We start from the raw sequence: 223,226 nt of genomic DNA, 5'->3' as shown, positions 1-223,226 counted from the left end.
AAAAAATATGTATTGCTATTCTTATTAATTTTACATCTATAAAATATATAAAAATATATATATATAATAAATATTTTTAATATTATTATTATATATATATAAATATTTTTAATATTATATATATATAAAATTAAAACCATAATTATATATAAAGATTTTTAGTTTGAAATTGTATAAAAATTAAGTACTAAGATCGGTATGTTAATCTTAAGCAACAGAAAATTAACTATTAGTTACATTTATAAGTTACATTTTATAAGTTATTACATTTTAGATAATATAAATAGGTTATCTATTAATATAGAAATATATAGCGTGGCTCACATAATTCTTCACTTTACTTTAAAATTTTTAAATGGGAACTCTCATACAAAAATACATTTTTGGATTCAATAAAAGAAAACAAGTTTTATTGAAAATATTTTTTGTCAGATGTTTCTTTGAAAAAATATGACAGTGTAAAGTTTCGACTTATAGCTACTTGAAGCGCTCAAGAGTTACTAAAGCGCAAGCGCAAGTGTTGCATATTCTCTCGAAATGCTATCAAATGTTAGAAATAATTCGAATAAATAAATGTTTACAAGTGTTACAAGTTTACAATGATGGACATTTTAAACATTTAGTAAATTGAATAAGTCAGAATAAAATGTTGGAATTTTTATTTCGTATGATTATTCCTGAACGCTTTAAATAGCTAAAGTCGAAACTTCAAGCCGTCGTGTTTTTTCATAGAAACATCTGATAAAAATGTTTCGAATAAGATTCAGTTGTTTTCTTTCAGAATTTAAAAATATAATTTTGTATAGGGATTTCCATTTCAAATTTTAAATTCAAATTTGAAGGCCCTTTAAAGCTACACAGTTCAAGACCTCAACTTTTAAAATCGATCGCATAATTTCTGAGATATTAAGCTGTAAACAGTTATGTGGGCCATTCTGTTTAATTTAAAACATTCTCATAATATTATTTATAACCAAAGAAAATAAAAAATACATTCAAAATTAGAATAATGAATATTAATGCATTTAATATGATAACAATGATAAAAAAAATCAAAATAATTTTATCTCGCTGCGTTAAAATTTTGTCTTTTTGTTTTACCGTTGCAATTGATCTCAAAGTTCATTTTTTTCGATCGCAATAATGTTTGTCGCCTTTAAGTCGGCGTTATGGATCCGCTTCTTTGGTGTCAAGTGTAACGCCTATCGAGCGCAAAAGGCGTCGAAGGATCAATTAAATATGAGCTCGCTATAGATTCTTATAGCACTTGCTGCAAGCAACTTCTATGCATTATTACTAGTGTCTATCGTAGACGTAGTTATCATAATCGAGGTCTCATTAAAATAAATCGGTATATGCAAGAAACTCGCATTTCTCACAAAGTGGCAATCAAAGTTTTGAACATGTTTTCTCAAAACGTTATGACAACCGTCAAAAAACCACCCTTGACGCAACAATAGAGAAAAAATTCCAACAATTAGAAAAAATTAAAATTTAACTCTTTAATTCGTTATACTCATAACTTTGTTATCTATTCAAAAAAATTTCAGCATATGTAAAGAAAGAAAAAAAAATCAATTATACACAAAGAAAATTTTATATCAAAAATTATTATATACGGCAGTAGCCGCAAACCATAAAAAATTATAAAAATTTTTGTTTTTCACATAATAACCATAGTATTTAAGCTTATAATTTATTTTTATCTAATAATTTCAATATTTAATTAATATTTTTTGTAAAATAACAAAATTTATTAATATGTTAATTTATTAAAATTAAAAAAAATTTAAATCGCTTGTTGCACACAATTAATTCAGATTTTCTAATATATTTAATTTTTATATTTTAGTAATTAATTTTTTTGAAAATTATGGCTTGTATATAAAAACAAATAATACAATTAAGATAAAACTCAATAACTCAATTTTATTTTCACACTTTATTCCATTTTCCTTAGAGAGAGTTCCGTGATTTCATCAATTTGTTAATATCACAATATTAAATATGCATAATTAAATCATAAAGCAAAAATTGTAATTAAAAACACTATATCTTATTAAGTTCACAAGAAGTTCTTGACACTATTTTTTGACATCACATAACATACATAGACTGCAAATTACACTCAATATCATGTAAGTATTAAACTTCACTGTAAAATTCAAATTCTGCATAATTGCGCACAACTAATCATAGAATTTTTGCGCGAAAAAAAATTTACAGAATATTTTTTCACAGAAACAGAGCATTCGCACTTCATACTGCGAAAGAAAAAAATCACGCACCTACGTCGCTAAGCGTACTGATACTGAGAGCTATGGTGCCAGAGAGATAGCAGTTTGCCCATAAATAATACTGTAACGGGGTTACTGTTTTCAGATCACATCAATCTGACCGGATGACGTAAACCATTTCTTGGATGACAGACGGCGAGAACGTCCATGTGTTTTTGCATTTTATTTACGGAACGGACGTAGAAGTGAACAGTGATCAATAATGATAATAACCCGAAGTATTGCGTCCGTTCGCACGATCGCTGATGTATCGAGATCGAGTATAGATAACCCTCTTTGCTAACACTGTTCGATTGTCTTTTGTCATGCTTATTTGTTGAACAGTGTATTTGACAAAGCAGCTATTCATCATGTGAGAATAAAAATAATTTCACTTTTTATGACTTGAGTTGCATTGAACAAATATAGAAACAAAAATACAATATTTAAAACTACAAAATAAAACAGTAAAATAAAATATCTTAAATATTGAAAATAAAAAATATATAATATACAAGGTGTGATAAAAAAATATTTAGATTGGGTTTATTAAAAAATATTATAAAACTTACAGATTTGAAATTTAATCTCTTTCAAAGTAATTCCCTTCCGAAGTCATACACTTAGCTCAGCGCTATTTTCATCGTTCAGAACATTTTTTGAAGTCATTTTCTGAAAAAGCAAGAAGCTGTTTTGTCATGTCAGAAAAAATTGAGCAATAAATTTGCATTTTTAAAAACTATCATAACTGATGTGAGTTTATGGATCCCAAAATTGACAGCCCAAATTAAGATCGAAAATAAAATTCAACTTCAAAGGAAAAGATTTCAAGACATTAAGAAAATAACATAAAATGCAATGAAGCAGTTTTCTCAAAAGATGACTTCAAAAAATTACAAACAGTAGAAATAGCACTGGATTAAGTGTGTGGCTTCGAAAGAAAATTATTTTCAAGGGGATTAAGCCACAAATCTGTGTTTTGCAGTTCTTTTAAATAAACTCAGTTTAGATACTTTTTTATTGCTGCTCATATAATACAAGAAAACTTTTAAAAATAACATAATGTATTATATTAAAAAAGTAAAAACAATGAATGATTACTATAATTAATTGATTACATTGCAAGAGTCATAACTAATCAAATTTAAATTTAATTAAATTATTAATTAACTTTTGACGATTTATAAATCCTAACAAAAATAGTAATGTGTTTCTCCATGTGAACGTAAGTTCTAAAAAGGAGATTATTTATTTGTTTAATTTTTTTACCATAAATTTTAGATAAACATAATAATTATTGAAAATCCTGAAAATATGTGTTTTATTGACATTTCATCGAGCTTCATTTGATTTAAAGAAAATTGATGCATTTTTATTAACATTAATGATTAATTTGCACAAAACTAATCAATCGCAATCGATCGGAAATAATCGGGAATTCATATATTTCTTCGAAATTGATACAATTTGTAGATGAAAGCAGGAGTTCTTTACGCTTCCTGACACGAACAGTGGTAGTGCGCGACGCCTCGGCTAACAATAAGCATTCGCTCGTCAACAATGCATGAGAGAATCGCTACATGGAAAAGGCGACCTTTCCATGTCTTCTTCATTGATACACTTTTCCGCCTATATGAGGTAGATGCGATATTTCCACCGCTCGATGCGCAAGTACCGAGGAGGAGGTCCGAGGACACGCGATAGAGTTTCATTGGCCGAGTGTCTTCCCCTACAATGTATTACAGTTGCCAGCTGTCGCGATGCGCAAAATTTTTCGTACTTACAATTTTTACATGTTTTCAGCGAACATTTTATTTTTCATTACAATATTTCATCTATTTTAATTCCCAGCTCTTATCTCTGAAACAATATATGCATATAAATGACATCATTAAAACGTCACAAGCTAACACTAACTCTTTCACTATTTTGATACACTTAGTAAAATATATATCTATTATTTTAAACAATAAAATTTTTTCCTCAAAAAGTATAAACTTTGATTGCAATATTGAATATAAAATGATGCAACTTGACAAGTTATTACTATTATGATTACTTATTCTGGCTTCAATAAAGTCATTAAGATATAAATTATTATCATTAATATGTTAAAGTTAATATGTTAATATGTTAAAGTTAAACATTAAATATTATTTGTTATAAAATATGAAATATGAATTATTAAGACAAAAATATTCACATCAATCTAAAAAATTATTAATATATAATATATAATATGTAATATGCTTAAAGGACAAGGACGTTTCAATACTAAAAGACAGTTTAAAGATTTAAACAATTCTTTGCTAAAGAATATAAATGCATAGCTTGTTATCACCTTGTAAGTACCTTATGTGTCGTGGCTTGTTATTGCATTAATAATAATAACGATACTTACTAATTGAACAAGTTCATGTTATATCGATTACATTACATCGACGGATAACAGTTGTTAGTGCTGTCAAGTTTCGATAAAAAAAAAAGATTTAACACTTTACGCACACCCGCTAATTAAAAAAACCATTCAAAATTTATATCAATAAGTAACAAAAAAATATAAAAGAATTCCTAAATGTAAATAAATACAAAAAATATGACAGAGAAAGTAAATACGTCTTATCTAATAATATTGTTTATTAAAAAAACAGACGCGTACAAAATTTCGTCAGTTAATATGTACACTTCAGTCAGGCAAGATTAATTATAATAATATAATTAATAATAATTCTACAGAAAAATATACACCGCATTTATATTATTATAAACATTATTCATACGTTAAGCAACGAATATAAGTGAGAATACGATCGCAGTTATACAACAAACCGAGTACAAGCCGATCACCAGCCGTGCGGTTTGTAATGAGCGTGAATAGCAACCGGTACCGGATACGGTTTTGGCACGTGCACCGGCACGGCTACATGCACCGGATACGGTCTGTCCACATGCACGATCTTCTCGAGAGTGACGGCATATGGCTTGGGCACCGGCACGGGCACGTGGATCGGCCGATCCACCGGGATGTGGATTGGTTTCTCGACCGGCACCGGGACCGGCCGGTCCACCGGAACGATCTTCTCGATGGTGACGGGATACGGCTTGGGCACCGGCACCGCCACCGGTACAGCGCGATCAATGTGGATCGGCACGGGCACAGGAAACGCTATGTGCTTGGTGACCGGCACCGCCACCGGCACCGCGACTGGTTGCGGCACCGGATGCGGAACATGGAAGGGCACTGCTGGAAGATAACACGATGTTATCGAATCTATATATATAAACAAATTATAATTGCGATAATTACTGAACAATGATCTAGTAATAAGCAGAGTTCAAATAAAGAAGCCCATAGTTTCACTTTCCGTCGATAAAATTGTAAAGAGAAGACAATTTGTAGCTATCGATCTTAAAAAAGCACATCACTAATCTATATTTTATTTCAAACACTTTTAAACTTTTTAATTAAATTATTTAAGTATTTAATTTTTTCAAGTTACATTATTGTTATTTCTAATTTCTTTATTATTACGTAATTAATTATTATATTAAAATAGTCTAATTAAATTTAAGATTAATAATATGTATTAAATTTACGAACCGCCTGGATGTCCAACGGCGAAAGGAGGCGACGGTTCCGGTATGTGTCCCGGTACCGGATGTGCAGCGTCTGGCGCTGGGATCTCGTAAACTGGAGGTGGTGGTATCGGCGGGCCGTACGCGTGTTCCTGATGTTCTTGCAAATCATATGTCAAGCCGTCTAGACCTCTTTTATCATGTTTCTTTATGAAAGCGCTGTTTCGTTGCTCAAAATTATTCTCAACGGTAATCGCTATACTGCTAGCTAACACCAGCAACATTACCTGTGAAGATATAACGAAGAGATATCAGATAATCTATGTTTTTGCAAAATTCTCAGACAACTTATTTTAATTAAATTTATCACGCGAAAGACATTAAACGTGAATCGCGCGCGTATCAAAGTCGTATCGTACGAAGAGTTGTTATATTTATTTTTAAAATGGTCAATAAAATCAATGAAGATTAATATGATGTTATGCGATAAAAGTAGCTGCTTATATTTCTGTAACGAAAATTTAATAGAATCAGTAATATTCAAAAGAATTCCGATTATTTTAGTTTGTTTTAGTATTTTACAAACGCGTGATGTTATAAGTGCACTATCGTCCATGGCAATACACAAATGATACACAAGTCACTGAATAAACGTGTCACCATTTCTCGTTACAGTGTCGCTATCAGATACGATCGATAATGAGTAAATGCAAAGATTCGCACTGATACCAGAAGGAGTTTCATGACTTGGCTGAGTTGCTGATCGCGATGCCGACGAAAAACTGAGTTCGCTTCGGAACGAGTGACCCTCATAAGTATTTATAGGGCATCACTCAACGCATCACCCAACCGACCGAAGAAGAAGAGGAGCGATTCTATGGGCCGATACACTTTCACTGCTGCCCGAACCTGGGTGGCAGCCAAATAGCGATCGGCGCCGCTTTTCTTTCCCACAAAGTCAGATGACAGCGACGAGGAAGACGAATCGCAAAACGAATCCTACAGAGCGTACATTAACGATGCAGGAATCATGCTAAAGATTTGCGATCGCCGTTCGGCCTTCTAGATCGATAGATAGCCGCGATCGCTTCCGATACGTGAGTGTTCAATTTAATATCGCGCGGAACGCTACCGGAATCGATGGTGTTCATTGACAATGCTAATATTATGAAGTTACGAGATGACTCTCTCTCTCTCTCTCTCTCTTTCTGTTATTAAATAGTATTGAATAAATCTTGATACATTTCTTAACACGCTAGTTTATAAGTATAAATAGTCTAACGAGTATTTGTAAAGCGGAAGTAGATAAATTACACGATTATTGTATGTTCGAAGGATGCGATTGAGTGTCAAAAAAATATGCCGGGAGAGAAATTTGATATCAAAATAATGGCAAATAATTAACAATACATATGGAATCATGTGTGCGACGACGAATGCAAATACGGCGGAGATCATGCAGCTCCCTTCAGTACTCTCCCTTTATTTGGTCAACGAGACCGAGACGGGTACGTTTTCCGCCATGCTTCCGCGTTACCCGAGGACTTTCATAACTTTCATTTTCTAACACTTCTCGTCGTTCCTAATGCCGACCGCGCGCTATCCGCCATTCATTATTCATCGGCGAGTCCAAGCCAGCGAACGCGTAACAGCAAGCATACACACCTAGTTGGCCAAGGTTTGCCAGCCACGTATCGCGAATTAGCGAAATGCACACGTACGCCGGGTGCAGTGTAACAAAGAAACGGCCGGTGAACATATAATTTGTCGAGGAAGTAAAGCTGTTTACCCAAGAAACGGAAAACGTTCATTAAAATGACCTTTGATCCTTTTTATACATTTACACTACAGTTCTTCTGCTTTTTAGCTTTGCAAATCGATGCCTTAAATCCAAAGCCTTGTACCTCGAATTTTTGACCAATTTCACCTTTTCTGTTATTATGATAGTATTTTTATCTTTTTATGTAGCAATTTTTTTTTAAATAATCCCAAAAACTTACTTATTAACAACTTCAAATCATTTTAAATTCAAAGTTTAATAAATTAATCAGAATATGTTATAACAAACAATTTTTAATGTCTCCTGTAAATTTAGATTTAAGATATATATATTAGCACTTTTATGTCTGTTACATTTAAATGCCCAAAGCACAGATCTTTCTAGTTTCTCGGAGACACTTAAACTAGTTTTATTCCCTATTAATTGTTCTTCTTAATCTTTATTCTAAATAGAGCTATATAAAAAAAGAACAGCACATTTAGACTTACGCAGTCAATGTCGAATGTCAATGCAAACGAAAATTATTTAAATATTTACAAATTATATCACGCTCAATTCTTCACGCAAGTGTAGCATTGAACAGCGCACGGAATTCTTGGGCGTTCTTTTCTTTTCACCGTACGTGTGCGGAAGTGCAGTTCAGGCATAATTAAATAGGTATAGGGATGTAGGTAAGTGGTACAAACGCTACGAATGTAATTACAACATCAGAGCTCGCAATCTAATGCGAAACCAGTGTCATTCTTGGCGAAAGACACACACGCATATATTAACGTTAATTAATTTAATATCAGCTTGATACTCCATATTCGTATTAAAGGCACGAATTTAATATCACACATCAATTGTTTAATTATTCTGCGTGTATTCAATATTGATTTAATATTAATTATAATATTTATTGCACCATAATGTAGTACGTATGTTGCTCTTTTTTAGTTTACGAGCTATTAGGCTTAATGCGTTATCGTGAAATGTCGCCGCGAACTGGATTGTTCGCAGGCAACTTTCATCGCCAGAAACACGGCGTACCGATGGACAAAGGTGAGTTCCTTGATCATAAACGGGAAGCCGACCTGTTCCTCGATCTAGATCCGTCCAGCCGTCAATGGTCCGATCTGCAAATATAAAAGGCTGTCGTTGTGACGACCTTATGAACAGTTTATCCGCAACGAGAGAGCAATGTCGAAGATTCTCGTAAGTTGTAACGCGGATACACAAGCTGATTCGTTCGCTGTCTCGACACTGTTCGAAATAAAGTGGATTCCTTCATTATATCTGTAATTATTTCAGCTGTTCCTGCCAATACTGTGCACCTGCGCGTTCGCGTCGGTGCCAAAAATTGAGAAGCCGCAGAAACGAGGCATTGCAAACGATGGATGGATCGGCATACCGGGACCAGGATACGGACATGGACATCCGTGGTCGATCGACAGTATCGCCTTGAAAGGATTCAAACTACCTGCAGTCAATCTGCATGCGGGGTAAAAATATGTAATTAATGTAAAAATGATAAGTTTGTAATTTTGAATAGAATTAAAGTAAATTTATCATTGTATTCTGTGCCTTCAGCACTAAGTTTTAACGTTTTTGAGATAATTTTAATTGAATATTATTATCAGCTAAATAAATATCACTTGTATATTCTAGTCGATATCTATTTTCTTCTTTTACTAATCTTTATTGCGTATTCTGATTCTTCATTGTTTAATATTTCTTTAAAAGTGTGATGACGAGAGTGATTGATTGTTAAGCTTTATATTTGCTAACGTTTTCTGCAGATTGCATTTGGCAGATGCGCTTCCAGCTTACGGCAGAGGTGGCATCGCCCTGACACCCGGAATTCTGAAAAGCTCTCTACCAGTATACATAACGAAACACGTGGTTCTGGAGAAGACGGTGCCAGTTCCAGAGCCGGTGATCATCGAGAAACCGTATCACGTGCCGGTGCCAATTGAAAAAATCATTCACAAACCGATCCCCGTTCCGGTACCGGTGCCTCAGGTAATATATTGTCTATTATTTGACTTTCATTTGTACGCAAAATCGTTTTAATAACAATCATTTTATATTGGGAGAAGTTTTACAAAGATTCATTACATTTGTTACCATTTTTTTTTGTATTTAACATCAACGATACTAATAATTAAATTTCAAATTATTACAATAACAAGTAAAACCACTTTAAATCTCTTGAAAGAATATCATCTTACGATTTAATTAAAGCATCTCAAAAACTATAAATCTATTTGTTTTAAATTTAATTCTATTTTACAGAAAATTTTAAAGCTCAAGTATATTATATTTTTAATTAATTTAACTATCTCCTTGCAAAAATGAAAAAGGATTGTCATAAACTTCGCGATTCTTGCGCGAAATCTCGCTGAATTAATGTTAAATTAATATTTAAATTAAATAATTTATAATATATATTAAGAAATTCTTAAAAGATACTAACTAGAAGTGATTCAATTTTAATTAAATCAGATTTTTCGTTAAAATTACAATTGAAAGCTGTTTCTGCACGCCACCACTCACAAATTTTACATTAATCGATCGCATTTTTTACCCGCAGGCGGTGCCGTATCCCGTGGAACGTCCAGTGCCGATTCCCGTTAAGCAGCCGATTCCTGTACCAGTGCATCAACCGTATCCGGTCGCGGTGAAGCACCCGGTACCGGTGCCCGTGCCGGTCCCGGTGCCAGTTCCGGTGCATTCGCCACCCGTGCCGGTCCCGGTGCCAGTTCCGGTGCATTCGCCATCCTTGCCGCTCCCGCTTTCAATTCCGTTGCACTCGCCACATCCATCGATTCCGCTGATCTCCGGCGGTCTAGCTGGTGCCATCTATCCTCAGAGTTATGCACCCGACCATCTTCACCATCTGCACCCATCCGTCGCCGTGCCTTTGGGCCACGGCGTTCCTCCACTCGCCCATAGCTTGGGCCACGGGCTCGGTCATTTATTGGCGCACGGTTACAGTCACGATTACGACTATGCTCATGACGCCCATATCGACCATCTCGCCCACGAACATGATCACAAAAAGAGGAAGACTGACAAGAATTAACGGGAGAGTTCACGGAGGATGCACATAGAAATCCTCTTGATGCCTGTTTAAGAGAAATTTTAGCGAAGTAAGATTTCTAACTCACTTATTTCAAGAATTTAAAAATTCTTTATGATTTTTGTTTAAGAATTCTATGCTGTATATAATAATGTAGAATGTTGCTTCCGAATATCCCAGACAACGCAAATCTTTTGATGACGTTGTATACATAGTAGTTATAAAAAAAAGATATCTTTGTATATTGAAAGAAATGTGTAACTTTTATACACCAAAATCACGAAAATGTATCTTGTAGTCTACAAATTATGTGTATAGTCCACTAATCATAAATATAATTCATAAATATGGTGCAACTAATGAATAGTAAAAAGAACACACAATACACGGAGTAAAAAAAATGTATACTATTTTTCTTTCCTTCCGCTTCGTATTTAAGATGTTTTATCTAAAACATAAACAAAAAGTTTATTCAAACAAGATGTATAATTAAGAGGAAGAAAACGATTAATAAGCTCTTCTTATATCAATTTGCGATGTAATTATTTTGATTATTGTCAGTAATTATTAATCGAATTTTCTTTTATCTTAAAACTAATAAAAAAACAATAGATACGTAATGAGTGACGGCGCGACTCAACTGCAATGAGCGAAAACTATCGGTCTTTCTCCATTTATCTCAAGGAACAGTTAATCCAGCTTTATCGAGGGGAAGAAGGTCAATGTTAGAGATCTCGCACGGTAAACGAGCGACGAACGCTAAAACGCGCGTTCTTGCGGTTTTATCGCACTCCAGACCAATAAATAAGAAGCGATGCGTTGAGAAAAATCTGGATTCCCGAAAAAATCAATGCAACGGCTTTGAAATGTGACAGCGCAGATTGACAGAAGCCTCGTTTCAATTAGCAGCGTAAATTATAGACACGTGAGTACAGAAGGAATTTTGTAGGCTTGACAAAACGCAAGAAATGTTTCCTTTTTCACATCGTTGCCCGACTGTTTGCAGGATATGCCGAAATGTCAGGTTATGTCACGACTGTAAACACATAATTAAACTACGCTAGAAAAATACGATATCGATGAGGCGGCGCGATATGAAGACTGATGAGATATTAAAGTTGGATGACAAGCTCGAACGCGAAAATGCGACGCCGAAGAAAGAAGACAAGAGGACGAAGAGCAGGAAGCGGAAAGGCCACAAGAAGAATGAGCACACCGCCGCCAGTGAACGAAAGCTGCGCAACAACGTGAAGCCCAAAATTAAAACTGAAATTGAATCTCACGAAGAGAATACGGATTCGATAGAGCTGTTGTATCTCTCGAAGGACCCCATAGCCTCTAACGTTTCCTGCGAGATAGAAGTGGGACCGTCTGTGTCAAATGAGGATGACAATTATATCCTGATGCCCCGGCTAGAATCTCTCAAGGACACAGAAGTCAGTATGGATGAATTACTAGAGCGGAGTATGCAAGAGATTGCCAATAATCAAATGAATGGTAGGTGGAAGCAGTTACAGCACGATTACAAGATGATAATCCTGCGAAAGTACGCGGCTAACGCTAATCAGTCACCAGGGGATGAGACCAGCCAGAGCACGTCGAACGAGGAGAGCGAGCATATACCGAAAATCGAGACCATCACGTGTGAAGATTCGGAAGCGATCAAAAGGGACGACAAGTGGATGAGAAAGATGCATCCGGTGTCCCTGCTCTGTACAAACAAAAAACTAAATCCGCTGTCTCTGCATTATACGAACAGGAAAAAGCCCTACTTGAAGTGTCCCGCGTGCGGTGCAACCTTCTTCAATCCGAATCCGTATCAGACACACCTAATCTCCCACGTGCATCAGACCGAGGAGAGTTACATGTGTAATTTTTGTAATTATTCGAACGAGGAGCTGGGAATGTTATTCGCCCACTTAACTAAGCATCAGAACCAGTGCGAAACCTGCAATGGCAGCCTGTTGCGCAAGTATAATTATGAGATGCATTACCGCTCGTCGCTCCATTTGTTCTGGGACGAGCGTACGTTGAAGCGTGACCACCACGGGATGTTCATCTGTTCAATTTGCGAGTTATCGTTCGACCTGCCCGCGCAGCTGGAGAAACACTCGTTCAAGCATACCTGCAGGAAACAAAAGTCCTACCAGTGCAACGAGTGTAACGGCATATATGAAAAGCTGGAGACTCTGAAAAACCACATATGCCTCAAGTGTCCTATCTGTGGGGAGGTCTACGAGACTCTGCATCGGCTTAAGGTGCACGCGAAATGGACGAAGCACAATTTGAAGTGCCCGATTTGTTCTTACGAGTTCATCCTCTCCTTGGACCACGAGAAGCACATGGCGCTACACAGGAAGGTCTATGAACCAATGAAGGGGCATACACACTGCTTGCGGGCGGCCGACGGTAAGACTTATCAGTGCAATCTTTGTGACAAGATATTCTATGCCTTATCCACTCTCTTGAGGCACCTCACGGAAGAGCATGACGTAGGAAGAGTAAAAGTGGAAGAGACAATTATAGAGGACAATTACGAACTGAAGGGAGACGCGATCAATATCGTTGTAGTTCCCGAGTTTAAAGACTCCGGCAGCTATTTCGGCAACGAGACCGTGCCACAGGAAACCGATCTCTACGACTCACTAGACCCACTATCCCACTATCATAAGAACGATCTATCGTAAAAAGAGAACGAAATTTTCCACTTGAACTCAAACCGCAGAAAAAAAATAGAAGATCTCTTCTGGTGTGAACAGCTGTTAGTTTTTATTATCAACCATCCTTCTCGAACGTTCTTGATACTCAATACTGATACCGATACTCAAAGACTAACAAACTAAAAACTGATACAACTATAAGTGCCGTTTACAAATTGTAGATATAATTTATGCTCTATTTTTTAAAACTCCGTCTGTTCGCTTCGAAATTTTAATTTACAGAATAATTGCGTTGCTTGTTTACATTGAACATTAGTGTCCTGAAGAATAAAGATTTCTTTAAAGTTCTTTGTTGTCCATTTTATGTTAAGTTTTCTTGCGACAATAACGTTTCTTCGCTACAGGCTCCGAATACAGAGAACAAATGAAATTTTTTAATACATTCCGCTATCGCACGCGGCGCTCACTTTATATGGATAACTCTCGTTCGAAAAATTTGCATCACAGATGTACTGAATTTTCTCACAGTCTGTAAAGGTATATATATTGATCACATTAGCTTTAAATCTCATCGTATATGTTACTTATGTGTCACATGATGTATATTTTACACAACAGTTTTCTAATTATTCCTATGTTGGAATACATTTGAAAAGGAAAGTGATATTCCGAGCTATCAGTCCTGCTGTAGCCTGATCATAGCGACTCGCTACGATTAGCTTCGTTGATTTTAATTGATTTTATTTCATCAAGTCTGATATTCTTCCTAGTGATTTAATTAATCGCGCGCGAAACACGCATACCACTCTCGCGATGATTTACGTAGCAACATGAGAAACACGGGGTTAAACACAATGGCATTCATAACGCGTGACAAATACTCAGAAACACCTCGCAGGGTTGTATTTACGCGGGTCGTTCAAATTCACTCGTGCGTCAGGAAATATTTTGCAGCGTATAGTCTAACGTCATAGGCCTATGATATTATAATTCACATCAAGAAGTTCAGCTCTGTTACATATACAGGATGTTCCAGATCGATCGTAACACCCGTTAATGACAGATTCCTGAGATCATTTCGAAAATCTTAATACTAAATTGTCGAAATTGCAACTTTTTAAATGGGAAGTGAAACCAGATTGGTCAGCTTTAAACTTTCTATTTAAAAATTACTGCAGCCTATTAAAATTTTTGTTTCCAAAAGATCTCAGGAATCTATTAAGGGTAGCTGTGGAACACCCTGTATATATTACACACACACACACACATATATATATATATATATACATATATATATATATATATCCATTCTGAAAAATAAGTGTTCATTAACATTAATATTCTTCTCTGTATAGGTATCACTTTTGTTACGTTATATATATCAAAAGCAGCGAGTAAAAGCAGCAGTCAATTCTCGTGGTAGATCAGAATCCGCTTGATCGACGTTTGATTCGTATATAATTTAAAAAAAGCAGCGATTGCGAAAAAGCTAAAAGTCTCCATCTCACGAAAACAGAAATTACGATATTTACTGAGCACGCAATTATTGTACAATTACATCATATATCACTTACGTAGACATATAATCGTTGAACGTTCGTATGATTTTTCTCAGTATTTTACAAATGTTTCCTATAATTAGTACGCGTACACAACGCCGAGCGTTAAAAGTATACCGATAGACAATAGATGTACGCTTTTTATTATGTATAATTCGTCCGCTTTTATATTTTACTTTTTATACTCGAAATCGCCGTTCTCAGAAATATTGTAAAAATAAAATTGATTTCTCTCGAGATGCTCTTAGAGCGTTAAAATTGTGTTCGATCTCCACCGCCGAGACACGAGCGATTATCTCAAGCTTTTATCCACTGCTCCACGTATTCAAGAGCGCCCAGAAGAATCCTCTTTTCCGTCACCCTCAGTTGCACGGTCATTTTCTTCACCTGCGGTAACGTGGTCTCCAGTAATTCCAAATCCTCCTGCGGAAGAAGAAGGAGATGTTACTAATAACAGCGCGCAATCGAAAGCGGAGTAACGATGCAAAATCGGGCCTCGCTTTCACCTTCAGTGTCGTCGGATAATTCGCGATTAGAAGCTGCAGCCTGGCCAGCAAAAATTTCCTCACGTTCTCCTCGACGACCGTCTCCAGCGCGCAGTCCATATGCTTCAGGTCGAAGACCTTGTCCGAGCGTAGCCAGTGCGCCAGCTCGGTTTTTCGCATACTGAACACTCGCAGGAAGGCTAATAGCGTATCGGAGATGGGCTCCGTGCCTGGTTTCAGCAAGAATTCCCCGACCGACGGCAAATCCAATTTGCCCAAGAGCTCTATCCGCTCCTTCTGCAGGGAGTCCGCCTTGCTGATGCCGAGCCGAAGTTTAAAGCCGTCCTGCGAATCAAATCTTTGTCAGCAGTGTCGCATCGCGTCCGTCCGTTCGCTCTTAATTAACCTCGACTTGATTTCCCGACAAAAAATTAACGTCGATCTCAGTTGTAATTAGACGCCACAATTATTCTCTTACAGCCTCCACTTTGACTAAGTCTAATCTTCTCTTCGAAAATTCAAAAGCATACTTGGTCGTTATCCATTTGGACGAAGCCCGAGTGCACGAAGAAGTCGGAATTTGTCCTCGGACCGTAGCTTATAAATATTTGCTCCCCTTTCTTGAAGTCCCTCAACGCGTAGCACTCGCAGTGATCCGACGTCGAGTTGAAATCCGTCGTGATCTACAGCAATGGCAGAGAACGCATCAATATCATCCACTCGAGGCACCATTACGCGGATAAACGGCCTCATTATCCGTATATATAACTTACCCTGCCGTTCTCGTGATTGCACATATCCCACATCGGGATTAAAGCGTGGATCATGCGCGAGCCGTCCGGGCTCGGAACCAAGTTCTGCCTCGTCATCACCGTGGAAACTGCCCAACTGAAAAAATTCATCGAAATGTCATTCATCGACGCGTAGCGCTTTTCCAGTTTGAAGAACTTAAATGACAACAAAACAAATTTTTCAATATTAACACATTTTCAATCTCCAGTGTTCAAATTTTTGCTGGTAAAATTTATTAATAAAATTGATGGAGTCGGACGATTAAATCGTGCGAAATGTATCGTCGCATTAAGAATTATAAAAAAAAAACACGAATAAAGAATAGCGAGAGTCGGAACACTTGTTTTTCAAACAGCTTCGAAAAATCGTCAAAGTTATCAGATAAATATAACAAAAAGAGAAGTAAAACTGAAAGAATTGCTGACGCAAATATTGAAATTCAAGGAATTTTAATTATTAGAATATATTAGAGTACATTAGAAAATGTTAGAGAAACACGATTGAAGAAAATAAATTAAGTTTAGAAAGGACATAAATTTGAAAATAAAAAGTCAACAACAGAATCGATTAAATCGCGAAAAATTTGAGAAGTTGTTGATTGAATACCGCCGGATTCGGACGCAAAGTGAAATCCGTCGGCCGCAGAGATGCCGTTACGACAAACGCGTGTGCATCCGCGTCAACCCGCGGAGCGTGAAACGTCAGACTTTCGCCTTCGGGGCGATTGAGGAAGAACATTGTTAACTCCGCCGCGGGCGAGCGGCTGCTTTTCGGAGGCGGGCAAGAACTTGACCCAGAATTCCGGAAATGAACGTAAAAGAAGATTCATTGCCGCAGTTATTACCGCGCGGGCGTCCGCGGACTTTCTCTCTCTCTTCGCGTCCGGAGAAACGCGCGCTTCTCACTGCCGAACGCGTCTCGTCGTCCACGTGAGAGATCGCGTGTTACTCTCGTTCGCCGAGATTTCATCGTCCGTGTAGGAAACCCGCGTGCACGCCGTCGACCATTGTGCCGAGTTGCGTGATCGAGCTCTTCCTCTTAAAACAAATTAATTCCAGTAAAACCGTGCCAGGCTAATGACGCCTGATCGCTCATTGTTCGCGAGACATAGGCTCTTATATTTTTTTTCTTTTTTTTTTTTTTGCCGTTTAACTTATTTTAGGCGATCTAGTTCTCGAGAACAAAATTGGAGAACTTGTTTTCGAATCGTGACGAATTTACATTTAAGAAAAAAAAAATGAAACAAAAGGAAAGGAGATCAATTCTGCGTCGAATTGTAATATTGTGTGAACATAAAATAAATATAAAAACTGAGATGAAGATTATATTAGCTATAGAAAGTTTTGCAACGCACAACAACATCTACTACTTTTTCTCACATGAATTTAATTGAAGAGTAAACTTTTTCATTCGAAAGAGAATTAATTTTACGATTATACGCGTTTGATTTTCGTCTCGATTTCTCTCACGAGTTGTATATCATCTAAGATTAGGCGATAAAGATCAACGCGAAATTGATTCGTGAAAAAGTCAATGACTCCTTGCGTGAAATATTTAGATTCAATAGCAACAGACTCGCCGATTCCCGTGCGTAGTTTCTCAGTGCGATACCGCAAGCCATAATACGTTCGGTGAACCGTTATGATCTGTTACATCGCACAAAAAGTGCGAAGGGATAATCAATAGATAGATTAATCGTGCCGTAACAACAGATAGAAGTGAAATTTCAGTGAGAAGCATTCTTCGCGATAAACGTGGAAAATCGTGCATTCTTGCCGCTTTAATCATCGCCTCTCACGCTAAAAAGCATTTCACAGCCAGCTGATAACCGCGTTCATAATATAATACCTAATATTTCAGATATTACAGTTCATTTTAAAGTGAAATATATTTTACATAACTGCAGGAAATTATTCGCGCTTGCAAATAATAAAACACGGTGTAAAAAATAATTGGAATTAATAACAAAATAGTACAGAAAAAAAATGAATGAAGTCTCGCTGTTGAAACACTTCGCACTTCAGTATTGCAACAACTTTAAGGCAGAATTGCATTTTATATTATTTTTTTCTTTACAAAAAAATAGAATTAATAAGCAAATAATATTATACAGAAAAAGAATTTGATGAAACCATAAAATTTCGCTGTCGAAACATTTCGCAATTCAGTGTTGCAACAACTTTAATGCAGAGTTGCATTTTATATTATTTTTCTTTTTTCACACGGAATTATGCGGAAACGATCGAACGGCCAATAATCTTCGCGCAACTCTATTTCGCGTTGAACGCTTCCGCCTCTGACAATGAGATTCGTACGAGATTTCGTATGAGACTTCGACATTATTATTAACGTAATTCGCGGTGTGTGAAAACACTTGATACTCAATATTCGCAATCAATACACGAAATATAATGACGCGCCGACCGCGGATTCGTTACAATCGCATGAAAGTCCGAGTCCGTGTGAAAGTGCACACGCTGTATCTCATTTGCAAAGCAACGCCGGCTCTCTTGCGAGCTCCATGGTTTGCGAGCAGAGATACAGTAGCAAGGGATATCGTCGAGAGCAGCGGAGCGCGTTCCCTGGCATTTTCGCTCGTGAAAAGAGCCGCCGTTTCCTCGACAAAATATCTGCTTCGGTATCTGCATACGCGCCGCATGCTGCGAAAGCGATCACGCGTGTCTTTCGCAGCGCACGGCACCTGCGTTCAGCAGTGAAACGCCGCGGCTATATCGTTGACAGGAAAATATAAAATTAGCGAGATTTAACATGTAAATTTTCAAACTTCTTGGATTCAATTAAAAACTTTTAAATTTCCAAAAATGTATAAAACGCATATTGTTGAATCAACGTTAAACAATCATTCAAGAAAGATATTAAATAAACGAAACACAAGGATTTTGTTAAGAAAAATATCGTCTTGCATAATAATCTTAATTTATAAAGACTTAACTTATATAAGATCACTCGAGTTCTCTCTCGCAGTGGGAAATCTTTAACAAGTACAATACACATTTAATAATTCATATATGTATTAATTCTCATAATAGAACAAACGTCTGCAATGGAGTGCAATATAGTTAACCGGGACAGGAACACGCGCGGATTCCCGCATTAGAAATCTCGCGCTGCCAATGCAGCGTTTTGCAATTATCATTAATCATCGTGCGACTTCAGTACGTACGTACAGCGTCTGGATGTGTCATTTATATACCTAGATAAGGAGACAAAGATAAGAATATAAATTACTTGATTCAATAATGGTTTTCTCGGACGTCCATCGTTAACTTAAGAATACAAATATCTTCTCCTTGTAAATAAATTTCTTATTTGTAGAAATTAGATATTTCACTGAAAAGCACAATTTCTATCTATTTAAAAATTGATAAACGAGACGAACAATCGACAATAAATATTCATAAATATTCATTTTTAAGAAGATAATATAAAGATATCCCACAACAATGAGAGCTTCGCAATGTAAAGATGAATTTAAGCCCGAAATAAGGAATGTCTTAATAAGAGAAAGATTCTTCCAGTGCATTATATTTCCTCATAACGTCGGATTGGAAAGTATCGCAGATTTTACCCCGTCGCTCGCACTAATATCATCCTTGTGGGTTAAGAGAACACGAGGTTCCATTAGATGCGCGGTAACTAAGGCGATCGCTATTATTTTCAGCATGAAACGCGTTCGAGGCCGGTCGGTCCCTTCGCTACGGCACGCTCGTTTATCGCGTAGAAAGTGCGCACCGAGAAGATCTCACGATCTCCGATTCATCGCGCGACCTTCTCACATGCGCTCGAAGAGTGTGCGTCTATCTCTAGTAGTAAAACCTGTTTCAAATAACTTATAATTACAGATCTGATTTCCGCTTCATTTGCCGCGTTCTATATTTCGAACGAATGCAGATCACGTGTCGCGAGGCTTCTCTTGTTTAAAATTTTATTTTCTTAATTTATCATTAATTACGACGCCGCGCTTTAAAAAATACGTCAGATTATCCATCTTTATGCATTTGATTCTGCTGCTATAAATATTTGTAAAGAAATATATTTTTTCTTAATCGCGCGATTTATATTTTTTTATATAAAAAGAATGGTGTCTTCCGTCGCGTATTACAGATCGTCTAAAACAGACTCAAGACAATGCCGTCGCTCGTCGATGCCTATCTGCACTCCGGCGAATCGCGAGAGAACCGCATCGTCATTACCGTTCTCGTTATTGTCATTTTACTCGCTGTCCTTTTTCCGTCCGTTCATTAGCGGCGAACTCGTGACAATCGTCGGTCTCATCCTCGTTAATTTTATTAGGCTGCGTTATGTGTTACCGCGTCTTATAACTATCTATTGTGGAAATCGATACATACTTTTCGCGGGAAATAACGCATTCGCATGCGTCCTCTTTGCGGGAACAAAAGCATCTCGTTACTAATCAATGCGATATTTCTTACGTTTACATAATCCTCTTGACATTTTCTCACGTAATAATAACGTGAGATATAAAAGAAAAGTTCCTTGCTACTTTGATGTAAAAATATAAAAATAAATATGGCGAATTAAGTGCAAAACGTTAGACAGAAAAGGAGAGAATGTGATCATTATCATTGATGTGAAGACCGAATCTTTGTTGACATTAAACATATTGTTTACAGGATACGATAATGTCATAATTTTCAGGAAATTATCGCAAATTACGCTGAGCTTCTTCGTGGATAAACGTTTCACTTGAAAAAAGGAGAGAAAGGAGGAGAAATCACGACTATCATAAGCGTTATCGACGTAAATTACGCGTAAAAAGATAGTTTGCATAGTCTCGTCACGAGCTATTGTTGTTTACGCGTAAACGATTGACACAGTTTTCTATTTTATGCCCGTAATTCGCGACATATATGCTATAAAGATACATACTGCACGATGTGTGGCAAACAATGCGATTTCTTCCGCTTTTTATTTTCAGCAAAATATTCATCCTTATAATTAATATTCACGCGAAATGCGTATGTTTGGTAATATAATTTACGTAGCAATTTTTTTAACAATGTAAATAATTTGGCAACGATTGGAAAAATAATCATTAACTTACATCGTGTGCGATCCTCCACACAGTTTACAGCCATGTTTCCAAGCGTAAAAGAACATCCGCGAAGCAAACGCGGGTTTCATCGCAATTAAGGGTTCGCCGTGACAGATATATGCACGCAGTATTTGCGTTAACAGGGTTTTCGCTCCGAGTGCCTAACGACTTCCTCCTCCTTCTTTCTCATATAGTCACGACGCTACCGCGGATGTTGAACAACCAAACGTGATAAATGCGCGAATAATCGATCCTAGCAAATAAATTAGCGACATATTAATTTCTAACGACTGCATCGCGTGCACGCACAATTGCGTTTCTTCGCATACCAATAACGATTAATCGTCATATGAGAAAAAAATCCCTACGTCGTGATTTTAATGAACAAGATGTACACTGAACATTTCGCATAAAGTTTCACGACTGTGTGTCTCCGATAAAACCAGGTAATAAATTTTAAAATCAAGGATTCGCCGTGCTTTACGAAAAAAAGAATAATTTTCAATTGTTTAATATTTTATTTTGACAAAATTTCTTATCTCATTCTTTTCTCTAGTATTTATTTTACTTAATAATTTGTAGAACTGCTACTTTCTCTAGCATCACATTTTTCTTTCTTCAAAATGCTAATGACGCGCGTGTTTTTCAAGTGATGTTCAAATTTGGACAGCGATAGCCAAATACATGGCGCGTTTATCCGCCCGTCGAATCCGTCCGCGGGATTCGTCTCCGAGGAACACTCGTCCCGTCGAGAGCGGACGGCCGCGAGATAGTTAATAGTAGTAGTAGACGGACTCGGTGGAGGAGTCTCCTCTCGAGTTTCACCGACTTACTTAGGAGCGCGCGCGGAGAAAAGCGGCGTCAGTTCGCAGGGGCGATTTGCCGCGAGAGCGCAGAGAGCGCGAAAGTTTCCTACCGCGTCACAAACGAGCGAGATCGCGACTCCGGCACTCTTTCGCCAGATCGGAAAATGGAGAACGCATCCGCCGATCGCGAGGTACCCGCGTGGTAATCGGCAAGCCCGCTTCTTTGATTCGGAAATAAAAAAAAAATAGAGCGAGAGGGTTAGCAAAGGATGCGAGACAGCGGAGAGTGAAGATAAGGCAGCACTTGGCAGAGTTCAGAGTTTGTTTTGTCAAGATTGAATTAAAGTGATAAATAAATAATGGATTAAAAAATTGACAATCTAGCTGACTGGATTGATGATCAAATATTTTGGTGTGCCACAAACGCGGTGCAAAACGAGTAGAAAATCACGGTATCGTTCTGTCAATGTGTGATTCCGCAAATTTCGGTAAGCCACACTCGTCTGCATGGTTTTGGGGGAGATCTTGAGTTTGTGCAACCGGAAGAACGCGATTTTCGTTATTCTGTGCGCCGCGGTCATTTACGTGCATCTCATCGCGGGGAACGAGGAGGTGAAGTGCCGCGGAAGAGGGTCGCGGTGCCGCGAGGACGAGGAGGCGTCGAGATTGCTGATCGCGCTGCAACTATGCGGAAGGCGATCGCCGTGCTTGCGCTGATCGCGTTCGCGTGTGACATCTCGCGCGACGTTCTGGTCCACGGCAAACCCGCCAGGAAGCCGGAAGCTGCGGGACGAAATGACGGCTACGAGTATCAGGTAACCACAATGCTTTTCGCCCCGATGAGCACCGCGCTTCGAACAAGCCTGCGTCGGCACGCCTGAATATTTCAATTAAGCAAAACGCTGCTTAGGTACACAGAAATTTTATATCCGACATCCGCGCGAAATCAAAGATTAAAGAAAAATATATTATCAAAAAATAAATCAAAAACGCGTTTTTTAATTAAAAAATGTGTTACTTAATTTTTTATAGCCTGAAACCTTTTAATATTATTTAAAACTTCTAAAAAAATATTTATTGAATTTATAGTTCATATTTTTTTATTGTATTATTTTCATTTTATTTATAATCAACAATTGTTGATGTAATTAAATATATAACCAACTATTAATTTCAAATAAAAAGACTTTAAAGTTTTCTCAATAGTTTATAGAATTAATACTTATTGCAATATGCAACCTTTTTGCATATTGCAATTTTTTAGGTACAATTAAAATGCATAATTTATTAAAAAATGGTGTCAAATCATCAATTAAATTCATAGATACAATTCTTGGTTTGGCCGTGAGATAATTAACGATCGATTATCGAGCCGAAAGTTGTTCCTTTGACTGTTTTGATAACCGGTCGTTATTTTTCGCGAAAACTGGTACGTTGCGAAATTCTGACATTTCTACTACGATAACATACGTCACGCGATGTCGAAGGACTCTAAATCGTATCGGGATACGTACGCACGCATATCCTATCCGACTTCTCCATTACGAAATAATCGTGACGTTCGCGGGTGACAGGTCCAAGTTCCGCCGTAATTGCGCTCATTAAGTGTCATTAAACTCAAGTGATTCAAGTTACGGATGGAGTCAAGTACGGGCTGTTAAGATTTTTTCTTGTCTTCGGTGCAGCGATGATCAAATTTGGCAGGACGCTTTTTCACAATGCGTTACGCTTTTTACAAAAAAAAATAATCATTAATTGATATGCTTCGCGGTATTTTATAAGCTGCATTAAACATCATTCCTTATCACAATTTTACTCTCTATAAACTTTCTGTAAGCTGTTCAAATATTTTTCGCCTAATTTTTATTAACAATTAACGGATTAAAGCCAGTTTAACTTTAATAAAAATTTAATTGCACGCCGTTTTCCATCGTATCTGTTTAAAATTCCTAATAGAAATGCTTGCGAAATAAGATCCTTTTCTAAAACTTGGATTGTCGAAATTAATTTTCGAGATTCCCTACAACGCGAAATTCACTTCGAAACTACTTCAACGTGGAAACGTTCCCCGTTTCACTACCATTCTTTTCTGCTTGCGCGGTTTACAGTCCAGGGAAAGTGCGCGATTTCTGGGTAACCTTGTATATCCATTCGTGTTCTCGCAACTGCCATTATATCCTACGATATATCGAAATCAGCTGCGAGACCGCTCTGCCGGAACGCTTTTCCTCCTGCGGAATTTTTCGCCGATGCGCCTGGCCGCGAGATCTAACGCGCCCGCACGACGAGAAAACTCGCGCGCGTGCACTGCGAGAGAAAGAGAAAGCTGGCGCCGCGCGCAGAAAGTTCGAGACTTTACCAGCGTTTTGTCGCGGATTTCGTCGTCAAACCATAAGGGCTCAGTATGCGAAGAGCGAAATTCGCGGCATCCGGCGAGCGTGGCGTTCGCTAAAGAGAAAGAGAGAGAGAAAGAGAGAGAGAAAGAGAGGGGGGGGGGTTGTAGCTGAAAGCAGGAGTCACCGTTCCGAGACGAGTTTTTTTAACAAGACCAGGCACAAAAATAAATTGAATAAATGGAGCTTAAAATATATTCTAAACTCGACAAACTTGTACGGACAAGAAATGATCGGATAAATGCGCGCGAGAAATTACGCTGGAATGCTGGTGTGAAAAACAATGTATGCAAAAGAAATGCTATTACCTCAATTGTCAGATCGCGAGTGAGGTACGGCGAATCGCGTAAGGTGATTTCCGTTATTCGCGAGGGAATAATCGCAAATGATTTCCCACGTGGTTCGCGAATACGCGAGTTTGGACCGTGGAAAAATGGGAACGCACGCACGCACGCGCGCGCGGTCTTTTTCGCTGCGAGAAAGCAAAGTGAAAATCATCCGCGAAAGCATGGAACTTTGCATCAATAACATTACGAAATGCTTTAATAAGGATAATGAAGCAATTGAGATAACGCCCTCTTCGCTAGATACCACGATAATTCGCTGTTCGATCTATCGCGCGTCATTTGCGTCTAATGAGCCAATATTTTAGCGGCGTTTCGATATTAGTCACGAAACGAAATATTTTTTTTTTTTTACGTTTACGAGTAAACGAAAGCAATCTTTTCGATTATTCCAAGTGAAAATGAATCAATATGTGCAGGAATTAATTTTTTCAAATTTAATTTTATAATTTTATTTGTTATAAGTAAATGAATTTTAATTTATGTAACACAATTCCAGCGGCAAGCTAATCTAGATCAAAGAAGATTGCTCGTTTTCGCAGAAAAGAGAGCGGAAAAACGTCTTCGAGCGAAGAATCGCGCGCGCGGTTCCCTTATTTCGCACGTTCTCACGCACGCGCGTCCGGCTTGCGAAAGTAAAAGCGAGAAATCGCCGAATCTTCTTTCAACGTGCCGCTTGAAGAAGATCCTCACGAATAATCGAAAGATACGCGCGCAAGATGCAGTGCTCGCGGCGCGTGCTTCCGCAGTACATTCGTGTCATAAAACGCGTATTTTCAACAAACAAACAAAAAAAGCGGCAAATAGAAAAGCGTTCCACGAAGCATCGCTTCGATTTCTCTTCGATCTAAAAATTTTCGCTAATTGATTATCAAAGGTGCGAATAAATGGATTTATTCTTCTTTTTTTTTTTTTTTTTTTTTGTAAAACTCCAGAATTATAGCGTAGACCGAGAATGGCGTGATTTTATTGGCAAATTTGCGAACAGTGCTTCGCAATTTATATAAACATTCCGTAACGGTATCTATAAAGCGTTACGAACATTTCAATACTTGCTATCATTACAATACTTTCTATCATTATGGTCATTGGCCTTTACTGTTATTCACGACCGCACGCCTCGTTTAACAACGATTTTCCGCGTGACCCGTGACGAATCGTAATTTACCGAAGTTTAACTTCATCCCGGCGAACGATTTCAATAAATGCCGAACGCGTCGTGCTTCATTCAATTTCAGAATTCACGAAGTAACGGATTAGCTTCTCAAATGAGTCCGAAACCCTTTCCAATACAAAAAGTAACATTCCCACGATGAAACGTTATTTCAACATGATAATTAATAAAACGAAACTGATAATTTCGATAATCAGTCCTGCGAATAACATTTTTCTGCATCACATAAATATAAATTTCAATATTCAAATATTTTTCCGCCTATTTGATCGAAAAGAAATTTTATTTTTCGTTAATATTTAGAAGCTTATCACATTTGATGAAAGAATCAACGATTTTGATAAAAGAATTCTAGATTTTTTTCTTCTGCTGCGATATTGTTATCATTTTTCTGCTTCTTCATCAACACACGCGTAAACTTTCACTTGAAAAGGCGTGCGTCGACTTTTTTCATAAATAGTTAAATGAAAGGAAGTCAAATTTGTTTTGGATCAGATAAATTCGCAAGAGAACAATCTAATCGAAAGAGTCCTTTATCGTTTGATTATCGAAGAGCTCCTAGAATCATCATGAATGAATTCCTTTCAGACGGAGCTGCACGGACAGTTCGACGACGTGGAAATGTCGCGAAGGATCGCGGAGGACCGCGAGCGGTCAGGTGAGCCCGTAGGCAAGTGGAGGAGTAACGGCGAGGCACTCGAGCCGAAGTGGCGCGACGGTGATTCCGTGCCGCTGCTGCCGTTCTCTCACTACCGGTCCTACTCGAGGGACGCGGTCGACGATGTCGAGGACTTCCCCGCGACGAGTCGGCGACCGCTCAAGCATCGCTACTCGCCTAATCGGCCGAATCGCCCGCGAGAGAATCCGGGCGGACAAGCAGCTGCCGCGGACGACTACGATTACGAGGCGGCGGCGTACCTGCGGAGCCGCGACTACGGCAATCCGGACGAAAATTATGCGCGCAGGAGACGTCGTCCGTCGAAGACGCCCCGCGAGGAGACGATCGAGAGCGCGGCGAGCAGCGACGGAATGCGCGATCGCGACCGCGCGAGCGACACGCTGAACGACGAGGTGACGTCGCGGTATCGCGAGGCCTTCCAGGCGCGTCCCGACGAATACGAGCACGAGTTCAACGACGAGGAGTACCTGCGGCCGCGCCCGCGCAAGAGAAGGCCACCGCAGAACTACGAGTTCGCTCTGGCGAACGAAGCCTCCGACGAAGAGAACGAGGAACCGAGAGACCCCGCGAAACTTGCGTCGCAAAGGCAGAGCGAGGACCCGCCGACGACGACGCAGTCGTCCGACGACGGCGAGCGGAAGAACGCGCTCGAGCTGAAGTCGCTGCTGAAGATGCAGCAGCAGGAGGGCCTGAGCCTGTTGGAGATCCTGCAGCGCAAGAATCTCACCCTGAGCGACCTGCTGAAGGGCAAAGCCGACGTGATCAACGCGCTCAAGTCGCGGATGGCCGACGAGTCCGACGAATACGTCGAGGAGATGTCGAGGGTGATGTCGAACTCGCTGATGAAGCTCGCCGCGACGGCGACGCTGCCCTGGAGACCCGCGCAACAAACGTCCACGGCGCCCGGAAGCACCACGGCAAGAACAGTGGCGACTTCGAGCGGTCCGGACAACTCGATCTTTAAAACGACGGCTGTCCTGCGGAACACGTCCGAGAGTTACGACGAGATTTCCGCGAACGACGCGGCTAACGTGAAAGATGAGCCGAAGAATGTCGAAAGGAGGACGCAATCGGCGCGCGATTTCCCGCGGCTGCGCGCGACCACTCCTGCGATCGTCACGACGGTGACGATTACGACACCGGCGTCGCCGCCGGACGCGATGAGCTCCGTGGAGTATCTGTCGAACGACGACGGCAACGCCGAGTCGACGGGCGACCGCGCGACGAAGCTCGGCGCTCTCGACGAGGACGAGATCATGGAGTTCTCGGACTTCACGGACTTCACGAAGAAGGGCAAGAGCCCGACGGCGTCGAGCTGGTCGGAGGAGCCGCCGGGCGAAACGGTCGGCCCGCGCGACACCGAGTCCACTCTCAGCATCGAGCGGATCCTCAATCCCACGGTGCGGGTCGAGCTGACGAAAGACCGTGAGAACGCTGAAGGAGCGAACGGAAAGGTCATTCGGAATGGCGATCGATCGGTTCCCACCGGCGAGCCCTCCGCGGAGGATTACAACGGCTTCGTCGAGGCCGAGTATCAGAACGACGCTCCTCCGGTCGACCATCCCGCGGACGACGCTGGACGCGACGCGATGGCGGCCGACTCGAGAGCGAGCGAGAGCCACGCGAGCTCGGCTGACGATAGAAAGGAGATGCCGCGCGAGAAAAATCACTCGAGCGAGTATCATCGGGTGGAGCAATCGGCGAGGGAGAAGCCGCGAAGCCGCGAGGAGCACGCGAGCAGCAGCAGCAGCAGACGCTACGAGGACGTCGTCTCCGAGATCGAGCCGGAGGCGCGCGCGGAGATCTTCGAGCTGTTCGCGTCCGGCTCGGCCGGCAGGCGGCTGGAGCGGCTGCTGAAATCGCGGAACATGAGCGTGGAGGAGCTGATCGCGCTGCGCCAGCGCGGCTCCAGCAGGGTGCATTTGACGGAGGTGTCGCGGCTCAAGGCGTCCAGAAATCCGCCGATCTTGGAAGCCTCAAATACGAACAAGGGTGAAGTACCGTTCCCGAAGGACTCTCACGAGCATTTCGGCGCGCGTATAAAAGCCCTGGAGAAGGATAGCGCGAAGCAGGAAGTGGAAAGGCCGACGAACCAGTTCAGGGACATCATGAGCTACCTGCACAATCCGTTCCTCGACAAGGACGAGGCAAATATATCGCGACTCCTCGACCTCGCTGAGCGCGACAGGGACGCGTCGATCGGCACGGCGTCCTCTGAAAATAAGTACAGGCCGGAAAATTCCGATCGAACGATCGTCAATTTGCTGACGCCGTTCGGCGCGTTCGCGAAGGACCTGCAACAGCAGTTCGAGACCGAGGAGGAGATGAAAAGCGAGGAGTCAAAGGCGAGCCTTCCGACTGGCGACGACAACACGAGCACGATGCTGATCGGGGAGAGGAAGACCGTTCCGCCGGAAGACCGCTCCAGCGAGCTTCGCGCCGGCTACGTGGAGGAGATTGCGAGAGAGGCGCCGACCACGATCGAGATAAGAACGATTGGCGACGAGACGGCGAGCCGCGCGGACGCCGAGGACGAGCGGAAGGCGCTGTCGAGGATGAGGCCGAGCATAATAGCGAGCGGCGCGATACTGGGCGTGACGGTCGTCGTGTTCCTCGCGATCTTCATCGTCTGCCGGATCCGGCAGAAGCAGCGTTACACGTACAGGAACACATTCTCGCGCGCGGTCTTCCAGGGCCCGGTGATGGCGGCGAGGAAGCTGTCCAACTCGAGCAGCCTGAGCACCGTGATGGTGAACGTCGTCGCGACGTCGACGGCGAAGAGACCCGAGCGCATGGAGACGCAGGAGGTCGCGGAGGAGTTTGACGGCAAGTGCGACATGGACAATGACTCGCTGGACGCGAACGACAGCTGGGAGACGATACCCGATTACGCGAAATAACTACGCGCAATCGTACGATTAGCCTATCAGTCGCGGTCAAGTTGATGCAAAAGATTCGTTTCGAGATCGTATTTTAATCGCGCTAATTTTGTTCGGCAATTTTCACTTCCAACGAAATATCCCCTTTCCGTCAATCGCTCTTTAGTCGTCTTGAAATATATTCGACATTTAAAATCAAGAGACACGGTAGTGTCTCGCGCCAAGTTCACGCGCAGCGCAAGACCGACCGTGTATCTTTACGCGAAACAGAAGGTTCAGATGAGCCGAGATTATCGGATCTCAATAACGGCTGAGCCGATTGAGTTGCTAATAGGCTCAATCGAAAGCGCATACCCAAATTACATAAGAAAAATATGCTTGTTTTTGCTCTGTGTGCTTTATAAATCAAGATATATGCATCCAAAGTCGAGAAATCTAAATGAGATTTAACTTGAGAAGTCTAATGAAAAACTGACAAATCTTTTGCATCGATTTAATGGGAAACTATCAGTATTTTCACGCACGATTATCAAAACTATATCCCGAAGGCTGATTGAGTGTTCCTTGCAAAGCACTTTAGAGCACCACATCGAACGTTTTAGTTACTTGGTCGCGTTATTTGACCGAAAAAGAGAGAATAAACTAAGAAAATAAGTTCCATACGTGTACATACATATTCTTCTAAATTATAATCGGCCGATATACGGAAAAAAAAATATGAGAAAAAAGTTGTAATATGTAATTAACTTGACAATTCTCTGAACGAGATTTATCATTTCGATATTCTATCGCTGACGATCAACTAATTTCATCATTAGATTATACCCATAAGCTATTCTGCTTTCGTGTAGAGTAAGATGTATTTATTTATAGATTTATATGTATCTTGTAAGCTGTATTTTATATATAAAATTGTAAATTTTATCCCCCTCAGTCTTTAGTTGGCCACTTGTTTTCATTATAATTTGACAATGCCATTCTAATTACTCACCAATATCGTTCGTAGGTGAAAATGTCCTTAAGCATTGCAGATACCGGTTCATTATTGTTCTGAAATATTTTGCTGAAGTAAGCATACTGCCTGGCGATATTCCGACACTGCTTCAATGCAGGCTCTGCACATACATGAAATAAATCTAAGAATACGAAAGCACTCTCGCATATTATTGAAATCATATTTTTCAGGTTATTTACTAAGCATGAATGGTGCATCAACAGACAGAAACTTTCTAAAAAAAAATTGTGTAAAACAGGTTTTGTAAAAGTAAAGTGAAAATGTATGAAAACTACGAATACGCGAAATAGGTTTGTAGAAATGAGGTAAAAAAAAAGGTGCAAAAGGTTCGTGTAAAAGAAATCTCTGTGTGTACCTAACGTAGGACTGCCTTTCAGCTCGATCATGTCATTGGCTTTCATATATAAAACCGTGTTGTAACTATTCGGAAGCATATCCAGATAAGGCTTCCACGTAGAATTCTTCTTGTATCTCTCCACGAGTAGCGCTATCGCCAGTGCCACTTGCGGCATGTGCTGGACCAACGGATCATTTTGCAGAGCGGTTAATTCCGGCGCCGCCGTATACGTGCTGAAAATCAGGGCCCTCGGTATCTCCAGGATCAATTGATTCTCGGCGAAGTCGGCCTCTGCCTTCAGTCCCAGATCGTATCCCGGATACTCGGCGATGCTCACGCCGTCCATACGCGCCCCATTCTCCGTCAGCCAATTCGTGAATTGTCCAATCACCTGGGATCGCTGGGACGATTCCGTCTTCATCTCTTCCAAACGTTTAACCTTCAGCAGAACTTCCGATATATCCAAGTAGTTGTTCCATAATTGCGTCATATACGCCGGATTGCTAGTCACTGCAAACGCACCAGAATAGCATGTGAAAGCAAACAAATCTCTTAAAACAATAACAAGGCCAAGTTTCAGCAGTAATATGTGCGAAGACAAAGTAGAGAATGATTATGATTTCATAACGGAAGATAAAATGTAAGAATCTTTGATACCTCTGACATTTCTACACAGCAATAATCAATGCTATTTCTTAATCAAAGATGCGTTGCATAATAAATTTTTAAAAATTTACAATCTTTTATAAGACTTAAAAACTTTTCCAGAAGAATCAAGTCTGAATTCTAATTGTTTTCAACTATAAAAATTAATTCTTCCATGAAGAAATTTCGATCTTGTTATGCAGCATTATTCATGTTTTAATAATATCTTGTTTCAACGAAACAGTGACATTATTATTTCTTATCGCATTAAGTCATAAAAATGTATATCAAGATTTCTTGTACTTTAGTTTGTTAGTTGTTACATATTTATCATTCTATACTTTGTGATGCACATATTATTACAGTGCATATATATAGACACATATTTATTCCATCTTTCTTAATTTTAACAAAAGGATTTCAAGGATTCTCTGTAACTTAAAAATTCATATATTACTGACGTCAATAAAGCTTCCTCGCACGTTGCGATGCGAGCGTCAAAAACAAAGAGAACGCTTCGACTCGCTCGGAGAAGGAAATCGCACAAGCGCGGAAAGATACTCACGATGAAAAAGTTTCTCGCACAGGACATCGAGTTCGTTCCTCGCTCCTCGTGAGAGGATACGTGCCGCAGAGGATGCCTGCTTCTGCTGCGCCGATGGGCCGTGTTGTTTACCTTTGCACGACGCCTGAGCTTTCTTCCTGCCCATTTTTGTCTACTATCTCACGGCGCTCTCGTGACTCCCCGTCGCATTCAAATACATCATAATGCGTAACGCGCGGCGGCTACGACTGGCAAGAATAAACACACTGTACGCCGCAACGAAAATAGCAGCGTATCGGCCGCGCGTTCACGTCGTTGCGGTTCTGTCGAAACACGGGCAACATAACCTCGAAAGCGCCGCGCGCAAGAGCCGAGGCCGCCTGTCTGTATGTATATGCATCTCGCGACTCCCGTCTGCTCACCCCGCGCCACGTTCTATTGATTTTCAATTTCAGCCAGGGGTCACCTACTTTTGCAACTACTTCCTTCAACCCTACCGCTGGATCGCACTCGATCATCCCGAATCTTTCGAATCACAATCGGCGAACGATCCTGAAACAATACCATCACTGCAAATGAGCACCTGTATTATGTAAATGATTATCAATTGGGCAACGATAAGATTAATCGATACAAGGTAAATGTCACAGTAGTCGGACGTTCAAGGTAATTATTATTCAAAATATATAATTTTTTCTATTAAAATAATATTTTTCTCATCATTTTTTTGTGTCCATAATAAATATTAAAGTATACTTAATAGAAATAAATTCAAAATAACAATTATTAATTAATAGTCGATTAAATATTTGTAAAAAATGTCGCATATACATAAATATCAATATCAGGGCATAATATAAAATACATGCAAAAAATAATTTTTCAACCAGAAATTCCAAAATTTGTTTCCAACATTCTGATAAAAAATTCTGTAATAAAAATTGGCTATTAGACGAATGCTAGGGATGTGCTCATATTTATATATTATTTCAGTGAAACTTGATCGTTCAAGTTATCAAGTTAATTTAAAATTGCATCTATTGACAAATTTGTCCGAAATGGATTCACATTAGTTTGATAAATTTATTAAGACGATATAATATAAAAATATGCGAGAGATAACTAAATGAAAAATGTTAAAAACTAGGGTAACTAATCAATTAAACTAATGTAAGGATTCAAAATCTTAATATCATACACATTAAAGAAGATCAAGTTTGCGACCGAAACGTATGTCAACTGAAATAAATATACAAATATGTATGCGAAAACCAGCATTAGCACTTCCACTGTAGAATTTAATCAAAAATGCTTCTTTTCTATAAAATATCATTTGCTCTTAGTAAAATTATTAATAATAGATCTATGTGTCTCGCATTATATAATCTCATATCGACTCGTTGTATAAATTACGTAATTAAATATTACGCAACGGTTCTTAATTCCTCTTGTACGCAAATTTAATTTACTAGTTTTTTTTTTTTTAATATTTCTCGTAATTTCTGAACATTTTCACGTTTTGCGACTTTGTTTATTTTCAGCGGGATAACAGCGGCAATGCAAATTTTCAGATTTCTTCGTCGCAAATTAGCGCCCGCATTGCGCAAAGAATTTTCATTCCGCAACGATAAGATTTAATCAATATATGTATATATGAATAATAATTCAACCGATCTCTCGTGTGCTCGGAACATTTCCCACGCTCTGCGGCTTTTATATATTTATTTAACATGAATATATTAAACCAGTTAATATTGGTTCGATTATAAATAAAAACGCGAGGGCATGCATCGTGCGTTGAATCAATTCTCTTTACAAGTGTATTGCGATACTGCATATTGTGTGTGAATTGTATGTACTATATGTACATATACATAAATTTAATTACAAATAAACGGAGTACCCGTTGTCGTACGCGTCTAAATGTATTATATTATATTAAATAATAATTATAATTATATATAATATATATAATAAATATATATAATTATATACAATATATAAATTATATTATATATTATATATAAATATAATTGTCCTTTCTCAACTTAACGTTACATCGAAAGTAATACAATAATGCAAACCGCGAATGTCACTAAAGTAACACATATATGTATAACCGATATGGAAAATAAATGACATTGGATTGTACAAAGATTGTATTTCGAAACGTGAATCCGTCAACTTTTTATACTGCGGAAATTATTCAACATCTAATCTGATGAGAAAAAATTGAATGTGTATATCCTTAAATCTCCGCATATACATACATTCATTCACAAATTATTATCAATGTAAGAACCATCTTTTGTTGCGTAATTGTTAACCGAAAACATAAAATCCGTGGCTCAACGTTGACGCTGATAAATTATCAAAGTTGCAATGTAACAAAACGTAGAGTAAAACAAAGTGAATACGAGAAATTTTCGCGCTGCAAAGCAAGAGCAAACGATAAATTCAACAAATAAGTCTTTTTACATTTAATAATACAAATGATGAAATCAGTGTATATAGTAAAATGTATTTATTATAGAATCCAGGAAAAATTGCTGAGATGTAAAAACATACGAGTGCGTGTGTCTGTGTGGGTTTCTACCGCAAAATGAATTACGATAACATTGCTTAAAACATAATAATTTTAATGTGCCTCGTATTTTGCTTAAAATGTAAGTTTCTAGCATATCTCTAACGTTCTTTTTTTCTCTTACTATAGTAAAAATATAAATTTCTATTCCCCTAATATATATATATATATATTTCTTACAAAAGAAGATAATAACGGGGTCGTAGAAAGAAACATATGCCTCTTTGAAAGGAATATAGACACAGTCATTATTGAAAACTTACAGTTATTATATGCGCATTTTGTACTCGGTACATGTAAATCAATGAATATCTTCGTAACATTGTATTTGATTATGTTATATGTTTCAACAAAATAGTAAGTATATTACACATTCTACACGATGTTAATCCTTCAAAATTTTGCCGTAGCTTCTTTGCAGCGGAAAACTCGTATTCTAAACATTAAAGATAGATTACAATCACAATATTATATAAATACATATACATACATATAAATACATATGTATATGTACATATATATATATATATTGTAGTATTATTTTATACAGTCTAACTTCTAGAGCCGTATAGAGCCGCATAGATTATGTGATCTTATACTTTCTGCTACTCCAATAAAAACTCGTTCCTTCTCTTTCTTTCAATATTATATATTTTAATAATAAATCTATTTTTTGATACTAAACATCATTCCACACCGTTAAAAAAATCCAATGCATAAATGAGCATTGAAAAAAAATTTATTCTGCTCTCAAACATCCTGTTTTTTTAAGCGGACGAATTTATACAATTCTGTAAGCGCATCAGTTTCTTATGATAAAAACCCAAAACGTGCATGGTATCTTAAAACTCAAGGTTGAAAAGGAAAAGGTGGGGGAGTTGAATAATTTTCTTTAATGCCTAATAAAGCATTAAATTTCTTGAACTTTGCGAAATAATATTCATTATTAAAAATTGGATTTATTTCTTTATTATTTTATAATATATAGCATTTATTTTATATATTATATAAGATTTATTTTATAATATGTAATATCAAAAGAAAATTTTTATTAAAACAGCAAAAGGTAAGAGATTAACCAGTTAAATTAATATTTATGATATAAAGAAACAAAATTTAAATTGATCAGAAACTGATGTTTTAAAAAATTGCATAAATTCATTCTTCAACGCAGGTACACATTGCAGCAACTTTGACAAAGTACAAATCTGTACCACTTTTCCACAGTTAGTGTGCGAAACAGCATCGATATACAAAATTTTGATATATAAAATTCAGTGTTTTATTTGATTAAATTAATCCACACACACACACACAGACAGTGTTGCCGGCCCGCGTCATTTTACGTCGCGGATGACGCTTAATATGTATGGTCCCGCGTATTTATCACAAGAGCATTAAATATACCGCAGTGGATGCCATTGCTGTACAGTGTGTACCCATACGTTATAAAGGGTATTGATGATTGAAGATTATAAGACTCATGATACATAAATATATGTATACATACATACACATATATATGTATATATAAAAGTTACTTTCTTCATTCAAACTCGCAAATATTGGAGCACAGACACAGTATAGAGTTTAACTTTACAAAAAGAGTTTAACTTTCCAACTCTTGCACATATGTCACATAAGTTTCTAATTGCCCCATCTATTAATTTCATATCAGCTCATATCACCTCGTTCGCTTTTATTGCGCCGCGGTATCGGAAATGCTTTGCCGCCATGTGGCATGGAAGGGTATCTTCAAGATCTTAACTCGTGTCTTGGGTAATGCAGTCAAAAGAAGCTTCTGTAATTGAGGCAACGGTAAAATGTCGACTTGCGGACTCGTTTGGTGTGGCTGCTGCTTGTCATCGCCTGCGGAATTGTTGAATGATGCATTAATTAGGTATGTATGAAACATTTCCTTTATTAATAATAATTATTGTCGACGGAAGTAAGCAAGAATAACTAACTCCAAGACTCAAAACGTACTTTTTTGGTAGTCATTTTCATCCTCGACGTCCGCGATCAATCTTAAGCAGGGGACTGGCTTTAAGACTGGTATAGAATCTCCGGTAACCTGCTTGCTCATGAGATTGCATTGATCGACGAACAATTCTGTGACCCTGAGTAACTCGAGCGTGACGCCCCATACGAAATGCGTCAAATTGTTCGACAGCTCTGTGACACCACCGAGCACCATGTTGTTGGACGTCGCCGACTGGGATATGTAAGTTGGTATGATCAGTAACCTTTTAATATTCTTGCAATTGGCGAGACACTTGTCGAAACCATTCTTCACGTCAAAATTGACCAGCTCCATCTGATTAAGATTCTCTAATTTCGATACGCCTTCGAGAATGTCGAATGTACAGCAAGATCCTTGACCCTTTTCGAGTCTCAAACGTTCCAATTTGCTTAATTTAATCAGAACGGTGGTTCCGAATTTGTCAGGGAAATCGGAGCATTCGCCCAACTCCAATGTTTCCAGATTTGTCAATGTCTGTATAACGTCAATTTTCTTCTTCCCAAGTTCTTTAACCGACGTCAAACTCTGTAAGCAACGAGAGAAATTGTGCAGTCGCGCGATACGGTAGAACAAAAGCTTGCGATATCAAATAATAAGATCAGAAAGCGAATCAACGATCATTCACAAGATCATATTGATAAAAGTTTAAAACAGATGGCCTTACCAGATGCATTAGATGCGTCAGATCTTGTAAAGGTGTAAGATCTTGCTGCAACGACATCCCGCTGATTGCCTTAAGTCTCAGTTCCTGGCACCGTTTCAGATTCCCAACCGATTCCAAGGTGAGAGAATCACACTTAATCGCCATCGCGCTCAGCACCTCCAATTGTGGACAGCTCTTGAGGACCTCTTCGACCACTATGACCGGGCATCTGCACAGCTCGAGCTTAACGAGACTGGTAACGCGCGGTATGACGGTTAAGAACTTCCGCCAAATGTTGTCGGATTCGCCGGATACCAACATCTTTCTAAGATCAAGATGCTGCGTACCGCGTCTCTGCAACGTGTCTGCCAGACCGTCCCAATCAGTCACCTGGCTGTTCTTCATGCGCACGGTCTTCCACAGAGACGGGTGTGCCGCGAGATCACGCCACATTTTGCATACTCGCGCGGCGCGCAGCAGCTCTTGAACTTTAAGATATTGAAATATACGCAATAGAGCGTGATAACCGGCGCAAACTGAGCCCATGAAATTTTGCTGCTGCTCCGTCTCCTGCTGAGACATTTGCTTCCTTCTGAAAATATCAAAAGAAACGTACACTTTAGTACAAATGTTCTATTTTTGCGCACATTTATAGCTTGTATCGAACGCAAAAAAAAGCAATTTATCTATTACAATGTAGAAAGAGTTTATTTTTAAAAGAGGCCTTGAAAGATCGCGCCGATTACAAAAGATACATATAATTTTCTGTTACATATTATAATTCTCGACGCATTTGTCCTAAAAAGCCTCTGAAAAAATAATCTCTCCGATCAATGATATATATATATATATATATATATATTCCTATCAAGAAGGTGACAAAGGTTCAAAGCAACGAAACAAATATAGAATTGGATGTGGAATTGGATGATGTACAGGATTGTGAGAATTTATGGGAAAACGCACTAAGATTTTTTTTTTGTGTTTCAGCTCTCTCATGTCTTTATATCTGCAAATATAAAAAGTAAAAATGAATTAGATTTTTTCCCTGAAGCACTTATCAGTAGCTTTATTTTGTAATTGCAGCATGAATGTAAACATTTATGTATAAATGTGTATTTTGATATCGAGTAAAATCGAATTATCGTAAATTTACCTTGATACTACAATTACAAAGGAACAACGTTGAGAACCGACGGGTGCGCCTCTTATTTATCTTTCATATCTGTCGAAAATTTGGCCGCATTTCTAAGAAGCTAAGGCAGTGTGCTTCGATCACAAGATAAAATCAAATTCATTTTTAACATACGATTTTTATATTTCCAAATATAATAAACATCAGTATATATTGCATTTACAACTTTACAAGTTTGCGTATTCGCAAGTATCTTGTATTGCATACAATGTAAAATCTACTCTTTTAATACATCCAACTGTGTATTTAACAAAAAAAGCAAAAGAATATGATTTTATTATTTATTGAACCTCGTCATTTTTCATATAAATTGTATTCTCTGTACAATCTTTACCGATTGAAGTGTGGATTATCGTAGAAAGATATATATTCGTGAACTTTGTAAATACAATACGTACAAAGCAACTGCCAAAACCTCAAAAGAGAGTTGCCGCAACTTAAATCATTTGGAAGAAACGTTCTAAATAAGGGACAAAATAAGAAGCCTTGTCTGTTTCAAGGATGTATACACTTACTTGCTATGCTTAACCTTTTTTACTGTACCCTCTTTACTTGATAATAACTGTTGGTCGTCTGTTTGAATTATTTCAACATTTGCTTCGTCAATAGTGTTTGCAGTACTCGCTATAGATGTCGGTGTGCATGCAGACTTATTGTCAGGCGATTTGCAATTTAAATCTGCATTTTCCTTTTCAGGCACACAATCTACAATGCTGGCAGTGGAAGATTCATTTTCAACCGATATATCTTCAATCGATTGATCTTCTTTGGGAGAATTATCTTTATCATCCTTGTTATCTTTGCTATCGAACGTTTCAGTCTCAGTGATAGCAGAAGATGCAAAGTCTGTCGAAAGCGTCGAATCATCTTTTGTTATCTCTTCGTCCGGCGTAATATTTGCTTTTTCGGGTGGATCGTCATTCAACGATTTCGGCGGAACCGTGCGTGACTTCACCGCGGAATTGTCCACCGTGTTCGAAATATCAGTAAGTGAACCGTCTGGAAGAATTGGCGGCTTGTCGCCGATCTTGTCCGGTTTCACTCTAGCAGGTTGAACAGCCATTGCGTTATTTTTCGGCACTACTATGTACCTTTTGCCGCCCATCACAGCAATATTCTGAGCTGGTTTCGGCACGTCACCGTCGTGACTTTGCAAGAACTCGTTCTCCGTTTGCGGGAACCAAGCGGCTTCTGTTCTATCCACGTTCGAAGACGCGTTCGACATCGTTTTGGAACCTACGTTTGATGGTGTTTTGGAAATTCTGGAAGAGTTTCTCGTTTGCGTGTCCGCACCGTCGGACTTTGGGATTCTTTGCAATTTCGGCGGCGCCGAATTAGTTTGATGTTTCGATTTCGTATTTTGGGCACCTAACATGCTAATTGGGATCAACGGAGGTGGTGTCAAAGATGGATTGTTTGACGTATGAGATTCTTTAGTATCCGGCTGACAATTCTACAACAGATTTAATTTCGTGTCAGTACGAGGGAAATTATCATTCGAGTCTGTGTAGCCGCAATCTAATGTAAATTGAACTCTTCGATATTCTATGGAAATATTCGCTATAAACATATTAATGACTTAACATATACATCTAACTCCAACACCATGTTTAGAATGTTACACTCTAAATACTTTATGTACACTACCGCTCATTAATTTCAATACACCCCAGATTTGTTGATTTCTCTGTAAAGGATGAACGTGATACGTATATTTTGCACAGAAATGAGTCCACCTGCTGTTAAAAACACTTTCAGCACTCACATGCATCGTATTTAAATATTATTTATATAAAAATTTTGGAAAACTGTAGTTTTCGAAGAAACAAAATTAACAGCCGGATAGTGTCAGATCCCTGGAAATAAACAAAATACGTGCGCAAGGTTACGAGGTTCTCGTAGTGATCAGATACACGCCCAATGCTGTTTTGAAACCCATTTATCAACACATACACAGTGAAAGGGCTCCGGTGTTCGCTTTGTACTGTGATACTGTGAAAACTTGTGAAAACGTGTAAAGTGGTCTCGTAAATGGCTCCCAAAAAGGAGTTATTAATCGAAAAGCGATCTACCATAGTCGTTTTGAAAAATGCAGGACATAGTTTGCGTGAAATTGCTCGCCTGGAGAAGGTTTCTCTTGGTGGTGTATTGAAATTAATGAGCGGTAGTGTAGTTCACATGGTCCTCTATCGGAGACTTTTGAACTGTTGTCTAAATACAGTAAACCAAACCTACCTTGCAGACATATTCATCACTGCCTGCAAACTCCATGCCATCAACACACTCAGGATGATATAAACAGAGACAGACTCGACATTGTAAACTTGGTATTAATCCCATACTTGTAGAACATCTTATGCTGCACGGCTCTTGAACTTTGGGCCTGTAAGATGTGCGTTGATAGGGGGACAGGGATTCAGGGAAAAAACACAAGATTCCCATTAAGGATATGTGAAAAAGGATCAAAGGGAAAAATATTTATGAAAATTATAGACAGAATAAGCTTCTCTCTCGCCCGATGGCAGTAACTTTTACATTGCATGCATTTCATAATAATTCCGTAATTGTCCGTGTATTTAAGTTTATGGACGATTGCATATGCAATAAAATTCAAAAACATATGCATGAGCTGCACGCTTCGTGTAAAATAAAATTCATCCATGTATTATTATTATATTATTTTCTTGCAAAATGCAGAAATTTAATATAGCATAAATTAAACTAGACTGTGACTGCAACGGTTTTCAAATACCTTCGTTTTTTCGATAAAATATACACTAAAATACTACGTTTCAATCAAAATGTCTTTAATTAGTAATTAATGATCATAAGCTATATAATCTTAAGCATTGTGCTTAATTATGTCTTTCTCTAAAAAAAGCTTTTCAATTTCATGATGTATTATTTTTAATTTTTACTAATGGTTTCTTACGTATTATTATGTAATTATCAAAATTTGATTCTTCTGCATTTTAAATTAATGTCTTACGTAACAATTTTTAAATTCTCTTTGTATACACTATGTGTATGCTTTTGATTAAATTTACCTTTAAAATAGCATCAAACATAATGCATTACATGCTTATAACAGAAGTAATGAATTTGGAGAATTAAAATACTCACGTTAGTAATCTTTTGGTTTTAACTGAGGTAACCTTCTCTACTGCTTGCTGATTCCTCCTTGTATTTGGTGTACTCCGCTGAGGAGGAAGCATCTCAGGCTCTTCAGCAGCTGATTTCATCTCTGCTATGCAGGTTTCAGAACAAGCTCGTGAAAATAACTTTGGTGTAATGATACGTGAACGAGAGAGAAAATATTTTTCTTGAACAACCATGTTATAGCATAAATTTGTAGTATAAAAGAAAAAAATACTAAACTCTAATTATATAATATAGAAATTCATACAACACCAAGCAATTATATATATTAAAGTATAAAAAAAATTATATATAATAAATATGATATATACATCATATTTATTATATATATATATATATATATATATATAAAGCAAATTTTTTGCCATATTTTGTTTTAAAAATTCCTAAGTATATGTTTCAACATTTAAAAAGTTTATATTAAATACGAAAAAATATTTTCAAAATCTTCGTTTCTTCTTACACTTTAATAAAAAAAAAAAAAAAAATTAAATTTGAATAGTATTATATGAATAAATATAACGTCTTGTAAGAACGTACTTATCTGAGGGGTTTTCTTTGCAGCTGCTTTTGTTTTATACGCCGGAGATGTCGAAGCTTTCGCCTTCGTGGCAGCTCTTGTAGGCACTGATACAGGTGGAGTTAGTTTTGAAGCTTCTGTCACAGGGGTAGGTGCAGGTGTAGGTGCAGGAGCAGGTGCCGGAACAGAAGCAAGAGGCTCCTGTACTGACTTTCTTGCTGCAGATTCCTGTGCCGATCTCCTCGTTACAGGTTCCTGTACCGGTTTTTTAACGACAGGTTCCGGCACCGGTTTCTTCGCTGCTATTGATTTTCTACCAAAAGATTTTCTTCCTGTGGTGTATCCTCCTGAACCCTGCAACGTTCAAATATAAGTATAAAGTTTTCTTTGAAAGTGGGGATCCAAGTCACCCCCCATCAAGTTTCAATATTTCATATAAAACTTATATAAACGCTAAAAACGTACTCGTATTCTTTTGGCATCTCGAATAATCTCCTTCTCAGGATCATCAAGACCAATGGGTTCTTTGAAAAATGTAAAGTTGTCGATGGTTAATTCCTTCGAATTAACTGTGAAACAAAAATCAATTTTAACATTCTGATATACACAATTTGAATATGTGCTTTTCACACTGCATACTTACGAGATTCTGCAACTTCTCTAAAACTTCTGACCTTCTTGCCCTTTGGTGTATAATAATATATATCAGCCATCCTCTTGAAGGCAGAGTCATTAGTGGCTCTAAATACTAATTCTCGTTTCCATCCATATTTAAATGGCTCCTTATATAACGGATTCGACATATCAATGGGACTTCTGTGCTTTCCTCCTGGACTGAGACCGCGCGAAAAGCGACTGCTTTTCGACCTTTGCGACGCTGCAGATGGACTGCTAGCAGCTGATGACGAGTTCGCTGATCTCATAGAAATATCTTCGATTTTACTCGGCTCTGCTTCTGAATCTATACTATTCGATATATCCATAGAATCTGTTTCCGATTTGTCAGATTCCTTTTTAACTTTGCCTACATCCTCTAAGCTATCTGTCTCATAAATATAGGCTCTCATGTCATCGATATCTTGATCGTCCTCCTTCTTCTCTCTACCGTCAAAGCTCCTGTTTGAATATCTTATACGTTTCACATATTGGGCTTCCGCTATTTCTGCCTCAGCTGTAATAAACCACATGAAATTTAGAATACGTCAATTTTTTATAAAAAATAATTTTGGTACATAAAATAGCACAAATTTCACAATAATGCAAATTATAAACTTTTCTAAACAAAATTGTTCAATCTATTATATTCTTATCATATATCAATGTAAAAGCTATATTTACTATATTCCTCTTTTAGTTATTAATATTTTATTAAATATAATTTAATAATTATTATTTGCAAAGCATTATAAACAATTATGTAGTGTAAATTATAAATCAATTTTCATAATTATAACATGTAAAACTTATTATATTCATATGAATACAATATGAATATTATATAAATGCAATATAGAAATTAGATTATTATTAGTGAGCTAAGAATTGCTGTTATCATTTTATGACAGTAAATCAAAAAGCAAAGAGACATTTTGAATTAATTTGAGAATCAAAAAACTCTTATTTTTTTCTTAAATAAAAAAAAATAACAATATTTATATACCTATATAGTTATGTACACATTTTAATAATTATATAAATAATTATGATGTCTACACCTTATTTATTTAGTTTTTAGCTAGTTTTAACTTCACACTCGCTTTTCCAGAATCAAAGATTTTAATTATAGCAAAATTATATCTTCTTTGAAATATTAAAATATTAAGTTAATTAAAATTAAATAAATTAAATAAGTTAATAACTGAAATATCAAACAAAAAATTCTGAGATAAATATTAATAAAGATCTCAAATATTTTCTTAGTACTATTTTAATTACATAAAATTTAAATAAATAACTTTACATATAATAGCCTACTTTATAAAAGGAATAAGCAAAGCCATATTAAGTAACCGAGAACAATAACAAATGTTACCAATGAGTTTCTTCAGAACTAGACTTCCAGGCTGCAATTCGAGCACTTGGGAATCAAAGCCGTTGAACTCCGAGTCTTCGGAGCTGGCGTCATCAAACTCCGAATGTTTACGCTTGCGTGTGCTCACACCGAGAGTCTCCGCTCCGTCGCTCTCGACGGTGCTCGTGGAATTGGCCTTGGACTTCCTCATCTTCCTGCGCAAGGACACCGCGCCGGGTTTCCTAGATGAACCTTTCACGTCGCCGTTGACTTCTTGCGCTTCCGCGTTGCCGTCGGCCGAGGACTGCGTCTTACTACTTAGAGAATCCCGCGTCTCCGCCGTCAGTACAGTCGCGTCACTGTTTTCGAGGTTAGAATCCTCGCGCGGGGCTTCGGCGTTCCCGCCATTCACGTTCGCGCCGTCCATCACGGGGTGGCCCCAAGTTCACCGAACCGTTGCGGCCACCTATGCGTCGCCTTTTTGCGTTGATCAACACAGCCAATGCCGCGCGTTCCCTTTGTTGTCACCAACGTTTGTCGCTTCGCACCCTCGCTGAAGTACCGTCAAATAGATCACCGCGGTTATCTGCGAGCACTCACAGTCGATCTCTTTCTTTTTTTTTCCTTTTCTCTCTTCTTCTTTCTTCCTCGTTCGCGCGCGCTTGCGCACTATAATCCCCTCGTGGCCCTCGCGACCGCCTGCCGTGATCCCGCGTTCATCTGGATGCCGCGGATGCGCGCCGGGCGTGCGCAAACGACCACTACGCGCTATTTACACACCGCGCTACGGGGGCTCGTCGCGCGACACGTCCGCGATGTATTCACACACATTACGCTGCGACCACTGAGATCCGCCCGCACTTTTAATGTGACGATAAATGTCATGCGTTGTCCCAATATCGCATTACACTCACACTTGACACGTAAATTCCAAGCGAAAACTCAGTTCCGCAACACTTACAACACTCGCGGAGCGTCCGTCTGCGCGACGGAATACCGGAAATGGCCGTGCAAATATGCTCACCGCGCGTTCTGAAAGTCATCGTTACGTGACTTTAGGCTGTATACATATGAACATCTGGCGATTCTTTTTCACATAATTAGAAAATATAAAATAAAATATAATTATAAAATATTGAATTTGAATTTTTTCCAATATTTCCAATATTCGTTATCATAATTCGTAGAAACTACATTTCGAATATTGAGATTATGCATGATTCACATTGCGTCATCAAGATGCGACCTGACATCCAATAAAAAACTTTGATTTTTGGAGACCAATATGGTATTAAATAAGTCTCTAGAAACCACGTTTCCTATTGGACATTTCAGACGTAGTATGAATTTATCATAATTCGTTGGTATGATTGCTTATACACGTTAATACGTAATAAAATGATATAAAAAGCAAAAAGGTAACTCTAAATGCATCTTTAATTATATCATTTTGATTTTTTTGCTAGAGAACGACGATGCGTTGACAACATTTCAAAATTTATTTTGTTTTAGAAGAAATTCTCATGAAACGACTGACGCGCTGCTCGATATTCATAGCGAATCGCAAGTCGCACGCACGATACATTGGATAAAAGTATTGTTCGTATACTTTCGTGCGAGCGAGCATACGCTACGGTGGAAAATACATTTGGTAATTGACGATCAGCGAACACCTGACGCTCGGCGACTTGGCGATTTTTCTTTCGTTTCATTGTCGGTTGACAAAGTGAACCGAGTTTTGACAATGAGACACTATTGAGGCGAGGCTTCATGGACATCACTTGTAAGAGGTGAGTAGCAGGATGTTACGTACTACTGTCGCGCACTGACGAGAGTTAAATGCCGACGCAATCGCGATTTGTTTTGACCCCCTCCTCAACGATTGACGTACCGCAGATATTCCTATAGACTCCTTTTCGGTCGTAAAGCACCATATGTGCTTTCCTGTCGCTAACGACTCAACTATCGACGCGTTTATTGTCGCGGAAAATGAAGCACGAATTAATCCTTTTCTCGGCAAAGTCGTAGAGACGCTACTTCCAATATGAAAATGTGACTATTCGAGCTTGAAAGCGCTCAAATTTCTTAGTTGGAAAATATGCATATTGTGTAATGAGCTTAGAATGACGTGTAATTGCGAGCCTAATAATTAATTGATGAGCAATGGAATACTGAAATAATTGTAAAATGCACGAGCGACGATATAAATTTATCATGTATTGATCTAAACATGATATTACCTGAACAATCAATAAGGTTTGCTTGCGACAATTTTGCAGCAAAAAACGCGTCCTTCAAATGGAGCGTGTTTTGAAAGCAGTTTTGAGACCGGTGGATTTAAGAGTAAAAATGGAGGCTCTTGTGCACGATCTGACTTTGGCACTGGAGGAAAGCAGCAATAGCGCAAATCTCAGACGCAGATGGGGCATCAGGAGGAGGGCTCGCTCTACAGGGAATATTCGTAAGTGTAAGGGAGTGCAACCAAGTAGGGAAAAATTTATTTTGTTTTGCATAAATAAAGCAGATTTTGATGGTAACGTAATGTATCTCATGCATTAAAATCACACTTAACTGCAACGTTAATTCTAGTTTGCTTCTACGAGGCATAGTGTAGATTATCGTCTAGTGAATTATTATCTTTGTAGAAACACAATGTTTATAGCACAAAGAAGTCAAATCTTAATCACATGTAAATCTTGAGAATTAAAGCAATGTCCAACACTATGATCAAATATAATGTATAACTAATGCATAATATTTTACAGCAGCATTAAGTATGAGCAAACATTCGGACGATAGCTCATCTTCCATTTGCGACATTCGTATTCCAAAAACTGCGAATGTTTCAAAGTACCAGTCTGACAGCGACGACACGAGTCAGACGAAACGTTTTGCACGGTTCTCCAATTTGAACAACACCAGTAATATTGAGAGCGACTCGGTGAACGAAAATTTTGTACCGAGAGCAAACACGAGACGCAAGAGGAAATTTAAAAGAATGGCCATTGACTCCGATTCTACTGCGTCCACTTCTCAAGCAGTGGCGATTATGTCGACTTCGTTTGCCGGCAAGAGACGCATTTTTCGAAGCGATTGCAAAAATAAATATAGCGCCATATGGTAAAGAATACTGTACTTAACTATATCTTTTATTGCAATACGAAACAGTGAATATATTTGTGTGAATTTTTATGTTTTAGGTGCGGAAAGCGCAAGAGATCGTGTAGAGAGCGTTCCATAGATTGTGAGATGAGAGTGTCTAAGCCAACCAAAAATGCAAAGCCGAAAAATCGAGACAAAATGCAAGGCGATGAGACTGTAGATTGTTCGCGAATATCTAGCTCGAGTATTTCATCCAGCGATTCGGAGGCGGGTCTCATTACTAATGACGAAGATAGAGAAGGTACGTTAAAGACAGAGACGCATGAAATATTACAACATATTACAAAAATATGAATGACCTGATTCAGGAGACGACGAACAATCTGATTGGATTGGAGAATCGAGTTGGCGGGATGACGGTGAAAGCAACAGTGATGATAAAATTACGGATTCGACCCTGCAGATGATACTACATGGCGAGCATTCGGTAGCTGAGGCCAAGAGGAGCTACAGGCAAAGAATACAACGCATCCGTGAAGGTCTCAGCGGTAGAGAAATCCGTGCCGGGCGACGTCACGTCGACAACAAGCCTGGTTATTCTATCATCACATCGGCTAACGAGGAAGTCTTGCGCTTCATGCAAGATCTCTCTCAGAGCGAGCTGAAACTGCATCCTATGCGACAACCCGAGCGCGAGAAGCTACGTCGCCTCGCCAACTTGTATAATCTGAGCTTAAAGAGCGACCTAGGTTGTCCGATATTGTACAAAACGCGACATACCACACAGGCCGTGTGCGTGGATCAAGTATCGTTAAACAGATTCTCGGACTACAAAAGATTACGAAAAACACCTCCGAATTCACCCAACTCGGACTCCGCGATGCAAACCGAGGAGCCTCAGGCCTCCAGCGCGAACTTCGGCTCGCAAATCATGAATCAAGCTCAAAATATGAATTCTACACAAGCAGCTATACAATCATTTTCACCATTTGAATGGGAAAACGAAAGTATGGACATCGAAATTCATCAAGGAAAGCCGAAGTTCTCTGATTTTGGACACTCCAAATCCAGTTAGACATATAAGAATATTTATTGTTATTGTTTTTTCTTAATAAAATATTTATATATACATATGTGCTATGTATATAAAATATATATATACAGCACTTCCGTTCTCTATATAGATTTTTATGTCATTGTAAAAACTAATGATGTTAATATTCACAATAATCATGTATGAGAAAGAAGAAATCACAAATATTGTAATATAAATAATATTTTACATCAAACTAGATAAGTTATTCAGAATTATTCAAATCACATATTATTATTACAGATTGATATTAAAAATTGTAAAATTTATATATACAAATGTTAGAATGTGGAAAAATTATAATATAGGAATAATCAAAAGTCAACTTCATCTTCATATTCATATTAGAATGATTAATAGATATTCAAGTTCACATTTATTTAATAGATATAAGTTAACACTTATTAATATTTTTATACCATTTCTCTCGACCCATTTTTATAATTTACACAAAATCAATTTTTTTAATTATAATATATAATTATCATACAGTTAATAATATGTTCTTTCTATCAACAAAATAATAAAAGACACATCAAACAAGTATCAAGCATTTGATAGATTGGTTTATTATATAGAATATTAAACTGAATTACTTTATTGTAAGAATATTGCAAGAAACTTACAAATAGTATCTGCTGTAATCTTATTACAATATTGTGACAAAAAGATCCTAAAATTTATTTACAATTATCTAGTGCTAATTAATCACTTGACCTTGTTTTTTAGCAGCTGCTATAGCATTTTCATTAGCAGTCATTTGAAATTCTTGAAAACGTTGAGATACTCTTTGATTCATTTTCAGGTACTTTTCCATACAGTTAAGGGCACATTTCTCCTCCTTGGCTTTAACTTCTCGCGTTGTGAAGTCTGTTATGCAGTCAATAAAACAAATTTCTGAGAGTTTGTTGTACGAAGTCAAGAAATCTCGAAACTGTAAGATATAAACAATATTTAGATTACATTATATTTTCCTAAATAATTTATATCATCTCTCTCTCTCTCTCTCTTTCTCTCTCTCTCTCTCTTAAAGATGTATAAAAATACAATTTATATTTCTAAAATGCACAATATATCTTAGATTATTTCTAATGCAGCAAAAATATTAAACAGATGTTAGAAATACATACAGATTTAATTTGATCAGCATCCACATCAGTCGGAACTTGCATCGCCATTGCCGAAAATCAAATTCAATCAAGTTAATTTCTGCAAAATATCTTTATTATATTTATTACAATCTTGCAAGTGTGTCGCATCAGAACTTAACGGTCGTTTTTGAGGTTAGAAACAAACACGTGTGTAAGATATACGTATACATTTCGTAAAATGATTAAGAACGCTATTACATCGCTTGAATATTTTTAGCAAAACTAAATACAATTTTGCAATTTTCATAACATCTAAACTTTGCGTATTATTTGTATATTTTTTCATAATGTTTTATTGTAAAAATCAAAGGTATTCAATCTTGTTCGTATTTGGCGCCTAAAGCGTTCCTAAATCTATTAACATCTAGCGAATTTCTTTAGTTTGTAACCGTTTTCTCGTATGCATCAAATTTCAAACTGCCACCGGAAACTGTGATTCGTCAATATATTCGCAAAAACAATTTCAATTAAGTTAGAAGTTTGAAAGTTCGGAGTACACCATTTTGCTATTTGGAAGTTGGAATTCGGTGAGTGAGTTTCTTCTCCAGGTGCTAAACTGCAGCTGTCTGCAAAAAGTGAGTTTTGCGGCAAAAGAAATTTTTGAGCGGTTGTCGAACGCGGTGAAAGCTGAAATGAAACGGAATCGGTTAATGTCGTCCGATCATTGCTTTTGGAGGAAAAACACGTCGCAGTTCCGTGGCAGGAAATAAGCGGCAGATGTTTCGTACCGGTGGATCGCAACGCAAGCCGTTGTTCATCGTACGCGAGACATCATGCCTTTGTTTCAGGAACGATGGGTAACATATCATTATCGTAAATATTTCAGTACTTTCACGTATAAATAATGCATATATCGACAATACTGAATAGCATCGCCATATTGAGTACATTTTAGGCAAAAATGGCTTATGAACGAATTTTCAGAAATAATTTATTTTTGTAAGATTATTATACGAGGGAGAGTCAAAAAGTAACCTTAATACGGCAATAAAAAGGGACTATAAATATTAAGATTATTTTTTTACTTTCTTGATCTTGTATTTATTTAGAAAAAAACAGTTTGCTATATAATCATTCTCGATACATATGTCCATATAATAAAAGAAGGAAAATCAAAAAGTAAATGGATTTTTTTTATTTCGAAATCAAAATAAAAATATATGAAATTTTTTAATACATTATTAATTGTATTGAACGTAACTCAATAGTACTGATCTTTCAAAATACACAATGTATTTCTACATAATTAATCAGAATTAATAAAATTTTTGGAATTATGCATTTTTTCGATTCAACCATCAGTCATTTTGTTATAGGTTACTTCGCAATGTCAATAATATTTATTTACAATTGACACTCCTTCACATATAAGTGGTCAACGAACTAAAAGAGTGTTTTACCATTCGATTCAGTCAAGTTCCCGTAACATTCGTTCCGCACGAACATCTTCTCAATGTTTTGTCTTTGTTACAGTTACAAATGGAAGACAGCTGACAGCCGAGGGTTCTGACGAACGAACGTGAAACGTGCTATAGCCACATACGTTAGTCAAACTTTGGAAGGTGCATACGTTAAATCGGCAGCTTGTTCACCGCGCTTAAGTCCTGCGTAAGTCAAATCTTTCGCAATAATTAATAAGCAGAATACTTTATTTTTTGAATGCCGGGAGTGAATTATTGTACAATTGTTTGTCGTGCTTATTCGTGCCATGATACCATCGGAAATTCATAACCCCGCTGTTGCGTGTTATCGACAGTATTGACACGGTTGTAAGTTGTAAAAATTTGTGCCGATTTACATTTGTATTTGATTCCTTTGCTGTCGACAAAAAATATCCTATTAAATGAAGAGATATATTAATAGAAAAATAAATATCACAATATTAAATTATTTATTATATTTACAGGGTGTTCAACTTAACCAGTTGAGTGTCCCCTCCGCCTCCAGCCCCTTTCAAAGGTTCAAAAATAAAACTGTTTTTGTTAATTATTTCAGAAAGTATTCATTGTACGGAAAAGTTGCCAAACAAAAAATGAAGCTCATAAAAAGCTCTACAAATAAGATCTTATACATATTTTACCTAACTTTAATATTTTAGTCGTTTTAACAATTAACAGTCGCCATATTGAATCTGCTATTTTGAATTTTGCAATTTTAACAGATTCGAATTCAGCAGCCCAAAAAACCTTAGGATATTAAGTTTTATGCAAATCTGTTGAAAATTAGTGGAGTTATTTAGAAATGTACATATATGATATATTACCACTCAACTGGTTAAAATTAGTTTATGCAATTTTTAGAATTGCAAGCCGATTTTAAGTCGAATACTCTACATAAGAATACTTTATATAACCTAATAATTTTATTAATATGAAAATACATAAAAAGATATTTTATATTATTTACGAAAAAAAAACAGTTTAGTCGATAATTACTAATATTTTAACAGATTTGCACAGTTTTGTCGATTAAATAATCAAGAAATTTGTTCTGTTTATTATTATTGGTAATTTATTACAATTATATGCTCTTTTTAATGAGAAAATTTACAGTTATGCATATTATTTAAAAACATTAAGTAAACGGTATTAATAATCTATGTAAAATTTTACTTTGATATAAGATCTGCTCAATAAGTGCCTTAAATTTGAACGAACCAATTTAATTATGTTAATTACAATCTATTTATTATTATATTAATTAAGCTGATGATATAATTATACATTATACACTAATTTATCATTATTTCTGTATTTCGTGTTACTAACACACATTGTTTAATATTTCAGAGAGCTAAATGTCGTGATCGTGAAACAACCGTCGTTCTCAACATGTCCTTGAGAAACGTTTCCTCTGAGCGACGCTCGAAGCCCGTAATCGACAGAAAAAGGTCTGCGTCCGCAGGAACGTCGTCGCAAAAGACGCGATCTTCGAAGGACGAAAATCCTGCAAAAAGTAGCACGATGAAATCGCAAGGTCTCCACGAACGACAGCTTCTTTTGCGGAAGGAAAATAAGAAGGACACTAAGGTGCGTGACAACTCGGGACACAAGGGCCGCTTGCCCGAAGAAACGAGCGTCGCCAGCACGAACCACAATAATCCGATTTACATTTTACGGAAGGAAATACACGATTGGCGAATGTTCGGGCAAGACGGATTTGAACAACACATTATCGAAGATGAAATGGAGAAGAGTTTTGTTCAAGGTAAAAAGTAAATAATTGCTTTAATTACAATTGTACTTTTAATTTAACAAATATTTTTGAATTGTTTGTTTCAAAGGCGGTACATATAAAATTGTAAAATACAAATAATGTTAAATATTGTTAAAATAATATTAAATTTAATAGATATTTCAATCATTATTAATAGAAACTTAATAAGAGATTTTATTGTCAGTTTTACATATTAGAGATCAAAATTTTTCAACTTTAATATTTTATTTTAATTAAAAAAAAACATTGTTTAACAATTAATTTTAATAATTTTTAGAAAACTACAATCAAGCAATTGTGAAGAATTCATCGGATCCAGATATTTTTCCGGAATTGCCGAGCTCCGTCATCGTCGACCAGTTAACGCAGCGCACGTGAGTACATTGAAATTTCTTAGCGCGATTGCGATATTTTATTAAAATTATATATACGCTTGTGTGAAAACTCGCTTAAGTTTCGCAGAAACGAATTATTATTCTAAATTATGTGCCGAGAAGATTAAGCTCGGTTTATTAAAGATTCAGACAATTATACTTTATAATACATTACAAGAGACGAGAAGATAATTATAAAACCTGCTTGGTTGAGTAATGAAATTTTTTGTTGTGACGAATATCCGCGCAGAATATCCGTTTATTTTTCAATATATACTCCACCCGACTATTTTGTTCCATATTCGTTTTTCTCGCAGCAATATAATTGCGCGAACGCCTTTTTTTTTTATGAACATTGAAACCATGTCTGCTCGCTTGCGTAGCGAGAATTATCCGTGACTATTTTCTCGTCGTAATTTATAGTAAGCCCCGGTTTTTGTCCGGCGCGGTTCTCCGGTGCGAATAATAACGCGCGAGTGGCTTCTTGTCGGTGTCCCAGGCAGAGTGGTGCTTAAGAAACGATTCGACGAAGATAAGTGAACATTTCCTCTTGCACGCATAATGCACTCAACGCTCTCCGTTTTCGCGACTACATGGTTTCTATAATAACACACATTTTTTATACGCTTAAAATCCCAACATGATCAAATTGATTATTGATTATTTCGAGTAGTCGAAAAGAGACGGACACGGAGCAGCTCGTGCTGCCTGATTACATAAGTAACTGTAAATAAAGAAACGTGAGAAGCGCGGCCATGTGTCTTCACCCGCTGTGCGCACACACCCGCCCGGGATCCAAGACTACGTCATTCTGGAATTTTCGAAAGTTTCGTCGAACCGGTTTTCGATTGCCGCCACCGCCGCTGCACAGGCCCGTTCGTGACTCGTCGCCGATAATACTCGCGCGCAGAGATGCACACCGCGTACCGTTTACTGGGAGCCGATCGTTCACCGGTCTCGTACTGCGTTCTCCAGCGAACTGCGGAAAGCCGCGATTTTATCCGCGTAATCGCAATCGGAATTCTATGCTATGGACGAGCAAAAAATAATCTCTACTCGTATCTGCAACAATCAATACACAGTTTTAACATGTCAGGAGAATTAAAAATTGAATTCTCTTTGGGAATTTTTTTCTTTTTTTTTTTTATTATAGCAAAATAAGTGTTATTATAACAATGTCGAAGTGCTTAACTTCAATACAAAGTTTTAGTATTTCTGGAGAATTAAAAATTGAAGATTTTTTATCTTTTTCGATTTTTGATTACAACAAAATAGTTGTTATTGTAATATAAATATCGACACGTGGGAATCTTTATAATAATTAGTGCAAAGTTTTATATAAAAATTGATTACTCGCAATTATAACAAAGTAAATTCCAACGATATGTAAATACATTTCATATAAAATTACGAAGACAGCAAAAATTTACGCCATTATTTATATTCGCGAGTTTGACGAACACGTACAACAAGGAACGTTGTGACGCGGTGACACGTGCGAGAAACGACACGAATCGGCACGAGTGCAACATGACAGCGAATTGAAATTCCACGTCGAGACGAACGGGCGCGAAGTGACTTTGCCTCCCATGGTCGAGGACGAATTCGGCGATTCGCACGCTCGTCATTCGAGGCACGGCCTCGGCGCCGAAAATATTTTTACTACACGGGAGCACGCGGGCAGCATGCGTGCCGACTCATTAAGAGCGAACTGGCCATTGTTCTCACTAACCTACAGCACTGTGCGTCTCATTATCATTTTTCGCTCGTGACGCCATTGTTAAAGGTCCGACCGTCAAACCTTCTACGCCTTTACGAAAACTAAACAGACGCGCCGCATTTCATGAGATTGTTTCCATCCAGCGAACAAGATCCTTGAACTTATATTGGATTGTTTTTCGGAGACTCTGATTTTGAACAATTCAACAAGTAAACTTAATTATCAAAGCTTCTTACGATTAATTCAGTCAATTAAGATTTATTTCTGTTTTATGCTTATTTTGTTTTTATTTATTGATTTAGAGATATCAAAAATAACACAAAAATATTAGACAGATAATTTAATTAAATTATTTAATTCGAGATATATGTTATTTTCTCAGAACTTCCGATTTAATAATTCAAAATTAATCAATATGAAGCTGATGAAATAAACCAGATAATTGTAATTACTTTGCTTGATGTATACTAAACTTTATCTTTGTTTACTTACTTTGAAACATCGAAAACAAAAGTATTGGAACGATGTTTCAAAGGAATGGTCTAATTAAATTGATGTGGGTCAGTAAAGCCGAAGGTTTAGATAAAGATTAAAGGAACTCGATAGAGATTTACTCCGTGAAATTGAGTTCTTAATCTTATATATCTCGAAATCCAACCGTTGATTTGAAAAAGATCCAGACTCAATAGGTGGTTTCGTAAGATGGATTCACGATTCTATTTAATTAAAATAGTTTTCACGCGATAATATAAATATTCAACGTTTGCAAAATAAATTTTTTTAACGTTTAGAAAAAAAGAAACGATACTGCTTTAATAGTTGAGTTTTTTTGTGTAATAAATATTCACGATTTAAAACCGAAACGGTCTAACAAAGTAATCCAATTTGCAAACAATGGCCGTTTGAAAAGGCGAATCGGGCGATTTCGGAGCTGCAATTTTTTTCCTCGAATATTCCAATGTGATTTCGCGTCAGCACTAAAGAGACCGGAGACAGTTTCGTGTAACTCGCACACGGCGTGTCGGCGCGCGGATTTTCAAGCACAGTCAGCTCATCCGGATAATGATGTAGGTTAGGCTAGGTTCCCAAGCGGTATGTATCGCAAAAATCAACATTCTTCGCGAAGCCGTGGCTCGCAAAAAGCGTAAACCGGTTTGCCTCGTAAATGGCACACGAGCGTGCGAACGGGAGACATGAACGCGCCGGATAAAGGAGCACGCCGAGAAAGAAGATGCACTCGAGGAGAGAAAGACGCTTCTCGATCCTCTTGGTGTTCCTTTGTGCGAACGGCTCTTCTTGGATTTCTGCGGTTTCGTACCGCGAACATAAATCACAACAATTGCGAATTATTGTGACGAAAGACGTACTCATTTATGATGAAGGAAACATCGTCCCCCGCCGGTTATCTAATCCTCACTTAATATCATTAGTTTGAAAGAGGACTTTAAATGTCTTTCATAACACACAGCATACATCGAATTATTAAAATGGCAACAATATGCTAGAATTTTATTAATAATTTTTATCAATGTAGGAAAGTTCAAAAGCTTGAAACAAATAACAAGCAAGTTGAAAAAAGTTCAGAAGTTCAAAATCTTTAATTTTAGTATAAAAGCAATATTTACGAATTTTAAGCCGATTAATTCGTTAGAAATTATTTTAATAATTTGTAAAAAAGCAATAATTCTGCGTTTCATTATATTTAGCGGCTTCAAAACCGGTTTGTCACTTGCCCTAGTTTACTGTAGTACAATTAATTTACTGCCACGGCATTTCAATATATTTGCATTAATTCTTTCGATTATATTTTATCAGCCTTCTCACTTGCAAAGTGCGCTTGAAAAAATGATATTAAAATAAACGTTAATAATTACAATAATTATTTTTAAAATAGTATTATAAAGTAGAGTTGATTGCTGATAGAAGAGGTATGCTCCTGCATTTCTAAGAAAATAGAAACATTTATAACAAAAAGCTGGAACATAATCCGATAATGTGCGACATAATTCCCCTCGCGTCCAAGCACGTCCTGTTAGCCCGGTTTTACAACCCGATAAGAAGATAGATAACGCGGTTAGCGTTAAGACGGGCGCGTTGGCATAGTTGTTGGACAAACAAAACAAAAAAAAAATTAAAAAACTCTAGAATTCTTCTAGTCGACTCGAGGTAGACGAATTTCCGGTTTCATCATGCATTAACCCTGCCGCGTTCATGAGACCGTTCTATGTAGGTTATATTTGTCTATGCTTTCTCCACGAGAATATTCACAGCCGCCAACAGAACCGACCGGCAGGTAAGTCGGAGAGTACTGATGACTGACGTCACGGAGTCGCGCGCGTAACATTACACACAAAAAAAGAGAAAAAAGTCAAAAAAAGCGTGTTGCAATAATCCATTTCCTCGGTTGCGTTATCTATGCAGAGATTGCCGTTCGCACGGCGCACTTAGCGCTCTAAATATGGCTATCCGCAATTCTCATCGCATATTTATATTATACAATTTTTTTTTTTCGTACTGCGCAGTTAAAGGAAGCAATCGGACGTACGTAGCGCTAAATGCGACGCTAAACAAAGGAGGAAAAAAAAGCGTGAAACGCGCGCTTATATCTTGTATTACCGCTAAACGTGGCCATTTCGATCATTATGATAACATTGTACGTGATCTTCATACTAGATGAGTTAACCTTGAACATCTGACGGTACGTTTAATGCTAAACGCGGAACGAATAACAAGATAATGTTTCCATCTCAAATTATCCCGGCTTCTCTTCACGCGATAGAAAAATCGACAGAAAATTGTTCAGACTAGCAAGTAGGTGAGCGAAAAATTATTGATCTCCGTTAGAGAAGACTGGCGTGATCGTCGCGAAGGAGCGCGTTTAGGTCGACGTGGCATGCAGGGTGCCGCTTATGCGAATGCACGCCTCGCTACGACGCTACGCAACGCTACGCAACACAACGCAACGCGGCGACACGCTCCACCGAGTAGAGTTCGCCAGCCAGCCAGCCAGGCAGCCAGCCGCACGTTTTTTACGTAACGCTACGCGTAACGCTGACGCGCGTGACGTCAGTTCGTTCGACGTCGTGCCAGCCGACCGCCGACGACGGCAGCAGCGACGGCGGCGGAGGAAAAGGGGGGAACGAGCGGCACGGCTGTGGAATTCTTGCGAAGAAAGCACGCATCGGGCACAGCCGAGCGCGACCGACGTAGCCGTCAACCGACCGATCTCACCACTTCCTCCGCGCGCCTCACTTCGCGTCGCGCCGCTCACGGCATACTTGCACGAGGCGGCAACGTCGCGAGCGTCTGTTAGGTTCAAGGGTACGGTGCGGAGGTTGGCTTCGTCTCGCCGCACGTCGCGGCGGCGGTGGCGGCGGCGGCGGTGGCGGCGGCTGCCGTCGTGATCAGCGCATCGGGCCGCGCTGCTACGCGCGCGCGAATCCGCTTTCATGCAACGGGAGATTTCTCGAAAGACGCGCGAAAGGGCCGCGGACATTATATCTCAGCGTTTTGCGAACCACGCGTGACGACTGTCGGACATCACGAGCGTTTTCTTTGTAGTCGAATCGTTAAACGGTAAACGAAAACCAGCGAAATAGGTGAATGAAAGAGATGTATGTATTTTGGGACGCGATTGATTTCTCATTTTATGCTTTATAAATCGATTGATACGTTTGATTGCTCTTTAAAGTCCACTTTGGACAATGTACGATTTGTGGCAGCATTTGAGATAATATTCTATTCATTTCATTCTGGATTTTATTCTATTCACGTTCTGCGTGATACAAGAAGCATTAAAAAAATGTATACGTACGTGAAATATATATCGATGATGTATATTTTGATTCTTCAAATGTTTTTATTATACAAAATTAAAAATAGACTATTTCTTCGCATTCTGTTTTGCATTCATATGTGAACTACAGACTATAAGACGGGCTTTTCAGCATTTTGTGCTATAAATATTGAACTATTATATCTTTTAAATGTTATTTTTCTATTGAACAGGACTGAATATAATTTTTTTTTAGAATAATTGCATTTATTTCATCGAAATCACGCGGTATCTCTCTTAATTTTCATCTCTCAATTAGTTTTCGTCTTTAAATACATCCGCTGTTGCATTTCATGCAATTTAATATGCAACAACATAAATGAAAAGGTGACCCAATGGTAACTCTTAGCCCGTGCATTCTCAACGCAGACATGTACTGTATGTCATACACATGTAGACGAAACAATATACGGCTTGCTGCGGTTAAAGGAGCATCCGCTCTTTTAATTGGATTCTCCGAATTTTCAAGCGATGAGAATATCGCGGTCGCACACGTCAGGGAAATGCATGAAAGACCTATTGAAGACAAAGCGTTCAGTATTCTGTATATGAATAATTACATATGAATGATAACAAAATGATAACCTCACGCGAAAGATTTATTTATTGAAATAAAAATAAACCTTTATGACGCGTTTATCGTAGATTATTTGTCACTGCTTCATGCAATTTGAATTATAGCCAAGAAAAAATAAATTTTTTGTTATATTTGAAGAATTATAACGATTCTGTCGTATATTTTGAATAACAGAAAATTGATTAAGTGTTTGTTAAATATTTGTGTTCTTATAGAAATTAAAACGGTCTCTTCGTAATCAATATATTTTCTTTCACATTTAAAAGCATTTTGGAGTACTAACACTTGAGTGTTCTAAACATTTTATAAATATTCTACGGAAAATAAAGTCTATAATTATACTGAAGTAAAATTATCTATAAATTACACAAAATAAACTTGAATGAACTCGATTAAAGTAAAATTTTCTATTTTTTAATATTGTACGTAGTTGATATTCCATGATGCACGAACCAAGCTCGCAGCATCGAAATGTTATTATTGCGAACAAGTCAATCATAACCGAGACGCGGAGTTATACGATACGTGATAAATATTGACAATAAATATTCATTTCGCATTTCTCTTCTGACAACAATGTTTTACATTTTTAATTCAAAATTTACATTAAAATTGCATGTATTAAAATTTACCTTAAAAATGTATAATGTTGATGACGCAAATGCTTCATAATAAGGCCCTTAATCAACTTTTGTGAACGAATTGCTACCTAATCAATACGATCACGATTTAAAAACTGTGTGAGGTGTCTGTTAACTGTTAAAGAAAGAGATATTACACGAATTCGATATTTATCAGCGCATTTGAAAGCGAAGAATAGACAAGATATCCTACTATTAAGACGAAAGTGGTAACGTACGAGGCGAAGATGCAAAATTTCTCAGGCACCCTAGAAAAATTGAGCCCTTTGTCCGTGATTCATATTATATATTGCGCATTCATTGGATAACATCTGCGTAATAGTACAATGGTCTTACGAGTACGTTCCGTTGGGTCCCTTTTATCGCGTCTCAAAGAGCCCACGGCCGGTCGCCGCGCCGAAAAGGGTCGCCCCTTCGAAATCTTTAAGACGGCTCGACATCTGTCCTCTTCGGCTGCTGGCGTGAAATAGGGAAACAGAGTCCGCACGTGTCCTTCCCCCGACGGGTAGCCGAAAGCGTCGTGGCTCATTGTATGTACGGCGCGCAAAACGGGAAGTGACAACTGACATCTGCCTTGCGTCACGTAGGATTTGTGGGTCGAATTATTTTTGGTGGTTGAGTCCTCTAAGGAGGATCATCGTCGCAGCCGCTCGATCGCCCTTTGAAAGGTGCGACGTCTGTCTAAATACGCGGCGAAACGGGAAGTGAGACTAGAAATACTCGACGAACATTGCGGTTATTCTTAATTACTGTACAATTATTTTCACTTAATATCAATAGAGGGTGATTAATACACGTAACACAGATGTAAATTACTAATTTTGAATTAAATTCGTAAAAAATCAGAATACGATAAACGTCTGCGCCGTATCAGTCGCCGGTTAAGGATGAAAAACGTGAGCCTCTTTAGCTCAGTGGCAGAGCACTGGTCTCGTAAACCAGGGGTCGTGAGTTCAAACCTCACAGGAGGCAAATTTTTTTGTCGTCACAGTCGATTCCGGTTAATTGGACTACCGGTTAATTGAGACAGCTATTTATTTGGAACAAATCTTAAAAAAACAAGTAGATAAAATGGGAATCAGGATTTGCTTCGCTTATTTGGGACAGCGTGCCGTATAATTAGGACACTCGTCAAACCTGGGAAACGCCTCATGCAGGGTTTGACGAACTTATCGCCATTAGAAAAATGATAATTCTTAACGGTGGATAACACTAATCGCATGTTTACGTGCTAAGCTATATCAGTTCACTGTTATTTCGAAAAGAGGTAGTAACTAATCGTTCTCTCTTTTGTGATATAGTAATAGAATGAAACAAATATATAGCAAAGTAGAAGAGCAATTTAACATAAAAAATAAATTATATTATAAATTTATCCTTTACATTTTTTGTTACTTAATTTGTTTGAATAAATAAGACGCAGCTTTGTGAAATGCTAAATTAACTTTTTTTTTACTTCTTTTTTATTTTTAAATCAAATTTCGGATTGAGGCAGCCGCTTAATTGGACCAAATGTACGGTCCCGATTATGTGTCCCAATTAATCGGAGTCAACTTATTTATTTTAACAGTATTTTATCCAGTGATTAGCTATTTCAAAATTTTTTATTTTGCGTTAATCAGCTTTTAATCAAGTATACGTATTATATATCTTTTTTGCAAATATTTATAAAAATGTCAATATTAAATGTTACTTTCCAATATTTTATGTTTATTTAATTCACTGCAAATCGAATAGACGAATGAAAAACAATTTGCCTTCATATTTACAGCTTAATGAAAAAGCTATCAGCACAGCTAACAGCTATTCAGTGCTAGCAAAGCCAGCATGTATCTTCGTTTAGAGGTAAAGAGTGAGAATAGCTAAGTACCGAACGGACGACGGAGTCCGCGATAAAGAAGCGATTTACGGGAGGTTTAGGCGCGAAGAATGAGGCAGACGACCGGCAATTAAAACGAATCGCCCCCCCCCCCCCCCCCTCCACCGGAGCGGCGAATCGGCATTCAGTCCGCATTCGCGCTCGAGTCCGCGAATGCGACCCACGTAGTCGGTCGGGGAGGCTCCGACTTTCCGACACCCAGCCCCCATTCTCGATAGTCGGAGAGTGTCGGCCCCGAGCGGAGCGAGCCGCGGCGTTTTCCGTAAAACGTCCACGGCGCGAGAAAGCCGTGTGAGGCGACGCACAGGTAGCTAGGCAGGTTCGGGGGTTTACGAGCGGGGGATCGTGACGGGGGTAGAAGCGTTCCTGGGAACGCATTTCGCCATCCTGTCCTCCTCTTTCGTTCTCTCTTTCTCTCTCTCTTTCTCTATTCACCTTTCCCGTTTTCACAGCACGCGCTGCTCGACGTCGAGAGCGGAATACTAATTTTTTACGCCGGAGACGAAGAAACGCGCGCGCGCGCGCGCGATCGATCCGCTCCGCACCCGCCGGGGGTTGTTGCATAGCGTATAGCGGGCACCGGGGGTGCATGACCGAGTGCTACACCGGTTAAGTCGGGGGTTAAAAGCGCACGGCGCAGCACCTTGTTCTCTCTCTCTCTCTCTCTCGCTCTCTCTCTTTCTCGCTCTCACTCACGCCGGTGGAATGTCGTTAACCCTTTGCACTCCACTCCACGTATCTTATGACACTGATGACTAGCAGCGCGGCGCATTTGTTAGCGTATCGGCGTCCGATCGACGAGAAAGCGAGCGGCTTTGTTGAATAAAAAAGTTCTCTGTAACACACGCGACGAGGAAGTTCTCTGTGAATTCGAGATAATGCGCGTAAAATGGATGGTGATATGCAAAAACGAGTTATATATTCCTTGGCAGAGTTGCATCAATTATTTCTTCGAGTTCTCTAGTTGATTTCATTGTAATTAAATTTTCTACCGTATTGTGTTTTTCTGAGAAAGTTGCATTAATGTCGCAGATACGATAATTATTTTGTATATAATATATCAATTTGTTAATTTATTAATTACAATATTTTTACTTAATATAAATTGATACGCCATATATATGATAAATAATGCATGAAATTAATTATTTTTAAAAACTGATATATGTTTAAAAATCGTCACTTTTTAGTAATGTTGCCATCTTATTTGATAATTATAATCCAGAGCCTTACGTTTTATCTTTGTTTAAATGACATGATAAGGGAAAGATAACGCAATACGACCGAGTTCAATGATACGAAGGTAAACTCTATAGTGTCAAAGCAGCTTAGTTTCCCTCTGCACAGAGAAATATCTGTGCATGACAGACCAATAATTTCAAGAAACTGTACACGAAAAAATTACAATTTGCGAATAATTCTGCGTCTCGTTCGCAAAAGGACATGCAAAAAAAAGTCGATCAAAGTGTTTCGCGAATTCGGGTGGTTTAATTCTCCGAGAAATATCGTGGGCTTCTTTCGTATCGGGACTCGTAAAACGGAGAACGAGCTTCTCCTGCGATCGTGAAATCCGGCTGGCATAGTCGGTAGTTACAGCACTGGTTGCGATCGAAAACCGGTTTTACTCGATCGGAGGACTTTAGGCGATTGTTCGCGACGTGGGCGAGGTAATGGTTCGTCGAAGCAGCGGCGAGGCGAAAACTCGAAGTAGCATCGAGCACGAGAGCGAGGCGTTTTCGGGGCTCTTAATCGGCGAGACAGGCGAAATTCAGGCTGCTCGGAAATTTATGCCGCGCCACGTCAGCCGCAAGATCAAGGACCACTTCTTCCAGATAAAACGTTCGCTATCGTTTGGAACAACCGTTCGAATCGCCCGACTCGATTACAGACGCTCGTGATTTGCATATACACGTCTGACGTAATGTTTTTTTCTTTTCGATTTCTTCGGTTACGTGACGCTTTTTGCTAGGTGCCCGCGCGCGTTAATATGCATACGGAATAACAGTGCCTTTAGCACTTATCGTTAAATGAGAGATTTACGTTACTTTGAAGTCGACCTATCTCGTAGAGAAAATGTAAATTCACGTTTCTCGATGCGGTATGCATATCTCATGTCCCTCGCTTGTACAGGGAGTTTAAAACGCCAATTTTGCGGCATTGGAATCTTGCGATATTGCATTTTTATTTTTCAAATTTTATTTACGACAATACTGCACGCTGTTTATTTATTGAATTACATAGGAAACTAGTGTGTAACTGTGAGAAAATAATTTTTATAATCTAATTTTTCGAGAATTTTTTTTATTATCGCGTTTATTCCATTCATCAAATTTTTGGGGCAATATTTAACGTACGTTTAAATAGAGAATGTGTTTAATGAAAAGTTTTTAACGTGTAATTTTTCTTCAGCAAAAAGAAATCAAGAAATATTAATAATTATCACATCTTTTCAGTTTTCAATGAATCTTTATATAATTTTTTAAGCTAAGCTTTGAATTAAAATCTTGTCAGAAAATAAAGTCCATTTGAAAGTAATTGAAGAATATGGCTCTATTAATTATTTACTTTTTTAAGGTTCTTTTTAATTATTTATAATTCGAATACTATTAATCTTCGTTATTTTTGTTGACAAAACATCGACTCTGATTGATCAGAGAATCTGTCATTAAAAAAACATACGAGATTTAGCACACTCTGTACGTAGGATTAAACATAAAATTTTGCTTGACGTGTTATTTTTTACATCAATATATATTGGGCAAAAGCGCCTTTTTCCTCAGAGACTATCGAAAATTGTGGGCCCTCTGTACGCGCGCGCTCGCGTGGTTATTCACTCGCGTTGTGAGTATGCACCGTGCATTCTCTCGCCGCTATAGTATTCTAGTATTCCGTCGTGCTCAGGGCATCCTCGGAACTACGGGGGTCTACGTGATCGGCATCGGGCACCGGCATCGCGATGGCACTCTCCAAAGAAAACGCCTTCCAATCCACGAATGACAAAATATTTCGCAATTACGGAACATCGACTGCACGATATACGCAGCGATCCCTATTTACGGAGAGAAGAACCGGAGAACATGTATAATTTTCTTCGTCTCTTTCTCTCTTTCTCTATCTCTTGTTCGACGTCGGTGGCCATTCGAGCGCGAAGGCAGATGTATTTGAAAATGATTTGCTGCGACGTTAACTACTTCTATGAAATTACATATTCTTGCAAAGTAGATCAAAAGAATTTTATGTGATTTTTTCAAAAGTTTATATATTATTGCAAAATTTTGTCTAAAATTTTGTTTAATTAAATTTATTTTAAAGAATCAGAAATAGTATTCAGGTCACAAAATTTGTATAGTCACATTTAACACCTTTTAATAATTTAAAGTTTTTCTAACAAAATTCCACGTGGCATTCTCGTATATTTTACGAATTTCATGAATTATTAAGGAGAAATTTAAATTTCTCAAGGATATTGCAATCGCGAAATAGTACGCCTCTGAGACGGTTTGTGTAATATACAATTCGTAATACGTAAATCGCACCTCGTCGCGCATCACTCTGACAAGCATAAGCAACGAGCGAGATCTTCCGTTGGCAAGGATTAATAAAGGGCTTATCAGCGAGCAGGAGGCGCTAGCGTTTGTCAACGTCTTCCGATCGATGACAGCCCGCTCTAAAGCCGAAAGCACCGCAGATTATACGTCATCATGCCGTTCAGGGTTGTCCGCGAATCCCCGTCTTTATTCGTGGTGCCGATCCTTTACGCGCGAGAGACTCCGGTATCTCGGCACCGGCGCGGCGATAAGCGCCTTATCGCGCACCGGCTACGACGGAGCGTCGCTCCGCGAGGCGACGCCGAGGGCGAGGGTGTTATCGGTATCGACACGCGAGGACAACGTGACTCCCCGTGCCTCGCCGGGCCGGCCGTGCTCACCGATCGATAGAAAAGTTTTGCGCGCGTACGCGCTTCGCACTCTCTCACAGTGAACGGGCTGTGCTGTCCGTCGCAGTCGCGAATGCGCTCTACGTGTGTGCAAAATTCGCATGATGTAGTGGAACAAAAATGTTCTACCTGCTTGCCAGCATTTTTTTCCTTCCTCTCCAAAATGATTTCGTTTACATACATGGATCTGAAATTTAAATTTGAAACGCGTTTTTTTCGGGAAAACGTCTGTACATGTATTTGTATGTAAAAAAGTTTGAATATAAAAAGCGAAAAAAAATAAGGTGTTTTTCGATATGAAAAGAAATGTAATTTTACTGCTCCGGAACAATGACGAAATGTTAGTTGCTTCGTTATTTAAAATTTATGAAATATATTGACTTTTCAACAGAAATGTTCAGATGAAAATTCTGTTCAAAAATGGTTTGCTGATATCTCTAAATATTTTTACTTCTTGAAGTAGGTAACATAAAAATAGTCCTATTACTTAATCAACAGAGTTTACAGAGATTAAATTTATTTATTTCCTGACTGACGAGCTTATAAATTACAGTTTAAAAGATAAATATCCACAAAGGCGCAAGGAACAGAAAGATCAATATTAAGCAAATATATATACACATAAATAAGCTTGAGAAGTTTAATATTTTACGTAGATCTTGTAAAATATATAAGACACGCAGGATATACGATTTGAAAAACAAATTACAAATTGACAAGATTATGTAGTTCTATAAAAGATAAGAACGGAACACCACCAATGCTCCCACGAGCGTTCCGCGATCGTATAAATATTTATCGTGTGGCGTAGAAGCTTTCGAGCACGAAATATTCATCGTCACTGGTAGTATCGCGCTTCTCGGCGATAAAGCACCGGCGCGCGATGATGTGTCACCGTATTACACATTGTAGCACGCTAAGCGCGATACTATGTCACTGCATTGGCAAATAACTTTTCCGCTTACAACCGCGCGAGTGTCCTTTATTCACAACACTGGTTGAAATTCATCTGCCGCGCTTATTCATGACTATTCGCGCTGTCGTAATTCATCGTTCCCTGAACGTAGTTTCGGATCGAACGATTAATCGACAATTTATTCGATGAAGAGACGCTTACGCGCGCGAGCGTAAATTCTTCACGGGATTCGCTCGTATTTTCTCGCGATTCGCTCACTCGTATTTTCCCGCGATTCGCTCACTTCTGACATCACGATTCAACACTCACTGCGAAGCGGGCGTGCGAACGTACCTTGGACTGACAGAAGGATCGACCGTATCGTTCCCACAAACCGTTAAATATTAAAAAAAAAAAAAGGATACAACCTTGGAAACTTTCCGCGTGGCAACTTTTTCGAGAGAGAGTCTCTTTGAAAATTCTTCGTACAAAGGTGGACGTATAGCCCGCGTGGACAGGAAATAGTTAAAATATTTAAATTCTCGGCCGACACAATGCGCTTCCCTGCGCATTTCAAAAGAGGGGCGCGCTGTAATAATATGCGTAATAAGATAGGGCCCGGCGTGCCGCGGAAAGACGGCATAATGCGACGCGCCGCGCGCTGGAGCGCGCGAGTTGCAGCGGTGCAGAGAAGAACAAGCTGACCTTGAATTCTTCCCTTTTCGTCGCGGCGTTCAGGACGAAACGGCGAGAATCGGCGCGGAGAAGCTTACACACAATGAGCTCCCTGCGCGTATTAAAACGAGAGTTCGCTTGCAGAAACGCGCGATGTAAAATATACGGTGTACCGATGTTGAGAATTGCCACGGCGTTGCAATTAAGTTTATATTATTGGAATAGTTTGCAAAGCGTAATATACGTGTCAAGGTAGCAACGCCGTAAATATGCCGCTACTTCTTTAAGCAGAAGCACATAATATTGTTAAAAAATTCCAATTATTTCTCTCAAGACAAATACTTTTTGCTTTACCACATGAATATATAAAATACTTTTTTTTTTCTTAACCATAAATACATCGTTAAAAATAGATTATTATCTTATTATTATCTTTCCATGATCGCTGATATAGCCGTAACTTTTATAGCGCAGTTGCGATGTAAAGAATGAATCATCATGGAATAAAATTGCAACAAACTAGCGCAAAAGTAGTTACAACATGTAACGATCTTCTATAACGATAATTATACGTGTGTTCTTATGTGAAAATATATACTGCACAGTAGAATTGCGATAATTTGACGATAAATATAAATTTTTTGAATATATATTTCTATAATATATAATATTTATCTCGAAAATAATTTCTAAGTAGAGATAAATATTTCTAATATAATCACATAACACATTGATTAATATTGTATATTTCTGCCGCATACGCGAAAATCGCAAGGTAACTTGATCGTTCGTCCGATCTTTCGGGAACAGCTGGATCGTCGCAAGATGCGACGAGGCACGCGAAAGAAGCGGCTAACTCGGGCGAAACGAGAGTCGGCTATGATTTGAAGCGATAACATCTCGCTTGAAAACATATTTTACTTTCGTCTAATCAGACGTAAACGAAGTGCTGGCAGCTGTTTCTTTGAGTTCAAGCGTTCCGCTCGTGCCACGAAGACATTCGTTCTCGAAGGCACCAATTTGTTGCGAATTATGTGCGCTATTTAATTCTCAACAATGAGAAAAAATACTTTCGCGATTTTAATTAACTAACTTTATTTCTTCCTTATTTATGCGCAAAATCAAGAACAAATCTCAGCTTTCTGCAAATTTCTTTTTTTAAAATTCATATTAAGTGTTTAACTATCATATCTATCAAGTTTTATTTGAAAATCACCAATAATATCGTAATCAAGTGTAGTATGAAATACGAGTATTTAATTATTAATCAACTGTAATTTATCTTTCAGCGTCGAAATGTAGTAATAAATAATAATGTTAATGTTACATAAAAAAAAGAAAAAGCGCAAATTGCGGTTATCGATAGTTTCATAAATTGCAATAGAAAAGCGCCGACAGCGGTCGTTAATTTTCAGATAAGAAACGGAGGAGCGATATATCAAATATTAAAATTAGATTGTGATTGAATTAAATCAGATTATTTTAGATGTGAAAGGACAAATCCATTCGCGAACCAATTTTCTTTCGTTATATTGGAGTGTGCAGACAGTTTAATTAATCAAATTAGTAAATCTCACGATCAAAGACTACGATTAAATAATCACTTCATTATTTCCGAAATGTGAACATGTTTCTTTTTCCACGCTACCGAAAAATGTCTGGGAACAGATGGACGCTAATAATTCTCGCTACCGATTAATGCTCGGAACGCAGTTTCTCGATTCCTCGGCGAACAGGTATTCGCGATTATGCCGCGTTCTTTAAATAGGAAACATTTAATAAAATTACCATATCCGTGCGCGCTAGACCGCTACCTCCGGACTGCGACGCGCGACGGTCGCCGGTTCGTGCAGCAAGCCAGAAACGACGACGTAGCGCGAATGCATAATCGCGTCACGTTTTCGCTATCCCATTCTTACACGTGACTGCACATACGGCCGGCACGCTCGTACATACGTATGATACGCGCATATATACGAGCCCCGCTCGTACCGGCGGCGCATACACGCGCATAATCGCGTCACATATCCGCGAAACAAAAGGCGAGAAAAGAGAAAAAAAGACGCGCTCGTTACACTCCTTCCTTCCTTCCGACGCGCGGAAACGAATCGGGCGAAGGGACATTTGATCTTGCTTCTCGTCATGGGATTTCTGTCTCCCAGACTGCTGACCCGAGGAAATCAGAATAAGGAAATAAAAATGAACTTATTTTACGTGATTACATTTTCTTGCGATTACGTCTCTGTACAGTTTGTGAATTAAATCACCGCGAGTGACCACATGTATTTAGTGAGTTTTATATCACTTTGTCTTCTGGGAAAGATTGAAATTAGATTTTAATCGATGCATTACTCTTTTACCTTATTAAAACCTTTTTCGTGCCGGAGTTTTTTTAAAAAGAAAACTATTTTAATTCCGTGGAATATCTATATTTAAAAATGCAAAGCAGTGAATTCTCCGGAAAATCTGAAATAAAATAAATTATACAGAAAAGATATTCTTCTCTCTATAAATTAATACGCATCGATCTGGAATTTCAAGCCGTAGAATGGTATTTAAAAATTCATCGCAGCTTTTCCACAGACGGGCGTTATTAAGTGAAAAAATTATCAGAGTAATCCGCGAATTAACACACGGCGTGCGCGTATTCGCGAGCGCAAGCTTCTATCGTCGGGCGTTAGTCGTAGCTAGTAACCCACATTTATGATAGACCGCTTTTATAACGCTTTCTCGAGTAAAGGCGCCCATCTGTTGGAGCACCTGACTCGATTCACCTGCCACAGGTATGTACTTACGTACGACGCGGGCTGCCTGCCTGGCTGCCTAGCAGGCTGCCCGCCTGCCTGCCTGCCAGCCAGCCCGATCAGACGACCGCCTGGCGACGTCAGGTGTTTCACCAGCGTGCCGCTTAACGGCACAACGCGACTGGAAACAAAGAACAGAGTAGGTAGGCAGCGGCCGGTGCAACGTCGCGACGTTTTCCCGGACTCGGAAAATATCTGATGCGAACAGTGATGAAATCTCACGTACCACTGCGTTCCACGCGTAACTGCGGTCGGCTTCCTTTGAACGGCTGGTCGCAAAGTATTATTTACAATCAGTACACACAGTCAGATCGATGAAAGAGAAAGTTACGCAACGAGACAAAAAAACTTATCGCGATGGGAAATTAGATTGTTTTCAAATAATTCAAAGCTTACCACAGATATAATATTAACGATCGAGGATTTTCACTTTAATGATGAATAGAATAAAATTACTTTCTTCTTATTCCGTCGATAAGATGTATATATTTTTTTTTAATTTTTACGTAGATGAGATAGGGATAAGCGTCGCTGTCGTTTCGCTTAACGCGTGAGATAGATGATCGTAAAATCAAACGAGAGGAAATCTTCGAAGCTGGCACGCAGCTACTCTTGATGGGCTTTTCGACCGCGCGGCCGCTATTGACTTCACTCGACGTGCGAAGAATGACCGTGTCATTATGCAGCACTTTCCCACGCAACAAGAGAACACGTCGACGTACGCTATCAAAGTTCTCAGCCGACGGGAGATACGCGAGACTGCGCAAGGTAGCGCGCGACTGCAAACTTATGGCCGTTTTATCCCAAGAAGTTTTACCCTTTAACTTTGGAGCACGCATCGTGACGCGGCTAAATTTACATTGGCGTTCTAGGAAAAGTAAAAAGATGAAATATACGATAGCGCAATCGTATCTTATAGCGTTTTGGGCGGGCGATATTACATCATACCTCGTAGATCATAGCATTAAAATAGTGCGCAGTTCCGGAATTTTCAGAATATTGCGCGATGAAATAATCTATCACAAGGTGTGTTCCGAAATTACTGCTATTACTTTAATGACAGCCTATTTGGGTTATTCGGAATCGATTTGGACGAAAAGTTCACGGCGAGTCTATCATTTCTAATCTGGCAGCATCTCTATTCCTGCACGCTGGAGACCTTAATCTCATTTCGAATTTTCAATCTTTACGGGGATTATTCACGCGCCGACGTCGAAGTAACATCAAAAATAGAAAACGTTCAATATCAAAAATAGATTTAAAGAGAAAAATTCAAATTTGCGAGACAAAACGGATGCTAAAGAAAAATGCAATAAAATAAAAATTTCATTAGAGCGGTAAATAAATAGTGTTTCGACATTAAAATCTAATTTTCAATTACAATCTCGATTGTTTTGTATTTTTAGCTTTTTGCAAAGTACGTTGGAGAAGGAAATTAAAAGTGCAAGTGAGAGAAACTCTCGGTGGAGGGGCCCATTCGTGCGGCGAGACATTTAGACGGCCGGGCCCAAGAGATCGCGTGTAATATCCGCGACACACGCGACCGCGAAACACGGGACACACGCGACATTGCGTTTTTCGCCGGGTTTCGTTTCGTTTCATTTCGTTTCATTTCGTTCCATTCGCCACCCCGCACATACGACGGCCGTCACGCCATCCCGCCATTAAAGAGACCGGTGCAATATGCACTTTTGGACGCCGAGGCTGGCCAGCCGATCGCCCCGACGAAAGTCAAACGGCGAAAATAAGAGAAAACGGAGCCGGTGCAACGTCCACCTTTTTAGCGCGCACTCGCTTTCGCCGCTTTTTGAGAATCGCATGGTGCGTGAAGCTCATACATTCGTCGAAGAATACGATTAGATTAGATCGAGCCCCCTTTCTGTGTTTAAAGCACCGGGTATTTCTTACAACTTTAGAAACGCTATGTAAGATTAGCTTCAGATTGCATTTGTAATAATTTCTATTTTCTGAACCTTGGCATTTCAGTGGAATTTCGATCATTTTGTTTGAATTAATTTATAGTAAAATATAAAAATTACAGTCTTACGTAAAGTGGTAACTAAAATCGTTATTTCTCTCTTATGGGTTTTTTAATTTAATTTTTTTTTAAAGTCAGTATGGAGAATTTTATTTTTAACATTTTATGGTATTTAACAGAGATAAAGAATATGCTTCAAAAATATATTCTTATTCGTTAAATATACAAATTGAAGTTAACAAATATAATTTAAAAAAATATTTTTTTTTTTGAAATTATTAAAACATTTTAAAATTATAAAACATCATCGTACGTGATGTCGGTCGTGTCGATTTTCTTTCAAGTAGACGATATGATCTCTCATCATCAGAGCACAGTATTCACATTGCAAACACTGGATGATGGCGGGTTAACGACATCGTTGTTACGATAACTTACGTCACACGCCGTAGATTCAGTGAGGATTTATAGTTGATAACGCTCTTTGTGTATACGGAGAGATCACATTTAATCGTTAACAACGGAGAGAAATCAACCCGCGCTCCGGTACTCGCGGACGTCTCGCGTCGCGCAGGATTTACGAGAAGCGATATGCATCAGTATTTTATGAAGCCACAATTTGTACATGGCCTGATATGTAACTTTATATTATCTTTTAATGCGCGTGATCACACGTTTTTACAGCTTATGCGTAAATGTTTCCAGAAAATTTACGTCGCTCGCGATAGTTAGCGAATAAATTATTTATTCTTTCACGCGTGTAAACTTTTGATTACTTACAGATCATTAAGCCCTTTAAAACGATTAAGCGAATCGACCTAATTAGGTGGATATACTAAGCATTAATTGCATTATTAACAAAAAAAGCGTTTGTGAACCAAGATATATTAATCAATTATTAATCGCACGTTGGCATAACAATAGTTTACCACTGACTTTCTTTTTGAATTTATAATGACATTTTTTTCAATATTATTAGTAGGAAAATATAATTTGTACCATTATTTTTTAAATACTCTATACATTACTATGTGACAGTTAAGAGTGAATTTGTTTTATAACAAAATAACATGAATATTTCTTGAGCAACAGTTCGATGGACAACCACCTCCGTTGGCCAACTTTTCAATCTTGTTAAGTATCTCGATAAATAAATAAAAATCACATCAAAATCAATTTAAAATTTCTTGAAATAAATCAAAATTGAAAAATTTCTATCTTCTGTCAAAACTTTGCTTCGCGGAAAGAGAATTGATCTATTAGAACTGCATCGTGGGAGAGAGACTCGCCCGATTTCTCGCTTTTAACATAATAATCCGAGCATACAGCTACGGCGGTGCGATCGGGAGCCTCGAGACGGTTCGGCCTAAATTTTATCTCGGAGAAATCCAGTCGTGGTAGTGAATCGCGAGAGCGCTGCATCAATGCCAACCGGCGAACGCGAGAAAGGAGTCGTGAAGAAAAGGAGCGAGGGAGTTCGGCTGGTGCGGTAGATGACAGACCGATAGTGTCGGCAGAGAAAGGCTGTAATGGCGGAAAAGAAGGAGGGAAAAAAAAAAAAAATACGAGAACAAAGTCTGCACCCGGCGTGCAGGTTGTGAAATGCGATTGGTCGTAAAAGAGTTCACATGATTTCGTCGCCGGAGATGTTTCGCGAGTTCAAAGTTTCGAAAGTTGGGCACGGATCGCTCGGTGGACGACTATCGGTGGTCGTTACGATAGATGACACGTGCGATACGTGAACATCGATGATTCATTGCCAGAACTGCTTCTGAGTCACTTTATTGCACGCAGTAAACGGGAAATGAGCTTTTTTTATGACTAAGATGGCAAATTTATATATGCAAAAATTTTTAACACATGACACTTGTATGACATTAAAAAGTCCATTAAATTTATTATTAGACTGTATATTTCTTTTTATCATAAAAAAAATTTTTATTATTATAGCTCAGTACAATAGTACTGAAAAATCTATTTTTAGAAGGAAAAATGCGTTTTCGACATTTTTGCATTATTACTGTACATTTGATGTTGTTAAAAACGATTGTCTGCGCTAAGCTGTTCATTCATTTATCTAAAACGATGACCACATTCAATATTGTATCACCGATTAAGGCTCATTTAGTCGCACTTAACGCTAAATGCGTGCTATGAATGCGTCTACGTGTACATTGTAGAACAAGCAGATGCATTATTTAATCCGTGAACCTTGAAGAAACTGTCGGATCGACATAGACGTAGACTGCTCGGACAATATTTTTATCATAATAGAGGGTTATATAATTTCGATAGAAAACAAAATATAAAATGCTCTTTCTTCTCTATTAAAATCTTAAAAAAGTGCCTTGTTTTATAGAAAACGCTATATATTAATCATAAGGCGGCAAACATTTTCATTTTTCTTTTTTTAGGAACATTTTTTCCTGCTAAAGCTTTCTCTAAACTTCTTCTAGAAAGACTTGGATTTTTTTCTTTAGCCGTTTTTAACAAGCAACAGCTTTATGGTCCGTGTGCAACTTTTATATTTAAGAATTCTTTTCTAACGTCAAACCGAGTTTGATTATGTTGAAAAATAAATTTTAATTTACATATTTTCTTTTTAAATATTAGAAACGATGATTAATATATACTCGAACTAAATAATTTAGAATGAGAGAAAAATGCACAGAAATTAGCCAAGCGGCAACGACCATGCACGGACGATGTCATCGCGTGCACAGATGACAGTAGACACATCATCAATGACACGACCATCATGCGAGCTTATTTTTCTGTATACCAGGTGTTTCATAATCACCGGATACCATTTTAATCACAATTTGACGATGAATTTCAAGTCGGTTTCGTAGCAAAATTTTAATGCAAGACTCTTATTTAATTTTCAACAAAATCTGACAAATCTTTTGGATATAAAATTTGACATTAAATCAAAACTAAGATTCTGTTTTGCACGAGTTTAGATTAATTTTTAATTTGTGATTATGATCTTTTGACTAATTAAAATTAAGTTTTTTATTTCTTCAAATTTTGTGAAAGATAGATAAAAATTCGTCGATTTGTCGTCGACAGCTGATGCAGCTGATACTTCGGACACCCTGTATAGCGCGCGACGCATCTCCCTTTCGCCCGCCCATCCCCTTTTCCTCCCTTACTATCGCTCCTCTCTCGCTCCTCTTTCGCTCCCGGTATTCATGTAGCCTCTCTCTCGTCTGAGCCAGCTTGCAGCGCGTGACGTCACGACCGTGTACGAGAAAACGAGAGAGCGACGCAAGCGAAGCTCGACAAAGTCGGGTTGCACGAGGGAGAAACGCGCGCGATATGTCTGCGCAGTCGGTTGCAGTGCTGGAGTCATCCGTTCAATTGTGTGTGAACATTTTTTTTTCACACTTTTTCACCGCAGCAAAGTATGTCAGACAAAAATAGTCGCATTTTCCTTAGAAAAACGATCCGTCTTCTTTACCATTTGGCCACCTAACCTAACCTATTTTAGGAAAGAGATGCTTTCTTTATTCTCCAGTTAGCAGCTACCAGTTTTTCCTTTTTTTTCAATCGAACCACATAAAATGTTTTATATATTAAAATTTATTTTTGCACACTACTTAGGCTTTATAGACACACAAATATTATCGAGGCCGCTGCTTTCTGGTACAAAATAATAATGTAATTAAAAATTAAAACGAAAGATACTAATTAGGCTCATCATTAATAATCGTATCGGTTTTATCAATTTCTATAATTATTGACTGCTCTATTAACACGCCTCCAGACAGGTGCACAGCTCGCTTTTATCGTAGGATAAAACCCCATCTGAGCCCAGCCCTGTCGAGGTGCCTGACACTTCTTTTTGTTCCTCACTGTGTCTCCGTCTCTCTTTCTCTCCCGGATATTCTCTATCTCTATCCCCCACTGCGCGTCTCTCTCTCTTCCTCTCGGCCTGTTTACAAACACGCGTAAACTCGGCCGAATACATGACATCACCGCGCAAGTTCGTGCGGCGCGACGGCCGGAAGGAGAGCGACGACGACGACAACGCGACGACGAAAGCAGCACCGCTCTCGCAGCCGCTATCGATCCGCGGCGAGAGAGCGACCCCGGTCCCCCATACTTTCGTTTTCTCACATCCCGCGCACCTCCGCAGCCGGCAATGAACACGCGGACGCGCGCGCAGCATCCAGTCCAGGGGGAACAAAAGTATTCCACCTGGTCGTACAGAAATATTCCGCATTTCCCTTTTCACTTAACTCGTATAACTCGAAAGCCGGGCTGTGCTCGATATTTTATACCAGCAGTTCGAGCTTCAAGCACGGTTTATTACAAAATGTAAAATTTTATTAAATCTATATTGATGTATTTTTTAATTAAATTTTATGTCTTTTTTTTATTATAAAAATTTTATTTTATTATCGAGTTGGAGTAAAATGTTGAATTTATCAGAAGATGCAAAAAGTTAACGTCATTTAATCATTAATCTTGATTTCTAATTTAGGGAGAAAATATGTGTATTTGTGAATATGTATAATTAAGATTGATTGGAAAATGATTGTCAGATGAAAGTTCGGAAAGGATGCTTCTTACAATTGCATCTGAGAAAATATCAAATTAGTAAGTCCGAAGCGACAATTCCTCAAGCATCGCAATTCCGCCGCCAGAAATATAATCTTTCGAGACAGAATCGATCGCTGACGACGATGTTAGGGGGGTATTTATATTTCGGATTTCATGGTGTTGGAGTGTCAATCGCTCGCCCGAAAGCGTGTCACGAGAACGAAGCGGGTTCGCATAACGTAACGTAGTATACGCAATGCGGTGTTATTATCGTCACGCTCGTCAACGCGCTGCCTCGTCACGTACCGCGGATCCGTGACTAGTAACGAATAGAGCACTCCGTCATGACGTCACCGTTATCAGCGGGTCGTCGAATTAGGTCGAACACGCCCGGGTTCCCGGTCGGTCTGTCATTTCCGGCTCGCCGTTCGACGGGTCGATTTAAATTTTAAAGGATGCAGCACGCCCGACAACCAGAACGCCGATCGACACGAGCAACACGCGGGCATTACCATCACAATGGCCGGGCCGCCGGCTGTTTTCGTTCGGCAAATTCGAAAATTGCCGGCGAACTCGCGCGCGCGGCCTTTGTGCCGCGACGTGTCTATTAACGAGGTGACGGCTAAAGGGCGAATCGCCCGACACCGACGATCTCCGGCTTGATTAATCCTGGTTAGCGACCCACTGCTCTTCTCTTTATAGCCGCGATGTGGGCGGCGGGAGACAGTGCGCTTCTCAGATACGTACTCCTGTCGGAAAGATCAAGCTTAAACACTCCTCTTTCTCTTTCGAAGAAAGGTGAAATTAAACATTTCAACGGCGGAATTATGACACTTGATGAAATTGCTGTTTCGAATTGATAATTCGGCTGCCTCAAGCGTAATTGTAAAGGATATTCTTCCAAGTCGCCTTTAAATTAATATCAACATTTTAATGCAAGGAGCAAAAGAGTCAATGCTGGTTGTTTGTGCAAACATGTGTCAAAAAGAAATAAACGTTTCCATACAAAATGTGGCTTTTAAAGATCCGTACGGTTCTTAATCTGTTATTGACACAGAAGAAGGCCTGGTTACAGGCAGAAACGTTTGTTTACTTCTTTTTAAAACACGTTTGCACGAACAACTATAATTGACTCTTTTGCTCCTTACATTTAAATTTTGATATTTATCATCGGAGTCTTAATAATTTTAATATTTTAAATTAATACTTTTCTAAATATAATCTCGTAATAATAGAAAGTTTAACACAAATTATGTCAGTTTTTGTATAGCGAGTAAAGCGACCACAATTTTTGTATCATAAAAAGTTTAATCCGTAACTGACACATGTACATACCTCTCCGCTCTATTCATTCCATCTTCTTCATCATCTTACGCTTTCACCGTCTAAGTCGACATAGTCGTTTGACGGTTTCATACACCTTAACTGACTAAATCGGCTTTAGCTAACGTGCGTATAAAAACTTCCGATTATGCGTTTCTCAATGCTTTCATAGAAAACGTAGCTGGTGACCGTATAAATAACAACTTTCAATTTACAGTAGATACTAAAAAAGAAAGACGACATAATTAGTAGCGATAGGATTAATACGAATAAATAATTACTATTATTTTAATAATTATTCTTTATTTCGATTCAGTTTTTTTGCAAATAATCATCATAATCTACGGCATATCAGTTAGAGAAAACATAAAATATGTGAGAAAAACAGAAAATCATACATAAATTTTTCTTTTTCAGGTAATCAAATTCTCAGGTTTAAATACCTATAGGTATTTAAACTGTTGGACGTTGAACACCGTTTTCTAAACCTATTCTTAGACGCAGTCTAAAAAGTTCATTGACCCCAGCACATTGTCCTCTAATATGGGATTTTAAATGTGAATAGATAACTGTAACATCTGTTACAACTTTTACTACTTTACGCTAGTGTGGAATTCGTAATGGTCACATCACATCTAGACGCGTAGTACCTGTGCTTAAAAATGCTTAAAAATCAACCCTTTCTCAATAGTATTGTAAACCATTTTTAAATGGTTACGTCTGGACAGTCAGTTACCCGAAGAAAAGCATAATATAAATTTATGTGATGTTTATAACAGCGTTATGACACAATATATTTGCGATAACAATCTAGCCTTACTACAAATGTTACAGTAACGTTATGCAATAGGTGTATGGATTTTTTTCAGGTAAAAGTAGTCATTTATATAACGGATGCTCCAGCGTTACATTTCGCAATTACCGCGTTGTGATTTTTATGTTTTTGAAATTACTGCAATATGTCACTGCAATTTTATTAGAATCTTACAGTTTCTATAATCTCTCTGCGACATTACACTGTAATTTGCAAAATTGCAGCATTGCTGCGATGAGAATTTTAGCGCTCTATAGGTGTCAAGGAAACTAAAAAATTAATGATGCAAAAATGATAGGAAATAAAATAGAAACGCTACACTGAACATATCATCCGAGAAAGGCTTGAAAGATTTAGAAAGGAGTAAAATAGAAATGCATTCGGTGTGCAAGGGCCTTAATATGTGATAGCTGCGGCAAGGGGGGCCGCGGTAGTCAGCGGGGAGCCGGCGGGCGGGTACAGCGCGAGAAAGGGACGAAAGGGAGAAAGACGCTCCCGTGGCGGTGCGATGGCTTCTATTTTGGAGCGGCCGTTACTCCGCGGATTTCGCAAATGCGCGCTCGCGCGTTCGCGACTGGCGGCGCGAGCGGACGAGTCGAACAGAACGAGCGTACGCGCGAGCAACAATGTGTGATATCCTTCGCATCCGATCGTTACGCCAACTGATACGGGGCCAAGGACACGGTCGAAGGCCAATACTCGAAATGACACGTCGTGTCGGTGCAGATTCGCGCGGCGCGCACCTTTAGCGGAGGAAGGAGGAGAAGGATAGAAGGATAGCGAGGGAGGGAAAATTCGGGAGCGAGAGAAAAAGCAAAAATTGAAGGTGGAAAGGGGGAGAGATGAGATAATTGGGGAAGGAAAACGCGAATTTGTCCGCGGAAAGCCGGAGCGTTCCACCTGAAAAGGTACATGAACCCCCCCGGATCAGAAATAACCTAACGCAACCTCGGGTCAATATCGCAAGCGGACCCTTGAGACGCGTGACGTTTTCCGCGCGGTTAGTAGCGTGCTCGCGCGCGCGGCCGTTTTTCCGCGGGAAGGTTAGTAGCGGCCGCGCGCGGAGCGGATTGATTTTCTCTGGCCGAACAGCCGCGCGCACTGTATGACGTGACAAAACGATATTATCCGTTCCCCAGCTCTGCCCGCCACCGCTTTTCCACAATCGGCGGAAGAGGCTGCTGGCATCGTCCTACGGTTACGTTACGAGCGTAAAAGCCCGATTCAGACGCGGAGAGAGCGCGAGATCTTTTTACGAGCTTCCGTATTCCCTTACTCGCTCGCTGGGCAAGAGTCGATTCACAGAACGTCACGGTTGTATTTACAATCGTGTAGTTTTCGTTTTATCGAGGCTCTGTCATGACTGTAAGCATCGTCCTTCACGCGATTGCAAATCCGTTAAAACTAATTTAATTGAGATAAGATTTTATAATTAATCTTCAACTTCTCCTTTTGATAAATCACAATACAGACTCACGAGCGATACAAGTAGTTCTCTAATCCTACAAATAATAGTTTCTTGCGTTCATGTTTCGATTTGGAATCGTTTAGCGCAAAATGTCGCTGTAATGACGCAAATATGGATTAAAAGGGAAAAAAATTTGGATAAAAATACTGTTAGAATAAACTGATATTCGTTCCTACGGGCCTCGGATACGGGTCAAGGTAAGGCTGTCGGGTGTGTGTGTGTATCTTTGCGAAACTATTCATCTCCCAGCGTCTCGAACGTGTTCGAGATAATTGTGTGAAAGTGAGCATTTTTTGTAGCAAGTAAAAATACACGCGGGGAAAAGAACCGCGCTTGATTGCGGTCTGGTTCGCGCTGAATCCTTACATCGCGAGGTGTCGAGTGCGGATAATCTCTCGCGGAGCTCTCGAAGTATAATTACGCTCGTCATCGTGCATGCGTGCGTGCCTGCATGCGTGCGTGCCTGCATGCGTGCACGGTGAAAGGAATGCCAGCGGAAATCACAACGACGGGTCCAGAAGAGACCAGACGTCCCGAATTTCCGGCGAAAGAGCTCCGCCGTAAACGGGCGCGCGCGCGCCTGCTCGCCCGCTCCGCTCGCTCGTCGAGTCGGCAACATCGGACTCGACGATGTTGCCAGATCGCGAAGAGATGACGTCACGAGACATACGACTCTGGGGCGAGCACGTAAAGCGGCGAGCTCGCCGAAGCCTGACTTACGCTCGCGAAAGTACAACGATCCCTTTGTTGCGGAACGGGATAAAGAAACTGGCGTAATCTTGTACGGGCAAATTTAACACGAACGAAATATCGCGGAAAGACATCATTCGAGAAAGAGCTCATTCAGGAGCTAATCACTTTTAACGTATTCGTCACCGTATCGAGCGCTATAAATATTTAACTGCAGCCTCGAAGAGACACGGCGTTATTTCAATAAGAATCCTGCCGTATATTTTCAATTATATGAATTGTTCTGGATTTTATCTCTAGATATCAAATTAATATGTTATTTTTCATTTGTACGTTTTATTTTTCAATAGCGTTGTTTTTCGACAAATCAAGTCAATTTCCGATCAGATATGTGTTTTTATATGTAGAGTGTAAATTTGCGAAAAATTTGGTACGGCTGATAATACGTATGTTATCTTCGATGCCGGAGGAGAGAGAAGGGAATATAAAAATAGTTGTTTTGCTGTCTCTTTCATGCAGTTAAATGATAATATAATTTTCATTGCACATGTACACAAACAAAAGTGCGTTTAACATCTTTGGAACGATAAGAAAAACATCTACTATCTGATTTTTTCACCAAAATACCGTGCGGTTTTCTGAAATATCTTATCGGTCATGCGACGCACGTCCGCATCGCGCTTCATCGCGGTTTTCATCAATTTAAAGAGCTTAAGTTGCAAATAACTGAGATATTTCTTACGTCACGTGCCGCCGATAACTAGCGGTGTTTTCTTAGCGCGATTACGTCCGCTATCTCACTTTCCGTTGGTTTGCGGAATCAAAAGGAAAAGGATTGTCATCCTAAAACCCAACATCGTGCTGTTTGTCAGAGCTTTACATTTTCCTGATCGCTGATGCGAAAAAATTCCGTTGCCGAATTACGAGCTTGAAAACATGCGAAAGAAATAAAACGTTGAAATCAGTTGATAATTTTTTATATCGCAACGAAACAATACGTCCTTCTGTAAATATTTTTAGCATCATTAACTGAGAAAATAATTGATATCAAGAAACATCGTGTCGCAGTATCTAGACACGCTGATATTTACGATTGAAGGAAAAAATCTGACGGGCAAAGGGTGAAATTTAGATCAGTCCGGGTGGAAGAACGTCGGACGATTATTGCGTAATAATCACGTGGGTTTAGATCGCGCGACACGAGCCGGCCGGATGCGCCGCCTCGCGAATTCAAGGTGTCGAATCGATTTGCCGCGTCGGCGGAAATTCTCGCCGCGTCTGGATTCTCCGCGTAAGCGAATCGATCTGAACAAGGGCGACACGCGATCCGTCCGTCCGCGCAGCGGTTTCACGGATTCGCTTTTTGTTCCGCACGTGCCCCGCCGCGGCGCTTATCGGCGAAAAATCTTCCGACCGCCGGGTAGATCGTTATCGGGGCCGGAGATAAGAGCAACTAGACAGCGAGAGAGACAGCGACGGAGAAGCATAACGGAGCTTCTACGTCGGGCGGAAGAGAACGGATCGAGATAAAGTAATCAGCCGTATATTACGTCCAGCCGTATCGCACGCGGTAGCGCGAGAAAAACAATATCGCGCTTATCATACACTCTCTCTCTGACGCATCCTTTTTTTTATAAATATGTCACGGATTTTGATAAGGCCGAGAGCAGGAGGAGGCGTGCGATCGCACACGTTCAACCCAACACTTCCGAATACCGCGGCGAAGCAGTGGTATTTAACTCTAAACTTGGCAATGCGTATTCTGCAAGAGAGATCTTATCTCCGCAGACACGTAATGTCTTATTCGCACCTCAGATACGTTATTTAAGAGTTATGAAAATAACGCGTCGTTTTCTCTCACGTAATTGCTCGAAGTTGTGAAATTTACGTGCGTTCCTAGCGAGCCGTTTTGCTACGGCGGGCGCGAATACATCGGCTGGAGCGCGCGGAGTTACGGTCGAATGGCGGATTCGATGCGGTGAAATTTTAATACCGTCCCGAAAGAGTGAAATCCGGCACGTTCGATTCATGTCCGTTCTCGTCGCGCAATAAAATTAGGAGCCAGACGGCTTCTTCGATTTACAACTGCGCTTGTCGAACGTCGGCGTCACGCAGCAGGCACGCAGTGACTCTCATTCCTGTCTGATGTCCGTCTCGACCGGCCGGAAGTTAATTTGCAAATGCGGCGGCATAATTGCCCTATCGAACGACCTGAAAGTAAATTTCTGATCGACAACAAATGATATGGAAAAAATTCATTGTCGCGACGCAAATGAAGCTTCCGAAGGTTTTTGCGCAAAAATCAACTTTCATTATGTAAAGCGAAGAGAATTCATTTTTTTTTACTTTAGATAAATGAGAGTAATGAGATACAATGTGAAATTAAAATAACGCTCAAGTCATCTAACGTAAGACCGTGTATAGATCTTCAACCACTTCTACAGAGATACTTTTATTGTTTTGTAGTTAAGTTTGATCTTTGGGCGTTTTAAAAAATGTTTGGTTGCTCCTATTTAAATTAGATAACAGTTTCTATCTAAGTTGAAACGAAAGATATGACGACATTTTTATTGTAATCTTTGTGGATGATGTTAAGGAGAAATATTACAGATATCTGTAGTCGTTCGCGAGGAATTTTTTCAAATCCGGGTGCAGGGGCACTTGTCCGGTTTATATACATTCGAAGCGTTGATAACGCTCGTATAGAATCACGACGGTTTTATTACGTCGTATGCTGATCCGCGAACGAGCGGTCAATCGGTGAACTGTCTCCATTATCTTCGGTCACCGTGGTGTTTATTCTCGGTTCCGACTTGATAAATAATGTTCGGCGCATTCGCCCTGCGCTGTAACAATAATACAGCAGCACGTGGCCGAGTTATCCAGAGGTCAGGCCAAATTTACCAATTGCCCCGGTATCCGTTCGATTACTCGCCGGCGGCGCGTGTTTTGCGGCTTGTGCTCGAGAGCCCTGAATTCGGTAAAGCCTTCACAGCGTGTTATCGAGTCTTCGATAGATAAAAGCCGATTACGAGTCGCGATAACGAGGACCGCCCGCATATTCACAAGGAATATGCGACAGCGCGTCGATAAGTATCGTGACGGATCTCATTTATTTGTTACACGCTGTTAATGGAGATTACTCACTTTTTTTTTAGCAGGAGTTTATTATACCTTATCTATTGCATCACACCTACCTGTTATTCCACCAGTCATAGACATCATTTTCTACGATTGCTGGCGTGATTAAAGTTACTTTTCAAGACCGCGTGATACATATATATGCATATTATTGTAAAATATATATATATAATTTTTATTTAAAAAATTAAGTAAGATGTATATTCTCACTTGATGCAATATAGATGCTCGACGGTAATTCTCCATTATACTTTCTGTTTTTAAATGAAAAAAGAAACGAGGCAAGGAAAATATTTGTTTTCCCGGATTCGAACGGAATGACAAATGAGTTGCGTTTGATAAACCGGCATGTCTAATTATACCTTCTTCTCGTCTTTGTCATGGTCGAGGCGAAGCACGTCCCTCGCTCTCTTTCTCTTCCAGAAGAGTTCACGTTACGATCTCGTGCTGTACACTATGATGTCAGACTGATGTCATTCTGGCGAGAGCGGCGCAGCATCGCGCGTGCGAGAGATTGCACACATTGCAGCCGCGCGATAACGATGTTCACCAAATTGCAAGTGACGTCACGGTCTGTCACGCTCGTTTTCTCCCATTTTTCGACCGCGTACACGCGAGACACCGATACACCGGCGTTGCCAATCAACGTAATCAAGGATTGCCACAATCCTCTCGTTAACGAACAGATTCCCGGCTTGTCATTAATGAACGTGCATGTAACAATTCGAGATATGATGTAACGCGTCCACGGGCGTGTTATCGGTATGTTATGTAAATATGGAGATATAAACAAATCTCGCATCGTCCGACCTGCTCTGAAAGAGTTTATTTCCACGCCCGTTAGATTATTCGCGTTTTTAATATAGCAACGATTATGAAATCCGCATTCTCGCCGCAGGTTATATAAATTGTTATCAGACCGCGTAAAGCCAGATGAGATATCCTGCGTGTTGACGACGGAGACGTGTAGAAGGAAAAAGCAACAATTTAAGGAATATCTCATTTCAATGCAAATCGATTCACGTATGTAAAGTCTTCGATTAAGTTTTATATTAGATAAAATTACATTGGTCATTTAACTTTAATGTCGTGATGTATACGGATTAATTAATTATTAATTCCGTAATTATTCTCAATTATGAAATACGGTACAGTTTAAAATAGCGTCGTTCAATTTTCTATATACCTAAAATATCCGCGTGTATACAATTTTCGAAATCGAATTATTCGAACTAAAGGAATGACCTAACGCACTTGTATGTCGTTTCGTCTTAATAGCATTGGCGATAATGCATTCGCGCTCGTACACCTACATCTCTATCAACCGTTATCGCCTGTCGTGTTATCGCTAAGAAAAACCGATAAAGTAACGCGCCATTCGTGCGCCGCCAACTCAGCGGCTGCTACGATAATAATGATCATTGTTTATACTACAAAGATTAGAGGGAAGAAGAGACAGAAAGTCGTTTGTGAGAAGTGCGAGGTTTTCGTTGAATTTTGGTGTAATAAAACGCCAAGCTCGCAAATAGAAGAAAATTATCTTTTACGCCTTAAAAATTCGAAAAATTAAATATATCATTGTATAGTTGGAAGAAATAAAAAAAAATAGAACGAATAGATTACAGTTAATGAAATAATACATAAATTTCTATACAAAGATATTTCGATATAGAAGCGATAATACTTTGATTAGATCTGATCGAATTAAGCAATGTCGCTCAATGAAAGTATGCAAATATTTAAAGCATAAAAATGCACGCTCTATTTTGAAATTCATTTATTTGTAATTCGACATCCGTTTATTGATCGCGCAGCAGCAGCAGTATTCTGCATGGCGTTAGCGATATTTGCCGATTGCTTGTATATTATTAAAAAACTCTGCTCGCCGTACAACTACAATGCGATTCGATATTGTATTCCATAGTACAACCAGAAGACACGCAACGTCATGTCAAGTTGTTGTTATTGTTCTTCCGTGCGACGTTTTTTCAATAATCAAGATATTGACAAATATCTTTCGCCGCGCAGAACGCCGCTCGCACACAGTTCTCGGCTGATCCGGCTGGCGTTTTCACGAGTGTAAAACCAGCCGCCATCCCGAAGAGTGGGCGCCGGGCTTGATGTGAGTGCGAGCGCGCGCGGGCGAGCCACACAGAGATGCAGGCTCCGTTCCTCCGCTCCTCACTCCGCGTCGATCGCGTTTCGCACTCCGGATCCCGGTCGCTGCCTACGTGTCCCCCTAGGGCATTCCGCAGCACGCAGGCGCGGCGTCGCGATTATGACGTCATGCACCATGACGCCACAACGCCCGATTGGCGGAACGCGTCGTCGTCGCCGTCGTCGTCGCGTCGTAGCTGTTCTCGAGGGGGGGGGCGCGAGGGGCTACGGGGGGAGAAAAATAGCTTGGCAAGGGCTCAGTGCGGACGGAGAGGAGACGAGCGCCCGCGCGAGGAGAAGAGAGACCGCGAGCGAGCAGGGATTCGACTGCGGAGTAGGGATCGAGCAAGCGCAGCCGAACGTAGCCGAACAAACGGGAAACACCGTGCGAGCGAGAGAGAGGGCGAACGCGAGTCCGACAGAAACGGCGCTTGATCGCGCGGGGAGGGAAACGTACGACGGTCGTGTAGCTCGGCTTTACCGCCGCATTCTCGAGCGTTCGTCTCTTCGTGCGGCAGCCAGACGGACGAGCGCACACGTCCTGTCGCGGGATTGTTACGGCGCGCATATCAGTGTGTAAATTTCGGTCTTGTGTTTGGTCTGTCGAAGAGAGAGAGAGAGAGAATACGTAGCCGGAGCGACGACGATTGTCGTGCTCGGGTGTGCGGTTCGCCTTCGCGCTTGTGCGGTGCTTGTTTGCCGCTCGCTTCCTTTCCGGGTGCGTGCGAGACAGTGCGAGATACAGGTACAGATATAGGCCATCATCTTTCCGATTGTTCCGAAACCCAACGTGTCACGGAGAAACGACGCCGATTCCCGCCATTTGTGTAGCCTTCCCTCCGATCGGCCGGGAGCGAATCGAAGCGTCGACGTCGTCGGGGCGTCGTCGGGGCGTCGCTTCTCGCGCTTACGTTCTTTCTCGCGGCTCATGTGCCCGCGAGCCGCCGAGGTGACGGTGTGTTCGCGAGACGGGAGGCAGTTGACGTTATCGCCGTTGTTATTTCGAGCAGCCGTCATTTCTCGGACGAGCAGTGCGGCAGAGGCTCGTGCGTGCGGTCGGCATCGATCTTCGCCTCGCGAAGCGGAGTGATCCGAGGAGAAGAAGAGAGAAAAAAAAAAACAGTGTGCGTATTGTGCGCGGCGAAAATATACAGCGCGGGAAATCGTGCGTAGCGTGAGAGAAGGAGAGAAAGAAAGAGAGAGAGAGAAAGAGGAAGAGAGAGGGAGAGAAAAATAGAGCAAGGTGCACGGACGACCGCAGTGCGTCTGAGACGAAAGATATCAGACACAGCTCTGTTGCGGCTAACGAGCGATAAGAGATATCGCAACGTGCGCGAAACAAACAGTGGATGGTGAAGTGATAAGCGGCCGAGCTACGAGCAGTGGACGACGATCCCCGATTAGGGCGTCGCATCGGAAGATACAGCTTCTTCCACGTTTCGTCACCAGCACGACGCTTCTACACGGCGGCAAAATGATGGTCAACAAGCGGACGCAGTGCTATCTGTGCGACCTGCCCAGGATGCCGTGGGCGATGATTATGGACTTTTCGGAGCCGGTGTGTCGCGGCTGCGTGAACTACGAGGGCGCCGACCGCATCGACATCGTGCTCGAGTCAGCCAAGCAGATGAAGAAGGCACATGGCTTCCAAGACGCGCGGCCCTCCGCCACCAAGACGTATCGTACCGCTGGCGGTGGTGGCGGCCACACCGAGCACAACGGCGGCGCGAATCTCGATGTGCTGCCAATTCAGAACACCGGCCAGAGCCACTCGTCGCGCCATCACAACATCGCCGGCTACTCGCAGCTGCACCACCGTAACTCCATCACGGAATTCAATTCCGGCACGGCGGCCGCAGCCGCCGCAGCCGCCAGGCAGCAGATCGGCCGGCAGCACGGCGGCGGCGGCGGCGAGGACGGCCACGAGATGGCGAACGGTATGAGGGGCAACAACGTGCGTCTGCCCAACGCCCACCTGGCCGCGGTGGCGGCGCATCACGTGAACCTCAGTCACAATCGCGGCATCACGCAGCTTAAGCGCGGTATCTCGGCCATCGACGAGGACGAGCACGCCGAAAAGAGGCTCTCCTTGGAAGAACAGCATCCAGTCAGGCCGCCGTTGACACGCGGTGATTCACTTCCGGCAGTCAGTCTTGCCGTCAGCTACGTGCAGGACAGGAACAAGGAGAAGCATCCGGTGAGAGCGCCCAGCTTCGAGACAGCGACCACCTTCAAGGCCAACGGTAAGTTTCTTCTTCTTCTTCTGTCGCGCGCGACAATTGACGATGAGGAATCGTGTCGGACACGAGTCGCGATTGCCACGAGGATTTTTCCTTATTTCGTGACACACTGGGAATTTGACGAGGCGGAAATCAAGTTTATCGAGTCAGCTCGATGTTGATTATGATGATGTGATTATGACAAACGTCGAGTGGAACGGAACGTGATTTCTTTGCGGTATTACGGTTCATCATATTTGTTTATAGAATGTTGGCGAAAACGAATTCCACGAAATTTATTACGAACGCGTAAATTCCACACATTTTATTCTTTAAGCAAAAATTCGCGACAATTTCCAAACTGTTGGTAATCGAAAAGCAGTTTTACATTTTTTAAGGTTATAAACAATTATAATTTGTGAATTAATTGCACGAGTAAACTTTAATAGAATTTCAATTTAAATATTGAAAATTAGAAAATTGCAACGAATAAAATTTCCCTCGATATTTTTATCGAGGAAAGGTCGATTCAAAATTAATCAGAGAATTTGTTATTAAAATTAAAATTGGGAGTATAATAGATGCATCACTTGTGATTTGATGCAGATGTTTATGAAAGAAGATAATCTATCTACTATTTTTACTTATATCTATGTTTTTAAAGACATAGTTTATTTAAATCTTCGCAAAAATCGATTCTTGATACCATAATTAGAGCCAGCGAATACGGTAGAAGACTCATTCGCAGTCTTCATTCATAAGACATGTAGAGTCATTAATCACTCTCCACGTTCAACAGTTAAGGGTCACGTTCCAACATTTAAAGGTCTTTTCAAAATCGAATCTTCGACTAATCCATGTCCCCCAACGAGAAAAACTAACCCAAATATTTCCAGAACTCTAGAATCAATTAGCGTCGTTGTGTTTGCAGTCAAGAAAATGTAGTCGCTTGTTGCATAGATTACTTTGACTGAACGAGCTGAGTTTAATGCAATTAGCAAAGAATGCTCGACAGAAATCAAATCAAACGAGTCCTGTTGAGTGTTCTATTATTACGTCATCAAAATATGACTGTAGCTTATAGTTATGTAGTCCCCGGCAAGGCCGTAAATCGTGTCACGCTTTCCTCTAAAGACACAGCGTTGACGTCAAAACAAAAACATGCAATATTCCATCATCTTTTATATTGACGCTTGAATGCTTTCGTCTTACTTTTATAGAAGTAGATCCGTAATGTTGGCTGTGAAATAACGTCAGCTCGCACGTACACGACGAAACCTAGTCCCGGCGTAATTTTTTAGCGGCCGGCGTTCTGCTAGCGTTTTTATCTGGCCGCTACTATAAATAGTCGAAGAGAGGGCCGTGCGCGCCGCGCGTACGGCCATCATTCGTGGCCATCTGGCGCGGGAAGGCAATGCACGCACACGCATATACATCGGTATACGTATAACGTGCTAAAAGGAAGCGAACGTCCTCCCTCATGTCCTCGCTCTGCCCTCTCCTGTCCCGCCCGCTCCTCTCCCGATTCTCTCTTCTGTCTATCTCTCGCCTTCGATCGGCGTCCGAACGCGTACAAAAGAGACGTACGTCGAGCACGTGATGGGACGACCAAAAGATACATACACATGCACACACACACACACGCACACAACAACAACAACAGTCAGTTGCCATGTCGTGACGTGTCCAATCAGGTGACGTCACATGCCGCCACCGCCGCTGCCGTATTTATACCCGATGAATGAGAGACCCGTTGTACGCCGTGTACGCTCAATAACGAGAACGAATCCCCGCCCTCTCCCCTTCCTCTCTCCACCCCGTTGTGTTCGCTTGGCGAGGAGCTCGCGTTTGTTCCGCGCGAGCGTAAATCGCAAACGTGGAGGAAAAAATCGCGGAATGGAACGCATTACACGCGCGGATAACAACGTTGCTACGCGAGATAAGAGGATCACGAGGCGCGTAGTTCTCGTAACTCGGCGAGTCACAATAAGTCGACGATCGACCGCGTTCGGTGACTTTGCGGGCGGTTCTGCACGTCATGGCGCGATATAAAATCGCATTAGTACGCTTCCACCTCGTTTACTTTTTAAATGAATTATGGAACCGCGCGTACGTTGAACCGACAATGAGAAATCAAGCGGAGCCATCACGCGCGAATGACATCGGACATTATCTCCGCCTTGACGCCCTGTTGTTCTCGTGAAAATAAAATGCGAATGCTTATCAGATTGATAAGAGTTTTTCTCTCACACAGACAAAGAGATGAATGAACGCTTCGATTACTTTGATATTATTACTCAAAATTCAGGGTTCGATATGATAAACTTCAATGTTTCAATATCAATATGTTTTAGTGATATTATCAATCTACTTCGAAAATAATATAATAAATGTATAGCGTATAAATGATAAATTAAGAATATATGCGGCGTATCTTAAAAATTTATAGGCGGTCTTCTGAATTTGGAGTCGATTTTTTTCTAAGCGAAAATAACAAAGTATGAATAGTTTGAGATATAAGCAATTGAAAGCTCAAGAATAAGTTATATATATATATATATATATATATATATATAAGAAGAAGAAGCGAACAACGAAGTCATATATTTAGTTAATTTCAGGAATTTTAATTAAAAATTTATGCTATAAAAAATATAAAGTTAAATCCGAAAAACCATTGATCAGATTTATGAAAGTCTGCAAAAATCATTAAAGGAACATAATTCTTGTACACTCTGCGCTCTTTGCGAATTGACACGAACGTTCAATAATCTCATTAAAATTAGTCTTCTTTTCGAGAAAGAATTTTATTCCCAAAGAATCAAACCATGCCGACTGTTTTATTGTCACAGCATCTGAATGATTTCCGAGACGGAAATCCAAGCGATGTCTATATTTCGCAACACGCGAGCAGTTCTTTTTATGCGCGCATCATTCGATTGTATTCAGCTGTATAATCGAGTGAGTGCATTCGCACCGCATCTCTCCTCCCTCCCCCCCTTTTTGACGCAACCTCCCCTCAGACCGTTCTTTTCTCGTGCGACGCATCGTTCCGTGACGCGTGATTCTCGCGTTGCGTTGTGTCGCGTCGCGTCGCGTCGCGTTTTTCGATCGCGCCTCCTGTCTGCGCCCCCCCCCCCTTTCCCTTCTCTCTTCTCTCTCTCTCTCGTCATTCTTCTCTTCGCCGTTGCATCGCATTGCATCGCGTTGCATCGCGCGACGAAACCGGTCCGCGGAGTCTGTCTCTCCTCCGCCGCCGCCGCTGTTGCGCCGTTGTGACATTTCGCTGAGATAACTGTAGCTCGCCCCCCTTTTCTTGCTCGCTTGTGGCCTGCGCGTTGTCGTTGCTTTTCGCGCTGGTAGATACGCCGGCCCATTGACGACGTGCGGCGACGATGACGACGACGTCGAGTCGCGTAACCTAGCCTAACCCCGCGTCGCGAGCGGCACGGTGACCTTGCTCATCGACCGTTATTTCGACACTGCGCGGAACCGCTCTCTCTCTCTTTCTCTCTCTAATTCGACCTTAAACGCGACGCGTGTTTACGATATGCATGTTCCACGGAATTAATTCGTAAAGCTTTATCGGGCGTAAACAAAAAAAGAAAACAGGAAAACGCTGACGTCCTTTCCTATTTACAATTAATTTGAGTTCGGTAGGTGGGCTTTCAAACTTCAGAGGCGGATGTGCGTGTTTGCTTTTCTCACGAGCCTATACAAATTCCCATCTAAAGATGCTACATTAACGCTTTTGAAAATTTTGCCGGCCATATAACTCGCATCCGGTTCATAAAGATATTCCATTATCTTACAGTTGAAAAAAAGATTGACATAATTTTCTTTTTTATAAAGATGCTGCGTTAACGCTACAACTACCATCCACATAGCTTACATCCGGCTTATAAAAATGATTCCATTACGTTTCATATTTCACAATTGCAAAAAAAAAAACAATTTTAGAATAAATTGATATAATGAGCGAAAAGAAAGATGTTCGCCAGCGTAAAAATATGCCGGCAACGAGCCTGTTAACAATATCTTGATCGTAAACTTTGATCTATAAATTTTCTCAGACATATTTCAATGTAAATATCTTATATTCCGAAATAAAAGATTGCGCCATTAAAACGAGGTCTTTGTTCGGAACGATGTTTCTCGACTGCCCGTGAATAATAAATCTTCGAGTGCAATAACCTGAATGGAGTTTTGAAATCCGTTGTTTTCGAGACACCCGGTGCAGTGACGTAGAAGGCCAAACAGCTGAGTATATAGTGCATTATCGCGCCGTGCGGTATCGGCCGCGTTATCATACTTGATAACGACCGAATGATCAACAATCGAGAACCTTCGCGTTATCGTTGTTATTCAATGCATACGACGACGTGCACGCTTTAATAAAATATTTTGAATTGCTTAACCCACAGATTATAATCGCGCTGATTACAATGGCGTAATCGCAAAAATATTTCTCAAAAATTAATTTCTTCGAAATAACGATATTTTATTACGAGGAAGAGTATTGTTTGAGAGAGTATTTTTATGAAAATATTTATATAAAAATATTTAGAAATATTTCGTGAAAAACATATTTTTCGAGCTGATTCTGCGATTATTGTGATAAATGTGATAATAATTTCCATGTTTTTATGGTAATATAATTTTTTTAAAAATGACGTCTATTAAAGCTTTAATTTTATATATTTTTATAATTTTTCGCAAGAGCTTTATTATCTTTTCTTCTGTAAATATTAGCAGTTATGTGACGAGACGTGGTTACATCGGCGTGTTGTCGATGCGAAAATATTGTAACATAGTAACGGAAGAAAAAGTCCATCACGCAAGTACGATTTGCTTATTTTTTCTGTCGAGTTTTTTTTATTCTTGAGGTTACTGTTTCCGTTCAAACGACTGTATTCACGTTTACGTACGCGAGCCCCGAATAAAAATAGATTACCGCTGGCAAAGATTGGGGTCTGGAAATAAACGCGAATCGTACGAGAGTCTTTGAAGATCCGGAGAAATTCCGCCTGCTGTTTAATTCGACCGTCGATTATTGACTTTTCTCTGGATTAAATGCTAGATTTTTGCGATGACGTATCACCGAACTTTTGCCGGCATAATTTCAGTGAAATTTATATGCGTTGTCTTCAACGGAGACTAAAATTCATACAAATTTCTGCAAGTTTAATTTTTCCAAAGTTTGCAAAGTGCGCCTTTACGTGTAATGCTATAATTTTTTTTGTAGAATATTTTATAATTTAAACTTTTGTACTGTTTGATACTTTTGCCAAATCAATCATTACAAAACACAATGTTAATCGACCGATTTTCTCAAGGATCAGAATCAATTATTTCTGACATTTGCATCTACATATGTCCTTCTGAACCATCACTAGTCATTACAGTTTGCCATTTACGAATGCTCACTCGGGCTGGCAATATTATTTTCCGTAATGAAGATTGAATCTCTCACAAAAGGATGCAACTGCGACACAATCCTTCTTTGGCCGTTTAATCCTTCGTTGTTGTACGTTCCATTATATTTATTCTAGAAATTCACACTTCAGTCACTGTCAAAATTATTTCTCCATTCTGTTTTGCGGAAAAGAGCAATAATATCAAATCGATAGCGTAAATTAAATATTATTTCATTCTTCAATCTTTTGTATTTTTCGCATGCTTCGTGAAATTTAAAGCCTCTACATAGGTGATTTATTATGCATGCAATATTGCATCACCCTCTCGGTGTTTTTTACATAACATTTCATAGTAACATATCCTATCGATTTTATGTTAGATAAAATAAAAACCTTCCCAATGCATTCTCGAAGTGAAGTAATGCTTTTCACGCGGATTAGTATGTTAATAACGGATCAACGTAATAAACGGTGAAAGGGAAAGATCAGTTTTCGACTTGGCGTTCTCGCACTTGGAATGCTCGGAATTATGCCGAACGTGATCGGCCGCTTGTTTGCGGGAGCATCTCGCATTTCGCGAACGTTAAGCACGTACGTTACGTCAGTCAGTAGTTTCCGAGCGGCAAACGTCAGCCGTGATCAATCATGCGGCAAGAGCAGCAGATACGGTCCGTCGACTGGCCGTTTGACTGGGCAGGCGCCCGCGCGCGCACTCACGTACATCGTACGTGCGACAAGGAGCGATCTCGAAACGAGGGCGAGGGGAGGGGAAGGGAAAACCAGTGACTTCGCGCGCCTCGTATTTATGTGCCAAGCGCGAAACGCCAAACGCCTTCTATTATATTAGACAGATTAAAGTCGGAGGCAATTGCACCTAGAAATTCGCACACAAGATGTGTCAAGCGAGATGAATAAATTAATAAACATGTCGGGTGTAATCAAAATTCGATGGAAATTACTATCTTCGAATAATAATCAAATAATGTAATTACGAATTGATATGATAATGTCGATATCTAATAATTTTCCAATTTGTTTAATTTTTCAAAGCTGGTTTTGTGGGGAAAATATGCCACGTGTATGTGAATGTTATGTTATATTTCGGAATAACTATACGGATCGTAGTGGAGAGCACGTACTAGAGAGATACATAGTCGGTGGACGAGTCGCGCGGCGTTTCGCAACGATCGTCGGCCACGTATAGCGAGCGCGCTTGGCACTACGCTCGATCGATCGCGTACAGATAGGCACTTCGCTCTCCCTGTCCCTACGTCATCGGGACGAGTTTCACGTACGTATGTACGTACGCCTCGTACGTATTAGCAGCCGAGAACGCGTTTACACACGACAAGCATAAATGCGCATATCGGCGGCGACGTGCCTGGAAGGATCGTACTTTCGAAACAAGGCCACCGTGGCCGACCGAGCGATACGCAAAGTCCAGGGACGTGCAAATATCTACTCGCGCGAATTTACGCGAGCGAGCGTGTAACGCACGCCGTACGCATGATGCTTTCAAAAGACTCGCGCCGATAAATATAAACGCCGGAATAAAAGAGCTGACCGCGGCGCTTTATCAGTTAAAATGAGCAAAAATTGTCGCATGCGAGTCGTCTTGCGGCCAAAGAAAGGAAATAGTTCCCATTTTATTTTCCAAGAAAATTAAATTTTTTTTAACTGCCCAGACGTACTGATAAGTGGTAACTCAATGTGTCGTGTAATATTTACGTATGCGAAAGATAAAGGGTCAAGAGGGGTAAAACTTGGCAAGCGATAAGATTACTTGACTTCGACTTCTAATGAATATTTCAAGCTTTGACGCGAAGTTATCGCTGACAGTTAAGGAAGCAATTTATGGAACGTCTATTTGAATCACTACTTAGACTCGTGCGTTTCGACTGAGTCATCGAAACCGATAAAATTTTATTTCAGCGAAGTATAAACGATAATGTTAAAAATAAATACACTTTTTTCCCGTTGTTGTTGGCACGATCACGTAACAGCTAGCAAAACTATCGATCTATTTAAAAGTTTATTCGAACAACAACACGACTGTTTTATCCATTTGTATAGATATTTTTTTTTTTATTTTACAAAAACGATAATTCTACAAGCATATGTTTTATGTTAAGGTTGAGTTTGCTTTGATTGACTTTCTCTACTTACAATTAGACGTTTTTTTTTTATATTTTACCGAATATACATTTGGCCCTAATTTTAGAAAACACACAGCTTTGCAAATGTGTTCTACGTGTTAAATTCCTGCATTCGCGACGATCAAAATAATGCACGTAAAGGTTGAGCTTTGATTAGATTACAGGCTGAAGATTGAACTTATTATCAGATAAGGACGAACAATATCAGGGAAGAGTTCGAGTAATCAATTGAGGAAAAAAAGTCTGTCTGAATGTTTAGATTACGTGTGATTTTACGTCGACAGTAATACGTAATTTTTAGAAGACGATCGCGATAAAAATGTAGGCTAGTCATAAAAAAAGTTCGAGAAGCAAAAGTCGAGTATTGTTATATTTGAATTTCGCATCTATTTTTTAATTATTTTGAATAATGCATAGTGCAAAATATGCATAATTTAGGAAGATAATTAGAAAGTACGTATATTCGACGAAAGTATGACTAATACTTTTCTCTCTCTCTCTCTCTATCGATACTGCGAAATCTCGGTAATCTGCTTCGTGCTGCTCTAGAATAACACATTTTCTCATGCTCCGATTTGCGCGAAAAACGCTCAGAGCCGTTCAGAATTTCTCGGTATTTATCGTTCTCGCGTCAACTTTTCAACGGCGAGCTTTCACACGCAGTTAAATCGGCTATTCGTTCGAGCGGCAACAAAAACAGTTTCGGTTATCGTTTCCGCTGAAGAAAAGCAACTCGGAAGAGAGAAAAAGAGAGAGCGGAGAGGATGCGGCGTCAAAGCATCGTCCGAATAAAACGCGAGAAGCACGCGCGCGCGCGCGCGCGCGCTTGGCACAGTCCTGATCGAGTGTGACTAAGCCGGGGGCCGCCTACGTGCGTGATGCGATGTGTCGGTTACGGAGAGTCGAGCACGCGTTTCTTCCTCCTCTCTCGTCTCGCCGTCTTCGCGCTGTCCCGCTCGCGCGGCCGCGCGTAACTCGCTCGCCGTCGCGATCTCGCGGGATGGAGAAAACGGCGGCCGCAAACGTCGTCGCGCCGTCGTCGGTCTATCGGAGCCGTCACGGAAAAGTACCGGTCACACGTCTACCCGGTGGCACATCTCTCTCTCTCTCTCGCGCTCTCCCTCTCCTCCCTCTCCCTTCTATCTGCTCCGTGCGCCATAGGCGAGGCCTCGGTGACTCTCGGTGTACGTACACACTACGATTTGCGAGAGGAGCGGCGAGGAAGGGAGCGAAGGAGACGCGGCGCGCGTATCTGCACGCGGGATTGCGTGTCACCGCGAACAGCCGTGACCGAATGATGATTCCCTCTCCTCTTATCCAGATAAGTCGACCGTCTTGTGTGCAAGAGTCGATTCTTGCCGGCGCGTTCGTCACCTCTGACCCTTCGAGGAGAGGAGAGACGCGCCGGGGAGCGTCTTGTGTGACGCTTCGCGTGCGACGATGATAGGCCGTGCGTATTTTAGCCCGGCGATTAAAAATAGCACTGACGGACGCGGATGACGTTTTTGCATCTGCGGGAAGAATAGGCGCAAGGGGGGAGGAGGGGGGGGGATTGTTATCGCAATGCAGATTCTTTCCGTTGTAGATTATGATCGGCGGCACGCTTGAATATTCATGATGCACAGCTGCTGAGCGGATTTTAAAATCCGCGAATCGTGTTTATTCAGCGTGTGATTTATTCTATCTACGCGCGGGATTATATTTCGTCTGTAAAACAGCGCTCCGTATGCGATTATCGCAAAATATGATGCACATCGGATATTAATGATTGATTATCGGTGCCTCGTTCCGTCCGTTACCGCATGGATCGCGTTAATTTTGCGGAAATGTGGATACCGCGTGGAATTACAATATTCGTTATTTTATTTTACGCAGCATTTCGGAATTAACGCGCGAGCGCCACGTATCTTTCGAAAATGACAAAAGGAAACTCTGAAGATCTTGCTTTGAAATTAATCAACTTTCCGCGTTTCTCTCTCTCTCTCTCTCTCTCTCTCTCTCTCGTCACTTCGCTTATATTTATCCAAGAATGAACAAGTTATTTTTATTCGCGATAGCGAAGTGCACTATCTTAAATTTCACACGAAAAGAAAACGCACGATATCGAGTGTAGGCTGGCTATTAAATATAGAATTCGAATACGGAACATCTCATATCAAATTCCAAAGTTCAACTTATCTCACTTTTACGTTATCACATTTTACGCGTATCTCGTCAGAGATTCATGGCTATAAGTCGGCGATAAGTGTATCGAAGTTTCGTAAGTTCCGAATCGTCGGAAATGTACTTGGAATGCGTTTCGTAAGTTTCGAATCGTCGGAAAATATTTTGGAATGCGTTTCGCGAACGTAATTACCGCGGAAACCGTCAAAGTCGAAGACAGAGTCAGTCAACGCGCGTATAAAGGCGCCGTGCCAAATGCCGTAATTTAAACAAGTATTCCGCTCGCGACGAATCGTGACGGCGATCAGAGGGACGCGGCAAGTGCAGCAGGGAGATGTGTGCACAATAAATCGCTGCGACGATCGGAAATGATTGGCGCAAGCAAGAGCGATGCTTGTCGCGCTCATTATATATTCATTATATCACGCGATTTTCTCAGAATTCTCACCGCTTCGCTTGATTCCTCGAATCGATAAATTTTCTATAAAAAGAAAATTGATATTTTTTTTCCCGTTCAATAAAAGAACCGACAGAAAACAGGAACAACAAATTTTGCTCGTCTATTATTATTATTAAAACGATCGAATTGCGACGTTCTTGATTCGCAAGCAGCGATAATGGAAATGGAAATTAATCTAGATTTATCGAATTATACGGTATTCTTATTTCAATGTTCAAATCTCAAATGGTGAGAGAAATAATGCTGAGAGAGAAATTTTGCACCAGATCCTCGGTGTTCTTATCAATGTTCAAATCGCGAGCAGCGAGTGAAATATCGCCGATAGAAAGTTTGTACGAGATTCGCTTCTGAAAGGACAAATCGATCCGCGACTGTGTGGAGCAAGAGCATCGGATAAACGTTCGGCGCGTGTCGAAGGCCAATGACGATACAACGCAATACGGTAACGTGGCCGTGTCGTGATGATATGCCCGTCGGTCGTCGTCGTAGTCATCGCGCGTACGCGTACACGCGACTGGCGTGTTAACCGGCTTCTGTGCTGCTTCTTAAGCAGCACGCCGAGTAAACATTATCAAAATGCACCTCGTGACAAACTCGCGGTCTTACAACCGTAGCGCGATTAAGGCCGACTTTTCGGCACGCATAAATGACAAGCGTGTAGCAGCTACGCAAATAATGTCGATGCGATCTCGATATAACTGTGAAAAGTTTACATTATTTATGCGGGAAAGATCGATAAAGACGACTTCTTGCTATAATTTTGCGTCAAAAATTTTCGAGCAAAATAACGATACCTCTTCTTATTCTAGCTAAAATTGAAGTCAAGTCTATGATTTTGTGACATTTATTTTAAATACGATGTAGATTCACTTTAAAATGTGGATACAATAATATCGCATTAGGTTTTTATTCAGTTTTAATTGATCTTGGAATATTTTGATGCAAGTATTTATGTTACAAATGTCTTTAACTCTGCGATGATTAATAATGTCAGTTTATCGAATCTCGGATTTGTTGAGGCGCAGATTCCGCAGATCCATAGAAATCTCGATTCAAGGTCCGTCGAGCGTGCCCGAGAAACGATCCCGCTGTTCACTGACGTAATCTGACGCGCGCGAATAAGCGACTCACTTGTGTTCGTCGTAATCGCTTCGCTACCATCCTCGGTATCGATGTGACATTTATATCTGTTCGCCAATGAAGTCATTGTGCTGTAAAGGCGATTATTACAAGAGGGGCGAAGGGGAGGGAGCAGTCCACGCGGATTGCACGCGGGAAAAAAGTGGAGTAGGCAAGGACAATCTGAACTCTCGATAAATGGCGATCCCTCGCCGTCGTATCGATCACTCGCGCCTTGGGAAAGCCTATGTATGTAACGTGTTTATTCTCGTGTCATTCATTTTTTTCGCCGATCCCACGACTCTTGTTGCGATAAGAACGAGTGTAATGTCTCTTCGGAGAAATGTAATATCTGAGGAAAGTTTATGAAATTTGATCACCAAGCTGCGATGTTTGATCTTTATTTTGCACTTGATAAAATAACAATTAAGGAATTCATCTCGAAAAGGACGTCTGAATGTTAGCTGTATCGTAAAGGAAAAGAGAGTTTTACTTTTTAAAGAAAGCAGCGCGAAATAAACGAAAATAAAATTGAAAGGCAAAAGTTAGAAAAATACGGAGAAAAAGTTAGAAAAGTGGACCTTGTCGCGAAAGCAAAGTTAGAAAAGTGGAAAGTAAAAAGCGGAGAGAGCCGTAAAATTCGTACATTTTAAACGTGAATATTTTTGTCGGGATATTCGCCCGGAAAAATTCCCAGTGTTTCGTTTATTTAGCGTGTTTTGTAACGATCCAAGATTCAGAAATATATATGTTTAACGCGAGACGTACATTTTCAGGGGCGTATGTGGGACCGTCTATACCGTTGGCGCCGGCTAACGTGGCCGCTAATGGCGGAGGATCGCCCCTTCGCCCAAGAACGAGCCCTCCGCCACCGCCGCCGCCGACCCAGGAGAGCGCCAACGAAAATTCACAGTCGAATCATCATCAGGTGCGTACGAGCTACACGGTAGCAATTATCACCTGTAGCGGAGGCCCCGGCCGGTCCATTCACAGGGCGAGAGGGCGGACGGTCCTATATTTTATCCTCGTACAATGAACGTTTCCGCGCGCCTTCTTTGGCACGCCGAACGCCCACGGAACAAACAAGTCCACTTGTAAACCTGTAATCTGGAACGTCCTCAGCTGACGATGACGCTTCCCCCTTTCAGGGCTCGGCGAACGGCCCGTCACCGATGGCCGCTCTAATGTCAGTCGCTGACAATCTGACGTCGCCGGAACCCGTGCCACAGCCGCCGAACAATCCCAGCCCGACCAGCAGAAGTCCGCCGACCACGGCTGCGAATGCTCAGCAGCGCAGCGCTTCTAGAGGCTCTCAGCACAGCCCGAATAGTTCAGGTAATTCCAACGTCATTGCATTTGATTTTCCACCGTTTTTTTTTCTCTCTATTATTCGATGCTCGATAAAACGCGTCATGTTTGCGCGGTCATAAAATACATTGAGACTTAGATCGGGATTAGACATTGACGCAAGTCGATTGCAATCTGTGGAGAAGTGTTCAACATATCGAAGCTGAACTTTTTCGCAGGATCGAAACGCGAAAGAGAACGTGTCTGAATGCGTTAATTTGTAGGTTCGTCGGGCAGACGGTCCAGCAGTTCGAGGCAAGTTTCATCCACGACTGTCACAACGTCGTCCGAAGGCGCGGTCGCCCAGGCCGCCGGCGCTGAACCAGTCTCGGCGCCAACTCTGAAGTGCACGCTCTGCCAGGAGCGCCTCGAGGACACGCACTTCGTTCAGTGCCCCAGCGTGCCCCATCACAAGTTCTGCTTCCCGTGCAGCCGTGAGAGCATAAAGAGACAGGGCGCCGGCTCGGAGGTGAGTATTTCTCGTGAGACATTCGTGGTTCACCTTTCCCCTCCGCGCCCCGATCGATACCTTCATTCACCGACTGTTTCTCCGCTCGTGTTCGTTTCAGGTTTACTGTCCGAGCGGCGAGAAATGTCCGCTGGCGAACAGCCAGGTGCCCTGGGCCTTCATGCAGGGTGAGATCGCTACCATTCTGGGCGAGGACGCCACCGGCACCGGGCTGAAGGTTAAGAAGGAGCGGGAAACTTAAAGGAGTCTCCCGCAAAGTCGATTCAGGGCTCAAATTTTGTCCCCCTTTACGCTCAGAGGGGCTGTTATAAAATGGTTGGAACCGTGAAGGGTTTCGCCGAAACGCTTTTGGTAACGGTGATAAGGACACGTTGGCGATACGCGGGAGAGCCAACGAACGACTCGAGCCAAAGACGTTGTCTGGTGCGACACGGATTTCTCACAAAGTTGTCGATGTCGTCGATTAAGGGGAAAAAGGGGGGGGGGATATTTTTGGGAGGGAAAGTGGACGATTTGGTTTTGTTCGAAGCCGGCGGCTGACGACGCGTTTTTCGACGAAATTGATCGACGATCGTAACGGTATTCCATCATTTGCGAGGGGTTCTGAGAAGAAGTCTTTGGCAAATTTGCACGCTGGTGGTCGGTTGTATTCTGCTGCACACATGTAAATACGAATTTTCGTAGCGAGCGGATTAATTAACGCGACGGAAGCAGCGCAATTATTTCTTTTCGTGGATTTGAGCGAGAACACGCGAGTACTCGGCGCGTATTTCAGGTCGCGTTAGCTGACGATGACGACGATGATTTGTTGCCCGGTTTGGGTTTGTACTTAGGCTCGATACGCCTTTTCTTCATTGTCTCTTGTATCGCGGGCGTGTAATCGCTCGCGGTTTTTTCATATACACGCAACAGGCATACTACACACGTACACACACACACACACATACACACACACGCGCGCAACACATAAAACACTACACGCTCACACTTCGGAACGGAAAACGTTGACTTGGTGCCGCGACATTAGCACGCGGTCGTATTGCACCTTACTTTTTGTTTCACGTTCGAGGATGCTCGTGAGTTTAATTAATGATTAACGCGAAAGACGGCATCGCCACCGCGGCGATTTCGCCGCCCTCTTTTTCTATCCTTTCGTTTGTATACTCTTTCTACCTATGCCACTTCGCTCGTTGTACTATATAATAAACATACTACGACGGACATTCGGACCCAGCGCCACGGGTTTTCTGTACATTGTGTATATGTGTACATACCTACATTATTAATAAAAGCGTATGACTAAAAGAATTTTTAACGATTTTTAAGTGTATAAAAGTCTATTCGTTCTCTTTTTTTGCGTTCTATCTCATTAAATTATTATTACTCTTCTCTCTATCTCTATTCTCTTTGTGTCTCTTTCATTTCCCTTCTCTTTGTTCTTCGCGAACGAAGTTGTACGCCGCCGTCTCTCCGAGGGGGACTTTCTTTCTATCGGCGCGTAGAAGCACGCGACGTCTCCCTTCTCTCTTTTTTTTCGGTTTCCCGCACGTGAAGGCACCACGACGTTGCGCGTTTTATTCGCGCTCCTTCATAATCGCGCTCGTCCGGTCTTCGGGGGGGGGGGGGGGGGGGGAAAACAAAAACCCAGAAACAAAGTCACGTGAGACACGTGAGCACATCGCGCCATCCAGTCACTCGTAAAAGTGAATTATATAATAATGATAATATTTCGACTTGTGCAACGTCCACTTTCGCCTTTAGTTTACGCGCTAGACGTTAAGTCGAGGGCCTTTTGGTTTTTCATTTTCACCGATGAAAAAGGCACGCCCGTCAAAATAGGAACCACATACTCGCTATGTCTAAAGGATAAAAAAAAAAAAGTGAAGGAAAAAAAAGGCAAGCAGAGTCATTCTCGCTGGACGCGCCCGAGCGGGATTTCCTTTTCCGCGCGCGATCGTGGATCCGAGCGAGATCCCTTTCGCGGAAAGGGGCGGGGGACCGCGCTCTCGGACGCGAACAGCAGCCCCTTTTGTATATATTTGTACAAAACACGAACGGTACACAGCGAAAAGGGAGCGGTTGTCGGAAGTTGTCGCGGGGGAACGAAGTATTCAGGGAATAAAAAGTAGAAGAGGGGGGGGGGAGGGGAGGGAGGAAAGGTAGAAGAGACATTATTCGCGCCTCGTCGTATTCCGGACGGACTCCGCCGAGGTTCGAGATACCGCTTTCTCGTCGACGGCACGCTCCCTCGATTTAGCGGCGATCGGTGTTGCTTCGCGGCGTCGGTCTCGCGCGGCTGCTCGCGCCGCGCGCCGAAACGCGCGTTCAAACGCTTGCCAACGTTACCGCCATTCGGTGTTACGAATATGCATTTTCGTGATTCTTGGTCACAATGCGTGAAGCTGAAAGGTGAAGGAAAAAAAAAAAAAAAAATTGCAGTTGTATGTGGCAAATCTTGCTCGTGAAATCGACAAAAGTTGAAAAAGAGCGATTACTTGGAAATTGTTATGTATGTTTTAATTACTTATTTGTGCATGCATTCGAACATGTATATATAAAAAAAATTATTTCCTAAAGTAAGAAATATACTCTTTTTGTGTTCGGCACAATTAGATAGATATATGTATATATAACAATTCACAAACGAGCGTCTAAATTTCGCAAATTTAAGATAAATGTCTTGTTTCTTAACTTTTATCGATAAAACAATGCAATTCTTATTGTTTAGAACTTCTCTAGAATACCGCTGTAATTTCCCTTTTATATTCGCATCACGATGTGCGCGGTAACGTTACGAAAGCCCGGGCGCACTTTGGCGGCGCGTCGCGCGAAAGCCGGCGGCGACGGCGACGGCGACGACGTTTAGACGCCGAAAGGGTGCGTTTGATAGCAATACTTATTACAGCTACACGCGGCGCTTGCCGTCGAGTTCCGGAAGGGTGAATTTCGATCGGGGCTCGACGGCGGCCTCGCGCCTTTTTCACGCAGACACGAGACACTTGTTTTCCGTCGCGCTCCTTTTAGCGTGCTGTAAATCTGTAAACCCGAAACTCTGTACCGGAAGAAACGAGAGAACCTTACACTCTATCTCTCTCTCTCTCTCTGTCTCTCGACGAGAGGCTTGGTCGTCGCGTATTGTCTTCCGGTCGGTCGCGCTCTCGGTATAGACATTCGTTGTTAATAGTTCTTGTATGATCCTTCGCGAAGTTGGACAATTTCGGGGAAGGATTCTCCTTGCATTATAATTTCGTACTTGTTCGACCCTGTCGCACTCTATTTGTAAGTTTGTAGCGGTACAAATTGTTTACGAACTGTGAATCTGTAGCGAGATTGCTTTGATGCAATTCTCCGTCTGTCTCTGTTGTTGTTGATCGGGGATGAAGAAAATTGAAGAGCCCGGCGTGAAATATCTTTCTTGTTGCTTTGGCGTTCGTCCGATTTCGGTTCTCGGCGACCAAGCCCTCCAAGCCGCACTCTCGGGTTTTCTTTCTCAAATGAGGCGCGCACCGAGGGACGCGCAATAGTTTTCCAGTCGAAAGCGAAGGAAACGAGGAAACTCTCACGTTTGCGTCGTAATTCGTTCCGTTTGTCTCTCTTCTCACATCCTTTTCTTTATGTCTTTTTTTTAAAGATTCTCGTATAGAGCTATGCAGATTACACGAAATCGAAGAGAATATGACGAAGTAAAATACGTCGAATAGCGATTGTAGTAGTGGATAATGAAAATTTTCTAGTATACCATACCTCGAGGAACGCGTAACATTGTACTGTTTATCGTATGTATGCAAACAAGCAAAAAAAACAAAATATATGTGTTGATGTGACAAGAGTTGTGAGTTTTTTATTCCGCAAAATCACGAACCCATCCTTGAAATTTCCATCGAGTTACTCTATTATTACGCCCTATCCATTTATTTAACAATTTTTACCTAGCGATAAAAGCGTAAAAGCAACAATCCGCTATCGACAAAAGCTTTTTGTGTACGGATTGCTCAAAAAAACCTATATCATTTTTAATTTTTTATTTCGCACAGAGCTTTCGCAAAGCACACCGTGTCTGGCGGAAAAAAAGCGCTGAAATTTCACGACATTGACATGCGTCGATTCTGAGCTATCGCGGCAATTTCCGTGCTGGATAACTTTTTATCGGCACGGATAGTTTTAACATTCAATTCGCCGGAATCAAAAACAATCTCGTTAGTCAATATTTGCAATATATATAAAAAAAATTGACAAATGCGGTGGAAGCTTCGAAGGAAGAATGAAACGACAACATTTTCAAATCCTCTCATTTCTCGCGCAACCTGTTATACATGCGACCTTAGACGTTTATCGCGAAAATCTGCTATCACCGAGATGTGCACACGTACAGGGCGACCTTAGACGCCGGAGTGTTCCGCGCCCGGGGTCCGCAAGTCCACAGAGGGCGGCCAGCCCGCCCGAAACCGTGAAAATCAATGCCAATATTCAGCTGGGGTAGATGGGCCAGCGCGGAGGGTACGGGAGGGTTTTCGCGGGCGGTAGGAGACGAGGGAAACGCAACGTGGCGGAATATTGATCTGTGCACGTTCCAGACAGCTCGAGCGGCACCATCCGCCGCTATGTAGCGTGCGCGATAACTCCCGCGCGCTTAAAGCGGATGAGCCATAAATTATTCAACGTTCTCGATATGCAACGCGATGGATGGACCGACAAATACAATCGATTTTCTCTTTCTCTCTCTCTCTCTCTCTCTCTCTCTCCCTCTCTCTTTCTAGATGAGACGCGATTACGTGAAATTGTTCTCCGCGGAATTGGGTTAATCAGAAGAAACAGGGCATTCAATTTTTCCAGAACACTCTTGGTTCTGTGTTTAATAATTTTCGTCGCGCGGAAAAAATTATTTTAGCTACAATACTTTTAATATTTCATATGTTCTATTAAGTGGAAAATAATACGGAATAAAACGATAGAGTAAATAATAATAGACAGGTAAGAATTATGTAAACTTTACCTTCTATTTTTTTGCGGAAAATGCAATTTAAAAATAAATTTCCAACAATTCATTTCTCACCTGACTTTGTATCTTTGATATCAAATGTATTCTTCACACGATATCGTTGTTCCGTTATGCATCGGCGATATATTACAGTATATTTCTTTTATTTTTTTAATGCTCTACAATAGACGACAACAAGATATCTGATAACGTTGGAGATTTTCTATCACAAACATTGTATCAGATGAATGTAAAAGCATTTTTTAGGTTGAATTCGAGTACATTCTCTTTTTGCTGCAGCGTGTAAAATTCTTTTGAATGCGAACGTCTTCTAAAATTATATAGATTTTTAGTTCATATTGTCTTTTATATTTTTTTACCTAAAAATGCAAATATATCATCAAACGTTTTGTGGTGTGCAAACATCCCTCTTGAATATCTGTAGCAATCAGCTGACATTTTGATTTTTGCTTGTCTCGGTGCTTCTTGTATGACAAAAATATAATTGTCTCAACAATACATCATTTTTAAAAATAAAAAAAGAATTGAACAAATTTCATACGATACAATGTTGTTATTATATATTTTAAAATATCACGATCGTCTTTCAAAAAATAAATTAATTAAAATTTCATTTCAACAGCGCGAAAGAACATATTTAAAACTCTGAAAAATACGAGATACCAAATATTAATCGCTCGTATTAATTTGTAAAACAAAACAGTCTTCGCATCTATCTCTCTCTCTCTCTCTCTTCCGTCCATCGATCATTGCGAAATTCGCAAAACGAAGAATCGGCTTTTCGCGACCGGTTCTTCCTATGCCGGAACTATCTTTCGCCTTTAAGGGTCAACATTCCCGACCGTTACTGTGCATGAGGACCGTTATTATCCGATAGTTCGCGTCGGCCGGCCTCCGCGTCGTAACAGGGTGACGAAAGCTACGCGATAGCGCTCGTCGCGTAAATTACAGCCGCGGTGACTAACGCGAAGCCGAGGCGATGGCGGCGGCGGGATCGCAAAGGCGCGATTCCACACGCGAGATAAAATTACAATCTATCGGACCCCCCCCTCCCCCCCGCCCTACCCCTCCCCATCGCCACTCCCTGCTGCACAATGCACACCGTCCGGTTTTGTGTTAATCGCCGTGACTTTGAAAATGAGATACGCGCGCGATATGAGACGCGCATTTAGTTGAACTGCAGCGATAAATTGTTGGAAATTATCGGCATGCTCGTTGTATCTTCAATTTCTTTCATTCATCCTTAGTCACGAACTGGCCTGGAAAATTTCGTACGAAAGTGTCGGTTCAGATTGGTGAATAAATAATAAGAAAATAAAGTGAAGTGGAAATCATCATTATTCGAAAAACTGAAAGGGCGAAAATTGAATTCCATTGAAAAATTTGTTAAAGCTTTATTAATTACAAATTTATTAAAAAGTAAATTAAAATTTTTGCTTCAAATACAGCCTTGGATTTGTTAATTAATTTTTGGAACAACCAACAACCTGCTTTTTTTTGACCAACAGTCATAATTAAAATTTAATGAAAATATATAGATGCATTCACACTTTTATTTCTCGGAACGTGTTCTTCGGGAAAGAGCGGGAATATTAAATTAAATTAAAAAATTCACGAAGAATGGATTAAAAAATTTAATAAAGATTTATAGATGCATATTTTTAATTCACGATTTTTTGTATCTCGAAACGTATCTTTATATAAGAATCTCAATCCGTATTCTCGAACGACGCGTCGCCGTACGGTCGGTGACACGAGACGAAGCGGTCGCGGAATGCGAAAAAGGCGTGAATCTTTGGCGCGCTTTCATCGTCACGCATTACGGCGACTAAACGGTCCATCGTCTTTAAAGGACGTCGTCGCATTACGTACCTTTGACGTACTGTTATTGATCACGCGCGAGAGAGCGTGTTAAAGCGGCGTGCCACTCGGATATAGCGGAGGATCGTTGACGTCATTCCGACGCGTCGATCGCACATCCGTCGGCCTTTCGCTAAATTAGCGTCCTCGCCGGACCGCGACGCACTTCGCCTTTGTCCGCCTCGCGACATTTCCTTTGAAAAAATGCCACTCGGTACTTCGTCCCCGGATGGATGCGCTCGTCGCGTTCGGAAGCGCATCGCGCGATGACGCATGGAGACGCAAGAACGGTCATCCGTGTTAATCGCTCGACAAAAAGCGTTGGTGTGTTATACACAGGTCAAACGCAACGGTTTTATTGAAAAAAAAAAAAAAAAATAATATCACTTTTCCTTTACAGCAGATCTTTCGTTCTGAAATTAATTTCTCTTTGCCGAAAAGATAGTTCTCGAGTGATAAAATCAGTAAACAAATGAACTTTTGGGCGAAATATGAGCATTCTTTACACTATGCGATAAATTTAACCTTTGGATTTCCAATTTCAATAATAAAATGAAAAAATCTTGATCCTGAAAAATAAACTACTGAACTTTATTATAATATATCTCGATATAATTTCTTATTTAAGAATAATTTATATTTTACGTAACCGAATTGCTGGAATAAAATGTTATGTTGAGCGTGGTTCGACTTCGGTTTGTAAATGAATAAAAATAACAAAATTTACATTTCCAGTTTCGGAACTTTTGCTTCAAATACTTTGCATTTTTAATTAACTTTTCAAGCAACCAACAAGCTGCTCGAACAATTCTGGATATTTTGACCAACAAAAAACTGTACACTTTGCATCGAGCCAAAAATATCTGGTATTCCAAAAATATAAAGTATTCGAGGATGTCTAGCCGAATTGCAATTAATTTAACAACAAGCAGCGATAACAGGAAGTGCTCGCGGCGTCCGACTCGCAATCTGGCGTCTCTCCCCTTTAAGGATCGATACCATTGCCTATAGAAACGTCGGTTGTGCAGCCGACCGGGACCGCGGAAGGTTCGACGACGTAGCTTGTACGTAGCGCGCGTGGAATGGTTTGATTTTCAGTCGTGGTCGGGAAAGAGCTGGAACGAGAGGGAGGGCGACCACCCTCGCCTTAAAGCGAAATTCAGGGCTTTATTATCGCCGGTCCTTGAACCCGCCACTGCGGGCTTCGCCAACGTCTCGTTCTTTCTCTCCGCGCTAGAGCGCTTCTACACGACACCCGATTCGAATCGAGAGTAATTGTCTTTACGCTTGCTTTATATTTGTATTAATTTTACATTTATTCAATGAGTGTTTCTATTGATTTCAATGAAGTAATTCCAATTTTTGCATAGAAGTGTAATTATCGAATGTAAAAAAAATATTATATAATTAATAATTTTTTTAACTTATAAAAAAATATTATCTAGTGTTTATTGAGTATCAATACTGCGTTACGTTCTACACATATCATCGGAAACTTTCATGCTTTATCTTTGCGCGGATGCTGCGAATATGTGTATCGCTCGCGATTGCGCACGATGATTAGCGATTTTTTTTAATCACAGTCATCGTTGTTTGTCTGTATAATTGGGATTAAAGTGCCACGTGCGTGTTCAAGGACGACGACCAAGCTTGCCAATTGATGCATATTTTAAAGCACACGGAACATTGTCAGGTCTCGCTATGTAGAGATATTTCTCTATTAATGTTTCATCGTATGATACACGTCACACATTATTATGTATATGACAAGCGCAAAAGAAGAACTGCATTATCCTCGCACGCTCCGTTAACACGGCACGTGGAAAAAATATATCCTGCCCCTTAAAAATTCGGATTGCTGTAATAATTTCTAGATGAAGCCACAAATATCATTTATACTTTATTGAAAATATGCGTACTGATATTTTTGACTTACGAACGTAATATAATTGATTAATTTGTTAAAACTAAAACAGAAAAATGATTCATTAAAACCAGTAAAATAATTCAAATTTTTCAGCAGTAGTTGTTTTAATAAAGAAACGATTACTTATTCATTTTTTTAATACAAAAATTGTTTGTTGTTTGTTTCAGGGAAAATTTGAGTTCTCCGGAATCGTGTAACGTTTGTTCTGCGACGTCCCCAGACGAAATGACTTCCGTTCGCATGTGTTATTGCAAACAAAAAGATAATACATTGCGTAAGAAAGATAATGATGTCAGAGTACACAATGGAAATGGGCACCTTGCAACCATTACATCCAAAAAATCAGTAATCACGAATGAAGCTTACGGAAGTAGTGGGCGATCTCCGAGAAGAAGTGTTATTGGCGGAAAAATGGTATTAAATACGAATAATTATTTTATTCTATTTATTCAACTATTTTGATTTTTTAAGTAAAAAGTAAATATATATTTATTCGCAGCCTAATGCAAATTGGTCAGTAGAAGAGCAGCCTATCAATACTATTTTAAGCCCTGAAACGTCAACTGCGCTCGAAAACGCCGAGAAAATTATTAACAACGCGAAGATACAACTCATGGAAGTCTGTGGAATGTCGAGCATCGATTCCGCGCGGCGGTGCAGAAATACGTGAGCGGAAAATCTCTATAATCCTAGATTAAAATTCCAACTTTGTGAGAGAGATTAGAATAACTAAGAATTCTCAGAATATTTTAAGATTCTTCCTATAATTAGAAGTTACGAGTCTCTTTTCTGCATTTGCGATTTTCTTCAAACAACTTTTATAACTTATTCCTATCTAAAATTCGACTTTGAAAATTATTCATTGATCTCAATTTAGATAATGTGAGTTAAGATTGAATTCTATTTAAATTTGTCGATCAATATTCTAGAAAATCGGTTTGAGAAAAAATAATTGATTGAAAAAATAAGATTAAAAGATTCTTTAATATATCATTTGCGCTTTTAGTATATTATTATTATTATTAATATATTATTCCCTATATGTGCTTTTAGATATTCAGACCTGCCGTTGGACAACGAATCGGAAGAGTTGCTGTACATTCGCGAGTTGGTGGCCTGCAAGTTTGATGAAGCGACTTCCTCGAGATCGGAGACGAATGGCAAAACGAGCGTGAATTCGAAGGAGTCCGCTCGCCTTACCGTTCGCAGGACCGATTTGTCGGCGCCGAAATTTCGGACAACGCGACGACGACACGCCGATTGGTCGTCCCTGGGATACGGAAGCGACAATCGGTCGTGCGGACGTGCTCCGCCTGCCGAGGGCGCGCCGTCGAAGGACTCGATCGAGAACGCCGCGACGATGCCCGGCGATTGCGATCGTCGCCGAGCATCGTCGGTGGCGAGCATTGAACGCGAGCTCGTTCGTGCGCGCGGAAACGCGTGCAGAATTCAGACGGGGCCGTCGGTGCACATCGTCGACCGGGAACTGACAAAGCAGAACTTGGACGACGTACATATATCGCCGGAATCGTCCTGGGCGCAAAGTCGTGCGAACATCGCGACTTACAGAGTGCATCACGGCGAGAATATTCCGGAAAATGTAGCGAGCGAGCCGGAAGCGTCGAAGGCGCTGAAAACTCTACGAGTGAGATTAGGCACGCCGCGGCAACACGAGAGGCCCGTTGTTGCTGAAATTGCAACCAAAACGGCGACAGATGCCTCGAGCAAGTCGAAAAGCGAAGTTGAATATGCTGGAAATAACGGGCTGCTTGAATGTCCAAAGTTCCAAGCTAAAGATCACGCAAGAGAAAAGAGTGATCGAGCACTCGATGGCACGAGAATATCCGGACATGCGGAGCGCGTGAAAGATCGAGAAGGGATGAGTTCCGCCGCGATTGATAATTCACGCGATGAAAAATTGAGAAGCGAGCCGAGGAAGGAGGACCAAGCCGAAATCACTTCCGGCGGCGATACGAATGGCCGCTACGCGGAGGATCGAAGGATATTCGATAAGAAGAGCGGCGTCGGCAAGCGAAATCGCTTGCGAAGCGACGGGAACGTCGAGCAGATACGAGAGGAGAACCGAAGCGATCGATCAAAGCTGCCGCTCGTCGGCGACGCATCGGGGAGGACAAGTTTTCTGCGTTGCGAAAATATCGCCTCGCCTTGTCGCGCGACGACGAGCCAGCAACCTCGTCGGACGATTATTGATGAACACCTCTCAAACACGTTCGACAGTCACGATGGGCTGCAGAACGTCGACGACGAGGCACGTCGATCTTTCGCTTCGAGCTGCTCGGACGATTTTCAGGCGGAAGACGATCCAAATGAGATCGATCTGTACCGACCGCATTTTGAGGACTTGGATTCTATTCTGTCATTAAACGACAAGAAAATCGAGCGCACCGTGCGCGCAGTGAAAACTTTCGACGAATTGTCGTCGAGATTCGAATTCGCGAAGGACCAATTGGACGAAGGCGAGCGGAACGCGAACTTCGAAGAATTTTACGATAACAGTAGCAAAATAGCGTTCGCATTGAACGAACCGGCGCGATCGTCGATTTTGGAAACAGAATCGAAGAACGAGGACCTCGTGCGCGCATCAGAAACTCGTCGAAAAAAGATGGACGCAAATCCGCAGGCGACATCCGTGGACACTGTCGGGAGGAAATCAAGTTTCGCGAAGGACAATGATAGTCCTAGCAACTGCTCGAAAAACTTGGTGGAATCAAGTGCGTATCCTGCATCAGACGCGAATAACGGCTCCAGGACGCCTCGTAAAAGGGACAAGACACAAAAGTCAAAGTCCGAGGCGCACTCATCGGCGTCATCGTTGGATAAATGGGACGTCACGACGTTCTCCAACATAGTTCCCGCGTTATCCAGCACACGCACGGAGACGCAGGACACTCATCGCGATGTGAAATCGCGTGCGACGACCGCGTGCAAATTCTCGGAACTCGATCGTCCTCAGAAGGAACATCATTCCGACAGTATCTTCACGTATATTGCGCGAAGCTTGAAAGACGACGCCGCGGATCGGTTCGTCGCCTACTTCCTGCAGGACGAGAAGCAGAGCGTCGAAAGGAAAGTCACGAGTGCCGTGAAGGAGTCGGCGATCGAGCCCGCGACAATACGGAAACTGCTCGATCGTTTGCGCGAGGCCGAGACGATCTGCGACGCGCGTCGAACGGAAACTTTGGACATCCTGAAGAATGTGCTGATTAACGTCGAAAAAGAGACCGATCGAGGCGTCAGTGATGAAGATGCAAACGACGAGGAGAAAGCCGCTTCTCAGAAGGTTCCTGCTTCTTCGATCGCAGCGAACGCACCGCCGAACACGACTGCGGATTTGATCTCGCGAGAGGAAAGCACGCAACAAGCGAAAACTAAGGTGGACGAGATTGAACGAGTCGTCGAAAATTCTCGCAACCTCAAAAATGGCGACGAACATACGTCCGGTTTGCTCGAGCTGCGAGAAACGAAGGGAAGCGTTCGCTTCGCGTGCGACTCCGCGCCTGGCTCTAAGAGCGACAGCAAAATGAAGGAAAACTCGTGCTCGGAGAGCGAGTCGTTGAAGCAGATCTCCGACATTCGCAGCGACGACGATAAAAACTCCGGCGAGAATCTTCAGAATTTGTCCGCGAAGACTGCAAAATCGGACGATAGGATGGAAACTGACGGTCGGGATGCTGCGATCGCGCCATCCGGAAACGAAGAGGGTCACATAAACAATGAGAAGCACGAAAATGAGCCGGCTCGTGTGCAGGATAATAAAGATTCCACTGCTGGCGAGCGGCGTGAAAACAAAAGTGTCGTCGCGGCGGCCGACAGTCACAAAGACGAAAATAAAACCTCGGGGCTTGTGAGAAGCGACAATGAACAGCAAATGACTGCCGATCTGGCGCGATTGGATATCTCGAGAGAAGCATTCGACGCCGTAAAAGAAACTCGAGTTGAGGCGAGACACAAGAATAACACGTCGGCTGATAAAGAATCCGCATTTCTGAACGGTTCGGAGACGAAAAACGAACGAGTTCACTCAGAAGCGAGTTTTGCCGGATCGAAATTCGCGGATAAAGTAGCGGCAAAGAAGGACGCCAGTCTCGCGTGCTCGACGGCGCAGGAAAATATCGAATCTTTACACGAAAACAATGCGCGGCAACTTGAGGAAAAGATTGGTCCTGCGGATTGTCGCTCGGCTGATTCTTTGCGAGATTACGTTTCGCTATTGAGTCTGAAGAATAGCGGATCGTCTTTAAAGGACGTCGCGTCGACGAACAAGCATATTTCTCCTAATTTTGCCGGGGAGAATAATTCAAAGGATGTAAGAGGCGACGATATTTTCGGCAAATCGATCGAGAATCGCAGAAATGGAAACAAAGAAGGAGGACTTCTGAACGGCGCAAAAAGCGATAATGAAAAGCAACCGATTGATCGGACGAATGCATTACGGAAGTATAAAATAAATATTCCGTCCAGCTCTAATTCTAGCATTAGTAGTGCACTTCTCGATCATGACGATAGGTAAATATAACGAGGACATTTCTAACAATTTAATTGAGTGGTTTTAGAACATTTCTTCATCGTACGTATTTTTATTTCTAGATTCAGCAATGGCGCTTTAAGTACAAATTCAAAGAAAGTAAGTAAAAAATTTACTAACATAATATTTATAATTATACATCGTTATTTTACGAACTGAAAATGAAAAGGAGAACTTTGTTAAATGAAAATAATGACAACACTCGTCATAATTAGATTTTATTCTAATTTATAGTGTAATTAGAATTTCTAGGTAGAAAAAAGTTTAACAATCGTAAATTTACATTACCAGCAAAATTATTATAAGTTCGCCGGAAAAAATGCCCTATTCACTTCCCTTAAATTAATTGAAGGCTTTATTGAATGAAAATAATGACGCATAATTAGATTTTATTATAATTTATGATGGAAGTTTGAAATTTTTCGACAGAAAGAGGACTTCGCGATCGTAAATTTGCGGGCACGTTATGCTAATTTATTTAATTTTCAGATCGAAACCTCGTCCGAGGCGTCTTATTCCGAGGGAGAATTGTACATGCCGAGTTCGTGCTCTTATTCGCTCGGGGAAGTGAGAATTCTGAAGAAACGCGACTTCATCGTCGACAGCACGACAGATCGTGACAGCAGTATGACGGTTCTCATTACCAGAAGTATGTTAACGTCTTTAAACGACTCTACAGCGGTAAGTACGAGAGTAAAAACAAGGAAAGGACTGCGATATTCTAACTGGAATATTAACGGTATTCTGAACTTTCACTTCTTTTGCAGTCCCTACTGGAAGATTCCGGACACATTTGAAGCAAGTCATAAATTCGCCGACACACATGATACTTTCCAATAATTTCAATTTTCTCCAACGATTGTTATTCATATTATAATAAAAGATTTTTGTATTATAAGTTGTATAGTTTGTATTGTAAGAAAATGCAATTTGCTTGTTTATTTTAGGAAATTGAACAGGACACGTGTGTTTCTTGTGTTTCGCAAATCCAATTCAATATACAGGGTGTTTCAGATCAAACGCAGGTCCTTGAAGGGTAGATCTCGATGACGTGAGTAAAAAATGTTGGTACAAGAAAATTGTGAGGTCAATAGTTTTTCAATAAAATGCATTTGAAGTTAACCAATCACTGGGTTCGTAACTGAAGAATTTATTTCTTATACACAAGCGATTGTTTAAAACAATTGAGTTTTATTTTAATGCTTACTAATATGATAGTGTTAATAATAATTTCTAAACGATATGTAATTGATGTGGCAGAATGTATTGCAAACGAGAATGATTCATGCCGCGCCGCTCCTGATGGCCCGAAATGCGAACCCCGCATGATTGGTTAACTTCAAATGCATTTTATTCAAAAACTATTGACCTCACAATTTTCTTGCACGGACATTTTTTACTCACATTATCAAGATCTATCCACCCCTTCAAGGACCTGCGTTTGATCTGAAACACCCTGTATACTATAAATTATAATTTAATGATTAATAGCTAACTGGAATGAAGTTTAACGATCAATTCTACGATATGTATAAATATATATTTGTAAGAATAAAGAATCAAGTGCCTTACCTTATCTGTTAACCTTGTATTACACGTTCAAGATATATTTTATTTTTTAATACATTGTACGATTAACTCGAATGGCGATTAGCTGGTATCATTAGGATGTGTCATAACGTTTTGCGTTACACAAAACGTGGAAAAATGAAATACTATCTTTTGACCGGACTTTATCAGAGAATTTTTTAATTATATGTGTGAAAATAATTCTCTTCCATGCTACAAATCGGAATTTCGTAACTAGAAAGTTTTAGCTAAAAATTTTTCAAGCGGAGATTTTAACTAGAATTTTATAGTTTTGTAATGAGAATGTGTTATAAGTACTTTTGTAACAAGATTTTAAACTAGGATTTTTTGACTTTGCAACGAGAATGTTATGAACAATTTTCTAACAAGTTCAACTTGTTCAACTGATAAGTTGTTTGTGACATTCTTAACTAGTTACAAAGTCCTGATTTACAGTATACGCAGAAAATATATTCTTTCGCGCAGTTTAAAAATATTTATCTGATAAAGTTCGACGGAGAAGACAACTTCTCTCTTGCTTTGAACGTATTACGTGTCGACCTCGTGACAACGATATTAAACTGGTCGACAAAAATAAATTTCTGTCACAAGAACTTAAATGGGTGAATTTAATAGTACTTTTTATGCTGAAATCAAATGTTTTTTATATTTTCTCTCTCAGACAAAATTATTAAGTAAACACATGATTCTAGTTTGATAAAATTGAGTATTTAAATAATAATACTAAGTGTATGCTGCTTTATTTAAAAAGTACTTAACAGTCGACGATTTTGTGGCATATTTATGAGAATATGAATTTTAGCTTGCAGTCTTGTTTGATCAAAAAATGAGAGTATAATGAAAGTATAATGAGAATATGTCTACTGTTATAATAATGAGTGTTTAATATTTATACATTATTTATACATTATTTATCCATTATTTCCTTATTTATTTGTCTATAAACAAAGACCATTACTTAGTATAAAAAAATACTAAAAACGCTGAAATTGTAACATCAGAAATAGCTGTTACAGAAAATCTATGGGTGATAAAACAAATCTGATTGCATATTTGAATTCAGCATAAAAATGTACATTAAAGACACCAATTAGTTTTCTTGAGAAAAATCGTGTTGACCGGTTTTATTTTAAGATAATTGTCTAACGGCACGAATGCACTTGGCGAGCTCTATTCACTGTTATGTGCAATCTACCTTTTTTTATTGCACTGAAACCTTTTTTTGTCCTTTCCTTTAGAAAATGTGAATCCCTTCTTTTAAAAAAAGCGCTATTATTTAGAACCGGATATTCGAAATATAATAATTACACGTATTTCATTGTAAATTGTTAATACAAAATGATCGCATATAAATTATAAATTTTTATGTTATTTTTTACATGTAATACGATTACATGCAATAATTTTGTATTAACAATGTAATTACAATGCGATACGTGTATGTAAATATATTTCGAATATCCGAGATAATAATCGGGTACCCGAATAATATCAGTCTACCTGAATACTCGGGTAACTATTCAGGTACCCGGGTATTGACAGCACCATTCAGAGAAACATGCCGAACTTTCTAATCTTTTATTTTTGAGAAACCCATCGTAAAATCCTCCGCAATAAACATGCATCCGAACAAACACTGTACCTTTCCTATTCCGTGCGAACGCTCCCCACTTATGACGATGGCTTATCTTGACGAATTTTCTTTAGTTTAGTTTAGCTTAGCTCAGTTCTTGTTTGCAGCTCGCACGAGCACTTTACTATATTCTTACATTGCGCCGCGTCCTTCGCGCTCATAATATCACGCATACGACGATAAGAAATACTCTTCCGGCGCCGTGTGCAGCGTGTGCGCGCCGGGAAGTAAACAATAGATTAGCAACGCGTAGATCCGTGCAAAGTGAACGGAGATTAAGTGATATTTTCAAGCGGCGCCAGTCACGGCGTCGCGACGAGGAGGCGTCGTCTCGACGAGGAATCGTCCTCGAGAAACACGGGTGCAGTCGCCGTTACCGCGTAGGACATCGGACCGCGCGAAAGACAGCTGTTTTGAATGCGGCGAAACATAACCTTGCCGCCACGCTGCACGACTATGAAATCGACTTATTGCAGAATCGTTTGAATAGTGTCACGCATAGTGGGTGAAGGCCGTCGAAATCGTGACCGTTTCGGACACGCGTGACCGACCTGCGCTCAGTGTGACAGCACGTGGTTCACGGAGACGAAGGAAAATGTGCGACAAGTATGTTATCGGTTACTGGGTGCCGGAGAGGAAGCGGCAGAAGTTCAACTGGAACGATTTCGAGAATGTGTGCGAGTCCGAAGGGTTTCAGTTGAAAATGGTAAGCGAAAACACTCGAGAACACTTTCTCCGTCGTAAATTTTATTTGCACAATATTGGAAGGAGTGTCGTGTAAGATAGGTTATATTTCGATAACACTAATGTCCATTTTGTTTTGAAAATGTATCATAAATTATAATATAAAAATACACTCGTGCAAAAATAATAGAATTTATATCATAGTCAAAACTGGAGCTTTATTTATTATATACATTTTTTGCAAAGTATACTTTTTAAATAATGCATTACATTTCTACTGCAATATACTGAAAGATATTTTCAATGTCCTTAAATCTGTGATCTGTTGTAGATTGATGTGAATTCAAGCCTTGAAAAGCAGGGACCATTACATGTTTTTTTACACAAGTTGACGGATACGCAGTCGCATGCAGAAAGTGGCGATAAAAATGTAAGTAGTGATGAAAAATATGGTTTACAGTAGTATTCACACTGTTGGGAATATCAATGACTCAGTGATGCATTTTTGTAGGCTGAGGATATTGTTTCACGACTCCAAGAATACATTGCCAAACATCCAGATCTGATTGTTATTGATCCTCTGGACAATATTAGGAATTTACGCAATCGATGTAACTCTTATGAATTTATACAGGAAGGTATTCGGTTTAAAGGTATGCAGTTTAAAGTTATTTATGTAATATTGACTGGAAATGAATTCAGCTATACGTTTAATATTAATTTGTTCCTTTTCAGATATATTTACTCCTAACTTTGTAGAAATCAAGAGCAGAAATGTCCATGAAGTAGCATTAACGTTAAAAAAACGAGGTATTAAGTACCCGTTTGTCTGCAAGCCGCTTATTGCATATGGTTCAAGTGATGCGCACAAGGTAAGTATTATTTTTTTGCACAATGTATGTAGAAAGATTCAAAATGAGAAAGTCAAGATTGGAAGAAATGACCTGATGTCGAATTTCAGATGATGATCATCTTTAACGAAAGAGATTTGAAAGACTGTCAACTACCATGTGTCGCCCAGGACTTCATCAATCACAACGCTATTTTATATAAGGTATTCGTCGTGGGTGATCACTTTCACGTGGTTGAGCGTCCCAGTTTGAAAAACTTTTACCAAGAAGACTGTAATTTGTTGAATACAATATTTTTCGATTCGCATGATATATCAAAGAGTGGGAGTAGATCGAAGTGGTCTATATTATCCGAAGAAGACATTCCTTTAACTGTCAAGCCGAATAACGAAATATTCGAAACAATTGTGAAAAATATACAAGAAATATTCGGACTTATTCTAGTTGGAATAGATGTTGTAATTGAAAATCATACCGGGAAGTATGCGATAATAGATGTCAATGTGTTTCCCGGATATGACGGTTATCCGAACTTTTTTGAACATTTGATAGATAGTATTAGGAAATTGTTAGTTGAGCAAAGAGCTTGTAGGCAAAACTCCAAGGGTTGTACATTGAAGAAGTGTCAAAGCGACGATTTAGATTCCGGTTTTGAAAGTGACGAGAAGAGGAAATGTTCTACGAAATAAATATGTAATATATGAATAATATTTTTTAATTAAATTTTTCGAATTAGTTGCATTAGTATCTGATGCATTATTATTTTGTACTTATTTACACATTTTGCTAATCGAACGAATGGTTTTGCTTTTCTTCAACTTTCTGCAGTATGATTTTTGGGATGGGTATAATAATTTTGATATTGAGTTTTGTTACAACGTATTAACGTTTGCTTTCATATTTTCCAGAGATATGAATTTATATGCATTTAATTGTTTTAATTAAATTGTTTGGAAAAACTCGAGTTCCGTATCCTGTATTCTCCGATAAATCCCACAGTACAATATAAATGACTATGACTGCCAAAAAAGATATTTTTACGTGTACACGATTTTACATTTCTGCATCGATGTTGTATATGCCTGTGAATTGTTGAAGATATTAAATGTGTGTTATGGAAAGTGTGCGCGCTGTACGGAATGAATAACGAGATAAACAATCGGAGTAGTCGCGATGGTGGGTGAGATACTTACGATATTTTCAAATGATCAAATTGATAGCTATGCACTTTTTTTATATTTTTCCAATGAGTATTTGTTTTATCATTGGAAAATATTGCGGCGTCGTTTTCATTGCTTCTGTCGCAATTATGCCGATTGTTATTTACTAAACACCTGAGAAACATCATAGTGATAAATATGATAACTGTAATATAAATTCTGTAATATAAATATATATATAATTCATTCAGTTACATTGTATAATATGGAATCTGGTATTGATCGTTTACTTATTTTTATGTACATATATTTTGTATGAATAAATTGTACAGAAGTGGGGCAACAATTACGTAAACCTGTTATGACCTAAAAAAATAATTTCAACAAATTGTGCACACCTTATTGCATTGAAGTATTTATTATTTAAAAGTTTATGGCTATACAGTCATGGATGCTTCATCGTCTTCATGTGATTTTTTATAACATATACTTTTTTATTTATCTACATATGTTCTATGATACTTAGACAGCAAAATGTTTTTGCACGCAAACAATCAGACAGTAAATTGTAGTAACTTTAAAGTGTTTAAATCTAAGACATTCAAAATTCTAGTCATCAAGTAATTAGCAATAGAACAGTAGAATATGAAAATCAAGTCGAATGCACATTTTGCGCGTATAAAATCAGTATTTTTGACTTTATATTAATTTCTATTCCCAAAATGCACTTTATGTATCATGTAAAATTTAAGCATAATTATATTTACAGTAGCGCTCATAAGTATTTTGACAAAGATATTATTTCATATAACTTATAATGGAATTATAAATTTAAAAAAAAATTGAGTAAAATACTTATCAATAACATACACATTTTATAACAAAAAACGATAATTATATATTTTTTTATAAGAATATGCGATAGAAAACATTCCCATATCATAATGTTTCTTCTACCATGTTCAACAGCGGATACATGCGAATATTGTTTCTTTCCTTTTTTTAAGACAACGCACATACTTTATTCCATTTAAAGAAAACAAACTTGCTCTCGTCACTACAACAGTTTTACATTTCTTCATTAATAAAAAATATTTATTTCTTTGTGAATTTTTTTGAAGTTAAATTATACTTGATCTCTTCTGTTGGAATTATAAATTCCTCACAGAGTTCGATAGCTAGTTACTTTCATTTTCAGTTGTAAATACAATATTTGCATGTATACATACACCTACCATCTATTTACCGCGAGAACACTAGAATATTGTGCTTCGTGTCGCGATAGTCGTAATTTACGATTTCCGTGAAATTTGCAAATAACATTAGATTCATACAAGTGTTAGAACGTGCATTTAGTCGTCACATCGTAAAATTATTGCATTTTTACCATTCTAAAAACGGAATATAGAATAATAATTAAATTATTGAACTCTTTCTGCGTGAGACTAAAGCAAGGATGAGTAACGACAACAATGAGCTCGTGCAGACTGGTGAGTTTAAAGGAAAATTAAAAAGTACAAGATGCGGCAAAAATATTCTATTTACAAACTTAAATATTGTGTCAAACTTTATAATCACAAATACTATTGATGGATCATGACTTAAAGCATGACTTATGATAGTTTCTCATAAAATGTTACATCTGTATAATGTCGCTGAATATCAAAGCTACATAAAAATTATTGCAAAAATCTCACGAATTTGGATGCAACAGTATTACTCATTACGATCTCCAAGTCATCTTTGTATACATTATTTACATTTATTATTTGTATCTTATATATAGTAACAGGTCCTGTACAGCTTGATAGTCTCGGCATAACACTAACGCATGAACATCTATCCTGCGACTTCCAGAAGCTCTACGAAGAACGAATTCATGAGATTGATCCAATCGAGGAAAACATGAATTTTAGCACTATTTCCTTATTAAAGCGAAATCCGTAAGTCAAATCAAATTATCCATTACTGCAATTCTACAAAATATTTAGCATGCGCATATATAGGCATAACTTGCAAACTGTACAATCTTTACATAAAATATTTCTACGAAACGCTTTAACAAAAATTAATTAAAATGTTCTTTTAACCAAAGGGACGTATGTTGTTGAAAAGTTATTTGAACTAAATTCATCTAAAGCATAACGGAAATAATCTTGTTTAAATGAAGTTATTTGTATGTTAAAGTATGATCTTTTAAAGTGTGTTCTGGCACTGTTTTGCAAAATATTCTTCGTAACAATATCTTGTAAACAATTTAAAAATTTTATAAAATATTTATTTATAACATGCAAAATACTTCATAAAATATTATTAAATAAATATATATCTAATAAAATGCATTTTTTTTTCAGATATAGCAAATTCATTAATTTACGTTTCAATGACCCTGATATAATAGAAACTATGTTCTATGAATTATCCTTATTCAAAAATGCAGGCGGTAAAACCATCGTGGAAAATAGTAGTAACGGTTTGCGTCGCGATTTAAAAAAATTGCAAGTTTATAGTATGCAATGCGAAATTAATATAATTGCAGGAACAGGTATGTGCTTATACAATATATACGAGTATACGGTGTGTGTATTTACATTATACACGTATAAATTTGAGCTTTTACTTTTATTTTATATTTAATATTTATGTTATAATGAATATTTTTATTAACCAATAAGATACTTTTATTTTTTACAAATTAAATTATAAATAAATTACTTAATATAATTATAATACAACTACAATATTTATATAAATATAACGTTAATAATATGATACATTAATAATAGAAAAATAATAACGTTAAATAAATGTTAAGTAAATTTCATTACACAAGAATTGAAGTAACTTTATTTTATAACTTGACAGGATATTATACTGCTAGCGTGCAGAATGACTTAAACCTCAATTTTACGCACGAAGAAATATATAATAAATTATTAAATGATCTAACTAACGAGATAGAAGGAGAAGAATCCTTTAAAAATGGCGATTCTAACAATAATCCAAAAATAAAAGCAGGATTTATCGGAGAAGTAGGCAGCAATTGGCCAATCCATGGTATATAATTACATACCAATTTGCTAAATTGTTAAATATATTTTACTATTATTTCCGATATTGCAGTAACCCAGGGAGAACAACAGGTCTAAGAAACGTCTAATAGACATCTAATAGACGTCTATAGACGTTTATAGACGTCTATTAGCCGTCTATTAGATCTATTGTTCTCCCTGGAAAATAAGCAGCTCATAAAACAGTGCAAGCCAAATAGGTATAAATAACGCTGCAAGTTTATTTATTTTAGTATACTTTTTAATACTTTTCTATTATTTTAATGCAATAAAATATTTAGATGTTAATAAAAAGAGACAGAATAAACAATATGTAACCAATTGCAATTGAAACAATAGATGTTTCAATTTATAAGAGCACAATTGTGTTGCAAAATATCGTAAATATTAATCAATTTATAAGAAATCTAATAGAAATTATATTTTCCGCAATATTTAAAAAAATTTCTGTTTTATATGATTACGTCCAGAAGTATGTTCTAATAATGATAAAATCAGAAATAAAATTGTTTAACTAATATTTATTTATTACGTTAAATAAAACATTTAGCAGTTATATTACATTATTTTAAATTTACTGTTAGAGTTTGAAAAACGTTCTATTCGTGCCACTGGCGAAATCCAAGCGCAACTGCATTGTCCTGTGAATTTGAATCCCGGCGTTGAGGAAGAAGCACTTAGGGAAGTAATTAGGCTCTATCAAGAGGCCGGTGGTGATTCTAAAAAAGTGGCCATATCCAATATTGATCGTAAGTGCTATGCATTTTCCTACGTTCAACTAAGTTGCGTATCGAAAATGTCATATCTTAATGATATAAACTTAATAGGCACGTTGTGGTACGAGGACAAATTTATGGAATTCATGGACGACACTAAACACACTTACGTACAATTTGATCTGTTTGGTACTCAGCATTCTTTCATTCAAATGAGAAATAAGTATTACAAGATATTATCAGACGCACAACGTATGAAACGTCTGGCAAAACTAAAGGATGAAGGAAACTTACATCGAATTCTCATAAGTCATGATATTCATACTAAGGATAGATTGGTACGTACATCTCTTTTTTTTTATAATTTTACAAAATATATTTAATTTATTGTTATTATTTTTATTTTTTAATACGTTATTTATTTTTCTTATTATTCTATTTTTAATTTAGGCAGTTAAACAAAAAGTTTTTCATATATAAATTATAATTTAATTTTAAACGATCATAATATCAGTTATAAGTAATCTGAGCAATTAACTCTTAAAAATATTCTACTGATGTTTAAGGTCACTTATGGCGGTCTCGGATACGCTCATATTTTGAAAAACTTTGTGCCACATATGTTAAAAAGGAATTTTACAATTAACGATACAACGATATTAACCACTGAAAATCCTAAGAGATGGCTAAGCTGGGAACAATAATTTGAACACAAGAAAATTTACATATTATTTTTCTTATGTAAAGCACGATGTATAAAACAATATAATAAATATTTCAAGCATTATTATTGTTTATTTTACTTCTGTTTTGTTTATTGCGTTTATTTGCAATATAAAAAATGTGCAAAAGCATTAAAATCGTTCTTAAAAAGATTTACTCAGATAAAAAGACTCGGTCGAACATTAATATTTGTCGCCACTCAAATAAATGTCAATATTTATTTATACCGTTAATATGGACTATGTGTACACGTTACAAACTTCACAAGAAGTATCGTCAGTTAGAAAGTGTTCTAGTATAATGCCACAGCAGTTCAAAACGGCTTCTCGGCATCAGATATATTTTACACTTCTGTGCTATTTATAATAAATGTAACATATTTATCACATATTATCACATATTTATCTTACTAAATTTTAATACATACTAAAATTTTAATACTTACTAAATTTTAAACATATATTTAGTGGTATTATTATAATTCAACACGTACTATATAAAATATAAATTAAATTATTGAAAAGGCTTTGTCTCTAAGTAGTGTGAAAATAATGGAAATTGTGGAAAATGATGAATTTGTGGAAACAGGTAAATTTAAAGACAATTAAAGCATGAAAAAAGTATATAACAAATAATACGTTTAATTCATACATTTTATACAAGTTTTGTTACATATTAAGGTTCATGTTCATACAAGGAACTGATACACGACGTATAAAAATTATATTTCTATTTTAAAAAAAGTCTTAAAATTTTGTTTTATTTATCTGACGAGACAGCTTCGAAATTGTAATAAGTAACCTGCAATTGATAGATAGATCACGATTCACAGATATAAGTGCGCAGTTTATAATAGTCCTTATTAAATTTCAAATCTGTTGAACTCAATCGAAAACTATATTCTTATTAAATACTGATTTTTTTAACTATATTGAAAAAACAAATAGTTACACTAATCATTCGTCTCGTTTCGACACCAATAATATTTTTATGAAAATCTTCCAACTATGCAAATTATAGTTAATTCAACACTGCTATTGTCATAATTATTTCACGACAATTATTTTACTATGTAATTACAGTTTCAAATATCTCAATGTAGTCTTTCGAGAATTTTTCTACATTCATTTTTTACATTATTTACATTTTGTGTAGTAACAGGACCTGTACTGCTGGATCAACTCGGTATTACATTAACGCACGAGCATCTTCTTAGCTACTTTACCAATTGTTTTAAACGTGCTCCGTATTCGCATGAGCTTTCGAGAAATCATACAACAATTACAATGAAAGGTAGCGGCTATCTTAATCTATATCCGTAAGTCAAACTAAATATCTTTGATATCTCTGAAAAATATTTTTTTATATATGTTTATTCTCCAAACATGCGCTGAACAATCAAGCAGCACAATTATTAAAATAAAATTATTAAAACAAATTATGAAATATAAATATTTAATACGTACAATATTTTGATTCAGGTATAGTAATATGAAAAATTTGAAACTTATTGATGAGAAAAAAACAATTTGTCCAAATGAAATATTGGAGTTCACAGGACTTGATGGGCAAACAATTGTGGAAAATAGCAATCATGGTTTGAGATGTTTTAACAAATGGGACGAATACACAAATGTGTCCTTAAAACAGAAAATTAACATAATTATTGGAACAGGTAGGGTTGTACGAATGTTATTACTAACTGAGTAATTGTTAAGTACTTTAAGCCTTTTGCGAGTAGAGTACTTTAAATACAAATTTAATTTAATTAAACTTAATTTTAAAAATTTTGACACTTAGCTCGTTTTGGTTTGCAATGCCTTAATTGTGTTTTCGAGTATTATCGTAATCAACAATTTTTTTTTTTTAAATTATTATTATTGTTATTTTATTACACTTTTTTAATTTGAACAGGATATTATGTTGCTCAGACGCAACTTGCATCAACCTTAAATATGTCCAAAGAAAGTATGTATTATGTTATGTGTACGGAATTAGAAAAAGGTATTGTAAATCGTGAACATTATTTAAGTTCCAAAATAAAAGCAGGATTTATCGGCGAAGTGGGCAGTTCTTGGCCAATTCATGGTACATTGCTTGCATATTTTAATCTGTTAAACTGTCGATAATCCATACAAGCAGTTAATCGTTTTATAAGATAATTAATATAATTTTTTATGATATTACAATTAAAACATGATGAGGTATTCTTTCGCATTTTCAACATTGAATTAAAATACATGTATATTTTATTTGATTAAAAAAAAGAAAGGATACATTACAATAAGGGTGCATATTAAACAAAATTTATAATTTTAAAAGTATTTTAATTATTAATAAATTAAATACTATCTACTAACCAATTATAAACTTAATCAAAAAGTTATTTTCTAAGATACATTTTTTTATTTTTATTTATTGTTGCTCACAAAATTATATTCAAATAATAATGCATTTACAAATAAAATAAATTTTTTTAATTATAATTTTTAACTTAAGGTGGTATGTTGAAGAGTATTTATATTATATTCGTAAACTTGTAGCCTTTGAAAAACGTTCTATTTCTACAACTGGCGAAGTGCAAGAAAAATTGCATTGTCCTGTTAGCTTTAGTCCTGGATCGAATGCCTCTGCACCTATGGAGATAATGCGAATCTATCAAGAGGCCGGAGGGAACGCTCGCAAAGCCATTATGTGTCACGTTGATCGTAAGAGATCCACAAATTTTTTTTTTATTAATATAGTTAATAATGCTTGCAACATATATGTGTCAAATAAAATCAAAATCGAAAGATATTGAAATAATTTATCCTAATTAAGATAGTCATTATTGCCGTTAGTTTTAATATATGTACTTTTTCTGATCTCAAAAAATGTTTGGTGTAACTATTGAAACATTTTAGACATTACCTAAAATTATTTAATATGAGTTAAAATACAAGTTTAATTAAAATTTAATTAAACTCGTATATTAAGTTTCGATAAATAAGTTAATAATAATAAACTCGAAAAATAAGTTTAGTTAAGAAACGAATTGTTTGCGCCTTAAATTTTTTGTACATCTTAATCTTTTTTACGCTAAAGACACGCGTTACAAATATACATTTCTTAAAACAAATTTTTAAATTAAAATAATATTGTAAAATATTTTACATGCGATCTCATAATATATTTTTTGAATACTGTAATTTTTATTTAGTCTATACACTATTATTGCAACAAACTAATAAAATTATCTTAATAGGTACTTTGACCAACGAGGAACAACTCATGGAATTCGCAGATGATAATAAATGTTACATACAATTCTCTATGTTTGGTACCGAGTGTTCTTTCTATCAACACGATCCGACTGTTGATGTACTGTCAGATGCAGAGCGTGTCGAATTTATTGCAAAATTCAAAAAAGAATCGAAATTGGATCAGGTTTTAATGAGTCACGATATTCATACCAATGACAGACTGGTACGTTTTTTAAGTTGATAATCTTTTAATTCATTTATTTGATATTACATCATAAGTTTAATTAACCATTCTCGTTTTTGAACAGTATTGTTTGATTTTGCTTTTATTTAATTATCCGTATAAAACAAAAAGTTTACACAACGTTATATAAACGTTTGCTCAACGTTGAAACACGTTGTATAACTTCCATATAACATTTAAATGTTCGGATTATACATAAAGTACACAAAACATTGACTTCTTAACATTACTTTCTATGAACATTTGGACGTTGTCTCAACATTGCAGGATCATCAAATTCTGTACGGGTGATATCTTATTGGTATACACGTATCTTTAATTTACATCAATATTATATACCAATAAAAACGTAGAACATAAACTATTTAATCGTTAAAACAAAATTTATTAATATATTTGTAAAGTTAAAGTAATTTTATAAATAAACAAAATAAAATTATTTTATTCATTTTTAAGGCAATGTATGGCGGTCATGGATATGGTCATATCCTTGAATTTGTAGTACCGTATATGGAAGAAAGTGGTTTCACCGATCAGGATATCACACAACTGATGGAGAAAAATCCTAAGAATTGGCTAAGCCGTGGTCAATAATCGATTTATATAAAAAATTAATTTTTTTTTTTACAAAACATAAAAACATGAATGAAAAGTGCACAACAACTTTTCTATATGCAATATTGTTTTTTTTTTCTAAAAATTGTAAACAGTTTATGCCGTAGCTATTAAGTACTATAACTATATTCGTTTATAATATGCAACAATTTTAGAATAATGTATTTTTCTTTCAAATAAGTACTCAGCATTCAATTCTTGTCCAAATTGCGCACATAGATATAAAAATCGAATTTTGCATTGGGATCATAAGTACCATACATGTACACGAAAATGTGAACGACGTTGCTCAGTTTGCAGAATACTACAGATACGCTGTGGTGTTAATTAACTTGTTTGTTGTTAAAACGCAAGCACGATATCGTCGCAACAATGAGTAAAGCATGCTTGATCTATGCGATAAAATATTTCCGAAAGCAATGTCTTTCTCATGTCATAAAAGAGCACCTGGAAATCGTTCCCGATTTGTATCATAATTGCTTTATCATCATTAATGCAACATCCGCGGTAAAATTGAAAAGTATTGTTTAATTATTGGATGAGACATCGATAATAAAAATTAGATTACAAAATTTTAAAACAATTATAAATTTTTTCTATTTTTATTTGTTCTTTGCTTTCAAAAACATTTTTCGTGAATTTCTTTTTCATATTTTTTAATTAATATTATATTTATTTTTCAGGAAACTGTTTTATTTTTTTATTAAGTTACAGCTTAGACAATTATACGATTGTAAGATAAATTTCCACAATTTGTTTGTGTATATTTAATGCGATTATTATTTATTTTTTAAATTATAATTATACATGAAAAGATTAAAAACGAGATGAAGAGATTAAGAGCAATTGAAAGAACGTTTGAGATCAGCGATCAATCGCTGATAATATAATGATATGTAATAATAATAATAATATAATAATATATAATAATTTATACCACATTTTTGTTATATCAATTTAGTCTGCGATGTGATTCATGTCAGAGCAATGTATAACATATATAATAATACTATTATGTAGATGGATAGCAACATCCTTTTACAAATAATTTGATTAGAGATTTAAGTACGTAACAAATTTATTGAAACTTTAAACTCTCAAGAAAATTGCATATAAATTATACTTTAATTTTACACACTGACTAAATAAAATTTATAGAAATAACACGAGTAAAGAGAAACGAAGAATATCAGAGCAAATGGAACGTCAGCAAAAAAAACTAACCGAATGCGACAAGTGAATGTACATTAGATTAGTAATTTAAGGAGGAATTCTGATGTAACGGATCGGAAAAATCAATCCTTTTTTTTGCATGAATTATTAGCAATATATTTGGAAAATAAAATTTAAATATTATCATATTTACAGTAGCGCTCATTTTGACAAAGGTATTATTTCATATAACTTATAATATAATTATAAGTATTCATGCAAAAAAAAAAAGATTGATTTTTCCGATCCGTTACATCCGTTAAAAAAAAATGAATAAAATATTCATCAATAACTTAAACATTTTAAAACAAAAGACGATAATTATATAATTTTTTAACAAAATATGCGACAGAAAACATCCTCATATAATAATGTTTCCTTTCTCAGTAAATAAGAAAGTATTGAAAGTTTAGAAATGGGATTGAAAATTACAGAAAAGAATTCATTTACGATAATGCTGAATTTTATTCTATTTTTTTTCATTAATTTTCAATTCTATTTCTAAACTTTCAAACAACTTTTAAACAATACTTTCTCGTTTACTGAGCTACCATGTTTAATAGTGGATACTTGTGAATAATGTTTCTTTCATTTTTAGGATAACGCACATACTTTATTCCATTTAAAGAAAACAAACTTGCTTTTATCACTACAACAGTGTTTTACATTTTCTTTACGTAATAAAAAATACTTATTTCTATGTCAATTTTTTTTGTTGAATTATGTTTGATCTCTTCAGTTGAAATTACAAATTTTTCACAGAGTTCGATAGTTAGTTTGTTTTCATTTCCAATCGTAAATAAAATATTTACACTTATACATATATGTACCGTCTATTTACCGCGAGAACATTAGAATATTGTGCTTCGTGTCGCGAAAGTTGCAATTTACGATTTCGGTGAAATTTGCAAATAACATTAGATTCATACAAGTGTTAGAACGTGCATTTAGTCGTCACATCATCAAATTACTCCATTATTACGATTCTAAAAACGGAATATAGAATAATAGTTTAATTATTGAACTTTATCTGCGTAAGACTAAAGCAAGGATGAGTAACGACAATAATGAGCTCGTGCAGACTGGTGAGTTTAAAGGAAAATTAAAAAGTACAAGATGCGTTACAAATATTCTATTTACATATTTAAATTATATGTCAAACTTAATAATCACATATACTATTGATGGATTATGACTTAAAGCATGACTTATGATAGTTCCTCATAAAATGATACATCTGTATAATGTCGCTGAATATCGAAGCTACATAAAAATTATTGCAAAAATTTGCGAATTTGGATGCAACAGTATTACTCATTACGATCTCCAAGTCATCTTTGTATACATTATTTACATTTATTATTTGTATTTTATATATAGTAACAGGTCCTGTACAGCTTGATAGTCTCGGCATAACTCTAACCCGTGAACATTTATCTTCCGGTTCCAAAAAGTTTTATAAAATTCAACTTTCAGGGATTTATAAAGACAAGAATGAATTTTTGAATTTTAGCATATTGAAGCGAAATCCGTAAGTCAAATCAAATTGTCCATTATTGCATTTTTACAAAATATTTAGCATGCGCATATATAGACATAACTTGCAAACTGCACAATCTTTATATTAAATATTTTTACAAAACGCTTCAACAAAAATTGATTAAAATGTTCTTTTAACAAAAGGGACGTATGTTGTTGAAAAGTTATTTGAACTCAATTCATCTAAAGCATAATGGAAATAATCTTGTCTAAATGAAGTTATTTGTATGTCAAAGTATGATTTTTTAAAGTGTGCTCTGGCACTGTTTTGCAAAATATTCTTCGTAACAATATTTTGTGAACAATCTAAAAATTTTATAAAATATTTATTTATAACATGCAAAATATTTTATAAAATGATATTAAATAAATATATATCTAACAAAATGCATTTTCTTTCAGAATTTACAATATTAATAATTTATCTCTCAATCACACTGATGTAACGAATAATATAAGTTATAAATTATACTTATTCAAAAATACAGGCGGTAATACCATCGTGGAAATACCAGTAACGGATTGCTTCGCAATATAAATAATTTGCAATTTTATAGTTTGCAATGCAAAATTAATATAATTGCAGGAACAGGTATGTGCTTATACAATATATACGAGTATACGGTGTGTGTATTTACATTATACACGTATAAATTTGAGCTTTTACTTTCATTTTATATTAAATATTTATGTTATAATAAATATTTTTTTAACCAATAAGATATTTTTATTTTTTACAAATTATATTTTAAATAAATTACTTAATATAATTATAATACAACTACAATATTTATATAATTATAATATTAATCATATGATACATTAAAAATAAAATAATAATAACGTCAAATAAATGTTAAGTAAATTTTTGATTACACAAGAATTAAAGTAACTTTATTTTTATAACTTAACAGGATATTTTACTGCTAACATTCAGAATGACTTAAACCTTAATTTTACGCACAAAGAAATATATGATGAATTATTAAATGATCTAACTGACGAGATAAAAGGGTTTTATAAAACCGGCGATTCTAAAAATAAAATAAAAGCAGGATTTATCGGAAAAGTAGGCAGCAGTTGGCCAATTCACGGTACATACCAATTTGCTAAATTGTCAAATATATTTTACTATTATTTCCGAAATTGCAGTAAATAAGCAGCTAATAAAACAGTGCAAGCAAAATAGGTGTAAATAACGCTGCAAGTTTATTTATTTTAGTATACTTTTTAATGCTTTTCTACCATTTTAATGCAATAAAATATTTATATGTTAATGAAAAGAAACAGAATAAACAAAAGACAGAATAAACAATATGTAACCAATTGCAATTGAAACAATAGATGTTTCAATTTATAAAAACACAGTTGTGTAGCAAAATATCGTAAATATTAATCAATTTATAAGAAATCTAATAGAAATTATATTTCCCGCAATATTTTAAAAAATTTCTATTTTATATAATTACGTCCAGAAGTATGTTCTAATAATGATAAATTCAAAAATAAAATTGTTTAAATAATATTTGTTTTTTACGTTAAATAAAACATTTAGCAGTTATATTATATGATTTTTAATTTACTGTTAGAGTTTGAAAAACGTTCTATTCGTGCCTGGCAAGATTCAAGCGCAACTGCATTGTCCTGTGAATTTGAATCCCGGCGTTGAGAAAGAAACACTTAAGGAAGTAATTAGGCTCTATCAAGAGGCCGGTGGTGATTCTAAAAAAGCGGCCATATCCAACATTGATCGTAAGAGCTATGCATTTTCCTACGTTCAACTAAGTTGTGTATCGAAATTATTGTCATCTTTTAATGATATAAATTTAATAGGCACGTTGTGGCACAAAGACAAATTTATGGAATTTATGGACGACACTAAACACACTTACGTACAACTTGATCTGTTTGGTACTGAACATTCTTTCTGTCGAATAAAAAATAAGTATTACAAGATATTATCAGACGCACAACGTATCAAACGCCTGGCAAAACTGAAGAATGAAGGAAACTTGGATCGAATTCTCATAAGTCATGATATTCATACTAAGGATAGATTGGTACGTACATCTCTTTTTTTTTATAATTTCACAAAATATATTTAATTTATTGTTTTTTTTTAAATTTTTTAATACGTTATTTATTTTTTTTATTATTCTATTTTTAATTTAGGCAGTTAAACAATAAGCAATTTATATAAAAATTATAATTTAATTTTAAACAATCATAATATCAGTTATAAGTAATCTGAGCAATTAACTCTCAAAAATATTCTACTGATGTTTAAGGTCACTTTTGGCGTTCACGGATACGCTCATATTTTGAAAAATTTTGTGCCACATATGTTAATATGTTAAAAAGGAATTTTACAATTTACGATTCAACAATGTTAACCATTGAAAATCCTAAGAGATTGCTAAGCTGAAAACAATAATTCGCACACAAGAAAATTTGCATGTCATTTTTCTTAAGTAAAGCACGATGTATAAAACAATATAATAAATATTTCAAGCAGTATTATTGTTTGCTTTACTTCTATTTTGTTTATTGCATTTATTTGCAACATAAAAATTTTGCAAAAACATTAAAATTATTCTTAGAAAGATTTACTTAGATAAAAAGACGCGGTCGAACGTTAATATTTGTCGCTACTCAAATGAATGTCAATATTTATTTTTAACGTCAATATGAACTATGTGTACACGTTACAAACTTCACAAGAAGTATCGTCAGTTAGAAAGTGTTCTAGTATGATGCCACAGCAGTTCGAATTTACGGCTTCTCGGCATCAGATATATTTTACATTTCCGTGCTATTTGTAATAGATGTAACATATTTATCACATATTTATCTTACTAAATTTTAAAACATATATTTAGTTGCATTATTATAATTCAACACGTACTATATAAAATATAAATTAAATTATTGAAAAGGCTTTGTCTCTAAGTAGTGTGAAAATAATGGAAATTGTGGAAAATGATAAATTTGTGGAAACAGGTAAATTTAAAGACAATTAAAGCATGAAAAAAGTATATAATAAATAATACGTTTAATTCATACATTTTTTACAAGTTTTGTTACATATTAAGGTTCATGTTCATACAAGGAACTGATACACGACGTACAAAAATTATATTTCTATTTTAAAAAAAGTCTTAAAATTTTGTTTTATTTATATCTGACGAGACAGCTTCGAAATTGTAATAAACAACCTGCAATTTATAGATAGATCACGATTCATAGATATAAGTGCGCAGTTTATAATAGTCCTTATTAAATTTCAAATCTGTTGAACTCAATCGAAAACTATATTCTTATTCAATACTGATTTTTTCAACTATATTAAAAAACAAATAGTTACAGTAATCATTCGTCTCGTTTCGACACCAATAATATTTTTATGAAAATCTTCCAACTATGCAAATTATAGTTAATTCAACACTGCTATCGTCATAATTATTTCACTACAATTATTTTACTATGTAACTACAGTTTCAAATATCTCAATGTAGTTTTTCGAGAATTTTTTTTATATACATTTTTTACATTATTTACATTTTGTGTAGTAAGAGGACCTGTACTGCTGGATAACCTCGGTATTACATTAACGCACGAGCATCTTTTTAGCTACTTTACCAATTGTTTTAAGCGTTCTCCGTATTCGCATGAGCTTTCGAGAGATCATACAACAATTACAATGAAAGGTAGCGGCTATCTTAATCTATATCCGTAAGTCAAACTAAATATCTTTGATATCTCTGAAAAATATTTCTTTATATGTTTATTCTCCAAACATGCGCTGAACAATCAAGCAGCTCAATTATTAAAATAAAATTATTAAAATAAATTATATGAAATATAAATATTTAATACGTACAATATTTTGATTCAGGTATAGTAATATGAAAAATTTGAAACTTATTTATGAGAATGAAGAAATTATTCCAAATGAAATATTAGAGTTTACATTACCTGATGGGCAAACAATTGTGGAAAATAGTAATTATGGTTTGAGATGTTTTAACATATGGGACCAATACGTAAATGTGTCCATAGAAGAGGAAATTAACATAATTCTTGGAACAGGTAGGGTTGTACGAATGTTATTACTAACTGAATAATTGTTAAGTATTATAAGCCTTTTGCGAGTTAAGTACTTTAAATACAAATTTAATTTGATTAAACTTAATTTTGAAAATTTTGACACTTAGCTCGTTTTGGTTTGCAATGCCTCAATTGTGTTTTCAAGTATTATCGTAATCAACAATTTTTCTTTTAAGAATTATTATTATTGTTACTTTATTACACTTTTTTAATTTGAACAGGATATTATGTTGCTCAGACGCAACTTGCATCAACCTTAAATATGTCAAAAGAAAGTATGTATAATGTTATGTGTATGGAATTAGAAAAAGGTATTGTAAATCGTGAACTCTATCAAAGTTCCAAAATAAAAGCAGGATTTATTGGCGAAGTGGGCAGTTCTTGGCCAATTCATGGTACATTGCTTGTATATTTTAATCTGTTAAACTGTCGATAATCCATACAAGCAGTTAATCGTTTTATAAGATAATTAATATAATTTTTTATGATAATACAATTAAAACAAGATAAGGTATTCTTTCGCATTTTCAACATTGAATTAAAATACATGTATATTTTATTTGTTAAAAAAAAAGAAAGGATACATTACAATAAGGGTGCATATTGAACAAAATTTATAATTTAAAAAGTATTTTAATTATTAATAAATTAAATACTATCTACTAACTAATTATAAACTTAATTAAAGTTATTTCTTAAAATACATTTTTTTTTTTATTTATTGTTGCTCACAAAATTATATATTCAAATAATAATGCGTTAAAATAAAATAAATTTTTTTAATTACAACTCTTAACCCAAGATGGTATGTTGAAGAGTATTTATATTATATTCGTAAACTTGTAGCTTTTGAAAAACGTTCTATTTCTACAACTGGCGAAGTGCAAGAAAAATTGCATTGTCCTGTTAGCTTTAGTCCTGGATCGAATGCATCTGCACCTATGGAGATAATGCGAATCTATCAAGAGGCCGGAGGGAACGCTCGCAAAGCCATTATGTGTCACGTTGATCGTAAGAAATTCACAAATTTTTTTTTATCAATATAGTTAATAATACATGCAACATATATTTGTCAAATATGTTCAAAATCGAAAGATATTGAAATAATTTATCTTAATTAAGATAGTCATTATTGCCGTTAGTTTTAATATATGTACTTTTTCTGATCTCAAAAAATGTTTGGTGTAACTATTGAAACATTTTAGACATTACCTAAAATTATTTAATATGAATCACGAGTTTAATTAAAATTTAATTAAACTCGTATATTAAGTTTCGATAAATAAGTTAATAATAATAGACTTGATAAATAAGTTTGGTTAAGAAACGAATTGTTTGCGTTTTAAATTTTCGTACATCTTAATCTTTTTTACGCTAAAAACACGCGTTACAAATATACATTTCTTAAAACAAATTTTTAAATTAAAATACTATTGTAATATATTTTACATGCGATCTCATAATATATTTTTTGGACACTGTAATTTTTATTTAGTCTATACACTATTATTGCAACAAACTAATAAAATTATCTTAATAGGTACTTTGACCAACGAGGAACAACTCATGGAATTCGCAGATGATAATAAATGTTACATACAATTCTCTATGTTTGGTACCGAGTGTTCTTTCTATCAACATGATCCGACTGTTGATGTACTGTCAGATGCAGAGCGTGTCGAATTTATTGCAAAATTCAAAAAAGAATCGAAATTGGATCAGGTTTTAATGAGTCACGATATTCATACCAATAACAGACAGGTACGTTTTTTAAGTTGATAATCTTTTAATTCATTTATTTGATGTTACATCATAAATTTAATTAACCATTCTCGTTTTTGAACAGTATTGTTTAATTTTGCTTTTATTTAATTATCCGTATAAAACAAAAAGTTTACACAACGTGGTTTACACAACGTTATATGATCGTTTGCTCAACGTTGAAATACGTTGTATAACTTCCATATAACATTTAAATGTTCGGATTATACATAAAGTACACAAAACATTGACTCTCTAACATTACTTTCTATGAACATTTGGACGTTGTCTCAACGTTGCAGGAACATCAAATTCTGTACGGGTGATATCTTATTGGTATACACGTATCTTTAATTTACATCAATATTATATACCAATAAAAACGTAGAACATAAACTATTTAATCGTTAAAGCAAAATTTATTAATATATTTGTAAAGTTAAAGTAATTATATAAATAAACAAACTAAAATTATTTTATTCATTTTTTAGGTAAGTTATGGCGGTCATGGATATGGTCATATCTCTGAATTTATATTACCGTATATGGAAGTAAATGGTTTCACCGCTCAGGATATCACACAACTGATGGAGGAAAATCCTAAGAATTGGCTAAGCCGTGGTTAATAATCGATTTATATAAAAAATTTATTTTTTTTTTTACAAAACATAAAAACATGAATGATAAGTGCACCACAACTCTTCTATATGCGATATTGTTTTTTTTTTCCTAAAAATTGTAAACAGTTTATGCCGTAGCTATTAAGTACTATAACTGTAATCGTCTATAATATGCAACAATTTTGGAATAATGTATTTTTCTTTCAAATAAGTACTCAGCATTCAATTCTCGTCCAAATTGCGCACATGGATATAAAAATCGAATTTTGCATTGGGATCATAAGTACCATACATGTACACGAAAATGTGAACGACATTGCTCAGTTTGCAGAATACTACAGATACGCTGTGGTGTTAATTAACTTGTTTGTTGTTAAAACGCGAGCACGATATCGTCGCAACAATGAGTAAAGCATGCTTGAACTATGCGATAAAATTCTTTCGAAAGCGATGTCTCTCTCATGTCATAAAAGAGCACCTGGAAATCGTTCCCGATTTGTATCATAATTGCTTTATCATCATTAATGCAACATCCGCGGTAAAATTGAAAAGTATTGTTTAATAATAGGATGAGACATCGATAATAAAGAATAGATTACAAAATTTTAAAACAATGATAAATTTTTTCTATTTTTATTTGTTCTTTGCTTTCAAAAATATTTTTCGTGAATTCCTTTTTCATATTTTTTGATTATTATTATATCTATTTTTCAGGAAATTGTTTTATTTTTTTATTAAGTTGCAGCTTAGACAATTATACGATTGTAAGATAAATTTCCACAATTTGTTTATGCGTATTTAATGCAATAATTATTTATTTTTTAAATTATAATTATACATGAAAAGATTAAAAACGAGATGAAGAGATTAAGAGCGATTGAAAGAACGTTTGAGATCAGCGATCAATCGCTGATAATATAATGATATGTAATAATAATAATAATATAATAATATATAATAATTTATACTACATTTTTGCTATATCATTTTAGTCTGCGATGTGATTCATGCCAGAGCAATGTACAACATATATTAATACTTTTAAGTAGATGAATAGCAACATCATTTTAAAAATAATTTGACTAGAGATTCAAGTACGTAACAAATTTATTGAAACTTTAAACTCTCAAAAAAATTGCATATAAATTATACTTTAATTTTACACACTGACTAAATAAAATTCATAGAAATTACACGCGTAAAAAAAAACGATAATATCAGAACAAAAAAAACATCAGCAAGAAAAACTAACCGAATGCGAAGTGAATGCACATTAGATAAGTAATTTAAGGAGGGATTCTGATGTAACGGATCGGAAAAATCAATCTTTTTTTTTGCATGAATTATTAGCAATATATTTAGAAAATAAAATTTAAAAATCATCATATTTACAGTAGCGCTCATTTTGACAAAGGTATTATTTCATATAACTTATTATGAAATTATAAGTTTAAAAAAAATGAGTAAAATATTTATGAATAACTTAAACTTTTTATAACAATAGACGATAATTATATAATTTTTTAACAAAATATGCGACAAAAAACATCCCCATATAATAATGTTTTCTTTCCCAGTAAACGAAAAAGTATTGAAAGTTTAGAAATGGGATTGAAAATTACTGAAAAGAATTCATTTACGATAATGCTGAATTTTATTCTATTTTTTTCAGTAATTTTCAATTTCAATTCTAAACTTCCAATACTTTCTCGTTTACTGGGCTACCATGTTTAATAGCGGATACTTGTGAATATTGTTTCTTTTATTTTTAGGATAACGCACATACTTTATTCCATTTAAAGAAAACAAACTTTTTTTTATCTCTACAACAGTGTTTTACATTTTCTTCACGTAATATAAAATACTTATTTCTATGTCAATTTTTTGAAGTTAAATTATGTTTGATCTCTTGGTTGGAATTACAAATTTCTCACAAAGTTCAATAGCTAGTTTGTTTTTATTTTCAGTTGTAAATAAAATATTTGCACATATACATGTATCTACCGTCTATTTGCCGCAAGAACACTAGAATATTGTGCTTCGTGTCGCGATAGTTGTAATTTATGATTTCCGTGAAATTTGCAAATGACATTAGATTCATACAAGTGTTAGAACGTGCATTTGGTCGTCACATCGTAAAATTACTGCATTATTACGATTCTAAAAACGGAATAAAGAATAATAGTGTAATTATTGAAATCTATCTGCGTGAGACTAAAGCAAGGATGAGTAACGACAATAATGAGCTCGTGCAGACTGGTGAGTTTAAAGGAAAATTAAAAAGTACAAGATGCGTCAAAAATATTCTATTTACAAATTCAAATATTATGTCAAATTTTTTATAATCACATATACTATTGATGAATCATGACTTAAAGCATAATTTATGATAGTTCTTCATAAAATGTTATATCTGTATCATGTCGCTGAATATCAAAGCTACATAAAAATTATTGCAAAAATTTGCGAATTTGGATGCAACAGTATTACTCATTACAATCTCCAAGTCATCTTTGTATATATCATTTGCATTTATTATTTGTATTTTATATATAGTAACAGGTCCTGTACAGCTTGATAGTCTCGGCATAACACTAACGCATGAACATCTATCCTGCGACTTCACGAAGTTTTATAAAGATCAAGTTCCGTGGTTTCTTGAGAACCATATTGCACCTTTGCATGCTGGATTTATTTCCATGCTCAAGCGATATCCGTAAGTCAATTCAAATTATCTATTATTGTATTTTTACGAAATATTTAGCACTTGCATATATAGACATAACTTGCAAACTGCACAATCTTTTCACGAAACGCTTTAACAAAAATTAATTAAAATGTTTTTTAACAAAAGGGACGTATGTTGTTGAAAAGTTTTTTGAACTAAATTCATTTAAAGCATAACGGAAATAATTTTGTCTATATAAAGATATTTGTATGTTAAAGTACGATTTTTTAAAGTGTGTTCTGGCACAGTTTTTGCAAAATATTCTTTGTAACAATATCTTGTTAACAATTAAAAAGCTTTATAAAATATTTACTTATATTATGCAAAATATTTTATAAAAAATTATTAAATAAATATATATCTAACAAAGTGCATTTTGTTTCAGATATTGCGATTCTAATAATTTACGTTTTAATGATCTTGATATAATGGAAACTATGTTCTATGAATTATCCTTATTCAAAAATGCAGGTGGTAAAACCATCGTGGAAAATACCAGTAACGGATTGTGTCGCGATTTAAAAAAATTGCAAGATTATAGTGTGAAATGCGAAATTAATATAATTGCAGGAACAGGTATGTGCTTATATAATATATACGCTATATCATACGGTGTGTGTATTTACATTATACACATTTAAAATCGAGTTTTTACTTTTATTTTATATTTATTATTTATGTTATAATGAATATTTTTATTAACCAATAAGATATTTTTATTTTTTACAAATTATATATTATATTATATTTGTTATAAAAAAATTACTTAATATAATTATAATACAACTACAATATTTATATAATTATAACGTTAATAATATGATACATTAATAATAAAACAATAATAACGTTAAATAAATGTTAAGTAAATTTGTTTACACAAGAATTAAAGTAATTTTATTTTATAACTTGACAGGATATTATACTGCTAGCGTGCAGAATAACTCAAACCTTAATCTTACGCACGAAGAAATGTATAATAAATTATTAAATGATCTAACTAACGAGATAGAAGGAGAAGAATCCTTTAAAATTGGCGATTCTAACAATAATCTAAAAATAAAAGCAGGATTTATCGGAGAAGTAGGCAGCAATTGGCCAATCCATGGTACATAATTACATAGCAATTTGCTAAATTGTTAAATATATTTTACTATTATTTTCGATATTGCAGTAAATAAGCAGCTAATAAAACAGTGCAAGCAAAATCGGAATAAATAACGCTGCAAGTTTATTTATTTTAGTATACTTTTTAATACTTTTCTACCATTTTAATGCAATAAAATATTTATATGTTAATGAAAAGAAACAGAATAAACAATATGTAATTAATTGCAATTGAAACAATAGATGTTTCAATTTATAAAAGCATAATTGTGATGCAAAATATCGTAAATATTAATCAATTTATAAGAAATCTAATAGAAATTATATTTTCTACAATATTTTTTTAAATTTTTATTTTATATAATTAAGTTTAAAAGTATGTTCTAATAATGATAAATTTAGAAATAAAATTGTTTAACTAATATTTATTTATTACGTTAAATAAAACATTTAGCAGTTATATTACATTATTTTAAATTTACTGTTAGAGTTTGAAAAACGTTCTATTCGTGCCACTGGCGAGATTCAAGCGCAACTGCATTGTCCTGTGAATTTGAATCCCGGCGTTGAAGAAGATGCACTTAGGGAAGTAATTAGGCTCTATCAAGAGGCCGGTGGTGATTCTAAAAAAGTGGCCATATCCAATATTGATCGTAAGTGCTATGCATTTTCCTACGTTCAACTAAGTTGCGTATCGAAAATATTGTCATCTTTTAATGATATAAATTTAATAGGCACGTTGTGGTACGAGGACAAATTTATGGAATTCATGGACGACACTAAACATATTTACGTACAAATTGATCTGTTTGGTACTGAGCATTCTTTCTGTCGAATAAGAAATAGGTATTACAAGATATTATCAGACGCACAACGTATCAAACGTCTCACAAAACTGAAGGATGAAGGAAACTTGGATCGAATTCTCATAAGTCATGATATTCATACTAAGGATAGATTGGTACGAACATCTCTTTTTTTTATGGTTTTACAAAATAAATTTATTTTATTGTTATTATTTTTATTTTTTAATACGTTATTTATTTTTCTTATTATTATATTTGTAATTTAGGCAGTTAAACGAAAAGCAATTTATATATAAATTATAATTGGATTTTAAACAATCATAATATCAGTTATAAGTAATCTGAGCAATTAACTCTCAAAAATATTCTACTGATGCTTAAGGTCACTTTTGGCGGTCTCGGATACGCTCATATTTTGAAAAACTTTGTGCCACATATGTCAAGATGGAATTTTACAGTTAACGATACAACGATGTTAACCACTAAAAATCCTAAGAGATGGCTAAGCTGGAAACAATAATTTGCACACAAGAAAATTTGCATATCTTTTTTTTTATGTAAAGCACGATGTGTAAAACAATATAATAAATATTTCAAGCATTATTATTGTTCATTTTACTTCTATTTTGTTTATTGCATTTATTTGCAACATAAAAATTTTGCAAAAACATTAAAATCATTCTTAGAAAGATTTACTCAGATAAAAAAACTCGGTCGAACGTTAATATTTGTCGCCACTTAAATAAATGTCAATATTTATTTTTAACGTCAATATGAACTATGTGTACACGTTACAAACTTCACAAGAAGTATCGTCAGTTAGAAAGTGTTCTAGTATAATGCCACAGCAGTTCAAAACGGCTTCTCGGCATCAGATATATTTTACACTTCTGTGCTATTTATAATAAATGAAACATATTTATCACATATTTATCTTACTAAATTTTAAAACATATATTTAGTGGCATTATTATAATTCAACACGTACTATATAAAATATAAATTAAATTGTTGAAAAGGCTTTGTCTCTAAGTAGTGTGAAAATGATGAAAATTGTGGAAGATGATAAATTTGTGGAAACAGGTAAATCTAAAGACAATTAAAGCATGTAAAAAATATATAATAAATAATACGTTTAATTCATACATTTTTTACAAGTTTTGTTACATATGAAAGTTTATGTTCATACAAGGAACTGATACAGGACGTACAAAAATTATATTTCTATTTAAAAAAAAGTCTTAAAATTTTGTTTTATTTATTCGACGAGTCAGCTTCGAAATTGTAGTAAATAACCTGCAATTTATAGATAGATAACGATTCATAGATATAAGTGGGCGGTTTATAATAGTTTTTATTAAATTTTAAATTTGTTCATCTCAATCAAAAACTATATTCTTATTCAATACTGATTTTTTCTATTATATTGAAAAAACAAATAGTTACAGTAACCATTTGTCTCGTTTCGACACCAATTATATTTTTATGAATATCTTTCAACTATGCAAATTATAGTTAATTCAACATTGCCATCGTCATAATTATTTCACTACAATTATTTTACTATGTAATTACAGTTTCAAATATCTCAATGTAGTCTTTCGAGAATTTTTCTATATACATTTTTTACATTATTTACATTTTGTGTAGTAACAGGACCTGTACTGCTGGATGATCTCGGTATTACATTAACGCACGAGCATCTTTTTAGCTACTTTACCAATTGTTTTAAGCGTGCTCCGTATTCGCATAAGCTTTCGAGAGATCATACAACAATTACAATGAAAGGTAGCGGCTATCTTAATCTATATCCGTAAGTCAAACTAAATATCTTTGATATCTCTGAAAAATATTTCTTTATATATGTTTATTCTCCAAACATGCGCTGAACAATCAAGCAGCACAATTATTAAAATAAAATTATTAAAACAAATTATATGAAATATAAATATTTAATACGTACAAAATTTTGATTCAGGTATAGCAATATGAAAAATTTGAAACTTATTTATGAAAATGAAATTATTTGTCCAAACGAAATATTTGAGTTCACATTACTTGATGGGCAAACAATTGTAGAAAATAGCAATCATGGTTTGAGATGTTTTAACAAATGGGACGAATACATAAATGTGTCCTTAGAAGAGAAAATTAACATAATTATTGGAACAGGTAGGATTGTACGAATGTTATTACTTACTGAGTAATTGTTAAGTACTTTAAGCCTTTTGCGAGTTAAGTACTGTAAATACAAATTTAATTTGATTAAACTTAATTTTGAAAATTTTGACACTTAGCTCGTTTTGGTTTGCAATGCCTCAATTGTGTTTTCAAATATTATCGTAATCGACAATTTTTCTTTTAAGAATTATTATTATTGTTACTTTATTACACTTTTTTAATTTGAACAGGATATTATGTTGCTCAGACGCAAGTTGCATCAACCTTAAATATGTCAAAAGAAAGTATGTATAATGTTATGTGTACGGAATTAAAAAACGGTATTGTAAATCGTGGACATTATCACAATTTCAAAATAAAAGCAGGATTTATCGGCGAAGTGGGCAGTTCTTGGCCAATTCATGGTACATTGCTTGCATATTTTAATCTGTTAAACTGTCGATAATCCATACAAGCAGTTAATCGTTTTATAAGATAATTAATATAATTTTTTATGATATTACAATTAAAACAAGATAAGGTATTCTTTCGCATTTTCAACATTGAATTAAAATACATGTATATTTTATTTGTTAAAAAAAAAAGAAAGGATACATTACAATAAGGGTGCATATTGAACAAAATTTATAATTTTAAAAGTATTTTAATTATTAATAAATTAAATATTATCTACTAACTAATTATTAACTTAATCAAAGTTATTTCTTAAGATACATTTTTTTATTTTTATTTATTGTTGCACACAAAATTATATTCAAATAATAATGCATTTACAAATGAAATAAATTTTCTTAATTATAATTTTTAACCCAAGGTGGTATGTTGAAGAGTATTTATATTATATTCGTAAACTTGTAGCTTTTGAAAAACGTTCTATTTCTACAACTGGCGAAGTGCAAGAAAAATTGCATTGTCCTGTTAGTTTTAGTCCTGGATCGAATGCATCTGCACCTATGGAGATAATGCGAATCTATCAAGAGGCCGGAGGGAACGCTCGCAAAGCCATTATGTGTCACGTTGATCGTAAGAGACCTACAAATTTTTTTTTATTAATATAGTTAATAATACATGCAACATATATGTGTCAAATAAGGTCAAAATTGAAAGATATTGAAATAATTTATTCTAATTAAGATAGTCATTATTGCCGTTAGTTTTAATATATGTACTTTTTCTGATCTCAAAAAATGTTTGGTGTAACTATTGAAACATTTTAAACATTACCTAAAATTATTTAATATGAGTTACAATACAAGTTTAATTAAAATTTTATTAAACTTGTATATTAAGTTTCGATAAATAAGTTAATAATAATAGACTCGATAAATAAGTTTAGTTAAGAAACGAGTTGTTTGCGCCGTAAATTTTCGTACATCTTAATTTTTTTTACGCTAAAGACACGCGTTACAAATATACATTTCTTAAAACAAATTTTTAAATTAAAATAATATTGTAAAATATTTTACATGCGATCTCATAATATATTTTTTGAACACTGTAATTTTTATTTAGTCTATACACTATTATTGCAACAAATTAATGAAATTAACTTATTAGGTACTTTGACCAACGAGGAACAACTCATGGAATTCGCAGATGATAACAAATGTTACATACAATTCTCTATGTTTGGTACCGAGTGTTCTTTCTATCAACACGATCCGACTGTTGATGTACTGTCAGATGCAGAGCGTGTCGAATTTATTGCAAAATTCAAAAAAGAATCGAAATTGGATCAGGTTTTAATGAGTCACGATATTCATACCAATAACAGACAGATACGTTTTTTAATCTGATAATCTTTTAATTCATTTATTTGATGTTACATCATAAATTTAATTAACCATTCTCGTTTTTGAACAGTATTGTTTAATTTTGCTTTTATTTAATTATCCGTATAAAACAAAAAGTTTACACAACGTGGTTTACACAACGTTATATGAACGTTTGCTCAACGTTGAAATACGTTGTATAACTTCCATATAACATTTAAATGTTCGGATTATACATAAAGTACACAAAACATTGACTTTCTAACATTACTTTCTATGAACATTTGGACGTTGTCTCAACGTTGCAGGAACATCAAATTCTGTACGGGTGATATCTTATTGGTATACACGTATCTTTAATTTACATCAATATTATATACCAATAAAAACGTAGAACATAAACTATTTAATCGTTAAAGCAAAATTTATTAATATATTTGTAAAGTTAAAGTAATTATATAAATAAACAAACTAAAATTATTTTATTCATTTTTTAGGTAAGGTATGGCGGTCATGGACTTGGTCATATCTCTGAATTTGTATTACCGTATATGGAAGTAAATGGTTTCACCGCTCAGGATATCACACAACTGATGGAGGAAAATCCTAAGAATTGGCTAAGCCGTGGTTAATAATCGATTTATATAAAAAATTTATTTTTTTTTTTACAAAACATAAAAACATGAATGATAAGTGCACCACAACTCTTCTATATGCGATATTGTTTTTTTTTTCCTAAAAATTGTAAACAGTTTATGCCGTAGCTATTAAGTACTATAACTGTAATCGTCTATAATATGCAACAATTTTAGAATAATGTATTTTTCTTTCAAATAAGTACTCAGCATTCAATTCTCGTCCAAATTGCGCACATGGATATAAAAATCGAATTTTGCATTGGGATCATAAGTACCATACATGTACACAAAAATGTGAACGACATTGCTCAGTTTGCAGAATACTACAGATACGCTGTGGTGTTAATTAACTTGTTTGTTGTTAAAACGCGAGCACGATATCGTCGCAACAATGAGTAAAGCATGCTTGAACTATGCGATAAAATTCTTTCGAAAGCGATGTCTTTCTCATGTCATAAAAGAGCACCTGGAAATCGTTTCCGATTTGTATCATAATTGATTTATCATCATTAATGCAACATCCGCGGTAAAATTGAAAAGTATTGTTTAATTATCGAATGAGACATCGATAATAAAGAATAGATTACAAAATTTTAAAACAATGATAAATTTTATCTATTTTTATTTGTCCTTTGCTTTCAAAAACATTTTTCGTGAATTCTTTTTTTGTATTTTTTAATAATTATTATATCTATTTTTCAGGAAATTGTTTTATTTTTTTATTAAGATGCAGCTTAGACAATTATATGATTGTAAGATAAATTTCCACAATTTGTTTATGCGTATTTAATGCAATAATTATTTATTTTTTAAATTATAATTATACATGAAAAGATTAAAAACGAGATGAAGAGATTAAGAGCGATTGAAAGAACGTTTGAGATCAGCGATCAATCGCTGATAATATAATGATATGTAATAATAATAATAATATAATAATATATAATAATTTATACCACATTTTTGTTATATCAATTTAGTCTGCGATGTGATTCATGCCAGAGCAATGTATAACATATATAATAATACTTTTAAGTAGATGGATAGCAACATCCTTTTACAAATAATTTGATTAGAGATTCAAGTACGTAACAAATTTATTGAAACTTTAAACTCTCAAAAAAATTGCATATAAATTATACTTTAATTTTACACACTGACTAAATAAAATTTATAGAAATAACACGCGTAAAGAAAAACGAAAAATATCAGAACAAAAAAACATCAGCAAGAAAAACTAACCGAATGCGAAGTGAATGCACATTAGATAAGTAATTCAAGGAGGGATTCTGATGTAACGGATCGGAAAAATCAATCCTTTTTTTTGCATGAATTATTAGCAATATATTTCGAAAATAAAATTTAAAAATTATCATATTTACAGTAGCGCTTATTTTGACAAAGGTATTATTTCATATAACTTATTATGTAATTATAAGTATTCATGCAAAAAAAAAGATTGATTTTTTCGATCCGTTACATCCGTTAAAAAAAAATAAATAAAATATTCATCAATAACTTAAACATTCTAAAACAAAAGATGATAATTATATAATTTTTTAACAAATTATGCGACAGAAAACATCCTCATATAATAATGTTTTTTTTCTCAGTAAACGAGAAAGTATTGAAAGTTTAGAAATGGGATTGAAAATTACTGAAAAGAATTCATTTACAATAATGCTGAATTTTATTCCATTTTTTTCAGTAATTTTCAATTCTATTTCTAAACTTCCAATACTTTCTCGTTTACTGGGCTACAATGTTTAATAGCGGATACTTGTGAATATTGTTTCTTTCATTTTTAGGATAACGCACATACTTTATTCCATTTAAAAAAAACAAACTTGCTTTTATCACTACAACATTGTTTTACATTTTCTTCACGTAATAAAAAATACTTATTTCCATGTCAATTTTTTGAAGTTAAATTATGCTTGATCTATTCGGTTGGAATTACAAATTTTTCAGAGAGTTCGATAGCTAGTTTGTTTTTATTTCCAATCGTAAATAAAATATTTACACATATATATATATGTACCGTCTATTTACCGCGAGAACATTAGAATATTGTGCTTCGTGTCGCGATAGTTGTAATTTACGATTTCGGTGAAATTTGCAAATAACATTAGATTCATACAAGTGTTAGAACGTGCATTTAGTCGTCACATCATCAAATTACTCCATTATTACGATTCTAAAAACGGAATATAGAATAATAGTTTAATTATTGAACTTTATCTGCGTAAGACTAAAGCAAGGATGAGTAACGACAATAATGAGCTCGTGCAGACTGGTGAGTTTAAAGGAAAATTAAAAAGTACAAGATGCGTTACAAATATTCTATTTACATATTTAAATTATATGTCAAACTTAATAATCACATATACTATTGATGGATTATGACTTAAAGCATGACTTATGATAGTTCCTCATAAAATGATACATCTGTATAATGTCGCTGAATATCGAAGCTACATAAAAATTATTGCAAAAATTTGCGAATTTGGATGCAACAGTATTACTCATTACAATCTCCAAGTCATTTTTGTATATATCATTTGCATTTATTATTTGTATTTTATATATAGTAACAGGTCCTGTACAGCTTGATAGTCTCGGCACAACACTAACGCATGAACATCTATCTTGCGACTTCAAGAAGTTTTATAAAAATCAAGTTCCGCGGTTTCTTGAGAACAATATTGCACATTTGAATGCTGGCGTTATTTCCATACTCAAGCGATATCCGTAAGTCAAATCAAATTATCTATTATTGCATTTCTACGAAATATTTAGCATGCGCATATATAGACATAACTTGCAAACTGCACAATCTTTTCACGAAACGCTTTAACAAAAATTAATTAGAATGTTTTTTAACAAAAGGGACGTATGTTGTTGAAAAGTTATTTGAATTAAATTCATCTAAAGCATAACGAAAATAATTTTGTATAAATAAAGTTATTTGTATGTTAAAATTTTTTAAAGTGTGTTTTGGCATAATTTTTGCAAAATATTCTTTGTAACAATATATTGTTAACAATTAAAAAGCTTTATAAAATATTTACTTATAATATGCAAAATATTTTATAAAAAATTATTAAATAAATATTTATCTAACAAAATGCATTTTGTTTCAGATATTTCGATTCTAATAATTTATGTTTCAATGATCCTGATATAATGGAAACTATGTTCTATGAATTATCCTTATTCAAAAATGCAGGTGGTAAAACCATCGTGGAAAATACCAGTAACGGATTGTGTCGCGATTTAAAAAAATTGCAAGATTATAGTGTGAAAAGCGAAATTAATATAATTGCAGGAACAGGTATGTGCTTATATAATATATACGCTATATCATACGGTGTGTGTATTTACATTATACACATTTAGAATCGAGCTTTTACTTTTATTTTATATTTAATATTTATGTTATAATGAATATTTTTATTAACCAATAAAATATTTTAATTTTTACAAAATAAATTATAAATAAATTATTTAATATAATTATAACCACACTATTTATATAATTATAACGTTAATAATATGATACATTAATAATAAAAAAATAATAACGTTAAATAAATGTTAAGTAAATTTGTTTTCACAAGAATTAAAGTAATTTTATTTTATAACTTGACAGGATATTATACTGCTAGCGTGCAGAATGACTCAAACCTTAATTTTACGCACGAAGAAATATACAATAAATTATTAAATGATCTAACTAACGAGATAGAAGGATCCTATCAAATTGGCGATTCTAACAATAAGATAAAAGCAGGATTTATCGGAGAAGTCGGCAGCAGTTGGCCAATCCACGGTACATAATTACATACCAATTTGCTAAATTGTTAAATATATTTTACTATTATTTTCGATATTGCAGTAAATAAGCAGCTAATAAAACAGTGCAAGCAAAATCGGAATAAATAACACTGCAAGTTTATTAATTTTTGTATACTTTTTAATGCTTTTCTACCATTTTAATGTAATAAAATATTTATATGTTAATGAAAAGAGACAGAATAAACAATATGTAACCAATTGCAATTGAAACAATAAATGTTTTAATTTATAAGAGCACAATTGTGATGCAAAATATCGTAAATATTAATCAATTTATAAGAAATCAAATAGAAGTTATATTTTCTACAATATTTTTAAAAATTTCTTGTTGTGTTTTACGCCAAATAAACCACACTGAGGATTTACACTTTTTGACTTGTGATATATTTAATATTTAACATACATGTGAATGTAAACTTGCTTTTATGTCACACGTGTCCGTATTCTATTCTGTCTCTCTCTTGTGTGTCTATCGATATCTCGAACTCGTAACTCGCGCTACGTCTCCGTACAATAGTTATTAGACACTACATTTCTGTTTTATATAATTACGTCTAGAAGTATGTTCTAATAATGATAAATTCAGAAATAAAATTGTTTAAATAATATTTGTTTTTTACGTTAAATAAAACATTTAGCAGTTATATTATATTATTTTTAATTTACTGTTAGAGTTTGAAAAACGTTCTATTCGTGCCACTGGCGAGATTCAAGCGCAACTGCATTGTCCTGTGAATTTGAATCCCGGCATTGAAGAAGATGCACTAAGAGAAGTAATTAGGCTCTATCAAGAGGCCGGTGGTGATTCTAGAAAAGCGGCCATATCCAACATTGATCGTAAGAGCTATGCATTTTCCTACTTTCAACTAAGTTGCATATCGAAAATGTCATATCTTAATGATATAAATTTAATAGGCACGTTGTGGTACGAGGACAAATTTATGGAATTCATGGACGACACTAAACACACTTACGTACAATATGATCTGTTTGGTACTGAGCATTCTTTCTGTCGAATGAGAAATAAGTTTTACAAGATATTATCAGACGCACAACGTATCAAACGTTTCGCAAAACTGAAGGATGAAGGAAACTTGGATCGAATTCTCATAAGTCATGATATTCACACTAAGGATAGATTGGTACGTACATTTCTTTTTTTTTAATAATTTTACAAAATAAATTTAATTTATTGTTATTATTTTTATTTTTTAATGCGTTATTTATTTTATTTATTACTCTATTTTTAATTTAGGCAGGTAAATAAAAAGTAATTTATATGTAAACTATAATTGGATTTTAAACGATAATATTTCAGTTATAAGTAATCTGAGCAATTAACTCTCAAAAATATTCTACTGATGTTTAAGGTCACTTATGGCGGTCTCGGATACGCTCATATTTTGAAAAACTTTGTGCCACATATGTCAAGATGGAATTTTACAGTTAACGATACAACGATATTAACCACTGAAAATCCTAAGAGATGGCTAAGCTGGAAACAATAATTTGCACACAAGAAAATTTGCATATTATTTTTCTTATGTAAAGCACGATGTATAAAACAATATAATAAATATTTCAAGCATTATTATTGTTCATTTTACTTCTATTTTGTTTATTGCATTTATTTGCAACATAAAAATTTTGCAAAAACATTAAAATCATTCTTAGAAAGATTTACTCAGATAAAAAGACTCGGTCGAACGTTAATATTTGTCGCCACTCAAATAAATGTCAATATTTATTTTTAACGTCAATATGAACTATGTGTACACGTTACAAACTTCACAAGAAGTATCGTCAGTTAGAAAATGTTGTAGTATGATGCCACAGCAGTTTGAATTTACGGCTTCTCGGCATCAGATATATTTTACATTTCCGTGCTATTTGTAATAAATGTAACATATTTATCACATATTTATCTTACTAAATTTTAAAACATATATTTAGTTGCATTATTATAATTCAACACGTACTATATAAAATATAAATTAAATTATTGAAAAAGCTTTGTCTCTAAGTAGTGTGAAAATGATGGAAATTGTGGAAGATGATAAATTTGTGGAAACAGGTAAATCTGAAGACAATTAAAACATAAAAAAAGTATATAACAAATAATACGTTTAATTCATACATTTTATACAAGTTTTGTTACATATAAAGGTTCATGTTCATACAAGGAACTGATACACGACGTACAAAAATTATATTTCTATTTAAAAAAAAGTCTTAAAATTTTGTTTTATTTATCTGACGAGACAGCTTCGAAATTGTAATAAATAACTTGCAATTCATAAATAGATCACGATTCATAGATATAAGTACGCAGTTTATGATAGTCTTTATTAAATTTCAAATTTGTTCAACTCAATCGAAAACTATATTCTTATTCAATACTGATTTTTCTAACTGCACTGAAAAAACAAATAGTTACAGTAGTCATTTGTCTCGTTTTGACACCAATTATATTTTTATAAAAATCTTTCAACTATGCAAATTATAGTTAATTCAACACTGGTATTGTCATAAGTATTTCACTACAATTATTTTACTATGTAATTACAGTTTCAAATATCTCAATGTAGTCTTTCGAGAATTTTTCTATATTTATTTTTTACATTATTTACATTTTGTGTAGTAAGAGGACCTGTACTGCTGGATCAACTCGGTATTACATTAACGCACGAGCATCTTTTTAGCTATTTTACCAATTGTTTTAAGCGAGCTCCGTATTCGCATGAGCTTTCGAGAGATCATACAATAATTACATTGAAAGGTAGCGGCTATCTTAATCTATATCCGTAAGTCAATCTAACTATCTCTGATATCTCTGAAAAATATTTCTTTACATGTTTATTCTCCAAACATGCGCTGAACAATCAAACAGCTCAATTATTAAAAATATTAAAATATTAAAATATTAAAAATATATTATATAAAATATAAATATTTAATACGTACAATATTTTGATTCAGGTATAGCAATATGAAAAATTTGAAACTTATTTATGAGAAAGAAAGAGTTTTTCCAACTGAATTATTGGAGTTTATGGCATTTGATGGGAAAACAATTGTGGAAAATAGCAATCATGGTTTGAGATGTTTTAACAAATGGCACGAATACAGAAATGTGTCCTTAGAAGAGAAAATTAACATAATTATTGGAACAGGTAGGGTTGTACGAATGTTATTACTAACTGAGTAATTGTTAAGTACTTTAAGCCTTTTGCGAGTTAAGTACTTTAAATACAAATTTAATTTAATTAAACTTAATTTTGAAAATTTTGACATTAAATTCGTTTTGGTTTGCAATGCCTCAATTGTGTTTTTTGAGTATTATCGTAATCGGTAAATTTTTTTTTAAGTATTATTATTATTGTTACTTTATTTTATTTTCTTAATTTCAACAGGATATTATGTTGCTCAGACGCAAGTTGCATCAACCTTAAATATGTCCAAAGAAAGTATGTATTATGTTATGTGTACGGAATTAGAAAAAGGTATTGTAAATCGTGAACATTATCTAAGTTCCGAAATAAAAGCAGGATTTATCGGCGAAGTGGGCAGTTCTTGGCCAATTCATGGTACATTGCTTGCATATTTCAATCTGTTAAACTGTCGATAATCCATACAAGCAGTTAATCGTTTTATAAGATAATTAATATAATTTTTTATGATAATACAATTAAAACAAGATAAGGTATTCTTTCGCATTTTCAACATTGAATTAAAATACATGTATATTTTATTTGTTAAAAAAAAAGAAAGGATACATTACAATAAGGGTGCATATTGAACAAAATTTATAATTTTAAAAGTATTTTAATTATTAATAAATTAAATACTATCTACTAACTAATTATAAACTTAATCAAAGTTATTTCTTAAGATACATTTTTTTATTTTTATTTATTGTTGCACACAAAATTATATTCAAATAATAATGCATTTACAAATGAAATAAATTTTCTTAATTATAATTTTTAACCCAAGGTGGTATGTTGAAGAGTATTTATATTATATTCGTAAACTTGTAGCCTTTGAAAAACGTTCTATTTCTACAACTGGCGAAGTGCAAGAAAAATTGCATTGTCCTGTTAGCTTTAGTCCTGGATCGAATGCATCTGCACCTATGGAGATAATGCGAATCTATCAAGAGGCCGGAGGGAACGCTCGCAAAGCCATTATGTGTCACGTTGATCGTAAGAGACCTACAAATTTTTTTTTATCAATATAGTTAATAATGCTTGCAACATATATTTGTCAAATAAGTTAAAAATCGAAAGATATTGAAATAATTTATCCTAATTAAGATAGTTATTATTGCCGTTAGTTTTAATATATGTACTTTTTCTGATCTCAAAAAATGTTTGGTGTAACTTTTGAAACATTTCAGACATTACCTAAATTATTTAATATAAGTTACAATACGAGTTTAAGTAAAGTTTAATTGATAAATAAGTTTAGTTAAGAAACGAGTTGTTTGCGCCTTAAATTTTCGTACATCCTAATTTTTTTTACGTTAAAGACACGCGTTACAAATACACATTTCTTAAAATAAAATTTTAAATTAAAATAATATTGTAATGTATTTTACATGCAATTTTATAATATATTTTTCGAACACTGTAATTTTTATTTGTCTATACACTATTATTGCAACAAACTAATAAAATTATCTTATTAGGTACTTTGACCAACGAGGAACAACTCATGGAATTCGCAGATGATAACAAATGTTACATACAATTCTCTATGTTTGGTACCGAGTGTTCTTTCTATCATCACGATCCGACTGCTGTTATACTGTCAGATGCAGAGCGTGTCAAATTTATTGCAAAATTCAAAAAAGAATCGAAATTGGATCAGGTTTTAATGAGTCACGATATTCATACCAATAACAGACTGGTACGTCTTTCAACCTGATAACTTTTTAATTCTTTTATTTGATGTTACATCATAAATTTAATTTGCCATCTTAGTTTTTGAACAGTATTGTTTAATTTTGCTTTTATTTAATTATTCATATAAAACAAAAAGTTCACACAACGTTGTTTACACAACGTTATATGAACGTTTGCTCAACGTTGAAACATGTTGTATAATTTCCATATAACATTTTAATGTTCGGATTATACATAAAATACATAAAACAATGACTTTTTAACATTACTTTTTATGAACATTTGGACGTTGCCTGAACGTTGCAGGAACATTAAATTCTTAAAAGTACGGGTGATATCTTGTTGGTATACACGTATTTTTAATTTACATCAATATTATACACCAGTAAATACGTAGAACATAAACTATTTAATCGTTAAAGCAAAATTTATTAATATATTTGTAAAGTTAAAGTAATTATATAAATAAACAAATTAAATTTACTTTATACATTTTTGAGGTAAAGTATGGCGGTCATGGATATGGTCATATCCTTCAATTTGTATTACCGTATTTGGAAGATAATGGTTTCACCGATCAGGATATCACACAACTAATGGAGAAAAATCCTAAAAATTGGCTAAGCCGTGGTCAATAATCGATTTATATCAAAAATTTATTTTTTTTCTTACAAAACATAAAAACATGAATGAAAAATGCACAACAACTTTCTATATGCGATATTGTTTTTTTTTCTAAAAATTGTAAACAGTTTATGCAGTAGCTATTGAGTGCTATAACTATATTCGTTTATAATATGCAACAATTTTAAAATAATGTGATTTTCTTTCAAATAAGTACTCGGCATTCAATTCTCGTCTAAATTGCGCACGTGGATATAAAAATCGAATTTTGCATTGGGATCATAAGTACCATACATGTACACAAAAATGTTAACGACGTTGCTCAGTCTGCAGAATACTACAGATACGCCGTGGTGTAATTAGCTCGTTTGTTGTTAAAACGCGAGCACGATATCGTCGCAGCAATGAGTAAAGCATGCTTGAACTATGCGATAAAATATTTCCGAAAGCGATGTTTCTTTCATGCCATAAAAGAGCACCTGGAATTTGTTTCCGATTTGTATTATAATTGCTTTATCATCATTAATACAACATCCGCGGTAAAATTGAAAAGTATTGTTTAATTATCGGATGAGACATCGATAATAAAGAATAGAGTACAAAATTTTAAAACAATGTTAAATTTTTTTTATTTTTATTTGTTCTTTGCTTTCAAAAATATTTTTCGGTAATTTTTTTTTTATTTTTTTTAATTATTATTATATCCATTTTTCAGGAAATTGTTCTATTTTCTATTAAGTTTCAGCTTAGACAATTATACGATTGTAAGATAAATTTCCATAATTTGTTTATGTGTATTTAATGCAATAATTATTTATTTTTTATATTAAAATTATACATGAAGAGATTAAAAACGAGGTGGAGAGGTTAAGAGCGATTGAAAGAACGTTTGAGATCAGCGATTAATCGCTGATAATATAATGATATGTAATAATAATAATAATAATATATTAATATATAATAATTTATGCCACATTTTTGTTATATTAATTTAGTCTGCGATGTGATTCATGCCAGAGCAATGTATAACATATATTAATACTTTTAAGTAGATGGATAGCAACATTTTTTTACAAATAATTTGACTAGAGATTCAAGTACTTAACAAATTTATTGAAACTTTAAACTCTCAAAAAAATTGCATATAAATTATACTTTAGTTTTACACACTGATAAATAAATTTCATGGTTATTACATGCGTAAAGAAAAACGAAGAATTACTATCAGAGAAAAAAAAAACATCAGCAAGAAAAACTAACCGAATGCGACAAATGAATGCACATTGAATAAGTAATTTAAAGGGGGATGTAATTCTGATGTAACGGGTCGGAAAAATCAATTTTTTTTTTTTTGCATGAATCATTAGTAATATATTTGGAAAATAAAATTTAGATATAATTATATTTTACAGTAGCGCTCATAAGTATTTTGACAAAGATATTATTTCATATAACTTATAATGCATTTATAAATTTAAAAAAAGTTGTGCAAAATACTTATCAACAATTTAAACATTTTATAACAAAAATCGATAATTATATAATTTTTTAACAAAATATGCGACAGAAAACATTTTCATATAATAATGTTTTTTCTCTCAGTAAACGAGAAAGTATTTAAAGTTCAGAAATGAGATTGAAAATTACTGAGAGTAATTCATTTACGATGATGCTGAATTCTATTTAATTCAGTAACTTTCAATCCCATTTCTAATCTTCCAATACTTTCTCGTTTACTGGGCTATCATGTTTAATAGCGGATACTTGTAAATATTGTTTCTCTGATTTTTAGGATAACGCACATACTTTATTCCATTTAAAGAAAACAAACTTGCTCTCATCACTACAACAGTGTTTTACAATTTTTTCACGTAATGAAAAATATTTATTTTTTTGTTAATTTTTTGAAGTTAAATTATGCTTGATCTCTTCTGTCGGAATTACAAATTTCTCACAAAGTTCGATAGCTAGTTCTTTTCATTGTCAGTTGTAAATAAAATATTTACACATATACATATATGTTACGGCCTGATCAGACTTCACGATTATTTTCTTTTCATTAAATATCAGACCTAGTAAACGCGGGACCAACAAAAACTCTTAAAGAATATTATAATGCCAAAGCTGTTTTTCTCACGAGACACCAAGAGTTCGAACTTTCTCACAGAAAAAAATAACAAGGGGCATGGATATTTCAAAATACCTTGGCCGCTCAGTGTGCCTATTGTCGCCAGAAAAATCGTAAAAGTCAGAACTTTGCGGTAGCTGGAGTCTTTAACCGACTCCAGACGTTTAAAGTAAGAGGTAAAAAGAAAAATTGGCACCAGCTAGTCATATTCTTGGATTCCATCTACGGGAATCCTAGCTAATAGATAGGGTTTTACCGAGTAACAATCGGGCAATGACCGCAGTCGCATGCCGAGAAGGCGCGACACCTGATACGGCGCACGTGTTCAGTAGGTCTGGGAAACCGAGATGCATTAGTCGCACTCTCCACGTGACACCAAGGCCACGCAACAGTCGTAAACTGTCAAATTTATTAGATCAGTGACCCAAGGCTTTGCGAACTTATATACCGATTCTTAACCCTCCAATCCGAAAGCCGGGAATCGGGGGCATGCACCTCTATAGACCACCCATCATTCCATCGTATGGTCTAAAGACTACGCCCACCCAGATTTTAAGACACTAAGATGCACCCCACCTATGCTAATTAACACCAACCGGGTTACGCCATTTCAAAAACCTACTCCCATCGTATATGGACCCGAAACGACGCTACTCCTTATTCGTTGGGGCCCCTTTCTTCCTACCCCATTTCAAGTAACCTAATCATCTAAACCTAATCCTATTAGCTAAAAATGACGCCATTCTCCCCCGCATTAGAAATCTTCTTGCAAGACTAATTTCTATTCGATCCCCGCCTCAAAACCCTAAGATTTTCTAAATGAATCCACCTCAAGGAAAGGGTATAAAAACCCGTGTTCTGGTGGCTCCACACACAGTTTTTCAGGCAGTGTTTTGCGCAGTTCTTCACACAGTTTTACTCAGTTTAGCTCAGTTTCTTGAAATAGTCTTTCGAGTAGTTCGGGGGCTCGTATTAAAAGGTAAAAACTGGTCGCGAGTAGAGTCACCAATTGCCACTTTGCCATGACCAAGTGGTGCATCTCGAATAGAGGGTCCATCATCTTTACGACACCATCCCGCAGCAGGGTGCTCACCCATTTACAAAGAACAGGAAGTCCGACGTCTATACCGAACTATCCCTCAGCAGGGCGCCCATTTGGGACCACCGAAGCTGCTTAGCATTAACCGAGACTGCTCTGCAACGAGTAAGTCAGTTCATTCCTCTTTATTTTATTATTTTCTCTGTCCTGTCTCCGGAAGAATAAAACACTCACACACACACACACACACACACTATTGTAGAAAAAACACAGAAATTAATAACACACACATGCGATTAAGGGTTAAGTTTATTTGTATCAAAATTAAAAAAATCAATTAAATTAAAATGTAAAGCCTTAAGCAAATTAAACTTTTGTTCTTTTTCATTTAACCACACCTTCCTCGTTCGTCACCCCCTCACATCTTCCTTCTCAAATTGCGCACAAAAGTTTCGTCCCGGGTAAAAAAGATTCAATTCCTTGACCCAAAAAGAGAACCAACGAGCGGTTGATCTGTCGACGGAATAAAAACGACTCTTCCAGTCGCTGATCCGTCGCAAGTCCTAACGTGCCGCTCAGCTCGTGCAGTCAGGCCCGTTTACATTGATCGCCGAGTCCAACAAAAATTAACTTCTATCAGAACGTAACATATATTTACCGTCTATTTACCGCGAGAACACTAGAATATTGTGCTTCGTGTCGCGATAGTTGTAATTTACGATTTCCGTCAAATTGGAAAATAACATTAAATTCATACAAGTGTTAGAACGTGTATTTAGTCGTCACATCATCAAATTACTCCATTATTCTAAAAACGGAATATAGAATAATAGTTAAATTATTGAACTCTATTTGCGTGAGACTAAAGCAAGGATGAGTAACGACAACAATGAGCTCGTGCAGACTGGTGAGTTTAAAGAAAAATTAAAAAGTACAAGATGCGTCACAAATATTCTACTTACAAATTTAAATTATATGTCAAACTTTACAATCACATATACTATTGATGGATTATGGGCGGTATTCATAGTCCGTTCTTATATTCAAGATCGTCTTAAGCACGAACTTATATTCACTCTCTTCGTCAGACACAATCTATGTGTGACGAAGAGAGCGAATATAAGTCCGTGCTTAAGACGATTTTAAATATAAGAACGGACTATGAATACCGCCCTATGACTTAAAGCATGACTTATGATAGTTCCTCATAAAATGTTACATCTGTATAATGTCGCTGAATATCAAAACTACAGAAAAATTTTTGCAAAAATCTCGCGAATTTGAATGCAACAGTATTATTCATTACGATCTCCAAGTCATCTTTGTATATATTATTTGCATTTATTATTTATATCTTATATATAGTAACAGGTCCTGTACAGCTTGATAGTCTCGGCATAACACTAACCCATGAACATTTATCTTCCGGTTCCGAGAAGTTTTATAAAGTTCAACTTCCGGGGTTTTATAAAGACAAGAATGAAACTTTGAATTTTAGCATATTGAAGCGAAATCCGTGAGTCAAATCAAATTATCCATTATTGCATTTTTACAAAATATTTAGCATGTGCATATATAGACATAACTTGCAGACTGCACAATCTTTATATAAAATATTTTTACAAAACGTTTTAACAAAAATTGATTAAAATGTTTTTTTTTAACAAAAGGGACGTATATTGTTGAAAAGTTATTTGAACTCAATTCATCTAAAGCATAATGGAAATAATCTTGTCTAAATGAAGTTATTTGTATGTCAAAGTATGATTTTTTAAAGTGCGTTCTAGCACTGTTTTGCAAAATATTCTTCGTAACAATATCTTGTAAACAATTTAAAAACTTTATAAAATATTTATTTATAACATGCAAAATATTTTATAAAATATTATTAAATAAATATATATCTAACAAAATGCATTTCCTTTCAGAATTTACGATTTTAATAATTTATCTCTCAATCACACTGATGTAACGGATATTATGCCTTATGAATTATCCTTATTCAAAAATGCAGGCGGTAAAACTATCGTGGAAAATAGTAGTAACGGTTTGCGTCGCAATTTAAAAAACTTGCATTTTTATAGTTTGCAATGCAGAATTAATATAATTGCAGGAACAGGTATGTGCTTATACAATATACACGCAGTATCATACGGTGTGTGTATTTACATTACACACGTATAGAACTGAGTTTCTACTTTTATTTTATATTTAATATTTATATTATAATAAATATTTTTATTAACCAATAAGATATTTTTATTTTTTACAAACTAATTTATAAATAAAATACATAATATAATTATATTACAACTACAATATTTATATAATTATAACGTTAATAATATGATACATTAATAATAAGAAAATGATAACGTTAAATAAATGTTAATTAAATTTTATTACACACAAAAATTGAAGTAACTTTATTTTATAACTTGACAGGATATTATACTGCTAGTGTGCAGAATGACTCAAACCTTAATTTTACGCACGAAGAAATATACAATAAATTATTAAATGATCTAACTAACGAGATAGAAGGATCCTATCAAATTGGCGATTCTAACAATAAGATAAAAGCAGGATTCATCGGAGAAGTAGGCAGCAATTGGCCAATCCACGGTACATAATTACATACCAATTTGCTAAATTGTTAAATATATTTTACTATTATTTCCGATATTACAGTAAATAAGCAGTTAAAAAAACAGTGCAAGCAGAATCGGTATAAATAACGCTGCAAGTTTTTTTTATTTTAGTATACTTTTTAATGCTTTTCTATTATTTTAATGCAATAAAATATTTAGATGTTAATGAAAAGAGACAGAATAAACAATATGTAACCAATTGCAATTGAAACAATAGATGTTTCAATTTATAAGAGCACAATTGTGTTGCAAAATATCGTAAATATTAATCAATTTATAAGAAATCTAATAGAAGTTATATTTTCTACAATATTCTTAAAAATTTTTATTTTATATAATTACGTTCAAAAGTATGTTCTAATAATAATAAATTTAGAAATAAAATTGTATAACTAATATTTATTTATTACGTTAAATAAAACATTTAGCAGTTATATTACATTATTTTAAATTTACTGTTAGAGTTTGAAAAACGTTCTATTCGTGCCACTGGCGAAATCCAAGCGCAACTGCATTGTCCTGTGAATTTGAATCCCGGCGTTGAGGAAGAAGCACTTAGGGAAGTAATTAGGCTCTATCAAGAGGCCGGTGGTGATTCTAAAAAAGCGGCCATATCCAATATTGATCGTAAGTGCTATGCATTTTCTTACGTTCAACTAAGTTGTGTATTGAAAATATTGTCATACCTTAATGATATAAATTTAATAGGCACGTTGTGGTACGAGGACAAATTTATGGAATTCATGGACGACACTAAACACACTTACGTACAATTTGATCTGTTTGGTACTGAGCATTCTTTTATTCGAATGAGAAATAAATATTACAAGATATTATCAGACGCACAACGTATGAAACGTCTGGCAAAACTAAAGGAAGAAGAAAACTTACATCGAATTCTCATAAGTCATGATATTCACACTAAGGATAGATTGGTACGTACACCCCTTTTTTTTTATAATTTTACAAAATATATTTAATTTATTGTTATTATATTTATTTTTTAATACGTTATTTATTTTTCTTATTATTCTATTTTTAATTTAGGCAGTTAAACAAAAACCTATTTATATATAAATTATAATTTAATTTTAAACGATCATAATATCAGTTATAAGTAATCTGTGCAATTAACTCTCAAAAATATTCTACTGACGTTTAAGGTCACTTTTGGCGGTCTCGGATACGCTCATATTTTGAAAAACTTTGTGCCACATATGTCAAGAAGGAATTTTACAGATAACGATATAACGATGTTAACCACTGAAAATCCTAAGAGATGGCTAAGCTGGAAACAATAATTCACACACAAGAAAATTTGCATATCACTTTTCTTATGTAAAGTACGATGTATAAAACAATATAATAAATCTTTTAAGCATTATTATTGTTTGTGTTGGAAAGATTTGCGAAAAGATTTTTATTTGTTTTTCCCGCGCCGTAGCCTAATAGTAAGCAAACGCCTATCCGATGGCGCTTTTGTATGTTTTCCGTTTCCGACAATAAAGCTCTCTCTTAGATTGACCGCAAGTGAGTACACACGTTTTCTTTGTACCTTCGATAAATCATAACAGTTTGTTTTACTTTTATTTTGTTTATTGCATTTATTTGCAATATAAAAAATGTGCAAAAGCATTAACATCATTCTTACAAAGATTTACTCAGTTAAAAAGGCTCGATCGGAACGTTAATATTTGTCGCTACTTAAATAAATGTCAATATTTATTTTTAACGTCAATATGAACTATGTATACACGTTACAAACTTCACAAGAAGTATCGTCAGTTAGAAAGTGTTCTAGTATGATGCCACAGCAGTTCGAATTTACGGCTTCTCGGCATCAGATATATTTTACATTTCCGTGCTATTTGTAATAAATGTAACATATTTATCACATATTTATCTTACTAAATTTTAAAACATATATTTAGTTGCATTATTATAATTCGACACGTACTATATAAAATATAAATTAAATTATTGAAAAGGCTTTGTCTCTAAGTAGTGTGAAAATGATGGAAATTGTGAAAGATGATAAATTTGTGAAAACAAGTAAATCTGAAGACAATTAAAACATAAAAAAAGTATATAATAAATAATACGTTTAATTCATACATTTTTTACAAGTTTTGTTACATATTAAGGTTCATGTTCATACAAGGAACTGATACACGACGTACAAAAAATATATTTCTATTTAAAAAAAAGTCTTAAAATTTTGTTTTATTTATTTCACGAGACAGCTTCGAAATTGTAATAAATAACTTGCAATTCATAAATAGATCACGATTCATAGATATAAGTGCGCAGTTTATGATAGTCCTTATTAAATTTCAAATCTATTCAACTCAATCAAAAACTATATTCTTATTCAATACTGATTTTTTCTATTATATTGAAAAAACAAATAGTTACAGTAACCATTTGTCTCGTTTCGACACCAATTATATTTTTATGAAAATCTTCCAACTATGCAAATTATAATTAATTCAACAGTGCCATCGTCATAATTATTTCACTACAATTATTTTACTATGTAATTACAGTTTCAAATATCTCAATGTAGTCTTTTGAGAATTTTTCTATATACATTTTTTACATTATTTACATTTTGTGTAGTAACAGGACCTGTACTACTGGATCAACTCGGCGTTACATTAACGCACGAGCATCTTTTTGGCGATTTTTTCAACTGTTTTAAGCGAGCTCCGTATTCGCATGAGCTTTCGAGAGATCATACAAAAATTACATTGAAAGGTAGCGGCTATCTTAATCTATATCCGTAAGTCAATCTAAATATCTCTGATATCTCAGAAGAATGTTTCTTCATATGTGCTCCAAACATGAACAGTCAAGCAACTCAATTATTAAAATAAAATTATTAATATATATTATATAAAATATTAATATTTAATACAATATTTTGATTTAGGTATAGCAATATGAACAATTTGAAATTTTTTGGTAAGGAAGATATAATTAGTCAAAGTGAAATATTGCAGTTCAGACAACATAATAAGAAAACAATTGTGGAAAATAGCAATCATGGTTTGAGATGTTCTAACATATGGGACAAATAGAAAAATGTGTCCTTAAGACAGAATATTAACATAATTATTGGAACAGGTAGGGTTGTACGAATGTTATTACTAACTGAGTAATTGTTAAGTACTTTAAGCCTTTTGCGAGTTAAGTACTTTAAATACAAATTTAATTTAATTAAACTTAATTTTGAAAATTTTGACATTAAATTCGTTTTGGTTTGCAATGCCTCAATTGTGTTTTTGAGTATTATCGTAATTGACAAATTTTCTTTAAGGAATTATTATTATTGTTACTTTATTACACTTTTTTAATTTGAACAGGATATTATGTTGCTCAGACGCAAGTTGCATCAACCCTAAATATGTCAAAAGAAAGTATATATAATGTTATGTGTACGGAATTAAAAAAAGGTATTGTATATCGTGAACATTATCAAACATCCACAATAAAAACAGGATTTATCGGCAAAGTGGGCAGTTTTTGGCCAATTCATGGTACATTGCTTGCATATTTTAATCTGTTAAACTGTGGATAATCCATACAAGCAGTTAATCGTTTTATAACATAATTAATATAATTTTTTTATGGTATTACAATTAAAACAAGATGAGGTATCCTTTTGCACTTTTAACATTAAATTAAAATACATGTATATTTTATTTGATTGAAAAAAAAAAAAAGTACATTACAATAAGGGTGCATATTGAACAAATTTTATATTTTTGAAAAGTATTTTAATTATTAATAAATTAAATATTATTTACTAACTAATTATAAACTTAATCAAAATTATTTTTTAAAATACATTTTTTTATTTTTATTTAAGGTTGCTCACAAAATTATATTCAAATAAAAATGCGTTTACAAATAAAATAATTTTTTAAAATTATAATTCTTAACCCATTGTTGTATGTTGAAGAGTATTTATGATATATCGTATTTATATTGTATCGTAAATTTGTAGCCTTTGAAAAACGTTCTATTTCTACAACTGGCGAAGTGCAAGAAAAATTGCATTGTCCTGTTAGCTTTAGTCCTGGATCGAATGCATCCGGATCGAAAGCATCTGCACCTATGGAGATAATGCGTATCTATCAAGAGGCCGGAGGGAACGCTCGCAAAGCCATTATGTGTCACGTTGATCGTAAGAGATCCACAAATTTTTTTTTCATTACTATAGTTAATAATGCTTCCAACATATATTTGTCAAATAAAGTTAAAAGACATTGATATAATTTATCCTCATTAAGATAGTCATTATTGTCGTTGGTTTTAATATATATACCTTTTTCAGTCTCAAAAAATGTTTGGTGTAACTTTTGAAACATTTCAGACATTACCAAAAATTATTCAATATGAGTTACAATACGAGTTTAATAGAAATTTAATTGAGAAATAAGTTTAGTTTATAAACGAATTGTTAGCGCCTTAAATTTTCGTACATCTTAATCTTTTTACGCTAAAGACACGCGTTACAAATATACATTTCTTAAAATAACGTTCATAATTAAAATAATATTGTAATATATTTTACATGCGATCACATAATATATTTTTTGAACATTGTAATTTTTATTTAGTCTATACACTATTATTGCAACAAACTGATAAAATTATCTTATTAGGTACTTTGACCAACGAGGAACAACTCATGGAATTCGCAGATGATAATAAATGTTACATTCAAATCTCTATGTTTGGTACCGAGTGTTCTTTTTATCAACACGATTCGACTGCTGTTATACTGTCAGATGCAGAGCGTGTCGAATTTATTGCAAAATTCAAAAAAGAATCGAAATTGGATCAGGTATTAATGAGTTACGATATTCATACCAAAAACAGACTGGTACGTCTTTTAATCTGATAATCTTTCAATTTTTTTATTTGATGTTACATCAAAAATTTAATTAGTTATCTTTGTTTTTTATTACTATAGTTTTATTACTATATTACTATATTTATTACTTTGTTGGACAGTGTTGTTTAATTTTACTTTTATTTAATTATCCGTATAGAACAAAAAGTTCACGCAACGCTGTTTACACAACGTTATATGAACGTTTGCTCAACGTTGAAACACGTTGTATGACTTCCATATAACATCTAAATGTTCAGATTATACTTAAAGTACATAAAACATTGACTTTCTAACATTAATTTCTATGAACATTTGAACGTTGTCCCAACGTTGCAAAAACATCAAATTCTGTACGGGTGATATCTTGTTGTCATACACGTATCTTTAATTTACATCAATATTATATTAATAGTACAAATATAGAACATAAATTATTTAATCGTTAAAAAAAAATTTATTAAGATATTTGTAAAGTTAAAGTAATTATATAAATAAACAAACTAAAATTATTTTATTCATTTTTGAGGTAATGTATGTCGGTCATGGATATAATTATATCGGTCAATGGGTTATACCGTATATGAGAGCAAGTGGTTTCGCAGATGAGAATATCACACAAATGATGATAAAAAATCCTAAAAATTGGCTAAGCCGTGGTTAATAATCGATTTATATAAAAAATTTATTTTTTTTTTACAAAACATAAAAGCATGAATGAAAAGTGCACCACAACTCTTCTATATGCGATATTGTTTTTTTTTTCCTAAAAATTGTAAACAGTTTATGCCGTAGCTATTAAGTACTATAACTGTAATCGTCTATAATATGCAACAATTTTAGAATAATGTATTATTTTTTCAAATAAATACTCGGCATTCAATTCTCATCTAAATTGCGCACGTGGATATAAGAATCGAATTTTGCATCGGGATCATAAGTGCATATACACGAAAATGTAAACGACGCAGCTCAATCTGCAGAATACTATGGATACGCCGTAGTGTAATTAACTCGTTTATTGTTAAAACGCAAGCACGATATCGTCGCAGCAATGAGTAAAGCATGCTAGAACTATGCGATAAAATATTTTTGAAAGCAATGTCTCTCTCATGCCATAAAAGAGCACCTGGAATTCGTTTCCGATTTGCATCGTAATTGTTTTATCATCATTAATGCAACATCTGCGGTAAAATTGAAAAGTATTGTTTAATTATTGGATGAGACATTGATAATAAAGAATAGAGTACAAAATTTTTAAACAATAATAAATTTTTTTTATTTTTATTTGTTTTTTGCTTTCAAAAACATTTTTCGGGAATTTCTTTTTTATATTTTTTAATTATTATTATATCCATTTTTCAGGAAATTGTTTTATTTTTTTATTAAGTTGCAGCTTAGACAATTATACGATTGTAAGATAAATTTCTACAATTTGTTTATGCGTATTTAATGCAATAATTATTTATTTTTTAAATTGTAATTATACATGAAGAGATTAAAAGCGAGATGGAGAGATTAAGAGCGACTGAAAGAACGTTTAAAATCAGTGATCAATCGCTGATAATATAATGATATGTAATAATAATAATAATATAATAATATATAATAATTTATACTACATTTTTGCTATATCAATTTAGTCTGCGATGTGATTCATGCCAGAGCAATGTACAACATATATTAATACTTTTAAGTGGATGAATAGCAACATCATTTTAAAAATAATTTGACTAGAGATTCGAGTACGTAACAAATTTATTGAAACTTTAAACTCTCAAAAAAATTGCATATAAATTATACTTTAATTTTACACACTGACTAAATAAAATTCATAGAAATTACACGCGTAAAGAAAAACGAAAAATATCAGAACAAAAAAACATCAGCAAGAAAAACTAACCGAATGCGAAGTGAATGCACATTAGATAAGTAATTCAAGGAGGGATTCTGATGTAACGGATCGGAAAAATCAATCATTTTTTTTGCATGAATTATTAGTAATATATTTAAAAAATAAAATTTAAATATCATTATATTTACAGTGACGCTCATTTTGACAATGGTATTATTGCATATAACTTATAATGAAATTATAAGTTTAAAAAAAAATGAGTAAAATATTTATGAATAACTTAAACATTTTATAACAAAAGACGATAATTATATAATTTTTTAATAAAATAAGCGACAGAAAACATCCCCATATAATAATGTTTTTTTTCCTAGTAAACGAGAAAGTATTGAAAGTATAGAAATGGGATTGAAAATTATTGAAAAGAATTTATTTACAATAATGCTGAATTTTATTCCATTTTTTTCAGTAATTTTCAATTCCATTTCTAAACTTCTAATACTTTTTCGTTTACTGGGCTACCATGTTTAATAGCGGATATTTGTGAATATTGTTTCTTTCATTTTTAGGATAACGCACATACTTTATTCCATTTAAAGAAAATAAGCTTGCTTTTATCTTCACAACAGTGTATTACATTTTCTTCACGTAATAAAAAATACTTATTTCTATGTCAATTTTTTTAAGTTAAATTATGTTTGATCTCTTCGGTTGGAATTACAAAGTTCTTACAGAGTTCGATAGTTAGTTTGTTTTCATTTTCAGTTGTAAATAAAATATTTGCACATATACATGTATCTACCGTCTATTTGCCGCAAGAACACTAGAATATTGTGCTTCGTGTCGCGATAGTTGTAATTTATGATTTCCAAATGAAATTTGCAAATAACATTAGATTCATACAAGTGTTAGAACGTGCATTTGGTCGTCACATCGTAAAATTACTGCATTATTACGATTCTAAAAACGGAATATAGAATAATAGTTTAATTATTGAACTCTATCTGCATGAGACCAAAGCAAGGATGAGTAACGACAACAATGAACTCGTGCAGACTGGTGAGTTTAAAGAAAAATTAAAAAGTACAAGATGCGTCACAAATATTCTATTTACAAATTTAAATTATATATGTCAAATTTAATAATTACATATACTATTGATAGATTATGACTTAAAGCATGACTTATGATAGTTCCTCATAAAATGTTACATCTGTATAATGTCGCTATCAAAGCTACATAAAAATTATTGCAAAAATCTGCAAATTTGGATGCAACAGTATTACTCATTACAATCTCCAAGTCATCTTTGTATATATTATTTGCATTTATGATTTGTATTTTATATATAGTAACAGGTCCTGTACAGCTTGATAGTCTCGGCATAACACTAACGCATGAACATCTATCCTGCGACTTCACGGAGTTTTATAGAGATCAAATTCCAGATTTTTTTGACAACTATATTGTACCTTTGCATGCTGGAATTATTTCCATACTCAAGCGATATCCGTAAGTCAATTCAAATTATCTATTATTGTATTTCTACGAAATATTTAGCATGCGCATATATAGACATAACTTGCAAACTTCACAATCTTTTCACGAAACACTTTAACAAAAATTAATTAAAATGTTTTTTAACAAAAAGGACGTATGTTGTTGAAATGTTATTTGAACTAAACTCATCTAAAGCATAACGGAAATATTTTTGTCTATATAAAGTTATTTGTATGATAAAGTACGCTTTTTTGAAGTGTGTTCTGGCACAGTTTTTGCAAAATATTCTTTGTAAGAATATCTTGTCAACAATTAAAAAGCTTTATAAAATATTTTCTTATATTATGCAAAATATTTTATAAAAAATTATTAAATAAATATATATCTAACAAAGTACATTTTGTTTCAGATATGGCAATATTAATAATTTACGTTTAAATTATTTTGATGTAACGAATATTATGCCTTATGAATTGTTCTTATTCGAAAATGCAGGCGGTAAAACCATCGTGGAAAATACCAGTACCGGATTGGGTCGCGATTTAAAACAATTGCAAGATTATAGTGTGAAATGCAAAATTAATATAATTGCAGGAACAGGTATGTGCTTATATAATATATACGCTATATCATACGGTGTGGGTATTTACATTATACACATTTAGAATCGAGCTTTTACTTTTATTTCATATTTAATATTTATGTTATAATAAATATTTTTATTAACAAATAAAATATTTTTATTTTTACAATTTAAATTATAAATAAATTACTTAATATAATTATAACTACACTATTTATATAATTATAACGTTAATAATACAATACATTAATAATAAAGAAATAATAACGTTAAATAAATGTTAAGTAAATTTGTTTACACAAGAATTAAAGTAATTTTATTTTATAACTTGACAGGATATTATACTGCTAGCGTGCAGAATGACTCAAACCTTAATTTTACGCACGAAGAAATATACAATAAATTATTAAATGATCTAACTAACGAGATAGAAGGATCCTATCAAATTGGCGATTCTAACAATAAGATAAAAGCAGGATTTATCGGAGAAGTAGGCAGCAGTTGGCCGATCCACGGTACATAATTTCATACCAATTTGCTAAATTGTTAAATATATTTTACTATTATTTCCGATATTGCAGTAAATAAACAGCTAATAAAACAATGCAAGCAAAATTGGAATAAATAACGCTACAAGTTTATTTATTTTAGTATACTTTTTAATGCTTTTCTACCATTTTAATGCAATTAAATATTTAGATATTAATGAAAAAAGACAGAATAAACAATATGTAACCAATTGCAATTGAAACAATAAATGTTTCAATTTATAAGAGCATAATTGTGATGCAAAATATCGTAAATATTAATCAATTTATAAGAAATTAATAGAAATTATATTTTCTACAATATTTTTTTAGATTTTTATTTTGTATAATTAAGTTTAAAAGTATGTTTTAATAATGATAAATTTAGAAATAAAATTGTTTAACTAATATTTATTTATTACGTTAAATAAAACATTTAGCAGTTATATTTCATTATTTTAAATTTACTGTTAGAGTTTGAAAAACGTTCTATTCGTGCCACTGGCGAGATTCAAGCGCAACTGCATTGTCCTGTGAATTTGAATCCCGGCGTTGAAGAAGATGCACTTAGGGAAGTAATTAGGCTCTATCAAGAGGCCGGTGGTGATTCTAGAAAAGCGGCCATATCCAACATTGATCGTAAGAGCTATGCATTTTCCTACTTTCAACTAAGTTGCATATCGAAAATGTCATATCTTAATGATATAAATTTAATAGGCACGTTGTGGCACGAGGACAAATTTATGGAATTCATGGACGATACTAAACACACTTACGTACAACATGATCTGTTTGGTACTGAGCATTCTTTCTGTCGAATGAGAAATAAGTATTACAATATATTATCAGACGCACAACGTATCAAACGTTTCGCAAAACTGAAGGATGAAGGAAACTTGGATCGAATTCTCATAAGTCATGATATTCACACTAAGGATAGATTGGTACGTACATTTCTTTTTTTTTAATAATTTTACAAAATAAATTTAATTTATTGTTATTATTTTTATTTTTTAATGCGTTATTTATTTTATTTATTAAACTATTTTTAATTTAGGCAGGTAAATAAAAAGCAATTTATATATAAACTATAATTGGATTTTAAACGATAATATTTCAGTTATAAGTAATCTGAGCAATTAACTCTCAAAAATATTCTACTGATGTTTAAGGTCACTTATGGCGGTCTCGGATATGCTCATATTTTGAAAAACTTTGTGCCACATATGTCAAGATGGAATTTTACAGTTAACGATACAACGATATTAACCACTGAAAATCCTAAGAGATGGCTAAGCTGGAAACAATAATTTGCACACAAGAAGATTTGCATATTATTTTTCTTATGTAAAGCACGATGTATAAAACAATATAATAAATATTTCAAGCATTATTATTGTTCATTTTACTTCTATTTTGTTTATTGCATTTATTTGCGACATAAAAATTTTGCAAAAACATTAAAATCATTCTTAGATAGATTTACTTAGATAAAAAGACTCGGTCGAACGTTAATATTTGTCGCTACTCAAATAAATGTCAATATTTATTTTTAACGTCAATATGAACTATGTGTACACGTTTCAAACTTCACAAGAAGTATCGTCAGTTAGAAAGTGTTCTAGTATGATGCCACAGCAGTTCGAATTTACGGCTTCTCGGCATCAGATATATTTTACATTTCCGTGCTATTTGTAATAAATGTAACATATTTATCACATATTTATCTTACTAAATTTTAAAACATATATTTAGTTGCATTATTATAATTCAACACGTACTATATAAAATATAAATTAAATTATTGAAAAGGCTTTGTCTCTAAGTAGTGTGAAAATGATGAAAATTGTGAAAGATGTTAAATTTGTGGAAACAGGTAAATCTGCAGACAATTAAAACATAAAAAAAGTATATATAAATAATACGTTTAATTCATACATTTTTTACAAGTTTTGTTACATATGAAGGTTCATGTTCATACAAGGAACTGATACACGACGTACAAAAATTATATTTTTATTTAAAAGAAAGTCTTAAAATTTTGTTTTATTTATTTCACGAGACAGCTTCAAAATTGTAATAAATAACTTGCAATTCATAGATAGATCACGATTCACAGATATAAAGGCGCAGTTTATGATAGTCCTTATTAAATTTTAAATTTGTTTAACTCAATCAAAAACTATATTTTTATTCAATACTGATTATTTCAACTACATTAAAAGAACAAATAGTTACAGTAATCATTCGTCTCGCTTCGACACTAATTATATTTTTATGAAAATCTTCCAACTATGCAAGTTAATTCAACACTGCTATCGTCATAATTATATCACTACAATTATTTTATTATGTAATTACAGTTTCAAATATCTCAACGTAGTCTTTCGAGAATTTTTCTATATACATTTTTTACATTATTTACAATTTGTGTAGTAACAGGACCTGTACTGCTGGATGACCTCGGTATTACATTAACGCACGAGCATCTTTTTAGCGATTTTTCCAACTGTTTTAAGCGAGCTCCGTATTCGCATGAGCTTTCGAGAGATCATACAAAAATTACATTGAAAGGTAGCGGCTATCTTAATCTATATCCGTAAGTCAATCTAAATATCTCTGATATCTCCGAAGAATGTTTCTTTATATGTGCTCCAAACATGAACAGTCAAGCAACTCAATTATTAAAATAAAATTATTAAAATATATTATATAAAATATTAATATTTAATACAATATTTTGATTTAGGTATAGCAATATGAACAATTTGAAATTTTTGGATAAGGGAAAAATAATTAGTCAAAGTGAAATATTGCAGTTCAGACAACATGATGGGAAAACAATTGTGGAAAATAGCAATCATGGTTTGAGATGTTTTAACATGCAAGACAAATACAGAAATGTGTCCTTAAAACAGAATATTAACATAATTATTGGAACAGGTAGAGTTGTACGAATGTTATTACTGATAGAGAAGATAGTAAAGTATTTTAAGCCTTTTGCGAGTTAAGTACTTTAAATACAAATTTAATTTAATTAAACTTAATTTTGAAAATTTTGACATTAAATTCGTTTTGGTTTGCAATGCCTCAATTGTGTTTTTTGAGTATTATCGTAATCGGTAAATTTTTTTTTTAAGTATTATTATTATTGTTACTTTATTTTATTTTCTTAATTTCAACAGGATATTATGTTGCTCAGACGCAAGTTGGATCAACCTTAAATATGTCAAAAGAAAATATGTATAATGTTATGTGTACGGAATTAAAAAAAGGTATTGCAGATCGTGAACATTATAAAACATCCTTAATAAAAGCAGGATTTATCGGCGAAGTGGGCAGTTCTTGGCCAATTCATGGTACATTGCTTGCATATTTTAATCTGTTAAACTGTGGATAATCCATACAAGCAGTTAATCGTTTTATAAGATAATTAATATAATTTTTTATGATATTACAATTAAAACAAGATGAGGTATTTTTTTGCACTTTTAACATTGAATTAAAATACATGTATATTTTATTTGATTGAAAAAAAAGAAAGAAGAGTACATTACAAGAAGGGTGCATATTGAACAAATTTTATATTTTTAAAAAGTATTTTAATTATTAATAAATTAAATATTATTTACTAACTAATTATAAAATTAATCAAAGTTACTTTTTAAGATACATTTTTTTACTTTTATTTATTGCTCAAAAATTATATATTTTAATAATAATGCATTTACAAATAAAATAATTTTTTAAATTATAATTCTTAACCCAAGGTTGTATGTTGAAGAGTATTTATGATATATCGTATTTATATTGTATCGTAAATTTGTAGCCTTTGAAAAACGTTCTATTTCTACAACTGGCGAAGTGCAAGAAAAATTGCATTGTCCTGTTAGCTTTAGTCCTGGATCAAATGCATCCGGATCGAAAGCATCTGCACCTATGGAGATAATGCGTATCTATCAAGAGGCCGGAGGGAACGCTCGCAAAGCCATTATGTGTCACGTTGATCGTAAGAGATCCACAAATTTTTTTTTCATTACTATAGTTAATAATGCTTCCAACATATATTTGTCAAATAAAGTTAAAAAACATTGATATAATTTATCCTCATTAAGATAGTCATTATTGTCGTTGGTTTTAATATATGTACCTTTTTCAGTCTCAAAAAATGTTTGGTGTAACTTTTGAAACATTTCAGACATTACCAAAAATTATTTAATATGAGTTACAATACGAGTTTAATTAAAGTTTAATTGATAAATAGGTTTAGTTAAAAAACGAATTGTTTGCGCCTTAAATTTTCGTACATCTTAATTTTTTTTACGTTAAAGACACGCGTTACAAATATACATTTCTTAAAATAAAGTTTAAAATTAAAATAATATTGTAATATATTTTACATGCGATCTCATAATATATTTTTTGAACATTGTAATTTTTATTTAGTCTATACACTATTATTGCAACAAACTGATAAAATTATCTTATTAGGTACTTTGACCAACGAGGAACAACTCATGGAATTCGCAGATGATAACAAATGTTACATTCAATTCTCTATGTTTGGTACCGCGTGTTCTTTCTATCAACACGATCCGACTGCTGTTATATTGTCAGATGCAGAGCGTGTCGAATTTATTGCAAAATTCAAAAAAGAATCGAAATTGGATCAGGTATTAATGAGTCACGATATTCATACCAAAAACAGACTGGTACGTCTTTTAATCTGATAATCTTTCAATTCTTTTATTTGATGTCACATCATAAATTTAATTAGCTATCCTTATTTTTGTACAGTGTTGTTTAATTTTGCTTTTATTTAATTATCCGTATAGAACATAAAGTTCACACAACGTTGTTTACACAACGTTATATAAACGTTTGTTCAACGTTGAAACACGTTGTATAACTTCCATGTAACATCTAAATGTTCAGATTATACTTAAAGTACATAAAACATTGACTTTCTGACATAAATTTCTATGAACATTTGGACGTTGTCCCAACGTTGCAAGAACATCAAATTCTGTACGGGTGATATCTTGTTGTCATACACGTATCTTTAATTTACATCAATATTATATTAATAGTACAAATATAGAACATAAATTATTTAATCGTTAAAACAAAATTTATTAAGATATTTGTAAAATTAAAGTAATTTTATAAATAAACAAACAAAAATTATTTTATTTAATTTTAAGGCAAAGTATGGCGGTCATGGATTTGGTCATATCGGTCAATGTATTATACCGTATATGAGAGAAAGTGGTTTTGCAGATGAGGATATCACACAACTGATGGTTGAAAATCCTAAGAATTGGTTAAGCTGGGGCCAATAATAGATTTCTTTTATATGCGATATTGTTTTTTTTTCTAAAAATTGTAAACAGTTTATGCCGTAGCTATTAAGTACTATAACTATATTTATCTATAATGAGCAACAATTTTAGAATAATGTGTTTTTCTTTCAAATAAGTACACGACATTCAATTCTCGTCTAAATTGCGCACGTGGATATAAGAATGGAATTTTGCATCGAGATCATAAGTACATATACACGAAAATGTAAACGACGTTGCTCAATCTGCAGAATACTACGGATACGCCGTGGTGTAATTAACTCGTTTATTGTTAAAACGCGAGCACAATATTGTCGCAATGACTAAAGCATGTTTGAACTATGCGATAAAATATTTTCGAAAGCAATGTTTCTCTCATGCCATAAAAAAGTACCTGGAATTCGTTTTCGATTTGCATCATAATTGTTTTATCATCATTAATGCAACATCCGCGGTAAAATTGGAAAGTGATGTTTAATTATCGGTTGAAACATTGATAATAAAGAATAGAGTACAAAATTTTAAAACAATGATAAATTTTTTTAAATTTTATTTGTTCTTTGCTTTCAAAAACATTTTTCGTGAATTTTTTTTTTATATTTTTTAATTATGATTATATCCATTTTTCAGTAAATTGTTTTATTTTTTATTAAGTTTTAGCTTAGACAATTATACGATTGTAAGATAAATTTCCACAACTTATTTATGTGTATTTAATGCGACAATTATTTATTTTTTAAATTATAATTATACATGAAGAGATTAAAAGCGAGATGGAAAGATTAAGAGCGATTGAAAAAACGTTTGAGATCAGCGATTAATTGCTGATAATATAATGATATGTAATAATAATAATAATATAATAATATATAATAATTTATATCATATTTTTGCTATATCAATTTAGTCTGCGATGTGATTCATGCCAGAGCAATTATAACATATATTAATACTTTTAAGTAGATGGATAGCAACATTTTTTTACAAATAATTTGACTAGAGATTCAAGTACGTAACAAATTTATTGAAACTTTAAACTCTCAAAAAAATTGCATATAAATTATACTTTAATTTTACACACTGACTAAATGAAATTCATAGAAATTACACGCGTAAAGAAAAACGAAGAATATCAGAGCAAAAAAAACATCAACAAGAAAAACTAACCGAATGCGAAGTAAATGTATATTAGATAAGTAATTTAAGGAGGAGGATTCTGATGTAACAACTCGAAAAAACCAACCCTTTTTTTTGCATGAATTATTAGTAATATATTTGGAAAATAAAATTTAAATATCATCATATTTACAGTAGCGCTCATTTTGACAAAGATATTATTTCATATAACTTATAATGTAATTATAAGTTTAAAAAAAAATAAGTAAAATATTTATCAATCACTTAAACATTTTAAAACAAAAGACGATAATTATATAATTTTTTAACAAAATATGCGACAGAAAACATTCTCATATAATAATGTTTTTTTTCCCAGTAAACGAGAGAGTATTGGAAATTTAGAAATGGAAGTAAAAATTACTGAAAAAAATGGAATAAAATTCAGCATTTCGTAAATGAATTCTTTTCAGCACATACTTTATTCCATTTCAAGCACATACTTTATTCCATTTAAAGAAAACAAACTTGCTTTCATCACTACAACAGTATTTTACATTTTCTTCACGTAATAAAAAATACTTATTTCTATGTCAATTTTTTGAAGTTAAATTATGCTTGATCTCTTCTGTTGGAATTACAAATTTTTCACAGAGTTCGATAGCTAGTTTGTTTTCATTTTTAGTTGTAAATAAAATATTTACACATGTACATGTATCTACCGTCTATTTGCCGCGAGAACACTAGAATATTGTGCTTCGTGTCGCGATAGTTGTAATTTACGATTTCGGTGAAATTTGCAAATAACATTAGATTCATACAAGTGTTAGAACGTGCATTTAGTCGTCACATCGTTAAATTACTGCATTATTACGATTCTAAAAACGAAATATAGAATAATAATTAAATTATTGAACTTTTTCTACGTAAGACTAAAGCAAAGATGAGTAACGACAACAATGAGCTCGTGCAGACTGGTGAGTTTAAAGGAAAATTAAAAAGTACAAGATGCGTCAAAAATATTCTATTTACAAATTCAAATATTATGTCAAATTTTATAATCACATATACTATTGATAAATCATGACTTAAAGCATAATTTATGATAGTTCCTCATAAAATGTTACATCTGTATCATGTCGCTGAATATCAAAGCTACATAAAAATTATTGCAAAAATTTGCGAATTTGGATGCAACAATATTACTCATTACGATCTCCAAGTCATCTTTGTATACATTATTTGCATTTATTATTTGTATTTTATATATAGTAACAGGTCCTGTACAGCTTGATAGTCTCGGCACAACACTAACGCATGAACATCTATCCTGCGACTTCGAGAAATTATATAATAATGAAGTTCCGTGGTTTCATGAGAATGGTTTCTTTGCACCTTTATATTCTGGCAGTTTTTCCATACGCAAGCGATTTCCGTAAGTCAAATCAAATTATCTATTATTGCATTTCTACGAAATATTTAGCATGCGCATATATAAACATAACTTGCAAACTGCACAATCTTTTCACGAAACGCTTTAACAAAAATTAATTAGAATGTTTTTTAACAAAAGGGACGTATGTTGTTGAAAAGTTATTTGAACTAAATTCATCTAAAGCATAACGAAAATAATTTTGTATAAATAAAGTTATTTGTATGTTAAAATTTTTTAAAGTGTATTCTGGCATAGTTTTTGCAAAATATTCTTTGTAACAATATCTTGTTAACAATTAAAAAGCTTTATAAAATATTTACTTATAATATGCAAAATATTGTATAAAAAATTATTAAATAAATATATATCTAACAAAATGCATTTTGTTTCAGATATTGTAATTTAAATAATTTATGTTTCAATGATCCTGATATAATGGTAACTATGTTGTATGAATTATCCTTATTCAAAAATGCAGGCGGTAAAACCATCGTGGAAAATACTAGTAACGGTTTGCGTCGCGATTTAAAAAAATTGCAAGATTATAGTGTGAAATGCGAAATTAATATAATTGCAGGAACAGGTATGTGCTTACACAATATATACGAGTATACGGTGTGTGTATTTACATTATACACGTATAAATTTGAGCTTTTACTTTTATTTTATATTTAATATTTATGTTATAATGAATATTTTTATTAACCAATAAGATATTTTTATTTTTTACAAATTAAATTATAAATAAATTACTTAATATAATCATAACTACACTATTTATATAATTATAACGTTAATAATATGATACATTAATAATAAAATAATAATAACGTTAAATAAATGTTAAGTAAATTTGTTTACACAAGAATTGAAGTAATTTTATTTTATAACTTGACAGGATATTATACTGCTAGCGTGCAGAATGACTCAAACCTTAATTTTACGCAAGAAGAAATATACAATAAATTATTGAATGATCTAACTAACGAGATAGAAGAATCCTATCAAATTGGCGATTCTAATAATAAGATAAAAGCAGGATTCATCGGAGAAGTAGGCAGCAATTGGCCAATCCACGGTACATAATTACATACCAATTTGCTATATTGTTAAATATATTTTACTATTATTTCCGATATTGCAGTAAAAAAGAAGCTCATTAAACAGTGCAAGCAAAATAGATACAAATAACGCTGCAAGTTTATTTATTTTAGTATACTTTTAATGTTTTTCTACCATTTTAATGCAATAAAATATTTAGATGTTAATGAAAAGAGACAGAATAAACAATATGTAACCAATTGCAATTGAAACAATAGACGTTTCAATTTATAAGAGCACAATTGTGTTGCAAAATATCGTAAATATTAATCAATTTATAAGAAATCTAATAGAAATTATATTTTCTACAATATTTTTTTAAATTTTTATTTTATATAATTACGTTCAAAAGTATGTTCTAATAATGATAAATTCAGAAATAAAATTGTTTAACTAATATTTTTTATTACGTTAAATAAAACATTTAGCAGTTATATTACATTATTTTAAATTTACTGTTAGAGTTTGAAAAACATTCTATTCGTGCCACTGGCGAAATTCAAGCGCAACTGCATTGTCCTGTGAATTTGAATCCCGGCGTTGAGGAAGAAGCACTTAGGGAAGTAATTAGACTCTATCGAGAGGCCGGTGGTGATTCTAGAAAAGCGGCCATATCCAACATTGATCGTAAGAGCTATGCATTTTCCTACGTTCAACTAAGTTGCGTATCGAAAATATTATCATATCTTAATGATATAAATTTAATAGGCACGTTGTGGCACGAGGACAAATTTATGGAATTCATGGACGATACTAAACACACTTACGTACAACTTGATCTGTTTGGTACTGAGCATTCTTTCTGTCGAATAAGAAATAGGTATTACAAGATATTATCAGACGCACAACGTATCAAACGTCTCACAAAACTGAAGGATGAAGGAAACTTGGATCGAATTCTCATAAGTCATGATATTCATACTAAGGATAGATTGGTACGTACATCTCTTTTTTTTATGGTTTTACAAAATAAATTTGTTTTATTGTTATTATTTTTATTTTTTAATACGTTATTTATTTTTCTTATTATTCTATTTTTAATTTAGGCAGTTAAACAAAAAGCAATTTATATATAAATTATAATTGGATTTTAAACGATCATAATATCAGTTATAAGTAATCAGAGCAATTAACTCTCAAAAATATTCTACTGATGTTTAAGGTCACTTATGGCGGTCTCGGATACGCCCATATTTTGAAAAACTTTGTGCCACATATGTCAAGATGGAATTTTACAGTTAACGATACAACGATGTTAACCACTGAAAATCCTAAGAGATGGCTAAGCTGGAAATAATAATTCACACAAAAGAAAATTTGCATATTACTTTTTTTATGTAAAGCACGATGTATAAAACAATATAATAAATCTTTCAAGCATTATTATTGTTTATTTTACTTTTATTTTGTTTATTACATTTATTTGCAATATAAAAAATGTGCAAAAGCATTAACATCATTAAAATCTTAAATTCCCAGATCGAAATCGAAGTTTTAACGTACTACGAATGATCTTATACCTGTGCGTCACGCAGGTATACGAGAGAGCGTACAACGCGTCTTTCCGTTCGGTCCCTTCTGAACAATAGTCTTTGACCAGCAGGTTTTCAAATACAAATTCTTACGATAACGATTTTCAAGTTGTAAAAAGTGAGTGTACTGAACATGTAGAAAAAAATGGGTAGTTGACTTCGAGACATTAAGCAAAGCAGAAAAAACGTGGAGGAAAAGGGAAGCTGGCAGAGGTAAGGAAAAGCGCTTTCATAAAAATTCAACACGATTACATATATATACATAATATAGATTAGAGTGAAAAGATTTAAACACTAAAGATTGTAAAAAAAAAAAAATGTTTGTATAAATATCAAGTCAACGTTATTAAATAGGTACAAGCAACACGAAGAACTCTTGCACTCACCTAAGTATTATCATAAAATTAAAATTTTTTTAAAAATAAAATATTAGTTTTTAGCTTTACATTTGTTCTTGTAAAAAATATAATGTGTTAAAGATTTATTCGTTCAAACAGAATCGGGCTTAAGGTTTTGTCAGTCCTTGATATTTGTCGTCACTGTAGTAAATGTAGGTGTGTTGCCGATGTCACCTTGTATATGTTACATATACAACGAGAGAATCTGTAACTACAATACTTGTTTTGGAATGTACATTGTGTTATACCGTTACACCCGACAGCAGTTCGAGTTTTTGTCTCGCAGACGTTCGAAGTATTCATTTACCTGCTTTTTGTAATAGATCGAATATATTTATTAAGCTCGTGGAATTTGACAACGTCTGTTTGAAATTTTTATAATTCATCGTAATACACAAAATATAAATTAAATTTTAAAAGTTCCTTGCTGAAATATCGTAAAGATGGATGACTATTGGGAAAGTGAAACTATATCAACAGGTAAGTTTGAAGAAAAATTAAAAATTAAGAAACAATGCCATTAATTTATTTACAAGCTTATTTTAAATTAATGTGATTTTGTCAAACGTATTATCTTCACTCAGAAATTATTCTATTAATTTCGAGAATTTTTATTGAACAAAATTATTTGTCATATACATAATTTTAAATACTTTATATATACATTACACAAATCTTTAATTTTTTTCACAGTAACAGGACCCAAACCGCTATCTTCGCTTGGCATAACATTAACACACGAACATATATTTTGTAACTTTACTAATTGTTTTACGCCAGCTCCGTGTATGAACCCTTTTGCAAATTACCAAGCCAAATTTTCATTTAAGAATTTGAACCAGTTTAATCAATATCCGTAAGTCAGATTGGAATATCTCTCGCACAAAACTTGCTAACCATACATGCGCTAAATACTTTAAGATCGTAATATAATGCTGAACGAGAGAAGACAACGTGCATAAAAATAACTCTAATTTAACATGAATATTTTTAATAGTGACTTTACAAATTTAATAATTGCCAATTTTGCAACTTTGTTTATACAAATCGTTTTTCTTAAATATTTTATCAAGAGATAAAAAATGCCGTTAACACTAAAATAGCTATATTTTTGTTGTTAAATAATCTTATACTTAAAAAATTTTGTCCCAATTATAATAAAGATAATGTTCTTTAACAAAAATTATGTGCTCAGCAATATTTTATCTTGATTGTATTTGACGCTTGTTTATCAAAATCCGTATAAGCGCCTACTTTCACAATTTATATGCGTTTTTTAAATCAATGAATTGTTGAGTAAAAATTTTTAACATGCAAAATATTATTTCAGGTACAGCAGTCTGTATAATTTGACACTTAATGACGAAGACACGATTCAGAATATGCAAAATGAATTAAAAATCTTCAAAAACTTTAATGGTTGTACCATCGTAGAGAATAGCAGCAGTGGTCTACAATTCGATCGTTTATTGTTAAAACAGATTAGCGAAGAAATGAAAATTAACATAATTTTTGGAACAGGTATATGATATATTGTTATTAACGATAATGTGTAATTATTGTAATGTATCACAGTATTGCATGATAATCGTAAAAGAATAAAAAAGTCTATAGTTTTAAAATATAAAACTTTTATTCTCCTTATTTTTGTATTTGACTAGTTGTATCTTCAAACTTGATTTACAATTTATTTTTGTACGTTATCGTTATTGTTACTTGGTTATGTTGTTGCGTGTTACTTGATTATATATTCTCGCAATTCGACAGGATATTATACTGCAAAGGTGCAAAATACGTTAGACTTAGAAACAACTAAAGAAGATATGATTTCATGGATGACTTGGTGTTTAGGTGGTCTGCCCACCAAGATTCCAGAGTTGAAGAAATACGAAATGAAAGCAGGATTCATTGGCGAAGTAGGCAGTACATGGCCAATCCAAGGTATACGTTACAACTATTTTATTATGATAATTATCGATTATTTCTGATATTACGATTAAAACGCTCGGAAAGAAATGTTGTTAAAGAAATTGTATATACACTTATTTGCTTGTTTGATTTGTTCATTTTCGTTTTCTACATTTATAATAAAATAAATGTGCATTTTTATTTTAACAAAAAAAAAGATTAAAAAATAATATGTAGGAAATACAATTAATACAATTAAAACAAAAACACAATTTGCAAGAAAATTTGAAAAAATATATCAATTACTAATACCATAAATAAATAATTAATTAATACATAATAAATCTAATCAGAGTTATGTTTTTATATATATAATTTAGATTAATGTTTTTATATATATAATTTAGATTTTGAAAGGCGTTCCATTAGTGCGACTGGTGAAGTTCAACAGGAATTTCATTGCCCTGTTAGCTTTAATCCTGGCTTGAATCCATCTGCACCTTCAGAGATATTACGAATCTATCAAGAATCCGGAGGAGATGCTCGTAAAGCCGTCATATCCCATGTCGATTGTAAGATCTATAAATTTCTTTTTTTACCGTATTATAAATATTTATGTATCGCACATTTGTCAAATAAGATCGAAACTAAATTTACATAAAAAATATTGAAATAATTTTTTTACAATCAAGATAGTTTCCGCTAGTTTTACTATATTCTGTCTTATCTGAAAAGATTTTCTGTCCACCTTTTCAACATATTTGTTATTTTGAACAACAATTGTTATTTTGAATAGAGTTTAATTGAAAAACAATGACTTTTGCATTATTAAACTCAGTATATTTTTTAAAACTCTTTGCACTAATTAAAAATTTTTAATAAAAATATCAAAATACAATCTTTTATAATATATATATTTTTTTAAATATTGCAAATACTATTTAGCTTACACATTGTAATTGTTACATCAAATTAATGTAAATATTTTTAATAGGTATTTTCAACAATGAGGAGCAAGTCATGGAATTTCTCGATTTGGAGGATACTTATATTGGATTGTCCATGTTTGGTACCGAGTGTTCTTTATATAATCCCGATATGCAAGAGAATATATTATCAGATGCACAACGCGTTGCACTACTCTCACTATTAAAAGAAGAACAAAGATTGGACCGAGTTCTAATAAGTCATGGTATTCACACTAAAAATAGATTGGTACGTACCTTTTGAACATTTCATTTAATATTACGTCGAGAACAACAACGTGCACCACTCTTTACCCTATTTTTAAATATATTATTTGTTAATTAACTATCTTTATTATTTATTAATTACGTAGGTACTAAATTCTAAAAAATTAATCATTTAATAATTAGAATCAGATAACAATGAAGATATACAATTCAAAAATAGCATTATTAAGTGACTCCATAAATTCAGACGTCAGAAATCATCTTATTGATTTTTTTTTTTTAGAAATGTTATGGCGGCCATGGATACTATCACATTCTTGAGAATATTTTGCCTTACATGCATGCAAAAAAATTTACCGAAAGTGACATAAATATGTTACTGGTTGAAAATCCTAGAAGTTGGCTTACTTGGCATCTGAATACTTAGGCCAAACGACGTTAATAAAAAAGAAATTAGACTTCAAAATTTTTTTAATTTTTTAATTGTTTTAATTATGTGAGTTACTTAAAAGAATAAAGCACTTTAATCTTTAATCCACACATTTATATCCAAATTTCATCAAATTATATGCTGAATTTAATTATATATTAATCAAATATACTTTGCACTATTTTTTTTACACAAGTATATTATTTGACATTTAAAAAATCGACTGTTTTTAGTTAGTATTATTAAGCAATAGATTATTTAATATTATATACGATTTAACAATAATATAAGAAATATAAAATGTACTTTCACAAAAATAATTATCGAAATTTTTAAAGAGATTTTGCTTCTAAAATAAAATACGCTTTTGCTTTATACATAAATGATAAAAATTAACAAATATATTTAATAGAACTTTAACAAAAATATATGAAGTTATATATTTCAAATTAAATTATTATCTACATATAAATTACTTAGTTCACGTCGCTAGTGGATGCGAGCGCTACGATCGGTACATTCACACTGATTCGTGTTTCACACTTCACGCCAATTGACATTCGGTTCAAAATAAGGGAGAGATGGAGGTGTCGTAATTTTGTGTATGCATACACGGTGGATATACGGATGACAGTGTGGTTGCCGAGATAACGTTATATAAAATGAGACGATATGTTCCATTCGGTGCGACTTCTTAGATGGTTGCTCATCCTCGTATTGATGATCGCGTTGTGCGATGGCATGGACGAGATCGACTGCAATAACCTACGAATGGGGCAGTACATATGTCCCCATCCCGATTACGATTTCATAGATCCAAAAACGCAACAGCCGCGTGGTTGCACCAAGGAGAACAAGGCCAAAGGTAGGCTCCGACTCACGGTCGAGATATTTGGAGTATTCTAAATTCTAACCTCAATTCTAGATATGCTTTATTTATGTCCACTTGGTTCATTACATTTTCTAGTGTTTTGTAAATTTAGGATGAAATGGAGATTTATATTCAGATTTTAAATATAAGGAAAGAAGTTAAGTGTATAAATCTGCAATTAGAGCAAATCTTTTGTTTGTTTTGCTTTAAACCTAGTTTGTAAACAGAAGTAGAACCTTTATTTTTCTTATTATTTTTTAAAATCTGACTGCTATGATCTTTTGTTACTATTATTTATTTAGAAACAATGATTTCACACATGCTGATAAATCCGTAATGTGAGAATTTGAATAAAACTTCATGTACATTGTATTTTTGCAAGTGTTGTGTTTAGCTGCGGATGGCATCACCTGCACAGAAACAAAAAATAACACATTTAAAAAGGATATACCCTGCAAATGGACGTAAGTAATTCATTGGTTTTTTTTTTTTTAGATAAATATCTTAAGTATCGTGCAATTTAAGATACTTACTATAGAATCATTGCTTTCAGAAATGGTTATTCTTTTGAAACAGCATTACTGCTATCCATATTCCTTGGAATGTTTGGCGCGGATCGATTTTACCTTGGATATCCCGCCCTAGGCTTACTGAAACTGAGCACACTAGGGTTTCTCTTTCTTGGTCAATTTGCCGATGTAATACTGATAGCTACGCAAATTGTAGGACCAGCGGACGGTTCACACTATGTGATGCCATATTATGGTGCTGGAATAAACATCGTGACGAGCAACAACTTTACGTACAGAGTGCCACAATACGATTACTGAAAAACAGCAGACCCAACGCATGAATAATAATTTTTGCTAAAAATTGTATAGCCTCTGCTTCTGCCACGAGCAACGATGTACAATCCTAGAATTGAGTCCTATTTCATCATTGAATTATATTTGAATGTAAACTAATTTCAATATTAGATATTTTAATGGATAAGCAGAACTTGAACTGAATGGGTTAAGTTAACTTGTAGATATACATTTCAACGAAGCACTGTATATAAAGATTTATAAGTAATTTACGTATTGTTAATATAATTAAGTAATAAATTTCCGTTTCTATTTCTAAATGTGCTAAATTATTATTTATTGTCTTCAATTTTGATCAGGTTTCTCTGAAACCGAAATAGTGACGAACTTCAAATACCGCAATTATGACTCATTCGCCCTTGAATGATTTATGACGAAATTATAAATCATCACGTATTATTGCAATGCATCGAATAATTTGCTCCGTATATCACATTTGCAATTTCGTTCTTCCGATATAAATACAAAAAATGAGAAGTATTCAGCGTTCATTATTATTATCACGAATTCTTATATTTTACACAGAATTTTTGAATAGAATTTTGCATACGAATACAAATGTATTCCAAGAATGAAGCAATGTCGACCAAAGATGCATCACGTTATTATTTCTCAAATTATTAATCGTCACGTTTCTGATATGACACAATATATCTATCTGCACACCTCTCTCTGGCGAGGCTTTTAAAAGTATCGTTTCGCGAAGGTAAAAGACAGAAGCGATTTGTTAAACCAGTGTTCTTGACGAACTGCTCTGCACAATGACTTCTTCCAAGAAGATTTTACTTTGGCTACCATTTGGAATCGTATTGTTAATTGTAGCAATATATCATTCATCAACCAATTATGAGGTAAGCAATTTCTTACGCATATCATATTATACGTATTTATCAATTTAATCATTTACACATTTAATTTTCAAAATATATAGCTATAATTATAATACACAAGTAAGTTTTAAAAAGATAAAAAAGTTATTAAAAATATTTCAAATAATAAATTAAAAATATATTTACTTTTTATGTATTTATACTTATTTTCCAAATAATAAAAGGATACAAATTTTGTGTCATCATATTGATTTTGCTATTACATTAAAAAACTATTTGCAGGAATACACTCTCTCTCTCTCTCTCTTCTCTGATAATTTGCAAGAAAACGCCATTGAACTACAAGTATCCCGGCATCGACGAGAAATTAAGCCCACCAATATACACTATTGCAAGCTCAATCAGTACTATGATCAAGACGAAGGACGTTGTCTAGGCGTACCTGGAGGTGGCAAAGTGCTTCACGTTGAAAAAGGACGATCGTGCGGAAACAACATCCTGAAACCGCACTGCAAAAGTTCTTTGTATTATCACATCTGTAAGCGCAACAACTCAATACTGGCGCAGTGTGCAAATAGACAGATCTTTGATATTCGTCTTCAGCGTTGCGTGTACTACGACTCAAGCAAATTAACTCCTAGTACCATTCGACCGGACGATTACAAATACTATGATGACATTAAAGTACCGAACTGCAGCAGACGCGGCCGATTTCCCGTGCCCGATCACTGCTTCATGTTTTACGCGTGCGACACAAACGGAAATCGACTCTATCAGAGCATCTTCAAGTGCCCACAGAACACGGGCTATCAAGCGGACAAAGGAATCTGCGGCGTTGTGCCGGACTGCGAGAACGACAACTCCGTGGACTCCGCAGTTTGTGTTCCAGATGCGCCGGCCGAGAATGTGGAGCCTCAAAGTGCAAATAAAGCTACAGAAAAAAATAACGAAGAAATCTCTGAAACTTCTGAAGAGAGCAAAACTACGAATGTGACTGATTCTGTTGTGAAAAAGGAAGATATAAATCCTGAAACTTACGCTGGTTCTACTACTCCTGTAAACATAATAGATAATCCACTATTAGTAAGTAATCATGAAATTAGTGACAGCGTGAACGAAACATTGAATGACAATGCGACGTTATCATCCGCACAGTCAATCCAGGATGTTACTGAGGGTACTGATGAAACATCAACGTTGAGTCAAGCATCGGAGACGACCGAAAGCATGCGAGAAGTATTTGACAAAACACAGAACGAGGAGACCAAGTCAGTGACAAAACTCGATGATACGCAACATTCCTTCACGAAATCGGTGACCTCGATAAAGCCGGAATATGGTACAAATACTGACACAATGTCCAACATTGATAGTGAAACCACTGATACTTCACAGTCCTCTCCCGTCGACTTCACGTCAGCAAAATTAGATAAACATACACATGATGTAACTACAGAACAGATAATGCATAAAAATAATGAAGATGAAGCAGTAACATTATCGAATACCAACGCAGAAACAGTTGGACCCAACAACTTGACACCGACAACAATAAGTAATATAGAATTTTCCTCGAACAGCGACACGAAATTCGATGAAGGAAAGCAGGATGTTACTACAGAAAAGTATAGAAATGATGAAGATAGTACAGTGACACAGCTGAATTCAACCACTGAGGAAGTCGAGCAGAATACATCAACAATGAACGATGCACCAGAATCCTCTTTGATCAGTGACACAAAATTAGATGATGGAACGCAAGATGTAATCATGAAAGAGTATAAAAATGATGACAGCAGTACAGTGACGCCGCCGAATTCAAACACTGAGAAAGTCGAGCAGAATACATCAACAATGAACGATGCACCAGAATCTTCTTCGATTAGCGACACGAAATTAGATGAAGAAACGCAAGATGTAATCATAAAAGAGTATAAAAATGATGACGACAGTACAGTGACACCACCGAATTCAAACACTGAGAAAGTCAAGCAGAATACATCAACAATGAACGATGCACCAGAATCTTCTTCGATTAGCGACACGAAATTAGATGAAGAAACGCAAGATGAAATCATAAAAGAAAATAAAAATGATGACGACAGTACAGTGACGCCGCCGAATTCAAATACTGAGGAAGTCGAGCAGAATACATCAATAATAAACGATACACCAGAATCCTCTTCCATCAACGACACAAAATTAGATGATGAAACGCAAGATGTAATCATAAAAGAGTATAAAAATGATGACAACAGTACAGTGACGCCGCCGAATTCAAACACTGAGAAAGTCGAGCAGAATACATCAACAATGAACGATGCACCAGAATCTTCTTCGATTAGCAACACGAAATTAGATGAAGGAAAGCAGGATGTTACTACAGAAAAGTATAAAAATGATGAAGATAGTACAGTGACACAGCCGAATTTAAACACTGAGGAAGTCGAGCAGAATACATTAATAATAAACGATACACCAGAATCCTCTTCCATCAACGACACGAAATTAGATGATGGAATGCAAGACGTAATGATAAAAGAGTATAAAAATGATGACAACAGTACAGTGACGCCGCGGAATTCAAACACTGAGAAAGTCGAGCAGAATACATCAACAATGAACGATGCACCAGAATCTTCTTCGATTAGCGACACGAAATTAGATGAAGAAACGCAAGATGTAATCATAAAAGAGAATAAAAATGATGACGACAGTACAGTGACGCCGCCGAATTCAAATACTGAGGAAGTCGAGCAGATTACATCAACAATAAACGATACACCAGAATCCTCTTCGATTAGCAACACGAATTTAGATGAAGGAAAGCAGGATGTTACTACAGAAAAGTATAAAAATGATGAAGATAGTACAGTGACACAGCCGAATTTAAACACTGAGGAAATCGAGCAGAATACATCAATAATAAACGATGCACCAGAATCTTCTTCGATCAGCGACACAAAATTAGATGATGGAACGCAAGATATAATCATAAAAGAGTATAAAAACGATGACAACAGTACAGTGACGCCGCCGAATTCAAATACTGAGGAAGTTGAGCAGAATACATCAACAATAAACGATACACCAGAATCCTCTTCGACTAGCAACACGAAATTAGATGAAGGAAAGCAGGATGTTACTACAGAAAAGTATAAAAATGATGAAGATAGTACAGTGACAGAGCCGAATTTAAACACTGAGGAAGTCGAGCAGAATACATCAATAATAAACGATACACCAGAATCCTCTTCCATCAACGACACGAAATTAGATGATGGAACGCAAGACGTAATCATAAAAGAGTATAAAAACGATGACAACAGTACAGTGACGCCGCCGAATTCAAATACTGAGGAAGTTGAGCAGAATACATCAACAATAAACGATACACCAGAATCCTCTTCGACTAGCAACACGAAATTAGATGAAGGAAAGCAGGATGTTACTACAGAAAAGTATAAAAATGATGAAGATAGTACAGTGACAGAGCCGAATTTAAACACTGAGGAAGTCGAGCAGAATACATCAATAATAAACGATACACCAGAATCCTCTTCCATCAACGACACGAAATTAGATGATGGAACGCAAGACGTAATCATAAAAGAGTATAAAAATGATGACAACAGTACAGTGACGCCGTCAAATTCAAACACTGAGAAAGTCGAGCAGAATACATCAACAATGAACGATGCACCAGAATCTTCTTCGATTAGCAACACGAAATTAGATGAAGAAACGCAAGATATAATTATAAAAGAGAATAAAAATGATGACGACAGTACAGTGACGCCGCCGAATACAAACACTGAGGAAGTCGAGCAGAATACATCAACAATAAACGATACACCAGAATCCTTTTCGACTAGCAACACGAAATTAGATGAAGGAAAGCAGGATGTTACTACAGAAAAGTATAAAAATGATGAAGATAGTACAGTGACACAGCCGAATTTAAACACTGAGGAAGTCAAGCAGAATACATCAATAATAAACGATACACCAGAATCCTCTTCCATCAACGACACGAAATTAGATGATGGAATGCAAGACGTAATGATAAAAGAGTATAAAAATGATGACAACAGTACAGTGACGCCGCGGAATTCAAACACTGAGAAAGTCGAGCAGAATACATCAACAATGAACGATGCACCAGAATCTTCTTCGATTAGCGACACGAAATTAGATGAAGAAACGCAAGATGTAATCATAAAAGAGAATAAAAATGATGACGACAGTACAGTGACGCCGCCAAATTCAAATACTGAGGAAGTCGAGCAGAATACATCAACAATAAACGATACACCAGAATCCTCTTCGATTAGCAACACGAATTTAGATGAAGGAAAGCAGGATGTTACTACAGAAAAGTATAAAAATGATGAAGATATTACAGTAACACAGCCGAATTTAAACACTGAGGAAGTCGAGCAGAATACATCAACAATGAATGATGCACCAGAATTTTCTTCGATCAGCGACACGAAATTAGATGATGAAACGCAAGATGTAATCATAAAAGAGTATAAAAATGATGACAACAGTACAGTGACGCCGCCGAATTCAAATACTGAGGAAGTCGAGCAGAATACATCAACAATAAACGATACACCAGAATCCTCTTCGATTAGCAACACGAAATTAGATGATGGAACGCAAGATGTAATCATAAAAAAGTATAAAAATGATGACAACAGTACAGTGACGCCGCCGAATTAAAACACTGAAGAAGTCGAGCAGAATACATCAATGATAAACGATACACCAGAATCTTTTTCGATCGGCGATGCAAAAGGAGACGAAGGAACGCAAGATGCAATTACAGAAAAATATAAAAATAATGACGATAATATAGCGACACTACCGGATTCAAACACTGAAAAAATTATACAGGATACATCAGCAATAAGCGAGACAACAGAATTTACTTCAATCAATGACACATCAACGGAACCGGATGATAAAACACAAGATATAATTAACAGACAATTTCAAAATGATGACGACAAAATAGTAACATCACCGAATTCTAATACTGAAGAGATTGATCAGAATCCAACAACACTAAGAAACGATACTTCAGAATCTTCTCTATTTGATGTTGTTAAATCATCGAAACTAGACGAAGTAATAGAAGATATAACTTAAGAACAATACAAAAATGGCGAAACACAGACATTACGGAACTCCAATATTGAAGTGATTGATGAAAATTCAACATCAACAATAAATAATATACCAACAACTACAAATGCTCCGGGCAATAATGATTTCGATACATCAGACTCTACGTCCACACCTAACGTGTTTTCATCACCACCGACAGTGATCGACAATGTTGAACATACTACGGACGGATTATCCGAGACTACTCCCATAAATAATTAAACTTGCTGACGCCAATTTACATACGCCGAATAAATAAAAACGAAAATATTCTATCCGCGATGCTAGATTCAGCTACTGTTTCAGACAACACACAAATCCAGTAACGTAAAATGATAGCACAGAAACGTTGCCTGTGGCTCTAACTGAATAAGACGTTCACAATTGCAAACACGTACAAAAAATATGTAAAATGTATTTTTATTATGATACATAAATATCAATGAAAGGTATGTGTGATATGATTATTATACTATTAATATGTAGATAAAATAATAATTTATTATATTGTTCACAATATTTGTTTCGCGTCTCAGAGGTAGTCGTGGCCAATTTACATTTACATAATTACATACGTACACCTATTCCCTACTGTACAAAGAAAAAATTATTCTACAATCAAGAAAATAAGAATAAATAATGCCATACTGCCGAACCACATCGATTCTTTATACTGATATCAAATCCTATATGTTATTATCATTACATGTTTTCCTTCTCTTGCTCGTTTACGAGCGTGTAATAAACATCTTTCCGTTTAATTAGTTCCGAATGCGTGCCCATCTAAAAAATTACACGTCATTTATATATTGTTTAATAATATCACGTTTAAATTTATCGATTATGATGTACCTCCACAATGACACCGCGTTGTAACACGACGATAATGTCGGCGCCTTTAATGGTACTCAATCTATGAGCAATTACAAGCACCGTCCTACCTCTTGTAGCATTTTCAATTGCCTTTTGAACGACCCTCTCACTTTCATAGTCCAACGCGCTGAGCATGAATACACAAATGAAAGATAGACAGATGTTTAGAGTTATTTCATTGTTATGTCATACCTTGTCGCTTCATCCAAAATTAAAACAGACGGTTGTTTTAATAACGCTCTGGCGATAGCAACTCGCTGTTTTTGTCCACCAGATAGCTGCGCGCCCCTCTCGCCAACCTCGGTCGCGTAGCCGTCTGGGAATTTTGTTATAAATTCGTGGGCATTTGCTTCCTTCGCCGCCTCAATAACCTGAATTGATTAGAATGTGTAAAATATATTGCATGTAAGAATTACTGAGCAGCATTAATCGCAATGTTTTATTTTTCACCTCTTCGTCCGTTGCCTCTTGTTTCCCGTACCTAATGTTTTCCATGATACTGGTAGCAAATAATGTAGGCTCCTGATTTATGTAACCGAACACGCAGCCTCTGAGATAACTCGAGTTAAGCGATCTGATATCTCGACCATCGATAGTAATAGAGCCCTCTTCAACATCGTAAAATCTATACAATTATATATATTAAATCTTTACTAATTTTAAGCAAATTGCATTAATATGAATCGCACCTTTCTAACAATGCAGCCACAGTTGATTTACCGTTGCCACTGGCACCGACAATAGCCACCATTTTCCCAGCTGGTATATGTAAACTGAAATTCTTCAAAATAACATGATCTGGTCTGGTAGGATAGCTAAATTTCACGTCTTTAAAAACTATATTCCCCGCTAGAGATTTATCTTGGATCACGTCACCATTGATCATCATTGGGGAAGGCGGCATATCTAAATACTAAAAAAAGCTATAATTATATCGACAGTTTTCAATTCATAAATAAAATTATGTAATTTAAGTAATATCAATACATTACCTGGAAGACTCTAGCACCTGCACTTTGTCCCCTGACAAATGTTCCGAAAAGCACTGACAATTGACCTAAAGACTTTTGAATGGTTTGCGCAGCCATTAAAAACGCCATTAGATCTCCGGGAGACAATTGTCCTGTGGAAAGCAACTGCCCGCCAAAGTATAATGTGGAGAGTAAGATACCGTTGAGCAGTAAATTTGTTCCCGCTTGAAAGAAGCCTATTCCGAAACCTAATTTTTCATACAACTCAGACGAACGTTCCACCTCTTTGTAAAACATTTCTGCCTCCTTTTCTTCTGCGGCAAAAGCTCTCACCTGGAAAAAAGAATTGTTTACAAAATTTACTACTTGAAAATTTTCATAGCACGTTTTTTTACTCAACTATTTTACCGTGCGAATGTTTTGTATAGCCTCCTCGCAAACGGCGGTCGACTTTGCGACTTGATTCTGTGCCTCCATCGACAGCTTGCGCAAGCTTCTTCCCAGGAGAGTGCCGATGAAAATTATTGCAGGTAAACTGAACACCACAACAGTGGTCAATTGTGGTGATATCACTATTACAGAGACGACACAACCAATGATTTGTGTGAAGCTTCTCAGACCTTGAGAAATGCAGGTCTTAAACGAGCTTTTAAAGTCTTGAATATCACTGGTTAATCGACTTACTATTTCACCAGAACGTGTTTTGTCAAAGAATGCAATGTCCTGCATGATAATAGACTTGAACAAATCCTGACGTAAACTCACTGCAACTCTTTCACCAACATGTGAAAGTGCATAAATATATACAAAAGTAAAGAATGCCTGAAAAAAATATCAGAATTTATAGATGTAAATACTGAATTTATAAATATTAAAAAAATTTAATTCCAATTAATTTCCATACCTGTGCAATGTACATGCGTGCCAAAGCAAAAGCTGGTTTAGTTAGCTGCATAATTACTTGTTTTGCAGAATCACTTTTGGTTTGACAGATTTCTGTCAACACATTTATTACACTTCCAACGCATTGCGGTATTTGAATATTCAACAGTGCAACTATTAATGCACTCTATAAGTATAGAACACCAGTATATTATTTACAATAATATCATAAAGTTTATAAATTGTAAATACTTACTGACAATGCTAATAATAAATACCAAACATGTGGATAGAGATACTTGAAAAATTTTGACCATTCAAAGATCAATTCAGGATTGTTAGGTTTTATGTCACTTATTTCTTTAGCTTCTCTACAGATCACAGTTTGGTTATACGACTTCAGAATACAAATAGCTGTTACTCCTAGTCCGCCAAAACCAAATTTAAGGATGTATGAGGAAAGCTTTGATTCCTTCACATTTTCTTTGACACATCTTTGAGTAACTTTAGTAAATTCACGTTTTGCTGCCCTCCATATATTTTGCTCTTTTCCTTGTAAGGCACATTTCTGTAAAGAATACCTGAAATGTTTAATAAAAATGAATGTAATACAATGCCATTTTTAAGTGATAAATTTGCTTATTATTATGTCAAGCAATAATATCTACACTAATACTTTAGGTTTACATATATATATATAAATATTTTTTCTCTATTAGGTTATATAAGATATCTAAACAGTAGGATTAAATATAATATCAAGAGATTGATAATTACCTTGGAAGCACTGAATAATTATTGTGACACCTGAATAACATAGCACGTAAAATAGACATTTTGATGATATAACAGTGCTAGCACAAATTACTGATATTCTTGTTTATGATAATGATGTATATTTCGTATTTATTATATTTATGATATTTAATATCATTGCAATTTATTGCTATATTAATAATTAATGTAAAGCTCTCAAATCACAGACATGACGAAGAGATTTTTTTATTCAAGATTTAGAAAGGTTAACTAATAATAATCCTGCAACCAAGGGTAGCGCCATATTGAAACATCGTGTACCATCTTATGGTATTATTATATCAATCGTTTTATAAGTTTCTTCCAGATAGCGCTGAATGTATTATTTTAATTACAAATTATTGCATTCGCGCGCTTTGAAAAGTGACTTGCAGTGACTTGCAACTTTCCGTAAAAAATAAGTTAAAATGATGAAAAATTGGATCCTTTCTTTTAAAAAAACTCTCGAAACTTGATAATAATTAGGTAATAATCATGAAGCTGAGATATATATATAGTTATATATTGCACTTATAATTGTATGCAACCATGTAAGACATCGTTGCGTTACATACATTCTTCTAGATTATTAGGTTATGTTAGGTTTAGTAAGTAATTTTATTTAACTAATTTAAAATAACTTTTAGTGTTGAGATTGTCTGGATTCCTCATCAGGATCAGCGATCATCGTTTGGAAACAAGACAGAATAAGCTGGATTCAACAAATACGGTTATGCGGTTATACAGTTTATGCAGTACATCTTACAAGGTAAGGTTCTTCTCTTGAAGCAAAATGTACATATCAAGAGTTGTACAAAAATATTTGAATAATAATTGAAGAATAACTACTTAGACAGCACAGTGTATCCAAGAGACGTCCAGAGGATATCTTGAAGATATTTTTGGGACAACAGGATCCTCTGGATATCAGCTTCATGATTATTGGAGGATCCTCTGGATATCCTTTGGATGTATTTTGGACATGTGTGCTGTCTGGGTAGAAGCAAATATATTTTATATTTTTCAAAAAGATTTATTGATATTCATAATTTTATTAATTATTAATAAATATTGTATTATTATTAATTATTTTTGTACACTTTTATCGCTTACATAAATTTAACGAAATGTGGGGAAAAATATATTTGACACAAAATATAATCCATTAAAATGGATTGCACTATTGCAACTAGCGTGTTTGATAAAAAAATAGTCATCGCAAATTATTACATGGCGATTATACATTATTAAAGTACATCAATAAATAGGAACTGATAGAGATAAAAAAACCACATCTGACGTTATTGTCAGATATATCTTCATTAATCTATCCAGTGGAGTGCGTCGTGATTTACTCGTCGACAGTTGCACTTTTCCGCTCTCTTTCGCATTATTTACAACTTTTTTCCGGATTGTCGAGAGTTCGCCACGTGGCCCAATCTTCCCCGTCGCGAGAAAGTAATAGCGCAAAGTAAAAGCGAACTTTGATCAGTAAGCTAATACATGCCTCGCGCGCGCGAGCGCACGCGGATAAAAAAGCTCGAAAATTGCGTCTTGATGACGACGAAGGGGTCCTCCGCTGGATGAATGCCGCGCGGTGGGCCTTAAAAGACCTAATCGCACCGGCAAACTCTTTGAGCTGCGAGTTAATGACGTGTATTTATGTATTCGCCGCGTTTAATTGCCTGTGCGGCTATTAGGCGCTACTCCGCGCCTTCCCGGGCGGCTTAAATACTACTCACGGCAGGGATAAGTATTAAGTACTTGTTCGCGTACTCTCGCGCGAAGCACGCCGCCGGCGCACAGTGTGGAATTTGCCCAAATCGAGGAGGGAAAAACAATTATTGGAAAATATTCTACATGTCAATTTTATTTTATATTTACTTCATTTAAGTGTATTGATTTAAAATTTTAAATCACAAGAAATTATTCCAAAAGAATACATAAATATTTCTATTAAGAATTTTATTCTTTTTTTTAAAGAATATTGTTGAATAATTAATGTTTTAAAACTTCTAAAATTTTCTTGCATACTATACATAATTTAAATAATACGCGTTAAAAAAATTTTTTTGTTGTATACAATTTTGGCTATGTATACTTTTGATTAGATATATATTTATATAAAAAACCGATTTTTCTTCTTTTTTAATTTGGAATTGTGTAACATAACTATAACTCATAAACATTATGGAGTTAAAATCAAACATTAAACATTAAAAATATATTCGTAATTGTGTAAATCTTATCAAATATTGGAACTATGTGTGTTAACGCAATTTTTTATTTTCTTTTGAAGGATTTGAAACAATATAGCTTAGAATCGTAAAATATTGTAATATATTAAATTTAAACATTTGTAGTATTTTTGTCCTCCAATATTAATTTCTGTGGAAAAAAAGAGGACGAGGTAGAAAGTCTAGAAATGACTGAAAATAACATAGCAATTTAATATCATACACAATCACTATTACTCCGATTGCAGTCGGGGGCGTTAGCGCGCTTTGTGATTCCAATTGCTCATTGTGTACCGTGCGTTATATTCGAGAAACTTTTGCGGTGATTCAGCATCAATAGAATTACGTTACCATCCGGATAAATATCGTATATTGGTCGATCTTTTCTTTCTTCAATTTCAACAAAATATCAGCTTTTAAATATTGTTCTACGATGCGTGGGAGAGAAAAAATTTATTTCGGTTTTGTTCGGTGAAATCGGTTTTCTAGGATTTTTAGTAATATAATAATCAATGATAATAATTCGTATTTTACTGATAAAAGACTTTAATTTGATATAAATGTCTACTGAGAAGTTTTTACTAACAAAAGATTTTTATTTTATTTTATAATGAATAAAACAAAAATTATCTGTTATGAAATAAAGAGAAATCATCTTTAAAATATGTAGCGAGGTCTTTGTATTAATTCTGAAAGGCTCGATATTTCTGATGCTATTTTGTAAGCATAATTTGTTTATCATATTTATGCACACTGAAGTGTGGAAGTCAGGTAGTTTTTCCTTTCTCGTGATTTATCAACATATGAGTAGAACAGTAAGCGAAAGCGTAAGCTGTTAGAGCGCGTGTTTTTCAAGAATGCTCCTTTATGAATGCTGGACGAATATCTTGCAAACGAGTTTGCGTCATCTACGGCACTTAACGTGCTCTGAGAACGGCGGGAACTTCACATTAAACCCTTCCTCTCGGATCTAGAAAAGCCATCGAGTCGAGGTCGCCCTTTTAACCCAGATTTGCGGCATTTGCGATCGCTCGCCTTATCGCCGCTTTAATATTTTTTAATTTATGATACTTTGAAATTTCTTTAGAATTTAGCACAATAGCTATGAAAATCGTAATGTAAAGAAAATGTGTACTCTTATTATAACAATTTTTAATCATCTTGAATTAATTTAATCTTAGTGTATTTAAACAATAATAAGTATTTTTAAGGCGCTCTTGTTCTTTTCTCACATTTATAAATTAAAAGATTTATAAATCAGAAGATGTTATATATAATTTAGGAAACGTAGAGAGAGTAAACATAAAAGCGATTAAATATCGCGCAGTAAAAACTATTATATTATCATTAAAGCAAAATTGGATATACCAAATCTTAAATATATATATTCTTGAAAGATAAATAATATATAATTTAATGCGATTCCAAAATTTAATCAAGCTTTTCGCGTTGAATTAAAGAGATGCGCATTATTTTTTCGGGCAAAAGCATCTCGTCATAACACGTGTACGCAACATTCCCACGTCGGAGCATGCCTCGCATAAGAATCCAATATCGCGACAAGACATTTTTCGGAGGAAGTTGTGCCGTGAAAATTCTGCAAACCGAGAAAATGAGAGAGATGGTACGAGAAAGAGTACGAAGGGAGGAGAGACTTAGGGATAAAGATAAGAAGGGGAGAATACAAGTATAAGCGCGCTATAACTGCAACAGTTCGCCGCACCGGTGACGGCTGAAGAATGGGCCAAATGAAGTCTTCTAAATTTCAACACTCTCTTCGTCGCCTCGTCTTCCACCGCTTCCCCCGCGGCAGCCCGCCCTCGACGAGCGGGAGTCCGCGGAGTCGCGGCGGCGGTGGCGGCGGCGGTGTACGGAGAGCCTCGTCCGTGAAACACACGCGGTGTGGCAGGTGCCGGCGCGAGAACGAACGGGGTGGCGATGACGCAAAGTCAGCGCGGGCCAATGGACTCGGGTTCCGGAAACCAGCCGGAGCAGCGGTGGGCACCGACTGCCGGCTCGCGATTGGGCGTGGCTCCGGGGGGTGCCCTCGACTCTCCGCCGATACTGCTCCCGGGGGTGGGGGAAATCCCCAAAGTGTGCCCCGGGGTGTAATATCATACCGCTAGGTGGATAAATAGACGTAGCGCCGAGGCTACGTCGTCGTGATACGCCGAGAGGAAAGCGGAGAACGGGGTGGCGAGGCCGTGAGGCGGGAAGAGGGGAACGGGGTGGAAGAGCGTAGGCGACGGTGACGAAAGGGGGGTAAGTAGGGGGGGAGGACGCGGAGACGGAGGTTTCGGGGATGTGCGAAACGCGCAGGGAGGATAACGGCGGAGAAGAAGGAGGATGGAGAGGTCGCGGACGGTTGCTCGAGGCCAGCCGGGCAAGAGGTGGGGTCCGGGTCTGGTTAGAAAATGGTCGCGGCAGGCGCGAGGGGCACGCGAGGGAAACGAGGAATCGGCGGCGGGCGACTACCGACGACGACGACGACGACGACGACGTCGACGTCGACAACGGCGAACTAGAATAAATAATGGTTGTAGTCAGCCTCAGCTTCCGAGAGGTATTTTCCAGTCGCGCGAACCGCTCCCCCGGAATGTGGGCCCGCTTTGGAGAAGGACACACTCGTGGCTCTTCGTGAAGCGGCGGGAGAGAAGCTAGCTTACGTTGAGATAAGAGGCATTGTTGAATCCAAAAGAAAGAGCATGAAGTCGTGTCCTTTCTAGCCGCGCTTTTTTCTTTCTCTGATAGATGTATACGCACACATGCGTCTAAATATATATATTTATTTTTATTCCTAGTGCAAAAAGCGCAGCACGGTGCAACTGAAACGAACGAATCCTCTGCTTCATAACTCTGTTGCTATCAAGTAACGATTTTTTTATATTCTATAAAATGTTATTTATTATTTTCTTAGCAATTTTTAAAGAATTTTAATTTATGGAAAGCGGAAAATGAGAGAAGAGAGAGAGAATTTAATTGAGACTTACTTTTCGCAATTTTCAATGTTGTTATTAAGTTGCGTAGGCCATAAATTTTCAAGAGCTAGTTTTTTCTAGCTGAAAAGTAACGCGCAGAATTGAGAATTAAAGTGAGAAAAGAAGATTTAAAAAATTTTTTAATATTTTTAATTATCTTTAAAAGTTACATTTAGTTATAATAGGAACCAAAGTATCCGATTTCATTCCTCTCGAATAAAGGATTAAAAGATAAAAACTAGTTTTTAAAATAGAAAAAGCAACTTTTAATATTCTTTCATCACTTTCCAATTTGCAAAGTTAATTGTCAAAGAACCTCAGCGTCATTCCAAATAATTATCCTTTTGAGGCGGAAATGCGTCCTCCACGCGAAAATGAGAAACTAATTCGTTTCGCATATTCATCGGATTAATAATTATACCGCAGAAAATGCTTACCGCGCAGCAAACTTGCCTCGCTCCCGATAGTCTTCCGCAAACTTAATCCTGTAATTACGTAATTCGTCCAAAGTTTCATCGATATTGAGAGCGCTCGGCGAGACTTCCGCGTTCTTGCGTCAGCAATCTTTACGTGTAAACGACATACAAGATGCGTTCGCAAGCAGGTATGCGATGCACCTTATCGCGCAGTAATTCGAGAGTCATCGAACCGATAGTTTTCGGTTACGCGTTCGCAAAAAAATACGGTCACGTGTTCTTTAGCGCCAAACCACGCGCAGCGAAACAGCAGGGTGGACTATGTATAGATATTTCGCTGAATCACTATGTAACTCCATTACATCGGTGAACGAAACGGAGGGATCTTTTTCTGCAGACTGTCACTCGCTCGTGGATCTAGTTACGATGCGCGCTCGCCGGCGCCAAAAAGGCACAAAACGCGCAAATCGAAACAATTTAAATCGAAAGTAACGTGTTTTTCCTTATCTCTCGCAACTGTATGGATGAAACACGCAGACTTCGCAAACGGATTTAAATTAGAAGGTGTTTTCTCATCTTTCAGCAACGTAAAAAAAGAATCTTAAAATGTGAACATACGTAAGAAGTGTGAAATGAACAATTTGAAAAATTTATCCTACGGGAAATGTAATTTTCGTTTCGACTCCGGTTCTCTCGTTTCGATTCTCGAAATTTTGTCAGCGTGCGTCGCATTTGTCGCAAATATATTTTCGGCACTTTCGGATTCGCGGAAGTAAATAGCAGACGCAAGAATCCGCTGATGTGTGGGGAACGATATCGGTGGATTTAACGCGGGGAAAACGAGCCATCATCGAGAGAAGCTGGCGCGCCTGAAGCGGCGGTGCTAGCGTCGTCTCGCATGCGATTTTGTAGAATGCTGAGCGCACAGTGTGTAGCGGAACAGGATGTTGTCAGCTGAAATTAAATTTTCCTCCTAGAGCGGCGGGTCGCTCAGCAACCTGATATTGTGGGCGTTAAGCTGCGTACAACACGCGCACCGATGACGCGTCGCTGCGAAAAGCGTTCGCTTTGTCAATCTCGATAATGATTGTTTCGCAAAAAATAATATATTTCAACTATAATTACTAATATATTCGCATTCAATCAATACAAAAAATGTCGCATTAAGCTTCCATTTATATTTTCTGAATATTATAGTTGATAAATATTATTATTTTTTTTTTAAATTAAAATGTTGGCAATCAGTCCAATTTCTCGCAAACTTAATTTACGCAGAATACACAAAATCTTAGAATATATTGTCACGTCGCAAAGTTTATTCTCTTGAGATTTTTCTTGAAACTTAATCACCTTCGCAAATATTTTTATCGCCTTTGTAGAAATTACAAAAGTAACGTGCTCGCGGGGCACGAAAATATCTTCTTCCGGTCCTAACGAAAAAAAGCCGCGATAATGGCGGAACACTCAGTTTTCTTGGACCTTCCCCGCTTGGTTACTCCTAGGGTAGCGGATAAATGGCTACCTCGTTTCCCGCGCACCCTTGAAGTTGATTGTATCAGGGGGCGGGAGGGAAAAGAACTGTTGAAAGAGCGGACAAAGGAACGGGCGAAAGAAACGCGCGGGGACGGAGGACGCGGCGGATAACATCGTCTTCTACGACACGACTATTCAGCGTGTTTGTCGTGCTGCGCGAACTATTATGAATTGCGCTAAATTGATATTTTCTATCGAGCATACCGATCCGCGCTCAAGCATTTGAGCATCCTGCTCAAAGCGAGAATTATCAGATGCATTAGCTGGCAAGAAAGTATCTTTTCGCGCCATTAAATAAACGTTTGATAACTAATAATAACATTTGAAATATTAGATGGCTATTAAAGAAATTATTTGACATTTTATCGACGCCTTTGAGCGATGTGATTTATTTTATTTGTTTATCTAAATATTTTATCCGAGAAGCTTATAACTTGATGGATGTATTTGATATACCATTCACTTCTGTGATATTTTATTGATGCAAAATAATCCTTCTTTTATCTTTTTTTACGTAATTTTACGACTTTGAATTATTCAGTATCTGCATTAAATCTCGCGTTGCATGATTTATTTTTTCCCTATCGAAAAGGAGGAAAGGCAAACAGTCCGTATTCACAATGCAAATAGAATTGCAATGCTACAGTAAGTTTCAAAGTGTCGCAAACCTTTCTTCTCTCGCCGTTTACGTCAATGATATCGCAAAATCATTAATTCACCGAAATTGTGTCAATTTTAATCTCCGAAGCTTTCGTTATTTGATCAGTTTTAATCCGGCAGCCCTCATTTATTTGCACGCTATTAACGCAACAAGGGCATCTTTCGCAGAGCCGAACGTCATCCGCGCATAAAGTTATTCGTATTTCATATTTATTAACATTAAACATTCTCAGCTCGCAATGACGTCGCACATAACCTTCGGACAAAGCAAACAAAATCCAGCAGATGGTTGAACGTAGGCCGTGAATACGGGCGGAAATGTCGAATCCACAATTTGCGCGGCAGTGCGGCGGAGCAGATCGGGCAAACAAATTCGTATCCTTCGATATTTATGAATTATCCGAAGCGACGGCGCGCGGCATTGTCATCGCGTGCGGTGGCTTACGAGCTCGGTTGTCTTCCTTGATACCTGGGGATCATGTTGAGATAAATGACACTCTCTCCCTCTCTCTCTCTGCCTCTCTCTTTGCACGACCAACGACATCACCATTAACGATCCTCTCGCCCCCGGGTCGAGAGTACGCGGCGGCGACGGGGTTGATCTCGCTATAAATTACGGCCGGCATTAGATCGTAAAACTGTAGGGCGCGACGATCGATTTGTTTGCGGGATCGTCGAAGCGAGGGATCGAGACCTGATTCGACGGCGGTGGCCGCGCTTCGGTATAGGGCAATTATTGCCCTCGGAGAGAACGGTTATTAGAAGTAAATAGTTGCATGCAGCGGGATAATAGAGAAACGGCTGTCTGTCGCTGCCTATTCAATAGCGGATGATGCCAATATCGAACTATTTTCCAAACTCATGGTGCAATATTGTTAAACGGTCCGTTCATTAACTTTTGGTGGGTGAGAAATTTTCGGAAGGGTGCGGTATTCAATCCGTATTAATGTAGTGCCGCTATTTGACATATTATATCAATAATAATAACAGAAGAGGTAGATTTATCAAGCTCAATGTCATCAAAGTTTCTTCGACAAAATGTGAGAAAATATTTTCTGGCTTTGATCATTTTTTGACTAATAAATTTATTTCAGCAAAAATTTGTAAAAATCTAAAAACTTTTATTATTTATTTTATAAATATTTTTTTTGTAGCATATATGTGTGTGTGTGTGTGTGTGCAAACTATTTTAACAAAGAGCATCCTTACATTTTAATTGTTTAAATCAACCATCGAGCATAACAAAACTTCGACTATTTAGACTTGAATATTTACCAATTATTAAGTATTTAACTTAGTGTATAATAATTAGTGTTAAAATTTAATCAGCGCAAAATATAGAAAAATGTCACTCGAGAAGCTTAATTAAAAAAATTTCGATTGGAGTTATAAAAGGATTGCCGTGAAAATGCGTGCGTCGGAATACATTATGAAAAGTAATAAAACGATTCCGCGTGTTGCAGCACGTGACAGGTCCCATACATGCATGCGGGAGAAGACCCTCCCTCCCTCTCTCTCTCTCTCTCTTTTTCTCTCTATGAATGAACGATAATCTGTCGCGGTAAACGCATCTGTTGTCGCGAGCAGGTGCGGCGTTTCAATTCGCGCCGAAAGTGGATTAAGGACCGGCCGCGTTTTTGTTGGGGGTCACGTGCGCCAGTCAAAATAAATCTGTTCTTGTAATCGGATTTACGCGGGCCGCGGCCGATAAACTGTCCGGGCTGGTTATGAACTTTAAACAGCCGGTCACGACCGTCGGCCAAGCGGGACGCATATCATAGTTTCGCCGCATAATTTCGTTTGCAGCCGTAACCGCGTGTCCGCTTCACGCTCGCATCACCGGTGACGCATTTGTATTTTTCGTATCGACTAAAAGACGGCGTCGATTAAAAATATATCATGCGATTTAGCCGACGCGTATCACTGCGATCTCTTCTATTCAATTAACTTTTCCGTCAAAAATATCTCTCTATTAAAAAAAAAAAAAAATTAAGTATGATATCGGAAAGTGGTGTCGTTTATTGCGTGCATAAAAGAAGGTATGAATATCGAATCGTTGAGATGAATATCTAATGCACGGATGAACAAATGTTACAAGCGACGATGACAATTATATTGAGTAAATAATAAATTTTTTCTACATAAATTTGTTCTTGCCTTTCCTTAAACGGCATCACTTTCCGGTCATCTAAACAATTTTGTTAATTAATCTTCAATCAGTATCGAGCTCGTATATTCCTCCGATATTTTTCATTTTTCCAACTTTTATTACTCACAACAGATTGTTCACCAGCGTTTAGTATTAGTCTCATCTTCCACAAGTGTCAGCTTCATTCGAAGAATGCGTTCTTTGCAACTTTCGGCACATTTTCGCGCATTCGGAATAACAATCCGTCACATTTCCGTCCGTTAGCAACGGGCGAACGGAACTTTATAAAAATGTTATGAGGAGTTTAATTGGCGGACGTTTAATTACTTACCGTCGCCGCCGTCGTCTCCGCCGAAGACAGCGGGGTGGCGAAGAGGCAGCCGGACTAATTGCGAAGTTTTCTACTTCGATTTTCCGGCAGGCTGCACGCTGCCGCGCCATTTCCCGGCTCTGCCGGTTGTTCGAATTAAACGCGAATGCAGTTTTAAACTGGGGAAGAGCGCCCCGGGGAACACCAAGTATTTTATACGGGATTAAACGCGACAAGCGCGTACGGTAAAAAGCAGCCAAAGAAATCAATAACCTCGCGTTATATACGCGCATTCCACCACCGCTATTTTATTCCTCGTCCGCGCTCTTCGCGCGACCATAATCGCGATAAAACAACTACGAGGCGAAATGTTCCATCACAGACGGCGAATCAACGAACGGAATAATAATGCCGTTTATGCGCATGCAATTACATGCACTCTAAATTTATTCATCTATCTATTTATTAGCATTATTATTTAGCTACTTCGTGGTTTTGTAAAATTGATCTTTCTGCCGTATAATTTTCCGCGTTATAATTTATATTAATTTATGTATATGTGAGATTCTCTAATCTAATATTAACTTGTGTAAAAGTAAAAAAATAATGCACTAATTAGCGCCAATACATTTAAACTTTTGTAAGTTGGAAAATAATTATTTTAAAAATATTATCATTTGATTAAAAAAAATACAAGAATATAATGTAATTCTACAAGCTATATTTGTAATGAAATTAAATTAATATATATTTTTTTTTTTTTTTTTTTTTTTTTTTTTTTTTTTTTTTTTTCTAATATTTTCTATTCCATTCAGATAACGGCATAATGATTGCAAGCATAGTCTACTAAATTACAAAATTTTTAGATATTTTCTCTCAAAAAGCGCTTTTCTTTTAATTTTATTCTTCTAATTTGTACATTATTTTCTGCGCTTCGAATATTAAATCGAATATTTAATTAGCTACAAAATTGTGGTACATTCTTCCATTTTTTATCACCAGTTGTCATATGCGAGTGTCTCAAAGATCGCAAGTTGTGGCGATTCCTTTAGTCGGAAAAACATCTTCGTGAATCTTGGAAAAATGTGAAACGACGCTGTTTGTAAACGATCGGAGCTCGATTATAATAACGCGAGAGCGGTCAGCTGGCTCGCGAAACTCACCCGATTTGCAATTGTCGTTCGATATTGTGAGCATTCGGCTCGCATTGATCGAGAACGCGAGTGCACGTCGAGCACATTGCGCCCGATCGCTCGCTCGATAAGCATTCGATGCGTGTCCAACGTAGCGGACATCGGATGCCATGCCGGTCTAACGGAAGTAAGCCCGAATGTCGAAACCCTGTTCGACGTGTGCGGCTGTTTGACGGACGTTCGGCATCCTCTCGTCGTGCCGTCGGCGAACGAACGCTGTTGCAATCCTCGAGTACTTGCGAATCAATCGATGGACTCTTTCACGGTAGCGACATGCATAAACAATTTTATTTTCCGGCAAAATTTCAAAATATTTTTCAAAAATTAGACGATCAATTTTGCCTTGCTATCTCAAATCTGCATTATTTTACTTTTACCTTGATATAAATATTACGAGCATTAAATATTAGTGCGATAAATTTTATTAATAATTAATATACACGCGCTAAACACTTCTAATGTGTAATCATCGATTAGTAAATTGAATAAAATTCGAAAAAAAATTGCAAGTCACCGATTGATGATTTTTAATATTACATTTTCTATTATCGCCTCGCTCGTATGAAAATATATTTTTCCCTGTCACTAACTTTGAAAATTATTTCTACACAATCTATGTGAAATTAGTTTTGCAAGGATTTAACATAGATTAAATTGATATTTGATATCTGATGTTTTCCCGAAAATTTCTCTCGCGGCGTATTGAAATATGCGATCGATAATCGTCGAATAATGGTCGCTGAAAAATCCGGCAAAAGAGAGACGAAACGGCAGCGATTTCGCCGATGCAAACAGATTGTGTGCGATTTAATAAAAAAAAAACGCTCGCGCGAATCTCATGCACATAATATCCGGCATGATATATTTGTAATTTAATGATATATATTTTTTAATTTAACGTGGCCGCCGAACGAACGGCGCGGCTTTTGTGCGTTCCGCGCGTATTTGCAGTGTATATTTGTTAATTTAATGCAAACAATTTATCGCGGAGTTAAGCAATAATTTTTCACAATTTTAGCGCGGATAATCGAGCGCGCCGCGCACAGACGTACGAATTTTAATCATCCGAAAGCTGTGATTGAATTTCACGTTGAATTTAATTCGGCCGGCCGTAGCGTGGCAAATTTTTTATCAGAGAGGAATAATAAAGCGAAATGCATACAGGCAGGCATTTTTAATTAATGTAAAATAATAGCGAGGAATAATTAGAAAATAAAAAAGAATGAAATAGAACAATATATACATAGCAATAATTTTTTCCGTGCACTCTTTATCGCACATCGTACAATAGAAAATAATATACATATAATACATTTGAAGAATTTTTCAAGAGCAAGAGCGACGCAATTCACAATAAATATAATAAATATAACAATGAAAATTACGGCACCACACTGATCAATGAAATTCTTCGTCACTCTCGCAGATCTCTTTTGGGAACGTGCGAGACGGGAAAAGCCGCGGGGAAATCGCTTCGGCTTCGGGATGGGGACGGAAAAATATTGCGACCAAAGCCGCTTGAATTAGCGCGGGAGGGGGTAAGGGCGCGTGGGGGCAATAGAATAATCATGCGAGACGTTAACCTGTTAGGCATTAGTGGCGCATGATAGGCACGCTGCGGGTGGCGTCGCGTCGGGATGAAACGAGAGTAGTTGCGGGGATGCGGATGGAATAGATTGAGAGAAAGAGAGAGAGAGAGAGAAAGATAGGGAGGAGAAGGGAGGCTGGGCCCTTTTCTCTCTCACGTCACAGGACTACGGGAGTAAAACAATTACGGCTCCGCGTCGACGTACACTCGACCGAGCACCCCTCGGTATCGTGTTCAGCAGCCCCGCAGCTCACTGTAGGGGCGTTCTTCGGCCTTTGGCGACGCACACGAATCACCGCTGCGAGCCCGCTTGACGCACACTCGCCGAGACCTTGTCGAAAATCTCAGCGCGCGCTATTCCGCTCGAATTGCAGGTATCGGGACCGGCGCAAAGCGCACTTTAAACGATTTACGTTCCGAGACAACGTTCTACCCGCAACGAAAGAGTTTTTTTTCCCCCCCGAGTCCTTTAAATCCATCTTTTTAGAAACTAAAAGTATAAAGCCCATTCTGGACATTCGCGAGAACGTGCACAAACGTAATTCTGTCTCTTTAGAATTGAAGAATTTTGGTTTTCTGCAAATTTTATCTTTGTATTTAAAAAGATAGAAACTTCATAAGTTTAATTTCGCATAAGGCGCAGTTTTTATTCCCTAAAAATATGTGTTTAATACGGTTTGCCAAAAAGCTTTTCGATTTTGCGCGTTGAAGTACAGAGTGATCTAAGGAAAAATTGGAGATTTTAAGAGCACGTAGTAGTCACAAAAGTAAATGATGAAGTAACGGCAACGTTAAGCATACAAAATAGATGAGCGTTTCTTTCAAGTCTGTTCGATGTTTTAAATTCTAGTCTTGAGCAATTCTCTCGATTTAATGGAAAATCTAATTTTAATTAATTAAAATTGCAATTATATACTCACGTATTGGAGGTATCTCCGCAAAGTTTATGCGTTTTTAACGAAAAACTTCCACCGAACGACGGATAATTTTTGAAGAAAATCGCAATTTCTTCGGGAACTTTTCCGCCCGAGGCGACGCAACTATTAAAGCGACGTTTCGCCGGACTAACTAAGAGCGACGCGCGTTTCCGACGATGATAGCGAAGAATTAAGCTCGCGGCCCGCGGGCTGTGTAACTCGGCCGAATTATTACTCGGGGACCGAGAAGTTTAAATCGTCCCGGTGCCACCCCTCCCCTCGCCCGGGGGACACATCTCTCATCTGCCCCCTCCCCCTCGGGGTCGCTCACCGACAAATTTAAATCTCGCTTAAAGCCCGGCCATTAGTACGAAGTGCAAACAGCAAACAGTGCATTAAAACTGCGCGTTGTCTGTTATGCACACGCGCGCGTATGTTTCGCGTCCTTAAACGCAAAGCCAAGTGTCTGTTCCCACGAGGATTTCGCGACCGACCTTACGCACCGCGTGCGTGGGTTCCGCCTGTTTACGTGCGCTCATCCAGACGTTCATCCGGATGAGCCGGGCGGAGGATACGCTCATTCGAATGCGGTATCGGATGGACCTCGTGACAGTTATTCCGCGGGTAAAATTAAATTTGTAAATATGCGGTCGCATATCGCGAGCGCGATCGTCAAAATTTCAACATATTCATTTGTTTCGATATTCGATAGTACAAATATTGTATGATTCGATTTCATTGTGGTTGATTAGTGTAATTGCACTGAAGAACGTAACCTGGAGGCTAATTAAATATCAGCTTCAGGCGACTGAACGCTGTTTATAACAATATTTATCAATTTTTTTTTTAATTATATATCTATAATGTAGATAATCGGATTAGAATATTTGATATATGTATGCTTCGAACATCGTAAGATTGTTCAATATTTTTTTAAATTGTCCAAATTTTTAGTTTTACTCAAATTACAGCTGCCTCTCACTGTAATTCACCCTAATTTTTTTCTTCGTTTTTATTATACCAAACACATAGAATCAGTTATATTATGGAAACTGAAACTCTAGTTAACATCTTTTAATCGAGACAGGTTCTTTATCGAGGAACTCAAACTTCTAAAATCATCAAAATACATAAAACAATTTTTGTTAGATACTTTTTATGTATTTTAAGAAGATTTATACATCACTTGTGCGAAATAGTTAATTTCCAAAATTGGTAATTTAAGAAAAATGTTTAAAGATTATCAACTTTGCGCGCAATGCAGAGCGAGTATTATATTATAAATTTTTTAGTAAGAAAAAAATTCAACAAAGAACTACCGAATAAAACTATCGAATATCGAACACATCTTTCATCCCTCTGTGTTTTAACATCGCATGTACATCGGCATTTGATATATTCGTATACTTTTATACTACTTGCGGGAACCACTTCGATATTGGCACAAAAGCGGCCAAAAGTTTTGAGACACATGCCTGAACTTTCCCAAGGAAGCTATACATTATAAATATCGTACTCCCTTTTCAGCACACATTTCCCATTCTGCGTTGTGCCGAGACGAATCTTTTTCAATATTCTCGAAAAATCATTCTTTATTAAAATTTTTTGTAACACAAATGTGTATGCAAATTCTCGATCCGATTCGATCGTTCTTATGTTTCTAATGCATTTTAGCTGTAATAATATCTTCAATTTTGAGAATATATTAATATGAATATATTCGATGAGAATGATTTCCTTGGATAAATAAACGATTTATTTTCTCAACATTTTTGTTAACGAAAAATAAATTTTGCTCAAAGAATTCATTGTTCAAAGATAACGTGTTGAAGTTAGAATGCTCTATGAAAAATGTTTTCAAATTTCTATTTCGAGAGGAGTGCCGTGTAATTGAAAATATAAAAATAGATGGATTTAGAATAATTTGAAAATAAGCTCTTTAATAACAATGAGATTATTAGAACAGCGCCGTGCAAAGAGATTAAGCCACGCTCGAGCGAAATTCTCGGCTCTTTGTCGTCGCGGCAACGGCGGCGTAGAAGCCGGCAAGAAATCAATGCCGAAGGATAACACGCGTCCTTGCTCAGGGACGAACAGGCTGCCGCTTCTCGAGACCTCGGCCATGCGAAAACTTTGTCCAAGAATCTAATATCATCCTTGGCTCGTGCACACATTCTCAGAATTCCGTAGTACAGCCAGGACATGGCTGGCAGCTGTACGGTACACGATGTCCTCCTTATGCCGGGATAGCGCAGAACAGGATTTCACCCCTTAATCATCTCAAAGTTCTCGTAATTTCGCATCGGGCAAACGTTTATAATACTCGCGTCGGTATTCGACGCGCGTCCTAATTTCTACCACATATTTCTATTACAAGAGCTTTTGAAAAATACTTTGGGCTCCTGTTTTTTCGCTGCGGCTACTTTGAATTATGATCTTAGGAGAAATTATGTGAATTTTTTTGCAATATACACCGAGATAAATTTTATTCTGCGTTAGAAATACACGCACAATTCAAGTTACATGCAATTTATACATAACGATGGCTAAATAATTAATATATTTCGACGTACAATGCGAAAAAGAATTTAGCACGATTTCTTGCACTTGATCGTAGTTTAAGATGATGACTGCAGCGAAAAATCGGAAATCTTATTTTAAATTATTAACTTAAACCTAAATAAAAACGCGAGATGTTACGATTAAAAAAATTGGCAAAAGCAGTAACATGGTACCCTTCTTTTAATAATTTTTTTTTTCCGTTTCTCTTTATTCTTCTTCCTAAAATTTTAATTTTAACAGCTTCAAGCTATTTTCAAAGAATCATCAACATTTTGCCGGCGGTGCTCGCTCTTCGTGATTTTTACCACATTTTTATCGCACGAAAACTGCTGAAGCGCAAAAATCTAATGCGATTCACGGGATGTATACGTGCACGCACGCACGCTCGTACAACATGGGGGCAACCGGTGCCCGCACATTCCAAGGATACACGCGGGTTGGATCCTGCGACTTCCAGCGCAGACGGCTAACGTCGGAGAATCGCGTGGAAGAGAAGAGGATTCCCACGAACGAGCGGGGAGAGGATAACTGCGGGGTGGCACAGGACGAGGGGGTGAAACGGGGGTAGAGGGGGGGGGGGGAGGGGGGAGGAGGACGAGGAGGAGGAGAAGAGAGGCTTGCAGGAGCGGCGGGGTAGGGCGGGTTGCTATCTTAGCCACCACAAAGCAGTGATAACATTTTCCCTCCCGGACAGAAGCCTAGCCACCCTTCTCGTCGCTCCCAGGTCGATATCCGGATAACGCCGGTTGCCCCGGGCAACCGGAAGGCCACGCCCGCGCCTCCGAAACATGGCCGCCACCGCCGCCGTAACGTTTCCGGTCGCGTATGGGAGGAAGGATAAGCGGGAGGGGTGGTGCTCGCTGCTCTCCGTACGTACGCGAGAGCAGCGAGAAAGATAGATAGAGAGGGGGAGGGGAGAAGGAGGGAGAAGCGAAAGGATAAAACGCGAGAAGCTCGAATTATCATAATATTGGTCATTGCCTGCTGTCCCTCTCTTCCTCTTTCTTCTTCTTCTCTCTCTCTCTCTCTCTCTCTCTCTCTCGCTCTCTCTTTCCCTCCGTGCTCCGAGAAGTCGAGAAGCGAAGTAGCTGACTATCAGACCTCTCCCTTGTGTGTACATCGTACCCGGCGACTTATTACCGCTCCGCACCGCATCGTCGAAGCGTCGTGTCGAAGCGTGTATATGTGTGTCCGTCGCTGATGCTCTCTTCGCTCCACAGCGAAGGAGGACTTCCCATCGTCTCTTTTCAGCGCGTAATTGCTAAGTTTCCGCGGCAAAACCGAGCCGCTGTTGATGATCCGCGTTTCTTTACTCTCGTCGTCCCGCTAACCCTTTGATGCCTCAATGACATAGTTGGACTTGTCGAGATCCTTTGCAGAGCTTACTAATGATCACTTTACCGTGTTGCTGCTTGTATCTGATGTTAATATTTCATCATTTTTTACTGATAAATATATATTATAATTGCGCTAGCGCTCAAAAATTTTGAACGTCTTACAATCTTTAAAAAAATTAATCCTTTTTTTGCAAGTACAATTATGTCACTGAACATATCGACATATATTATTTAGACACTGTTTTAATCAAATTAAAGCAGTGAAAAATTGTACATTTATGATGTTAGCAAGTGAAACATTTTATTTGCAAAAGAATTTTCTTTTAGTTTGATCATTCGATACAATCTTGATATTTGGTTGATTAATTTTTTAATGCTTTTGCTTTAATAATATATTAAATAATGCGAATTTAAGATTATTTGTTTTCTCTCGAAGAGATCATTTTATTTTCTGATATTATTTCGATCATATATTTTTTAATATATAATACTAAACATACTGATATTTTAATAAAATAATTGTACGATTTCATCTAAAAATTATACTTCAAAATTTTAAGCGATAATGCGTATGTTTTACACATAGAAAATGTAAAATCTGTTTAACTTGTAGAATCTGGGCATTGTTTTGAAAAATGATTAGAATCAATACTTAAATGAAATTTTAGCTTTGCGGCGTACATTTCGTGTTCCACAACGAGAATTTAAGCTCACAGTTCTGCATTCGTGGATCCGCATAATGCCATCGGCTTCTACTAAGTTGTCAACATCTCTACATGACTACTAAGTTGTTTACCGTCGACCTGGCAAGTCCCGCTACTTCGCAGTCAGTTAAGACAAAGCGACGAGAGCAAGGACACGAGTCATTTTTTTTTGTCCCGACGACAAATTCGCATCGCTTTTTAAAAACTTTTCCTCTCCTCTTAACGAAAATAATCCAAATGAGAATACGCGAACAAAAGCTCCAGTCGAGTCTCCTCCCCTTCGCGATTGATTCCGAAAGGATTCGAAGACGGCTACGGGCAGGTTGAAAATATTTCCACGTTTCACGGGTACGCTCGACGGATCAGAGGGCTCCTCGCATAATGAACCTCGTTCCCATCGCTCCTAATTGTCAACCACGGGCACGTTATTTACCCCCCTCGAGCGGGGAGTTAGGAACGGGGCAACTGATGACGACGACGACGACGACGACGACGAAGATTCGCTTCCTTCTCTGTTTTCTCTCCCCGGCGTCGGTGAATACGGGCCGGCACACGCCTTTGGCACACGAGCGCTTGTATCCGTGGTGACAATGCAAACCGAAACAAACACTTAGCGGCACGTGAGCGGCACGTGGCCGCCAGGATATATTACATTCCGAATGCACACACACTTGACGGACGATTAAAGGGGCGTTACACGCGTGAAGAACCACGATCGTGACAACGATACCAGTCTCTCTCTCTCTCTCTTCATCTCCCACCCTTCCGTTTTTTCCGTCAACTACTTATCATGTTCGTTAGATGCCCCCCCGAGTGGTTGTTACGCGTTCATCAGCCGCATCCTTTATGCCTATGCGAGATAAGCGGAGAGAAATGCCCGTAGGATTTTTGCAATAGGATTTCTGAAATTAAACTTAACAAAAAAAGTGTGAGTTTAAAATTATATTCTAACTACCAAATGGCAAGAAATATGAAGGAGATTTGAGCAAACAATTAATCAGTAAATTTGTAACAGAAATTAATTTGATGTATTCCAAAGAAATTTATTCATAAAAATCTTTGCATCTACATTTTTAGCATTAACATTAATTATTTTAATTAAAGTTAAATGATTTTCAATTTATTTAAGCAGAAATTGCTAATTGTAGGTGTTGATTGTAATTGAAAGTATCTTAATGAATACCTTAAGATCAATTTTCATTTCATGATTTTACATGTAGATTACACAACGAATCTGCGATAACGATGAAGTGACTGCTATAAATGATTATGGTATTTGAGATTGTTTGATAAATTGCGCTAAACTGAACTTTTTTCCCGTGGATTTAAATTATTGGTAATTGTTTATCTACGACTTAGTGTCTATCTATCTATCTTTGGATCTCCTCTCCTCGACCCTGGATTGCTCTTATCGCATCGCAGTGCGATTATTTTATCGCACCGCGATGCAACGTTTACCTAGGCGTTGAAAATAATGCAATAATAGTTGCTTTTGTAAACTGTAGCATCCTCATTATTCAGAACACACGTGAGTTTTGCACACACATATCGTAAATCTTAACGACACTAATGATTTTATAACGAATTCTGCAATCTGCGAAACTAGATTCTCCGTCGCAAAATTGTTGTTTTACAGGCATTAACTTTTCTTTTTTAATTAAAGGATAATGCCAATATTAGATTTGTCATAAGATAAATTTACGGCAAACATATTAATTTTCACAATTAATTAATTGTGAAAAAAATTATAAGACGTAAAAGAATGGAAATTATGTATTCGATACAAATTCGCATGTTGACAGCCTTATCTTGCGTGTGTGACACAAATATCTCATATGACATGTCAATCTAATTGTAAGACTCTGTCGTGACTTTACTTCTGTATTGCGAAGGAAATGCGATCAAACATCATGCATATAAAGGATAATTCATTCGTTTCTCTGTTTTATTATTAACACAGCTAATCGATTGCGTAAAGTCTTTTTTCCGCACATCAGTGATTCCTACAAAATTGCCACAATAATTGTGCAAAATTAATTATAAATTGACAGTAAAAAAAATTCACTCAATTCACATTGCACAAAATTACTTTATACTCTCTTGATTCAGTTTGTGCACTTTGCTCGCACCGCGCGTAAGACGGTGCAATAATAGTTACTTTTGCAAACCGCGCGTCATCGCGCGTCATAAATTTTCCTCCTCGCGAGAGATACGTAGAAAAGTAGAAAACGGGAAAACAAATAGGGTGAGCGAGAGCGAGAGAGAGAGAGAGAGAGAGAGAGAGAGAGAGAGAAAGAGAGAGAAAGGCTGACAAGTGGAAACGCGCGAGAGATTAGAAGAAGCGGCGTTTTAACGCGATGCTCGAATTGCCGCGGGATGCGGCGGCGGCCCGTTATCTTCGTCACGATCGAGGAATGTAATATCGTCACCCCAAGCGACAAGAGTTGCCTTCGTATCGCCGTTTAGAATACCGTCGTTGGAGTTGGGGGGGAGGGGGGAGGGACACGGGGGGGGAACGGGGATTAAACTGCAATGAAAATCCACTCATTCTCCTTCGACCCGTCGCTTCTCTCTCTCTCTCTCTCCCTCTCTCTCTCTCTCTCTCCCTCTTTCTCTCACCCCCTTCTCTTTTCTGCTTTGTATTGCCAAGCGCCGAGAGAAGCGGGTAAACAAGATATTGCTTTGTGTTCTCTTCGTCTCTCACTTCCACTTCCACACGTTTTGTCATCGACTACTCTCGCGTCTTTCTCTTTATCGTCTTATCTCGCGCACGCCGCATCCTTCCCTGCCAAAGTGTGACGAAGGGAAATTATTCACTTCTCTCTCGGATGATCAGCGGATTCGTCCGATGCATTCGTACAATCTTTTCTTATTCTAATTACCTACTTGATGTACGTAAAGTTATGCAAGGCGTCCCGAACATCGCAGATGTCCTTTTAATGACGAATTTTTTGATTTGACGTAGACCCTTCTTTAGCGTGAATATTGAAGAGACTATTATCGCGTCTTTTGAATTTTCAATATCATGTATCTTTGCAACTAACAATAAGCTTCAATTGGAGTTCTGTCGAAGCGAAGACCACTTGAAGTTTCTTGAAGAATGTAGCTCTGCATTTATTTGTCCTGTGAGGCTTCTAATTCGCGAATTCGTCCTCTTTTGTCAATTGTTCATCGCACAAAAGTTATCGGCGCAACATCTTTGCCAACTCGAAACTCGTCAAAGAACCCAAAATTGTGAAAAAGACATCTGCGAGTTTTGGAACATTCTCTATATTTAATTGCGTTCTTGTCATATTTAACATTATCTCGCGACATATAAATCGGAGTAAGACAAAGAAAAAAATAACGGGGGTGAAGTATAAATATAAGACTGACGAAAAAGAGGGTGATGGAGAAGATGGGGGAAGACAGTCGCGTATATACTTAACGATACTTTATTGTTTTTATCATTACACATTATTATAAATCTATCATTTTGACACATACAATACTTACTAAGATCTACAGACGATTTTTAACGATAGGATGCATAGGCCTATAACTAAACACGTATCTTGACTTCGCTGCTTACTCTTAGCGGAGGAACAGAGTGAAGTGCCGCAGTGTCTCGTAACAATTGAAAAATATATGTGATTAGTAAAATATACCGTAAATATGTATCACCGTTGAAATTCGCTAAACGTTTGCTCGTTACGAGACTTTTCACACTTCGAGTACACTCACCGTCGCAATGTAGAAATAGGCTTGTTTGTCCCTGCATTAAAATTATGCGGATTCGATAGACTTTAATTTTGCTGCGAAATATAAATCGTACAAATCACATGCTAGCTTTAATTTTTAAAACTATTTTATCATTGATTAAAATAATGCTGCTTTGTGTGTAAACATCGAATTAGTGTACTAATCGATCTTACACTCTTCGATAGTTATGCAAAGCGTAGGATTGTTGCAAATTTAAATTCAACGTTTAATTCAACGTTCCTCCCACAATTTTTTTTTTTTCTATCTTGTTGCCAAATTTAATTTTGATCTGCAATTCGAATTTTTCGAAACTTTCGAGATAAACGCGCTTTCGATTGATTCGATATTTTTCGTCAACGTCACGTTTTCCACAATGCACAATTCCCGTTTTTGAAAATTAAATTTGTCTTTCATCGTTTTATAGCGCACAATGAAAGATGCAAGACGGGTTAAAAGCGTCATTAAGGGATACTCTCTTTCAAAGCGGCGGTCACTTCACCGCGCGAGACGGAAAGTGCGTGTCTTAAACGGTAAAACGCCATATAGATATTCACAATTACGTACGGATTCGCGCTACGTATTCGCTGTATGTACACCAAACGTCTACTTGACCGCTTACGGCTAAAATGGGGAGAACGCGGGCGACTTCGCATTAAATCCACCGACGAGAAAGGTGCTCCCCACTATAACAGAGTGCTGCGCATATATTTGTTCGGGACGCGTATTTACAATGCCGATATTAATCGACCATGTAGAAAGCGGCCTAAGTTCGCCTAACCGTCAGATCTGGGCGAACGAAAGTGAAATCAGGGGGAACGCGGGCAACTTATTCGCACAAACGAGCTCGCGATAGCTCGTCCGACAAGTGGAAGTACATTATTGTTCAATTCATCTGTTTGCTGATTGGAGACTCACGGTACGTGTGTTCATAGTAAATCACGCTCGGCAAAATAATTGACCGAACAAAATAAATCGAAAGGAGAAGGTGGACTTTCTTAGCAAATATCACCATCGTCGAAAAAATTCTAGTTTGTTGTAGATGCAAACTTCTCTTAAGAGAACAGATTGAAGTATGTATAATTTTATATTAGCCACGAATTAATATGATTTTATTATATCACGCTGTGCACGTTTTATATAAACAAAGCGATTTATAAAACGATTTATAATACGAAAAAGACGAGAAGTCTGTTTTCCAAATTTGTATCGCTTTGTGTTTTAAATGCATCTACTTCCACTAGTCATTTTAAAGAAGCGGCGCGGGACGCGTTAAATGAAAACACTATGCTATTGCACTACGCCTTTTTACAAAGATGCGCATACATATTACACGCTATTATCCTCGATATACATCTTCATTAAATCGATTCATACGTCTGTCTATAGTTTCTGCGATGTGTCTCGGTTACTCGATAAGAAACGACCGTCTGTGGAATTTCATTCCAAGATTGATTTGATTGCGATACGAGTCTCTTTTTTTTCTTACTGAAAAAAAATTAGGATTGTAGGTGACACAGATTACGCCTGAATTTCACGCATTTTTATCTTATCTTCTGCGATCACGCTGAGTGCTTTGTTGTGAAAATGTACGGCTGATACATGTGAAGCGAGTATCTCTCTCTCTCTCTCTCCCTCATTGAGTTTTCAGAGTTCTCACGTGAAAGTTTCACAAAACGCAATGTCGAATATGATAATCCCATTACAAATCCTGTCCAAATGAACATTAAAAACATTGAACATTCGCGGTACAAACGGAAAAAATGATATTTTTATAAAAAATCAGAGAGGCGGCAAAAATTTTGCTTTCACGTTTAGTTCGCAATCATTTCTTTCAAATATTTATGCGTTCACATATCGAGTTTCAGTAATATTAACATATTCGTATAATTTGAAACAAAAATATGGTTTTGTTGACATGTTTGAGTCAGTAAATCATAAATCTTATAGTTCTAATTAATTGATAATCAATTTGAACAGACGACAATGCTGAAACAAATAAACGATGTGATGAATGCAATAACTTGGACTGATTCAACATTACTTAAATTTATTTAAACATATAATTGGATTAAGTAATCATTTTTAACACTTTTTTTTTGCATAAGTTATTGAAACAAAATTTTTGTACAAATAAATTATTAAAAAAAAAATAAATTCCGAATTGTGAGTCGATATATCGTATTTATTTGCAATATTAAAATATTCATTTGGACACCGATGGGAAAGTATCTGCTAAATGACATCAATTACCATTATTTCCGGAGCGAATCGTCCGTCGCGGAGCGATTACTTCGAATTCCTCTCGAGTCATTCTTAAGGATCTTCCCAAGGTGGACATTCCGGTAGTGTCGTGCCTGTCATCGGCGACACGCGGTTCACCAATGTGATCTCGATACATTCATTTGTAGTTCAGCATTCACTTTAAAGTCCGATCACTTTTCGCCGCGAGAAAGAAATTCTCTTGGCGTGACGACAGCAGTGGAACAATTTCATGATAATCGTTACGATAACGGTGAAACAGTTTTGCAACAGTTATTAAGATGACACGTGTTTGACGCGCGTTTACACTTGGTTACGCTATCTGGCTGGCCCCCCGAAAATGATTAGTGTCCACGCGAAGATCGCAAAGGGCCGCTACCGAACCGGTCTCGGTGCTTCGTTTCTCGAACAGCCGTTCCTTCGATCACCTCC

General features: G+C 35.9%; 26 protein-coding genes and 1 non-coding gene across 48 annotated transcripts in view; 21 read left to right on the top strand and 6 right to left on the bottom strand.

The window, feature by feature from the left end:
- Window positions 1-4,895: 4,895 nt before the first annotated feature.
- Window positions 4,896-7,048, bottom strand: LOC105673980 (zinc finger protein 512B). 5 transcript variants are annotated; one of them, XM_067350496.1, is made up of 3 exons: window positions 6,576-7,048; window positions 5,878-6,139; window positions 4,896-5,547 (listed from the first exon to the last, which is right to left on the bottom strand). In XM_067350496.1, exons 1-3 carry the CDS (start codon window positions 6,663-6,665, stop codon window positions 5,120-5,122), a joined length of 780 nt encoding a protein of 259 aa, XP_067206597.1. In that variant the 5' UTR covers window positions 6,666-7,048; the 3' UTR covers window positions 4,896-5,119. The 5 variants fall into 5 exon arrangements, with proteins under 5 accessions (XP_067206597.1, XP_012225423.2, XP_067206599.1 ...); XM_012370000.2 differs by having other exon boundaries at window positions 4,896-5,520; XM_067350498.1 differs by having other exon boundaries at window positions 6,582-7,044.
- Window positions 7,049-7,834: 786 nt separating this feature from the next.
- LOC105673979 (zinc finger protein 512B) lies at window positions 7,835-11,172 on the top strand. Its single transcript, XM_012369999.2, has 5 exons — window positions 7,835-8,303; window positions 8,572-8,829; window positions 8,926-9,116; window positions 9,414-9,636; window positions 10,208-11,172. Exons 2-5 carry the CDS (start codon window positions 8,815-8,817, stop codon window positions 10,697-10,699), a joined length of 921 nt encoding a protein of 306 aa, XP_012225422.2. The 5' UTR covers window positions 7,835-8,303; window positions 8,572-8,814; the 3' UTR covers window positions 10,700-11,172.
- Window positions 11,173-11,461: 289 nt separating this feature from the next.
- On the top strand, window positions 11,462-13,704 carry LOC105673978 (oocyte zinc finger protein XlCOF28-like). Its single transcript, XM_012369998.2, has 2 exons — window positions 11,462-11,621; window positions 11,703-13,704. Exon 2 carries the CDS (start codon window positions 11,776-11,778, stop codon window positions 13,381-13,383), a length of 1,608 nt encoding a protein of 535 aa, XP_012225421.1. The 5' UTR covers window positions 11,462-11,621; window positions 11,703-11,775; the 3' UTR covers window positions 13,384-13,704.
- On the bottom strand, window positions 13,441-32,729 carry Setd3 (SET domain containing 3). The gene is made up of 7 exons (XM_012369967.2): window positions 32,107-32,729; window positions 30,915-31,406; window positions 30,536-30,659; window positions 16,174-16,288; window positions 15,931-16,083; window positions 15,422-15,745; window positions 13,441-15,338 (listed from the first exon to the last, which is right to left on the bottom strand). The coding sequence occupies exons 1-7, from the start codon at window positions 32,249-32,251 to the stop codon at window positions 15,213-15,215; spliced, it is 1,479 nt and encodes a 492-aa protein (XP_012225390.1). The 5' UTR covers window positions 32,252-32,729; the 3' UTR covers window positions 13,441-15,212.
- Window positions 22,128-31,406, top strand: LOC105673957 (uncharacterized). Its single transcript, XM_012369966.2, has 2 exons — window positions 22,128-22,890; window positions 26,575-31,406. The coding sequence occupies exons 1-2, from the start codon at window positions 22,762-22,764 to the stop codon at window positions 29,563-29,565; spliced, it is 3,120 nt and encodes a 1,039-aa protein (XP_012225389.1). The 5' UTR covers window positions 22,128-22,761; the 3' UTR covers window positions 29,566-31,406.
- A 1,865-nt stretch (window positions 32,730-34,594) lies between the features above and the next one.
- Window positions 34,595-45,270, bottom strand: LOC105673965 (uro-adherence factor A). Of its 2 annotated transcripts, XM_012369973.2 has the most exons (11): window positions 44,242-45,270; window positions 42,853-43,380; window positions 42,675-42,778; window positions 42,230-42,563; window positions 41,654-41,777; window positions 40,766-40,913; window positions 39,046-39,983; window positions 37,357-37,927; window positions 36,656-37,217; window positions 36,358-36,538; window positions 34,595-35,105 (listed from the first exon to the last, which is right to left on the bottom strand). In XM_012369973.2, the coding sequence occupies exons 1-10, from the start codon at window positions 44,645-44,647 to the stop codon at window positions 36,369-36,371; spliced, it is 3,885 nt and encodes a 1,294-aa protein (XP_012225396.2). In that variant the 5' UTR covers window positions 44,648-45,270; the 3' UTR covers window positions 34,595-35,105; window positions 36,358-36,368. The 2 variants fall into 2 exon arrangements, with proteins under 2 accessions (XP_012225396.2, XP_012225397.2); XM_012369974.2 differs by having other exon boundaries at window positions 34,595-36,538; window positions 41,654-41,774; window positions 44,242-45,269.
- A 349-nt stretch (window positions 45,271-45,619) lies between these two features.
- On the top strand, window positions 45,620-48,611 carry LOC105673999 (G patch domain-containing protein 2-like). 3 transcript variants are annotated; one of them, XM_012370027.2, is made up of 6 exons: window positions 45,620-45,638; window positions 45,733-46,010; window positions 46,500-46,681; window positions 46,989-47,340; window positions 47,421-47,623; window positions 47,691-48,611. In XM_012370027.2, exons 2-6 carry the CDS (start codon window positions 45,991-45,993, stop codon window positions 48,395-48,397), a joined length of 1,464 nt encoding a protein of 487 aa, XP_012225450.1. In that variant the 5' UTR covers window positions 45,620-45,638; window positions 45,733-45,990; the 3' UTR covers window positions 48,398-48,611. The 3 variants fall into 3 exon arrangements, with proteins under 3 accessions (XP_012225450.1, XP_012225449.1, XP_012225451.1); XM_012370026.2 differs by having other exon boundaries at window positions 46,986-47,340; XM_012370028.2 differs by lacking the exons at window positions 45,620-45,638; window positions 45,733-46,010 and adding an exon at window positions 46,089-46,272 and having other exon boundaries at window positions 46,986-47,340.
- A 386-nt stretch (window positions 48,612-48,997) lies between these two features.
- On the bottom strand, window positions 48,998-49,723 carry LOC105674001 (translocase of inner membrane 9). Its single transcript, XM_012370029.2, has 2 exons — window positions 49,546-49,723; window positions 48,998-49,349 (listed from the first exon to the last, which is right to left on the bottom strand). Exons 1-2 carry the CDS (start codon window positions 49,591-49,593, stop codon window positions 49,116-49,118), a joined length of 282 nt encoding a protein of 93 aa, XP_012225452.1. The 5' UTR covers window positions 49,594-49,723; the 3' UTR covers window positions 48,998-49,115.
- A 2,674-nt stretch (window positions 49,724-52,397) lies between these two features.
- Window positions 52,398-116,491, top strand: LOC105673909 (uro-adherence factor A-like). The gene is made up of 8 exons (XM_012369893.2): window positions 52,398-52,773; window positions 53,060-53,156; window positions 110,542-110,788; window positions 110,874-111,040; window positions 111,428-114,901; window positions 114,983-115,019; window positions 115,410-115,601; window positions 115,688-116,491. Exons 1-8 carry the CDS (start codon window positions 52,398-52,400, stop codon window positions 115,715-115,717), a joined length of 4,620 nt encoding a protein of 1,539 aa, XP_012225316.2. The 3' UTR covers window positions 115,718-116,491.
- Window positions 60,830-60,901, top strand: TRNAT-CGU (transfer RNA threonine (anticodon CGU)). Its single transcript has one exon. It is a non-coding gene; the product is annotated as a tRNA-Thr (tRNA).
- Pits (Protein interacting with Ttk69 and Sin3A) lies at window positions 87,562-105,417 on the top strand. Its single transcript, XM_012369895.2, has 5 exons — window positions 87,562-88,481; window positions 100,549-100,700; window positions 100,921-101,107; window positions 101,344-101,588; window positions 101,689-105,417. The coding sequence occupies exons 1-5, from the start codon at window positions 87,713-87,715 to the stop codon at window positions 101,827-101,829; spliced, it is 1,494 nt and encodes a 497-aa protein (XP_012225318.1). The 5' UTR covers window positions 87,562-87,712; the 3' UTR covers window positions 101,830-105,417.
- A 1,740-nt stretch (window positions 116,492-118,231) lies between the features above and the next one.
- On the top strand, window positions 118,232-121,184 carry LOC105673912 (inositol-tetrakisphosphate 1-kinase-like). Its single transcript, XM_012369896.2, has 5 exons — window positions 118,232-118,849; window positions 119,159-119,257; window positions 119,339-119,480; window positions 119,563-119,699; window positions 119,789-121,184. Exons 1-5 carry the CDS (start codon window positions 118,739-118,741, stop codon window positions 120,365-120,367), a joined length of 1,068 nt encoding a protein of 355 aa, XP_012225319.1. The 5' UTR covers window positions 118,232-118,738; the 3' UTR covers window positions 120,368-121,184.
- Window positions 121,185-122,075: 891 nt separating this feature from the next.
- Window positions 122,076-125,412, top strand: LOC105673853 (phosphotriesterase-related protein-like). Its single transcript, XM_012369793.2, has 7 exons — window positions 122,076-122,328; window positions 122,625-122,781; window positions 123,193-123,383; window positions 123,704-123,895; window positions 124,494-124,658; window positions 124,737-124,963; window positions 125,192-125,412. The coding sequence occupies exons 1-7, from the start codon at window positions 122,295-122,297 to the stop codon at window positions 125,327-125,329; spliced, it is 1,104 nt and encodes a 367-aa protein (XP_012225216.2). The 5' UTR covers window positions 122,076-122,294; the 3' UTR covers window positions 125,330-125,412.
- A 139-nt stretch (window positions 125,413-125,551) lies between these two features.
- Window positions 125,552-131,361, top strand: LOC105674020 (phosphotriesterase-related protein-like). 5 transcript variants are annotated; one of them, XR_010888751.1, is made up of 8 exons: window positions 125,552-125,936; window positions 126,504-126,666; window positions 126,830-127,023; window positions 127,263-127,436; window positions 127,892-128,056; window positions 128,593-128,813; window positions 128,899-129,115; window positions 129,291-129,432. XR_010888751.1 is itself a non-coding variant. In XM_067350472.1 (7 exons), the coding sequence occupies exons 1-7, from the start codon at window positions 125,900-125,902 to the stop codon at window positions 129,426-129,428; spliced, it is 990 nt and encodes a 329-aa protein (XP_067206573.1). In that variant the 5' UTR covers window positions 125,552-125,899; the 3' UTR covers window positions 129,429-131,361. The 5 variants fall into 5 exon arrangements, 3 of the variants coding, with proteins under 3 accessions (XP_067206573.1, XP_012225488.2, XP_067206574.1); XR_010888752.1 differs by having other exon boundaries at window positions 128,899-129,135; window positions 129,291-129,420; XM_067350472.1 differs by lacking the exon at window positions 128,899-129,115 and having other exon boundaries at window positions 126,504-126,641; window positions 126,907-127,023; window positions 129,291-131,361.
- Window positions 131,362-133,800: 2,439 nt separating this feature from the next.
- LOC105678941 (phosphotriesterase-related protein-like) lies at window positions 133,801-138,728 on the top strand. 2 transcript variants are annotated; one of them, XM_067350477.1, is made up of 8 exons: window positions 133,801-133,952; window positions 134,034-135,200; window positions 135,770-135,932; window positions 136,096-136,289; window positions 136,529-136,702; window positions 137,154-137,318; window positions 137,848-138,068; window positions 138,560-138,728. In XM_067350477.1, the coding sequence occupies exons 2-8, from the start codon at window positions 135,164-135,166 to the stop codon at window positions 138,692-138,694; spliced, it is 1,089 nt and encodes a 362-aa protein (XP_067206578.1). In that variant the 5' UTR covers window positions 133,801-133,952; window positions 134,034-135,163; the 3' UTR covers window positions 138,695-138,728. The 2 variants fall into 2 exon arrangements, with proteins under 2 accessions (XP_067206578.1, XP_067206577.1); XM_067350476.1 differs by having other exon boundaries at window positions 133,824-135,200.
- A 518-nt stretch (window positions 138,729-139,246) lies between these two features.
- LOC105669354 (phosphotriesterase-related protein-like) lies at window positions 139,247-143,932 on the top strand. Of its 2 annotated transcripts, none has more exons than XM_012362255.2 (7): window positions 139,247-140,947; window positions 141,245-141,404; window positions 141,802-141,992; window positions 142,333-142,524; window positions 143,012-143,176; window positions 143,258-143,484; window positions 143,712-143,932. In XM_012362255.2, exons 1-7 carry the CDS (start codon window positions 140,752-140,754, stop codon window positions 143,847-143,849), a joined length of 1,269 nt encoding a protein of 422 aa, XP_012217678.1. In that variant the 5' UTR covers window positions 139,247-140,751; the 3' UTR covers window positions 143,850-143,932. The 2 variants fall into 2 exon arrangements, with proteins under 2 accessions (XP_012217678.1, XP_012217683.1); XM_012362260.2 differs by having other exon boundaries at window positions 143,596-143,932.
- A 148-nt stretch (window positions 143,933-144,080) lies between these two features.
- On the top strand, window positions 144,081-148,990 carry LOC136998134 (phosphotriesterase-related protein-like). The gene is made up of 7 exons (XM_067350474.1): window positions 144,081-144,412; window positions 144,980-145,142; window positions 145,308-145,501; window positions 145,741-145,914; window positions 146,369-146,533; window positions 147,068-147,288; window positions 147,780-148,990. Exons 1-7 carry the CDS (start codon window positions 144,373-144,375, stop codon window positions 147,912-147,914), a joined length of 1,092 nt encoding a protein of 363 aa, XP_067206575.1. The 5' UTR covers window positions 144,081-144,372; the 3' UTR covers window positions 147,915-148,990.
- Window positions 148,991-150,030: 1,040 nt separating this feature from the next.
- On the top strand, window positions 150,031-153,369 carry LOC105673835 (phosphotriesterase-related protein-like). The gene is made up of 7 exons (XM_067350471.1): window positions 150,031-150,216; window positions 150,512-150,671; window positions 151,064-151,254; window positions 151,573-151,752; window positions 152,451-152,615; window positions 152,694-152,920; window positions 153,149-153,369. The coding sequence occupies exons 1-7, from the start codon at window positions 150,183-150,185 to the stop codon at window positions 153,284-153,286; spliced, it is 1,095 nt and encodes a 364-aa protein (XP_067206572.1). The 5' UTR covers window positions 150,031-150,182; the 3' UTR covers window positions 153,287-153,369.
- A 123-nt stretch (window positions 153,370-153,492) lies between these two features.
- Window positions 153,493-157,969, top strand: LOC105674021 (phosphotriesterase-related protein-like). The gene is made up of 7 exons (XM_012370066.2): window positions 153,493-153,852; window positions 154,420-154,582; window positions 154,758-154,951; window positions 155,192-155,365; window positions 155,819-155,983; window positions 156,469-156,689; window positions 157,186-157,969. The coding sequence occupies exons 1-7, from the start codon at window positions 153,813-153,815 to the stop codon at window positions 157,321-157,323; spliced, it is 1,095 nt and encodes a 364-aa protein (XP_012225489.2). The 5' UTR covers window positions 153,493-153,812; the 3' UTR covers window positions 157,324-157,969.
- Window positions 157,970-161,035: 3,066 nt separating this feature from the next.
- LOC105677453 (phosphotriesterase-related protein-like) lies at window positions 161,036-173,885 on the top strand. Of its 4 annotated transcripts, none has more exons than XM_067350468.1 (13): window positions 164,714-165,006; window positions 165,747-165,909; window positions 166,060-166,253; window positions 166,493-166,666; window positions 167,137-167,316; window positions 167,798-168,018; window positions 168,557-170,941; window positions 171,235-171,394; window positions 171,792-171,982; window positions 172,301-172,480; window positions 172,967-173,131; window positions 173,210-173,436; window positions 173,665-173,885. In XM_067350468.1, exons 7-13 carry the CDS (start codon window positions 170,908-170,910, stop codon window positions 173,800-173,802), a joined length of 1,095 nt encoding a protein of 364 aa, XP_067206569.1. In that variant the 5' UTR covers window positions 164,714-165,006; window positions 165,747-165,909; window positions 166,060-166,253; window positions 166,493-166,666; window positions 167,137-167,316; window positions 167,798-168,018; window positions 168,557-170,907; the 3' UTR covers window positions 173,803-173,885. The 4 variants fall into 4 exon arrangements, with proteins under 4 accessions (XP_067206570.1, XP_067206569.1, XP_067206568.1 ...); XM_067350467.1 differs by lacking the exon at window positions 164,714-165,006 and adding an exon at window positions 165,039-165,211; XM_067350466.1 differs by lacking the exon at window positions 164,714-165,006 and adding an exon at window positions 165,248-165,663.
- A 145-nt stretch (window positions 173,886-174,030) lies between these two features.
- LOC105677451 (phosphotriesterase-related protein-like) lies at window positions 174,031-178,301 on the top strand. Of its 3 annotated transcripts, XM_067350460.1 has the most exons (8): window positions 174,031-174,368; window positions 174,727-174,845; window positions 174,929-175,091; window positions 175,242-175,435; window positions 175,678-175,851; window positions 176,322-176,501; window positions 176,984-177,204; window positions 177,697-178,301. In XM_067350460.1, exons 2-8 carry the CDS (start codon window positions 174,770-174,772, stop codon window positions 177,832-177,834), a joined length of 1,146 nt encoding a protein of 381 aa, XP_067206561.1. In that variant the 5' UTR covers window positions 174,031-174,368; window positions 174,727-174,769; the 3' UTR covers window positions 177,835-178,301. The 3 variants fall into 3 exon arrangements, with proteins under 3 accessions (XP_067206561.1, XP_067206562.1, XP_012231491.1); XM_067350461.1 differs by lacking the exon at window positions 174,727-174,845 and having other exon boundaries at window positions 174,935-175,091; XM_012376068.2 differs by lacking the exon at window positions 174,727-174,845.
- Window positions 178,302-179,517: 1,216 nt separating this feature from the next.
- LOC105677455 (phosphotriesterase-related protein-like) lies at window positions 179,518-182,869 on the top strand. The gene is made up of 7 exons (XM_012376072.2): window positions 179,518-179,927; window positions 180,223-180,385; window positions 180,778-180,968; window positions 181,284-181,463; window positions 181,949-182,113; window positions 182,195-182,421; window positions 182,649-182,869. Exons 1-7 carry the CDS (start codon window positions 179,894-179,896, stop codon window positions 182,781-182,783), a joined length of 1,095 nt encoding a protein of 364 aa, XP_012231495.1. The 5' UTR covers window positions 179,518-179,893; the 3' UTR covers window positions 182,784-182,869.
- Window positions 182,870-183,005: 136 nt separating this feature from the next.
- On the top strand, window positions 183,006-187,051 carry LOC105677450 (phosphotriesterase-related protein-like). 2 transcript variants are annotated; one of them, XM_067350465.1, is made up of 8 exons: window positions 183,006-183,231; window positions 183,740-183,896; window positions 184,110-184,272; window positions 184,747-184,937; window positions 185,184-185,357; window positions 185,732-185,896; window positions 186,319-186,539; window positions 186,801-187,051. In XM_067350465.1, exons 2-8 carry the CDS (start codon window positions 183,860-183,862, stop codon window positions 186,942-186,944), a joined length of 1,095 nt encoding a protein of 364 aa, XP_067206566.1. In that variant the 5' UTR covers window positions 183,006-183,231; window positions 183,740-183,859; the 3' UTR covers window positions 186,945-187,051. The 2 variants fall into 2 exon arrangements, with proteins under 2 accessions (XP_067206566.1, XP_012231490.2); XM_012376067.2 differs by lacking the exon at window positions 183,006-183,231 and having other exon boundaries at window positions 183,311-183,896.
- Window positions 187,052-187,429: 378 nt separating this feature from the next.
- Window positions 187,430-188,944, top strand: bisc (biscotti). 2 transcript variants are annotated; one of them, XM_012376140.2, is made up of 3 exons: window positions 187,430-187,812; window positions 188,213-188,282; window positions 188,372-188,944. In XM_012376140.2, exons 1-3 carry the CDS (start codon window positions 187,620-187,622, stop codon window positions 188,646-188,648), a joined length of 540 nt encoding a protein of 179 aa, XP_012231563.1. In that variant the 5' UTR covers window positions 187,430-187,619; the 3' UTR covers window positions 188,649-188,944. The 2 variants fall into 2 exon arrangements, with proteins under 2 accessions (XP_012231563.1, XP_012231562.1); XM_012376139.2 differs by having other exon boundaries at window positions 187,432-187,812; window positions 188,201-188,282.
- Window positions 188,945-189,402: 458 nt separating this feature from the next.
- Window positions 189,403-195,141, top strand: LOC105677373 (dentin sialophosphoprotein-like). The gene is made up of 2 exons (XM_067350375.1): window positions 189,403-189,535; window positions 189,797-195,141. The coding sequence occupies exons 1-2, from the start codon at window positions 189,446-189,448 to the stop codon at window positions 194,240-194,242; spliced, it is 4,536 nt and encodes a 1,511-aa protein (XP_067206476.1). The 5' UTR covers window positions 189,403-189,445; the 3' UTR covers window positions 194,243-195,141.
- Window positions 195,142-195,170: 29 nt separating this feature from the next.
- Window positions 195,171-198,487, bottom strand: LOC105677481 (mitochondrial potassium channel ATP-binding subunit). 2 transcript variants are annotated; one of them, XM_012376127.2, is made up of 10 exons: window positions 198,193-198,487; window positions 197,672-197,996; window positions 197,438-197,602; window positions 196,942-197,355; window positions 196,555-196,866; window positions 196,252-196,475; window positions 196,013-196,187; window positions 195,755-195,933; window positions 195,542-195,689; window positions 195,171-195,472 (listed from the first exon to the last, which is right to left on the bottom strand). In XM_012376127.2, exons 1-10 carry the CDS (start codon window positions 198,249-198,251, stop codon window positions 195,392-195,394), a joined length of 2,082 nt encoding a protein of 693 aa, XP_012231550.1. In that variant the 5' UTR covers window positions 198,252-198,487; the 3' UTR covers window positions 195,171-195,391. The 2 variants fall into 2 exon arrangements, with proteins under 2 accessions (XP_012231550.1, XP_012231551.1); XM_012376128.2 differs by lacking the exon at window positions 198,193-198,487 and having other exon boundaries at window positions 197,694-197,881.
- A 21,725-nt stretch (window positions 198,488-220,212) lies between these two features.
- Window positions 220,213-223,226, bottom strand: part of LOC105677484 (forkhead box protein D3-like) — a 7,226-nt gene continuing 4,212 nt past the window's right edge. Inside the window, exon 1 of the mRNA XM_012376135.2 lies at window positions 220,213-223,226. This exon is cut by the window's right edge and continues 4,212 nt beyond it. The gene's annotated coding sequence lies outside the window, so the exon portion shown is untranslated.

The sequence above is a fragment of the Linepithema humile genome, chromosome 2, assembly GCF_040581485.1.
Source record: "Linepithema humile isolate Giens D197 chromosome 2, Lhum_UNIL_v1.0, whole genome shotgun sequence".
NCBI lineage: Eukaryota > Metazoa > Arthropoda > Insecta > Hymenoptera > Formicidae > Linepithema > Linepithema humile.
This window is presented reverse-complemented; position numbering and strand designations above follow the sequence as displayed.

What these genes read in the sequence shown, in the direction of transcription:
- LOC105673965 (XM_012369973.2), bottom strand. Translation starts at nt 44,647, where the DNA reads ATGGACGGCGCGAACGTGAATGGCGGGAACGCCGAAGCCCCGCGCGAG. An exon ending in GAGATGCCAAAAGAATACGA is followed by an intron (nt 42,564 to 42,674) that starts GTACGTTTTTAG and finishes TGAACGTTGCAG; the next exon opens with GGTTCAGGAGGATACACCAC. An exon ending in AAAGAAAACCCCTCAGATAA is followed by an intron (nt 41,778 to 42,229) that starts GTACGTTCTTAC and finishes AAACCTGCATAG; the next exon opens with CAGAGATGAAATCAGCTGCT.
- LOC105673999 (XM_012370026.2), top strand. Translation starts at nt 45,991, where the DNA reads ATGGACATCACTTGTAAGAG. An exon ending in ATGGACATCACTTGTAAGAG is followed by an intron (nt 46,011 to 46,499) that starts GTGAGTAGCAGG and finishes ACAATTTTGCAG; the next exon opens with CAAAAAACGCGTCCTTCAAA. An exon ending in AATAAATATAGCGCCATATG is followed by an intron (nt 47,341 to 47,420) that starts GTAAAGAATACT and finishes TTTATGTTTTAG; the next exon opens with GTGCGGAAAGCGCAAGAGAT.
- LOC105677453 (XM_067350469.1), top strand. Translation starts at nt 161,350, where the DNA reads ATGAGTAACGACAACAATGAGCTCGTGCAGACTG. An exon ending in TAATATAATTGCAGGAACAG is followed by an intron (nt 171,983 to 172,300) that starts GTATGTGCTTAT and finishes ATAACTTGACAG; the next exon opens with GATATTATACTGCTAGCGTG. An exon ending in CAGCAGTTGGCCGATCCACG is followed by an intron (nt 172,481 to 172,966) that starts GTACATAATTTC and finishes ATTTACTGTTAG; the next exon opens with AGTTTGAAAAACGTTCTATT.
- LOC105677451 (XM_067350460.1), top strand. Translation starts at nt 174,770, where the DNA reads ATGAAAATCTTCCAACTATGCAAGTTAATTCAACACTGCTATCGTCAT. An exon ending in CAGTTCTTGGCCAATTCATG is followed by an intron (nt 175,852 to 176,321) that starts GTACATTGCTTG and finishes GTAAATTTGTAG; the next exon opens with CCTTTGAAAAACGTTCTATT. An exon ending in CATTATGTGTCACGTTGATC is followed by an intron (nt 176,502 to 176,983) that starts GTAAGAGATCCA and finishes TTATCTTATTAG; the next exon opens with GTACTTTGACCAACGAGGAA.
- LOC105677373 (XM_067350375.1), top strand. Translation starts at nt 189,446, where the DNA reads ATGACTTCTTCCAAGAAGATTTTACTTTGGCTACCATTTGGAATCGTA. An exon ending in ATTCATCAACCAATTATGAG is followed by an intron (nt 189,536 to 189,796) that starts GTAAGCAATTTC and finishes AACTATTTGCAG; the next exon opens with GAATACACTCTCTCTCTCTC.
- LOC136998134 (XM_067350474.1), top strand. Translation starts at nt 144,373, where the DNA reads ATGATGAAAATTGTGGAAGATGATAAATTTGTGGAAACAG. An exon ending in CATTATGTGTCACGTTGATC is followed by an intron (nt 146,534 to 147,067) that starts GTAAGAGACCTA and finishes TTAACTTATTAG; the next exon opens with GTACTTTGACCAACGAGGAA. An exon ending in TTCATACCAATAACAGACAG is followed by an intron (nt 147,289 to 147,779) that starts ATACGTTTTTTA and finishes TTCATTTTTTAG; the next exon opens with GTAAGGTATGGCGGTCATGG.
- LOC105674001 (XM_012370029.2), bottom strand. Translation starts at nt 49,593, where the DNA reads ATGGCGATGCAAGTTCCGACTGATGTGGATGCTGATCAAATTAAATCT. An exon ending in ATGCTGATCAAATTAAATCT is followed by an intron (nt 49,350 to 49,545) that starts GTATGTATTTCT and finishes TATATCTTACAG; the next exon opens with TTTCGAGATTTCTTGACTTC.
- LOC105673909 (XM_012369893.2), top strand. Translation starts at nt 52,398, where the DNA reads ATGTCCTTGAGAAACGTTTCCTCTGAGCGACGCTCGAAGCCCGTAATC. An exon ending in GACCAGTTAACGCAGCGCAC is followed by an intron (nt 53,157 to 110,541) that starts GTGAGTACATTG and finishes TGTTTGTTTCAG; the next exon opens with GGAAAATTTGAGTTCTCCGG. An exon ending in GCGCGGCGGTGCAGAAATAC is followed by an intron (nt 111,041 to 111,427) that starts GTGAGCGGAAAA and finishes ATGTGCTTTTAG; the next exon opens with ATATTCAGACCTGCCGTTGG.
- LOC105677455 (XM_012376072.2), top strand. Translation starts at nt 179,894, where the DNA reads ATGAGTAACGACAACAATGAGCTCGTGCAGACTG. An exon ending in TAATATAATTGCAGGAACAG is followed by an intron (nt 180,969 to 181,283) that starts GTATGTGCTTAC and finishes ATAACTTGACAG; the next exon opens with GATATTATACTGCTAGCGTG. An exon ending in GGCCATATCCAACATTGATC is followed by an intron (nt 182,114 to 182,194) that starts GTAAGAGCTATG and finishes TAAATTTAATAG; the next exon opens with GCACGTTGTGGCACGAGGAC.
- LOC105678941 (XM_067350477.1), top strand. Translation starts at nt 135,164, where the DNA reads ATGGAAATTGTGGAAAATGATAAATTTGTGGAAACAG. An exon ending in TAACATAATTCTTGGAACAG is followed by an intron (nt 136,290 to 136,528) that starts GTAGGGTTGTAC and finishes TAATTTGAACAG; the next exon opens with GATATTATGTTGCTCAGACG. An exon ending in TTCATACCAATAACAGACAG is followed by an intron (nt 138,069 to 138,559) that starts GTACGTTTTTTA and finishes TTCATTTTTTAG; the next exon opens with GTAAGTTATGGCGGTCATGG.
- LOC105673912 (XM_012369896.2), top strand. Translation starts at nt 118,739, where the DNA reads ATGTGCGACAAGTATGTTATCGGTTACTGGGTGCCGGAGAGGAAGCGG. An exon ending in CAGAAAGTGGCGATAAAAAT is followed by an intron (nt 119,258 to 119,338) that starts GTAAGTAGTGAT and finishes GCATTTTTGTAG; the next exon opens with GCTGAGGATATTGTTTCACG. An exon ending in GGAAGGTATTCGGTTTAAAG is followed by an intron (nt 119,481 to 119,562) that starts GTATGCAGTTTA and finishes GTTCCTTTTCAG; the next exon opens with ATATATTTACTCCTAACTTT.
- LOC105674021 (XM_012370066.2), top strand. Translation starts at nt 153,813, where the DNA reads ATGATGGAAATTGTGGAAGATGATAAATTTGTGGAAACAG. An exon ending in GGCTATCTTAATCTATATCC is followed by an intron (nt 154,583 to 154,757) that starts GTAAGTCAATCT and finishes ATTTTGATTCAG; the next exon opens with GTATAGCAATATGAAAAATT. An exon ending in CAGTTCTTGGCCAATTCATG is followed by an intron (nt 155,366 to 155,818) that starts GTACATTGCTTG and finishes GTAAACTTGTAG; the next exon opens with CCTTTGAAAAACGTTCTATT.
- LOC105669354 (XM_012362255.2), top strand. Translation starts at nt 140,752, where the DNA reads ATGATTTCCGTGAAATTTGCAAATGACATTAGATTCATACAAGTGTTA. An exon ending in TAATGAGCTCGTGCAGACTG is followed by an intron (nt 140,948 to 141,244) that starts GTGAGTTTAAAG and finishes TTTTATATATAG; the next exon opens with TAACAGGTCCTGTACAGCTT. An exon ending in TAATATAATTGCAGGAACAG is followed by an intron (nt 141,993 to 142,332) that starts GTATGTGCTTAT and finishes ATAACTTGACAG; the next exon opens with GATATTATACTGCTAGCGTG.
- Setd3 (XM_012369967.2), bottom strand. Translation starts at nt 32,251, where the DNA reads ATGGGCAGGAAGAAAGCTCAGGCGTCGTGCAAAGGTAAACAACACGGC. An exon ending in TTCACCTACGAACGATATTG is followed by an intron (nt 16,289 to 30,535) that starts GTGAGTAATTAG and finishes GAATTTTTTCAG; the next exon opens with TTGGGCAGTTTCCACGGTGA. An exon ending in TCCAAATGGATAACGACCAA is followed by an intron (nt 15,746 to 15,930) that starts GTATGCTTTTGA and finishes TTTGATTCGCAG; the next exon opens with GACGGCTTTAAACTTCGGCT.
- LOC105673980 (XM_067350496.1), bottom strand. Translation starts at nt 6,665, where the DNA reads ATGAGGGTCACTCGTTCCGAAGCGAACTCAGTTTTTCGTCGGCATCGC. An exon ending in TGAAACTCCTTCTGGTATCA is followed by an intron (nt 6,140 to 6,575) that starts GTGCGAATCTTT and finishes ATATCTTCACAG; the next exon opens with GTAATGTTGCTGGTGTTAGC. An exon ending in CGCCGTTGGACATCCAGGCG is followed by an intron (nt 5,548 to 5,877) that starts GTTCGTAAATTT and finishes TTATATATATAG; the next exon opens with ATTCGATAACATCGTGTTAT.
- LOC105673979 (XM_012369999.2), top strand. An exon ending in GCAGTCAATCTGCATGCGGG is followed by an intron (nt 9,117 to 9,413) that starts GTAAAAATATGT and finishes CGTTTTCTGCAG; the next exon opens with ATTGCATTTGGCAGATGCGC. An exon ending in TTCCGGTACCGGTGCCTCAG is followed by an intron (nt 9,637 to 10,207) that starts GTAATATATTGT and finishes TTTTACCCGCAG; the next exon opens with GCGGTGCCGTATCCCGTGGA.
- Pits (XM_012369895.2), top strand. Translation starts at nt 87,713, where the DNA reads ATGATGGTCAACAAGCGGACGCAGTGCTATCTGTGCGACCTGCCCAGG. An exon ending in GCACAGCCCGAATAGTTCAG is followed by an intron (nt 101,108 to 101,343) that starts GTAATTCCAACG and finishes GTTAATTTGTAG; the next exon opens with GTTCGTCGGGCAGACGGTCC. An exon ending in GACAGGGCGCCGGCTCGGAG is followed by an intron (nt 101,589 to 101,688) that starts GTGAGTATTTCT and finishes TGTTCGTTTCAG; the next exon opens with GTTTACTGTCCGAGCGGCGA.
- LOC105673835 (XM_067350471.1), top strand. Translation starts at nt 150,183, where the DNA reads ATGAGTAACGACAATAATGAGCTCGTGCAGACTG. An exon ending in TAATGAGCTCGTGCAGACTG is followed by an intron (nt 150,217 to 150,511) that starts GTGAGTTTAAAG and finishes TTTTATATATAG; the next exon opens with TAACAGGTCCTGTACAGCTT. An exon ending in CAGCAGTTGGCCAATCCACG is followed by an intron (nt 151,753 to 152,450) that starts GTACATAATTAC and finishes ATTTACTGTTAG; the next exon opens with AGTTTGAAAAACGTTCTATT.
- LOC105677450 (XM_067350465.1), top strand. Translation starts at nt 183,860, where the DNA reads ATGGATGACTATTGGGAAAGTGAAACTATATCAACAG. An exon ending in AACCAGTTTAATCAATATCC is followed by an intron (nt 184,273 to 184,746) that starts GTAAGTCAGATT and finishes ATATTATTTCAG; the next exon opens with GTACAGCAGTCTGTATAATT. An exon ending in CAGTACATGGCCAATCCAAG is followed by an intron (nt 185,358 to 185,731) that starts GTATACGTTACA and finishes TATATAATTTAG; the next exon opens with ATTTTGAAAGGCGTTCCATT.
- LOC105673978 (XM_012369998.2), top strand. Translation starts at nt 11,776, where the DNA reads ATGAGGCGGCGCGATATGAAGACTGATGAGATATTAAAGTTGGATGAC.
- LOC105674020 (XM_012370065.2), top strand. Translation starts at nt 125,900, where the DNA reads ATGGAAATTGTGGAAAATGATGAATTTGTGGAAACAG. An exon ending in TAACATAATTATTGGAACAG is followed by an intron (nt 127,024 to 127,262) that starts GTAGGGTTGTAC and finishes TAATTTGAACAG; the next exon opens with GATATTATGTTGCTCAGACG. An exon ending in CAGTTCTTGGCCAATTCATG is followed by an intron (nt 127,437 to 127,891) that starts GTACATTGCTTG and finishes GTAAACTTGTAG; the next exon opens with CCTTTGAAAAACGTTCTATT.
- LOC105677481 (XM_012376127.2), bottom strand. Translation starts at nt 198,251, where the DNA reads ATGTCTATTTTACGTGCTATGTTATTCAGGTGTCACAATAATTATTCA. An exon ending in AATTATTCAGTGCTTCCAAG is followed by an intron (nt 197,997 to 198,192) that starts GTAATTATCAAT and finishes TAAACATTTCAG; the next exon opens with GTATTCTTTACAGAAATGTG. An exon ending in CTATACAAAACATTCGCACG is followed by an intron (nt 196,867 to 196,941) that starts GTAAAATAGTTG and finishes TCTTTTTTCCAG; the next exon opens with GTGAGAGCTTTTGCCGCAGA.
- LOC105673853 (XM_012369793.2), top strand. Translation starts at nt 122,295, where the DNA reads ATGAGTAACGACAACAATGAGCTCGTGCAGACTG. An exon ending in TAATATAATTGCAGGAACAG is followed by an intron (nt 123,384 to 123,703) that starts GTATGTGCTTAT and finishes ATAACTTGACAG; the next exon opens with GATATTATACTGCTAGCGTG. An exon ending in GGCCATATCCAATATTGATC is followed by an intron (nt 124,659 to 124,736) that starts GTAAGTGCTATG and finishes TAAACTTAATAG; the next exon opens with GCACGTTGTGGTACGAGGAC.
- bisc (XM_012376139.2), top strand. Translation starts at nt 187,620, where the DNA reads ATGTTCCATTCGGTGCGACTTCTTAGATGGTTGCTCATCCTCGTATTG. An exon ending in CAAGGAGAACAAGGCCAAAG is followed by an intron (nt 187,813 to 188,200) that starts GTAGGCTCCGAC and finishes TATTTTTGCAAG; the next exon opens with TGTTGTGTTTAGCTGCGGAT. An exon ending in GATATACCCTGCAAATGGAC is followed by an intron (nt 188,283 to 188,371) that starts GTAAGTAATTCA and finishes CATTGCTTTCAG; the next exon opens with AAATGGTTATTCTTTTGAAA.
- LOC105673957 (XM_012369966.2), top strand. Translation starts at nt 22,762, where the DNA reads ATGCGGAAGGCGATCGCCGTGCTTGCGCTGATCGCGTTCGCGTGTGAC. An exon ending in ATGACGGCTACGAGTATCAG is followed by an intron (nt 22,891 to 26,574) that starts GTAACCACAATG and finishes AATTCCTTTCAG; the next exon opens with ACGGAGCTGCACGGACAGTT.